Source organism: Echeneis naucrates, chromosome 3, assembly GCF_900963305.1.
Source record: "Echeneis naucrates chromosome 3, fEcheNa1.1, whole genome shotgun sequence".
Classification (NCBI taxonomy): domain Eukaryota; kingdom Metazoa; phylum Chordata; class Actinopteri; order Carangiformes; family Echeneidae; genus Echeneis; species Echeneis naucrates.
In genome coordinates this window covers 20303665-20589215 of record NC_042513.1, presented here as the reverse complement: position 1 = coordinate 20589215, position 285551 = coordinate 20303665, and the positions used below count along the sequence as shown (strand labels likewise).

The window sequence follows — 285551 nt, the reverse complement described above, 5'->3', positions numbered from 1 at the left end:
CTTGAGCGCGAGGCAGGGGTTTTTTTGTCTCGCAGGGGGAAGCGCTCTGGTCGTCAGAGGGCTCGCGCACACCGGACGAGTAGCAGCAGTTACTGCAGCCCGGTCCGACCGAACTGGTTTAAAAGCACCTAGCCTCGCCTCGGGTCACCCGTTCCCTGCACCGCGACGCGTCACGCTCCGACCATGGAGGACCAGCTGCTGTGCTGCGAGGTGGACTCCATCCGGAGAGCCTACCAGGACGTTAACCTGCTCAACGACCGGGTCCTGCACACCATGCTGAAGGCGGAGGAGACCTACCTGCCGTCCCCTAACTACTTCAAGTGTGTGCAGAAGGACATTGTTCCCAAAATGAGGAAGATCGTGGCCACCTGGATGTTGGAGGTTGGTTGCTGCTACTTCACTTAAACTTTGCCGCTGCGCCGGAGCGACGCGGCTTTCTGTAGCCGCTTGTTGCTTTTTTTTTTTTTTTTTTCATCGCAAAAACGTGATAGTCCGGTCCCCGTGATCAACTTATTTCATTCTGCTTGTTACGTAAAGGCTGAGAAAAGTGTGTTTTCATCAGACCGTGTGGTCCCGGGCCTGGCTTTAAGAGCCGATCCACGCCGCCTCCGTCTCACCCGTCAATGCTTTTCTGATTGATTATCTCTCTGTGTGTAATTTCCAAAAGGCTGTTAAATGTATTTGCACTGAGAAAATATTCTTAAATAACAGAAATGTACACGTATGCAGTGCGGCCAGTGCCAGTAGCCTATTACGCGCCATCTTTGTTGTCGTAGTATTTTTTAAAAAGGATTTAAATATAATAAAAAATATACAAGAGCCTTATCATTGACAGCGGCCCGGTAAAACGCGACGGAAATGGACGCGTGTGCTAAGACCGGTCCAGTGTCTTTGATCCAACTGGTGCCACCAGGATCAACTGGTGAAGTTTGTTTTGCTCCATAGGAGCCGCCCCGGTCCTGAAGGGTGCTCAGGGAAAAAAGACATTTGTTCAAAATCCAAACGTGTTTCATTCATGGAAGGAGTCGGCTTTAACAGAAGACTCGTCTCTTCACATTTACATCCACTTTTTATCAAACTTTTTCGTTGTTTTGTATTTTTAATAAATTACTGAAGTCGCGGCTCGGAGGAAGCGTCGCCCGCGGCACGTGAAGAAGCTCGAGACTGAGAAATGATTTTTTAAAATTTCATACGAATGTCAATTCAACTCATTGGAGTCTGTTCCGATCAGGTGTTCGATGGGGATCATTTACATGCTATTTGTAGGCGGGCTGATAATTTTTAAATATTTCTAAATATTTTTTGAAAAGATGACGAAGTTGAAATTAGAGTGAAACTTGCATCGACGCCACCTTTGTGTCTCCGTCAGAACTGACTGCAAACTATGTCCCCACTCTTTTCACGAGTACACGCTCCTTTCTAACGCTGTGCTCATTCTGACCTGGATCTTTTCGGTTGAACGTGGCACAGTTGGCTTTTAATCGTCTCACTAAATGTGAAAAAACAAAAAACAAAAAAAAAAACAACAACAACGATACAAAATGTTTCATTCAGGTTAAATTCGTTCCGGATGATCATAATCACAAGTGGACACACACGTGTGTGTGTGTGTGTGTGTGTGTGTGTATTATACAGATATAGATTATATAAATCTATATATGTATAGAAAACACACACAAAACGTGATATTAATAGATGAGAATAATCACACAATAGCAGCCTCTAAGTGCACCTCTCACCCCCCCTCCCCCCCCCCCACCAGGTCTGCGAGGAACAGAAATGTGAGGAGGAGGTTTTTCCTCTGGCTATGAACTATTTGGACAGATTTCTGTCAGTGGAGGCCACCAGGAAAACACGACTTCAGCTGCTGGGAGCAACCTGCATGTTCCTAGCATCCAAGATGAAGGAGACTGTTCCCCTAACGGCGGAGAAACTCTGCATCTACACGGACAATTCGGTGCAGCCTGGAGAACTCCTGGTAATTGAGTTGTGCAGACATGGATGTTGCATAACACGCAGAGTAGAGCAGCAGCAGACTGCATGTTCACAGTGTTTCCAGGCAGATTGTCGTTGTCACTCTGCTGGGTAGAGTGAGACTGCTGAGTTTACGTGCAGCGGTTGTGTGGTGGAAGTAAAAAGGAGGTAGCAGTAGTGCTTGGTCTGAATGGCTGCCTCTGACTTTCCCATGGTGACTGGAGGCCTCTCTGATTTCATGAATGGTCTCAGCAGCTGCCAATGAAACACTGACTCACTGTGACACCTAGTGGCTGTAGGGCAGAGGTGCAGCCTGTGACAAGACGAACAGTCAGTTTGACTGATTGCATATCTAGTCTGAAAAGGGAGTTGGATAATGGTTGAATTAAAAAAAAAAGTTTTATTTAATTAGATTATTTGTGCAAAATTAAGACAAACGACACAAAGAGAAATTTGAATGGACAGGAGCAAAGTGTCCTCCTGCAGTATCTGACCCTGTTCTGTTACATCCACAGCAAATGGAGCTGCTGGTTCTCAACAAACTGAAATGGGACTTGGCTTCCGTAACTCCCCATGACTTCATCGAGCACTTCCTGTCCAAGCTGAAGGTCCACCCGTCCACCAAGCAAATCCTAAGGAAGCATGCCCAGACCTTTGTAGCGCTCTGTGCTACAGGTGAGAAATCACCCGCACATGGACTGTCGTGAAGTGGCTGAGCAGAGCATTCAGCTGCTACCTGAACATGAATTGACAGTGAAGTCTGATAGTTCATTGATCTGCTGCTATACCTGATTTTAATTTTTTTTTTTATTTTATTTTATTTATTTTTTTACTGTTCTCTTCCTGTATTCCATTCCATTTGACACTTGTCTATACTACACATGTAAGGCCATAGTTAGTCCTCACCAGCCAGCTGCTTGGCCTGCTGCTGTACCTTTTGGTAATTAACATTAATAAAAATAATTTATCTGTAAACATTTAGGAACTGTAGCTGTTGGATGGAAAGCTGTAGTGAGTCAATATCTGGTTCAGGTCAAGTCAGTGAGGAACTCGTATCTCATTATGTTGTTTTTTTTTTAGATGTTAACTTCATTGCCAGTCCTCCGTCCATGGTGGCTGCGGGCAGTGTGGTGGCAGCTGTTCAAGGTCTCTACCTGAAGAGCCAAGATGCCTCCTTGTCCTCCCAGAACCTCACTAACTTCCTGTCGCAGGTCATCCGCAGTGATCCGGTATGACATACACAGTCTCTGTAAAATGAATGGTGGTTCTTAATTTTAAATCTGTGGGCAAAACTGCTGGACTCCAGTCCTTCACTCCTGCTCGTGTCAGCTGTCGGATCATTTTTACACATCTTTAATCTGTCATGGTCATAATGTTTGATTACTGCATGGTTCTTAATATTGGCAGTGCAGCAGGCTTAACTCTGTGATAATTCCCCGCTTGTAGGACTGCCTTCGGTCGTGTCAGGAACAGATCGAGTCTTTGCTGGAGTCCAGCCTGCGACAGGCTCAACAACACAGCAGCACCACAGAAACCAAACGCATGGAAGAGGATGTAGACCTCTCCTCCACCCCGACAGATGTCAGGGACATCAACATCTGAGGGGGCTGACAGCTGCATTGAAAACGCCTGAACGAGGGACAGTTGTGTAAAGGGGGTGGTGATGAGGGTTGTCCTACTCTGAACTAGATCCACCTCGCTCCTCCTTTTCTCCCAATGGGCCCCTATCATGGCTGACATGTCGCTCACATGCCACCATATGCTACACCTGCAGAGAACGCCCTCTCCAAACTGCCAAACAAACCCTGAGTCTGATTTTCTGCTAGTGTCCACACCCATCGAGGGAAATTAAATGAATGCTACCTAAGCGTAGAAGACAGACAGTTGAGAGTAGTCTGGGCTGGAGCCTGGCTTTTACTGCATATTTCCTCAAACAATGATAGGAGAAATCTTCAGTCACAATGGTCAACCTCAGCGTTTACTGTCCTGAACAGTAGGTTCTTAGTTGATGTCCTAATGACCAGAGGCTTTGTGTAATGTCTTCCTCTTATCTGTAGAATGTGTTAGACTTCCCGTCACAGGTGCCATGTTGGCCCTGTGGTTCTACTGCAGACATTCATTTACCCCTGCTTGCTTATGTGTAGTCACTTTATTATATACTCCCTCATCACTTGTTCTTATACCTTTTTTGTTTTGAAACCATGTGTAATAAGAGCTGCTCTGGTGACTGTGGGCTGCTGACATTCAGGTGTGGACATTCATTTTATCCAACACACCTTGCTGCAGTTTGATGAGATCAAATATACATGTGCGGGATGGAGGCAGTCCAGTCTACAGCATTTCCTTTCTCTGTAATTCAACCTGAAACAATTACAACTTCATTTTCTGAAAGAAGCACTTTTGGTCGGCACTGCTGGCCTGTCAAAATCACACTTTGTAAAACGAAATGGACCAGTGGTCTGAGCAGGAGTCATGTCTTCATGGAGTGAGAGCGGCACCCGCATATTATCTGACTGATAGTAAGAAGACTGAAAGTCGCTCGGAACGGGCAGGAGACTCGTGGTACCAGCGGCGAATTCAAGTCTCAGATCTGAGTTTTACTTCAACATATATTTGGATCAGTTCAACCTCAGTGTGCAGAGCCATGACCCAAAGGGCCTTGGCTGAAATAAAAGTGTTGTTTTACAGAGCTAAAATAATACTTTATTTTTAAATAGTATTATTTATTTTCTTTGGCCTGCATTTCATAGTTTGCTAAGTAGCTGTGGCTTTGCTTACTGATGTTGAGCTTGAGCAGTGAGGTGATCTCTGCCTTAAGATTCAATTGTGAAGCTCAACAGTCTCCTTCGGCTGTCCAGCTCAGTTCACAATCTGCTTGTGGATTCTGACAAAGGGATGGAGCTTCAAGTATTGAGGCTGTGACATGATTTTGCACAAACTACAAAGACGTGGTCTGCGTTACCAGGGGGCTTGCGTTTAAAAATGAAAAAAATAAAAAATGGAGAGCTGGCAAGAGAACCAAGGGGAGAAAAGTTGCAAAAGTGGCTAAAAGGGTGATGGCTCAACAGTGAAGTGCCTCTTACCCCTTTAGAGTTTAAGTCCAGGTTCATACACAGGATTAGGATGACGTCTGGAACAGGAGGATTCTTCAAATCCACACATGGAGGACAGACTGACTGTGTGGCACCCTGCTTATTTGGTTTCTGATTTTACATTAAGAATAGAGAGTAGGAGATAAACACTCCTTTATTCCGCTGCTATAGAAAGTAAATCCCATGTGTAAAAATAGAGAACAGATGTAATGGATTAAAATCAATGCTTTTCTTCTGTTTGCTGCTATATTTTTGGATTTCGTTTTTATACATATAATTGTCAATATATTGCTATTCTAGATTCGAATTTTCTCATAGAAAATTGTGATATTGACATTGTCATTTGTTGTTTTGACGTAGATTCCATGTGATCAGTTTTCCGTAGTTTTTGTTTTTTTTTGTTTTTTTTTTTTGTTTTTTGTTTTTTTTGCTGTTGTTTGTAATTACTTTAAATGATTCTCCATACTATTCCAAAAAACAAGTAAAAATGAAACGATGTACAGAAATGCTTTGATCCACAATACCTCATTTGACAGTCAAGATCTATCTGTAATAATAGTGTTTTTTGTTTATGTAGTTGTTATTCTATTCGACTTGTTGGTTCAGTGCCTACTCGCTCTGTTTGACCTGCTTGAGGTGAAGCATCCGTGATGTCCAGGGTATGCTTTGATACTGGTGCCATAACAGAAAATGGGATATGTATAACTCTGTTGAGTGTTAAGCTGTCTCGGTGAAAGAGACTTTATCCCCCCATTAGGCCCATGGTGGCCCCATTCCCCCACCCCACCCCTTTTTATATTTATGAAAGAGAAAAAAAAAAAAAGCTTTTTGCTCCAAGTTTCAAACTGTCAGTGAGTCAATGTAAAAAGTTTCAGTGTCATTCTCCGTAAAGCCATAGACTGTTTGTTTTTACAAATCATTCCAGAAAGTTTTGGTTATTTCTTGTCCCAGTTGTGTGCAGCTGGAACAGTGTATTATTTGTGTTGACTACACAATAAAACATGTTTTAGATGCAGTGTGTTGAAGCCTGTACTTTCTTGCAGCGGGTGGATAAATGAAGGGAAATCGCACTGTGATCCTGATGCTGTGAGGGAGAAACACATTTTATTCAGATTGTTAGAAAACATTTACACCAAAAACCCCAGCTTGATAAATCAATAACCTCTTCATGTCTTACATTTGGATTTTGACATGAGATGGACTTTGGGAGTCTCTTCCTCAGAATATTTGGAAAGCTTTTCCAAAAATATAAATTCTTTCATGAAGAATGTATGTAATGCTACATATACAAACTACCTTTGTGTTTACCCACACACACCCTCTGTTCTTCAAACACACTAATGTTAGTTTGCTGCTTTACTGCGATACATAGAGTCATTGCACTGGACCAACAAGAGAGCATTGCAGAATTGACTTTAAGTGAACGATCACAGTGGTGTTGTGTTTTATAATGCATCTATATCGGCAGCCAACTTAGCTACAGTGGCTACCCTAGCTGCCTTAGCTATTTGCTAAATTACCCCTGTTACCTTTTATTATTTAGTTACCTCAGCTAACATAGCTAACTTAAAGGAAAATTGGCACAGTAGACCAAAACACGCTCTGATCTGTTATCGAACTTGGTTGGATGCTGCATGTTGTCATTACTTTTTGGCTGCCAGTCTTGGAATATAAAAAATGTTCACACCTTGAACTTTGACCCACCTCAGTTGCCTCGCTTTTAGAAGAATGTCAGCATAGGTAAAGCCACGTTGCAGCCCAGCTATGACTGCAGGAGGATGTTCTCCTGGTTTGGCCTTTGTTTGAAGTCAGGCTTCTGTCTGGAAATTCGTGGGGTGCAGAGCAGCCACCACAGCACTGATAGAGAGACTGGTGTCTTTGTGAATATCTACAATCCTGGTATTATTGCTGCCTGACTGGTCCTCAAAGTCTTCACAGAGTTGCTACTGTTCCATGACTGACGAGGAAGTCGCTCGCACATGCGGGCAGACAGGTGCCACCTTCTTACGCTCTGTAAAGTCCAATTTTAATGTTGCAACGCTGTGAGCCAACTGTCATGGCCTCCAGTTCAATCTTAATGATCACCCCCCCAAAACTGTTCTCATTCTCTCCCTAACCTGAGGAGAGTTCTCAGGTCCCATCCTTAGCTGGTATACCCGGTGCCAATAGGATATTATCTTTGGCTAGCGAGTCACTCTGAGGTATAGTCCTGTAATCCCTGACATTAGCATGTTTAGCTACCAATGGATAGAGATGTTTTTATGCGGTCAACGTCAATGCTAGCTTATGTTATGGTAGCTCGTGATGTGCTAACTCGTGTTATGTTCATACATATTAAGTTTGTGGTGGCAGGGTTAATATTATTGGTGGAACACATGTATTTTACGGTTTCAGTTTCACATGATTTTACATGGTATTGGAGTTAATAAATGAAGAAAAGGAGAGATCTTATTAAACTTGAAGCCTGCACCACACGTGTTAGCTCGTCTAGTGTGCAAAATGGAAGAAACCTGATGTGAAATCGGTAAAATTGATATGGATGTGGAGTCAATCATCAGCTCAATGGTTTCTACAACATTGAGGTACAGGCTGTTTGAAAAAAAGCACCAGACAGAAAGACCTGCTTCTTTGTGAAATTTGTAGATGGCACTACATTACACATTGTGAAGAACAACGACAAGTCTTACTATAGGGCAATTATGTTGGTGGGGTATTTAACAACACAATCATGTGTAAACAGACTGTATATTAACGAACCAAGACGACACCCTTCAGGTGATTATGTGTTGTGTGAACCTGATGTTTTTTTGTATTTCCTTCGTCCCATGTTTTAATCCCATGTCCCATGTTTTAATGTGGTATTGTGCTGCTGTGACACTTGAATTTCCCCTCTTGCGAATTAATAAAGTTGTACCTACATATCTACAAACTTTTTGATGTAAGCACTCTTACCCTTAAGAGTTTTACGCTCAGTGTGGATTCACAGTGATACCACCTTCCACAGATGGGTCATATTGGTAGGCAAACCATAAAGGATCGAGATTAGCAGGAACGTTAGTCTCAACCAGTTTAACCAGTTTCTCAAAATATATGATAACTACAGATGTGAACTCAACGGGTCTATTATCATCGAAGGAAGATGCAGCAGTGTTTTTTGAGAACAGGCTCAGTAATATATTTTTTTAAACCATGCAGTAATCAAACATTATGACCATTATTATGACCACCATTATGACAGATTAAAGATGTGTAAAAATGATCCGACAGCTGACACGAGCAGGAGTGAAGGACTGGAGTCCAGCAGTTTTGCCCACAGATTTAAAAACATTACTCGTGTCGGTTTCTGCCACCTGGTAAACTGCGTCACTGAGCAGATCGTTGGGAGAACTGTGTTAAACTCAGGATGGTCCCAGCTGGATGGAATCCTCCTAATTAATGAATTTTCCCAATGTTCAGCGGGCTCTGCAGTGAGTGCAAGAGCCAGAGTAATGGAAGTGACAATGCATTGGCCACAATGCACCGACACTGCTGCCACTCTGTGATGATTTTAAAAGACATTTTAAATGTGGGAGGGCTTTTTTCCCTCATGTTTATTAGATTCACCGAAATAGACCGAATGTTAACATTAATGTAAATAATGTTGAAATATTTCTCTGAAAAATCGAATCCTCTGCGGTCAAAGGTGAAGAGAGCCACAGCAGAAATCTCCACGGCATTCATTCAGTTCATCTTCATCTGTATCTCTCCTTCATGAATCTTGTAAAGCCCAGACTTTAGTTGGTACAAGGAGTCAGAGATAAACCACCCTATGTCCTGTTCAGGTGAAAGTAAAAGAGCACATGCTCATCATCTGTGGTAGAGACAGAGAACACTGGAGGAGCCGCGGTCAGCTTTTCACAGGTGACAGTAGATCAAAGGTGTGAACCAAGTCACCTCACCCTGTGCATGGGTTAGAAGGCACCTATGAGGCAAGCGTCTGTGTTGATGTAATTCTTTCTCAGTGGGCGGGCTACAATGGCACCAAACCTCACTTTCTCTGCTGCTGTCGTTTGATGTGTCACATGATCATTGTACTCTTTCACAAAACCTGCTACTACCTGTTTATAAATTCTGCTAATTCTTCCTACTGACATTTAAAGTTCTCTTTCAGGGTTTTAGCTGGATAATGGTTAACAGTGTTATTTTTGTGTGTATGTGTTTGTGTGTGTGTGTGTGTGTGCGTGAGAGAGAGAGCGAGAGAGACAGAGTGAGAGACAGAACTCATTGATTTGTTATGCAAGGAATGTCTTTGATGGGGCTTCAGTGTGGAGGAAAAGGCGTGAAAGTCTAATCCTTTCCCACAGGCCTGCCAGCACCAGCTCAACCAGCAACAGACAAAGACCCTCACCACACACAACCACGCATGCAACAGCCAGCTGTTGAACTACACTTCTTTCTCTGTGCATGCGCCTTTATCTACTTATATTTTCACTTGATACACACTACACACACACAGAAAGGCACACATCATATTACATCCACTTCAACAAAATAAAAATAAATGATGATAACAATTGAAATGGCCATTATGGAGTCGGTGCAGTTTAAACAGGAATATACCATAATACAGACTTCTTTTAACAAAAAAAAAAAGTCAGTATATGGTATATTTAGTATTAGTCAAGACTTTTACCACACTACACCTCTGACTTATCACGTGAGGTTGATAGTCTATCAGTGATTGATAGATGCAGATAAACTGGTGATGGCAAACCAGCCAGACACAGATGTGGTGCTAGAAACATCAGGAAGAGTAAACACAAGCTGAACACGTAGACTCTTAGCGGGGCTGAGAGAAGAGTTGAAGGCAACAGTGGTGATGAGAACAGCCAGGCTGTGACCCCCCAATCTGGGAGAGTGACTCCAGGAACATCTGAGATAGTGAACCTCAAAGCTCCCAGCCCTGTGGTTGATGGCCAGAGGACCTGACCTCAAAGAAGGAAATATGCAGGGGAGACTAACCAAAAGGGGACAGTAGGGAAATGTTATAATATTTGTATTCAGTTAATGGTTAATGGTTGCAAATGATTTGATATGAATTCCTTCTTGGCCCACCACTGGCTCCTTGCCCACAGGTTGGGAACCAACAGTTTGCACAAAATATTAAAACTGCACGATTTAGTAAACTTGAATTAATTGTTACACAAGGAAAGAAAGAAAAAGCCAAAACAGACAGAAATGCATTGGAAATATAAAATCCACAATGATTCAGTAACAAACAACCATGCTTTTAAATGAAAGACTGAAACACTACGGAGCTGATTTACTAAGATCCCAAATAATGAAATTATAGTACAGTCTGACATTTTGGACATTTGGTTGGTGTATGTTTTGTGGTTGAGCTACTAAGAATACCTGCATCATTGACAATAGGTGTGAACATGCAGGAGGCCACATTATTTAAACGACGAATTGTGTGTGTAAACTGCAGCCGCCATTGAGAATTCAGAGGAAAGTTGGCAGGGGTGGTAAAAGTGCATTCTTAAATTATTCTTTCATTCCCCAAAGTATCATCTTCACCACAATTACAGCTGCCATTTGTGTGATATGCTGGAGATATCGACACCTACCTTTTAGAAGAGTCAGAACTGTTGCGTTCAGGCTTATAGCACAATGTGTGTGCTAACAATGTGTTTATATTTTCGCTTCCTTGTTTTTGCAGGCAAGGATAAAAACACTCCATGTTGTATATTTTTTAGGACAAATGTGCAAAATAAACAGTGTGCACTATTTTGCCCACTTAGTAGATCAGTTTGCATGTTCATTTGCAGGTGATATCAATATTTCCACATTTTTACACACAAACTGACAGTAAACTGTTAGACCCTAAGTCTTTGTGCACCTCCTGGTGGTCAGAGCACATCATGGCTGCAGCATAATCACTGATGTTCAGCTGCCACCCAGGTAAACGCCTGATGAGCCGTGAGGACGCTGTGAACAAATCTGTCCTCCTGCTGTGAGAGCAGACACAGTGAGAGAGCTGCAGCTCTGAAAACACACCATCAATTTAAAATAAAGTTTTGAAACCAATTTAATGACTGAATGAACCTGGAAGCACATGTTGTGTGTCTGTGTGTCCTCGGCGTGGGCAGAAAGGCAGTATCGACAGAGGTTTAAAAATGTGTTTGTTGGTGTTAATGGAAATACTGGACTCTCATTTACTCTCCACCGGTGACACACCAACATGATCCGACTGACCCAGCTGAATGATGAGCTGTTCTGGCTAAAGTCTGTTAATTCAGAGAACACTGTGTGTGTTCCCCCCACCCCCCGACATGCTTGTGGTGAAACTGAAGCCCCTACCTCATTCAATAGGCTTTCTGCTGCCAGCCGACCGGACGGCTGCATTTGTCACCACAGCTTTTCATGTCACCACTCACCACCTGCTCCTCACATTCCTCTACATTATCTCAAGGACCCCCACCCCGTCCTCTCCCTCCTGGCATTCTCCACATCTTTCTCCACTGCCCCTCCACCTCCCTTGCTTTTGTGTTTATTATTCCTCCTCCCCTTACTCCTCACCCTCTCCTCTCTCTTCCTTCCTGCTGCTGCAGTTCACTCCTTCCCTTTCTTCACTTTGTTTCTGCTTTTGATTTTTTTGACTTTCAGGACATCCATGTCTCCTCAGCACTCATCTACATGCAGCCTATGTGTGTGTGCGTGTCTGTGTGTGTGGCAGCGAGGAGTTAACCATCAGCAGACTCAATTTTACTGCTGTGTGGTCAAAGTGTAACACAACATGTCATCATGGTAAGCACACTGTTTCATTTAAAAACTTCCTCTCAGCTACACTAAAACATCATACAGACAGTAGCACACACAATGACTGCTGATTTGGTGCTAACATGGTGCTCACAGCCAGTCTCTTTGTAAAGTTGTTGGTGTCTGTGACCCCCCCCCTCCTCGCCTGATCACCATTCGTCTATTCACAGATTTATTTTCTTAAAAAAAAACAAAAAAAAACAAAACAAAACTGATGAAACACATTCAGGACAAAGGCAGAAATGTAAGCGAGTCAAGCCCTTCTGCTTCCCAAGATGACCTACAGAGGAACAATAAGCAGCATCTCTATCCACAGGGGAACAGGAAGGGGCATGTAGATCCACAGGCGAGCGGGGTGTGACATGTAGATCAATAGGGGACGCGACATGAGGCCCCAATCCCAAAACTGACCCCTACCCTTTACCAATTCACTCCAAGGTTCACTCCAAATCAAGTTTTACTCACAGCTAAAAAGGCTCATCTAATGAGGGGTGGAGACAGATTGGTACTGGAACCAGGAAGTAACCATCACAACAGTACATATAGACTCTTTGATGGCTGTTGCTGTCTTCACACATATACCTTCATACAGCACCAGTCAAAGGTTTGGACACTCTTTCCCATTCAAATGAATTGGAAATTATGTCCAAACTTTGATTGGTACTGTTTGTCTATGGTTGCAGTGTTTCACCAGTTTCAGTAAGTATAAAGCTACAAGCACTGGTTTGTCCAAATGTTTGATTTTGAGGAAATTTGTGGCAGAAAAATCGTTGAACAAAAAATATTTTTTTCTTATTTTATTTAACACCACATATTTGTGGCATTGTTTTTTATCAGCAGGACAAAGATAAAAAAAAACCCAGGGAGAACAGGGTTAATATGTTACTGTTGCAGTTAGTCTTTTAGCCATGCCATTTCCTGGATGTTGTGTTTTCCAGCTAGAAATTGTATCAATCTGATTTAATTTTTGTGTTTTTACTTTTCCTTAATAATCTTGTTATTGTCTAATATGTTCACCCAACTAGTCGCCATCAGTAATTTACTTTGGCTGCGTATGTGTGCGTGTTTCAGAAACAGAGCATTTGTTGATACTGTAATCACAGACAGCAGCACCGTCTGGTGGTACATGCCTTGAATAGTTTCTTCGTGGATCATTAACATGAAAAGCTCCTCCTCTGCCTCCTGTCAGCAAACCGCTTCATGATATTATTTTCTCTTTTTCACTGAACTGCTGCAGTCTAAAGATAAAAGAATTAGCTTTTTTCCTGCAGACGTATGAGAAGTGAATGAAATGTCTTCGAATGAACACCCACTCTTCGTCTCATTGTTCTCAAATGTCCATACAACAAAAAGGTTTAAAGTTCCACACAGTCTAAAGTTAGATGTTAAAGGTCTGCACAGTCTAAAGGTAATATCTTTACTGTCTAAAGATATCTTTATTGTTGTTGCAGTTGTACAATGAAATGTTGAAGCAAACCTCCAAATGCCTATATAATTAAGTACCCAGTATACAAAATATACAAATTGGTGCTAAATATACACATGATGCTAAGCAGGCTCCGTGTGGTGAGAAGAGTCAGTGTAGGGAGGATGGGACTCACTGCTGGATGTTCAACAGTGAATCAGTTCTGTGGTAGAAGCTGCACGTCCTTTGGGTAGCTGGGAGCTGATGATCCTTTTCACTGCTTGTGCTCAAGAGAATTAAATTATCTCATTATTATCTGAAGTGGAGCCAGAATACCACACAGCAATTCAGTAGATGATGGCAAACTCCATGGATGACCTTTAGAAGTTCACTACCAGCTTTGTGTAAATTGGCTTTCTACCGACACCTCAAGAAGCCCCTGCAGTGCTTTCTTGGCTGTCGTTGAGATTGGTTGTTGTTAAAAATAAAAGCGTGGAGATGCAAACACAAACCTGACTCTGACTCCCAGTTCACTCAGTTACTGCAGACGCAGTTTTGTTCAAAGGTTTTATTTTGCTCTTTAAAACTCGTCGTCGTCATCAAAATCTGTTTCTCACTGTCTCCTCCATACAGGAATAAGATCACCACATTCCAGGTCTGGAGTCTCACTGCAGTTCTCCTCAGACTGATTCAATTCATTGTGGACTCGATTCCACATGTCCAACTGTCTGCCAAAACTTCAGACTGTCAAAGTGACAGATAGTGGTCAACCTGCTCACCATCGGAATGGAGTCAAAGAGACATCCCCCTCAGAAGTCTTCATGTAATCCTTGAAGTCAGCTGGGACATTCAACATAGAGCAGACCTAAAGAACAGCAGACAGTTGTAAGCCAAAGAATGTTATTTGAGCTTAGTCTGAAAAGGCAGGTCATTAGACTGAGATAAGGTCTTTTCCATGTGAGTTACATCAACAGACCATCAGTGAAAACGTGGCTGCAGATTATTTGGGTTAGCTGATGGTGGATTTTTCTTTATAAGCCAAAAACATTATTTCTTTGGACTACTTGTTAATTACCAGTCTGGGCCTGGTTCAGGTGTGTAAGTATCTATCCAGAGCAGGTTTAGGTGTGAGTGCTCACCAAGAGTACCTTGTCTCAATTCAAACAGGTGCTGATTGAATCTGTTTTTAACCTGTTTGAATCAGGACAAGGTTTGTCAGTGCCTGCCTAAACCGGCAGCTGGCCCAGGTCAGGACCAAGACAAGGACCAGCACAAGTACCTGTCTGAACTTGGCTCTGACTGTCTCCATGTCTTCCTGTAACTTCATAGACTGAGGATCATCATGGGAAGAGTTCTGGGTCAAACTCAGGAGGCTTTCCAAAGCTCTGAGACGCTTTCTGAGGGCACACACACACAGAAGGACAACCAGACAGTCAAAGAGACACAGAAACACACATACAGCCACACAGCCACAGTAACACACAGGCAGTAGAGATGAAGCTGTTTGATAGCACAAAATTCAGTCTTCATTTTTCCTGTATAAACTGTAGATAATTACCTCGGGTAATTCGTCTAGATCCTAACAGCCATGAAACCTCTATATCATAACAGTAATAACAATAATCCTACCTAGATCTGACATCTGTCTTATTTTGGAGGAGACAGCTCCATGTGACAGCAAATCCATAGTAGAAGGAAATCTGTAGGAAGAACAGAGAGAGAGAGAGAGAGAGAGAGAGAGAAAAGGAGAGAGATCAAAAGAGCCAAATAGAGATTAATGTGATTTTTTTCCCAAAAATAATTACAGATCAGACCATGATGACACAATATCAAGGTAAACTTAAAAAAAAAATAAATAAATAAAAAAAAAGACTGAAAACAAACTCCACTTCCACTACAGGGCACACTATGTCACCACAATAGCGCATTTGAATGAACTCTTGGAAATGAGCCATAGCTTGGTAGAATTTAAATGAGTACCCATACTCTGGCTCTCACCATGGAGAGAGAACCATCAGTCACTTGTTTGCCTTGTCTGGTCTCAAATTCTTTATTTCTGCTTCAATGAATGTTTTGCTTGTCTTGATAAAAAGGTAAAACAATTTCCATTTCACAAAGTTTGTTTTACTCTAAGCTGCTCCAAAGATCAAAACTGGGTCGTTAAAAACTGGAAGAACATTCTTTAAAACCCCAAACAGATCTCTGAGTCTGACATACTCAGTGTAAAATGCTGACCGACAATAAAAAAAATCATTATTCACTGATGGGTTAATACAACAGAAAAGAGCTCAGGGCTATACCCCCATTAGCAAAATGTTAGTATTTCATGTAGAAATGATCCCAGATTTCTAATCATCCCAGATTCTGTTACTGTTGTTTTTATGCCCATTAGTTACTGCATCTTCAATATTCTAATTTCTCTCTCTGTAGAAATTGTGTGATTTGTGTCTTTCCAACCTCCCACCACTAAGCTAACCTTTTTTTTCCCAAGTTTCGATCATCTCTAAGCCCTCACTCCAACAGTGAGAATATGGTCGACTTTAGTGATTTCCACACACAGTACTTCAACAAACTTATTTGCTCAGTATCATCTCAAGGCCTTGAAGATAAAGTACTATCAAAATCTATTTTGTACGTTATTCCTGATGGGTGCCCGCATCCTCCACGCGGCCCCAATTTCGCCACACATGATCAGGGTCCCATAGGTGTGTTCTCCCAGGGTGAACATGCAAACTCCGTACGGAAAGGACCCAGGCCTGGGAACCGAACCTGCAACCTTCTTGTTGTGGGGCAACAGCAACCTCTCCATGGTGTACCCCCCCACCAACCCCTCTCACCCAATGTGCTGGGATTGGCTCCAAGGGCATAACTTTGAGTTGAACATCAGGCGTTGATTCAGGCCTGTCAGATACGCTGCCCCTTTATACTGTTTTGTGTTCATGTTTTTTTGTTTTTTGTCTGTCTGGAAGTCTGGAAGCTTTGAATATGTGATCGATTAAAAAACTCTAATCAATACTATTTATGGATCCAGTTCTTTACGTACTATTTTCAATACTTTTTTGAAGAAGAACTTGATCAAATTAGGAACATAAACTTAATTTATTTAAGAATTATTTATTATTTATTTTAAAACTTTAAACTTTTTATCTTATTGATGTTTTCCAACTAAAAAGTTAAAATAGAATAATAATTTAAAGAGAACGAAACAGCAGTGTTTTAGCAGCCTAACTCACACACTCAGAGTTGTAACCATAAAATTCAAAACACCATATTAGACAACTTTTGTTCTACCTGGAGGTGCTGTGGCTGCACACCCACAGTGACCCGTTATTACCAGACTGAACGACAGATTAATGACGTTACCTTCAATCATCATTATAAATCAGGGTGCTAAATGTTTCTATCCGAAAGGTAACTGTTTACTAAATCTGACTGTGTTTAATGTTTATATCCGACATGTAACTGTTTACTAAATCTGACTGTGTTTAATGTTTATATCCGACATGTAACTGTTTACTAAATCTGGCTGTGTTTAATGTTTATGTCCGACATGTAACTGTTTACTAAATCTGACTGTGTTTAATGTTTATGTCCGACATGTAACTGTTTACTAAATCTGACTGTGTTTAATGTTTATATCCGACATGTAACTGTTCACTAAATCTGGCTGTGTTTAATGTTTATGTCCGACATGTAACTGTTTACTAAATCTGACTCTGTTTAATGTTTATATCCGACATGTAACTGTTCACTAAATCTGACTGTGTTTAATGTTTATGTCCGACATGTAACTGTTCACTAAATCTGACTGTGTTTAATGTTTATTTCCGACATGTAACTGTTCACTAAATCTGACTGTGTTTAATGTTTATGTCCGACATGTAACTGTTTACTAAATCTGGCTGTGTTTAATGTTTATGTCCGACATGTAACTGTTTACTAAATCTGACTGTGTTTAATGTTTATATCCGACATGTAACTGTTCACTAAATCTGACTTTGTTTAATGTTTATGTCCGACATGTAACTGTTCACTAAATCTGGCTGTGTTTAATGTTTATGTCCGACATGTAACTGTTTACTAAATCTGACTGTGTTTAATGTATATATCCGACATGTAACTGTTTACTAAATCTGACTCCATGTTGCCCCCCAATTTTCACCCTCTGCTGTAACCATGGCTGTTGACCTGTTGACCTGTTACCCTGGTAGCGAATCTTGCTACCTATCTTGGTTGCAGGGGTGGACAGTAACAAAGTAAATTTACTTACGTACTGTACTTAAGTACAATTTTTGAGTATCTGCACTTGAGTATTATTTTTGGGGGATACTTTTACTTTCACTACATTTCTATTGATGCATTAGTCTAACATTACTGGTTCATTGTTTTTAATTGTTTTAATTATTTTTAATTGTCTTTGTGTGTGTTCCAGGTGAGAATATGGCCTCGATGTCTAATCCTCATCCGACCTGGATTATTTCTCCATAATGATCGGATCATTCTACATTACACATCGTGGCCGTATTGGTGCAGCCCACCTCCATAAATTACGCCTCTGATCGGCTCCAACTCCCCCAATAAACTCAACTACACATCAGCTTCTCCAATCTCTCACCTCGGTCCCCAGCTTGGCCCCATGAGAGGCTCCGTGTCTGCGGCCGTCCTGTAGTCCTCGGCGGGTCCCCCTCTCGAAGCCCTCCCGGTAGCCCTCCCCCCGGAACCTGTGGGGACGTCACGGGGTTACTGAGCGGCTCTCACCGATCACCGTCTGCACGCAGCGGTGCCTGACGGGAGCAGACATGTTGATGATTCAGCGGAAGCTTCCCGGGGCGTCCTCCTGACAGGCGGAGGGGGGTACGTGACTAACCGGGGCCGACATGTCACCTTTCATCCGCCCGAAGGACCGAAGGACCGGGGCCGACATGTCACCTTTCATCCGCCCGAAAGACCGAAGGACCGGGGCCGACATCTCACCTTTCATCCGCCAGAAGGATACTGTCGAACAGATCATCGTCTCTGGGCGCTGCGGTCATCTCCACCGACACGGGCTGCTGCTCTCCCCTCCTCCGTCCCGCCGCTTCGGCTTCAGGTTGCTCCGGTTTGGGCTGCTGCCGGTGAGCGGTGCTGCCCCCGCGGGGCCCGGAGGTCAACCCTGCCTCCGCACGTCATCTCTTCCGGCCCGGAAACGTGGTTTGTTGCCATGGAGACCGTGCTGGTCACATCATTTCCCTCCAGAGAAATCAACAATATACAATCATAAAAATTTTACTTAAACGGACAAATATCTCGTTTATAAAAGTTGTGTTTCAAAAAACAAACAAACGCATGTGTGTGTGTTCGTTTTTCATACACATAAACCACAGAGAATATAAAGCAGTGGTTAAATCTATTGGAGCAATTTAACGATATTGAACTAATTTATTTAATTATTATATACAATAAGTGAAAATTGTTTTATGGAGAGTTTGGTCTAGACCTGCTCTACATGTAAAGTCTGTTATTATTTGGTGCTATATAAATAAATATGGTATGAATTAATTTTTGATTTTGAAAAATTCACTCATTCTTCTTCTACTGCGTATCCCTCTCCGGGTCTGCCCCCCAGAAATGGATAAGCAATAGAATATGAAGGAATTAATGAATTAAATCCACAAAGTTAATACATCAAAAATGACTCAATCACTTAATTTTTTTTTTTAGAAAATAATGAAAACAATTGTTTCTAAAATATTTAAAAAAAAATATAGCTAAAATGTTTTTCACTCATACAAGTTTTTATTTATCTATGTTTTTCCTATTTGAATAATTATTTTATTTTTTGTGAATACTTCTATGCTTTTAACCTTATTTTCTAACTGAAATGTCTGGTTGTTTGCATGTCCTCTGTCTATACTATTATATATTCTGTTCAAAACAAACAAACAAAACAATTTGAGAAAAAAGGAAAAAAGGATTTAGTTTGGCAGTAGGTACTGCACTTTAACACATATAAACATAAGTAAATTAGATCAAATAAATATACTCAAGTATCCATCAAATAAACAAATATACATCAAGACTACATTCTCCAAAGATGCACCATTAGTGCTTGTAACGATAATGATAAGAAGAAAAAAAATTAACTTTAATATATATAGGGATTAAACAAACTGATTGACACCAGTGCACTTTCCATAAAATCTGTATCCAGGTCTACACAGTATTCATAAGCTTTGTCTGCCTGAGGATTCAACATTTTATACATCATACGCAGAAGTCTGAGTCGCCTTGACCCTTCAGTTCAAGAAGTTGGTTCTGGCAGTAGGGGGTACTGTTGTACAGGAGGAGGAGTGAGGAGGACTATGATGCGCTGGACTGGCTTGTCCACTTCACTCAGGGTGTTTTTTGGCTTTAGCCTCTGACAACACACCTATCACCACAGTTCTAAGTCCAGGGGTGGAAAAAGCAGGAACATCCCTGAGTTGTTATTGGATTGTCATGACCAGCTGTGAAAACACAGCTGGAGGCTGTGAAAACACAGCTGGAGGCTTAGGGTCAGTAAAATGGATTAATGATTCAATGGGTGTCCACATGTATACTGAAGACACACGTGAGCTGTTCATCCTCCATTGACAAAACATTCAGGGTTCATTTTGTCCGATCACGTTTTCATGGCAATATTCATCCAAAACAGACACACAAACAGTGTGTTGTGTACTTCTTGTACCCACCAGGTTTTCTATCAGCTGGGCAGAGGTCCCAAAGGTCCCAGAACACACTGCATTAATATCACAGCCTTGGAAATTTCCCTGATGACAGCTTTTCCAATCTTGGGGCCCTTTCTTGTCAAGGGGCCTTTGGCCTTATGAGGAGTTTAAAACTGTTTAAAATAAGACAGCATCTTCTCCAAGCTGGAGTTATTTCCTACAGTTTCACAATCATGAAACACACCCAGTCTCTTTCTTCGAAGTCATGAAAAGGCCCTCCAACATTATGTGTCAGAGTGGTAATATTATTTTACCTTTTGGATAAAAAAATGCCATTTTGTCCATTTTTTCATTTAGTGTTTAATGTTGTTATGAAAGTGTGTTCTGCTGCACACAGATACACACACACATGGATACGTTTGTGTTTTATGAGGAATAAGTGAATGAATCAGATGCTGAATGTGGTGTTGGGTTGTGTAAGTGTTTTGTAGTTTGTGTGTGATGTAGTAGAATTTAAAGTAGAATAGAGTAGAATTTAAAAACTTTATTGTCATTACATTATGTTACATTATATTATACAATGAGAATACACATTACTTTCAAGTTGGTGCTTTAAAAACAGATAAAACATGACAGTACAGATAATGCATGGCAATCAAATAAGAATATTGCATGAACACAGCCATAATAAATAAATTACATTTGTATAAAATCTGTATAAAAGATGAGGCAGTATGATGCATGTAACTATGTGTAACCAGATGTACTGTATTATATAAATAAGCGTAAACTGAGTGTAATTGCACTTGAAGTGTAGGAAGAATACAGCACCATGTGAATATTTTCCAGGATAGTTGTTTTTGAGTGAGCTTGTGGCTCAAAGAAATAAACAGTTTTTTAGCCTTCAGGGGAGGGCCCAAGGTTATCAGGTTAGATAAATGATGAGCTGGGTGGGAGGAGTCTCCAAAAACGGATGAAAAATGTAGTATGCTATCACCAGCTGTATCAAAGAGCTGTGGGGGACCAACAGCTTCTATCTAGTACATTTTTTCTGAGGTTTCCTAAAAAGTGAAGTTGCTACTGGGCCTTCTTTGGGACTGACATGGTGTTTGTGGTCCTGTAGAGCAATTGTAGATGTGGACTCTGTGGGATTTGAAAGGCTGGAGAAAGGATCTGGAGAGGCTTGTTGTCCCAGTATAGAAACAGAACAGACACATTGAGTCTGTCGGTTGTCTGGTTGTCCAGCAGCAGTGTTTGAGAATAACAAGTTACAAGTAACGCTGTTACAAAATTTTATTACAAAATAAACATAATTGTAATCAGTTACATTACTGGAGAAAAATGTGTAATTAAATTACAGTTAGCTATGGAATTATCCATGATTACAATTTTAGTTAGATCGGGCATATTTTTGCAAAAACTTAAAACAATGTTTTCTTTTTTTTTTTCGCGTGGTTTTCTTCCAGCGCCGTTTTTTTCGGTTTCCCTCCGTAAACAAACATTTGATTCTGTTACGGAGCTTCTGACTGGTTGTCCTGCACTGGGTTTCCATTTCATTTGCCCCTGGAGCAGTTCGAGCAGTGGAACAATGTGGCACCAATGTCGGCTAAAAACGCGTCGCGGACCCGGAAGTAGAAAAAACACCACGTGCAGATGTCAGATAAGGCAATGTGGTGAATGTTTGGACGCTGTCAAAGTGCTGCCAACCTCGAGACACGTCTGAAGGTACGGAGCAGCTAGCTTACTGAAACTGCACATAAGATAAAGACGAGGCTATTATCAGCATACTTATAAAGCGTATCGATGACGTAATTTAGCCTCGTGTTTTGATTCGTGGATGTGCACGAGCTGTTTGGGGTTAATTAGCTTAGCTATGCTAGCTAGGCAGTAGCAATAGACGTCTAGCTAGCAAAGCCTTTGACAGAAATGTGCAATTTGCTTACAAGGCTACCTATCAGAGTAGGCTTGGGGTAGGATATTATGTGGAGTCTGATATTAGCAATTCCAATTTGCAATGTCATTTTGTCAGTATTGTAATTTCACTTGCTCAGCCTTGGGTGATGCAAGTTGAAAATAATTTTAATGTACAGAAGAAAAGAGTAACTTTTACAAAACAGTGATCTCTGGTTGCAATCAGTTATTCTTAGAGGAAACAGGCAAGGATTGTGGTGCAAGACACATCAAGTGAGAGGCAAGAAGATTGCTAACATTTTAGATGGAGATGCTTTATGGTTTTCTTTGACTCAACACCAAGCTACAATGTTCACAGATTTTGTATCTGAATGTGTCTGAATGACTTCAGATTGATCTAACCATAAAAAGAGGTACTGGAGTTAAAGCTTGTGGTGGCTGTTATTATATAGTCTTTGCATTGTATTTAGTACAGCTGGGATCAACACTTGCTGCATCTGAGGGTAAGGTCTAAAAAAAAAAAGTCAACAGTTGATAACATTGATTCAAAGGAAATGGGAAGTAAGTTAACAGAAGTAATCAAATGTAATTAGTTGCATTACTTTGATAAAGTAGTTGAAAGTTTACATTACGGTACATTTTCTAGAGTAACTTGTAATTGTGACCAATTACATTTACAAAGTAATCTTCCCAACTTTGTCCTGCAGAGAGCAGCACTGACCTGTAAAAGCTCACCAATTCATCACTGAGCGCAATCTGCCCAATCACTTCTGTAGGGGTGGGGCCAAAGATGGAGCTCAGTGGTCATTGACTAAGGAACGCAGTCCCACTGAGCTCTGCAGAACACCGCTTTATATTGGCACTACAACACAGTTGTGCCTGTCTTTACTGTTTCCTTTGTGTGTCAGTGAAAATCCTCAGGTCCTTGAGGTTGATGCTCTCATCATTTCATCATGCTATCACTGACGTGGTTGGATAGTGAAATTCTCTGAGATACCTTTTCGAATTATCCTGGGCTGGATGTGTGGGGCTTTTTTTTTATTATTATTTTTTTTTTATTATTATTATTCATAAGTCCGACCACAAATGTACGCCTGTTAATATTAGCAATTTTATTGTATTTTATTTATTTTTTGTCTGCATTTGTCCTCGTAGTTTAACACACAGTCTTGAAGCTAAATGTTTTATTATTTCTGTGTGTGTGTGACCATCACCAGCCCTCCCTGGAAGCTGCCCACCCAACCGTATTTTGCAAAAATACCAAAACACATAGATCTCTCTCATAGATCTTAAACCAGAGCGTAACCTTATGAGTGAGACCAAAAATGAGCAAAGACTAGAGAAGACAACCATGATCTGAGCAGGGAAACAGTCGATCAGCTACAGCAAGCTGGAAACCAACACACACCCACTCAGACACGCACGTAAAGACTGGTATAACAAACCAAGGACAAATACTGAACACAAGGTAAGGAGGGAACTGCAGAAAACAGGAGAGAAAAGCATGCACTACAATCTAAACACTCAAAATGGGACATTGTTAAATACCAGTCCAGTGAGGGCGCAGTCAAAAGGAAGAAGAGGTCATCCAGTGACCTCACAGGCTTCCAAATTAAATTAAGAATGGATTTAAAGAAAATGATCCAAAAACTGTGAAAATGCAAAAGAAGAAATGGTGATGATTTAGCATTGTTAGCACATAGAAGCTAAATAGAATGTCCTCTTCTTGATTACTGTGCAAAAAAAGTTATTTTAACAAAGCATGTTTCAAAAGAGGGCAGCACGCTGTCATAGTTTTATTGCCCCACAACAAGAAGGCTGTGGGTTCAGTTCCTGGCCTGGGGAGTTTGCATGTTCTCCCTGTGCCTGTGTGGGTTTCCTCCGGGTATTCTGGTTTTCCCGACACCAAAGACATTTTGTTTGGGTTAACTGGTGACTCTAATTTGTCTGTAGGTCTGAGTGTGAGTTTGTGTGGTTGTTTGTCTCTGTCTGTCTTTGTGTGTTGGCCCTGTGATGGACTGGCAGCCTGTACAGGGTGTACCCCGCCCTCGTCCAGTGTGAGCTGGGATTGGCTCCAACTTCCCCTGTGACCCGGAAACGGATAAGTGGTTGAAGATTAATTAATTAATGTTTCGACAGATTCATAAGGTCAGCTGCAATGGGCAGCACCTTCTAGCAAAACAGTACAAGCTGTGTTTCCTGCTCATTCCTGCTGAACAAATGGAAGTTGGTTTAAAACCTGAGTGTCATAAAAATCATACACAACTGCTCTCCTATATGACCTTATGGAGCCAAACTGGTGTTGAACTATAGTAACCGCTGCTTGTCACAGAGGTCATACATTATCTGACAAATTGGGGGACTTCAAAAGAGAGTGCATCCTATGTCATCGCAGGTTTGGTTCATGCTCATGATGTTACGCTCCACAAAAATAGGATTCGCAATGGCGTATCATGTCGAGCTCCCTGACCCCCCACCCCTACACCATATCTAGGTGAAGGGCATGACTGTGATAGGCTGAACAAACACAAACAGAGTCCCTCTGTTTGTGTTTGTTGCGTTTACTGCTTTGTTTAAATGAAATGATCATCGTTAGAGGTGAATGGGTTCCACAGAGACAAATAATCATTGTGGTGACATAAACTGATTTAGGGAAGATTGTAGAAACACTTTTGTATCAAATGGACAGGAAAGTGTGTCCCAATTTTTGGCTGGTAATGTAAATGGTGATCACATAGTATCAGGGCATAACTGCACCATCACCAGAGAGGCTCCACAGACCGGCTGTAGGGACTTTCAGCTGTTCAGCTGTGTTTGGGAATCAGGAAAGTGTTGCAAAATGTATCCGTCTCTTAAACATTAAGTTATTTACTCATAAGGATAGCATAGTTTTGGGGGCCTGAAGATTGTTTGTGGATTAGGTTTTAGGAGAGACCGAAGCCACTCATCTCTGAGTGCGGAGTTGAACAAAACACAATTGTGTCCTTTTACAATATTCTTTTACTGTCAGATCTCTCAGCCACGTCTCTCTTCTACTACACTTTAAATATTGTGTCCCCTTCCTTTGTTAAAACCTATCTCTTTCGCTGTTTGTTTTAAACTTCTCTTCTACATATTCCTTTTTTAAACTCTTTAATGTTTCTGTTTCAGTTTACTTCTTGGTCCAGATGACTACAGAGTTTTTATCCCCCAAACTAGACACTTTCAGAAATACTGCTTGATGTTTTATTTGGAAAACTACAGCTTTGTGTTGTAGTCTGGAAAGTGTTGATTGTGTGTACACTGGTTGTGTGTGGACAGAAAAGGTTTTACCAGTATATAGTATGAGTATCATGAACCCATGAGGGATCAGACTGAGCCTCAGCAGCGGCGCGATCAACATCATTTGTTTAGTGTCTGTTCACTGAGACCTTCATTCTGGGAAGCTCCGCTTTAACAAAGACCTGACCATCAGTCTGACCACTAGATGGCTGTGATTGTCTTCACTAAGTCTGATGAAACTTAGAATCTGACCAGAGTCTGATCTAAATCCACTTCTTCTTATGCTGCCCATACATCAAAAGATTTTGAAAAGCTTTGACTCTTGAAAACTACCTAGTCAAACCTGCTCGCATGTAAAGACGAGTTGCAGAGTTTTTAGTCAGCCTAGATATGGACTATGATTTTACAAAGACTGAGGGTCGTTATTTGCAAGACTACAACTAGATTCTTTTTGCTAAATTTTCCCATCATGTCTTTGTGCATAGTGGGGTTTCTTTTTAAAGGAAAACAAAGAATTATCCTAGATTATATGGACACTCCTCTCAATCATGATAGTATCCCAGTGTCTGTCTTAATAAGAGTCCAAATCTTTTGTCTAATCTGAGTCGTATCTGTTTCTGAGTCTGAGTCTCGTCAGAGTCTGATCTAAATTTAGTCTAAATCAGATTGAAGATTGAGTTTGAGTCTTGGACTAAGTCTTAGTCTAAGTCTTAGTCATTGTCTGATCTGATTCTAGGTCTCATGTGAGCCTTATCTGTATCTGAGTCAGGTCTGGTCTAAATCAGAGTTCAAGTCTAAGGGATCTGTTTTCTGGTCTTAGTCTGATCTGACACAGAGTCTCAGTCTCAGCCTAAACTGAATCTGGTCTGAGTCTGAGCCTGATCCAAGTGTGACTATTAAAATTAGTCTGATCTGGGTTTGCGTGTTATCTGGGCCTTATCGAAGTCTCAGTCTGGTTTGTGTCTGATCTGAGTCTGACTCTGATTCGAAGTGGGCTGTTGCTACATTGTTAGTCTGACTCTCGGTCTAGGCCAATGTCGACGTCTGAGTCTTTGACGCATTTTGACCACACCTCAACCATACCTGTAGTCCATCTGCATCACACATTTAACACACCTCTATACCACAGCTTCATCACATCTCCTTTTCAACTCTGCTACACCTCTTCACCACCTCCACTGCTTCAGCTCCACCATTTCTTGGCCCCACCAACCCCATGCACCTCTACATCACCTCCACCACCACTTCATTGCTACCATTCCTTAAGCACACCAAATCCCACCAGACCACTTCATCCACACCCCTACAACACCTTATTCACTGCTTTAGCTTCACCATGCCACAACATCGCTGCATCACCTCCACCCAACCACTACAGCACCTCCACCACAACTCTACGCCACCTCCGCCAGATTGCCTTCACCACACTTCCACACAACCTCTAACACTGACTGCCCTCCACCACAGTTTACACTACCTCTACCATAACTTGTATACGCCTGCGCACCTCTTCTGTCTCCACCACTGCTTCACCCCTCTTATCATGACCTGGGATTTGCTCTCACCCTGGCTCCAGATGTGTCCTGCTCCATCCAGTAGTGTTGGCAGTGAGTTGTCCTACATGTCTCATATCAACGCTCTCCTTGGTGAACCTGGCACCTCTCTCAGCCTCAGGGGGCTGTGAATGAACAGAGCTGCAAGGTCTCACCGCTCATGGTTCCTGGGAGGTCTCTCCAGATTCCTGTCTGACAGCAAGGGTACTCCACACTCACTGGAGAGCCCCTTCACCTCAACCACCAGAGAACCAGGCCTGAATCTTGGCTGCGCGCACACACACACACACACACACACGCTCAATTATTCCAGAGATGATAGACACTGGGGGGTGCTTCAGCCTCCATGTGGTCTGGGTGGGGCGAGGGGGAGGGGTGGCAACATTTAACTCATTGTTGCTCTCTAATCCTCATTTCCACCCTTCCTGTGACCCCTGCTGCCAGCAGAAAGGGACTGTGAGTGTGAACTCCCCTCCAAAACTCAGACAATAATGATTTAGTTATTGATAACCAATATGGGTGCAAAACAGATCTTTCGCCACATCATTTAGAGGACACTGGTCCTGACTCAGCAGGCCCATATGGTGGACCTTAGCCATCTTAAAGAATGTAGACTGCAAAGTCATGCTACATAGAGTGAGTTGGGATGTCATGCCGCAGAATATGAACCATGTCATGGGTGAGGAAGTAAGCTGTGATGTAACTTTACAGGATTTGGGTTGAGATGTCATTTTACAGAAAGTGAACTGTGATGTTGCATGTGGGCACTGTGATTTCTTGTTAAAGGAGGTCGACTCTGACATCAAGTTATAGCGTAGGGAGTCTGGTTTAAAATTGCACAATGTGGACCAGCGTCAGCTGTATCCAGCTTACGCTCTGACCAACAGGAGGAATGACACAGGATGGCACATCCTGATTGGACACAGCCAGAGGTCAGAGGTCAGCCTGGGGTGAGCCAGGATGAGCAGTAATGAGAGACTAACCCTCATTAGATCCAGGTCCTGATTGGGACAGTCAGGTGTAACAAGCAAAACCAAACACACACGCACAGACACAAAGCAAATTACACAGAGGCAAGCAAACACAAATACTCACACATGGAGACGTCCAAACAAACACAAACGCACTCAGACACATACAGACACACATGAGCTCTGTGTATGTATGTGTGTCCTCCAGTAGTAACAGCTAAGCCTGACCTTTTATTAGAACACTGTGTTGTTATTTGTGCCTCCTGTCATTAGTTTGTGTTTTATATAGACTTCAGTCAATCAAAAGCTCATATGCTACTTCTGTTTCTGCAATGAAACTGGTATGTGCAGAAAAAAAATGTAAGTGGTTGGTGGTAATGTGGTATGTTACATGCTTCGGATAGTTCATGTGTGAACATGTGATGCGAACTACAATGTCATGTTACAGGGAGTGAGCTCCGATGTCAATTCACAGAATGTGAACTGTGCCATGTTACAAGAAGTTTCACAATATGGATTGAGATGTTATTTTATAACAAGTAAAAGTGGACTGTGATGTCACTTTGCAGTGTGGGCATTTTGATTTCTTGTGACAGGATGTGGACTGTGATTTCATGTTGCAGTGTGGGGACTGTGATTTCATGTTACAGGACGTGGTTGTTTGCTGTCTCAGAGACAGCGAGGTGAGGCTAAACAAAATGAGATCCACGTGTTAAAGGAAACTGTTGTGGGCTGAGACTGGTGCTGAGGGAGTGAATAGGTCACTGGTATCTTGGGATGATGGGAAATCTTTGAGTTGTTTAGCAGAGTGAGACTGAGAATGGGTCAGTACAGCTGTAGAGGACACTAAACCAATCTAATACACACACTGGGGCAGTAAAGCAGTTCAAGTCCCAGGCTTGGGGCCCTTCTGTGGGCAGATGGCATGTTCTCCACATGCTTGTGTGGGATTTCTCCGGGTACCCTGGCTTCGTCCCAGAGTCCAAAACATTTATGTATCGGTTGAATGGTGACTCTAAATCGTGATTGGTGATTCTAAAACGCCTGAAGATGAGTGTGAGTGGTTGTTCATCTGTCTGCCTTTGTATGCTCACCCTGCAACTGACTGGCGACCTGTGCAGGATGTACCCCTCATTTGCCTAAGCTGTGATGGATCCAGCACCCCCTGCCTGCGACTTGGGAATAGATCTCTGTTTCACATGAGGTAAATCCAGAATCCTGGGCTTAAAATATAAATATGGATTCCAGCTGTTTTTGAGCTCATGCGAACTGTGCTCATCTGCAGAGATGCAGGGATCCACTATATGATGTTCCCGTGAATGTCTCTTTGCAGCATTATTTCAGAGGATAAGAACATTTTTAAAAGGAAAAAAAGGAAGATTTCCTACCTGGGCTCATTATGACCCACCCTCGATTGCCCACCCAGGCAGGGAAACAAAGATTTAGACCAAGTCCTGGTCCTGTGAGCCAGCTTCCTACCGCCAATAGCTTTCTAACCTGTGAGTGACAGCACTGCATGCTTGGCTGCTGCAGTCTTAATGTGCACTTGATGGATGAGCCAACATCCAAAAGATCTGTTTGCCTTGTGGTTTTGAAAGACCTGGTGTGACCCACTGGCATAGATCAAGATGTGATGCTCTCTCTAGCCATACCGGAACACCAACAGGTTGTGACCTCTGACAACAAGATCCAACATCATGTGGAGACACCACATCAGTAAACACTTTGAAACCACACCGCTGGCCTCGACAGCCATCCATGGCCCCAACAAAGCCGCTGTCACACAAAGACAACACAATTGGAAAACAGGAATGCATGAGCTGAGAAAAGGAAAGGCCAGGTGGGAGTGAAGGGACATGTTGAGGAGGGAGGAGAGAATGATGCAGAAGCTGAGCAGCAGCTCACAGGACTATATGGACTGTGACTTTCAGGGCCTGTTTGCTCTGAAGTGATTTAGGATTTGAAACTACCTCTGAAGTGACAGCTTTTCCTGTTTCTGTGGCCTTCTGTGGTACAGGGATCCAGCCAGAGCCCCAAAACACTTATATCACTGGCCCGTAACAGCTACACACAGACACAGACACACAAACGCACACAGAGAGGTGGCTCCAAGCCTTTTGTTGCCAGGTCCTGGTTCACTGATCTTCCTAGTTGCTGAAGGACAATGAGAGGGCAGCCAGTCAAACAGACGGTCAGTCAGCTACTGTCTGTTCCCCAATAACATAGCAGGCAGTCGCACGGGCAGAACTAATCCAGGAATGTTTTATTCTTCGTCATCTCTGACGAAGAAACAAAACAAAAAGAGGAACATGGAGCTACTACATGAAATACTCCTCAACTTCAGTGTTTTACTGGGAGTTCATTAGATCAGTGATCTAAGGTCAGTTAGCATTTTAAAGTCCCTGCTGGTCCCGCGGCTAAATCTTGGTTCACTTGAAATGTGCAGTTAAATTGAAATAGGGTGTCTCCATAGGCATAATTTATGGGGGGTGGGGGGTTGCAACCCACTCAATAATCCAAACCAGCCTCAACAATCCCCCCAGTATCATATATTAATGATCGATAATGAATGGTAAGTATTATAAACATGACAATGTGGCAAATTTTCTCAGTTTATCAGGGAAGAAAGAATAGAGACACCCCCACCCCCAGATTTGGTTTTGCCCATCTCAGACTCGTGCGTCTCTTTCCTTCAAGGGGGAAACCCTCATTTATAATGATGATTGAAGGTAACGTCATTAATCTATGGTTCAGTCCAGTAATAACAGGTCACTGTGGGTGTGCTTCACAGGTGGAAATCTCACTCCCCCCTCTCAATGTTCAACTCAAAGTTATGTCCTTGGGTGTCTCCTTCATGAAGCTTCATCTACATACTTAGCAGCTGCTGGAAAAATCAACAGGCTGAGTGTGCAGAACAGACAAGTAAAGCATAGTTGCTTCATCCACAAAACTTGAAAATAAAAAATCGAAAGGCCTGTGGTTTCAGGGCCTCAGGAGATGCTGCATGAGCGAATGGCTGTTGTCAGGTCTATATTCAACACTGTACAAGAGGAGAAAAGTCTGCTATATTTTCACAACTGAAATATTCACATGCTGGCTTCTGCACAAAATGTTGAGTGACTTTTGTCAGCTGCTCTTTATCAGTCCTGATCCAGGACCTTTGCCGTCATACTTCTTGTTATGTGACATAGAGCTTTGTGAGGCACTGATCTATCTGTGTGTGTCTTACTGCAGCAGATTTAGATCAGCTCGCACTTTCCAGAACAGTGGGGGCTGAGTGATGGACTGCTGTGGACAAGGCATCACAGGAAAGCAGCACCTCTGCTGCTTTCCTTTAACACCATCAGTCATGTTTGAGTCCAGTCTCTGTTCAACAATCAGCACACTAAACTAGTCGGTTTCAGTCGCAAACACCTATGTATCGTTATTTTTTTGCTGGTGTGCTGCTTTGTCTGGCACAGCAGGCTGCTCCTCTGTCTGGGCTTGTGAAACAAACAGACCTTTCTGTCCATATTTAATTGTCTGTGTGGAGACCAGACCTCATCAGCTGATGTTAACAAAGACCAAGGAATGAGCAGAGTGAGACCTGTTTCATGAATACCTCCCTGTCCCCTCCCCCTTCCCCTTCCCCTTCCTCCTCTTCATCAATCTGAGGGCTTCTATTTGGGATGTCCACCTTCATTTGATGTGGCAGCAATTAGCAGGAGGACTTTTGTCCCTTTTGGTAGACAGGCAGTCCACTCCAGTGATCCCGACCACACGGGCTGAATGGGGGAAACCAATGATAGCAGGGTGTGGGGATCAAACAGGCGTGCTTCAGCAGCATTATGGCCCCTCAACTCTCTGTTTTATTGGACAGGGTTGGGGGTTGAGGGTGGGGGGATGATGAGGTGAGGTGTTAGTTTTCCCATGAGAATGCTCACTAGGGGGTGAAGTTTTTTTTTTTTTTTTTTTTTGGGGGGGGGTTGGATTCATAAGAAATAAACTGTGTTTTTCTGCCACAGTGTTCAAACTGCAGCACGTCTGCTGTAAAAAAGATATAAAGATTTATGTTATTATTACATGATGTTCTGCCCAAGTTGTGATTTCAGATACTTGCATCTGTGGACTTCACTATGTGTCCTCCACCCTGTAATTAAATCACAGATCACATCAAGTCCCAGGTATTCAGTAATGTTTTTATAGATTCAAAGGTTTTCGCTGCAGCAGACTTGTGACAGAGTTGGTCCTCCTCAGGAACAGGGATCCTCCTCGGACCCAGTGGTCTTCTTCCCACTCAGAAGTCCTCCTCCAGTGCCAGACTCAGCCCATCATAGTTGTACACCCTATTGAACTAAATGATTAGCAAATGTCATAATTATAACAGAGCTCCTAATGTCTACCAAAAATATTTCTGCACTTTCTGTTGCTTCGTAAACCTGATGTAAAAAATTGATTAGCATACAGTCTGACTGTCAAAGCAGAAACTGGTTTTGTCAAATCTTGCTGTCCACATTGTACTAATCTTTCTCAGTCAGGTATATCATATTAGAATTATTATTTGTTATTGATCATGGCTGTAGCTTGTGCCGATCTGATCATTTCAAGTTAGTTTCAAGTGTCAGAACCACTGCAGGAGAACATGTTCATATGAACATGAATGCCTTCATGAGTCATGTCTCTTGTCAAAATAGCAATTCAATAGAATTCAGTCAATGTTAGGGAATGAATTCATAGTAAATGCATTGAATTCTGGCTTAAAGTCAAAATAAATATGTCTCCTGTTCACAAATCAGCACCATTTACAGAGCTAAGAACAAGAAAAGTACATAAATTGATAGATACAGTTTAGTGGATATTTCTTACAAGATGCATGACACCTTAAAAACACTGTGCAGTAAAAAGCACATCGAACTCATTGACTTAAGTCTTTGAAACCTCCTCCTTTCTTCTGCTGGTTAAAAGGGAGGATTTCTGGTCCTGGAGAAATGTCAATCAGACGTCCTGTGAAAACAGAGAGGAACAATTATTTGAACGGCTGGGGGGAAATGACAAGTCAGTGAAAACCACTGCTGTTTCATCAATAAAAACAGTGGCCCATTGCTATTTTACCGTTGGCAGGGGGTCGAGGACAACCCCAAGGGAAAGTGTGTGTTTGTGTGTGTGTGTGTGTGTGTGTGTGTGTGTGTAAGTGTATGCGTGTCAGGATGTCAGCAGGAGACCTTTCCATCAAGATTTAAGACAGTAATTTGCAACATCATTACTAACATTTAGGCCATGGGTGGGGGGTGGGGGTGGGGGGCTCATGTATCCTGTCTCTTCCTCTTTCTCTCTTTCCCTGTTGTCTAAATGTTTGTAATGCAGAGTGAAGGACCTGACATGTACAGATTGAGGGTGAGACAGGTTAAAGGTGAGACCAAACCCCCTGGCTGCTGGGTCCTCAGCACACAATGGTTCACTATTAGAAGGTCTTTTTCAGGACTCATCAACAGATTAGTTAGATCCTATTCAAAAGGTCCACATTGCCATACCTGATTCTATCTCAACAGGATAACTTGTTAGTCTTTTCAGTTAAACTTACTGCTGGACAAGGACCATTCATCCAGACCCTGGATTATACCTCATGACAGGGTGCCTAAAGGATCTGAATCTAAGAGACTGCAGCTCACTTCCCAGTGAGGACCTTTGGTTAGAGTGCTCCTCTTTGCCTTATACTACAGAGAGCTGTGTAAGATCCTGACATGAGTGACCCTGTGCAGTCTAACGGTCTATGTCTATGTCTAAGATAGTCACAGTCTTACTCTCACACACAAAAAGGAGAATGTGACTTGAGTTGCAGGTCAGACCGTATGTTGTTTATCATATCCGTTTTACATTTATAAGTTGTTTAGATTTGTTTTTGTCTTTTGACTGTGAATAATTCAGTGGTGGTCTTCTCGTGCCATTCCCAAACCTGGAGAAATGGGGAGGGTTGCATCAGGAAGGGCATCCGGCGTAAAACTGTAGCCATATCTAATCATGCAGGTCGAGCTGACTTACTGTGTTAACACCAAAAAGGGAAGGGCCGAAAGAAGACACACACACACACACACACAAGATAATTCATTTATTTTGATTCTTGTTTTGCCACCTTTCTTTCAACAGTATCTAAACAGAGAGCCAACTGCATTGTGTAACATTAGATCCAAATGGCTAAAGTAAACAAAGAGATGGATGAGGGGCTAAACATCATGCATGGCTTGTTTCACATGGTGCTTTCAGAGGTTTGTCGGAAATTTCACTTTTTTTTTTGGTCTCAAATATAGCGTGTAGTTGAAAAAGTCAGGTTTATAGATAGGTGTGGTCCAGTCTACTTCTAGTACTCATGGCATTAAGTAGTAATCGATCATCTAATATAATGAGCAGTGCTAGCTGAGTTGACCTGTACACTGCTGCATTTTGATGTGATCTCTGACATGACCTCACAGATGGAATGGTGTCAGAGGAAAATGCAAACTTTTTCTCTTTTCTTTATTCACATTATCCCACAGCGTGTGTGTGTGTGTGTGTGTGTGTGTGTGTGTGTGTGTGTGTGGGAGGTAGCGAGGACAAAAGGGAGAAAACCTTGCATCCAGTTACAGGTGGTGGCATCTCAATAGACGCAAAGAGGAAAGAGCTGCCTTTGAATGCCACATGAAAGGACAGGGAGGGATGGGATATCTGGGGATACCTTCATTTCTCTGACGGCAGCCGTGCATACAAATGGGAAGCTATGTAAGGAATCTCATCTTCCTCGCTCTCTCTCTCTCATCCTTTGTGTCGCCTCTCTGTCTCAGTGAAGCGAGGAGGGCTCTTCTGTGGTTTGATGCTCACTCTCCCATGCCACTGAGGTGTTAGGAGTCGGGTTGTAGGACAAGAGTGATGACACTAACGTTGTGTGTGTGTGCATGTGTGCGTGCGTGCACTCGCGCAAACTGACCTCGCCAATCTATTCATCATTTGTCATTGCCATCTGCTGATCAATTAGGGGGGAACAATAGAGCTTCTGACGCATTGCTCCACGATGCCTGGGCTGCACACATGTGTATGTGAGTATCTGTAACTGGGTTTTCACACACATCCAGGTTTTCAATGTCAGTCACATGAATAAATACTCATTCAGCCAATTCAGCTCCCTCAAACTGAATGAATCATCAGTTGTATCAGCCAAATAATCAGCTGTTTAACAGAATATGTACATGACTCCTTATGGAGGCCTGCATAATGATTCTGATATTTAAGCCCTAAGCATAACGTTACAGTTGAGCCAGCAAAAAAGGAAACCTTACCCTTTAGTTCTAGTCTCTTTAATGAATTTCCTCCTTAATGACAACTGTTCTGGGGTGAAATGTACAAACTCCACATTTTATTTAGGCTTGAAGTAAGGGAGGTTTGACTGAAGATAGCTTAGCATTAACTGTAATGCATCAAAATTTTAGGCAGAGTTAGACACTGTCAGGATGGCAACAGTGGAGCAGCTCACTCTGAGCTTCTCAAACTGCCTTCAGAAAGTGGTGTGTGACGTTGCAGACACTCCAACCATCTTAAACTACAGATTATCTTTGTCTGCAAAGATGGCGACGTCCTGGGTTATCTGGAGGAGCTGACGTGTGTACAGGTATAGGTAAAGGGACAGGTATAGTTTCAAGTTGAAATTCGGGTAGAGGTAAAGGCACAGATACAGATTCAGGTAAATATGGTTTCAAGTTAAAATTCAAGTCCCGATGCAGGAGCAGGTACAGACATAGGTTTTAGTATAGTAACAGGCTCAGGTTCACTGTCAGGTTCACATTAATTACACTGCTGCAGGTAGAGGTACAGGTGCAGGTTGGAGGGTTCACGGTCAGATTCAGGTTCCTGTCCACATGAGTATACAGCTACAGGTTAAGGTACAGGATAACGGTAGGGATACAGATACAGGTACCACATGGGGGATCAACTTTTTTGAGATTGAGACTACAGCTGAAGCTTTTATTATTTCAGTGTGTGTCTTTATTGAGTGAAATTTCCTTTTGTGAGGCAGAGAACGCAGTGCTACACCACAGCACTGAACAAGAATTGATGGGACACGACAAGATGAACACCAAAACACAAGCAATTCTATAGTTTACAGCGGAATAAAGGTTTCTGTGATAGCGAGAATTCAAGAAATACTGTGTTGATAGAGCTGTAACAGTTCCAAATGTTGGTACACAATTACTTGTCTCAGAAATAATTGCAATTAACAAAAGTCTCCTTTGGTTCAATTTTGAAAAAACTTCTTTCATTATCCAAGTCCAGTAGTCATCACCACCTCTTGACTTGCATTTTTTCCTGGCCATTTTAGTTGATATGAATGTGTACACGGACCAGAGCCAAAATCTAACAGTTTAAATCATAATAATAATAATACGAATATATAGGGTGGTGGGCAATTTAAAAAAAAAAAAATAAGTGGGGGAGCAGAAATGGGCCAAAAACACAAGCATGTTCAGTTTATCTGGCTTGAGGCTGGACCTCACTGTGCTGAACATTCACTGTCACGTCTGCCGGCTGAACAACTACGCTATGCCCAACCACCGGGAGGGGCCATCCACTGACGCAGGGGCACTGATTTATTTGTTTAATTGTGCAAACTGTGAGGGATGCAGATTTTTTACCAATTTGATTCTGTCTCAAATTGGTTGCGCTAGCATTTTTTACTGACCATTTTCTTACATAGCCAGCAAATCGCCTTTTCCAGATTTGCAGGCTCTTCCCTCTGATTTGGGTTGAAACCAAAACAATCGCACAAAGGAGAAGTTGTACTATGTTTAGAAACAATCTCCATCGCGTGTCTCTTTTTCCAAATTGAGTGTCAAAATGATACTGTAGCTGAAAGCAGGTCCCTCCCCAAATGATCGATCGTCCAATCATAATTTAGATGAAACCTGTTGGGCTTGCAGACTCCCTACATAATGACAGGACTGGCGGGAAATTGTCATGTAACACTTTTTCTTTCTTTCGTTATCACCTAAATAAAAACTCCAGTGAAAACCAAACGTGTGCCAGCTTAACGATTTGGCCATTTCTCATGTTAGCAAGCCGATTTGACTTCACAACTGTCAATGCATGTGAGGTGTCTTCTGATGGGACAGTTACTGTTCTGTCATGCTGCAGGATACACACGGAAACTAGAAACATGCAAACAAAAGTGTTACAATGTTTTGATCAGTCTCATGAAAATAAGCCCCACCACCCCCCCAAAAAAATTGCTTTAATTGCGGTTAAACAAAGAAACCACAATCAAAAAAAAAAAAAAAAAACGCAGCTAGACAATTATGAAATAATTGTTACAAGCCGATGTGTTGACATTGAAAATTGCCACACCAAGAGGGGCGGTGCACCCACAGGACACGCCACGGCCAGAGAGGCAATGACTAGCACTACTGAAACATCAAAGCCAGCCCATGGAGGAGCTGGCCCACCAGCAGCCCAACACTCACACCCACCGCCCCATCATCCATGTTATCCTGATGTTATTGAATGGGCTGGAGGTAGCTCCACCCAGAACGTTGAGTGTTACTCCTGTTTTAACCAACTAAAGGTGACATCACCTGTTCTTCTTTCACTCTGAGTCAGCCTCAGATCTTCCAGAGCACCAGTAGACAGACATGCCTATAGTTATCCTGATTACTTCACCAAGAACACAGCAGAGGAACATGGAGGCGCATGTGTGTCGGTGTTTGTCTGTGTTTCTACAGTATTATCAAAGTGCCTTAAGCGTCAAACACACACACATATCCATCTGCAGCGACTGTCCACGCCCTCTTGTGGTTTGGCATCATGCCCGGCCCTCCAGTTTCCTTACAGTGGGATCAACGGCAGGTGGAAGAGCTTTGAACTTTGCTCCAGGTGGAGCAACTTTGAACCTCCACACAGTCACCTGCTGGGCAAGAGCATGTCCTCAGTCACACACACACACACACATTGCTGATTGAAGATTGTATTACTGCTGTAAGGCACCAACTTTAAAAGTCACTCATTCAATGTGTCAATTGACAGTTGCTGTAATTTTCACATTAAAACAAAAGATTAAGATCTAAAATAGCAGTTTACATGTTTACGCTCCACTGACTCCACCTCCCTTATACTGGCAAGAGATTGTTGATTTCTCGTGTGATCAATAAGACGAAAGATAAATACAGAGCGCAATTTTCTTAAAAATACTTGTGACAAATGCCCAAAATTATAAGACAATATAAGAAATTTATTGGGACATACAGTAACACACAGATATTCACATTCACATTCAGGTTCATTGGAAATTTAGTTACCATTTCATCTAATCATGTATGTCTCTGGACTGCGGGAGGAAGCCGGAGTACCCAAAGGAAACCCACACAGCCACTGAGAGGTGTCAGGCCTGGAAATCAAATCCTGAATCTTATTTTTGTGAGGCAACTGGCCTAACTACACCTGCTATACATTTTTACCCCTACAAAGGATAAAAAGGTAGGAAAAAAATATTAATGAGTCAGACATTGATTCAAACCACCTCCATCACCTTTAAACCTATACTGTACGATAACACAGGTTTGTCTGTGTCTGAACTGAACACATACAACCATGGCTACATGTCCAGTAGAGCTCTAAGATATCCTGCCAACTTCAAACCTCTGAAATAAATATCCAATCATATCCAGCATTCGATTGATCGTCACAGCTGATTATCAGCTGTCATAGTGAAAGTGTGGCAGTAACCCTGTTCATGGACAATAAGCACAACCCAATCACCTCCAAATGATTCACTGGTTAAGTCTCTTGGTCTTAAAATTCAAAAGGGGCCACCACAGGAGTTCTGTGAGGTCTTCTATTGCCTGTACTTCAACAGTGAAATGGATGTTCCTAATGAAGTGATCGCCGTGTAATAACATTTGCTGTTGTGGAATGGCCCATTCTGCGAAATAAGTGCACATCGTGAGGTATATTTTAACCCCAATCCTTCCTGTCTGAGCTCCATCAGAATATGTGTTTATGGCTCCTGATGTGGAGCAATGTACAGTCCAGACATAGTCATAACTAAGTAAAGAAATGAGAGCATCAATGAGGAGAGACAACAGAGAGACATAAAGGCCCAGAGAGAGGGGTTGTCTGTCTCTACCAGAGATGAAAGACAGTCAGCGACAAGGAGGAGGAGAAGTCTTTTCTTCTGCTGATGAAAACAAGAATCAGCAGGCTAAAGGTAAAGAGGGTGTTCATATAGCGGCGGGTTGCATTCAAAAGACACACCTGTTGTTTGGCCTGTCACAGTCAGTCAGTCCACCCGTCTATCCGTCTGTCCATCTGTCTCACCACACACAGACGCAACAAGCAAGAACTTCAAACAATCCACCACACCCACAAAAAGACACACAAACACACACTCAAGTCAAATGGTGTGGTGTGTGTGAGGTAAGAATTCAGCTCAGCCAAAAGAATGGACAGCAAGCAAAACCTGAATCCCGGCTGATGGAATATTTCCCCGAAGATGACAAGCTCAATCCAATGCTTGGTAACTTTATTAAGTTTTCAACAGCACTTACGATGTTTCATGAAACACACTAATCAGCTGTAACATTATGAGCACCTGTCTAATATTGTGTAGGTGTCTTATGGAAAATAAATGTCTAATCAACATTAAGTACTGTCAATCTGATGTAAAATTATGTGAACATTGACATTCAATATGTGAAGGTTCTCCAGCATCCAGGTCATCTTACGCTCATCCAAAAGGCTTCTTCAGTTCTGAGGGTCAGGTAGGTGGCATTCAAAAAAAAAAAACATTGATTATAGTTCTGACCCTTTACATAGGTTCTCATATGGACAGTGGGAATGTCCCTACCATATTTTCGGGAGGACTTAATTTTCCCTACCATTAAAAAAAAACCAAAAAAAACCACCTTGTTCACATTGTCTTTCGAGGGCAGACATATTAGAAAATTTTGCATTCTGCGTTTGGATCCAACAGCTGGATGCCACTGACCTGGAGCAGGTGCTCACTATGGGGCCACTTTGGCAGGATCTATCTGGATACAGGCTTTGTCAATAATGTAGTCCAGGAATGAGAATGATTGTGAGCAAAACGCAAATTTTTCAGCCTCTACATAGAGGGAGTTTTACAGCAACCGTTGCAGAACAGCCCAGTGTCTCTGGAGAATTTGAGGACGTCGACCAAGTACACAAAGGCAAAAGTGGTTCAACCTGTCTCGAAAGACGTCATTGACCAGGGCTTGAAGCACAGCCAGAGCATTGGTCAGACCAACGGGCATCACAAGATACTCATAATGCCCTGCCGGCGCGTTAAAGGCTGTCCACTCGACGCCTTCCCGGATGGAGACCAGATGGTGGGTATTGGTGAAAACTGTTGCCCCCTGGAGGACCTCAAAGGCAGACGACATGAGCGGGAGGGGGTAATGGCTTTTCACAGTGATGTCATTTAGCCCCCGGTAATCAATACATGTACGAAGTGTCTTATCCTTTCTAAGAAAAACCCTGCACCAGCAGAAGATGAAGTGTGACGGATGAAGGCCTTCTTCAGATCATAGTACTCTACAGGTACAGCGGACAGGTCAGGAACAGGATCTGGCAGAGAAGGGGGCCTGGTTGAGGCATAAATGATGACCCAGTCTTTGATAGTAGCAGTGGCCCATAAATATGAGTTGCGTTGGAGAAGCCAGGGGAACCCCTTGATGGCTGGTAGATTAGGAAAAGGGCAGGAGCAGGAACTGGATGTAATCTAAGTGGCAACTGGACAAAAGCATGCGTATGGAGTTAGTCTGGTGCGCGATATCCCACAGCGCATGTCTGTGCAGTTGTCTCTGGGTAGGACGCAGCTGACTTTCCGACCATTTGTCCCGCTGACATGTCTGAACGTGCTGGTCAGTGCGCACAGAAAGATCAATGAGAGCTTCCAGAGAATCAGGGGAATCGTAAACCATCACTTCATCCTTTGTATATCCCGTCTATTAACTAACATCAGCAAGCTGGTTTATGTCATCATCTGCAGGATAGTCGCCAAGTTGCTACAGTACTGGCTAACTTACTACAGTTACTGCATTCTGCAAATCTCATTTCTGATTTATTTACATAGCACAGCATTGTATTCAGTCTTTATTCAGTCTTCTGTGTTGATACATTGATGTATTACAGTGCTGTCAGGTCAACTATCTATTTAAACTGTTGTATCACCTGTAGCAAGTTCATCAAGCTCTCTCAGAGTGCCGGTGATTTCCTGCCTCCTGAGGCCTGCCAGTTGTCCTGGGAAAAGCTCAGACACTAAAGCTACTGCCTCTGTATTTTGGGGGGGACATGAAGGAAAGAAACTATACATTTGAGTGAAACATTCTTCCTTCCTTCCTTCAGTAATTCATGTTGAATGTGAGTGAATGTGTGCTTTGTTGGACAGTTTGCGGGGTCTTACATGTACTGATGTACCACATCTCCTAGAACATGTTTGTGGACCTTTGTGTGTCCATTTTTCTGTCATATGACATTAAGTACAGGTGCATTTAAGTTGAATGTCATGGCCTAGTTTAACATAAAAAAAAAAGTTAAGGTCTTTACTGTAACACAAGAATTAAATTCAAGAAAGAAGAGTTCAGTGTTAAAGTAGTGTTTGTGGAGTTGTGTGTGGATGGTGTGTAGTGTCAAACAAAAGTAGGTGCTTGCAGGGGGAATGGAGAGAATGCATCACTGGGAGTTGCACAGGGGCTGCAGAGCCACTATAATCAGCTGCACCTCAAAGACACAAAGCTCTAAGGCTCCCCCCTATATACTCACCTCCGTTTATTTTCTAAATTACCGCTGAATATAACTTTTAAAGTCCAACAGACTAAAGTGGTTGTCTCAATCACAGCCCTTACCCATCTCCAATATGTTTATGAACTTTGTTGTTGAAGCTGTTAGTGAGGTGTGACTCTGACGTTGTGGTGTCTTCTCACTCTGACGAAGATGATTCAAACAAGAAAACAGGAGCAGACACTGATGAGTGAGGCAGGTAGAGAGAACATGTTCAGCTGACGCCAGAGGGTAAGAAAAAGTGTGGCCGTCAGTCTGATATGATGTCCTCTTCTTTCAAAAATATGTTGTAATATGTACAATTTCAACCCCAAACTGGTCTTTTTAAGGGGTTACTAGGACCCAGCACATGAGATTTTCACCGCACGATGACTGTGGTCAATAATGACAATATCATCACATGATGATGATGATGGTTAACAGTGAAACACAGCTTTAATTTTGTTTACTGTAGGCTTTGTCTCTTTCTTTGTGGGATGGAGGACCGTACATAAAGCGGTATTTGTTGTGTGGTTATTGTGTACTACACGGTCTTTGTACATGTGCATATATGTTAGATGGTGTAATTGTTCGCTGGGTGGCCTGGTTTGGGAAGCGGAGGGAGGGTTGGTAGGACGCACAGATTTTGAAACTAATGTCTATTCGGTTTGGTACTGTGAATGGGCTCAGGTCTTAAATCATCAACTCCCAATCATGGACATACAAAGGATAGCTCACACACGGAGCAGTTTAGGCTGTGTCTGAAGAAGAAGAAGTTGTCAGAAGGACCTGGTGCATAAAGCTACTCTGACAGCAATGATTGGCATTGAGAGAGACACGCACACACACACACACACACACACACACACACATGCACAAGTCGCATGGCAGTGCATTTGACCTGGTTCTCTGTATTTAGAGCCTTTGATTTCCTTACTCCACTTATTGTTCTGGTCCCCAACCATATATGTCCCACCCTAAGCTTGCTTTGCTCTGTCTCTCTCTCTCTCTCTCTCGCAAATGAGTGAGTGAGCGGAGGCCACAGAGCGATGCAGAGAGTATGAATGTCATGCCAAATGGGGGCGGGGGTGGTGGATTGTGCAGCATTGACACATAAAACCAGTGTTTCTCAGTTTTCAGATGTCTCATTGAGGCTCTGCGGCTTTGATATTTTAAGTAGGTATCACAACAAAAGGACAAACAAATGGCAGGAGTGGTGCTAGATGACTATTGCTGCAGCTAATGGAGGAGCTAGTGTGTGGTGCATGGGCAAAGGAGGAGGAGAGCTTCTTCCTCAGGGACAGGTAGAGTTACCTGAGGAGGGATACTCATGCACCCCCCTTCCCCCTATTCCTGCCAGGCCGCAGTAGAAAGCGCTGCAGTGTGAGCTGTGATCTGTTCAGTACCTAACCTGCTTCACTTTGACTTGTCCCACACAATGTTGGATTTATTATACTGTCACTTCATACATCTTTACATCAGCCAAAGTACCAACGCAGCAAAAGGAAATACTCCTTTACATTTGTAACAGGAAGTCATCCAATTGCTATACGAACACTGAGCCTCGGTGTGTCGGCAGATGGACTCTCACAGCTGCTGCAGGTGGCTGCGGTGGCTTTACATCACTTCTATAAATGGGACAAATGAGGGTTGGTAACTTTGATTCATTATCTGCAGTCAGACTAAGTTCAGCTCACAGAAATCTGAACTCTCATTTGACTTCACATTGATGTCAAAGCTGATCTTTTTTTCACTGAGTAAAATGTCCATCTACAAAGAAACAAGCAGGTAAAGCTGTCAAATGAATTTGGGAATCCTGAAGGGTTTCGGTTCTTTGATTTCAAATCCCCAGTTCAGATCAGTCTGAAGTCACTCCCTTCAGAAACACAATGTGAATCCGACCCAACACGGTGTTTGCATGTGACTCTCGCATGCAAACACCATGTCACCAGATGTGACTCTCTCCTGGAAAAGTTGCACTTTCATTCAACACGGTGGGGGTCATTGTTCCTGCAGCCACCAACAGCAGTCATCACAGAGCTGAACGTGTCTCACCTATGATTCCTGAACACCTGATGTTTGGGTCAGTGTGAACAAGCAGAGGCAACATCATGATATTGGGAGGTCTTTGACTCTGCATCTGTATGTCATGCTGTTTCACACCTCCTCACTTACTGAGGTATGCAGCTCACTGAGACACACGCAGACACACTCTGGTCTGCTTTTCATTAGAAAGCCCACCATGCTGCACTATACACGGAGACTTTGTTAACCTGACTGTGACTTCTGTATGTGAACAACCCTCAGTGATCACATTCACCTAACACACAGTCACAGTAACACACCTGCAGGCTCTACCTCTTCTAAACTAGTGGTCAGAGGCTTTTGTGAGTTGTTGTTTCAGCTGCAGCGACAGGGGTTTGATTTTGACTGTGGTCACACCGGCGTGGGCATTTTGGAAGTGTTGCTCTTCTTTAGAATAACATTCATTCATTCATCTTCTACCACTTATTCATTTCTGGGTCACGAGGGGTCCCAGAGCCAATTCCAACTCACATTGAGCAAGGTCAGGGTACACCCTGGACAAGTCGCCAGTCCTTCACAGGCCCAGCATACAGAAAGAGACAAACAACCACTCACACTCAGACATACGGGCAATTTAGTTTCACCATTTAACCTTAATTAAGTACCTGGAGGAAACCCCTCCAACATGGAGACTCTGCACAGAAAGGCCTTAGGCCTGGGAATCGTACCTGCAACCTTCTTGTTGTGAGGCAACAGCAATAACCACTATGCCGACCCATTTTCTGTCAGAATACGTGGTTGGGTGTTCCTGCCTCTGACAGGTCCTCTTTTACCAACAGTGGCTGCACCTTGGCGAGCATCATTATTATAGAGAAAACATAAAATCAGGAGTTAGAAACACGTGGGCAAAACTGAGAGGTACAGACAAAATGCAAAATGATCTGAACTTTGAATTGGCTGCATCTCAAAGTCTCCCTTTGAATGGTGTGACAGTATAAAAGGCAGATGTTGCATTGTTTGTAAGGACTCATCCAGAAATTCCCACGGTCATGAGTAGTCTGCTACCTGGAAATGTAGACAAGAGTGAACTCGAGCAGGTAAGAGCCAGCTTCATAGTCCAGGTCAGGTAAAGCCAGATAACCTTGTGAACTGTTTGACCCCCTGCCTGTGTTTGGAGTGTTCCCTCCTTCATTTGATCACATCCCCAGTGAACATTTTCTAGGCTGCATAAATAAATGACAATGAAAGCATTTCTCGTGTATCAAGAGTGACGCAGATACCAATCATATCATCACCAGTGAGCACCTGACGCCAGAAGCACAGACATCAGAGGATTCAGGCAGGAAACAATGAGAACATGTAAGTGGTCCTGTTCAGAAAGAAACTGTGATTTTCATAAACCCTCTGTACACTCTGGCTCTGGCTCTGATTGGTTCTCACTACATTCAGACCACAAGCTCCCCCCTGCTGCCCCTGTAGATGTATTGTTCCTCTCTTTTTGCCCAACCTGTTTGAATCCCCCCTCAACCTCACCACCACAGCTCCTCCTCCCCACCGGGCCCCACCATCCCTCCACCCCCACCCTGTTCCATTCCGTAGAACACAAAGTGAGGGAAGTGGTCTTTCAGTGTTTTAGCCAAGGCCCGGGCCGAGGATCTGATGCACTGATCGTACAGGTACCCAGAGTCAAGCATTCATTTGCTCTTGTAGCTTTGCAGGTGAACAGGATAAAAAGAGCTTCTGAACTACTGTTTTACTGGAGGATGCCTGTAGCTTCTGAGTGGCCTTTCCTTATGAGTGACAGTAAACACCTGAAGCTACGGGGGGATTTATTAAACAAACCCATGTGGCATTAGCTTCATTAGACCCTTTTCAGAGATTTAGGCAAAATCTTTGGTCAAGATTAGCTACATTAAGCTGCACTGTATCTGTGATGACCCCTGTCAGTCTTTCAGAACAACCCTGTTCTGGGGAAAGCCCTGGTACTTTGTCAAATTGCTCACAGGCTTCAGAGAAGCAGTAACGTGGCTTCAGCATGTTGGCTAGCAGAGAGCTGCCTCATCCATGTCAGCTGAGGCAGCATCACTTTTCCACCAAGAGTCTGCTCACAAATGTTTCAGTCATTCACCAATATGTCACTTTCCATCAATATGATGCTAAAATCAAAATCAAAACTATTAAGCTGCTTTGTATTTAGGGGCCACTGAAGTAGTAATCAATTAATAGATTCATTAATAACACTGGAGAAGAGAAATGTCTGCTTTACAAACAGACACAACTTTTGTATCCTGGGAGATTCGTACGAAGCGCAGTTTGCATTGATAACTGATCTTGTCATCAGTCATCTTCTCTTTTAGACAATCCAGATTTTAAGCACTCAATTCATTCACAGTTTTTGATCACTACAACATTCACACACTGTGAAACTATATGGACTGCTAGTGTGTGTGTGTGTGTGTGTGTGTGCGCGCATGTGCGTGTGTGTGTGTGTGTACATGTGTCACATCCATTGATGGCCTCTAGAGTTTCATCCCTCCACAATCATTTGCCTGTTGGAAGGTGCAGCCGTTCCGCAGGCATGTGAAACCTGCAGCTAACAATCAAAGAGCAGGAGAAGTATAGGACAGACCTATCTGGTTACAGAGTGAGAGCAAGTGAATGAGAGACAAAGACTGACAGTGCAAGAATGAGAGAGAGTAGCGAAAAAGAAAGAACTGAAGAAAGAGAAAGGGAGGAAAACATTGCACAGTTAGTTGTTGCCAGTCCTGTGATGGAGGATACCTCTTGTTCTTCGACAGAAAAAACAAAACAAAACAAAACACGATGAGGATTAATCTGCCCTTTCCCATCCTCCAACTCTTTCTTTCTGCTCTCTCACATTTCTTATGCACATTAGAACCTATTTATTTTGAATATGTGGGAAACCTGGACAAGCCCAGCTCTTTGTCTCTCTCTGCTGTTTCCTCATAGGAGCCATCATTTGACTTTGATGTGCCAAGTACATGTGACTGAAAGCTCCATGATCAGAAAAGGTAAATTATGGCCTCCAACATCAAGAAACAAGCAGCAATGGCAATTCCAGTCGTTACAAAACTCTGAAACAAGAAAGAATGAGACCAGGTGAGGAGATATTTCCTCCTCCATCAGAAAACAGAAATATGCTGCCTGATGTTTAATTTTAAAAAACTCCAGGACCATTTTAGCCCTGAGTTCATCTCTTCTGCTGCTGTTTTAGTCTTCATTCATCTTTTCTTCTCTTCTTCTGTTATTTTAGTCTCTCCACTTTATGATAACATTTCCAGACCCCCAAAAAGCCCGATGGCTGTGTTTCAGTGTAGTATTCTGGAGGACAGACACTGAGACACACCTTGCCCTGACTTCTCCCTGATTGAAACATGATTACAGTTTAATTTGAAGATGGAAATAAAGTCATGTGGATGCAGCCTCAGAGCCTGCAACAAAGCTAGAGGCTATCAGTATGTGCATGCTAACATGACGGCTCAACTGGAAGTCCAAAGTATTTGATACTTAAAATGTTTGACCTGATGACGTCTCCTTCCATGTCAAACATGCAACATTGTGGATGAATGGATATCTCTGGTTATAGAATAGTTGTTTCAGTCTGAAATAATTGATGGATTTATGAACCAACAACTACATGTAACAGTCAGTGTTAGCAGAGGTCACCTGAATGGTTTCCTTCATCAGCCAAAATGGCACAAAGCCACAGATGTAGTGTTGCTTAAGAAGCAACTTGTGCATAAATCAAAAAAATTAGCATTGGAGAGTCTCTTACTGAGACTTTGCTGTTCACAAAAGGTCAGAGGTTGCTAACCTGCAACCTATTAGCACTATTAGTTTCTTCACTGAGCTTTTCTCGATTCAAACATCAAACAGCTTTCAGTGTATGAAGAGGCATGATGTTGTTAATTACACGCTAGCATTCATTGATTTGAAACAAGACTAGCCTGTCATAATGAGCTTACTTTCCACGGGGGTAGATAGCTTATGCTGAGTAGTTCGCAGAAGTGTACTGAGAGTCGTAGGCGACATGGAGCACAGCGTATGTTTAAAGGCCTGAAAAATCTGGAGTCATGTAGACGATGTGTAAACCTTCAACAGTTGATGCAGAGACGTATTTAACACCAAAAGAATACAATAACAGCTAAGTTTAAGACTAAAATGTTTGCAGAAGAAATCAGTTAAAAGTTGGAACATGGGCAAAGGCATCTCAGAGCATTGTTACATCAACGGTTAACTCTGTCATCTTTCCATCAAGTAAGCTCCAACTCTGTCTGAGCTCACCTGTTGTAGGCTTCATCCACCAACCAAATGCTGATACACCAATAACGTGATTTGATGACTGACTGTACAGATTTATTCCCTCCAAGTTTCTATCCCACCTTCATTTTCACCTGATGATTTCAGCAGGGATTACTGAAGTAAACTTCAGTAGAGGGAGAATGTTGTCTAATGATGTTGTTTGAGGGAAGAATTCTAAAGTGTGACTTTTTTTTTTTTGTATGTGGAAGCTTTGGAAACATAATTATCCAAAGAACACTGCAGAAAAGCCCAGGCTGAAAAGAAATAAAAGAGATTGAGAGAAGGGCAGAATAAAATAGTTGCCAATTTGTTTGCTGTGTGCTGGAACTGTACTACAATTCTTTCTAAAGTGGCTGACAAGCAGGGGAGATCAAAGTCATGGAGACAAAAGAGGCTCAACAACGATTTGTCAGGAGACGAGAGGCAGCAGCCGGGTTCAGCCCTCTGATCACTGCCTCACCAAAGAACTCTCCCCATGAGAAAAAGTACAGCAGAAAGGGTTCAAAGGTCATTTTGATTTGCTCTGGATTAATGGTACCTCCTTTTTCCTCTACTGAAGGAAGGGGGGGCAAGAAAAGGACTTGGTTGATAACCTTTGTATTATTGCAGAAAAGAAATCCCTTTGTGAGGGTTTTGTGGGGCGAGACTTTTGGGATGGTCAATTAAAAAAGGAGCACTGAAATTCTTGCCTTCATCCATTGCTTTAGAAAAGAGAAAGGAAAAGTTAAAATGTATGCTTTGGGATGCAGGCGCACATGTGGACAGCGTGGGTTCATTTGTCAAGTGATAATAATTTTCCCCTAAAATTAAAGGTTTGTGCATTGTTGGGTTGCTGATATGTACAGGTGTAAATGCAACTAGAGGGCATTGAGAATGCACTGGGACCTGGTCACTCCAGCCTCACTGAGAGCTAGTGAGGAATGCAAGTGTGCAGTGAAATGTGAACTCAACTGGCTCCCCAGCCACATTGAAGGACCAATTAGTCAACTCTGTATTGTGTCGAAAGGCAAAGTTCCCAAATGCAGCTGATTTGCCTCTGCCAAACAAATTGCACAAGCTTCTGAAGTGAGTACCCGAGCCCCAGCATCAAACAGCTGCTGCAGACCTCATCTTAAACATGGCTCGGCTACGGTTCTGGTTTCCCTACCTTCAAAAGTGAGCAGAAATCAAATGCAAATGATTGTTCACGGGCTTCTCTGATGCATGAACTGAGCCGCATTTTCGATGGTTCCAAGGAACTGACCCAGGATCAGGTGTGACCAAGTTAAAGTCAGTCTCAGGGTCTTGTTTTAATACCACAGGTCTGAAACCTAAGTGGATCCATTCCGGAGCAATTTGGATATCATCCTTTTCTGACCTTTGCTGGTAAGAAATTTTGGTGACTGTCACGGCTTACGCCTTTGGAAAAAGCAACCAAAGACTGGCATCAATACCACAGCGGTTTATTAGTCTGTACCCCAACTGTGTACGAAGCACAGTCCCAGAACTAACACACCTTACAACATCCAGAATCAGAAAACAGCAAAAAGAAAATAAAACACCAAGCCAAAAATGACGGTAGGCAGACTGGATGGATAACTGGATGACCAGTCAATGTCCAAAATGGCCCAAAAGTTCATAACAAGGGACGACTCACAGGGAAAAACTATAGTTCTTGGTAGGTGATCGGGTAAGGCCATGCAACACAGGCGGACGGCGAGGAACACAGTGGCACCAAAAACCTCGCCAAAGAAACGGGCCAGCACAGAGAGACACACTGGGGACCTGCACCGATCAGGCAGCAGAGCTTGTTCAGCAGGCCACTTACGTGATGAGGGGATCCACTGTCTGCTCAGCTGCTGATGCCAGGCCCACACTCAGGCCACGAGAAGAGAAAACTCATGGGACAGGCAGGCAGATGGAAAACAAGCCCCACTTCTTCACAGATACCGGAGCTATTTTAATTTTAACTAGAAAACATCCTCATAGAAATTTTGTGTGTTTTGGGGGGGTGTGTGTCTCTATCCCAAAGTAATGTATGAACAAACTGAACAACATGAACTTTAATGCGCTCTGTGATTCTCTATGTATGTGTGTGTGTGTGTGTGTGTCAACTCTGTCCCACAATAACAGTGAACAACTTTGACTTTAATTTTGTTTGCGTGTCTGTCGGTATGTGTTTGTTTGTGAATGCCACTCAATGTGTGTGTGAATATCGGAGGTGGACAAAGTACAGATCCTCCTGGTCAAACGTTCATCCACTAAAAGTGAAACTTGCCTTTACAAATACGTAAGTATTGAAAGTACTTTTCATCCCAATGCAATGTGTCCTGAAAACGTACATTCAAAGGATCTGACTGAAGTAATGTAGTGAATGAAACAATTTGAACTGAAAATTATTGAATAAGAAGGAAATCCTGTTGAAACAAATCTAAATGTTTTCTCTGCATTGCTCTCCTCGTCCTCCCCCATCCTCCGCTCCACTCCTCCACCCCCCCACTGCTCTCCCTTTCTCCTCCACTCCATTCCTCTCTCTCCTCTCCTCCTGCTAGTCTTCTGCTCAAACTTGAAGAATTTCTTGTTTTCAGAGTTCTGTGAAGTAATTCTTCCCCGTCTTGGAGAGAAGATTAATCCAGCGGCACTAAAAATCCTTTCACAGGCAGCAGAGGAAGGCAGGGCTGTGTTTAGCTTGAGAAGCAGCAGGGAGGGAAGCCAAAATGTCAAATTCAAATTTAACAGAGAACACATTAAAAATGCTAAGAATCATTCTTTTGCTTTGTGCGTTCAAACGTGGAGTTCAGGTGTGGCCACAGATGACCAGCTCGGCTCCATCGCCTACTGGAGCCACGACATGCGGTGCAGAGCTGCAGCAGAGCACCTTTCCTTTGAATGTTACCTGAAAGCTCACCACCCAAACTGAGTGGCACATGCACAAGGGACAGCTATGGCAGTAAAAGTACGACGTTTCCAAAAAAAAATCAATCACTCAAGTAAAATACAGATCCTCAAAAAATTGTATTTAATTACAGTAACTAAGTAAATTTACTTTGTTACTGTCCACCACCGGAGAATGTCTTTGTATCTGTCTTTTGTTATATGTCCGTCTATGTCTATGTGTGTTTTGTGTGTATGTGTTTGTGTCTGTCTGTGCGAGTGTGTGTGTTGATCAGCTGCTCTAATATCAGAGCAGTCTGTCATTAAGTCATTGCTCGTAGCTGCAGCTGTCAGCTGTAGCTCCAGGGTTGCTGTGACAAAAACCTGAGAGCAGAGGCAGAGCCCAAAACCAGCTGCTTTTTGACAAAACGGTTACTCCTATCAGAGAGCTGACCAGACTGTGGTCGCTAAAAGCTCCTGAAGCCGTGTGTGGTTTTTGGTTTTTAGAGGCTAAAATGTGGAAAGGCAGCGATGTTAACCAAAAAAATACAGTTCTGCTGTTCTCCTGAGAAACTGCATTGGAGTGAATGGGAGAATTAGATGCTGGACCTGTCCTTCACAGACCAGGCTTGCTGCTGTCCACTGACTTATTTTTTCTGTCTATTCTGTCACGCATCATTGTTGTGTGATAAATGATTCAAATACTGGCCAAACTGAAACATAAATGAAGGGCGTTATCTCTACAGAGGGAAGTCCTACATAAGGATAGTGATTAACTCCAAATTTAGTCTAATGTGGTTTCCAATTGGGAAAATCATCTGCCCTCACAATACCATCTCAAAGAATGGCCACTATAAAGCCTGAAATTCATATTTTCAAAAGCTTTTGACCGACAGCCTCAAACTGACCATTGGTCAGTGGACTCAAAAACTTCAAAAAATTGATTTATTAAATGGGCAGCACTTTGTTCATCTTTCATATTTAAAATGTCATTTGGAGTTTACGCTCAGCAATTAATTAATTTAACACATTGAAGGGACATGTTAAGGAACAACGTGTTTATTTATCAAAAAAGATCACTGATTTCCAAACTTTCTGGTTGGCATGAAATGTTCCTTTAATTATACAATGACTCTCATGTTTAACTGTTGCTCCATGACTCCACACCGCACACAGCCAGCTGAAACTGGATTTGGTAATGAGGTAAGATTGAGTCTTGAACTATTTGTTTCTTTCCGTAGTCAGCGTTTTGTCCCTCCTGTCCTGTCTCGTCCTGTCCCCGTCCTACAGCTGCTGAATCATCTCTGCTCCATGTTCCGGCTCAGTACCTCCTTTAGTTATCATTACACATTACATCTAACTTCCCATTGTAACCTCTTCTTCTCCCCTACAGCCAATATTTATTAGTGCACATTTAGAACTACCACGTTACGTTGCATTTTCATGGCATCTGCTGTTCTCCTTTCTCTCTCACTCTCACTGTGTCTGAATAAAATGGTTTACTGCCCAGATTAGTATTAAACTATCTGAATGTATTAAATGCTTATATTGAATCTGCAGTGCTCTGAATAAATGAGGACACCCCTTTTGAAAAATGCAACTTCTACCATCTTCTCTGTGAAGGTGAGAAATTGCCAAATTTTTACAATACTGAGTTTAATCACCTAACTCAGAAAGTTGACAGGGATTGAGTCATATAAAATGAGAGAGTTTGATGAACCTTTTTTTTTATTTTTACTGCCACAAAAGTGTGCTCACCTCAAGAAAAAAAAAGTGCTGTGCTGTAAAAACGATGATACCCCACAAAAAAATTCTGCTAAATCCAATATTTTTCAAGGCCTAAATATTTAAACACAGCACACAACTGCATCCACATCTTTAGAAAATTAACTCTTTCATTTGATGGATTTTGTATGGAGAATGACACTCAGGTAATATTTTCAGATAAGTGACATCATGCTTGGACACTGCATCACTGTTATCCTCTTCTTCCTCAGAAATCAATCTGTGCTTTATTATCATACTGAAAGATTTCCAAATGTCAGTCAGCGGGTCAGGGGGGTCAAATTCTATCACACAGGGGGACAAAATTCAAAGCATTTTAGGCAATTTAGGTCGCAGGACAAACAGGAAGAACATTTATTGAACAGACTAAAACTAACCATGTTTTGAATATAAATATGAATTGAAACAAACTGAATACTACTGTATATTTTCCACAGTCAAATAAATAAACATAAATATTTTGGTCTACATAAAAATATCTAGTGCAAAATTGAAAACATAAAATTGGAATTGTTAAATTCTTAAGTTAGATTTAATTAATTAAAAACTTAAACAAAATTTTTAAATATTACCTCTGAAAACAAGACACAGGTTTACTAGCAATGTCAATAAATATATACTCTGTCGCCCAGCTGTTTTCAAAACCCTTTTTTTTTTTAGGGGCTGGCTTAAATGTGATGCTACTAATTGTTAATTGTAAACATCCAAAGATGCCTGATGGGTGTGCCGTCAGGGAAGCAGGAATTGGGGTTCTTGCAGGTAGCATGTTGTTCGGCATGGCAGCTGCAGGGCTGCTCTTAGAAATTAGACCGATGAAATGGTTTCGTGGGCCAGATATAATTGTATCCTGGGCCTTGAGTTTGACACGTGATCTTGAGCATGGAGTAATGGCAGCAGCTATCTTTGATGCCGACACCTGCTCTTGTGTAACTTTTTTAGCCATTTTCATCATTATGCTTTATTGTGGGTACTACGCATTTTTCATTCTATTCTTCATCCTTGTGACGCCAAATAATTTTGAAAAAAATGTGTGCAAAAACATTTATGTTTGTCTCATCACACCAAAGTATGGAGTCCCAAAAGGCTTCAAGTGTGCCAACATGGGCCCTGGCAAAAGCTAGAAAGAAACACCCCCGTTTGACTTCTTAGGTTTTGAGCTGTGGTAAACTGGCAGACAGTTTTTCTTCCACTCTTTTCATCATAGAATTCCATATGAATTTTTTCCCGCCCTCATCCAACGTCAGCTGGAATTGGCTCCATAAAACCCCACGACTCGGAAACACACAAGAGGTGGAAGATGAATGAATGAATGAATGAATGAATGATCTGTTTTTTAAGATTCTTTTCTTGCTATTGGAAATTTATTGGCACAAGACATGAGGCTGCGTGAGCGCCAGTGTGAGAGTTAGGCATCTCCAGGGCAGAGCAGATCAACAGCTTTAATACCGATTATCAGCAGGTTATCCTGAGACAGCACTGGAAAAGTCTTTTATATTAGTGACACAGGCAGGAATTGTCTTTATTCTCCTTTGGCACTGAGGCTTGTTGGAAATAAACGGATGGTGTGCTTGTTCTGTAGTCCATCGGACCAGGATCCTTCCTGAGCCAGGTCCTGTGAGAGTCTGAACACAACCTAAAGCTGCAGTCACTGCAGTTGTAGCTTCTTGTGAATTTTCCCGGGACATCCTTTGTGACTGGTTATGGACTAACAACATGATCTGGTCACACCTACATTTAGTATATTTGAGTAGTCTGGCAATCTAAACATGTAGAAAGTTCATCATTGGTGTGAGACAGACCATGTGTGATGAAGTGAGATAATGCTGAAGCCTGGATTTAACAAGATTAGGATTTAACCTTAAAAATTCAAAATGGCAAGACGCACTTATCCTTGTGTGTCTGCGCGTGTGCACCTCACAAATTGGGAGCATTTACCCTGCTTATTACTGAGATGCTATGTGGGCGGCGTGGAAAGGAGTGTAATTAAAATAGTTTCTGAGAGAAACAGCACACCACATCAGAGGTTCCTCCCTCTTCCAGAATTTAACCACATCAAGAGCGTCTCACTTAGGAACAACCTCAGATACGCACTGATGTTGGCTGATGTTTTGGTGTGTAGTCTGACTCGCAAGGGGTCTCGGAGGCATAATAGTGCACACATTTGTAATTAAAAGAGCTGCTTTTTCTGATCATCGGGGTAAATAAAGTGACAGAGGCAGCTAACTGGGTGATGTATGGGAGGGGAAGACAAATTAACCATGGGCCCTCAGGGGATTCTCAGCAGAGGCCTTCACAGCAGCAGTGGGGCAGCGCCAAGGGGCAGAGAGATTTGTAGATGATGGTGCTAATTACCAGAATGCAAACCCTAATGTGACCAAGATGGAAGCAATTTAGGCACAGTCATTTAGCCTGCTGCTCTTCCGCCCACCGGCTGCTGCCTAGCCAGCGCTGGGACATTTGGATGGGAAAAGTCTGGGATGATCCATCGCTGGGCTGAAGGATGGAGAACACTGCGCCGCATTAATTCACCTTTTTCTGCCTGATTTCAGCTGAAATTAGCTGCAACTTCTGCTGCAGTCAGGAGGAGGAAGGAACATGCGAACATGCGAGAGCGAAGGCGGCTGTGAATTTTGAACCGCGGACGTTTGAATCCCGGGTAGAACTGCAGCAGCAGTTTGTCTCCTCTCAGGAAGGAGCTCCGGATGTGAGACATGGACATGTCAGACCGGGATGAATAGGTTCTGACTTTATCTGGACCGAAAAATCCAAGTGCTGAGGGACTTTAATGACACTTCACCTCAGGCTGGAAGAGGGAGAAGATTGTTGTTCCGCCCTTTCAGTCTTGAGGTTCCTGGTTGATCCAGACTTAAGCTCAGGGGTGGCTGTGGAGGAGCAATGCCCACCCCCTAAATCAGCTCTACCCCCTCCTACAGGTTTCAAACCCTGGCTCAAAGGCACTTCAATTTTTAATCCAAGTTTACTTTTATTTTGGGTTAGGATCCACTTGCTGTGATCCTGACTCTGTTTTTGTTTGTGGTGCTTCTGTTTTAATGTTTTATTCTCACTGTTTCCTGTTCACTTTTATTGGCTGACCAACTCAGGCAGATTAATCAGCTCAGTTGTGAGGAGATGTTCACCTGTTAGCCCGACGCGGTACAGCCCACCTGGATCGTTGCTCTAATTAGGCTTTTGGGATATTTCGGAGGAGGCGTCCAGAGGGCAGAGCTGCTCAGCCACTGTGTGTAATCTTATCCATGCCGCAGTCCTCGCTTCACACGGGGCTGATACCTTTGCCTCCCCCTTTCCTTTGTATCAATTGGTCGGAGTTCAGCCTATTGTCGCCACAGGCTTCTTTTATATGTGCGCTCGGTCTGAGCTTGGGCTCTCAGTCAGACCCGCAGAGGGACTGAAGCAGCAGCAGCAGCAGCAGCAGCAGAGGCGAGGAGCGGATCTTTGCAATTTGCGGTGTCTCGGTGTGCGCTCCAGCTTCGGGGCCCCCGAGACGTTAATGGGACCCCGAGAGCCGTGTGGGAGTTCTCCGTTTTTTCGCAGCAGCAGTCGCTCTCCGGCCATGCCACAATGCTGATGATACCTCTGCTGGTGTTGTTAAGCCTGCTGGATCCCGTTCGTCCCCGGGCCCGCTGTGACCCTGCTCTGGCTTGCGACCCCCGGCAGCGGAGAGACGCCGGGGGTCGCGGAGGAGTTTATGAGCACCTCGGAGGAGCACCAAGACGAAGGAAACTCTACTGCGCCACAAAATATCATCTGCAGATCCATCCTAACGGGAAAATAGACGGATCCCTGGAGGAAAACAACCCGTTCAGTGAGTCTCGGCTCCTTTACGCACAGACCTAGACTCGTACACATGTGCCGTGGAACAGCAGCTCACTGTTACATTAAAGCTGCCGAGGAAACTTCACACTGAAGCTGTTTAGTCTCATTCTCAGTTTCACTCAGTTTGAGTCCTGACGGATGCATTTATCTGATCAGGGGTCATTAAAATCTGTCAACAGGCCGCTGAATAATCAACACTGATGAACAGAGATAATGAAGCGTGAACTTTCAAACTGCAGCGGAAATGACTTAGTTTACTTTGACTACCACGTGTTTGTCATATTGTCGATTTATTTTCTATGAAACGTGATGTTTTTACTGATCAACATGTAGGGACGAGCTGAGGACTCTGCCTTGTCAAACATCCTGATGTGACGTCATCTAACACTCAGTCTATGTTTCAGGCATCATGGAGATCACTGCAGTGGATGTGGGTGTCGTAGCCATCAAAGGGCTGTTCTCTGAGAGATATCTGGCCATGAATGATAAAGGTCGGCTCTATGCATCGGTAGGTACACATTCATCATCATGTACCTCCTTTTCCTCTTCTTCCCCACCACAGAGGGATCACACATCATTAATCAGAGAGATGCTCTCCTGAGAGAGAGCCTCAATGACTTGCATGTGCTGCGTTTAGCTAACCGTTTCCCCCCTCACCTCCTCAGGAAGTGTTCAACAGGGAGTGTGAGTTTGTGGAGCGGATTCACGAACTTGGGTACAACACCTATGCATCTCGCCACCACTCCACCGAGCAGGTGCTGCCACCAGGGGGTGGCAGTGGCAGCAACAAGCGGCGGGCCAGCGCCAAACGCCAGTGGTATGTTTCCATCAATGGCAAAGGCCGGCCACGGCGTGGCTTCAAAACCAGGAGCACAGATAAAGCCTCGCTTTTCCTGCCCCGGGTGCTGGGCCACAAGGACCATGAGCTGGTGAGGCGGCTTAGAGAAAGTCAGAGCACACACCACCACACGCAACGTCACAGCGGCCGTCGAGAACGTAGAAGGCGGCGACATCGTGCCAGGAAAGGCCATGATGGACAGTCAGCTAATTAAGCAGACTTGTATAGACTGGAAAATGGACCCTGATCTGGGTTGTGGTGGATAAGGACACAATTCTGTGATCTGGATCAGTGGAAGTACAGAGGAACACATCCAGAGAAGAAGAAAGGACCTGAGGCTTAGGGATGGGACATACAAATCCTCCGCTTTCAGAGACACTCACACGCACTCATATACAAACTGTATAGCTTTCTATTTCCTGATGCTTCTTTCTTGTTTTTGTAGAGAGCAGTGACTCATATCAACCATGTTTCATATCTACAGTCCGAATGGATGTCGCCCAGAAAAAGCAGCATGTCATCCAGAAAAGCACTTTCTGTCATATTTGCATTAATGAAGTGAGAGTCACCGCTGCGCTGGCATTCTGACATCATGGTCGACTCACTGTAAACGACAATATTTATTTGGTCCCATACTTATTGATCTGGTGTTAAGTTATTGATAAGACTCTTTCTTCTTGACCAGTGTTGTCCACATTTTTTTTTCAGACCGCACACCTTCTCCTGAGTGTGCATGCATGCATGTGTGTGTGTGTGTGTGTGTGTGTGTGTGTGTGGGGTTGAGTGTGTGTCAGTTGCCTAGGAGCTTCCATATTAAAGCACTGATGATCATGATTTGTAGTCCCGAACAGCCACCGAACTTTAATTTATTCCAAACAACAACAAGAGCATTTATGTATAGTGTGCCCAGTTTGTTTCTGAACAGTAGATCAATGTCATATTGTTTGTCTGAGTTTGGTTCACGGCAGGATGACTTGTTTTTGACATTACATGTAGAACAGTGGGACCAGAGCTGGTTTTATTACTATGATACAGATGTTCTGCTGTTATCAAATCGGCTTCGCACAATAAGACCAGACTGGTCTAACTGGAGTTAGTTCATAGCCCGCCCGCCATGGAGCAGCAACGTAACATTGATCAGGTTGTCTCAGTTCTGCTGACTCAAGCTCAACATCAACTTATAAAATACTAAAAGATTTTGGCTCATGTTTCCACTGTTTTGTATTTTCATGTTGCTACTGAAACACTGAAACAGGCTCCACCAATTGAAACAGTCAGTTGATGGAGCCTGAATTTAGCCACGCCCCTACACCTGTGTCACCCTTCCTCTCTGTTATTGTTGTTGTAATTGTTCCAGCTAAAGGTGTGCTGGGGAACATATTTACAGATGGCTGAAAATGATATGAAAGTATTACCATTGAAACAGGATTCCTCCTTTAATAACCCACATTGTAACACCAGCGGAGATCTAACACTTAATTAAAGATAAAGGTTCTCGTAAATGATGCCCATCCCCTTGTGCTGTGGTGATTGGCTGGAATTACACGAACCCACTGCAAGCCTCAGCTGGACTGTAAGGAAAGAATCCCTGGTTATACTAACAATGATGAAATGTTACAATGGTGCAGACACACTGGTGACAGGAGGTGACAGTGAGTCCTGTCAGATGACGTCCCGGGAACAGTGATTTCCCGGCAGAAGAAGAAGTGAATGAAGGAACAAAAAGGAGTCTGGACTCTGAGGATCATGGATCCATTTCTAGATTTCTTCAGTCCCACTGTAACGCTCGTCCTTTGCGGTGGTCTTAGCTAGAATCAATGTCGTAGCTATGTTACTGTGTCATAGCTAGCTAACAGGCTAACATTGTTAACGTTGTTCTACAGCATAAATGAATAGATCCATGAATGGAGTAGAACCATAAAGGTTTAGCTTCACACAGAGTCTTCATCAGCGGTCTAAGAATGGAGGTTGTTCTCATTTTTGTTATTCACGCTGAGCTCACAGCTGCGTATAACAGTGATGACCACTACAGGCTTAAAGGCCTTTTAGTCAGTACAGGTGATTTCACCTCTATTGTGACAGACTGATTTGGATTTGGATCTGGAGCTGAACCTCTGCGTGTCATCGATCCACAGCTGATATATTCAGACTCAAAAATGGGATGTGAATCTGTTGAGTTCAGTGTAGCTATGAAAACCAACAAGCATAGTGTCTTAAGCACAAGTTAAGAAGAAATTAACTGAAAATACAGTGAAAAATGACTAATGATTAATTCAACCTCTTTATTTTCATATTTACAAGGTACATGTGAACGAATAGTTAACGTAAATAACGTGAATGTACATTTTCATTTGGGAAGTGATTAGAAACATTAATGTGACCAAAGTTCCAGTCGTGATTTTGAACCAGGTGTGCAGAATGGCCCCTATAGGTAGCTGCAATAGAAATACTTGTCATCTTATACCTGCAGGCTGGGGAGGCTTCCTGACCTGGACAATAGCTCCTCCCAGGGGGGGCCTGGGAAGCAATGCCGCCTGAGACTTTTGGGCTGTTTTTCTGAAACACCAACCAAAAGCCACAGAGTCAATAAACAAGGCAGGCCCTCCTGAAAGCAGAAACTGTGTCATACAGAGTGTAACACCTCGGCATGGTTCGTTGTGAATGCCAAACTCTAATATTACGGAGCAAGAATGTAGGGATTCAGAGACTTCAGCGGCGTTTTATGGCCCCACTCCCTCTGTTTACCTTCCGTAACTCTTCCTACATCTCCTCTCTGTCACCTCATAAGTCAGTATTTATAAGTTGGGGAGTAAAAGAAAAACTTCACCAGCAACACTGACGCTGAGGACAATCGTCTTGTGAATTACATAATGATGGTTGGTTTCCCTCAGCTTCAGGAAACTGACAGTCAATGGGAATCGTTGAGTGAAGTTAAGCTCACTGATTCTGCTCCACTTTAGGTAACAAGCTCACTGAGGTCTGACTGGACGGAAATAACAGTGTCATTTCTTATTGGCTGCACTGATCTGTGCCAGGACACTTCTGTCTACATCATTATTCCACTCCTAACAGTGAACGGCTAACGAAACCTGAAAGACATGAACAGTTTGTTTCACTGTGCCTGTTAATTGCTTCAGTTTTGGACATCGGAAAGTTTTCCTTAAAGATAAGTTGTCAAGCTGAGCGACTTGCACAACCTCAGCCAGTGAACTGTGAAAAGATATTTCAGATTTGTGAATCTGTAACTGTGCTTACATGTAAAAAGATGACAGCTGCTATAACGGTACCCACAGCTTCCTTGCTAACAGCAGCTAATTGTGATAACTACAGCTAATGAGCTAATCATAGCTGCTGAATTTAAAGTGCTTTTGCATCAATAATATGTGTTAATAACGTGCTATTAATATAGATCCTACCTTAAGTGTCACTTATGTGCATCCCAGTGAGTTGCTATTCAAATTTAATAATTTTTAGTGGTAGAAGGATCCAAAGAAAAAAAATCCGGGGAAAAAGAGAGTAAAGAAGTTTGAAAATGAGCCAGAAAAATGTGAGGAAAACAAAGATGATAAGGGAGCTGGAGTCAATCCCAGCTCACATTAGGAGAGGGCAGTCCATCACAGGGCCAACACACAGTGACAGACAGAGGCCAACAACCACTCACACATACAACAATTGAGAGTCACCAGTTAATCTAAACATGATGTCTTCGGACGGTGGGAGGAAATCCATGGAAGCACGAGGAGAACATGCAAACTCTGCGCAGAAAGGCCCCAGGCCTGGAACTGAACTCGTGACCTTCTTGTTGTGGGGCAACAGCGCTAGCCACTACACCACCATGCTCCCCCTGTATCTATCTATGTAGATATGCTTCCTTTAGGTAATATTATTAGGAAGCACTGCATCAGTACACTGCTACGCAGATGATACCCAGTTATACTTATCTATGAGGCCAAATTAAACTTATCAGTCAGTCAGGCCTCTGACATCAGGGCCTGGATGAGCTGGAGCTTCTTTCTTTCAAACTCAGATAAAATTGGAGTTATTTTAGTTGGCCCTAAGCACATCAGAGAAGCATTACCTGATAATGTTTTAACTTTGAAAGGCATTAGTTTGGCCTCCAGGTCCACTGTTAAGAATCTTTTTGAGTCATTTTTTGACCAGGACATAACCAGGTCAAGGCAGATGGCCGCCCCCCTGAGCCCGGTTCTGCCCAAGGTTTCTGCCTCTTCAAGGAAGTTTTTCCTTGCCACTGTCACCAAGTTCCTCCAAATTCCTCTGTCCCTCATGTAGAACAATTCTCTCGATCTTTCTTTCACCTATTCACCTAATATTGTGAAAACATCCTGCCTCAAGAGGAAACAGAAAAACTAGTCCATGCATTTGTTACCTGTAGAATGGATTACTGTAATGCATGACTATCTAGCTGTCCCAACAATTCTCTGACAGGCCCTCCATTGATTCAGGATGCTGCTGCACAAATATTAACAGAAACTAGAATTTCTTTTCTGTATTAGCATCTCTTCATCCCTCTCCTGACATACAAAGCTCTTAATGACCAATTTCCATCATATCTCAGAGAGTTCATAGTTCCTGATTGTCCCAGAAAGCCACTTCGCTCTCTAAATGTAGGCTTACTTGTGGTTCCAACAGTAAATCAGGAGGTAGATCTTACAGACATCAGGTTTTCTCTATGGAACCAACTCCTAGTATCAGTCTGGAAAATTGTCTCTCTCTCTCTTCTTTCAAGATAAGGCTTAAAACAACAACAAAGCTCATAGTTACAAGGTTAAATTTAAATTACACTTCAGTTATGCTGCTATAGACCTAGAATGCCAGGTGATACACTTAGCACGCCCCCTCCGTCTCTCTCTCTCTCTCTCTCTCCCTCTCCCTCCCTCTCTCTATCACTCTCTCTCTTTCTCTCTCTCTCTCCCTCCCTCTCTCTATCCCTCTCTCTCTTTCCCTCTCTCTTTCTCTCTCTCCCTCTCCCTCTCTCTCTCTCTCTCTCCCTCTTCCTCTCTCTCTTTCCCACTCTCTCTCTCTCTCTCTCTCTCTCTCTCTCTCTCTCTCTCTCTCAACCCAGCCAGCTGTGCTAGACACTGCCCCCCCACGCCCCCACCCTGGGTTTGGTTCTGTCTGAGGTTTAAGGGGAAGTTTTTCCCTCCACTGTCGCCAAGTGTTTGCTCATGGAGGGATTTGTTGGGTCTCTTTAATTAATTCTATAAAAAGTTTGGTCTACAACTGCACTATATCTAAAATGCCTTGATGTTACTCTATTATGATTTGACACTAAATAAATTTGATAAATAAATTAGATCTTTAACCAGAGGGAACTTTCAAAGACATCTCATTTGAGGCAGTGTTATTAGGCAACGTTGAATTAAAAAAAAATAAATAAATAAAAAAATCTAATATTTACTTGTATTCCTTGTTGTTTGTTCTGTGTACATTCTGTTGGGAAATTGTTGACAAGGATTGAAATAAATCCCAAATTCTACAACTAGTGTTTACACTGGTTATTCAATTATGCACATGTGAATCATCCAAAAAAACAAAACAAAGTTGCTCCTGACTCTTAACCTTGGCTCTTGTTGATTCCTAGATACGCCCCTGCTGTTAATATCACAAAGTGTTGTCAGGTTGTTGTGCTCTTTAATCTGTACAAACAGACTTTTTACCACCAGTTTTACCAAAGGAATACAAAAGATGAGCACAGCCCATTAAAAATGGTGAAGAAGAATATAAAACAGGAGTTTTATGAATTGATCTGCGAGGCCCCTGGAGAGGAAAACTATGCTCCTGGTGTTTCGTCCAGGCCCTGGACTTAAACACTCGACCTCCCAGCAGGTGCAACTTGTAAACATTGACCCCTAGAGGCTGGTCACGGACAGCTGGGGGCTCAGCAGCTCTGCCCTCTGCAGGCAGGAAAGACAATCTGAAATAGTATGGTCTTTAACATGGTGGTTATCTTTGGACCCACAGAGTTAACGTTTTTCACCAAATTAACTGGAGGATGACCCCAATTATTCCAACCCACTGCTGCTCACAGTTTGATCATTAATTTAACTCGGTCATTTGAAAATACAAGAAAACAGTGCTTTTGCATAGTTGTGAGGAACTAACAGCTGCAAAGAAGCTGCTCTGTTCTTGTCTCATCAGGTTGTCACAGTTACATCACGCCATCAAATTCACCCGTCAGCCAGTAATCCTACCTGCCCCCCAGCAGTTGGTCACGCCGATGTGAACAGCTGATTGTCTGATGCTCGGTTTGATTTACAGCAGCATTAAGACAAGAGGATGAGCAGGAAGACACAAAGGACTGGATCAGCTGGTCAGTTTTTGGTCAGGTTTATGAAAAGACATACAGACAGAGGCAGCAGGTGCTGCAATGTTACCACGCGGATAAGGCTTCCTGTGGTGGCTGTTGGCCGCAGTGTTTTTAATTAAAAATATATTTTGAAGCATCGTCATTGTCAGTGAATCGAGCATGAGAAGTCAGTTATAGACATGGAGATGATGAATGGAGATGAAGTACCGGCAGACGCTGGTGTTGAGACATTTTAAGCTCTGAATTGCAGTTGTCACCAGCGAAACCTAAAACCTTTCCCCCCACATAATTCATCATGTACATGCATCCGAAAACCACAACAGCTTCAGCGCCACACAAACAAGGAAACCCACAGAACGTCTCCCTGTGGTTCTTTTTCACAGGTAGCAGAGATTACAGAACCACTGTTAACATCATGTTCTATCTATGTGTCACAAATGAATCAATTTTGTGATGTTAAAGCCGACACTAGCCTACCACCGCTACGTGTGCAAGTTTGTTTATTATTCCACTGCAATTAAAATGCTGACGTTTATCATTCATTTCACACTTTGGTTCCAGGTTACATATTTCTTCAGGTTTCTTTACGTTTGGCCTACATGCAGGCTGGCAATGATGACTTTGTTTGTGGTGTTTTGTTTTGAATGCAGGAGCTTTGTTGTCAATAATGAAAGGTATTTTTTATTAAAATAGGCACAAGAAGGAATATGTCCTCCATTTTGTCACGCCCCACCTGTCATGTATCTATTACTCACCAGCGGGGCACCCCCCACATTTTGAGAACCGCAGCTCTGAACCAACAGCCAGCGATTTCTCTGAACCAGCAGCCCAGGTTCTGCTGGACTGCAGGACTCAGATCCCTCTCCAGGTCAGGTTTCTGAGGAACATGACTGGTGGACCTCCAGGTGTGTCCATTAGTCCTACAGTGGTGCTATAACGTCAATAGTCCACTGTGCCATGCCCTCCAGTGGTCCTGTAAGTCCAATTGTCTGTGTGTTTCCCAAAGGTCCATTGATATGATGGCCTTCGTGGTGAGCTTGTTATGTTGAAGGTCTGATTATTCCTTTGGTTCATGGATCATGGGGGTCCTTTCGGTTTGCTAGCTAGTCAACTCGGTAGTCTTTGACCAGGGGCCTCAGCACTACGGGATTGTCGGTAAGATCTGGTTGCATTCATGGAGCCATTTTGCTGCACACAAAGAAACAACGATGTTGTACATTGAGGATCAGCCGAATGTGAACGTGAGAAAACGTTTCATGCGTGGCCTTTGAGGAGTGGGACTGAGCCACCCAAGAGATCAAAGAACCCCGTCTCTGTCAGCGGGCTGATGGACAGTGAAGAAATTCAGTCCTACAACACACAGATAAACAATGGCACTTTCAGCAGGCAGGGTAAATGTTAACACTTGGTGCTGGTTGATAGCAGGAATTACAGCAGTGACGAATTAGGGACACAAAAGGAGGCTGAGACTTAGTTTGGTTTATTTCAATGGACATGAGGAGCAATGTACCTCTGCATCTGAAAGATCTTCTGTGCAGACACATCAGAGGCAGGTCTGACAGTTTAACACAAGAAGATTTGAAGACAATGGTTTCACAATCTGTATTGTAAGAATGACACAACGTGGGGCGGAGGGGGGTATACAACACTCTTGTGTATTAATTTTATCTTGAACTAGGTTTACTCTGCAGAGGCAGGCCAGAGCAGAACACTTATCATGCTGCAAACTCTCTATTTACTTTGACCATTGTTTTGTATAAGAGCCCGGAACATGATTTCCCTCCTACCAGTCTTAAGTTAGTGCTTTTTTTCATTTGGTTGAATTGGACTGGTGTTTTTTCCTGTTATTGTTCATTTATAGAACTGTCTCCTGTCTTGACATTACGTCTGTTAACTGGGCCGTTTCCTATTTTACATCCTCCCATACATAAATGATGATATTATTTTGCTGATAATGGAAACCCTGCACAAAGACTATATTTTTATTATAATTATTATTATAACAAGGCCTTTATTGGTTTACTACTGCAGGCTTCTCAGATAAGGCAGCTATTATATCATTTAAATGAAGAGCCCACTCCATGCGCTGCGTCGGAATGTGAAAACGAAGTTTGTGGATTTCTTCTAAGTTTGGAGCTGTGATGTAATGTGTGTGCAGGTATAAATATAGAGGCATGGCTGCACAGCACTCATGCAGATCAATGTCGTTTGAGCGCTGAAGCCAGTGCGCCTGTCGGTCTGGGAATGAGCGCAACTTCCACACGCTCCCCTCTGCCGCTGCTTCTTTTTATTTTCGCTTCATTGGACACGCAACGTCGGGAGGCTGCTTTCGGAGCCAGACCCAGGATGGGCTCTCAGGCGGCCCTGCGAACTGTACTGGTCCTGGGCCTTGTGACCGGCCTGGTGGGATGCGCCCCCGGATTGAACCGGACCGCGGACCGTTGGGAGTCCCTCTTCTCCCAGTCCCTGGCGCGGATCCCGGGGGAGAAGCGGGAGGATATCAGTCGGGACAGCGACTACCTCTTGGGAATTAAAAGGTTGCGACGCCTCTATTGCAACGTGGGGATCGGCTTCCACATCCAGGTGTTGCCGGACGGCGGAATAACCGGCGTCCACAACGAAAATCGCTTCAGTAAGTGACGTCATTCATTTATCAGGTTTTATTTCTCCACCTTTGTTGCTGGAGTAACTCAGTTCGCAGCGCGTGTAGTTGGTTTCAAATCCCGAAGTATCTGAACTGGAAGAACTTATCACTCTCTGCCGACTACAAGTCCACAACTGGCTGCTCTGAGGAGCTACAAGAGCTCAACGCAACATCTGGAGTCCTGCCGCAGTGCCGCTGAGCATAGCAGGTAGCCGGCCCCGCTCCGCGGCACCACCGCACTGGAGCGCTCCGCCTAGTTTGTAATTAGAGCCCGCTGTGATCCAGGCCAGCGGCCAGTCAGGTCCTAAAGTTAGGACACGGCCTTCAGACCCATCTGCTGAGCGAGATTAACCCCGCACCGGCCCTGAGGCGGCCGAGCACCGACGCACATTTTCAGACACAAGGAATTAAAAAAAAAAAAAAAAAGCTTAATTGTCCGACTTGCCATTAAGGCGACAGAGACATCTTTAGATGATGCGTAAAGATCGAGGCAGATACATCCTAGAGGACCCAAAAGCGCTTTATTCACGAGAGAAGAAATCCAGACAGACCTCATCCACCATCACACACCTCCCAGCAACACTTCACCGACACACAACCAAACCTCAGTCTCTGCCAATGATGATCATAACGACAATAATAACGATCAAACCTCATAACAGCAAATTATTACTATTCTGGCTTCACAATTCTTGGGAGGCCGGGGGAGGGTCCACGGCGGTGGGGCGGCGTGCAGGTGCAGCAGCCTGGATCCGATTTAATGTGTTCTCTCCCTGAAGGTCTGCTGCAGATCTCACCAGTGGAGAGAGGAGTGGTCACTCTGCTGGGCATTCGCAGCGGACTCTTCGTAGCCATGAACCGCAGAGGAAAGCTTTACGGATCTGTGAGTGTGCTTTCCCATATCAAACACTTACACACACACACACACACAGCTTTCCCAGCAATTTAGTGATGAGACAAGGACGAGCAGTGTAGCTGTAGGTCAGCCTGATGTTTGATAAATCATCTTAATTATATTGATGATGAAATACACTTAACACTTACATGTACTGGCTGTTTCTAATTGACACACTTTCTTGTTGCACGTTGGTTTGGAAACAGGATAACCATGGTATGTACTTAATGACAATCAACAATGTGATGGGGTGTGGCGGTAGAGGTGTGACATCACAAAGATGTCCAGATGTCCGGCTGTTTTTAAGGCTAAGTTTCTGTATATGATCTAGGGGCATTTCTCTGTGGACTGAGATCTTTGATATTTTTACCATATTAATAAGAATAAGAATAAGAATAGACTTGATTTATAATCACAGACCACATTTTGACTTTATGGACCTCTCTCATCTACTGTATGAACATTTAACACCCGCCTGGAGACTGTATGGACGTTTAAATCTTCATGATGGATTTAAGAATAATCTGTGACAATAAATCCTGTTTAAGATAGTAGCACCACGGAGAGAAGATCAGTTGATCACAAAACTCCATAAGATTTGTCGTGCAGCAGAGATTATTCCTCTGTATGAGCAGAGAGCAAGCTGTCTTGTTTCACTCACAGCACAGTCTCAATTCTGTGTAAATCTCTGGCTCCAAGTACCAGCTGCTGTACAATAGCCTTACAGTCAAGAATAAAGCAATTGTTTGATAGTTATCATGATTAACAATGCAGACTCAAACACCCCCCCGTCCCCAACCCCCCAACAAATTCCTCCATTTTTGTTTTGTCTGCTCTTTCAAACAATCAGCATTTTCATATGCTTTATGCTGTGCCTGTTTTTCCCCCAGCTACACTACAACCATGAGTGCAAATTCAGAGAGAAGCTCCTCGCCAACAACTACAACGCCTATGAGTCGGCAGCCTACCCAAGGATGTACATCGGCCTTAGTAAGAACGGCAAAACAAAAAGAGGAAACCGAGTTTCACCTGCCATGACAGTGACACATTTTTTGCCGAGAATCTAATGGCCTGATAAACAGACTTCACCTCAGTTTGCAGGGAAGCCCCAAACTGTGATGCACTTTTAATCCAAGCATTATGCAAGTGTATCATATCTGATCATATCTATGTATATATTCTTTTTTTAATTTATCTTAAATGACAACTTTGTATTTTGGGAGGTATTGTCTTTTCAGTGTGAGGGGGAGTGGCGAGGGGTCACAGATGTTTTGTTTTTCTAATTTAACTTATATTTGCTGCTGCTACTGAAAGGAATATTATCTTTGAACGTTGTTTTTTGCACTAATATGCAGCAGTGCATAGACGTCCGTGACTTCATGTTTTTTATTATACTCAGCAGGAAAAGAATATTTCTGAGGCTTAGCCTAAAATCATCAGGTGTCAGCGGCAGTGATTGCCCAATGCGCCGGCTCCTTTGTGTATGACTGGAACCTAATTGAAACAGTATCACATTACCAGCGGAGAGAGAGAAGAGTAGGAGAGGGGGAGTCGAAGGACCCCCACAACCTCCACCAGTCTGTTTATAGCTCTACCAGGGGGGTGAACTCTGAACTTTTCTGCTGTCAATCTCAGTCAGATCTATAAGACTGCCAATAGAGCAACAAATTCTCTCTGACATTATAGAAGCAGGGATTTTGGGAGCTTAAAGTGAAGGTCAGAGGGAAGTAGCAGAGAAACACAGCCTTGGCTCTGTGTGGGGATTTCAGATGTCAGGTTATTTCTGATCGTCTGCCGGCTTTGGGGGAAAACTGTCCACCTGGTGTGTGTGATGCAGGATGACACAGTTTGGCAGCATCACTCACAACATGATGAAGAGAACTGGACTGATCCGTAACGTGAACTGTTGTCCAACACTCTGTCTGAGCAACACTACCTAACCTTGTGCTTGGAAGACTGGAAAGTTGACAACTGCTGGTTCACATTTTGCTTTAAATTAGCAATTTGTATTATGAGTATTAGAAGAGAAATTTTTGCTGTGGGTGCTCGGCTAGCATTAGCATTAGAAGCTGTTTACTCGCTAGTTGTGTGTAGCGCCTCAGTCATTGGTGATCATAGTGCATCCAGTACGCAGGTACATCTTCAGGGCAGACAGAGCCACTGCAGGAATCCGGTATCAGCCCTGGCCAGGAGCCTCCACCTCTGGAAGCAGCTGTCGGTCAGTGAAGGAATTACATTTGAAAAGGTTTCCTCTAGTCAGTATACAGCTGCTAATACTAATTTTAGTGATGCAGAAAGAACAAAATGTCCAAATAGCTCATTTAAAAACAGATATATTTTTTTTTATTATAAACATTGGCATATTAAAAGACTTTGATATTCACAGATCATGAGACAGTAGCATCAGGTTTATGTGTCTATTGCATCAGTAAAACTACAGCCTGTTAGTTTAGCATACAGTCTTACCCTCCAGATCGTTAAAGCTTATTGGTGAATTTATAATATTTTCTATGCATAATCTGTTTTAAAAGGAGCCCTCTTGTCTGATTGTCAAGAGGCAACTCTGCAAACAGTCCAATCAAAACTCCTGTACAGATTAACCAATTGTTGGGAATATATTTTGAAAAGCGGGACAAAGGACAGGCAGTTCGTTCTTTATGCTCAGCTAAGCTAATCAGCAGCTGGCAGCAGTTCGTATTACTTTACATTGAATGTGTTGAAGTTGTTGAACTCTTCCTTCAGACCTTCTGAGGTGATACATCAGTGTCATTTGCTAAGTGCGTTTCCCCTCCATGTGAGAGATAAACAACAACACAGTCAGGATAAAATAAGACCTCAGATGTGTGTATTGCGCATACAAACTTTGGCACAGTTCCAGTACGGACCTCTCTTTTAATAAACCAGCACCACTTTTCATACTTCCTACAGCACTGTGTTTCTGGCTCCGTTGACACATTTTCCAGACTCCCTAGTTCATGTGTCTGTCTCCTGTCTGTCTCTGCTGAGTCCCAGCAGTTAATGGCAGCCCAGCTCCGGTGGCCATGTTGTCCTAGTTGTGCCATGTCACGTTCCAGCTATCTTTACCCTGTGATTTACTTTTAGAAAGGGTAATCATGGGAGAAATATTTACAGACAGCTGTTAGGCTGAACTCTACTATATGCTAGGGCCAGTAACCCTATATTTTTCTTTATATATTTTGTAAATATAACCTCTAAGTAACTGAAGGAACTGGTATTCATTCAGGGGGAGGACAGTTTTAAATTAACAGAGCTGGGGGGGGGGACTTTGAACCAATCAAACGCACCTCATGCTTTAAGACACACTTTAATTCACTTGATGAATTAGTTTTTTTTTTTAAAAGGACAGGTGAGAGACAGGGTTGAGCGAGGTGACAGACGGGTGTGACAAGGTGAGAGACAGGTGAGCTCGTCTGTGCTCTGGTGCCTTTAAGTTTCAACATTCCACATGGCAGCATATTGTTTGATGCGTTAGCAGAGAGGCCAGCCACGCTGAACACACGCTAAGTATTAAGTTGCAAATAGCTCAAGCAAATATCATGCAAACTGTTACTGTGGTGGCTTTGGGCCATGATTCTGACGGGCAGGCGCAGTGGTGGGGACTGGGGGTCTGCGCTCTGCAGCTGGAGACCTATGAGATCTATGTCAGATTGTCATATTAAGAGATAAAGCTCCTCACACGGTTAAGATGTTTGAATCTCCTCGCCACAATCTTAGCTGGCTACAGTGACACATGCAGGTATACCGGAGCATCTGGTGGTCACAGCTGGGCTCAGTGTTCTCAGGTGTCCCTGCTTTGCATGGCAGGCATAATGTTTACAGTGGAATTCCTTTTACCCTGCGTCACTGACCCGGGGTGAGCCCTCTACTCTTCTGCTCATTTGGTTATTGGTTAGAAGACCACTGCAGCTCGTGAGCCAGTACTCTGTGACTGGTTTGGTCACTTCCAGCTCACAGGGTCCATTGGTTCACAGCAGGGTGAGCGTCCCTGCTCACCATGTGGACTGGAACATGTCCACACAGGCAGTTCAAGAGAACTGCTATACGTCTCCTGAGTAGACACGGCACTGATCCACATTCACGCCATGGCTCTTGGATGCAGCCCAACAGTTCCCCAAATCTGCTGCTCTCCGTGAAAGGGTCAAATCACCCGGATCACACTGACATGTTCTCAACTCTCTCTCTCGTCAGCAATCCTGTTTTTATTCCTTCATTTCCTTGCAACTCTGAGGAAATGCTGCCTACAAACCCATTCAGTCCACGAGAGGAGGCTGGAGGACAATCCAGTTACACTTTTTGTGAATATGAAATGATGAAAATATCATATTTGAATATTTGAGCCCCCAGAGATGAAAGGAAATCTCAGAAATTGGACTTAAATCTGTTCAGGTGGATGGGAGGAAAAGTCTGTGAACGATAACTGACCCATATAAAATTCAATGGCAAATGCGGGGAGATCTGTGATGATTTCACAGGAGTTGTTGTATCGTTGTTGTATCATGATAGAATGTGGTCACAGAGACATAATGTTACTTTCTTCAGCGTTGCTGCGCCTTTCACTGCACATTCAGGGAAAGGATTTTCTACTAATATGATTCTGTACTTCCTATTATCCTTCCTAACTCTAAGACCACATCCTGTGGTCTTAGAATTTTCTATCAATCACTTTTATCCTGTAGTTTTATACAGGACATAATAATGTATCACTGTATGTGCTGTGCACATGGTTGAAGTTGAACTTGAAATGAAGTTGACAATAAAATGATGATGGGCCGATGGAGGGTGTGTCCTGTGTGTCTGTGTTTTCACTGACCTCTCTCTATCACACAGTAGCCACGCCCCCTGACGCATACCCTGCTTCCTGGCCTCTCTTCCTCCAAATGGAACCAACAATAAAATATAAAATAAATAACATAATGTTTTATTAAAGACTTCAAATTATAAATGATGTGAGAAATATGGAACTAAATGTGGACTTAAATACAACCTGATACAGTACATATACATCAGTGGAGTTGCCCCTGAGGGGTTGCCACTGGGGTAACTATTCCCCTGACTTTCGCCTTAGAGTCCGCAATTAAAAGCGCTGCCCTTTTTCTGATCGTCCTGCTTGAACACGGTATCCCCACTTGTAGATGATCCAGTGGATTTAGGTGCACGGATTATCACAGGTGCTCTTCGGAGGAAGCAAGTTTTTCCAGACATCAGTGATCCGTTGGCGTTTTCTGACGATGTTCTCTATGAGCGATAGGCTGCAGATTCTCAGCTGAGGGAATACGTTACATATACAATCTTTTTTAACCATATGGAAGTAATGTGGCCAAACGAAGCCATGCACTTACAGTAACGCAGCCATCAGAAAAAAAAAAACAAAAAAAAACACCAATCACAGGATGTGTTTTGTTAATTATTAAAGTTCTGCCTTTTCTGGTAAAATGAAGTATACAATGTCAATCATGCTTAGCAAAACATTTTAAAGTACCATTTACTGCAGTGCCTTTTTCTCATGCTCCAGTAGCTCAATCACAAGCTAGAGTTTCTGGATTTCCAGCTATTTCTTTTGGATTATTCAGCTCTAGATGGTTTTTATAAAAGACCTGTCTGCTCCAACATGTATTAATAGGACATCAAGCAACAGAGATGAGCGAGATAGACTTTTCAGTTATGTTGGTGTACAGTGTTCATCATTCACTAATGCGTCATTGGTTCATAGAACTGCTATAAATGATAAAACCCTTACCACATGTTTTTTTGTGGGCCTAGAGGTGGAGGGTTATATAATGTCCTCTCCCTGTGACATTAATGAGCAAAAAACTTTATTACTTCTAATTTTAAAATATTGAAATTTTTAATTATATTCTTATTTAGAAAATTAAGATATCTACCCCCAAAGGTACCTCTGAATACACCGAGTGTCTCCTCATTATTAATCTCCACCTGTGGAATAATTTTAAGAGAAATGAATAAAGTGGATTCAACACAGCAAACAAAGATGAGAGTACATGACAACTTTCTTTGACAGTTAACTCTGTGTGGGGGTCAGCAAGGGTGTGTGCTGGCGGCTTGAGCAACTCTACGGTTTCTCCCTCAACTGTAAATTAGATTAAGACTTGTCTCACCTGAGAAACAATAAATATGCATTTAGTATTTTACCACCAAAGCATTTATACATACCCTGGACAAAACCATGCTGCTGGGAGCTGCCAGCAGCAGGGTCTGACTGAAAATCCCTGTGTATCCCCTCCATGATCGGCCGCCCTTCATTGTTTGCAAGGCCCAGCTCCTCTGAGCAGTGGGGACCCTCCAGTCTTTCTCCTCTCATTTATCTTCTCGTTTGCTTCAGATAATATTAACACGTAATATGTTACGCAGCGTATCATCCACATTCCACTAAAAGAATGATGAATACATTCCACTTTGGATTATATTTTTGTGCTTGGTCTGGATTTGCTGACCGTTTTGCACTGCTGACACTACAACTAATAGAACACCAACTAGAAAATTGCTTAGACTTTATCACAAATAAGACAAATCAAATGAATTTCTCTTTAATTTGGCCTTAATCTACCTGATTTCCATGTATCCTTTATTGTGAGACAATGTCAGGGAGAGAATTAAAGTTATATAAAATATATTATATCACATTATAGTATATTATATCAGCTATATCACGCATTGACGCGATTTGCAATATTTTGCAGCAGAAGTGTTGCTTTTAGCTGTTCTTATCTGTCTGAACTCTTCAAAACTCCCCATTATCATAATCTGCTCCTCTTGGCTGAAATATGCAGCACATAATCGGATAATTTTTCTGTGGAAATGGCGTCAAATGACACCAAAACATCCCTTTTCATGTGAACGCTCACAGAGCTTGATGAGGCAAGCCTGGGTCGACAAATCAAGTTGATAACCACCATCGTGATACTCATTATCTCTGGGTGGACCTCTTGGCTTTGTCGAGCCAGCTCACCCAAAGAAAGCCCGGCTCTGTTGAGCTTCCTCTGTAGTGCACCCCTCTGATGTTGTTAGACAGAATGCGGGTTTTTGGCTCTTCAAACCAGGTTACAACACCAAGTACATACTGTACCACAACTTTGGTCAAGACGCGAACTAACCTGATGGGCACAGCGTAAAGTACTTTGGCCCATTTGGCGCATTTATCAAACAAGCTAAGAAACTGGTGTATATCCAGATCTAAAAAATTGTCTCATGTCAGGTTTCACTATGATTTACTAGATGTTGCTATTGAAGTCAATCTCAGCCTACAAAAGTTCAGGTGTTGCTAAATGGCTGAAAACAACAGAACATCACACCCTGTAAAATTCTCAGTTCAGCTGCCTCGCCTCTTCAGTTACCACATAGAATATGGCCGAGAATAAAATCTTTGCTACGGCAAAAAGCTTATATCCCAATTCTAACCCTAACCCTTCATTTAGGAGAAGAAAAAAAAAGATCTGCTCTCGACTATAAACACACAATAACAATAAATTGTATGATAACACAACCTCGGCAGCTCATTCCAGAGTTTGGTACAAACTTGATCCCTTCTGAGCTTCAGCCTTGCTTTGGGGACTATCTGGAGTGTCTGTGTCTAAAAAAAAATGTTATAATGCACGGTAGCCCAAGAAGGGACGCCAGGATGGATGCAATGTGTTCACTTGGCCTTTTGTTAGATGGCAATGAACTGCTGCCTCTTTCCTCTGTGTCCTGTGAACTGGGACTGTGCCCTGTCTGCGACGGCCAGAAAACAGCAGCTAGATGCTGAGCTGTAAAGCTGAACGTACCTTCAAAGTCTCCTACTTTTATCACCCGTGTCTTTGCTGATTGTGTGTATGTGTGACTTAAGGAAATGATGTGGACCAGACTCTGTGACTGTGTCACATTACCCTGACACTTTTAGTAATGCTGTGTATGTTAGTGTTTTCATTTTCTTTCGCTCATGCATTCATCTTCTTATCCATTTCTGGGTGGGGGGGGTCTGGGGGGGGGCGATCTCTGGAGGGGCCCGGTCTGTGGACTGGGTTGGACACACACAACAAATCTGTCAGCGTGTTATCAGGTAATCCATGTCATATCCATCTACTGCTCTTCCATGCTGTAGCCGACTCCATCACTCACACTAACCACTACGCCACCGTGCTGCTCAAGGGACACGGCAGAAAACTGGTAGATCAACAACCTCCATCTGTATTTTTCATTTACCCGGTTCATATATAGTCGCAATGTTATATTATTTCGATATTCTAAATAGGATAGATATATACTTTATTATTACTTACATGCATCATTCACACAACAGGCAAACAGTAAAAAGATCCGAACTTCCCATCACTACTCTGTCTCCAACTCTTTAGCAATGACGGTCACTATTGGCTGTCCTAGAAGTCACTAGATGGCGTCATCACACAATTTGCATAACATATTTAGTTAATTTTATTGACATATTCGTTTATCAAATTATTTTTCAAACTGCTTCAGGTTTAAGATTTAGACAATTATTCAAATTCATGTGTTTTTATGCAGCAATGTATTTGCATTAAAGTTTACCATTTTGAGTAATAATGACACACCTGGACATTTTAAATGTGCGGTTTTAACGAAGTTTGGACAGCGCTGACACGGATACAGACAGGCTGAGCCATGAATGGGTCCAATAAACAAATTAAAGGTCAGCTCACACCAGCAGAGAGCCAGAGAAGGCTGGATGTGTTTGAAGCTGACGGTGACCAGGGAGCGCCACTTCGCTCAATGTGTGACCATAAATGTGTGACAGGAGGAAAAGAAGAAGGAAAGCGTGCTTTGGGACTGGGAAAGGGCTCGTGTCTGTAAGTAAGTCAGACTGATACCAGCTTTGACCGCTCCAATTAGACCTGAAGATATCTCTAAATTTGTCCCAGTCCCTTAAAAAAAACCCACTAAACAGACAATCAACTCCTTCATATGCTCATTTCATCTGTCAGATCTATGTAGGAGCTATCCTACAACCAAACAATACTCTTTCATTTATCCAATTCATTATATTTCATGAACAGATTATTGCATCATAGATAACAAATTTCTTGTGAAAGTTTGAGAAGAAGGAGACAGAGTCAGTGAAGAGAGGGCTCAATACTCTTTAATGGGAAAACAGAATAGGGTGGGCAAAGGGAGAGTGGCTGACGATCAGAACTGGGGTGAATGCTGGAGGCCGGCTGTGTTGAGGCTTTGAGGTGGTGGTGAGGCTGGATGTGGCAGGCGTGGTCAAAATGGCAGCCGAAGGATCCGGGGCAGAGACGAGGAGACGTTGACAGGGTCAGAATTCAGGTCAGATTACCAGGGCAGAGAGGAGAAGACGTGGCCAGGGTCAGAAGACAGGTCAGATTACCGGGGCAGAGACAAGGAGACGTGGTGAGGGTCGATACCCAGAGCTCAGTCCAGAAAAGAGTGTTGGAGAGTAGTGCGCGACACAACAACAATCTGGTGACGAGTAGATGCAGAACCATGGGCTTTGTACTACAGCCTGCTGAGATGATGAGAACCAGGTGAGGGGCCAGGATGGAAACTAGACCACACCCATGCCACACCCACAGGTACATTCAGGACAGGGGAGGGAAGACAGGAAGAACAAACAAGGAAACCCACAAACATGACACTTCAGCCTTATATCTGTAAAAGCTATTACCACAGCCTTTTCCTGTCGGACCAAAGCTCAGTTGAAGTAGACAGATGCTTTTGTTGTGACACAACTTACACGGGGCACCATTTGTTGGGGCCTGATAGTTCATTAGTGATAGGCTATCGAAAATTGACTAAACTACTAATTTTAAAATATGAATGCTGAATGCTAACATTTTGAACATTTTGAGAAGCCAGCCTTGCTCTCTTTACTGTCCATGATTGTCACACACATCACATATTTACAGTCTGTGGCCCATCTTGCCTGATTCTAGGAGACAGTTTGTAGTAGAGGTGGATGCCTCTGTGGGGGCCATGCTCTCACAATACAGTGTTAATGACAATGTCACACTGCATCCCCCTGCAAATTATGAGCTGCTGGCCATATTGGTGGCCCTCAAAGATTGAAAACACTGGTTGGAGGGAGCTGAGAAGTCTCTCAACATGTGGACTGATCACAAGAATTTTAAATACATTCGATCAGCTAAGTGTTTGAACTTGTTGTTTTTCAACCGGCTTCAGTTTTCTCTGTCTCACAAGGCCCCAAAGCCAGCAGGAGTGTATGTGTGTGCGCCTGCATTGCTGGTGTTTAGGTTTATGTGTATACGTGGGGATGTCAGATTGACTGACACGTCAGAAAAGAGAGGAGGGCGGAGTCAGCAGGTAAGACATGTAATATGAACATGAGTCACAAAGAAGTTTCCTCTACTAGTGTTGCACCTGAAAGCCGTTACAAGGACAGAGTGTGCGCTTCACTGCGTGACCGGGACAACAGACACTTGCGTCAGGATTCGTATTGTTTATGTTCCTCCCCCCTCAGTCCCCCCTTCCTTTCCTGTGTTGTGCGCCTGTGGACGTGTCTGTCTTTCCTGTGGTTTTCTGATAGGAGGCTGGTCTGGAGCTGGGCACACCTGGAGTCCCTTACCTACACACCTGCAATGAATTGAGCCTCTTGTGCCATCTACTCACCTGCTCCATAAAAACCTGGTTCATTCTGCCACTCCTCTTGACCTAACCTGTAGCCTCCCTTCCTGTGTGTCAGAGTCCACCGGTCTCCCTGCCTGGCTCTCATCCATCTTCATTGCTCCCCACAATCAGCTCTCGCCTGTTTCCTCTGTTTTCCATGAACTGGTTCATTCTCCACCACATATCCACCATCTTTGTTTGTGTTCAAACTGTGGTGCCATTAAATAACAGAAAGTCCTGACATTTGGACTAAAGCGGACTACAGACGACATGCTGTGGACCCCTCGTTAGTCGAAGAGCTAGCCTCTGACTTTGCACGCTACCAGGCTGCTAGAATCGCTGCTAGCACTAATGTGGAAGAGCACAGCATTACAGCTGGTCATACCTGCCCACTGTCCGCCTCAGACCGTGATGTGAGGTGAGTTCTGAGACAAGTCGACTGGAGGAAGGCTGCTTGCCCTGGTTGCATCCCCAGGAGTGCACTGACATCATGTGAAATCAGCTCATCCTGTTTTCACAGCTATTTTCACCTTTCCCAGGCTCACCCTGTTGTCCTTGCCTGCTTCAAAAGGTCCCTGTCTCCAAAGGTCTAACCCAGTCTGTCTTAATGATTATCATCAAGTAGCGTTCACCTCTGAGGTGATGATGTGCTTTGAGACGCATCGAGGACTGTCTTCTCATCGTTGCCCAACCCATTCGAACCCCTTCAGAGTACTGATGACACCGCCAACCACGTCATTCACTGGACAGTGCCAATGGGAAATATGTACATCTCAAACTACGGCACTGCACATATATATTTCATTATTTCATTTCAGGTTCATTTTTCATTTTGTTTTCCTTTTTTAACTCTGAAATGAGCCAGAGCTATTTTGGATTCTATTGTAAACTTTTTCCTTTAATTTGACGTAGTTTGAAATCATAGGAAGGTTCACAGGTAACCTCACTGTTGTTCTATTCTGTCTGTTCTGTACCTTTTTAGGTTTGTTTTCGATTATACATACACAACCAACATTTTGAAATGAGAATAATACAACTCCTGAGAGACAGTATGAGATGATCTGACGTCTCACTGCGTTTACTCAAGGCTTCAGCAGTCAGAACAGTTTATTGTAAAGAGTCTCCTTCAGAACAAGTGTTTGCTTGATAGGCTGAAATATGTTATGCTTCTGTTTTTGCCTTGTCCTGCATCTGACAGAGACAATTGAACAATCTCCAGAACTCTTTATTTAGTGGTTAATCCTTTTTGTGATGCGTGAAGACTTCTGGAGACCTGCCCCTCTCTCTGCTGTAGTGACTTGTGTCGCAGCACTTTCTGTACCGCTGCTGCCTTCTGTTGGAGGAATGTTAGCACAACACACTGGAGGTTTGGCTCACCTTTGTTCAGACATGATTTAAAGTTGATTACATGTAATGGATCTTTGGTGTAAATATTTATACTGCAATTTAAAATGAAAACACTCAGCTGCAGTTGTGGTTCTGTTGATTTTTCGTATTCTCCCGCTGCCGAGCACGTCTGCAGACACTCTGAGTGTTGCAAGAATTAGCGTGTTGTGGCCGCCTTCAGTAGAGATCACAGTGTGGTTTCTGCACAATTTCACAGAATCCAGAAGATTCTTGGAGTCACCAACCGGCTGAGACAAGTTCTAACTGAGCATCAGAATGAAATGACGGCCATGGTGAAAGCAGGGAGAGCCAGACTGCCTGGTGTCACTGCTGAGTGTGCTACATCAGGTCACTGTCCCTGTTTAAAATTACAGTCAAACAGTAATAAAACCAGTTAGTTAGTAGTCATTTCTTCACCAGAATCCAACATGTCTGCATTTCCTCTTCTTTTTCTTCTGTCCTTTTTATCTTTTCTCTCCCATCTCCTGTGACGGCAGATGGCCCTACCCTCTCTGAGTCTGTTTCTCTGCCTCTTAAAGTTTTTCCCTCCGCTGTCACCAAGCCCTTACTGAGGGAAGGATTTCTTGGGTGTCTTGAAATAATTTCTCTACGTGGAAAGTGCTTTGATTTGACTCTGTTAAGTGATTTGGTGCTAAATAAACTTACTTGATTTGATTTGACCCTGCGATGGACTGGCGATCTGATGGACTGTACCCCACGCTCACCCAACGCGAGCTGGGATTGGTTGCAGGAACCCCCATGACCTGGAAATTTATAGGGAAGCAGGGGGCATAGTGGTTAGTGCTATTGCCTCACAACAAGGAGGTTGCAGATTTGGTTCCCGGAGTTTGCATGTTCTCCCTGTGTGTGCCTGGGTGTCCTCTGAGTACTCTGGTTTTTTCCCCACCGTCCAACAACATCATGTTTGGGTTAATCTGTGACTCTAAATTTTCCGTAGGTCTGAGTGTGCGTGTGAGTAGTTGTTTCACTCTGTCAGTCTCTGTATGTTGGTCCTGGACTGTACAAGTGACCTGTCCAGGGTGTACCCTCCCCTCACCTGATATGATCTGGGATTGGCCCCAGTAACCCCTGCGACCTGGAAAGGGATAAGCAGTAGAGGATGAATGAATGAATGATTTGGTTTGCTGTCATCTGATTGATTTCCACCACACACGTGATTGTTCTGAGCTGCAGGTATTTTTTTCTCTTCATGTTGTGTTTCTCTGAAGCCAGTGAATTCTTGCTTTGCACTGCCCTCTGGTGATGAACTCTGTTGAGACGATGATACGGGTGGACTAAAGGCATAAACTTCCAAAAAGACAAAAGCACAGAGGCAGTCACACCATCCTCTCTTAGAAACGATCAATCTGCAAAATCTAAAAACCTAAGGCTTTGAAACCTGGGCTGCGGCTGTGTGTTGGTAGATGATGGTGAGCAATGTTTGCTCTCCATTACAATTTAACTTGCAGGCTGAGCAGCGGAAGCACAGGCCTGAACATGATAAGAGCGGAAAGAAGTCTGTTATTTGAATGAGCACTGACCCAGTCTAACAGCTTCGCTTGGAATCAGACCAACTCGTAGACTTTACCCTGTTCACAAATAAAAACGTGCAATTTGACTGAGGGCGTCTGGTAGAGCTTTATGTAACATAATTATGCAACATGATCATCAATGTTATGCACATGTGGTCTATAGGCAGGACGCAGGGTCTGGACTTTGCCGATCTTTTAGTGTGAAGCTGATCCTTAGGACTGGAGCAAAACATTTAGACTGAAGCTTGTCCTTTAGAATGGAGGTGATCCTTTACACTGAGGTTCATTCAGACTGGAGCTCATTCTTCAACGGGGAATGATGTCTTTAAACTCAGTTGAGCCTTCAGACTGTGCTGATATTTTAGAGTGGACCTGATCCTTTAAACTGAACCTGCTGCTGGACCGACTCCTGAACCTGCTGTTGGGCTTTCTTTGGACCTGTGGACAAGATGCTGAGTGTGTGGTCAAGCTGCTGGGCCCACTGGAAGACCCATGGACCTGTTGGACCTGTGGACAGGCTGCCAATCCTGCTGCTAGATCTATGGGCCTACGGGAGCTATGGTGGAGGTGCTAGCATATCTGTGAACCTTATGCCGGACCTGGTGTTGGACCTGTGGAGTTGTTCCTGGACCTGTGAATCAGCTGATATTTTGCTAAACCCTGTTTGGAATACATGGGATGTGTTTGGGAAGATGATGTGGTGATTCGACAGAGGCAGACTGCTAAGTGATGAGTCCTGTAAGTGATATTGAATTCGAAACTACAGCAGTGTGCATCGTCACTCAGGGATAAAATGGGGCCTCTGGTCAAGCCTCTTTAGTGGCCAACAGACAGCTATGATTCTGTTGGACATCGTGTAGGGGTGTGTTGTGGTGTGCTTCTGGGAACTGGATTTGGGGAAGAGGGTTATCAGCAGCTGATAAGGAGTGCGTTTAAAAGGCTGGGTCAGGAGGAGACAGCTCACTCAGCTGGAGGGAGAGAACACAAGGATCTGATGAATCATGCTTTTGCTTGTGGCCACTGTGTATGTTTTAAATGTGGTTTTTGCCACCGGAGTTGTCTGCCTGCCCCTGTTGGACCAAGGGCCCCGCAGTAACCATGGCTGGGACCAGGTGGTCCGACTAAGGCACCTGTACGCTGCCAGACCTGGATTGCACCTCCTGATTGACGGGGATGGACAGATTGATGGCTCTGCTATCCAGACTCTGCACAGTAAGTGGAGGCTTTATCACAGTCAGCTGCAGAATAAGCTGTTCTACAGGAATCAATCAGACTGACCAGTGTTTCAACTCCAGGCCTGCTAGAGATCCGTCCTGTAAATCCAGGCTCTGTCGCCATCAGAGGGGTAGCAAGTGAACGGTTCCTCTGCATAGAGGGCGATGGGACTCTGTACTCATCGGTAAGAACAAGGGTGTGAACCTGATGTTTATTCGTTCATTTATAACATTTCATTTATAATTTCAAGAAACCTCAGTCACTTCCAGAGCTGGTTAGGACTGTCAGGGCCAAGAGAGATAAACATTTTTATCCAACTTGCACTGCAGAAAACTAATTACCAGAACAGTTATGCTGTAACTAATATGATTGTATAATAATAAAAATAACTAATAGCAATATATACAAAGTAAGTCATACATTTTTGCGAGGTTTATTCAGAAAGTGATAAAAATCCAACCCATAAAATTTTAATGAAAATCAGCTGACATAATGTTATAATTTCAGATAGAATCCTGACCAGAAAATACAGAGAGCTCACACAGATGACCAAGAAATCCAATATATGCAGTAAATTACAATTTATGTGAATGACTGTATGAGGGCTACTGTAACTTGACTGTTCCCACTGAAACACTGCTGTAGTTTTACTTTTTTCCAACCCTAAGCCCATCACATTTTCCCAGCCTGCTCCTGTCAGCCTGTGATACACTGAGCCCTGGAACCTTAGATCCTTTCTCACAGAAGAAATATTTTTCTCAACAAACACTGTCATTATGACCTTTTTAGCATCTTTAGGTCGTCGCTGAGACATATCGAAGCAGCTGTGAGGTCAGATCACTGCAGATCACAGGAATCACTGTGACTAGAAAACACAATGAAAACCGAATTCATATTTTTAGAAGCTTTCAGGAGAATTTCCCTGTACTTGCTTGTTCCACTACTTTTGAATCTTCCCTCCTCTCAGTGCCTCTTCTCCAGCTGCTGGATCACTGTCTGTCACTTTTTCAGTTGCCACTAAAATATTCTGGTTTGTCCATGTATCAGATATTAGAGATTTTAGAACAGTTTGTTGTTTTTTTACCACATGGACACTACCCAGAACATATATGTTTTCTGGTTGGTGTGATTCGTACTGGTTTGATCTCCATAGACTTCAGAAGAATGGCTCAAATCTGACAGCAAGGCCAGACAGTCCCACTGTTCTTTTTGTGTGACACTCAAATGTATGCTTTATTACTTTATGGTCTTCATAGTTGTGTTAGAGCCACTATAGTTAATTTGTTATTTGTGACTTGCATGTTGAATATTGGTAGTAATTTCTAATGCTGCTGGTACCATATGAATTTATGTCTATTGCAGATCTAGCATTTTCTTTCATCAGACATAGATTACAATATGGTTTTACCATTTCAGCCTGCTTTTTGACTGGATTGCACCCCATCTCTCCACCACAATTGGTGCCAATAAGTTCAGGGCATTTTGTGTAATCCTGACAAATAAACAAAGAGGACGGGGGCAGACATTCCCTGACGCCAATGTCAAAAAACACAAATCAGTCTCAGATCTGCCCCAGATTGGAATGGGTTCTTCCCTGATCCAGCACAATTCATCCTTCCACCAAGTTTGGCACAAGCAACTTCAGGCCATTCTTGTATGATCTTGTAGAAAACAAAAATTATGATCTGTGGTGTCTTCTCCAAACTCAGCGATGTGACATACGAAAAACTTCAAAATCAGGGAAATGTTCAAAGAATCTTAAAGAGAGATGCCTGCAGACGCTGCCCACCTCAGGATTCTTGCTGTGGGTCGTATGTTGGCCATCAGCCTCCATGTTCTGAAAATACAGGAGTCAGTCATTCATTCAAACAGTGAGTTGGTTCATCAACCTTTGTCCAGTGTGGTACAGGGTAGGATGTGTTTGCAAAGGGAAAAACCTGAATGAAAAGATCCAGCAGCAGCAACAACAACCTTGGCCTCTGGCTGCCTCTCAAAGCAAACAGCTATCAGATAACTCACAGCATTATTTAGTTATTTTTTTTTCCACAGCAGATTTTAATCTGTAAACACCACATGTTAATGGGGGGTAATGTTGAGCGCTAACTCTTCATGTTATGCAGGGAAAAAAGATGACGTATTGATCTGACACCTCTTCGCTGTCCATCTAGCATGCCAAAAAATTTGAAACCAAAATATTAATATAAAATAAAACACTGTGAAGGCTATTACAGTCAAAACAGAGATCAGTAGTTACCAAAAAATAGCCAGAAATGCGGCAGAGAGAAAAATGACAGGAATCACCATGGGGACAACCTAAATAGACTACAGTGACGGCATACGGTCATTCAAACAGGAATTATATAATAAACGTCCAAGCTAATGGATTTTTCCTCCCGCAATTAAGGAAATTTCCTCATATGAAAACCAGCATCAAATAAACTCCACTCTCCAAACGTACAACTTGCAGGAATTACATTAATACTTCGGAACTGTGACAATTATCACTACAGTCTAAAAACGACTCAACAGATCAGGTACATCAAATACATAAAAAACTTCATAAATGTAATATGACAATTATAAAACAAGCACTTACTTGTTCGGCATGGAATTAATATCAAGAATAAGCAGGTTGGTGGAAAAACAAGTGAGCAACAGCACAACTGAAAAATTATTTGGTGCGCATTAATATGAACTACATCAATGCCCACCAATTGATGTAATTAGTAATTAGTCACATCCTCTCAATCAACACGTCACTTCCATTATACAGCAAACACTCATTATACTTAACAGTCAGATATACTGAGCATTTTGTACACTACACATTTAGGAAACAAGGAGCTACTGGGGCTATAGTGACACATGTTACATGTTAGACCAAACCCTTCCAAATATTAGATAATTGGTATAAATTTCTTTTACTAGCGTAATCCAAATTAATTTTTTGTTCCAAATTCTTACAAGACCTTAACGTAGGAACATGCAACACATTAGGTGAAATGTGCAGGTCTGTGGGGCACCCACACCAATTTTAATGTTGGCTCCACAAATTATTTTCTTCATCCGTAATCTGCCCTCCACAGAGAAATGCCATCTCAAAAACTCAGACATATGAATGTGTCTTCATGTTTTCCAGCATACCTACATAAGAGATGACTGCAGCTTCAGAGAGAAGCTTTTATCTGATGGCTATAACATCTATGTCTCGGACAGTCATGGCGCCCTGCTGAGTCTTGGAAACCGGCGGCAAAGGCTGCAGGCTCGAGACCGGGGTGTCCCGGCTTTGGCCCAGTTCCTGCCCAGGATTAGCACCCTGGATCAGACTTTATCCTCTGGGATGGACATCCCTGACCAGCCGGGGCAGATAACCCTTGCCAATGGACAAAAGGAGGAACCTGTAGACACAATGGATACCTTTGGCAAGCTGTCTCAGATCATCCATAGTCCAAGCTTCCACAAAAGATGAAGCAGTTGCTTGGAGACGGCTGTAAAAGAGACGTGTTGTGCTCTGAGGCCAGGCACATCTCCCTGCATGTTACAGAACCAGGACCCCGAAAGCATGTCGAGCCAGCCTGCACCTGGTGAGGCTGCGAAATCCTGCAGGAGTTCATTTAGAGCTGACAGAACAAACACAGATTCGCACAGAGCAGAGAATGAAGATTGTAGCCAATTGTCCTCAATTACAATGCTCTGTTAAACTTTACAAGTTGGTTAGATTTAGAGAGGGAGTGTTCAGGTAAAAAGCTGTTCTGTTAAGGTAATTGGACTTTGGCGTCTTGGTTACAAGGCTAAACAGGTGGATGATGTTATAGAATGGTCGTAGTTTAAAGAAACAATGTTTATTGTCAGTGAAGTGGGAAGTGAGTAAAGGTGCGTGGTTGGTCACCTGACTTCCGCCATGGTGCAGCTACACGGCGGGGTCACATGAATGTACACGTCTATTTAATGCTGTCTCACACACAGTCGTGTGTCACACAAAAATCATCATCATCAATCATAAGTATGCTTCAAGATCATTCACGGCACAAACACCAAAGGACGGTATGCATGCTCTTTGCCCCACTGATTCACATAAAGGTGTGTCACCATCATGAAAAGAGATCAGTGTCATTTATCACACCTGTAGTAGGAATCGGGTGCCACGTAGAGGAGCAGTACGACGGGAGCAGACATTTCAGAGGAAAATCTGTAAAGAAGGACTGGGATCTCAGTCAAAGGACCTTAAATAAGTTCAAAAGTTCAGAAGAAGAAAAATGATGGTCTAAATATAAGTCAGCCCAAATGTAAAACCTTTCTGTTGAAACATGGACTGATGTGTTCCCACTGGATGAGTCCCTTTGTTGTTTAAAACACACAAACACACTTTCTGTCTGGCTTTCCAAGATTACATAAAAAATGCCACCATTCAGTCAACTATGCATGGCACACACAGATTTATGAGTGATGATTATTACAACTAGACCTGCTAATAAAATGACAGTAAACTATTTATGATTAAGCTTTACTGGTCTTTTAAATGTATTAAACATGTGACTGGTTTATTAATGTGTATATTTAAATGTATGTATATATTTGAGACAGACAGACAGGGCCTACATGCTAATTTAGGGTAAAAGACATTAAATCTGGTTTTATTGATCAATGCTTATTACTTTTTTATGTGTACCAATAAATGTAATATATACATATGAATAATATCATGCAACATTATATACAAAACATGAACATTTGTGTTAATAAAAACTACATAAAAAATAGAAACTGGAAGAATGATTCATGTCACGTCATGGCATGTGTCTAGCTCATGTAAGCATGCTTGAGTTGGTCAATAGCTTCATATTGCTGATATCTGTGTCAATATAAACGACAGAAAATGAGAAAAGAAATTTGTACATAAAGTTTTATAAACTATGAAGAAAACTTGCTAAACATATGAAGCAGGATAACATTTTCACTGTGGGATTTTTCGGTTATAAACTTATACTTTCATATTTCCAAACACCGTGTATGATGGCAGCTTCACTCTTTATGGGGACATAAGTGTCATATTCTACATTTGTATATTATTTAAGTGTTTAAGGTTTCCCTTGTGGCTCTTCAGCTCATTATATTTACCGCTTTTCGGAGCGCTTTTGAACCAATCTGACATCTTTGAACCGCCTTTGCTGTCTTCCGTTTTAATAAATGCCATGATATCTTTATAAAGAGTGAATATTTGTGTCATTGTCAAAAACAGGGATCCTTCTGACTGACTGGATTACTCGTATTCTGGATTAACGTAAATTCATTCCAATGAAACCACAAGATCATCATCGATCATGTGTCTGTCTCTCATAAGCCGGACTCCTACTGTTCACCAGTCCCCCGGCGGGTCTCCCGGGGACCTGTCCCCCGGGACCTGTCCCCGGGAGACCCGGGGGAAGGGGACAGCTCTGGTGCTGGGAGGATGCTGGCGCGTGCTCACTTTGACGCCGCGGAGGATGCACGCGCAGGCGGCTCGCGTCGCCCCTCCTCGGCAGGCTCTTTGATTGAACAGCGTGAAGGCGCTTCGACCGGAAACCAAACTTTTTCTTCGAACTTTTTCTCTGCCGAGGCCAAAGAGGAAAAACGCAGCGAGTCACAGAGCTACACGGTTCCTCATTTTCTCCTCTGACGTATGCTGGAGGAAATGTGTCAGCTGCCCGCCGTCAGGGGAGAAGAAGAGAGTCGTTTGTGGCGGAGAGAAGGCGACGTCGAGTGATTTCAGGCTGCCTGAGGCTCACATAACGGATATCAGCCCTTCATCATGGAAGATGTGAGTAGCGGCTCCGGCCTCTGTGTGTGCTGCTTCGCCTGCCCCCCCCCCCACCACCACCACCACCACCACCACTTTGGTCTGTTCGGTGTAAAATACATGCTGTTTACTGAGGCCGACCACTTCAGAGACTTTGACTGGGAGCTGCTTTACACACTCCCCGCAGAAAGAGTTAGAACCGGGCGGTTCGGGCTTCACGCAGCCGTCAGCGGAGGAAGGAGTTAGTGTGGCGTGTCTTTAGTGTTGATTTGTCTGGCACAGCTGCACCTGTCCACCTGTCAGTCCGCAGGTCGGTAAGCTGTGGCGACGTGGACCGGAGATCCGTCTGCGAACTGCATTTAACAAGCTGTCATTTTAAGGTAGCGCAGCCGGGTGGATCCGAAGACGGGACTTCAGGGCAGAAAATCCGCTGCTGAGTTAGAAAAACGGCCCCGTTGATCAGTTCGGTGATCGTACAATCCCTCGAAGGATCTTATGTGAGTGACATGTCAATGTCGGGTCATAGGCATGGGGAGGGAAACTCCACCCGAGAGGAGAAGAGGGGAAATAAGAGAAGTTTGAAGAGACCGACTATGATCATCATCCGTGAGTCCACATTGACAGAGCTAACAAAGGCTAAGTGTTTCTCGGGATTAGCACAGTGACAGGAGAAGAGCATCATCAATGTAATGACATCTTTTACAACCTTACTGACAGGAATCCTAGAATATAGCCAATTAACTCCTGATGAGCTGCACTTCAATGAAAGTAAGTTGTTTTGAGGAAGCAGCTGATGAAAAGAAGGAAGTAAGACACACACACACACACACACATACACACACACACAACTGTTGCCTACAGTGGTACAGCAGGCAATACCTCCCCCTTCAGCTGGAGCTCTGATCATAACTGTCATTTAGCTGTCTCCACAATCAGATAATTGAATGCAGCTTTTCTTTCATTCACAGAATAACCCAGTGTGAGCTATAAGCAATGAAACAGCCCGCATCTGAACATTATGGTGGGAGCAAGATTCATAAAATCTCGCTATTCCATGTTATTTCAATTCTTGGATTGAAGATTTGATTCAAAATGGACTCCTAGTTCAAAACGATCAGCAACAGGAATTCAATTGTACAGACATAATGCTCTTTGTAAGTGTCAGAGCTTAACTATAATGTGTGTGTTTGTCTGTGTGCGTATGTATGCATGTGCACTGCTAAGTTCCAGCCTATTGCAATCACTGTTCCTACACTGGTATGTTTAAATACATAAATCAACCATGGTCAGACGTCAGATTGGCATTATGAACAGTGTTACAACAGTGACACATTAGACAAACATCAGCTCAGTAACATTAGATGATAACCTAGTGTTGTAAATTGTCATCAGGATGAATAGCAGATGGAACACACTGGAAACAACCCTGTCTTTTGAAAATATAGCTAACCTAATGTATGTAATGAGATGAGATTTATTTTGTGTGACAAATTATGAGGAATATGATTTAATTTTGGTATTGATTGAATGTTTAATGTGGGTTCAGTGATGGTCATTGATTGATGAATGTGTTGTTTGCATTTCTTGATAGATGAGGAACTGTATCTTCAGTGTTTGTTTGTTGTTGGCAGAGTGGTATGCCGTCCACAGAGGTGTGCCAGGTTTAGATGCGCAAGGATGTTCAGTTGTCATACTTTCTGAACAGAAATTAAAGTTCCCACAAATGTGTTCATCTGAAGAAGTTGTTCCCATGCTATGATTGCCCACGCTACAACCTGACATATACTGTAGATAAAATAAGTACTGCTAACTCGACACTAGCATTATACATTAACTACCTAGATTATTAAAGTGCAGCTGAACTAAAGAGTGGTTAACCCGCTCGTAAAGAAGGCCTCGTCTTCATTTATGTTCATGAAGACCTTCAGGAAATTTTCAGTCATCCCTGCACAGGGGTCCATCAATCTAAGTGTGGTAACCCGAACCGAGGACTGTAGACGGTCAGGGGTGGCCTTCTTGTCGTGGACGAGCCTATCCCAAGATTCACAACCCTAATCCTCGACAGCAGCAGAGATCCCTGAGCAGTCATTTAGCAAGTTCACAAGATGGATACTCAAAGGGCGTCACAGAGACAAAAAGTGCCTGAGAACCTGAAGGACCAAGGAGATTGAAAAAAGATTCACAACGTAAATCATGATTTAATTAAATAAGTTTAAATGAAGATGTTCAGGGACAAAAGACATAACAAATAAGCAAAATCAAAGTTGGTGCAAGATTTAAAAGCTGTTAATTGATGATTTATTAGTGAGATGTAGCTAATAATGTTGTTACAACTCACAGTTGACTGAGCTCACAGCTCCTGGATGTAGAAACAACAAGTGACCGTCTCCCAGATAGACTGAAGGAATGTCTGGATTAGGGCTGGGCGATTTGGGGGTAATATCTAATTCCAATTTTCTTACAATTTTGCAATTTCAAACTGATATGTGATTTCATTTTGGGCTTTTTAAATGCTGATGGATGTTGTTGGCTGCGGTCACTTCTGATGGGGGAGCATGTGTTCTCTGCGTTCCAAAGTATAACTCTTACAAGGAGGAAAGCCATGGTCTTTCTCTGAGTCTGCAAGTCTGAAGTCATCATTTTGATTGAAACCCCTTTGATTGTTCATTCCTGATTTGGGTTCTTCATATTGTTGAGGTATTCCAAGTGTTGTCCTGTGCTCTTACTTAAAGCCTGACCCTCAGTGCTGGTCCCAGTCTCTGAGACTGAGCTGGTGCAGTCCGTGGAGCTGCACTAGTTTGACAAACTGGCTAAACAAGTTTCTATCATCTCTGTCTGTTGATGGCCAAAGAAAGCTAGCATATGGACATGAGGAAAATTAGGAGAGGGCAAAGTGGAATGAGGGGGTGCACAATAAGAGGCTACCAGGTGTCAGGCTGTTTGTAAACACATTGAAGCTGTCAGCTCAGCCTGTCTGTTATGATATGAAGAAGTTCTGTTGTGAAACACTGAAAGATCATTGTGGCTTCAGTGTGTGAGCTGCACTGAGGTTTGTGCTCGGTTAGAGGCTGAGCAGAAATGTATCCTGAGATGTTTCCCTGCTCACTCCTCCTCAAAAGACTGGGATTACTGAATTACCTTAGCGCAGTCCAACTGTAGCGGGACAGTTTGTCACACTACAAGTGAAGATTATTTGGAGATGAATTTTGTCTGTGCTGTGGGAGACAACTGTTGACCTATTTCAGTGTCACCGCCACACTAAAGATCAGCAGGCCATTAATAGTTACGTGGGCAGCATGAGGTGACAGGTCTGTTCTCAGAACACCATAGACTTCCTATGAAAAGTTAACATACAATATGATATGACAGTATAAAGCTATAGTAGTTAGCTGAGGCCTGAGTAATGGAAGCAATCTGTTACCACTACTCCGCCTTTTGTTTGCAGGCATGTTGTCAGTTCTGCATGTCTTTTTCCATGTCCACCCATGTCAGAGGCCGTAGCGTGTTTCCTGGACTGCACTGAGAAGTTGTATGCTCTCTCTGTGGACGCCCAATATCACTCAATTTTTTTTTACAAAGGAGCTTCTTACTGTTATCCCTTTGCCGTGTGGGCAGTCCTCTTTCTGCAGCTGCTCTCTTGTTTACCGAGCTCAGACACATGCAGTTAGAGTGAAAGTCCCTAAAACAGAAAAAAACATATCCTGTGGAAGGTCCTCCAACAGAAACAAAGGCTTTGGATTTTGCAGACACCTGCACTAATCATAAAAGAGGTAATTCTGATTGTCTGGTGAGCCCAGGCTTCAGTTTAACCCACACCCAGGCCTTAGCGGGGCTCTGAAGGCTTCACAATGTTCACTCTCTCTATGGAAACAGCTGTTCATGTACCTGAATGATCACCCTAACCCTTAGCCCACTTTCTGAGCATTTCTCCATGGACAGAGAGCTTTGATACTTCACCAACAGGCAGTCTGGACTCAGGCCACAGTCCAGACACAAACCCCGTTCTTTAAATTCAGCCTTTCTGCCGAACCAGGACAGCCATTCTTGCTGTCAAAGCACTGTTCCCAGTTACTCAACCAATCATGTAACTGGAGTGATTTTGGATTTGGGTGGGGGGAGGGGCCACTGAGTCTGTTCAGAGGTTTGCACTAAAGTTCAATATTCAGTTTCTCGAAGTAAGAGCCTTTATTTTGAAACAGTCTCTGTCCTAACCTGATATATCATCTGTGCCTACTTCATTACTCAACAGATTTGCTTGCTGCTCTTTCCTCCAACAGGAAACATGGTCACAGGTTGAGTGAGTCACAGTGCCAAATTTCAATTGAAGATACTGAAGTGAAGTTAATGTGTCATAATGTTCATCTTTGACCTTTTGGCTATAAAATCTTGTAATTTCACTATTTTATCCCATTATACATTTCATTGTTTGAGTTGCATAGCACATGAATTCATAAGCTATGCCAAAAAGCATTTGTGAGGTCGCATTGACCTTAACGTTTCTACAGCCCTTAAAGTTCAACACACTGCAACCAGAGACACACAGTTACAGATACAATGCAGAATTTTTATAAAGTCTGTAGTAGCCTTATGGCATTGCAAAATGCATCATGAAAAATTGTGTACAACCATTGGTCAGTAAGAAACTCCCTCCTCATAGGGACCCGGAAGTTCCCACAGACCAGGTGACCCCCAGACAGTCCATCTCTTTCTACGTCACACCCTGACTCTGAAAATATGTTCATTTGCAGAATTTCATTTTGCTTGGGTTTTGTCATCTGATTGTGTTATGTCTGATGTTCAGGCATCAGGGCCACCGTAGATTAAATAGTAAACCACAATCACAGTGTTGGTGATCTGCAGTGTAGATACTCAGCTTTTAGTGACCCATGTGCTCTGAAGAACAGGCTGAAGTTTTGTTTTGTTTGTTTGTTGTTGTTTTTTTTTTTCAACTTAAAGCAGACTGACATCAGTGATCCGTCTGTTTTATATGTGCATTTTCTCTAGCAGCAAACATAACTATTTTAAAAGCATCGAAAAGTATTCTTTGAGGTAATTAGTGACATACAGAGACTTGTAGATCAGGCAGTTTCTGCTAACTGCAAACAGAAGAAATGTTTTGTTTGACAAAGAAAGATACAGGAAGTGTCAAGTTCGTAACAACACTGATTAACTAACTGTAACTAACCTGCCGAACCAGAACTGTGAACCAAAAAGGGTTCACAGTATGAAGGTTTGGTTAATTGAACTGATCACATACAAAGTCTTTCTAATAAATGATGAAGTTAACAATAAATGCCATGGTCAGAGATGTTTGTATCATTTTCCTCCTCATTTTCCACCTCAATAAGTCACAAGGTTGAGGTTAGCCTTCCCTCATTAATATAAATGAGGTGGACAAAATAGTTTGTATCCTCCAAAATGACCACACCAACAACAACTCTAAGATAAACAGAATTTACTGCCATTTTGGCCTGACTCATTGTGAGCGGATGTGTGTCAACTCACAGTGACTCTCCAGTGGCCTTGACACAGTCTCATTATGAGCAGAGGGTTCATGCTGATGCCTTAGTCTGAGCTGAGTGGAGACAATGCACATACAGTGCTCTTCAACACAACAGCAGAAATGAAAATTTTGATCAGAAGTGAAAGTTAGTGCCTCAGCTAAGTTCTCTAACGAACCATTTTTTGCAGTTCCATCACAGTCTGAAGCAGAATTTGTGGTTTTCCTGGTTTGAGGGACAGCAGAACTGGAGTCCGGTCACTCGGACACTGTTGGGCTTAGTCCTGAAGCCTGATACAAAGAAACAAGTTCAACAGAACCAAGATGACTTTGTTATATTACTGAACCTAACACTATGAAGGTGTTTTTCACCTTGCTCAGCTAAATCTTACCTGGCTTCATAATTAACATGATGCACAAACAAAATATAGCTTAATTCAGTTATTGTGATGTCAGATAGTGAAACTGTAGCATGTGACAAGGAAACAAGAACAGGAAAGGAGGTCTTGAATAAAAAGAAACAGAAATGATAAGTCTGTCATAAGGCCAGTCTTGACTGAACTGTTCATATATACAATAATCTGATTATAAATTTTAATCAGTATTTGGCCATTTGTTGATCAAAGACATCAGAACTTAAGTCTTGTTTCAGTCCTTCTCTCTGAGTCTGCTCATGTGATTCAGAGTTGCAGTGATGAAGAGGAGAGGGTCCTTTTCATCCAACCTGGAGTCCTGTATTAGTTCTGATTGAGCTACTTGGTGATAAACTCAGTCTTAAAATCAGAGTAGAAGATTATTACTATATAAAAGGATCTACTGATTTTATTTTTCAGCTCTCAGGTCTCACATACTGAATATCTTGCAGGAACATCAAAATATCTCACATTTTAGAATCAGGAATGCTTTATGTAAAAAGCAACTTCTGCTTAAAATGTGAGAAGTGATCACTCACAGTTCTGTCAAATTGTGAGTGATTCTTTAATGGAAACATTTATACATCTAATGCATAAGACAGCACAGTGGCATAGTGGTTAGTGCTGTCACCCCACAATAAGAAGGTCGTGGTTTCGGTTCCCCGGTCTGGGGCCTTTCAGTGCGGAGTTTGCATGTTCTCAACATGTCTGTGTGGGTTTCCTCCAGGTACTCTGGTTTCCTCCCACCATCCAAAAAGATGCATGTTTAAGTTAACTGGTGACTCTAAACTGTCCGTAGGTCTGAATGTGAGCGTAAGTGGTTGTTGGTCTCTGTTTGCCTTTGTGTGTTGGCCCTGTGATGGACTGGTAACCTGTCCAGGGTGTACCCCGCCCTCGCACAAAATATTGGCTGGGATTGGCTCCAGCACCCCCCACGACCCAGAAACAGAAAAACGGTAGAAGATGGCTAGATGGGTGAATAATAAAAACAGGCATGACATCACCACCTGATGAAGTAATCCGATATGTCTTGCTGCCCAATAGAGAGATTAGATAAATTGTTACTCTCTGTCACGCTTTCACCCACTTGCTATCTCCCCCACTAAATATCTCTCTCACTCATCCATTCTCCCCCTTACTCACTCTCTCACTCACTAAAATTTATCAACATGCACTAATTCTCACACTTATGCGCTTTCATACACTCTCTCTCACTTTTTGTTCACACTAACTTACTCACTCTCTATCTCTCCCGCTACTCACTCACTCGCTCACTTCACTCATTCCCTCTCACTCTCTCAGTAAATTCGGTTCAATTCAAAGTGTTATGACAATAGGACAATTCAAGTATTAGATAAAAAATACAATTCATTAAATAAATTTTAAAAATAAAAATAGTTAATCATACTATACTGTGAATTTTACCAGGTGCCAATGAAGAGAAACTAAAAGAGAAGAAATTAAATTTATTTTAATATCTGTTAATTCTCATGCAGCAGGATTCTGAAACAACTGAAGGCCTTTCAAAGAATTGCCGGGACACCCTGATAATAACGATGAATACACTACAACACAGTAGTCCAATCTTGAGGTCATGAATACATGGGCTAGTTTTTCTGCATCCTCTTGGGTCAATATTGTCAGGTGAAAGAAGGCAGTCCTTAAAACTTCTATTATGTGAGGGACAAAGTACATGGCCTGGTCAAAAATTACTCCAAGATTCCTAAGAGTGGAACTGGATGCCAAGGTAATGTCATAATTAACTAGAAAATGCCAAAGTAGCTGTGTGCTCAGTGCTCTGTGAAGCTGAAGTCCAAGAAGGATGAAGAGTTCAAACCACACTTAACCATTTTCTTTCACAACCAAATGTCTTGTCTTTGCGTTCTATCATCAGTGTCCTCTGACAAGCCTTTGGAGACATTTTCAACTTCCTTCCTGAAGGTTTCTTACGCATTCAAGATTTAAGTTGAGCGCGGTCGGACTGTTTAGTAGGAGAATGAAAGTATAAACTGCAGCCAGCACATATGTTTCCATGCGTTTTAAATGTGGCACAGCAGACAGCTGTTTTGCCTCACAGCAAGAAAGTTGTAGATTCGATTCCCAGGCCCTTTCTGTGTGGACTTTGCATGTTGTCCCTGTGGCCGTGTGGATTTCCTCCAGGTTTTCTCGTACAGTCCAAATACATGCACATTGAGGTTGATTGGTGACTCTTAATTGACCATAGGAGTGAGTCTGAGTGGCTGTTAATCTATGTATGTCTCTGTGTGTTGGCCCTGCGATGGACTGGCATGTGTGCAGGGTCCCTTGCCCAGAACATTGACCTGGATTGGCTCCAGCCCCCCTTAGAGATAAGCAGTAGAGAATGAGACTCAGAGTGTTTTAATTTGTGATTTTCTTCCTGTGTGTCTGCAGGGTGGGAAAGGGAACCCAGCTCATTCAAAAGAGCTGAGGTTCCTGACTAAGGCTGGCTGGCTGAAGAAAGCTCAAGGCAGGCTGGTGGCAAGTTATAAGGACCGCTACATCCAAGTGTTGAAGACAGAGATTGTGGTGTATGAGAATGAGGTACAGTGCTCCACAAACTGCACGAAAAATCAATGAACAGCCGGTAGAGACGACAAACTCACGGCGGCAGAATAGCACAGCTTTCACTGTGTGTAACTTCATATACCTACTCTTTATGTTGCAGGACCTGCAGAACTGCCTGGAGAGGCTTGACCTGGAAAACTATGACCACTGTCATGAGTTAAAGAGCCCTTTTAAGAAGAAGCACCGGTTGATACTTATTCGATCACCTAGGTCCTCAAACATGGTGAGGAAGCAACTCAACTCATACATTCACCATGTTTACAGCTGTCACTGTCTTCGCTGCACACAGCCACCGTGGTTACTGGTTACAGCTCTCCCTGCTTTTGCTCTGTGATATCACCATGTTTACAACTGTCTCCATCTGTGCTGCATGAAGTCACCATGGTTACAGCTGTCATTTGCGGTCAGGGGTCACATTCTATCTGCGGGAAAATGTCCCTACCTCTCACTACCTCTACCTCTGAGTTTATGGTCTCGTTAGTTTCAAGTCTCTTCAATACAATGATGTTTATTTTTTTAAATGATGGTTCCATCAAGTGGAAAATAGCTCAAAAGAGAGTAAGACAGGGCTCATATTTGTGTTGTGGTTATCCTGTGATTGTTGACTGCACAACACAACCAGGGTAGAGTGCACAGCATGGCCGGACCCACCCCTCATTCCCACTCCACTCTTACTCCTCTTAAAAATATGGTTTCTTCCATGGTAAATGGAGTAAATCATTTTGAGGCTGCTTCTCTCAGAGGGTCTTGTGATAGTAGAAACTGTATACCTGTTCATACTGACCTCTTCATTGAACGAGGAATGGTTGTTCCCAGAAAATGGACTTCTTAGGATTTTCATCCACTGCCTTCTCGCTGTTTACAGAGAATTGTCCAGAAAGAGTAAATATCATGGCCAAACTAGTTTGAACCTCAGAAAGGCAGCAGTAAATAAAAAAAATCACTCTTTACACCCAAAATATATGCAAAAGCAACTCTGAACTCACAACACATTGACTCTTAAAGCAGATGGGCTACAACTGACCACATCAACTCCTGCTTCAAGATCTTCTAAGATGGCGCCACACCAGTGGCAACCTGTTACAGCAGTTCTTGCTCACCAGTGAGTTTTTTACAAAGTCTTGGCCCTATTGCTTACAGTAGGGATAATCTGTTAGCGCTCAGTAAGCTAATGGTGCTGTCCATAGAGCAGCTTGGTGTCCCCTGCGAACTGCAGGAGAGCTGTGCCAAGAAACATGTCGCACCAGAAAGAGAAACCAGTGCTCCCATTCATAATCATGGGAAATGTGAGATCTCTTCCTAGCAAGCGGGACAAGTTAATGGTGCTGGCCCAGCACAAGGTAGAATACATCCAGCAACCAGGAATCTCCCACACATTAAAGAAGTGGTGTGATGAGGGGAACAAGTCACTGAAGGATCGTTTAGATACAACTGTATGGGAGGTACATTGCCATGCCACCTCTCATACCTCTATCTCATTTTTAACACCCAGCTCAGCTCCATCCTCCACCCCCATACCGATACACAGCAAACAGCCCAACTGCTCCAACTTTACCCTCAGGAAGATGAAGACAGAAAAGGTTGCTTACAGATGGCATTAGCCCCAAGCTCCTCAAGACCTGCATAAACTAGCTAAACAGGATTGTTGGGCACAGGTTCAACCTGAGCCTGCCGCTGGTGATAGTGCCACAACTGTGGAAAAGATCCTTTGTAGTACATCACAGGTGATTAAGACTTTGGAGATGCTGGTCACGATGCACCTCTGCCGCCTGGTGAGCACATTTATGGACACGCTTCAAATCACCTACCAAACTCGAATGGGGGTATACAATGCTGTCATCTTCGGCCAACGAGCCCTCTCTCCCCTGGAATAGCCTGGGAACACTGTGAGAATTCTGTTCTTTGCATTCCCCAATGCTTTCAACACAATCAAATCAAATATCTTTGTGTAGTGCCATATCACATCAAGGCACTTTACACATAGAGCAGGTCTAGACCAAACTCCTTATGGAGTTGTTAAAGAGACCCAACATAGCCCTCCATGAGCAAGCACTTGGTGACAATGGCAGGGAAAAATTTTCCTTAAGAGGCAGAACCAGGCTCGGGGAGGGCAGCTATCTGCCTTGACTGGTTGGGTTGAGAGAGGGAGAGATGGGGGTGGGGGGCTGAGAGACAAGCAGAGGCAGTGAGAGCGAGTGTGAGGGAGAGGAGGGGGGAACTTGGTAGAGGGATGGAGAGAGCACAAGAAGATGCCATGAAAATACAAACAAAACATACAGTGATTGTAACGTGGTAGTTCTAAATGTGCACTAATAAATATTGGCTGTAGGGGAGAAGAAGAGGTTACAATGGGAAGTTAGATACTGAACCGATACTGGGAGTTGGTTCCATAGAGGAGGAGCCTGGTAACTGAAAGATCTGCATCCTGATTTCCTCTTAGAGACTCTACGAACCACAAATAAACCTCCATCCAGACAGTGAAGTGACCTCCTGGGATAATTAAGAGCTTTGTACATTTGGAGGGTGAAAAGGATTCCTAATAAAGAGCAGGCGTTACAGTTGATTGAGAAGCTGCTGCATTTGTGGACTGCTGCCAATTTAGGTGAAAGCTGTTGAATTTTGGCTCTGATTTGTTACGATTTTATTAGTAAAAAAGTCCATAAAATTAGTGATGTGTCGGTTGCAAACGATACGGCTCTAAGAACCAGCTTTTTAAAATGAACGACGGGAACCAGATCCTGCCTGGCTCAGACTCACCTCATTTTTATTTTTTTTTTCTGTTCAAGCCACACATGATTGGTCAGCTACATGAGCACTGAGCAGGCGGGGGAGGGGCTACACACAGCACAGAGAGAGAACTGTCACCAGCACACCCACACAGAGATCCTGGAAACAAGTGGGAATTGAAAATGAGTGGCGGGAAATGAAGCAAAATTTTTATGCATTTCAGTTTCATTGATCGAGCAAAGGCAGAATGGGTGACCAAGGCTTCAGTCTACCAACGCCTTGCACATGTGATGGCACGGAGACTGTTTATTGTGGCCACATCCGTCCTCTCTGAACGAATCTTCTAAAAATCAGGGCAAATAATTATGGACAGAAGGAACAGAAGCAGCCCCTCAAAGCTCAGGCACTCAATGCCGCATTTCTCAATGCCAATCTTCTCTAAAGACTAGCTGAAACTGTTACCCGTTTTTCTTTTTGTTTTACACATTTGTATTTATTGTTATTGTTTTTATTTTGTTCTTTTTGGATTTATTGTTGTTTCACACTAAATAGTTAAAAGTTGATGAATAAATAAGTATACTAACAGAGATTGGACCTTCTGTCTAATTGAGAAGGGTCTTTGTTTTTGTACTTATTTATACGTATTTACTTTTTGTAGCACTCTGCTTCTTGTTGAGTATAATAAGCTATATGAATATTTAACATTTGATATAATGTATGTTTTTTACATGTAGAAATTCATTTTACATTATTATCTATTATTTATGGTAATAAATTAATTTAAGCAATAAAAAATCTGAGGAGCCCCTTGAGAGCCGAAAGAGCCGGCTCGTTATAGTGAGCCATGCCACAAGAACCGGCTGTCTAAACAGAGCCAGAATTCCCATCATTACATAAAATCATCGCTGATAACAGCTAAAGGAATCAGTGGCTCCACTGAGCTATGACTCTTTCTCAGCCTGGCAACAGTACTGACGAGAAACCTGGGATTTTCTTGTTTTCTTCCATCAACTCTGAATAGTAGGAGCTTCTGGCAGTGCAAAGAGCTTTTTTTATATGTTTTTAAACTTTCCAGGATAAGTAGATTTCATCTGCATCATTGGACTGCCACTTTCTTTCCAATTTTCATGATGTTTGCTTTAAGGCACAGATGTGAGGGCGATATCAAGGTGCCAGACTCCCCTGTCTCATTACTTTCGTTTTCAGAGGGGCCACAGAACTGAGATTTGGACATAGGCCATATTGCTATTCACAAGGAGGTCGTTAAACTATGTAGGGGAGAACGCATTTATCGAATTTAGACATGGCTGTTTAGCAAATGATGACTGAATAATCTCCTTAATTTTGTCCACAGCATTTTCCGAGAAACATCTACTATAGTTGGAATTTTTCCCAGATGCTTTGCAGCCATTTATTGAAATGTTATTAGTTAACGGTCAAGAGTGTGGGGAAATATTATAAGTTGGTCAAATAGCCTTATGTTAACACCAGATTGATTGAAACAGTGAGTAGATTCATTCACACACTGGGAAAATCCAAATGAGTCCAGTAATGACCGTACTATGTACCAACTATGTCCCCAACTTGGGGAATTCTGAGTAAGGACCTGGCGGACGACATACTGTAACTAGCAGAACTGATTTTTCAGTTTTCTGGTTTGAAGGGGAGTGACTGAGGGTAAGACTTTCAAAGGATCTATCACCAGAGTTTAGTGTCGGATTGATTAATAAGCTGGAATGAAATATCGCAGCCACCCTTCCTCCATGACCTACGGTACGCAGAATATGAAAGATAACATGAGTGGGGGGTGTAGATTCATTTACACTAACATACTCATTCTTCTGATGTCAGGTTTCAGCGATACAGAATAAATCCATAATATGATCAGTGATCAGATCATTAACTAACCAGGATTTGGATGACAATGATATTCAATACTCTACATTTAATTTATGTAATAATTAGATCTGAATTGGTGGTAGTTTTAATTTCAATGAAGTTCTCCTTTTTAGCTGCTCCTCTGTTTACTTTTGATTTAATAGAACTAAACTTAGGAGGGCGGGGGACGGACACAGTTTCTATAGACATTGGCTCTTTTCTCTTCTGGGCAGGCTCTGGCTGAGGCACAGAGAAGAGTGTTAGACTGCAGCTCTGCCTCCTGGTTTGGACTCAGGAATGTCACAGTTTTAACTTTCTAGTAAATTCAGTCAGATTACTAGATATGAGAGCGGCCCCCTCCACGGTGGGATGGTCTCCCCAGAAACTCTTCCAGTTATCCATGAAGACCACTTTGTTTTCTGGACAGCACCTCGACACCCAATGATGGAATAACAGCATGCAGCTATACATGTCATCACTAGTCAGATTGGGCAGGGGGCCAGAGAAAACTGAGACGTCCAACATTGTTTTTGCAAAATTACACACCGATGCCACGTGGGGTAGTTGGGTGTCGTTACTGCCGAAAAGAAACCCGCAGAGATAGGCGACATGAAGTCGATCAGTGAATGGAAATTACATGATATGCTTACCTGCAGTGAGGTGTTCTAAGTAATCTACACAATGTAAAGGTAAAGGTAATGATGACTAAAACAAAATAAAATGTAACCAACATTTCTATCAAAAAATAAAAACTAGATGATGAGTTGGAAAGAAAGCAAATCAGAATGTTTTCTTTTTGTTTGTTTGTTTGTTTTTCTGTCAACCAATGAGAGTGAACCTCTTTATGAGATAGTAGGCGAGGAACTTAAAACACTTTGCACATGATGAAGTCAACAGCGACAATTCTCTGTTAAAATGTCTTTGTAGCTATGATACCACAACTTGGTCGTAAGAGACAAGCAGATGTCAGATTTTGTTTTGGATGCTGCCCACTCTGGCCTCATAAAACTCAAAATTGTGTGCCTGAGGCAGCAGTGGCACTGTTGGTAAAGCCCGCACTCCATAAACTGAAGGCTACAAGATCCTCATTGGTCCCAGACAGTCTAATTTGTTCCATATCATTCCCTAATCTCTCGCCCCCTTTTTCCTACCACTTCTCAAGCTAAGCCAGGAAACTACCTTAAAAACATGTGTGCATCGCATGTTTTAATCTTAATACCTTTCCACTTTAACAAGTTAATAGATACTGCTAGTGAATGGAGCTCAAAAACAATTCTGAAAAAAAAAAAAACAAACAAACAAACATTGCACTTAAACTAAACAACCCACTCTAAACCTAGAAAATTTTAGTCGACTAAATCTAAACTCTGGTGTTTTCTCAACTAAAATTAAACAAAAAATTAAAGCATTTCAGATTTCTAAAATACGATTAAATCTAAAAGAATTTTCATCAAAAGACTAAAAATAAAAAAAAACGAATTACAGTTAACTAGGACATTGTTTGGGACTGAGCTCACCTGATCGTCCTTTGTCTGTTTCATCCATTTCCTGAATGGGCTGTGGCCCAAGACTATTGACCTGTCCAGGGTGTACCCTGTAAGCTATAAAACCCTTGGATGCTTGCATGCATTCTGCTGCTGAAAAGCTTACCTATTGCTGTTAAGTACATCAACCATCCAGGTCTGTCTGGGCGGGCTTCACCAATGCTAATTACAAACAAGCTGACATACGCCTCCAATTTACAATCAAGTGGGATTCCTCGCTCAGCACTCCTAGGTAGGAGCACATTAGGAGGTTAAGAACATTTGCTGCATCTGGCATTGACTTCTTATTTTTTCTTTTATCAGAGAATTAAAAGGAAATTAATAGAATTACGCATTCATCATTTGGATTGAACGTCCAGAACTTGGTTAAATTAACATTAAAGCTTAGATCCATCCAGCCTGTTCAAGCCGACAAATATGCAGTCATTGTGTGATACTATCATGTCTGTATGAATGTTTCAAGCACCTTGTTAAATCTATGACAAACAGAATTGCTGCAGTTGTGAAGGCAAAAGGGCCCAAACTTGTACCAATAAGCTGTGCCTAGTGTAGTGTATATACTACATACAGCTGTCCTGTGTAAATTTGACTATTATAGCACCTCGTAAAGGTAAGGGCTATGGCTAAGACAGGGAAAAAGAGGATGGATTGGAGACCTAACTCTGAAATGACTCTTGTCTGTGACTGTAGGTCCACGATTTGAAGTTCCAGGCTCCGACTGCAGAGGAGAAGGAGGCCTGGATTAAAGCCCTGACTGACTGTATCAGTCGAGCCAAGAACAAAATCTTTGATGAGGTACATGTTTGTGTGGCCCAGTTATAGTCAAAGGTGTCAGTGACCTACACCTTCCTGTCTCTACACCCTCAGCTTGTCTCATGTATTCTACAGGTCAAGGTTGATGAAAGCAGCAACTTGGAGCATGTTACCCGAACAAGGCCCAAAGGAAACCGTGACAGACGCCCACCAACCAGGATACATATGAAAGAGGTTTGTGTGTGGGCTTACTATCAGTCATTACTCAAGCATTTGTTCCCCTTAGGTTGTACAGGTAAACTTTATTAGACACGGAGATAGTTTTCTTTTTCAAAATGAAATCATATCAGTGTGGACGGAGCCTCAATTGGTCTAGATTTGAATCTGTAATCCTAACCCACAGGAGGGAACATAAAGGGCCAGTGCATTGTGGTTAGGGTAGCAGTCATGGGCAGAGACCTAGACTTGGAATGTCACCTCCCTCGGGAGGAAGAATTCTACCGGCTAGAGATAGCCAGGCGCACCTCCCCACAGAGCATGACCTCTAGAACGAAACTCCTTCAGGAGTTGCAGTGAGCGACGGTGGGCGGGTGTGGCCTTACTCTTAGCTCCCCAGTTCAGGCCAAATCTTACATGCCAAAGGGCAGTGCAGAGTACCAGGCCTTCTTGGGTGCTGGAAACTCCATAGTTCTACTGGGAGACTTCAATGCTTCAGAGGGGTGTGATTGTGAGGAACAGCCACCCGATCTGAACCCGAGTGACTGTTATTGGATTTCTCTGCTTGACAGTTTGTCTATACCATTCAAGCATAAGGGTGTCCATCAGTGCAAATTGTACCAGGACTTTGATGGCTTTGTTGTTGTGTCATGTCTTGGACACTCAAGTGAAGAGAGGGATGGAGCTATCAGCTGATCACCACCTGGTGGTTAGTTGGATCTTGTTGGAGAGGAGGAAACTGGATAAACATGGAAGACCTAAATGTATTGTGAGGGTCTGCCAGGAATGCCTGCCTGAAAGCTCTGTCAGAGGGGTCTTCAGTTCTCACCCTCAGGAGAGCTTTCACCAGATCCTGGGGTAGATTAGGGACATTGAGTCTGAGTGGACCACCTCCTCCACCTCCATTGTCAACACAGCAGTTCAGAGCTGTGGCCATAGGGTCTCTGGTGCCTTTCTGGACACCGGACGTAAGGGATGCTGTCAGGCTGAAGAAGGAGGCCTCTCAAGCCTGGTTAGCTTGTGGAACTCCTGAGGCAGCTTATTGGCAGCAACAGGCCAAGCGTGTTGCAGCCAGGGCAGTCGCGGAGGCAAAAACTTGAGTCTGGGAGGAGTTGAAGGAAGCCATGGTGAACTATCATTCAGCCTTGAAGAAGTTCTGGCAAACCAGCACCTCTGAAGGGGGAAGCAGAACCCTCCCAACACAGTTTACAGTAGGAGTAGCAAGTTTTTAAGACTGGAAATATTTTTGGGCTGTAGCAGGAATCCTTGAAGGATCTTCTCAATCCCACTGACACGCCTTCCATAGAGTTAGTAGAGACTGAGGACTAAGAGATGGACTATAGAGGGAAAATTACACTCTTCAGTATTCCTGGAAAGGTCTATTCCAGAGTATTGGGGAGAAGAATCCTTGAAGAAGAGACCTTAGATTCAAAGGGAACAATGTGGTTTTTGTCCCAGTCATGGAACACTTGGCCAGCTCTACACTCTTGACAGGGTGCTTGAGGGTTCATAGCTCTTTGCTAAGGGCTGTCCAGTCCCTGTACAGAGAAGAAGCTCAGTTCGCATTGCCAGCAGGAAGTCAGACCTGTTCCCAGTGCATGTTGGACTCCGGCAGGGCTGACCTTTGTTACAGGTCCTGTTCATTACTTTTCTGGACAGGATTGCTGGCGCAGCTAGGGGCCAGGGGTTGTCTGGCTTGGGGACCACAGGGCTTCATCTCTGCTCTTTGCAGATGATGTTGATGTTGAAGGTTACCTTTAGCCAGGACCTCCAGCATCTACTGGAGTGTCTTGCAGCTGCATGTGAAGCAGTTGGGATGATAATCAGTGTCTCCAAGTTTGAGACCATGGTTCTTGACCGGATAGTGAAGTGGAGGAGTTCTAAGTTTAAGGGTTTAAGGAGTTTAAAGGTTTTGTTCACGAGTGAGGGAAGGATGGAGCATGAGACCAGAAGACAGATTGTTACAGTGGCAGCAGTGATGTGGTTGACATATTGGTCTGTTGTGGTGAAGAAAGAGCTGAGAAGAAAGGCTAAGCGCTTGATTTACCAGTCAACCAAGGATAAGATACCAGATACAAGCGGCTGAAATTAGTTAGAGATGGGGTGAGGAGCTCTGTCACCCAGGAGAAACTTAGAGAAGAGCCGCTGCTCCTCCACATAGAAAGGAGTCAGCTGAGGTGGTTCGGGCATCTATATCAAATGCCTTGGGCATGTCCAACCAGGGGGAGACCACATGGAAGACCCAGGACATGGTGGAGGGACTATGCCTCTTGGCTGGCCTGAGAATGCCTGGGGCCACCCAGAATGTGCTGGAGGAGGTGGGAGGTTTGGGCTTCTCTGCTTAGACTGCTACCCCTGCAACCCGGATGGATGGATGGATGGAGTCTGTTGAGTTTCAAGCACTTGACCTGACGTCATGACAATGACCATGTTACAGTTAATTAACTTTAGTTGCTTCTGTTTTCCTGTTGTTGTTTTTTTTGTAACATAAGCATCAATGAACCACAATTACATTTATAATCCATTTTTCAGCTTTTAATGTGAAATATCTGTAGAAAATGTTGAGAGTTGGTTAACAGTGGGTTGATTTGTAAAGACAGTGTACAGTGAAAAATTCAGACCACCTCTTCCCCACACCCCTGTAGTTACTCACATCCATGACAGCCATTATTTGAGTGTTTTGCCCTCTAGGTGGCTGTGGTGTCATCTGATGGCATCCTGCGGTTGGATCTTGACCTAGAGAATGCCACAATGACAAATGGGATGCCCTTAGCTGACGTGGATGGCGCTGAACCACCCAAACAGGATGTCAAAGTCCCAATGGCTCTGTCAAGTGCCTGTGATGCTGCAGAAAAAGAATCAGAGGTCAAACCCCAGAAAAAGGTTATCAATCCTCCGATGCCTCCCACCAAAGAGATGACACCCAGTTCAGCAACAGAGAATGGACCTGATCAGGATGGCCCAAACAAAAAGGTTTGTATAAGACTGAGGGTCAGAGCCCCTCATCTTACAGAGCATTAATATTTTTTCATGTCTTCTGTTTTGAATATATGTGTACATCAAATATTATTCATGTTTTGAAGGTCCTGAAGCCTCCCATGCCCCCATCTAAAGAAGCAAAGCCCTGTTCTTCACCTGTGGAAGAGGTTCCAGATGAAGCCAGAACTGGAAGCCCTGGTGCCACGAAGAAGACAGCGGCACCACCAGCCCCTCCTAACAAGCCTAGCTCGAGCAGTTCCATCAGCAACCAGGCAGAGACTTTACAAGGAAAGCCAAACTCCCAGGCTCCGACTCCCCCATCCAAAAATAAGAAACCCTCACATCCTGGTCTGGATTTAGACCAAGACGTTCAGTGTATAGGAGGTTTGGAGGATGGGGACGAAGAGAAGGCAGAGGAAGACTCATCTTTAACCTCTCAGAAAAGGCATGACACATTAAATGTAGTAGACAGCCCGAATGTTAGGGAACCCAGTGAGTCACTGCTGACAGCCTCAGACAGCTCAGACAGCTCTCTTCAAGAGGAGGAAGACACCCCGAAGAGCATCAACCTGAGCCCAGGCCTCTGTTCACCTGCACAGAAGGGAAAGAACACAGAGGAGAAATCTATGGACAGCGGCCAGCACTCAGACGATGACAGTGACAGCTCCGTGAGTGAGGGCGTACTGGCGTTCTCAACAGAAGCGTTGGGAGAGAGCCAAGCTGGTCTGGAGCTGTTGGAAACCAGCGAAGGCAACATTCAGATCACGGATGCAGTAAAGCCTCAAGTTAGCTCAGAGGCCGCCCCAAGTGAACACTTGAAGCCCAAAAGTTCTGTGAAAGTTGCCCCCAAGGCCAGGTCCGCCTCGATTGGAGACCTGCTAGCTGACTCCTTTGTCAGTGCTCAGGCCAGGCAGCATGTCAAAGCTGAGGCTGGAAGTGTCCAATCTCCTGCTGATGTTATAATAAAACTTGAGGCTGAAGTATTTCTGGAGAGGGAAAAGACAGGCAAGCTCCTAAACATAGTGTCCCAGTCCCAAGGCAGAGGTGACAGGGAGGACCCACAGGATCTGCTAGCCAAAGCCCTGGAAAAGCTCGAGAGTGCTGAGCTCGTCCTCAGGGAGGTCAGGAAACTGAAAATCACAAAAAACTCCAGAGAAAGGAAGAGTTGGTGAATGGCAGCGTACAGAGATTGATTAGATATTGTACCTTCGCTAACCTGTTAGCTTAGCACTCTTGAGTAGCCCACAGCAGCGCTGCCCTGCTTTGTTTTTTTTTTGGTACGATAGTTTGTTTGTCTGTTGGAATGTAACACAACCTTCACCCTTTAGTGTTTCCCTGGGCATGTTCAGCTTAGGTACTCACTCCAACACTCCCACTTTAGTTAGCCCAAGGTGACAGTAGGACAGACTGACAGAACGTCTACTATGACTATGAAGAACTGTGTGCGATGAAAACATAGATGGACAGGAAGTTGCTCTAATTGAAGCAACTGTTAACTGTTAACGAAGTGCAATTATTCTCAACTTCCCGTGAAACTATCCCTGAATGTTCCTTTGCATTTCCTGTTTTACATTCAGCATTTTCAAGAATCATGATTTGAAAGTTCATTTGAGTTGTGTAGTGACATAGCAGCACTCTAACTGAGAACATGTAACAAATATGCACTTGTAAAGAATCTCTTTGCCATCCTTTTTTAAAAATATGGTAGATTTATGGACGATTATTAATATGCCTAGCTTTTAGAGTATGTACAAATATTTTATATTTCTAACATTAGATATCATTTTGTACTCTTTTATAAAATGTGCTATTACCCAAATAAAGAAAGTGAAACTTTCTGTGGTATTTTATTGTGTATCTAGAGAACATTTCAAATATTTATTGAGGTGTTTGCAGTTCACTGTATTTCTGATGTTTTTTTTTTTTTCTTTCACCTAAATGAAACTTGGCAATTTGGTTCAATAGTCCACCACTGTCCCAATGCATTCCGTAATTTCGGTGCTGAAATGAAAGAAATGCATCGCCTCATTCACTGTCTCTTATTTAGCGGTTTTGTCGCTGCGCCAACCCCCCAAACACACACACACACACACACACACAGTTTGTCCACAAACACACTCTCTGTTGTTCTTCATGGGTCTTTTGCGCTGTGCATCACGAAAAGTAACTAAGTGAACACACATTAGTACACAACTGTGTATTTATGATATTGTACAATAGACAATGTTTCTGATAAAGCGTGCAGATACCTAACAAGTGATATCTTTGATCGGATGTAACTGCACTCTAATCTATCCAAAAAACGGCGACCTGAACAAAAACCACAGAGACTAATGCTGTGATGGCTTCTGCATTTGCGGATGGACTGTTTCAAGCACTCTTTTCATTTCGCGGAAGTCAAAATTAGTCTCTCCATGATCATCAACATAACCAAAATAAATTATTAACTGCTCCATAACGGCAACCAGAGATCTGGAATATTTTACATCCAGACTAAATGTCTGTTTAATCAGCTAGCCTAAAATCAATCTGTTATTCTAGCTTCTTTGTTGAAAATGCTCCATTTCAGAGAGATGATCAGAGACCTGGTCCAAGATGCCATCAAGTGGAGTCACACTGGTGGAAAAGTTGTTGAAGCGTGCGAAGAAGGCCCAATCAGTCGGGGAGTTGCAGTCACAATAAGGTGAATGATAAATGAGCTATTTCGTTTGAAGTATTTGATAGATTAATTATGTGTGTGTTACAACCATTGCAGTGTTCAGGGACGGCTGTTTTTAAATAAATGTTGCAATTTTGTATATATTTCCAGACCGCTTAAAAAACAATGCCTCATTAAATTACACATTGAAGTTTATAGTTGCATAGTTATGTTTTACACGGACATCCTGCTGCTGGCAGGGTTAGGGTTAGTACAATGGAAAAATCGTTACATTGATGTACCAGTACATTGTTATATATTCTTAGCTGGACATCCCCACTCCAACAAAAAAACGAGGCGCTGCAGCAGAAGACATACAGAAGTGTGAACTTCCGGTTGGGTTGACGCGTTGCATTCTGGCTCTTGTAGTCTGCGTCTTTTGTCCCTCCGTCGCCGCTGAACAACAGAAGCTCTCGGTTGTAAACATGTCGTCAGGCAGCACGATGCTACACACACCGGACAATGGAAACGAAGGTTTGTGTCTGTGAGCGCTGACATTGGGTTGATATCAACGTTAAATGTGTGTTAAAGGTTAAATGTCTTACGTTAAAAATAAGATAGCGACGCCTTGGGCATGCTAACTTAGCATCTCGGTCTCTGTTGCAAATCAGCTGTAACCTGTTTCGCACTTTCACGTCGCTGCTGTTCATGTCGAGTTTCAGGAAACAAGAGGATATCCTGTCCGTTACACGGATGTAAGCGCGTTTACACCGACACCAGCAGCCTGGAGAGCCACATCAGAGACCATGAGATCCCAGCTCAGTCTGTCTGCGGTGAGTTCCTCTGGAGACACAGACACAATCAGTCTGTCCCCAAAGAGTTCCTCTGGAGACACAGACACAATCAGTCTGTCCCCAAAGAGTTCCTCTGGAGACACAGACACAATCAGTCTGTCCCCTAAGAGTTCCTCTGGAGACACAGACACACACTCAGTCTGTCTGCGGTGAGTTCCTCTGGAGACACAGACACACACTCAGTCTGTCTGCGGTGAGTTCCTCTGGAGACACAGACACAATCAGTCTGTCCCCAAAGAGTTCCTCTGGAGACACAGACACACACTCAGTCTGTCTGTGGTGAGTTCCTCTGGAGACACAGACACACACTCAGTCTGTCCCCAAAGAGTTCCTCTGGAGACACAGACACACACTCAGTCTGTCTGCGGTGAGTTCCTCTGGAGACACAGACACACACTCAGTCTGTCTGCGGTGAGTTCCTCTGGAGACACAGACACACACTCAGTCTGTCTGCGGTGAGTTCCTCTGGAGACACAGACACAATCAGTCTGTCCCCAAAGAGTTCCTCTGGAGACACAGACACACACTCAGTCTGTCCCCAAAAAGTTCCTCTGGAGACACAGACACACACTCAAAAAACACACTCTGTCTGTGGTGAGTTCCTCTGGAGACACAGACACACACTGCTAACATTTTTTCAGTGACTTCTCCACATGTAGCTTGCGGCTGAGCCAACGCTGGAATAGAGACAGTAAACTGCTGAGCTGTGGACACTGTGATTGTGACGTGATTGTTGAGATTGAGATTGAAGCAGCACTGTCACCCTTAGGAAAGGTCCTGCTGTGCTCCACTGCCGGCTGCAGCGGCTCCTTCCCCAACATGCAGAAGCTGATGGAGCACATGAGGCAGCATCACAAACCCAACATCTTCTTTCTGTGAGTTGAAGATGAAGAGGTTACTGTTTACTGCCTGAGTGTCAAAGTGTTCTTAATATATGCTGCCTCTCTCTCTCTCTCCCCTCCCTCTCTCTCTCCCTCTCTCTCTCTCCCTCTCTCTCCCTCTCTCTCTCTCCCCCTCCCTCCCTCCCTCCCTCCCTCCCTCTCTCTCTCTCCCTCCCTCCCTCTCTCTCTCTCCCTCTCTCTCTCTCCCCCTCCCTCTCTCCCTCTCTCTCTCTCCCCCTCCCTCCCTCCCTCCTCTCTCTCTCTCCCTCCCTCTCTCTCTCTCCTCTCTCCCTCCCTCTCTCTCTCCCTCTCTCTCCCTCCCTCTCTCTCTCTCTCTCTCCTCTCCCCTCTCCTCTCCTCCTCTCTCTCTCTCGTCCTCTCTCTCTCTCTCTCTCTCTCTCTCTCCCTCCCTCTCTCTCTCTCTCTCTCCTCTCTCTCTCTCTCTCTCTCTCCCTCCCTCCCTCCCTCTCTCTCTCTCCCTCCCTCCCTCTCTCCCTCTCTCTCTCTCTCCCTCCCTCTCTCCCTCTCTCCCTCCCTTCACAGGTGTGAAAGCTGTCGCACAAAGTTGCGGTCCTACCGTGGCTTGCTGACTCACCTACACACCTGTTCCAAAGTGCCAAGGGGCAAAGCAAAGACGACTGAACCAACACCCCTGCAGTCTTCTGCTGGGACGAACCAAAGTACGATCTCCACACCGATGGACTCGATGTCAAGACCTCAGCAAACTGCGCCTCACTTCCCAAACCAAGAGGGTTCCTTCCCTGCTGCTTTTCCCCAGCCAGATTCTGGTGTCCCTTTCCTCAGCTCCCCCTTCCTGTCTCATCCAGACAACACCGACCCCCACCTCACAGAAGGAGCTCCCCAGCCTCTGCTGAGGAGTGGAGCCACTACTCTGTCTGTGAACCAGGGTGTCCCGTTTTCAGCCCCGGACCCTTCTGATGCTCAGACCGAGAACCAGTCCAAGTCTACTGAGCCTGTCCAGTCTGGCCCAGGACCAGCTCCTCACGCTCTTCTTGGGTCCTCAGCAGTCTGGAAGAAAAGTCAAGGTGAGCCCACAGCTGACACCTGCCGGCCTCCAGCCTGTACATGGAGCTGAGTGTTTTCCAGTTTTCCAGCAGCAAATGAAGTTTACCTTGAGACAGCTGGTTCCCAAAAATAACTTTTTTTTTTTTGCTAAAAATGAGATACCGCTCATCTTTTATAATCTTTTATCAGTGAGTTGAGGGATGATCACATTTGTTAATATTGCGTTGGCCGTTACTAATATTAAAATGTATGTGTTTACACGATGTATTGTATGGACACCACTAATTCAGGTGTGTCCTTATAGATTCTTCATACTAACAACAAGGATAATCAGAGCCTATAGTCAGAATTTCATGTTTGTGAGTCAGGTTTAAAATACTGAAGTTTAACAGTAATACAGCCTTTATGTCTTAGGTATGACCTGCAACAGACGCATCCTTTGGGAGCACACAAAAGGGCGCTACAGGTGTGTGCAGTGTGGCCATACAACAACCAACCGCAAGGAAATGACTCAACACGTCAGCATTCATCACAGTACGAATAAAGCTGCAGAGGATGCAGCGAGCAGTGCGCTGTAGTGTGGAGCAGGAGGTTTTAATCACTGCTCTTAGTTTCGTCCCCTGGGATCGTGTCTAGTTCGGGACCTCCTGCTGTCACACTGACATTACGTTAAGTGTCTGCTGCTGTTTGTTGTTCAACCATTGACATCGATTGGGTATCTTGTACAACAGGAACCTCCAAGATGACTTGTGACCCAATGCAGAAAATTCCTGTCCACATAAGTGACACAATAGCACAGCGTGACTGTCATCACAAGTCTTAATACTTGATGTGATAAAATATTTTTAAAACTTCCTCTGTGGTGAAGACACCAAATATGATTCAGCATCAAGTAACGTGTTAATGTGCTGCATCTGTAACCGAAGGCGCTGTAGTCAAAGTGTAATATTAAATCTGGAGCTGCTGGTCTGCAGCTGTTATGCTTGTAGTCAGTGTGCGTGGACCTGAGGTGGTTCTTCTCCTGGTCTTAAGTCTCTGGAAACTTGGCTTGAAATAGTATTTAAATTAAATAAATAAATAAATCAAAATTGAGTGTCTCTTAAAGCATCAACAAAAATTGGAGGGAAAATTATCATAAATATGGGAAAAAAAAAAAAAAGAAAGATTAAAAACCCTCAATTTTGTGGGCTGACCCTTTATAAATACTGTGTGGGTGTGGTTAATCTCATTTAGATTGACATCTCCCTGATTGGCATTAAGTCATTAAGTCATTATTACCAGAGGTCATGGCCACGGTTCTGAGACATGCGTGGATAAATGCTAAGTAAATAGAAAGGTGTGAATATTCCCAGTTTGGATCAATTAAGCATTGTAATATTTTAAAATGTGTCATGTTACACACACACGTAGCTTAATGAATATTGTGGATTTGAGTTCAAAAGGCTTTAGGTTTGTGAGGAACAATGAAAGTGTCACCACAGTGACGAAGGGTGTCAGCAGTTGTTACACGTTCTATTTTGGTTGAAGAGAAACTGACTCATGATCCTCTTCACATTGTTTCACGCCGTTCACAAACTACAGCAAGCATCTGCACCAGAAGAACAAGGTGGAAAAAGAGCTGTTTTATTCAGGTCAGTCAGAACAAGTTGGTTTCAGCACTTGACTGTTAGTCAGTCAGCTCAAGCTCTCCTCAGTCTCCCCCAACAGTGAGCGACAACAATGATGAGAAACACAAGGTCATATAACAAGAGGTCCCCCTGACCATTAACGTGAATTAGTAGACATTACCACATGCAGACTGAGGGGCCGTTTTCAACAAACATATCCCGTTGAGGTGGAGTCATTAATGATGAATATAAAAACACCTGGGGTGGGGGGGGCCCTGACGCATAAGTCCCTTTAACGAGATGCAGGCAGAGAAGATTAGCATCCGTCAGCATCCGTTCATGTGTTTAAAAATCAGCCTCTAAACCTGTGTTAATAAAACCTGCTGGAAATTAACAGGAAACTAAAGCTTGGGTTTTTGGGGGTTTTTTTCAGCTTTTAATGGAATCAGTGCCGTTTGTCCAACCCCCCCACCCCACCACGATCAAGCAATGCAAATGTTTTATTATCACAACTATGTCACCTCATTTCTCTTCTGAGGCTTTAAAAAAATCTCTTCTGGTCAATTGCGTACATCTTTCCCACAGGAAGCTTACGGAAAAATAAACTGTTGCCTCTGCTCATGTTGCCCTGGAACAGAGAGAGGAAAGGTTAAGGTTAGTCTACAGCAGCCTTTGGCATTGTTTGGCCCATATTGATAAACGTTTCTTCGTTTTCCAACAGACAAACCTTTAAGGGCAGAGCCTTCACTGTGGCTGCAATTACCCTCCTGAATCATCTCCCAATAAATATTCACAAAGCACCAACTCTGAACTCTGAGTCTGTATTAAAAAGACACTTTAGGCTGCTATATTGTTCATATGTTTTGATGTGAATCACAGATCCACAATAATCCTGCAAACAGACACGCTGTGAGCGGTTGTCTCCTGTGGGGGTCACATGATGAAAGTACAAACTTTTCTGTCTTTCGGGAAAATAAAGCATCTGTCATAGCAACTGTCTCACTGAAATTGGTCTCATGGTATAATTTGGGGAAGTGGAGAGTAACTACCAGTGAAGTAAATTTCTCCAGTGTATGGAGAACGCTGACTTTTCAGCCACAAAACTAAGACAACTTGTCATCTTAAGTAGCTATGTGCTGTGTGTTGTGTGGGAGCCTGCCAAACTTGCAGGGAATGTCCAGTTCTCATAGACCTGATCAGGGATAATGGCAAGTTTTGTTCTGCCGACTGTAGCGGAGAGCGTCTAATGTACAACTAAAAATATTCAATTCAAAACAAACAAGTTGAATTCGGTCCAACGACTCTCTAATCATGTCAGTTTCAGTCGCAGGTGACAGTTATTTGATGCACTCACCTCTTTGCTTAGATGCCTCCAGCAGTCCACCCAGGTGGGATATGCTGATGCATAGGGAGGCAGGCCTCCAGCAAGCCTACAGGACACTGGACATCATTGATCGATCCAACAAGGGTGAGGATTCAATATAAGAATTACTCAACTCACCCGCAATTATTGACAGCCATGAGGTTTGACACCAATACAAAAGGGTATGTGAGCATACTGGCAAAGAACTGAAAGACAGAGCAAAGAGGCCCACGATCAGACAACAAACCTCAGGCAGGTCAAATGAGGTGTTGAATGTGTGCCGAACTCACCCCCGTCACAGCCTGAGAGCAGTTCCTGATTTCTCCAGTGTGGCTCATCTGTAAAGATGAACGGGGTCATCGTTAGTTCTGGAACTGAGCCTGAACTACAGTCAAAGTCTGAAGGAGCATTGCCGAGAGTCAGACAACCTTCCCTCAGACACATGTAAACTGGAAAGGCTAAAATGTGCCTTACACATACTTGGACATCGTAGCTAGAGCGCCACCATGTGGTGAGAAAATATTCTAACAGTTAAACAGCAATGAAGAAGAAAACATCTGTTCTTTGTGCTTGTGGTCAAATCTATTCAACCTGTCAGAACTTTTGCAGGGTTCATACAGTTTCACAACATTTCCATGTTTCTCAATATTCATACACAGAATGAACTCTGTCTCTCTATGCATACTCTGGAATGTGCATAGCATTCACTTGCAAGCAAAAAAAAAAAAAGAAAGAAAGAAAGAAAAGAAAAATTATGGACCATATCACAAATTTAAAAGAAGATATCTTCCCCATCCAAGAAACCCACTTACAAGATTCAGAAGAAACATTTTTTATACCTTCCAAAGAGACAAAGAGTAATCTTTACTTTACGCAGTATGGTAACTGCCCCAGAAGGCCGGTATATCCAAATGTGAATATCTATGCTCCGGCTTTCTTCCACAAAGTCAGACCACAGCACTGTCACCAAGCATTTGGTTTTTCCTCTCCTCCTCACCCAGAGTGGATCTCTAGCTCTGAGGGGTCTGCCTAGCCGACCTCCCTCCCTCTCCAGTGGGGGTGTGCTCTGGGGCTTGTTTGTTGTCCGTCTGTGGGTGGTGAACGCCGGCTCCTCCTGGGTCACCCTGCAGGCCTCGGCGGTGTGGCCAGGTTCTCTCTGGCCAGGGGATCCTGTTGGTAGGTTTTGACCTAGTGCCTTGGGGTCAGTTGTGGGCGGTGTCTCTGTGTGTCTGGGGGCGGGGCCTGGCCCCCTCCCGAGTGGTGGGGAGGCTGGGTGCCTTTTGATGGCTGGCCTGCATTAGTTTGCAGTGGCTGCTGGGCTGGCTGGCGTGCCCCTGGACGGTTGCGTTGGGTGCATGGGTTCTACTGGGGCCTCGTGGCTGGGCTTTGTTTCTTGGCGTTGTGTGATGATGGGTCCATGGAATCTCTGGTGGCCTCTGTGGGTCCAAATCTGACTAGTGTGCAATGGCTCCCTCCTATCTGTGGGGTGTTGGAAGATTTCCTTCTCCCACAGTCTCCTCAGTCTCTGTGCACTGGGGGTGCGGGTACGGTACCTTGCGGCACCACAGTCCCCAACCCCTGCAGCCCTTCCCCCCTTCGGTTGCTGCCGTCCACGGAGGCATTGCTTCAGCTCCTGGCTGGGTGGGGGGGTTGGGTTTGGGGTATGTGGTGGCAGTACTGTGTTGTGTAGGTAGGCTTTGAAGGGCAGTAGGCCCTCCTGTCCTGTTCCTACATGCCTCTTGTCCTCCCACACACAGGGTGGTGGGCCTGGGGTCAGGGCCCCTGACCTGACTCTGGGCCCAACTCATATTTAGGGAATGCCCACATGCATGGGTGGTTTTAACTCGCCAGCTTGAGTTGGGTCACATCATGAAGAATTGATGAATCCTGCCAAAAATGGGCTGAGCTGTTCTTCTATCACTATGTAACCCATCTTTGATTTGGCTCCTCTGTTGGGACACCTTCACCATCTCTCCAGAGATCTACACAGTAACTCTCTGGGCTCTCATAATCCTGAGGGAGGTGACAGGAAAAGGACAGCATCCTTCTGCATTTTGTCTGTCCTTTGCCACCCCATATTCACTGAGGTGTAGCACTGCCCTCCCTGCTACATAAAAGTCATTTCACTAAAATCAGGTGATTTGCATCGAAATAAATCATTGCATTCCGCTTTTTCTCTTTTTGTAGATGAGGTTGTGACATCAGAAGAACATACCGAGTCGTCGATGGCGTACGTGTTGATGAGGTGCGCCAGCAGGTTACAAATCCAGAGGGAAAGAATATCTCCAAGCAGACGAGGAATCAAACCACTTAAGGAAAAACAAAGAAAGGAACCAACACAGGATTAGAAGTTACACCACACCCTCACAACAATGTCAGGTTATTGTCAATTTTCCCATTCCCAAGACTTATTTCTCAGCTGTGCTGTGACATTCTGGACGTAACGGTACAACCTCATTCATTCATAACCTCCCTGTGTGCACTCCTGCCCACAGTGAGTGTAACCTCTAGTTATTTTTATGACCCTTACAAGTTTTTACCCTTTGATGCATAGGTGATTTTTTTCAATGACATTTCATTGTTATGCAGAGTAAAGGAGCTGCCTTTAGGTCTGCAGTCTCACTAATGACTTACACGGCAGTTTTAATTTTGTTGAGAAGACTGAACCTGAATATTGGAATCACCAGGTGATATTTTGTTCACAGAATTGAGCAGGGGCAATTATTTGAAGTTGAGGAAAGACAGAAAACACCAAATATCTGGCAATAGAAGAGAACAAGGAGACTTTGACTTACGCAAAGAAGCCCAGGATACCTTCTTCTCTGTAGACTGTGACAATCGAATCGAACACCCCACTGCAAAAAGGAGGTTTGTATTAGATCTCTGAACAGGTGCATGGCTTATCTCGTTCATGTTTATGTTTCAAGACTTTACCTGTATTTAGTTTCTCTTCCAATAAATTGGACCATACATCGCAAAGTAATCACTGTAAAACAAGTTGAGGAACAAAAAAAAACAAAAAAAACAACATATAACACCCAGATCTGTCAAACACAGAAGAAACTACTTAAATAAAACAAGTCAGTATTGTGGGAATGACAGAGTCAATTAAAGCAATGGGGTACCATGAAAGGGGTGTGTGACGATGGTGGCACAGGAACGAGCGAACATCTCTTTGGTCGTCTGTGGGAGCAGGAAGAGAAAAAAAAAAAAATCATCATGTTTAGAGAACATTGTGGTACTCTCTAAAGCTGCAGATTAGACTTGTGTTTGAGTAGATATGACTAGGACAGCTATCAGATTCACAGTCGCAACATTCAACTTTTTTAATGAGCAGGAGGAGAGTGGCCGTGACGATCATTAATGTGTTCGCTGCTTCGCTGTGAGTGAGTGTTCAAGGCACGTTACCTCATCAACAACGTGCTGCAGCGAGCCCTCAACAGCTTTGTGGCCACCAGGAACCTGGACCGGAGACAAACCTCAGGGTCAAATCTTTTTATTGCCACAGACACTTTGATAGCAGGTGTCATGTTTCATGCAGTTCTCAGGACAGTGATGAACACTAGAGAATATCAGATCAAGTGTTTACACAGCTGACATATTATCCAGCAGGACCTGGATTCAGCATCAGCATTCATTGAAGTGCTCAAAATGCACAAAAATGCAGCAGTTTTTCAGTGAGATGTCACACCACTGGCCATGCTTCCACCTGATCCGCAGTTAATGTTTTAGTTGACTCTCTGGGCTTCTCAGCTGATTCTCCTCTGACGGCTCATTGTGTTGAGCTGTCCCTGTCCGGCAGTCTGCTAAGTTCTCCCTGTAATCACCATCAGGAGGTAGAAGTGGAACTCAATACTTATCTGTGGTTTGGACCAGCCCAACTTGTTTTGCAGTCCAGTATTTTAGGACTAGTTTTAGTTCCTTCTGCCACATTTACGTTGACATCATCATTATTATTGACACACTACTGGTAAGCCAACTAAGCATTTGAGGAGGCACCTCCATATTTAAACGACTAAAAGCAGGAAATGGCCAGACTTGATTAATCATTCAACATAATGATATTAGTGTCCCAACATTAAAGCAGCAGTAGGTCTGCAGAGATGAAGTAGTGCTCTCACACACGTCCAGTTGAACCAGTGAACTGGTTTAAAGATGGAAATGGAAACAGCTGCTTCACGACACAGTGTCACAGAGATGAGCTGTATAAACTGGTCCTGTCTGTGTTTACAGAGTGATGAGAAACCCTTACCTTAGCTGTGCCTTGTTCCTGACACTTCTGGAAGAACACAGCAGAGTGTCAATTAGAACAGATGCAGGACATAAACCTTAATACACATTAAACATGTTATCCCATGTTAACCACATTCGAAGGCTACTCAGCAAGTAATGAGCTGAAAATGTGACGATTTCGGTGAAACTTTCAGAGAAAGGATATGATACTTCTGTATAGCTGTAGACCAAATGGAAACTTGTTTCTGTTTCTGTTGGGAGGAAATATGTGGATTCACAGCAGAGCGCATCCAAACTGTTACTGTTAATCAGAGTTTCTTACGACAGTTTGGATTATCAGGACGTAATCACATAAATAATTTGTAGATTAGGTTACAGCTAACCCCTCTACAATCAGATATATGACATGTAGCTTGCATTTATTCCCATGAAATCAGTGTTGGGACTAGACTGACTCCACTATTCCTCCATATGAGTACATCAGGACAGCCTAACCATAGTGTCTCCACCTCAGGTGAATTCGATGCAGTCCGGCCTACCTGTGCGACTTTGCTGTGTACCACCGTGCCAATGGTGCCTGCACAGAGTCTGGGGCCCAGTCCTTTGAAAAGACCAATTTTTCCATCCACCTTGATGATGTGTTTCGCTAAAACATTAAAAAAAATATGCCCAAGTTATCAAGAGCAGATGTGACATTTAAAATTTCATATTTAAAGACCTCAATCTGTTATAACGATGAGCAGGTCAGGAAGTAAGTCATACAATGGAATCCTAGCTTTTGTCGATTGGTGTTTTACTCTGGTTATGGCTGCATGAAAGCCTGATACCATGGTGAAACATTCCTGCAAACCAGGTGCTGGCACAGCCGTTCAGTGACTGATTGTCAACCTTGACCAAGAAAAAAAATGATCTAGTAACCCATTACTGTTATGGATCATACCACAAGTTGAACAGCCGGCTGAGTAATTACTGTGTGATTACCAAGAAGCATTTGGTGCTGACTGTATTTTTGTTCCCTTCCTTCTGTCCTTAGGCACACCAATTTCAGCTAATTTTAGGCGTCTCCCTAACACACAAGCACAACTGTTTGCTGAGCATCAACTGAATACCATAAATTTGAAGTGAATAGTTATACTATACTACAACTGATAAACCATTTCTCAATTTTTTAGATGTTCACCATCACTGGATGATCTGGACTGGAAGACAGGTAATAAGCTGAAATGCAGAAATGTTGATGAGCAGCTGTATTTTCAACAGAACAATCGATGTGACATACAAGCCGGGGAAAGCAGAGGAGGAGGAGATGTGGGCCACTGCTGCTGCTGCTGCTCCATCAGAGGACCGATTAGAACAGTGGGTGCCAGCAAAGACAAGCACCTGGGGGTGTGGCCATAAGACCGGACACTTCGGAGGAGTCAGTGCACAACAGTCTTTTAGTGGATCATCTACATGTGCAAGAAGCATCCTGATCTCAGAGCTGTCTGACAGCTGTTGTTGTTCCCTCCAACCACAATGTTGTGGTCAGCAACAGGGTTCCATCACACCATCAGTCCTGCTGACTAACACAATAAGACCACGACAGAGCTGATGTACAGCTCAAGCATTATTAGTTATAACTTCCATTACTGCTAAGAACTAATTGGGTGATTCCTCTGAAATGTTAAATACCTACTTACATATTGTACATCAAAACACTCACTATGGTTGCCATTGGTGGGAGATGTAAATAGTTTTGTTAGCTTGAATTAAGGCAATCAGTGGTATGATCCTTTAAAATGCGACTAGTCTTAAAGATATAAGCTAAAGAAAGAGAGAGTGGAGAACGATATGTGGCAAATGACACTGGCCCCAACTGAACCAGCGTTGTCAATGAGGACCTTGTCACCTCCTATTTATAGAGCATGCACAATACTCACTTCACATGCCCCACATGATGACCTCTAAATTGGAAAAAATATTTTGTAGCTTTTATATATTTCAATGTATGTTTTTTTTTTATATGAATTGATTGCATATTTTGTGTTGTGCAGGTACACCCCACCTCAGAAATTTAAAATCAAATTAAAGGAACTTTTTAGTCATAATTTGTCTGTGATCTACTTAAAAATAAATAAATAAATAAAACTAAAGTGAGGAAGTTGTATCTTTAACCCAGTGTCAAAAAACATACTGAGTCACAAGCTGAGTAAATCATTACATCCCTGCTGCAGCTGGATTTGACCTGGATAGTAAGTTTGGCATTATTCCACAGTGGCTGTGATCAACAAGTTATTAACTACAGCAGTAAATTTAGGACGAAGGCCACCAGGAATTCACAGAAACAGGAAGAATAACATTTTGTTGTATAGCGTCATATCTTATGATAACAAACTCACGTTTGAAGGTTTGTCTAGACCTCTCCTGTTACTTTTAAGAACAAATAAATGTATTTACTGGTGACAGCCTCATTTTCCAAACCGATGTGACGCCTTTAAAACATAAATGTACCATAGTAAGTGTCATTACAGTCCTGATGTACGCCTGACGTCTTCATCAAATGTTGATCTCATGTTTGGAACCACACCTTCCTCAGAAGTGCTGCCTCACAGTGAGAGCCACAGCAGCACGGGTCAGGAACACACGAGACCATGAGACCACTCACCGTAGGCAAACATCCCCGGCAGCTGGTAGACTTGTCTGCCAAACAGGTTCCTGCCCAGCGTGGGAGGGAGCGGCTCATGTCCAACCTGACAAGACACACAGATAAGACACTGCAAAGGCCTCCCTCTCTCTTCGAGCCCCCTCCACACACACACACATACATATATATATATATACATATATATATATATATATATATATATATATATATATATATATATATATATATACACACACACACACACACACTTTTTCAGCTTCACTTAGCACTTTCTGCAAACCTTCCTCTGACTTACTCTGCACTAACTATGACATGGTGACAGCATGACGGCCCTGCTACACGGACATCTAACTGGGACAAAGGGTCAGTGGGGGGGAGCGGGTCCCCCAGCACAGTCCACCCTGACACGGCCTTACTTCAGACCTCGGCCCGGAACCGGCTGACAGGCTGCCGGAGTGTTTTGGCACCAGAAGGTCACCGGGCCGAGAGAAGGGCCGACACTGCAGCTGATGTTGTTGTTGTTGTTGTTGTTGTTTCACGGGGTGCTGTAGGTTTTCTGAGCTGAAGGTGATCCACTAACAGTGTTGTTTCGTGTTGTGTACTGCTTCAACGTTCAAGGTGCGTTTTAACACACCGGGACACCTAAACCTCCACCCCCCCCCCCTCCTCCACCCCGAAGCTCAAAGCTAACTTCAGCTAAGGTTAGCACACAGCTACACACCGAAGCAGCTCCGGCTCGCCTCCAATCTTACCTGGATCAGGACCTTGATGTACATCAGAGGGTGAGAGAGGACAGTAAGTCCCGATCCCAGCAATATTTGACCACACGTGTCCGCCATTTTTGGAGAAGCTGGTTAGACAGGAAGCTCATCCTGGTCTTATTCAGGCTGACGAGCCGACTGCGCCCTCATCGGATCTGGTGAGGACGGTGTCGCCCCCTGGTGTTTGGGGAGGGGAGGCACGGCCACTGTGCTCAAAACGAAAAAATCACGTCAACTCAGCTTTTAAAAAATATTATATAATACATATGTCAATAAAATATGAGTGTAATTTAAGTTCATAAGGTGAGTTTTCTATTCATGATCCTGGAAAAAAAAAAGTACAAGTCGACCCAACCTGGCATCGCCTGCTTTGCCCTGGTCGGAGGACACACACTGTGTAACAGGCTATGACATTGTGAAACTGGGAGAAACCTCTAGACAACAGCAACCTTGACTCTCCCTCTTCCAGCTTCTGTGTTGATGTGTTGCATAAAAAAAAAAAAAAAATCAGTTGTCCTCTTCCTTTTCTTCTCAGAGAGGATTGTGTTGTCTCAGATCCTGCAGCCTACACTACAGACCTGAGCAGGGCTGACCAGTTCAACAATTCTTTTTTAAGAATTTAAGATGAATCTGAAGGCCATCTGTCATTTTTGATGGGTTGCAATTACTTCAGAACAATATCAAAACAGCCAGGAGACGCCGCCTGTCCGAGGCAAAGCAGCAGCAGCCTCACGTGACGGATTTGATTACGCACGAGCGGCACCGAGGCCACTGAGTTAAACTCAGCTGATTTCTTCAGACGTGTGTTCATATTTTAGTTGCAAGTATTTTATTTTGTAAGACTGCGTTGTTCATTTTCGCATACGGCCACAGTTGGTGCTTTTAGTGGCCACCGATGTCACTGCTGGGAAATGTGTTGACATGATGAATGTTTTCTCTCAGGCCTTAAAAAGTGCATCATTTAGTTTGTTCTAATTGAATTTGCATTAAAAACGAATGAATGGAAATTAAATGCTATTAACTATCTCTTTATTATAATTAAAAAGAAAATTAAAATGACAGATAAAAATCTGATTTCAAAATAAACAGCACTGCAAATGGTCAAACGGTCTGAGCCTCCTGAGGAAAAATGAAAGTATGAAAGTTATCAACTTTCTCAAAACATAAGCTGTTGAAATTTGTCATGGCATCTTGTGTGTATACACATATGTATGTTGTCACTGTTTTAATAATACCCTTGATCTTGTTTTAACATATGGCATCATAATTGGTTATTTAACATAATATTTCCTCAACACCCTGTTCTATCTGACCGTGACTTACTAACATCTGTGTATACAATAACTGACTAGCATCGAGGAATACATTCTGTAAATGGCCTCACTGTGTTAAAATCTTGAAGCTGAGGTGTAGCTCTCAAATTCATGTCTGAAAGCACATATCACAGAAACTGGAAAGGAAGTGATGTTCAAGCTATCTAGAAGAATTTTATCTAGCCTGGAAAGAAAACTATTATTCAGTTTTAATAAAAGAAAACACAAACCACCTCAGGTTTCTCTTTGGTGTTGTAGCCAGGCTGATAGAGAATCATCGCTCAATTAGACCCTTGATTCCTTTGGGTCTCAGCAGCCATGAGTTTATTGCAGCATAACTACAGAAAGGGTAATTAAACATTAACTTTTAACTGTAGGCTTTGCCATTGAGGGAGATCAGCAAGTCTGATCTTGAAATGTGCGAGAGAGTCTACCCCTTGAATTGGTATTGGGGATTGGCACCATAGAAGAGGAGTCTGATAGCTGAAGGATTTGCCTCCAGATTTACTCTTGGAGACTTGAGGAACCACAAGTACAACTGAGTATCATCTTCATAATAATGCCTAAGGGAAGTATATACAGGATGAAAAGGATTGAAGTACAAAACCCTGTGGAACTCCGTGATTAACTGAAGTGTGTGAGTAAGAGCTATTGTTAACATGAACAGATTGATATCTGAGATGGAAAGGTGAAAAAGATTCCAGGTAGGAAGCAGGTCAGGTGCTGTTAAAAGCTGAGAAAGAGACAGATGCCTGTTTCAGAGTAGCTTTATTGCAGGTAATTGCTGTTGTGATGAGTTCAGCTCTGCAGTGTCTGTTCTTGAGCAGACCACAGGAGACAGTGTTTCCTCTGCGCTGTCTGTCAGCACATCTGGACAGGCGTCCTCTGTAACAGTCAACAGCACAATCACAGTCCATTAGGCAAAACCTGAGTTCAACACAAACTCTAGACATGCACTATAGGCTGGTGTGTAAATACGCTGATATTGGCAACACTCACAGCAACCGTACAGCGTGTTGAGCCTGGCGATGTCATTGCGGCTCATCTCCTTGGCATTGCCGAAGGACACGTTGGCGTTAGGGATGGGGAGCATGGTGGGCTGGTTGTTCTTGGAGAAGGCATACCTACAACATGGCACAGGCAGTCAGACTGAACTATTGCACATCCTTAATGCTACACACACACACACACACACACACACACACACACACACAAACACTGCAGGGCTGACATGCAGCCAGTTGTTCTCACTTGTGATACTGCATGACAGAGTTGTAATCATAGGGAGTGCCCTGGTTCAGTGTGGCGATCTTCCTGAAGTTGTGCTCCATTCCTAAAAGAAATGATGCAGACGAAGTCACTCTTTGTTTGAACTGAATGGAACCTGTATATTTGGACAGAGGAGCTGCTCCATGGTTTGGTCCTGATGTCGTAAGGTTCTACTTTAAGTGGGATCAGAGTTGAGCCAAGTTCTGCATCAATGTTGTACAGGTGCTTTGTGGCCATCATTTCTTCCTTGAAGACATTAATTGTGTTTTGTGAGAAGGTGTTAACCTGCTCTTTTCAAGGACTGCAGACTTTTTACAACAGCTTCACAGTTTCAGCCTTTTTGCTCTAAATGTGGAATGATAAAGAACTCCTTTACCAGACTGGACATTTTGCAGCAGAACTCTGATGTGGTTGTCCCTGTCAGAGCGGGTCTGTTCGTGGTTGAATCCCAGGGCGTGGAGCAGCTCATGCTGAACTGTGCCATGGTAAAGGCATCCACGACGGGCCAGAGACACCACCTGCTTCCCACCACGACGGCCGACGAAAGAGTAGCAGCTGGATAAGAGGAGACAGAAGGTGAAGAACGCTGAAGTCTGAGTACAGCTTCCGTCTCAGATGATTCGTTTCTGTCCCTTTTTTTTTTACCCATTCTTTGACTCAATGCTCAGCCAGTCACGGTCACTGCTTCTGCTGGGCCTGAAGCGGATGCAGGAGAATGAGGAGAAGGACTCCAGTCCACGGGTGATGATGGCCTTCTCCCGGGAGGCTGCATGACCACACCACTCAACAATTAAGGTGCATGGCCTGACACATGAAAATCTGACTGCATAATCCTGGCAATTCTGTGTCCACAGCATCTGACAAGTGGAGCAGTAGCTCCTCTAGAGAGTGCTGCATCATGGGATGTTTGTAGCCTTACTGATGGGTATTACACCAATTATGAAGGGTACGCTATATGTACTTATCTCTGGAGGATGTATAACATGCTGGTTCACTGGTTTAATGGATATCTGGGTTTTACCTTTGAAACATTTGTCTCTTTCATTATTAATCACTCTTGTCATCATTCGTGTGATGCTGTTAAATAAACGGGTCTTATTTGGCAGAGAAGTTGCTACGTCAGCAGTGAAAACCTGCTATCTACAAACAGAGCACATCTGAGCCTCCACCTGACACTCACAGAAGTGACTGGCGATGTAATAAGGAATGTAGACTTTCCCGTCAGTGTATTTGCCCCACTTGCAGCCTCGGCTGGTGCAGGGGTCGGCATTTTTCTCCATTTCACTGTCAACAGCGATGTCTCCTTCAATCAGGATGGGATCATCGTTGGAGCGGACTAAAGCACATCACACAGCAGCAAGAAGAACTGTTAAAGTACCGCTGAAGACGATGAGAAAAAGAAGAGGAGGAAGAGCGACAGACTGCGGGAAGATCACACTCACTCAAATTGCTGTTGGCTCTCTCCAGAAGTTCAGAGACAGAAAGATCCTCTGAGTCCATCTCTGTTCAGTGACAACATCACAAGTTTACTTTTACACAAAAACACACAGCGCATGTCAGCACATTATGTCTGATAATGAGAGCGGATCACATACCTGTCTGCAGGTGGGAGAGACAAAACACACATTAGTCCGTAGAAACACAACATGAGCATACAACAAGTGCAGTATGAAGCAACCAGACCTCCTCAGATGGAAGTCTGACCGTTGCCACCACCAGGCTGAAAGATGAACCTTCAGCTCAGTAGAAGCTTGAGTATTGTGCAAGCCAAGAACATCAGTTTACAGTTCAAACCCAAAGACTGAAGATGAAGGAACAACTTCTTCTTTCAAGGTCATTCCGTGTTGCTCTGCATCATTAATGAATCCAAACTGGACTGAGCTCACTTTAATCTCATGACAGAGTGTTTGGGAATGAATGGTGGTGGTGACTGGAGTGTATGAGTTATTCAAGCAGAGTCCCGGAGATGGTCTTACCTCACTGTCGGCCCAGCAGTAGGCAGACAGGAGCAGCACAGCCAGAGCTGAGAACCTGAACACAGACATGAGAGCCATCCCAACGAACCTGCAGAACAGATGGGATCAGCTGCAGCTTTACTGACACAGGACAGAGATGGCTTGAATCCAGCGGAACTTACCTTGTGCTTCCTGTGTGGATGCATGCGTATGAGATTTCACTGCTGGCTTTTATAGACGCTCACCTCCGCTGGCCTGCCCAAATATGTTATCAGTCCCACAAAACCTGTGGAATCAGCTAAACTGGCAATCTTATCAGGCTATACCAACTCTATATGTGTGGGAAGTGGACACTTGTTTTCGTACCGTTTTACAGCAGGGTGCACTTCCCTGAAAACATCAGAGTGGGCTGATGACTAAAATATCTTCCAATGTGAGTTATAATTTAATAATGATATCAATAAAACCAATTTGCAGACGGCTGACTTGCTGTGCCAACACCAAACAGGGATCATGATAATAATTCTTTCCTCATGTCTTGGCCTCATTTGTCCATCACAATTGAGAACTGTTTTAGTCTATACAGTCAAGTAAGCAGAAAAGAGAACAATGTTATGCTATGCAATGCTGAATTCTTACATCAGTAAACATGCCAATGTTAACCACAATATCTGTGTGGAAATGTTTGTTTGCATTCTTGTAATGTGAGTAGCTGTGGCAGCAACTCCATTGCATTGTCTGGAAAAATCCCTTTAATTGTAATTTACCATAATTCACTGGCATAAAATCTGAGAGATCCTGAACTTAAGATAATGGACTGTAAAGAATTAAACACATTGGAGGGCGGCATGGCAGCATGGTGGTTAGCGCTGCACTGCGGCCTCTCTGTGTGGAGTTTGCATGTAATCCACAGCCGTGCGTGCAATCTGTGTAGTGTTATTAGTGCTGCTGTGTTTCCAAGAAATTGCCCTTCTTTTGCAAGACTTTGCAAGACTGTGTGGAAAACAAATTATAGTGTTTCACACACAATTTGGAGAAGTCATATACACATAATAAGCTTCCACTTTTGTAACCTCTGCCTCTACACACAGTTACAAGTTTGTGTATGTGAACCAGAGATTGCGCATTTTTATTTCTTCAACTCTGTGAAATATAATTTTTTTTCTATTGTTTGTATGAAGAGTGCTACACAAGTACAGTCTGATTGTGTGCACAAATGCAATACTATCAAAATGAACGAAACTGTGCTAGTTTGTGTTGCTGGAGTCAACGGCTTGGTTTCAGCAAAAAGAGAGAAACAGAGGATTGCTACTTTTTTTCAGTCACACAAGGAAATGAAAGTCAATCTTTTGTCTAATTCTTTTTAAATAAATTGATTCATTCACTCTCTCATTAAGAAGTTACCTTGAACATCGTCAGAGTGGTTGTCCGTCTCTGTTTGTCTCTCCAGCTAAGCGGTAGATGATGAATGAATGGATGTTTGAAAAAGCATCTGGCCATCTGCAGCAAAAAAGTTTGAACAAACTTTCCAATTCAAATGAAGTGCATATATTCTTTACCTCTAGACGACAGAAATTCGTTACAATCAGGATGTCCCAGAAATTCTCTTAAGGCCCTGCAGTAGAGTCAGAATGCTGCTGCATGAATATTAACAGGAACTAGAAAAATAAATCTGTGTTAGCTCCTCTTCATTGGCTCCTGGTAATATTCAGTTCTCCTAACACACAAAGTTCTTAATAACCAAACTCCATTGTATCTCAGAGAGCTCATTGGCCCAGGAGGTCACGTCCCTCTCTGGATGGAGGTACTTGTGGATGCCAGAGTCTCCAAGAGCGAATCGGGCGGCAGATCATTCAGGTATCAGGCTCCTCTCCCATGGGACCACCAGTATCGGGCCGGGTGTCTCTCTACTTTAAAGATCAGGCTTAAAATGTTTGTCTTTGACAAAGCCTACCGTAAAAAACCTTGAATCGGCCTGCTGCTACAGGCTGAGCTCTGGAACTTCTGTTTTTGTGAATGTGGTCAGATGGATTCTGCAGACCAAGTACCATCAGTTCTAAATACTGCACATTGGATCCACCATCTTTGACCATTTTTCCTTAAAAGTCACTCCACAGTAAATCTGTTCAATGCAAGCACAGGCTTAAAGGTGCAACAAAAAAACGGGTTCCAGGTAAATAGACAATGTGCATAAATTCACAGAGCAGAACTCACTGAGGATAAAAGTTAGGGGTGTTATTACAAAGATAGTTGAGTACAATGGCAGGCAATCAGAAGTAGGCAAAGATCAAACTGCACAAAAGACTGGAACATGAGATGAACTCACCCAGATGAACAGACAGCAGGAGACATAGGGTTGTGTCCAGGGTGGCAGGTGGACAGTAGGACACAGCTGAGGACACATGTGAAGCACATCAGTGTAATTCTGATGGGAAACTTGACAAGATCTGAGGAGAAAAGAGACATTTGAATAAAACAGGAATCACAACACACACATTAAACCCTGACTCCCATATTTACTGGAATCAACATAGATTGTCAGAGATTGTTTTTGCCTGTTGTACTTACAGGTTTTTATTAATGCTCCGGGCTCTGTCTGTTGTGTGATGCATGCTTTGTGGGACTGAGCTTGGCAGCTTGACACTCGGATTCTCTGCTATGTACTGAGGCCTTTATGGGATACATGCCCTCACTGCTCCTTGTCCATGAGTGATCCATAGACTTTGGTTTCCAGCTTAGTGCTGTTGCAGGGTTTAATATTATTCTGTTATCAGTTAAGACGATTTCACCTGAATTTACTCACTTCTTCAGGTGAACCAGGAGTTTGGTTTAATTGTAGTTTTGAGATGGGCTACAGGATGCTCCTCAGGGTGATTCCCTTTTGGATACTCAAGCTGCGGGCCAAATGTACTGTATGTTTTGTTGGATTCTAGGACAGTAAGTATTTAAAGCAATGCTTAAAGTGTGGAAAAGATTTCATTCGGTGTCATTTTGCAGTCGTGAAAACAAGGCATCTTGGTTTGCAACTGTCATTGATATGTACAATATGAAACATTGTCTTTGCACCCATTACACTAGGATGTATTTTTCATATTTAATCCTAAAGGTTTTGGCATATGAGTTGATTAATTGGACATTTTTATCTCAATCATTTGGGCAATGTGTAGTTTGCTTCTATCTGGGGACAAATAGCAGAAGTCCACTGGTTACACATACCACAGTCTTATGTAAGTACTAACCGCCACTTCATGTTCAGGTGTATTTGTCAACAGATCTGTTGAGCAGTTTGTTGTTTTGAATGAGAATTTGTTTCACCTATATAAGTTTGAACACTTCTGCTTCTTTTTCAGAAGCTGCTATTCTCTGAACAGCCATGATTCTCCAGATCACTGCTCTCTGCCTATTCTTCTGCTCTGTCTGCAGTTTTACTATACATGTAAGTATCAGTAGACACTTCACAGTAACATGGAAAACACTTCAATTGACTTCAATTTGTTTATCATCCAATTATTTTCTGTGTCAATAGACTCAAATATACTAAATCCAGATTTTTTTCTTTTGCTTATTCAGATTTTTTGAAATACTTAATACTCAAAAGAAATTGACTGCAGAATTAACAGAGGGACTTTTTAATTATTGAGAAAATTGGCTTCAAATTACAAAAAGAAAATTCTGATTTCGGCTTTCATTTTCTATTTGTTTTGCATGCATTACAAGCTGATCTTCACCAGAATTGCAAACAAGAAAAAAAAAAAAAAAAAAACTACTTCACATCACACCTTCTCTTCTTCCCTTTACAGAACAGTTTAGAGTTTCAAGTAAAACCTGAAATTTGCTGAAACTTGTTTCATTGACTTTTTATGTTATGTGTTTTATAACAGGCTTCTGTCAAAAAGACTGATGAGTACTCCGGTGAGACTTGGATGTTATTCATGTAGTAAAATGGTATCTACAGAAGTTATAAGTTTTACATCATAAAGCTGAAAATTAACGACTTTTGGCTGCTCCACAGGAAACAGCATTGAGGACGATGAATTGAGCGTCTCTACACTGATAGAGAAGGCCAATGTTAATGTTGGTATGTGCGTGTCTACTGCATATATATATAGCCAAGTCAGCTAAGCTTAAAAATAGAACAAAGTAAAAACTGCACATAAAGAATACACCAGAGAGATTTCTTTTCAGAATGAACCATTGATGTGGTATCACACTGAGATTTGAAGAAAAGGAAAACACTTGTATTATTTTGCAGGGAAGAACTTGGATGACCCTCTTGTGTTGTTTGGAGACATCGCAGTGCCAACAGGTTTCCAGAATGCGGATCCCTGCACATTTCGGGGCTGTCTTTGGCCTAAATCAAGGGACGGCAACGTGTATGTGCCATACCGGATCTCCAACCAGTACTGTGAGTTTCATCATGCAACACACATGCACTGACAACTGTTGATGGGAACTTTTGAGAGGCTCAGCTCAGCAATGAGAAATTCATTTCAAGCTTCCAGCCTTTTAAAATGAAATTGTGTGAAAAAAATTACCGGCGATTGTAGATTCTATTTTTTTTTTTTCAACTGCATTGAAAGTCAAAGAAATCACTAAATGTACATTTGTGTTAACTGTTCAGCCCAGAGAGAGAGAAACACCATCGTCCAAGGTCTGCGATCATTTGCAAGCTCCACCTGCATTCGCTTCACCCCCTTGAATAGACAGAGGGACTTTCTGGACATCCAGTCTCGTTCGGGGTACGGTTTACACAGCGTGCTCACACATTCAGGCGTGCATATACACCTCGTTTACACTCAGAGCAGACAGAGTACTTTTTGTGCCTGTTCACTGAAAGCAGTGTGGCTTAAGAGGCTGCTAAGACTGTATTCTATTTCAGGTGTTTCTCTTTTGTGGGGCGTCGTGGGTCTGGCCAAACACTGTCTTTACAGCGCCAGGGCTGCATCTTTCGATCAATCATCCAACATGAGGTGCTCCATGCCCTGGGCTTCAACCATGAGCAGACCCGTTCTGACAGAGACCAGCATGTTCGCATTCTTCTGCAGAATGTCATTCCTGGTGTGTGGTTTATAAAAATGAAAAAAAAAAAAAAAAGCAGTTAGAACGTAAATGGAGCACATTTCCAAAACAGAAAGTCAAAATTGTACAAAAAATGTATCTTATTATTTGCGGGTAAAATAGTAGCTGGCAACATTCATGACTTTCATGCAGACATATCTAGAAGCTCTTCTTCACAAATTGCATATTTAACCTGTTTGACTAGCAGTATATTAACAGACATGTAATCTCCTGCAGGAATGGAGCATAACTTCAGGAAGATCCAAACAAGGAATCTTAACACTCCCTATGACTACAACTCTGTCATGCATTATGGAAGGTAGTGTCTATTTTCTCTTATTTAATATAGATTACTCTTCTTGGTTTGTAAACAGTATGCATATTGTTTCATGCTCATTCTTTCACTGCGGATTGGTCAGGATGATGTCTTCTCCTTAAGTCAACTCAGAGACAGAAGCAAAGACAGTCTTTAAACCTGTTCTGTTTAAACATGTAATTTGAAGCTTGGCTCAGGTCAAACTACACTCAAGTTTATCCTCTGCATTCCCAGTGAGCAAACAATTAGTGAGAACATAATTTGTACCAAAAAGGACCAAAACTTCAGATGAACTATTAGAACATTCGTTTCAGATGAATTTTGGAATTTAGAATCTGCTCAAATTCAATAATTTCTGTCCGGTGCTCCATTAACCTCTCAATATGGTTAACATTCAACGTCAATCATTAAGGCAGAGTGAACACACTATACACATGCAACGTTTTATCAATAGTGAAGTTATTGGGGTGAAAGTATATGATCTAATGTCTGTTCACAGATTGATCAGACATGCAGAATAATTTATATTCCAGCCTTGAGTATTTAGCTATCTACTTGGTCTCCACCTTGTTCCTATAGGCGACATATTGGCTCTCTATGCTGTTCAGTCAGTGCTCGTAGGTGGAGCAGGAGCTGATAGAGAAAAACAGCTGAGCTATGAGCAGTCTGTTTAGGAGCTGCTCCAGTCTGATCAAGTGTTTTCTGACTGACCCATGCTTAAATGATTTCAGACTAAGGGGAGTCAAATTGTGGTTTCTGTTGATGGATGGGTGGTGCCGACTCATGCACAGCTCAAACTTATCGTGAAACTGGGTTGGCACTGTAGGTCAAATCATTCATCTTCGAGTGCTTGTCCATTTTTTGGTCGCAGGAGATGCTCAAGCCAACTCTAGCAGGCATTGAATGAGGGTGGGGTTCACCCTGGACAGGCCACCAGTCCATCACAGGGCCAACACACAGAGACAGACAGAGACCAACAACCACTCACACTCACATTCAGACTTGCGGACAATTTAGAGTCACTAATGAACCTAAACATGATGTCTTTGGACGGTGGGAGGACACCAGAGTACCCACGCAAGCACGGGGAGAACATGCAAACTGCACACAGAAAGGCCCCAGACCTGGGAATCAAACCAATAACACCAGCACTAACCACTATTCTCCCACGCTGCCCCAGGTCAAATCAAATCAAATTTATTTTCATCGGGCCAAATCATAGGTATTATAAATCAATCGTATATAGAGCAGGTCTATGGCGTTATTTAAGAAATCTCTCCATGAGTAAACAATGCTATGATGTGTTCTAAATCCTGATTGAAATAATTGAAACAAGCTGTTTCTACGCAGGTTTGCTTTCTCCAGGAATCGTCAGCCAACCATCCTTCCCATCCCTGATGGCAACGTAGCCATTGGAAGGGCCGAGCAGATGAGTCCTATTGATATCCTCCGGGTGAACCGCCTGTATAGATGCAGTATGTATCTTTATATACAACAAACCAGCCACTGGTTATAATACATGTCAATATTCTGCCACACTAAAAAGCAACTTTTACAAATTTCTTTGTTTTGGGAAAAAAAAAAAAAAAATTGCAGATTCGACTCTTTCCAGACCTGACCCAGAACCAGTGCCCAGAAACCTTTTTCTTTAGAAATTACAGTAAGTGGATTGACATAATTTGTGGAATATGGTTCCCCACAACATACCTTTTATTTATGATTTATAATTATTATTCCAATTATATCAATAATCTGTCATTTATTTAATTATGCATCACTCATAGTTTGAATCTGGTTTGAAACTGGATAAAAAAAAAAAATCACACTAACCCAAGACTTTTGTATATTTTTCTATGCATGTTTGTGTGTGTGTGCACATATTCATACTCTTTGAGTAATTCAATCTTTCCTCTTTTTCAAACAGGGAATCCAGAGGAGCTGATGCAGCTTTTTGTTCACCAGCAAAACCAGAGATGAGTCTAAAGCCTAATGAAGATGCTTAAATGAAAATTTTTATGTGACTCCATGAATGTTTCTGCTTTTGAAATGAAAAACTCAGCATTAAGTTCATCAGAGATTTATATCCACATGGAAAAATGTTTGCACGCTTGATGAATTAAATTAATAAAAAGGCAATATGTTTGTGCAGGCATTTTCCTTGATGTGTTTGAATCAAAAACGTGATGAACCTTCATGTAGAAGGAGAGCTGAGTGGAAACCTATGCATGTAATCAGCAACTTTCACACCATCGGCCTTCATGCACAGGGCGTCGTAAAGTTGCTGGGGAAACAAACACAGGTGCTCAAATTCAGCACATGCTGCTGAGTGATAAGGCTGGCTATGAATCCCAGAGTCAGGCCAGCAAAATGTGTCCATGCACGTGCACGCACACACACACACACACACACACACACACACACACACACACACACACACACACACACACACACACACACACACACACACACACACACACATTTTTACATTTTGAAAAGATGCAAGATAGAGTTTGGGTAACAAAATAAACCCCACTGCATTTGAAAAGAGCCATTGATTCAACCCTTTAAGTATGAATGTGTGACACAGAGAAAATAATACCAACCCAGCTATGTTCAGAGTACAAGTGTCCTTTTAAGCCTCTGATAATGGTACAGAAGTGTTTTTCTCTGCATGTGTCTATAAGATATGTGACTGACAGATTGCCAGTTTAGCTGATTCCACAGGTTTTGTGGGACTGATAACATATTTGGGCAGGCCAGCAGAGGTGAGCGTCTATAAAAGCCAGCAGTGAAATCTCATACGCATGCATCCACACAGGAAGCACAAGGTAAGTTCCGCTGGATTCAAGCCATCTCTGTCCTGTGTCAGTAAAGCTGCAGCTGATCCCATCTGTTCTGCAGGTTCGTTGGGATGGCTCTCATGTCTGTGTTCAGGTTCTCAGCTCTGGCTGTGCTGCTCCTGTCTGCCTACTGCTGGGCCGACAGTGAGGTAAGACCACCTCCGGGACTCTGCTTGAATAACTCATACACTCCAGTCACCACCACCATTCATTCCCAAACACTCTGTCATGAGATTAAAGTCAGCTCAGTCCAGTTTGGATTCATTAATGATGCAGAGCAACACGGAATGACCTTGAAAGAAGAAGTTGTTCCTTCATCTTCAGTCTTTGTGTTTGAACTGTAAACTGATGTTCTTGGCTTGCACAATACTCAAGCTTCTACTGAGCTGAAGGTTCATCTTTCAGCCTGGTGGTGGCAACAGTCAGACTTCCATCTGAGGAGGTCTGGTTGCTTCATACTGCACTTGTTGTATGCTCATGTTGTGTTTCTACGGACTAATGTGTGTTTTGTCTCTCCCACCTGCAGACAGGTATGTTATCCGCTCTCATTATCAGACATAATGTGCTGACATGCGCTGTGTGTTTTTGTGTAAAAGTGAACTTGTGATGTTGTCACTGAACAGAGATGGACTCAGAGGATCTTTCTGTCTCTGAACTTCTGGAGAGAGCCAACAGCAATTTGAGTGAGTGTGATCCTCCCGCAGTCTGTCGCTCTTCCTCCTCTTCTTTTTCTCATCGTCTTCAGCGGTACTTTAACAGTTCTTCTTGCTGCTGTGTGATGTGCTTTAGTCCGCTCCAACGATGATCCCATCCTGATTGAAGGAGACATCGCTGTTGACAGTGAAATGGAGAAAAATGCCGACCCCTGCACCAGCCGAGGCTGCAAGTGGGGCAAATACACTGACGGGAAAGTCTACATTCCTTATTACATCGCCAGTCACTTCTGTGAGTGTCAGGTGGAGGCTCAGATGTGCTCTGTTTGTAGATAGCAGGTTTTCACTGCTGACGTAGCAACTTCTCTGCCAAATAAGACCCGTTTATTTAACGGCATCACACGAATGATGACAAGAGTGATTAATAATGAGAGAGACAAATGTTTCAAAGGTAAAACCCAGATATCCATTAAATCAGTGAACCAGCATGTTATACATCCTCCAGAGATAAGTACATATAGCGTACCCTTCATAATTGGTGTAATACCCATCAGTAAGGCTACAAACATCCCATGATGCAGCACTCTCTAGAGGAGCTACTGCTCCACTTGTCAGATACTGTGGACACAGAATTGCCAGGATTATGCAGTCAGATTTTCATGTGTCAGGCCATGCACCTTAATTGTTGAGTGGTGTGGTCATGCAGCCTCCCGGGAGAAGGCCATCATCACCCGTGGACTGGAGTCCTTCTCCTCATTCTCCTGCATCCGCTTCAGGCCCAGCAGAAGCAGTGACCGTGACTGGCTGAGCATTGAGTCACAGAATGGGTAAAAAAAAAGGGGACAGAAACAAATCATCTGAGACGGAAGCTGTACTCAGACTTCAGCGTTCTTCACCTTCTGTCTCCTCTTATCCAGCTGCTACTCTTTCGTCGGCCGTCGTGGTGGGAAGCAGGTGGTGTCTCTGGCCCGTCGTGGATGCCTTTACCATGGCACAGTTCAGCATGAGCTGCTCCACGCCCTGGGATTCAACCACGAACAGACCCGCTCTGACAGGGACAACCACATCAGAGTTCTGCTGCAAAATGTCCAGTCTGGTAAAGGAGTTCTTTATCATTCCACATTTAGAGCAAAAAGGCTGAAACTTTGAAGCTGTTGTAAAAAGTCTACAGTCCTTGAAAAGAGCAGGTTAACACCTTCTCACAAGACACAATTAATGTCTTCAGAGAAGAAATGATGGCCACAAAGCACCTGTACAACATTGATGCAGAACTTGGCTCAACTCTGATCCCACTTAAAGTAGAACCTTACGACATCAGGACCAAACCATGGAGCAGCTCCTCTGTCCAAATATACATGTTCCATTCAGTTCAAACAAAGAGTGACTTCGTCTGCATCATTTCTTTTAGGAATGGAGCACAACTTCAGGAAGATCGCCACACTGAACCAGGGCACTCCCTATGATTACAACTCCGTCATGCAGTATCACAAGTGAGAACAACTGGCTGCATGTCAGCCCTGCAGTGTTTGTGTGTGTGTGTGTGTGTGTGTGTGTGTGTGTGTGTAGCATTAAGGATGTGCAATAGTTCAGTCTGACTGCCTGTGCCATGTTGTAGGTATGCCTTCTCCAAGAACAACCAGCCCACCATGCTCCCCATCCCTAACGCCAACGTGTCCTTCGGCAATGCCAAGGAGATGAGCCGCAATGACATCGCCAGGCTCAACACGCTGTACGGTTGCTGTGAGTGTTGCCAATATCAGCGTATTTACACACCAGCCTATAGTGCATGTCTAGAGTTTGTGTTGAACTCAGCTTTTGCCTAATGGACTCTGTGCTGTTGACTGTTACAGAGGACGCCTGTCCAGATGTGCTGACAGACAGCACAGAGGAAACACTGTCTCCTGTGGTCTGCTCAAGAACAGACACTGCAGAGCTGAACTCATCACAACAGCAATTACCTGCAATAAAGCTACTCTGAAACAGGAATCTGTCTCCATCGTCTTTCTATGCTTTTTGTTTCCTGCACAGTTAACTAAACCAAGCTAATACATTAGAAGGGCAAATGAAGTGATAACCTTCTTTTAACCATTTTCCTAAAATAACAGAATAAACCAATCCTGTAGCATAAATGTAGGATGAAATTCCTAGAATTCCAGCTATGAGAGATTCAGTGCCTCTGAGAGTGGATGAGTCAACTTTTCATTGAGCATTTCAAATAAAAACGTCAGAAGTTCTTCAGCACACTCTCTGCAAACTCAGCTGTGAAGGTGTTTATATCAGGTTATTGTCACCCTTTACCCAAACTCACTCCCCTCATCAGTCACAATCTCCTGCACCCGGTCTTCCCAGTTGAAGCTCCTCTCCATTCATCAGCCAGCCAGTATTTTAACAGCCCAGATGCTCACAGACACAGGCACAACTGTCCAGCACTGTGTGTGTTCCAGGTGAGAATATGGCCACGATGTATAATCCTCATCCTACCTGGATTATTCTCCATAAGGATCGGCTCCTTCTTCATTATACATCTTGGTCATATTATCACCTGAACACACATTAGCTTGTATCCAGAGTTTGGATGTCTTCTGTGGACATCACTGACAACAACACGGTCCAACTCCTCATCACTCACAGCTGAATACAGGTCTGTCTTTCTGCACAAAAAAAAAAAAACCTTAACAACGAGTAATGCAGCTGGAGCCCTCTCCTCTCTGTCTCTTCCTTTCTGATGGAGCTACCAAACTCAGCTGTTTCTGTCAAAGATAACGTTTTGTGTCGGGCTTTAATACAAGCTAGGCTAATGGACGTTAGCATTAGAGCTGGTCAGTTAGCTTACGTTACAAGCTAACTGCGCTGTTTCTTACCTTGCTCTGTTTCTCCTCCCAGCTTCACCGTCATAACATTTTTTTTTTTTATATTTGCACAGCAACTTTCTTAACTCTTTATTTTCCTATTCTCTTCCTTTCTGATCACTGGACCGATGCTGAGCGGACATCAGACAACAGAGAACATCCTGGCATAGCAACAGTAACCAAGGGGGGCAAGTTGAACCGCATCAGGTCTGTTCACCATCAACCTACTGGCCCAGTCCCTCTCTGCCCCTCCTGGGAATCAAACCACTACGCCACCGGTAGATCAGCAGCCTCCATCTGTATTTTTTCATTTACATCCCAAACTGGGAAACAGAAATATATATTTTCTTTAATACATTTTTTGTTATAACTATGATGTATATGATAGATATATACTTTATTTATCCTGAGGGAAATAAGACACACAGAGACATGCTGCCTCACCTTCACACTGCAGTGTGCTTTACTTCCCAACAAGACAGACACACAGCTTGTTTTTGTAGAGATTAGATGATGAAAGGTTTACAAACACAAAACAGGCTCAGCAATGGGGAACTAAATTGAAATGTATGTTGACACTTGTGGCAAATGAGATATTGTGCTAAAACAGCTGGTTAATGTCCACACAGCTCCACTTTAGGGGATCTGGGTCTTCTGTTCTGAGTCTCTCGTTCACTTGTCTAATGGCCGCTGAGCAGTGTGACCTGAGCATTCCCCTTTAAGCAGGGGGGCTTGTGGGTAATGTGTGACGTAGTCAGCACGTTGTCATGTTGTGTGTTTGTCCCTCGCTAAGGTGAACTGTGTGAGAAGTAACTCCAGCTGTAGCCGCTGTAAGCTTTATAGTCAGTGTGATGAAACTCCTAAAGGTCCTGTGTTGTGATGTTGAAGTAAACAGCTGAATAAAGACGGTCCATGTGTTCAACTCCGCCTCTCCTCTTAGCCCAGACTGCTAGTTACCATGGTTACCAGCGTCAACGAGCCAAGCTAAGGTGAAACAGAGTTAGCTTTATAGCTAGCTACACTAGCATAAACTGAGCTAGCTAAAGTGTGGAGCCGCGACTCTAACTCACTAATTCTTGCCTCCATTTTTGCCGTCATCCTGAATCTATTACAAGAAGTACGATCATAAAAGGAGGACACAAGACAGTCTGTTAATCAAGGTAACACACAGCACAACCAGCAGAGACCCCCCCGACAGTTTGAGACTGTTTATTGTGTCCATAAAATATGTTTTGTACAGACTACAGATTAGAGATTAGACCAGAGGTCTCCTCCTCCTCTGACTCCTGATCAGACTTCAGCAGAGCTTGATGAGGAGCTGATCATTTGAATCAGGTGTGTTGGAGCAGGAAACATCTAAAACCTGCAGGACAGTACCGGAGCTGGAGACCTCTGGACTGGACCAGATCCCTCCAGGACCGGTTCTTGTAGGGCCTCTTTAACTGAGGGTATTGTTGAGCTATAAACATGTCTGTAGCAGAATCACATCAGTGTGTTGTATAATGATAATAAAGCTACTTTCCTTTCTTGTATTTCCTGAGGTTTTTTTTTTTAATATACTTTTACTTAAGTATTTGAAGCATTTTGACAAAGCTACTTTTACTTGTATTGGAGTAATATCTGACAAGGAGTATCTGTACCTTTACTCAAGTAGTGAAGTTGTGTACTCTGTCCACCTCTGGTGCATTGAGTTAACACACCATTTGGCTCCACATGTTCTCTCATAGGACAGTAAGTCCTATCACCCCTGTACACTTATCTCTGAATTTTACAGTTCAATAAATTTTTGGGAATAAATAAAGAAAATGTATATAAATACTAAAACTTCAACTCATTGTTCTTGTCAAATAGACACCTCCACCCTCTATGAGCTAAAAAAAAAATCTTTTTATTTCTTATGTTCTGGGTAAGACTTAAAATGTCTTTTTTATTGGCTGTGACAATGTTTTCAAAAATACCCAATATTAGAAAAACTCCTCAGAGATTCCTTTTTAAGGAGGAGAAACAGTTTTAGAACTTCTGAATCCAGAAATGTGTAATCAAACTTCAGTTAGTGTGACGTTTTATGGAACAGAGTCTCATCCAGCACCTTGATGAAACAGAGTGGATATTACCTCTCTCACACAGAAAATCAAAAGCATTTACAGTGGCCCACAGCTTCATGAAAAGGTAGCCACTGCACCAGATTTTTAACCAAGGCCCGGTGACAACACACAGAAGCAGCTCCAATTACTGCCCATTGTGTAAAACAGGCAGATCATAGAAATATCAGGATTACAAGTCAAAGCTATGCTACTTGAGTTTTTTGGAACAGTGCATCCAACATTTCCTTTAGTGCAGTTTGATAAGGTCTTTGTTACAAACTGACTTGTTGAGTTTTTACTGGGCAGGTAGATTCAGACTTGTTGTTTTGAGGTTGCAGTTCTTCCTCACTGCCAGTGAAGAGCAGTAATGTGGTGATGATGTTGTGGCACTCTACTCGTATTCAGTGCCATCACAAGTCAATGGATCCTCTCATTTTAAACTTCTTAGCAGAACGCTCACTGGCTCGTTGCTCAAACCTGCTTCCATAGATGTGAGAGACGAAACCATTGATCTCCACTGAAAATACACTGCCCCTCTTTGGGATCACTGTAGCACACCAAGAACAGGGAGAGAGAGGACAACCTTTTAAATTCATGACAACATTCACATTTACACAGACCAAACACCCACAACCTGTAGATAAGAGGTCATTATTGTAGCTATCTCACTGTGTGTGTCTTAAACATTATTTTACAAACAAGAGTGCAAATACAGAAGCTGGCCTCAGTGACAGGAGCCATCACTGTTAACTGCTCCTTTGGGAGTTCTGACATCCTCGCACGCACCTCAGGATTTCAGCCTCAGCCTTAGCATGACTAGTCATCAGGTAAAACTGTAGCTTCTGCTTTATGTTACATAACCTTACTCTTAGACTTGCGGATCTGTTGAACATTAACAATTTATCATACAACATCGAGTTTAGCTGTCCACTCTGTCTTCAGCTATCATTGTAACCAGTTCGTGGAAAAATATTTACCACTCAGAGACAGTTTTCTGTCAAAGAGCATGTACACGTGTAGAGATCTTTGAGCATGAGTAAGTCATACAAACACAAATGGAGTTACATAACTCTCCACTCACATTTCTAAACAATTTTGCTAAAATAATAGCTACATATGCAGAGCATGAAAAACACTGAAGCCTCATTCACTTTTCCTTGTATTAGAACTGATTAGTTCTGTGAGTATGGAAAAGGATTAGCACGACTTCCTCTTTAAACAGCCAAGCTAATAGAGATAAAGTCTTTATTGTCATTGCAGCTTAGTCATAGGGTCTTTTTACAGTTTAAAATATCTTTAAAGAAAAATCTAATGCAGCCTTCTACCAATAGAACATATCCTGAATACTTGAATACATTATTTTATTCAGTTTCATTCCTTACATGTTGCATACCACATTAGCTGTTTTAGTGGTACTTATTGTCTTTGAGCAGTATCAATGTTTTTCGACCTGCCAAGGACAGGTACTTGATTTTGTACTGGTTGCTACCATGGCAGTGCCAAATAAGGATGAAAAAAAAACAAAAACAAACTAAGAATCATTAATGTTGAATCGTAAACCACAGGTGATGCTAACTGACCTTTCATTTTGTCCTCCTTGGTGATGATTTTGAAGATATGTTTGAATTCCTGGACCAGAATCCCTGTCATCCCCACGTATGACGGACATTTGGACCGGACCACTTTGAAAAGGGAAAAAAATAATCCAAAAAAGAAAAAACAAAATAAAAACATAAAGAGGTTAGTATGACACTGTTTGTGCTCACAGTAGTCAGTAAGTTGCTGACGCTGCACATATATTCGCCTTCACGCTAACACTAATGATGCACTGCCACTGATTTTCAATTCGATCCGACACTAAGGAGGACCAAAAGGTGGTATTGGTATTGATACATTTTCAAAAAGCTTACTGGAGTTGGAGTTCAAATTAAAAAAAGTGCGCAATGATAGGCTATCCTTCTTTTCTTGAAGTGGAATTGGCAGCATCAAGAAAAAAAATATTAAGATTAATTCAAATTATTGAGCATCGGACTAAGGATTTATTTCCGAAGTGTGCTTTGTAGAGAAAAATGCTCAATCTAGGCCAAAGAACATCTGCATCTCATTTATCCCAATGATTTCACTTTCCAATATATTTGAATATAAACGATTACGGGGCTCTTCTCAAAAAACACATAACCATTACAAAGTGAACAATTGATTAAACCAATAAGAAATGGTGATGAACACTAAATTTGAAGTAACATCTATGACATACTTAAGCTGAGAAGTGTAGCTGTGTGAGGAGGAACAGTTTGTTGAAAATAAAACCCAACCTGTGATAATGGCTCCGTGGAAATCAGCTTTCAGGAGTTTCTGCTGCACAAACTGCGGATTGCTGTAAACACCACAGCTTCATTAGACTGAACATGCATCACAGGTGTTTCAGTAAAAGAGATGAGTCTTTGTTCATATCTGCTGAATCTGGCTTACCAAGTTGACTTCAGGCCGCAGCACAGATCTATGATGTACTGTCTCCAGAGTTCATGCAGAGGCAGAAATAGTTCATATCTACAAGAATAATACAGCCATAAAATGACAAACATTCACGTGTGCAGAGAAACTGGGTGGATGAGACACATTTCATGCTCAGATTGCTGACTGACCTCTGGTGCTCAGCCTTGATCTGGAAGACCTTCAGAACCCTCTTCTGGCGAGCATCGAGGCCGGTTGCTCTCTTTCTGTTGCGTTTGCTCTGTTTGTCCTTCTTGGGCTTGCAGTAGCCTAGAACCACAGCCTTGTGGCTCAACATGCCTTTCAGATCATCACCTGTGCTCTGCTTAATGCTGTTCTTCAGGAAGGCCCGCGTGAAGGCCTCTGCCTTAAAGCTGCTCTGAGACTGAGACATTGAGAAACAAACATCCAGTATGAGGATTCAAACGACTCATTAAACAGTGTTTTTAAGCAGAAGTAACAATGGGACCCGGCTTCTAGTGTAGTGATACTGGGAGTTGAAAGATCTGCATCCTGATTTACTCTTAGAGACTCTACGAACCGCAAATAAACCTCCATCCAGACAGTGAAGTGACCTCCTGGGATAATGAGGAACTGTGAGCTCTCTGAGATGGGATGGAGCTCGGTCATTAAGATTTTTATACGTTATACGCTGGATGTCTTTGTGCTCCTTTTCCTCTTTTACCTCTCCTCTTTCTCAGCCAAAGCGGTGAAGACAGATGTCTGGTCCTGTCTGAGGTTTCTCTCTCTTAAAGGAAGTTGTTTCTCATCACACTGTGACTGAGTGTTTGGTCATGTGTTGTGTGTTGGTCCATGCAAAGTTGCCTTGATTGTGCTCTGAGTTGATCTGATTGTGTTGTGTGTTGTGTGTTGTGTGTTGGTCCATGCAAAGTGCCTTGATTGTGCTCTGAGTTGATCTGATTGTGTTGTGTGTTGTGTGTTGGTCCATGCAAAGTGCCTTGATTGTGCTCTGAGTTGATCTGATTGTGTTGTGTGTTGTGTGTTGGTCCATGCAAAGTGCCTTGATTGTGCTCTGAGTTGATCTGATTGTGTTGTGTGTTGTGTGTTGGTCCATGCAAAGTGCCTTGATTGTGCTCTGAGTTGATCTGATTGTGTTGTGTGTTGGTGTTATCAGACTAACACAGGTCACAGTGTCTGCTCACCTCCACACCGACATCTTTCGCCAGCTCTAGGGGAAGTCGGGCTCGAACAACAGCTTCTGCGAAAAGTACAGAAAAGCCTGTAAATCCCCCCACCAAAAAAAAAAAAAAAAAAAAAAAAAAACTGATCCAGAGACAGACACATCACAGGTGAGAGTTAAACACACCGACACTTCATAATACACCTTCACCGGATCTCCCTGCTTTGTCTTTGTTGGAAAGTCAAACTCACCGTCCATTTTCTTCTTCCCAGAAAAAAGCGCCCTGAAGTCTGGTCCTGTAGCTTCGGATCCACATGCGATCACAGAGGAGACACACGTCCCGGAGGGTTTGTCCGGGCAGCCGGTGGGACGAAGGGCCGGTCAGAGTCACTTCCTCCGTCTGCGTCTTCTTCTGAAGCGCTCCGGCGCACCGGAGAGCTGCTGCTGCCATCTGCAGTCTGCAGCACGAACCGAAGATCTCAGACAGATTGGATCATTCACAGCATGGGAAAAGACAGAGAACACATTTTAACCTGATGTCCTACTGAGGAATAAATAAATAAATAAATAAAAAAATCAACAACGTTGTATGTGAGTTAAATATTTATTCAAAATCTTCACAATTTTTTTTTACAAGCTAATTAAATGTAAGGTGTAACTAATCTTAATTCAACTCTAATAACTGTAAAAAAATAAAAACAAAATGTCGTTCCCAAATGAAAAACATTTAAACTCTATGTATACAAACACCAAGGCACAGGAAATACAACTACATTTAAATAATAAGGAGTCGGTGAGTTTTTCCCTTTTTACCCACAAAGACAGGACGGCTGTGTGTGCAGCCTGCAGCATCACAGAGAATCCAGAAATATACACCCCAATACACAACACACCTGACTGCCTGTGTGTTGTGGACATTAACACATTCTTACACTAGAAGAAGTCACTGACATAATGTATTTCTAGTAGGCATGGACAAATATTTTAGGATGAAACAATGAATCCAGGTTTACTAAGCTATATTTTTGGTTTGATATGTCTGACCGTTTGATCAACTGAATGGGAGGGGAGATGGAAGTGTCAACAAACACACTGGTGACATACTCAGGGTATATTCTGAACGTTTTATAAACTCAGATTGTTTTGCTCTGTTAGATGATACACTATTGATTTGGCTGAGGGTGAACAGTGAAGCAGTTAACTTCCTGCTTCTACACTGAGACCTGCAAACAGTCCACAGTGAGCAACGCTTCTCCAATTCATTCGTGTTGCTGTTTTTCCACCCACACTTAGATCAACAGAAGCAGCTGCAGAAGGAATGTGGCAATACGGCAGCTAGGTTTGGGTGGATCATCCAGGTCGAGCTGATGTGGAAGAGGCAATCCGCTGCTCAGTACAGGACGCCTTGGTACATATATGACAATACAGCTGAAAAAACTCAACCGTCTCAAACTGCGATCAAGTTATCACAGAAACTTGGGGGTTGTCCTCTTTCATCACTTTGTATTTTGTGGTTGTCCTCCGTGAGCCCCACTGACCTTCCTGGGCCTGACAGTATTTTAATTCATATTATATTTTTCATTCATCCATTCATATTTTACCACTTATCCTTTTCTGGGGGTGCTGGAGCCAATCCCAGCTCACATTTGCCGAGGGCAGGGTACACCATGGACAGGACAGCAGTCCATCGCAGAGCCAAAACACAAACAGACAGAAACCAACCAACAACCACTCGCACTCACACATTTATAGCAATCAAGCAACCTAAAAATTATGTCTTTGGACAGACCTGGAGGAAACCCAGGCAAGCACAAGGAGAACATGCAAACTCCACGCAGAAAGCCCAAATGCCCAGGAATCGAAACCAAAACCTTCTTGTTGTGAGGCAACAGCGCTAACCACTATTCCACTGCTGCGGCCTTCTCTGCATCCATTATCTTCTAGTTCACTGTCGTTCACAGGAAGAAACTAATTTCCTCATCCTGGATGGCTCATTATATGGAAAAAGAGAAACATTCCAACTGTTGTAGGTTGATTGTCAAGAGCAACGTTGTGTTGTCAGTGTTGTTTAAGGTTTCAGTGCTGGAACAACTCCAACCTCGCATCTACTCTGTATAGTAAACTAGTATCATGCATATCCTCACACACCTGTATGAAATTCTGATGATTTCATAACTGTAGCGTAAAATCTCCTTTTCTTCCTTCTCACACTAACGGTGTGTGTGGTGTGTTTCTGCCACACTTTGGCCGCTAAAATCAAGCAAATGACATCTGTAAATTCGAATTAGCTTTCTCTATGGCACATAGTTTGATTTTATACTGTATAATAATTCAGTAGGCACATATCTTGCAGTTCTTTAGCTGTATCCTCTAATGTTCATCTCATTCAAAGAGCTGATACTAATAAATCTTTGCCCAGCTGAAACTGTAGCTAGCATTGTCTTTACTAACAAATGACAAAAAATAAAAATGTGGCTGCGTCACAATAACTGAAATAAAAATATACTTGTAATATTGAGCTCTCAGTGTCTGTACCAAGCAGGAGACTCACTCACACACTCACTCACTCACTTGACTCAAGCAGTGGTTATTATCTATTGTAGACAAGCAGTGTCTGTCTTTCATCATTGTAAGTGTAAGTGGGGATGTTGGTGCAGTTGACAAAGTAATTCTTCTTCTGTTGGCTCCTGGATCTGCCCCCTGCAGAGGAATGGGACAGGGACAGGATGTGTGCCATTAATTAACAGTACAGTTTGTTTTTGTTTTTTTGCAGGATTTATAACAGCAGCAGTGTCGACATACTTAAACATGAGTTGAACTGTGGTCTCATATCTGATTCTCTCTACATCTGTTACAGAGCAGCTGTGACTGCGGTCCCACTTGTAGATGAAGTTCTGTTAGAGAAGAAAGAAGACAATCATTTATATTCTCATCATGTTCCATATGTAGCTGCTTTGTTGTCATTTCTGTGTTGAAATAAATGTATATACGCATTTGAACTGACCTCAAGGATGAGTGCCACAAACAGATTGACCCACATGACAGAGGAGGTGAGCCACCAACACACAAAGTAGACCTTGGCCCATCTAGGAAAAGAATATCATCCTTTTCAACATCATTGTGGTCATCATCATCAACATCATTAATGCTGTTTTCTTACTCTGTGGTGTATCTGCTGTATGCATCCATGAAGGCCTGCCAGTTGTTAACTATCATGACATCATAGAGCAGAATGATGGCGGCCTGGAAGAAGGAGAGCGGGGTAGTTTGAGTACTTTTTGGTTTCATTTCATGGTACCACAGCGAGTGCATCATAGTTCTTTGCCTTAACTTCCCATAATTCTTCAGGTCTCACAACGATATCTGAAATCTACCCATGGGCACGCCAGTCAAGACCTGTGTGGTCGATGACCCCAATATGTCACCAGGTCAACCAAACCCAGGTTCCCCTTATCTCACTCTGTCAGTGAACGGGTCAGTAAGTATCAGAAAAGTACAAGTACACGGTGAGGTCAGCCTGGGACAACAGAAAGGTTCTTGTCATTGGCTCATTACAGTGACAGGCCTCAATAAGGTAAAACAAATTGATAAATGTAGTTCTTCTTTTTATTTATATAAATGTTTTTAATAATTACATCTTCCCACAGAAATTTCAATGTTTAGCACATGATTTCCACCCAAAAGCATTACCTTTGTGGCTCCAGGTTGGGAATCAGTGCACTGCTTCAGCAATTACCATATGTACTAAAAGATTTGTATTGTAATCCAATATTTGATCATGTCAACGTGATAGTTGTTGTTACTTACTGCAAAGTCATCAAAGTTGTTTGGCCAGTACTGGAGCTGCTCATATGTGCCACACTCCATGGTGAAATTAGAGGTGATGTTCTCCATGGAGGTGTTTGAAAGCACGCTGAGGTACACACAAAGCATAAACATCTTACTACACATGAAATCAGTGAACCAACAATCCAGTTTGTCACAAAGCAGCATTGGCTTTGTAACCATCTATGATGACATTGGCTGATAAAGCTGTCTATCAGAAGAGATTCATCAGCCAACCGGGTGTGTTTGCTTTCAGCCAATCGTGTGGCTCCTTACATTTCTCCACACTTAAACCAATTGCAGAGCTACTGTGATGAGCGCATGCGCAGCGTTCAAACAAGACACGCTAAACTACAATGGCGACCAGACATGGAGCGACTTAACCAACCTCAACGTGTAATGTGTTAGATATTTACCTGACTATCCCCTCGTTGTCAATCATATCATGCAATTTCATTGAAATAGCTGAAGTGTTCTTCTATCTCATTGAGATAGAAGAACGCAGAAATCATATCCATCTACTGTGACATACATGCCCTTATATGGATAATGCATTTGGCAGAATGTGCCCTTTTCCAAAACGGTTACAAAATAACAGTTCCAGGTTTAGGCGCATGACCACCTGTTTGAAGTTATCAAAAGATCATGATTTGGGTTAATAACATTGTTTCTACGGTAACATAGTTTATGTTCATTCAAACATGTTACTTGGCTAAGAAGAATGCTTGTGTTACACAGATTGTGTGCATTAGTGAGTCCAAAATACAGCTGTGAAACAAAGCATGTGCATGAAAAACCCTGCAGAGTTCAATCATTATGATACTATTCTGGCTCCATATAAGAGGCAAGCAGCTAATGTGACTTACTGGAATTGAACTATTGTTGCCAACAAGGACCTTGCAGCCTCCTGTTTATGGGCTATGAGTGCTCCCAACTATGCCCCATTTTGATTTGATTTGATGACTTAAGTTCAGATGTAATAAAAGGAGTCCAAAGGAAAAACCGAGATGACAAAATAAGTAAGCAAAACCACTTTCTTGTTGCAGACTGTCAGTGTGTTTTCAACAGATGTTAACATTTAGTCTATGTTAACCAAAAGAAATGCAAGGAAATGACATTTTAATTTTGGTGAAAACTAAAAACATTATTCACAATGCTTTCCATCACATTGACTCAAACCTTTCAAATCTGTTGTGGCATGTAAAGACACTGAAACTGAATCCGTTAATGTCCTCACTCCATACCTTATCCCTGGAGGAGGTTTAATGGCTCCTTCAAACAGCCAGATCCCAAACACAGCAAACACATAGTACACCACCTATACAGAGAGAAGCATCCATAACTATGGAAACTGTTGTTTATTCATTAGACATGACAATGCATTTTTAAAAACGCCTGGAGTATGTGGATGTGCATGGATTTATTCAACCTGCCTGACATAAAAGATTTTCACACTGACAGGTACCATATGTTGACTCCAGATCAGCTGGTTGGAGGAGGCTTGGGTCACTCACCACTAAGATCCCTGCAAAGGCTCTGAGGTTCTTCACCAGGTCCAATAGGGTACTTGCAACCAGAGCCATGAGCTGGAGAACAAAACATAACACTTGTAAGATACAAAGGGACACAATGGAATACACGTGCATGAGGAGGCCACTGTGTCAGTAGCTGAAGCTTTGTGCTGTCAGAGAATAAAGCCATGGCTGATCATGGCTCTATCCAACATATGTAATGTATTTAACTGGGACTTATTTTTGTCAATCATTTTTGTCTTTTTTAGTTTTCACTGTAGTCTTGACCGAGTCAATCTGTTTCTGCTTAAATTAGCTCAGCTGAACATTGATGTAGCCTCTTGGATGACAGACATACATAGACATACATTCTCATTAAAAGAGCTTAATAAAGACATGAATAAATTAGTTTTAAACCTGTTCAGTCTACCACAAGGAGACCTGTACCTCTTGCTGGAGGGCAGTATATCATATTCTGAATAATCTTATTATCCTCCTTCAGAGTGGCCTGTCCAAGAATAGTCTGCAGGGATTTGTGATTTTTACCACAGATTATTTCCCACACAGTCTGAATTGGACAGGATTCCTGTCCTGCTTACATAGGTCATTAACTTTTTTGCTACATAGAGGACAAAAAAGTGTTTGTCATTCTGTTTTGTTTTTTGTTTTTTCATTTGTGTCACTAAGTTAAAGTTAGTAAACAGAGGAGATGACAGATTTTGTTGCATCATGCTTGAAAAAGGGCAAAAAGTAATTACAACTGATCGTAGCTGGAGTTGAATAGATACCTGTGATTAAGTCATGTGACAAGGAGGTGAATATAGGTTGTACCCTTCTACACTGACCACTAAGCCCAGACGCTGTTGTGTTAGTGGCTTCTTAGAGGCCTTATATTTATAGTGCCGTAGTCGGCATTCTGATCCGCTGCACTATAAAAAAAAAAAAATATTGTTGATCCTCCAGTTTCCTCTCTCTACCTTGATATCTGGGATGATGCGCAGGAAGCGGAAGACAATCAGCATGTTGACCAAACGAACCATCTCCCATAAGGACACGGCACCATGATATGATGGCTCCCTGTTGACAAATAGTTTAATTTGGTATATCCATGCAGCTTAAACATTCCATATCAAAACTGCAATTTCTACACAAACTGCAACTGAATAAAGAAACATTTACTCATTTTTAAATAGTAAGACAATAAAAACCAACCACTGAGAATATGGAAGCCTGTAGGTAGCACAAATAGTGATCTGAAGGACCTAATAGAGAACAACAAAAACACAAGATCAAAGTTTGCACCAAGCATTCAGAGATGTTCAATACACAATTAAACTTCACATGATCCCTCTTGTAGACCAAATCACATCTACACCTTAAAAACAGACACCAAAGTTCTAATAAATCTGATTGAGAAGTCAGCCTCTTAGTGGATGGATGCACCATATTCAAAGAACAGCTGGGATTATTCCCATTTATGGAGCATATCCTTAGGGGATATAACATTAGATCCTCACTTCCCCAGTAGCTATGTCATTGTGTTTGTACAAGAAGAAACATGTTAGATTTTGTGAGCAGGTCCAGCAGGTGATGACCAGTCCAAACACATTATACTAACTATGAAAATGAGAAGAACAATTAAATCAATTTTGTGCAATAAATTTTGTGTGTCTGATCTGGCCAGAGTAATCGGTTAACAAGCTTCAGTTAGCTTGCAAAAGCGTCAGTTTGATAGTATTAATTTAAGTTGGATTGGATTAGTATCAGTTAGCTGGTACTGCCTTCTCCTACTCATCTCCCATTAACTGTAATTGGCTGGCATTAGTTGCCACTATTAGCATCAACTAGCATTGGTTTGAATTAATTCACTTCAGCTTCATTTACCACCTTTACCTCAGTAAAATATTTTTTAGCTACAACTAGCTGGCATGGTTTCATTTAGTTGGCAAGGCTTACGGTTACTGTTGAATTAAAACGCATTATGAGAGGAATGATGAATGGATAATGTTGATAGAGTCTAATTAGTGTTTTCCATGTTGACACTGGACTTGCTACTCAGCACGCAGTGGCAGACACACTCACTGCTAGCTCTGACAGGGAAAGATACCTCCAACGAGTGCCTATAAATGAGCAACTGTACGTGCTATCAGCAAAACAACTGGACTGTGATCAAAAAGAGAACCAGACAAACACAGCTATCTATATTTTATGTTTGTACTGTGAAAATTGTGCCGTTAAAAAATTAGGCATCATTTGCTTTTTCTCCTGAAAATTACAAATTTAACATAGCAGCTTATGGGACAGCTGGGGGGACTCTTGGCACTCTCAAGCCTCAAGAGGGAAAATTGGAATTCTGACCAGTCCAGCATCCAGATGTCTATGTACAGTAGCAAATCTCCTCCGCTCTGATGCTGGCGTTATGTCCGTGATGCGAAAATTGCTGGCTCAGGAGCAATGTTGAGTTTTCCAAAAAACTTCATAACTCCTCTCCACTGTAGGTCATGTGACTCTGAACTACACACATATAGACAAACATAATAGTCACCCTTTAATTTTTCTGGGCCGTTTCCCATTTTTTCCTGGAAACAGTTCACACATTAATGCACAAGAGTCATTGCACACCATTCCCGATAATTCCGCATGCAACGATGTGGCTTTCATGTTTGTTCGACAAACCGTGCAGGACTAGTTCTGGTCTAAAGGTTTATGTAATAACTATAAGAATAAGGCAAATGGATTATAGCAAGTACACTTGTTACAAATACATGCCCCAGGAAAACACAATAAGAGTGTGTAGCAGAGTGATGTTACCAAGAGCAGGATGGTGACAAGGCCATCAAAGATGTTGTTCCTGTAGGAGAGGTAACCCCTCCAGCCGAAGGCAAAGACCTTCATACACATTTCGAAGAGGTAGAAGAGGATGAAGCACAGGTTCATCACCTGACAGATGGACAAAGAAAGAATGGTATCAGCCATATAACCATGGACCCCCATAAGACTTAAAAGGAAATTTTGATGAGGCTGCTCACCTCAAGGATGTTATTGTCTCGCTCTGCTGTGGACTTTTCCGAGTTCAACACAAGGACAGTCTGAAACACACACAGGTTACATTACAATATGCTGGCCATCTTAGGCATGTCAGTGTTTAGGCCCTGAGGGTGACTTCAGGACTGTGTGATGGTTAACAGTAGGTTTTATGGCTCACATTAGAATTATATGCACGTGTGTGTGCAACTTACACATATGCAAATGACATTGACCAGTGCCACTGCATTGCCAAATATATTGAGATAGTAATGACTGAAGATGACCTGGAGTCTCTGCAGTATTGGTGAGTTGTATTGAGGCAAAGGAGGATGCTGGAAGGAACACATACATATAAAATGGTGTTGCTCGACTGATATTACAATGTCCTTACAGATCATTTAGCTATGAAAAGAAGGCATTAACGGTGTTGAGTGAATGAGCACAGATCCACCTCCTTGATACGATCTTTATCCAGTTCTTCAAATATCTTTTGGAACTGCTGTCGATCCATGGTGCCAACATCTGCATACTTTTGTGCTTCCTGATCGGTTAGAGAGCAGACGAGACAAGAAAATTAATGTCTTAATGTCTAATTAGCCTCATCTGAAAGGTGAAAATTATTGTTGTTTGTGTTGATCAAGAGCAAAATTGAGGAAAAAAAAAAAAGCTTTGTTGACCTGATTTATAACATTAACAACACAACAACTCACAGTCGGAGACATCACTGAAGCTTCAATGCAATCTTTGTATTTACTTAAGTGAATGAGATCTAACAAAACAGGGAAGTGAAGCTCACAGGAAGAGCTAGTTGTAGTAGAGACCCACATGTTCAAGACCCGCAGAACTGAATAGTTTGAACTGAGACAGTCTAGTGTGTTGTGTGTGTGTGTGTGTGTGTATTCTCTATTACTGACCATAGTGATGGTTGATCTGTAGTAGCTTTTCATCTGAACTCTGGACATCACCTTCAGCACCGTGTCAACACACACACACTCCCTGGTATAGAAAACAAAGTCAACCGAGAGTGTGTGTGCATGTGCTTGCATGTGTGTGTGTATGCATACCAGCTTAGAAGTTTGGACACACCTTGAGAGGGCTTTCTGAGGTCTAAGACTTCATTTTAGGGAATGTCCACGTGTGTGTGTGCGTGTGTGTGTGTGTGTGTGTGTGTGTGTGTGTCTTACTCAGCAGCTCCCAGGCAACTGAGGACTTGGAAAGCAGCTCGTATTCCAAGTCTTCTCCTGATAATTGATGTTTGGACAGACATCTGGAGAAAAAGAATGTAGAGGATGACTTCAATGCAACAGAAATAAAAACAGAGCGTATGCTGTATGTGTATATTTCCACTGCATTCAGGATTCATTTATATTTTTGAAAATAATGAGGAATGAATCATGAATAATGAGCAATGTCTCTTACTCAGCAAAGGTCAAGGACCAAATATTCAGTGTGTTTGAATGGTTGCATCCCATTTTAGGAAACACTCATTTGGAAAATGAGAAGATCAATACCAGTCATACCTCTCTTCAGACAAGGTTATCTAAGCTTAGCCTTCAGACTGTGTTGCCATACGACTTACACAGGGCACCATTTGTTGGGGCCTGGTAGTTCATTGGTGATTGGCTATCAAAAATTGACTAAACTACTAATATTAAAAAATGTATGTTAAATGCTAACTTTAATTAATATCGAGGTTAACCTTGGGACATCACCATGAAAAGGAAAAAAAGAGCCAAATCACCAATTAAGTCTCATAAACTACTATTCATTTGGGTCTCTGACTATAATCAACTTAAAAACTACAGCCAAATTCCCATATTAAAGCTGAAGGATTTAGAGTTCTGCAGAGAAGAATATTTCTTCTTGTGCAACATCAAATAGACCAGTGTTTGAGTTAAATATAATTTATTTTAAAAGTAACAAACACACAGGTACTATTCTAATGTGGGCTACATACATGTACGTGCATGTGTGCACGTGTGTGACAGTGACAAAATGGCAGATAATGAAATCACAAACAAGATGGCTGTTAAGGCCAGCTGAAATAGTTCAAAGCCAGAGTGAAAATTGGGAGGGTTAGTTGCATGCAGAGCCAGCGATGTGCTAAAACGTGTGAACATACGACAATCTACATCAACTCCTGGTGTGGCTAACCAACAACCTAAGCTGATATTTTGGTGTAAGTGTGGGTGAGATTGCTTGCTTGCTTAGTTGTCACCTTCTTTGCTCTGGAGGTGACAATGGTGTCCCAGACCATCTGAGCCACCCTCCTTATCACCTGCATTGAAATCTTACCTTCATGCATTTTAATGACAACATGTGTGCGTACACAAGGATGGGGGTTCTGTAGGAACAAAGACTTGAAGGTGGGGTTTACTTGTAAGACTGGTGCATTCCTGCTCTGCAAGCATGCCTACCTCAACTGTGTGTAATACTCTGTTGTTCAAGGCAAGAGTGTTTGACTTGGAACAAATGAGCCAATCAGATCAGGATCATGAGAGACAGCTACAGCAAACACCTAACGAGCTCTACAAAGATGAAGTATTTCCTGCAAGTGCTGAACTGACTCATCTGACTCATCATTTACAATAGTTGCTTCCAATTGGGTTTCCTGTGGGTAATCCTCTTTCCTCCCACCCTCCAAAGCAGCAATCAATTGTCAGCATCCTGCTTTATGCAGCCTCTCAGGTAAGCGTGTGAGCCATATCACATCTAGTGCAAAGTAGAGTGAAGCACTACGCAGGTGACTTTGCCCTTTTCGGACCAACACAGTAAACTGTTTCATTTGTCAGTGTTTCACTTCCCTACACAACTGTTTTTGTTGTGTTGCGTTGTCAAAACTGCTTGTTGAGACCAAATCATTTTGAAAGAGTAAACAGTGAAGTGACTCCAACGCTAAGCTAGACAACCAATGGTGTAATCTTGTTATGCTTTGTCAGTCAGACAGTTGGCTTTAGGGCTGACCCTACTTGTAACTCAAGCCAAAAAGGGCGAATGTAGCGTCTGATGGAGCTCTCGCTGCCAGGAACCAGCCGGACCCTTGTAGTCTCATCAGAATCAGAATCCAACTTGCCTACATCTTTCCTTGTCTCCACTCCACCACTCTTTCAATTTGCCTCCGACATGACTGCTTCCCCCAGACTCCTGCCACTAATCTCAATTCCTCTCACAATTTTAGTCTTCACCCTATTTCCTCAAAAAAGTCACTCCCTATTATTTGCACCAAGTGTTCTGCATCCGAAAAAGAATTGTGTGTATAATGTGGGATAATGAAAGATAATCACATGACTACCTTTCATCGTGAAGGCTTGTCTTCTCCCTTACAGCACATATCACATTCGTACTGGCACATCCACTCTCCCGACTGGAAACAGCTCATTAAACATATGTTTATCAAAGTGAAAAAGCCCTGGAACTCATTACAAACACATTCCTTTACCGGTGCCATCAGTAAAAGAATGCATTTGTACAGGGTTGCTTCCTCTAAACACAACAGGATACTAAAATGCCACTCAGCAGTATGATCTGTGATGATAAACAGGCCAATAAACAGTGATAGATGAAGAAATACCGGTGTGTGTGTATAGAGTCTAAAAACTCTTGCAGCAGACAGCATCAAGCCAAATAAATTAAGGCGGCACTTACAGACATTACACCCCAATCACACTGATATGCCATTAATCCTGTCAAAGACTTCATCATTTTGATATAAAAAAAAAATCTGCACAATTTCGTTTATTCGTTTTCTTTTTGGAGGTTAAAGTGTTTTATTTGAATCTGGCATAAAAACTGTATCCAAATCGATAATGCAAGTCACAGAGCTGACTTGTTGTGGTGACCCCAAACATGATGATGCAGTATGAGCTGTGATAGGTATGACTTACCAGTAAATATCCTCTGAACTGATTATAAATGATGGCTGTAAGAAGGTTCATTAGACAGTAAGTTCCTAAAAAAAGAACAAAATGTTATTTATTTTAATGTCCTTAACAACGACAAGAATCTAAGATCAACTTGAGGTCACCAATGCTGTCAATAATTTCTGCTTACCAATAACACTGAAGGCCACAAAAAAAATAGCGTAGGCTCTGTTCAAGGAGTAAGCTGGGATCATCACTGAGGAATGATTGGAAACGTAGTGAGACTCAGACAAACTGAACAGAAACAAGCAAAATGGCTGGCTTTGTATTGTGATTGGATGCATACCATCTGGGTTGTTGGCTGTAGTGAGCAGCACTAGCAGAGAAGTGAGAGATGTAGTTAGGTTTCTGAAGTGTAGTCTCCATTCTCCATTCTTCTCTGAGTCCTGAACAGAAACCAGAGGTAAGAATCTACCGCTCAGACAAGACATCCATGCCTGCAAGTCCTGACATTTTAACAACAAAAGTAACATATCGCAGAAGTATTGTTTCAAGTCTTTGTAAACTGATCCTTAGTTAAGATTTTTCAGAAACATGGGTTGTTCAGGCTTTTTGACTAATCAGCTTAGATAATGTCACAGTGGGGCTCCTTGTTTTAGTGCCCCAGGTAAGTTGCTTTGGTGCAGCCACTTCTCAGCTACTGGCAGTCATACTTAACAACAATGACAATAATGTGCTTAACAACAATGGACACAAAGTAAAGGACAGTACAATTTTTCAAAACTTCTTCAGCTCATGAATCCCACTGTGGTGATTTAACAAGAACAAGAATAGGAGGCTGGAGAAAGATCTGAAACACACCAGCTATAATGATGAAGCGGTGAGCCCAGAGGCAGAAGAAGGGCAGATTGTCAGATGTAGCCTGTCATGTCCACAAACCACATGCACTGACTTAGATGTACATACAGTACAGAAATGTGTAGTAACCAGGGTAAGAGCACATTGACATGAACTCACCTCAGTTTTAGCAAACAGCAGCATACCAATCATTGTAAAGAGACAGAGGTGCAGCGCCAGCAGCAGGATGACACTATTGAGACAGGTCAAAACACATTCAGGGAGGGAAGCAAAAGCCTCGAGGCAATGGCTCTCTGGCTGTCTAAAATACAGTACATCACAAGTTCCAAACGTTTGTTCATTCCTATCAATGCTTCCTTAAATGATAATAGATAGAAAGAAAGACACTAAGTTACTGTCAGATGTCACTGATGACTAATGAACTCTGTCTCACATGCGTTTGGACATTGCAATAAAATCAGAGTTAGAGAGCAGTGCAGTCAGAAATGACCATCATGATTCTGCGGTGTCATCTAGGTGTAAGAGCTACCCACTTACAGAAGTTAGCATCATCTGGTGTCAGTGGGAGATTTATATCTGCTGAGTGTGGAGGTAAAATTTTAATTAATTGAGGTAATTTACTTGACCATTATTTGAAACTTAGTATATGACAAATGATTATAGTCAACAATATTATAATATAATTTTATTTATAATTTTTGACATATTCCGTTGTAAGGCTCATGACCTTAATATAAATTTCATTTCGTTTGCGAACAAGCAAATGACAATCAATCAACCTTGAATAACCTTGGATTTAATTTCATGTTTACTACTTTATTACAAACTGTATTAATTATTATGTATGTAATAATTATTATATTATTACACTTATAGCATATGCCATTCATCTGTGTTAAGCGTTGAACTTTTTGTATATGTAGCATTGTCTTAACTGTGAAGCAGTAAAGATCTTGATCTTTCTGTCTGTGTTCAACAGTTACCTGGCAATCTCTGGCAATGTCCTCTTGATGCACTTCAGTGTCTTTTTCATCAGGGATGAGTTTTGTAGGAGGAAAAATGGTCGCAGAAGTCGTCGTACCCTCAGTTTCTGCCAAAGAAGAAAAATATTGCATTTAACGAGTAATGTATTTAATGTTACAGATTATCTGTGTAAGCCTACTCATTGTTGCTACCTATCTAGCTGACACCTGAGCTCTGACTCCTTCAGGAAGCATTGGAAACCTCACCTCATCACACACCATGCTGACTGACAACACCCAGTCAATGATGGAGACGGAGATCACCATAGTGTAGCCAATCAACCACTTGCCCTTCCTGAATTCATCCCAGCCAATTAAGTAACTCTGAAGACAAAAGAGACCAAGTGTTACGGCACAAGCTAGAGGTTAACAACTGTAAAAGATTATTGGAATATGAAGCTTGCAAACATTCGGTTTATAACCAGGTAGCGGTTCACCTTGACAGCGAGGTCCAGACAGAAAATGATGAGGCAAACCATCTCAATGCTTTCAGTGACGCCACAGGGAGGCTCCCAGGTCAGGGTGCGATATCGGGGGTCTGAGGAGACTGACAGAGAAGTTGGACGTTCCACGAAGGCCAGCAACAACACCACTGTGATGGTAAGGCCTAGGCTCCTGAGACAGGACGGCACAGGTGAGTGGATTGCTAATCACGTGAAAACCCGGGGAAACAGGCTTAAGATAATGCCTTAGCTTTTTCATTGCCACACCAAAACAAAACATAACTGCACACCTGCTACAATAGGTAGCAGTGGCTGCAGTGGCTTTCATGCGGCCAATAAACAGTGAGAGATGAAGAAATACCGGTGTGTGTATAGAGTCTAAAAACTCTTGCAGCAGACAGCATGAAGCCAAATAAATTAAGGTGGCACTTACAGACATTACACCCCAATCACACTGATATGCTGCTTGAGATTTGCCATTAGAAGACTTCATCATTTTGATAAAAAAAAAAATCTGCACAATTTCGGTTATTCATTTTCTTTTTGTAGGTTAAAGTATTTTATTTGAATCTGGCATAAAAAACTGTAGCCAAATCGATAATGCAAGTCATGAAGCTGACTTGTTGTGGCGACCCCGAGCAGTGAAAAAAATCCCCCAAAATCCTGATATGCTTGCATGATCAGACACATGTTGACTTACCACTGACACGTCCTGGAGTAGTACCATCGATACAGGCATAGTGACCTGGCATCCACTCGGTGATTGATGGACCGGTACTGGTTCAAATAAATACATTTTATTAGCATATACAATATGATATACAGTAAGTTAGAAAAAAGTGAATACAGAAAACAGATTAAAATGGTTTGATCTGAGTTCTGGATATCAACTGGGAGTCCATAGCACCAGTTTTCTGTCGACAATAATTCAAATCATCTTTGCTGATAGATTTCCCAACTTTTCAGATACCTTTACTGACTTTTTATTTTAATTTAGCTACTTCATATCGAGCCCCTTTTCTCAAAGTGTGGTCCATGGCAAGCGTCTGGCAAGTGTTTGAAGATTTGAATGCATGAATGTATGATGTCATATATCATATATGAGCGCTGTACATTTCATCTTACAGTTTGTATTACAGAGGTAATTCATAATGAAGGAATGAAGAGACAGCTCTGTAGATAAACCCACTGGCCTCTTTGCTATTTTGCTTTTCTAATCCACTGTCTTTTCTTTGTTGCAACAGAAACACAAACAAAACAGAACACGCAGAAAAAGGTTAAGGAGTTTGGTGGAAGGTGAGTTTTATTTTAGTAGCTAAGCACTTCCTGCTCCGAAAAAGTCCAAGAGACATTGCCAGTTAACCCTAACCCTTGTGAACACGAAATCAGACCTGAGGGGCCACAGTGGCTGAGTGGGGTGACCACAGACGAGGGTTTGCGCTGGCACAACTCTTTGTGATGGTCGATTTTTCCAACCAAAGCACCAAGCCTACCTCAGTCACCAGACAGCCATTGAGGTACATCTCCTCCGCCAGTGATGGCAATAAGAGAAGGACGCTCGTTCTTTAGCTGGGCCTTAAAGGGGTTGCTGGGATTGTATGGAGTTGGGTTCAAGGAAGGGCAGGAGCTTGGGCTGTGGCTCTTGTCACAGATAGCAGCGACTTGACCACTCGTCCATGTTACTGGTGACAAAGGTGGATGGGATATACAAGTTTTTGGTTCGAGGGTCTAAGAATGTGGTTTAGTGTGTTATTGTGACAGAGTCTTGTAAAAATGTAGATGTCAGTGCGTCACATGGTGGAACCATTATGTTGTGGTACAACTTACATAAGTTGGGTTACCCCTTATCAAATGAGCTGGGAAGTTTGTGCTCAGAAAGAGAGAGCTATGACTGGGCGAACAAATTCAGCTTAATACAAACTCATTACAGGTCCCCACCCTGGAACCAGGAACTAAGATCAGGTCTCTATAATTTTAAGTAACGAGAAGTAGCTCAGTAACAAAAAGGGGAAGGCGTGACCCCAGTCAACAGCAATTACTGCAAGATCATCCACAATAAAGACATAAATCAACCACTTTGTATGCCACTATTTATTTACCAGAAAAATCAATCAGCTGCCTGTGTGTGTTGGCGTGTCAGTGTAACTGTATGGTGGTGGGAGCGTCTATGTGTGGGTGTGTCAGAGAGTGGAGCACAAAATGGCTGATCAAACAAACACTCTTCTTCTCTATTCAGTGCAGAGGTTCAAGCTCATGTGATGCTCTATATGTCAGAACAAAATGTTTTCAATCAACCCAAAAGTGAGACAGAGCCAGCTGAAGCAATCCATATTCAAAACCACTGACTGTTGGACTGCAGACACAGAAATTTTAATAGGAATACGGAATACGGAATAAAGTAATAAAATGAAGAAACTCATCATGCTCACCTGTATGGCATCCTCTATGAATACAACAGCTTGTTGGACATACAGGTCCTGATAATCTGTGGACAGACAGACAGAAGAGAGGAACATCAGCATCTCAATGCTGCCTTTGTCTCAGAGACAAACATAAAAACAATTAACTACTCTGAGACTGTCCTAAATCACCATGAGCACTGTCGCTCAGTCCACTTCTTGACATGGAGCCACTGCAGCAGAACATGTTCTCTAACAGAGACGGTTTAAAGTGCTGTTGTTGGCTGTAGAACTAGTTGGATTGTGAGATAAAGGTTTGTTTTTTCTTCAGGCTAAAATGGGCAATGTAGGGGAGGAGGAGTGCGTTCCAAAAGCCAACAACTCCATTACAGATCTTACTCATACCCAGTGGTCCAGAAGTGCACTCATTACAAATAGATGATTGGTTGAATGGTTGATGTCCGTGGAGGTTTCAGCTAAAAGAGCAAACCCCAGAACCTCATCCATAGCAGTAGTACTTTCCAAAGCACAACAGAAGGATTTAACTGAGCATTTGAGGTAGCATTATGTGTCTGTAAGGAAATTAAAACATGTTTAACATTTAAGATTTAGAACACAATGCTGATGATCTTGTGAATAGCACAATGGCTTCACTGTTCAAATCTTGATACTGTTGCCCTGCTGAAAAAGAAAGTAATGAAAATGAGGGGGCTGGATCTGTGGAAACTCTCAAGTTTAAGCTTTAATGCAAATGTCACTGAAATTGGAAAGGATGTGGTGTTTCAACAATGGCTCCCGGTAAAATTCTGATTATTATTTAAAATCCTTCTCCACACACACACAAAACCTTTAATGACCAAACTCCATCATATCACAAAGAACTTGTTCCTTATTGTCCTAGAAACTCTCTAGACAGAGGTTAAGTTGTGGTTCTTAGAGTTTATCTATTATTACTTTTGCCAGTTTCAAGTTATTTCAGTGACCACTGTGGGTTTTTCTTTGGTTAACAGAACTATTTTGTCCACACATGTATGTCTTCGGATTGGAGGGAACCCCCGCTGGCACAGAGAAAACATGAAAGCACCTGTTTATCAAAATCAATAATCCACAATGTTTGGATCTGACAGTCATATCCTAATACTCTATCTGACCCAAAGAGAATCACAATGTTAAAAGCCTTCAAGCACCATGGAGACCTGTGCATTTTAAATAAAACTGAACTAGCAGGCAAGTGGAAATGTTACACAACAGTAGTGAATATACAAATAGTGTGGCCGAAAAGAAGAGAGGAAACAGAGTATGATGTGTAAGTTTATAGTTGACTATCTTGTTCTACAGTTTTCATGTCAGGTGTTTAGTGACTAAGTCTCCACCAAGCGGTTAGACTGTGATGATGACTCATTTCAGGCTGCACACTCAAGACATGTCACACATATTCAGTACTGATGGCTTGATGAATCACACTAGGATGTTGGTGGAGGTGGTGGGCGCCGCTGACAACAAAACACAGAAGAAATGTTTTAACTGCTTTAACACTGCTGACACACATACAAATCCAATTTCCTTGTATGTCTTATATGTGGACCACACCTCTCACACCTGCAGCAACTGAAATTTGACTCTATACAGCCGATAATATCATTTGTGGCTGCCTATGTGTTGTCAATGAAGATGTTTTTAGTTTTAATTGGTGTCTTATCTGTTTGCATGCATTTTCTTTAAGTTGCAGTGAACTACTCTCAGTCCCGCCACACAGTTGTAAAGGGAGTCTTCTCACTATTCACATTTCATCATGCACAGAATGGATAGGACTGAAGGGAAGGGGAGGGAGTTTGATTATTTCTGTAAAATAAATCTCATGCTAGGAACAATATTTTACTGTGTTCATGTGAAGCTTGTCCCAATACTGTCTAACAGCAGTGTCAAAAGGCTGGAGAAAGTTTGATCATGGACAAGAAGACACTGTACCTGTGATAAATGAAAACTAGACCTGAGTCACTGGCCTTTATAGCTATAGATGTCCGTGGACTGTGCAGGGCTCCAAGGCACAAATATTTATTTATATTTAGGTGTATCGATTTTAAGTGTGAAGCTTAAGATAAGCAACTAATTGATGACATGTGCATGTTTCCTATTTCAAGTCTCCCCAGTTGACCAGGTCTTTGTGCCAAGTCAGAATAAACACATCAGTGATCTTTTTGTGTACCAGATACATGTACATACATATGTGCCTTAACCTGGTGTAGTGCTAAAATTTTTAATGGCTCTGTACATAGTTCTAAACTTCAGAGAATGACATTTAGAAAAAACACAAGAAACTTGTGCGACAAAAAATGGACCAGACTCAGTGATTACCTTCCTAGCAACAAACCTTCGCCCTGCTCTATGTTTCCTTCAGATAATATCCAACTCGGCCAGTTAGCGGTGAGAGCTATCATGTCTTTGGGGTAATCAGGTGGGAACCTCCTTTCACCTGTGTTTCGTCTAGTTAGGCCCACAACACCTCCAGGAGGCTAGACCGTGAACACTGGCGTCCCAGAGTCAGCCCCTAATGCCAGCCATCACCGCTCCTCACACAAAGACAACTATCTCAAACAGCACGACTGTCAACTACTCTGACCTCTCACCAACTGCACCAGTGAAAGCGGGGTGGGGATACAGACCCTGGTTCGGGTAGGGGGAAGAAATAGAAGAGGTGGAGATAAAAGTACAGATGGGATACAGACCCTGGTTCAGGTAGGGGGCATGAAAGTATAGAGGGTGCAGGAGGTGGAGGCAATACAAGCTACACTAGCAGATTCAGCAACTAAACTCACCTGAACAGTCCTATACTCAAACAAAACCAACACACCAACACAGGCCAACTCCCCTGGGCTAACCACATGGTGTCAAAGAGGCACAAACACAAAGAGAACTATTTCAAGCAGCACCACGGTCAACTACTCTAACCTCTCACCAATCGCACCAGTGAAAGCGGGGACAGGTGATGACAGGTAATAACAGAGAAGCCCAATCATACTTTAGTTTAATGCTTCACTTGGAGGAAATCAATATAATAATTTTTATTTGGCTGTCACATTTATGAAAACATAATTACACAAAGCTGAATAAGAAAAACACAAAATGTGATCAGCATCTGGAATTTCTCAGATTTCCTTCTTCATTGGTCTTTGTGTTGATTCAGTTACAGTAAATTAAGGTTCTGATTGTCTCTGCTGCTAACTAAATATTTTCATTATTTATTATTATATTATGACAGCAAAAGAGTGCTGCATTGTGTCTGAATGCCTGTCATTACAAATACACTACTGACTCTATTGTTCCCCAAAAATTTTACACTGGCGTAACTGTGATTTACCTAGCCTCTTGGTGTTTTTGATGTTAGCTATATTGGTCCATTTGAACTAAACCTGTGGTAAAATACTTTTCTGGAGAAGATTTCCAAGCACACTGAAAAAATGAATAAATGGAAAAATAGGGACATCTCTGTGTATTGTGCTCGTCTTAGTTCATTCATAGCCATATAAGCAGGAGCACTAACAGACTAAAAAGATGATCATTCAACAACACAGTTTTTACAGCTGCTGGACGTCGCTGATGTTTCATCCTAAAAACCGTTGTTAAGTATGTAGCCCATAGCAATGCTTTAAACTGTAAACTTTTTATATCCACTGACTGAAGTCAGAAATATCACTGATAGTGACCGCACCACACTTTCTATTTGATAGTGAGGTTTTGCTATTACCTGTTATTGTAAATAAAATATATATTGCTGACTTTTGTCACCAGTGGACACAAGCTCTGCAACACTAGACAGCTGACAATGTGGTGTAGTGAATATGTTGTAACATGTAAATTAGACATAAACATAATTTATTGGATTCATCCTGCCTTGAGGCAAAGGGTCAGGCTGCAGCTGGTGGCATTTCAGTGTTGCCAATGTTTCCTGAAGTGCATGGGGCTCCTCAACATTAAAGCAGATAATACCAAATGGTATTATTGCTCATCTCTATATTACCATCTTTGCCATCGAGATACTTCCAGCAGGATAAAGCTCTGTTTCACAACCGTCCACGGCTCTTTCGGAGGTGGGATCACCTCATAGAAGGAAGCCCCAACACGGTTTCTCATCCTGTGTCCACACTTACTGTGACTGTTTCCTACCTTTGAAAAGACACCTGATCTTAGTTCCCAAAAAATGTCAATTCTCAGATCTCTATTAAATGTGGTAACTGTATCTATAAAAGGTCAGAGTGTAAGTGAGCCAATGCTGCCTTGGTAACATGTTGACAAAACTTACTGTACACAACAATGCCTCAGTAATAATACAGCAAAATATAATGACAACACTGACCTTCAGGGACAGACATGCCCATGAATGACTGTGTGCACACTTTGAGGTAGTCTGATTGTGATTTTACAACCTTTTTCTTATTGAATCTTCATCTTCCTGAAGTGGTCTTCTTTTCAAATCATAAACTACGTTTATAATGTTATTGAAAATACCTCAAACTAGGCTGCTAACTCTGAAATACAAGTTTGAGAGTGTCTGGTTGAGGGCAACACTTTAGAGAGGCGGTGAAATGAGTCCCTTAAATTTGTTTTGAAATGTTGTTAAAGTATGTTTTCAAACTTCACTGCCGTTTTGTACGAACGGAGCCCCTTCACTCACCGATGGAGCTCTCCACGCTACACGACCCCCGGGCCACGGAGTAGGACATCCGTCGGCCCGGCCTGGTGCCATAGTCCCCGGGTCCTCCGGTGACAGGGCCGGCCAGCAGACCGTCCGTTTCCATCCGGGAGCCGAGCAGAGCCTGACGGTGGTCGGGTGAGGCCGCCGGGCTGTTCCGACTGACGACGACGGTCCGACAAGTTGTCACACAGAAGGCAGGTTGTTTTTTTTTTTTTTTTTAGGAAGTCAGCCACTTGGCGAACTCCTCCCACCTCCTCCACCTCCTCCTCCTCCTCCTCCTCCTCCGGTATCACTTTACACTGCCGCCTCAAAACAAGCTCCGCCCCCCGCTCACGGTCAAAGTCAGAGCCGCGAGGAAAGGAGAGGAGGGACTGACGGCAGGCTGAAGAAACAGCACCGACCAGCACCGATCAACACCGACCAGCACCGACCAGCACCGATCAACACCGGCCGACACCGGCCGACACCGACCAGCACCGATCAACACCGACCAGCACCGATCAACACCGGCCGACACCGGCCTACACCGACCAGCACCGATCAACACCGGCCAACACCGACCAGCACCGACCAGCACCGATCAACACCGGCCGACACCGATCGACACCGACCAACACCGGCCGACACCGACCAGCACCGATCAACACCGACCAGCACCGATCAACACCGGCCGACACCGACCAGCACCGATCAACACCGGCCGACACCGATCAACACCGACCAGCACCGATCAGCACCGACCAACGCCGGCCGACACCGACCAACACCGGCTGAAGCCTCTCTGGTGACAGAGCCTCTGCAGGTGGAGGAGCTCTGGTAATAGGAACATGTGGCCTCCACCCGGATCTCCCATTCCCACCGGCTTTGGGGCACGTAGGTGAAATTAGAGAGAGAGAGAGAGAAGAAAAAAACAAAACACACAAAACAACAAATTTTCAGCCAAATTGATTTCTAAATAACTTTTCTTCCACTAACTCAGTGCGGGCAGAGGGACTCATTGTAGTGAACAGTTATTGGATTTTAACATTTAACATTAATCTTTGAAAGTGGATTGCTCTTATGTTGGCTTGTTGTTGGCTCTCAGTCAGTCAGTCAGTCTACAGCTTCCCCCCAAATATCTATTCAGTGTTGACTGGATTGTTAATTCATCCATTTCTGGGTCTTGGGGGCTGCTGGAGCCAATCCCAGCTCACATTGGGCGAGGGGCCGGGTTCACCCTGGACAGGTCACCAGTCCATCACAGGGCCAACACACACAGACACACACAGTCCGACAACCACTCACACTCACACCTGCACTAAAAAAAGGATTTTGTGATGTAATATTTATTAGGTTAACTGTCACAATATTCACTTTCTGATTGTCAGTATCAGTAAGAACTGGAATTATTCAAGTAAAACTATATATGATATTCATGTAATAAATAAACTGTGTGGGAAGAGTAAGTTTTACTGTGTATTTTCACACAACATTCAAAGGTTTCAGAGTCATTGCACATAAACGTAGAAATACCAAGCGAGTTTTAGTATTTGCTTTTGAATCCGCGCCAAGAAGACCCCAAGAAGATGACGACGGTGGTCAGGTGCGATGGATAGATCATCCTGAAGGTAAGTCATAACAACGGTGCAGTTCGATTCCCGGTGTGGGCAACTGAACATGTCTTGGTTAATTGGTGACAGGTCATGGACTGGGCAAGGCAAAGTAGACCCCCCCAGGTCCTAGACCGGACCAGACCAGACCACCCTACATAGAGCCAGACCTCCGAACCCCCCAAATACCAAACCGGACCAGACCAGAGACCAGATCCCCAGAGACTAGAGTGGACCAGATGAGAGACTTGAGCGGACCAGACCCCCAGACCCCTAACCCCTAACCCAAGTAGACCAGACCAGAGCCCGGACGCCCAGAGACTTGACTGGACCAGATCAGAGAATAGAGACCAGAAGCGGCCTCCTGAGAGTACTAAGTGCGACGCTGAGTGCAAAGTCAAACGAGAGTCACTCCTTCAAAATGCTGAGTGTTCTAATCATGTGCACCTGATGTTATACACCTGTGTGTAACTGGCTTTTTTAAGTGGGAATAAATGTGGCGGTGTCCAAGTGGTTTTCACATTTGAATTTCTGAACTGATCATTACATTTATTAGAAATACCATTTTGTGATTGAACACTAAAGCAGATCTAAAATATCAGAATATCAGAATAAACTTTGGTTCAGGCTGTTCATTTTATCACATACAGAATAAGTCATACTTCCACCAGAGCTTCATTCTTGTAAAAATTTTATTTTACTGCACTTGTTTCTTTTTTTTATTGAGTCCCCAGCCTCTTAGCAAAGTGCAAAGGTTGTGATTGTTGCGATTGTTTTTTGATTTCACCCAGTTCAAACCTCAGGTTGTTATTGCTTTAAGGTGCTTTTTGCCATCTGTGACACCTGTAAACAAAGAAAGAGAAATGGTAACAGTTTCTTCTTCTTTTTTTTTTTAAAGACATGTTATATCATGTTATGTTTACACACAGCACACTGATTTCAACCTGGTTGTCGATGCACCTGAACTGCCAAGTCCAGAGTGTATTATAGAGGAAAGGTCGGTGATCAAAGCGGTTGTCGTCAGGACTGTAGCCCTCAGCATGGTAAGATGGCGTCACTGTGGTCATCTTGTGGCGGTTCACTGAGTACATCCGGAAAAAGTGCTTCACCTTCTGGGCCACCTGATGAAAATTATTTTTTTATTTTATTTATGATGATTTTTAGATTTATAACTCTCGGCAGCGACAGTTAAATACTGTTGATTAATAAGGATAATAATTCTATAACGACAATGCTTTAATAATTTGTTCTTTCAGCAGGTAGGGATGGTAGGAATCATAAGGGGCCAGAGAATTGTGGTTTGGTTAGCAGCCATGGGCAGCGACCGGGGCAACCCAACCCCTGGACGATGAATCTGGCTATTGGGACACTGAACATCACCTCACTTTGGGATAAAGAGCCTGAGATGGTGTGGGAGGTTAAGCAGTACCAGCTAGAGACAGTCAGGCTCACCTCCACGCACAGCCTGGGCTCTATATCCAAACTCCCTCAGAGAGGCTGGACTCTCTTCTACTCTGGAGTTGACTGCAGCGAGAGGCAGCAGACCGATGTGGTCTTACTCATAGCTCCACAGCTCAGCCACCACACAGGAAGTTCTCCCCTGGGGACTCCATAGTTCTACTGGGGCACTAAAATGCCCATGTGGGCAGCAAGAGTGGGACCTGGAGGGCTGTGACTGAGAGGAACGGCCTCCCCAATCTGGACCCAAGTGGACTTTTAACTAGACACAGTTTGTCCACAATGAACACAATGGCTGACACATCCTTGGGCGAACGGGGTGGTGGTCCCTCTTTATAAGGAGGGCCAGAGGATTTGCTCCAACTATAGGGGGATCACATTTCTCAGTCTCACTAGGAAAGTCTATTACAGACTACTGTAGAGAAGAATTTAGAAGACAGGTAAACCTTGGATTCATGTACTGGTCCATCATGGTAAAAAAGGAGCTGAGCCGAGAGGCCAAGGTCTCGAATTTAATGGTCTATCTATGTTCCCACCCTCAACTATGGTTAGGAATTCTGGGTCATGACTGAAAGGATAACATCCTGGATAAAAGTAGCCGAAATTAGTTTCCTTCGCAAAGTGGCAAGGCGTTCCCTTGACAGGTTGAGGAGCTCTATCACATGGGTGGAACTCGGAGTAGAGCTGCTGCTCCTCCACATCAAAGCCAGCCAGCTGAGGTGCCTCCTGGACACCTCCCTGGGGAGGTCCCACCAGGGACTCTTGGCTGGCCTGGGAATGCCAGGGGTGTCTGTGGAGAGGGATGTCTGGGCTTCTCTGCTTAGACTGCTGCTCAACCCAGTCCCAGATAAAGTAGTGAAAGTTCATTGATGAATTGATGTCTTAACCAAAGAAAATAAAAATTTTAGCCAAGCAGATCTGTAGAAAATATGGAATCCATTTTGTTTTTTTGTAACCAACTGTTACACAAAGGAAAGGGCTTGTATCTAAACTTTATCTGACAGAGGGTTACACTGACCTCCATGGGTGACAGCAGATCCTTCCAAATATGAATGAGCTTACAGAACATACTAAACGGACCACACTTGGAGATCTTCCTCAGTCGCCCAATCATTGATAACTCTGAGTAAGTCATCCCCATGTCTGCCTGAGGAGGAAGAGGTGGAAAAGGAGAACAGAAATAAAGTAAAAGCTTTTTAATGATCATAAACCAGTTACATCTTTCAGGTATATAAAAGAATTCATACGGTGGTTCTTGATCCTCCAAAGTTATTGGGTAGCGTTTTGATGACTTATGAGACTGGTCAGGAAGCATCTGTATATAATTTAACAATGACTAGGTAATGGAGCTCTCTCAGACAAAGAAGAGAGGGACGGGATTTGGTTTATGATTGTGTAGGGCTAGTTTACTCTTCAGTCACTTTGGATTTGATTGGATGCCAGCAATCATCTGTGAGAGCCAAATTCCATTCAGCCCCAGAATATTTGTTTTAGGCTGTAATAGGAGGAAAACATCAGACACTGGGTCAAAACTGGTGCTACAGACTTTTCAACCTGAGACTTGACTGCATGAGTTTTGCGTTGTTTGAATACCTGTGCCCAGTGTTCGTGATGTGCCAAGTGTATTTCACTTGACAACAAAGATTGACTGTAAATGTTGTTCTGTACTTTGTATAAGTCAATGATTCTCACATTTTTTTGGTCATTCTCCTCGTTGGACATGCCCCACCTGCCCCATCGCCCCAACTAAAGGCTAATGAATTATGCCAAGCTAAAATTTTTCAGATTTGATGAAGTAACATCAAGGAACATCTTCTTTGTATTGCCAATTTTTGTGGTCTGCGTCACAAATTAATCAGCTCTGTGATGTTATAGCTCACACTGTGGGAAAGCTTGTTCATGCTTCCACTGCAGTTAAGGTGCCAACATTAATCATTATTTTCTCATTTTAGTTCCAGGTTACATTTCTTCCCATTTCTCCTGTTTAATGTACTTTTCATTCAGGCTACATGTAGGCTATTAATGAACACTATATTTGTGCGTGGGTGGGTTAGGGTTTTGCTCTGAATGTATCTGAATCTCTGTTGTAAATAAAGAAAGGCGTTGATAAACGAAAATTTCTTCCAGTTTGTTGCTCCCCACCTGCCATGTGTGTTGGTTGCCCAACACTTTGAGAACCGCGGGTGGAAGTAATTCTAAAAAAGGGACAGTAAAATGCAGCCTGCAGCAAGTTACTTTCTTCCATCTGGACTACGTTGCAGTAAAAACACTAAAGATCGTAATAATTAAAATGCTCTTTGTGACCGGGCAAATCTGTCTTACCTCATCTGTCTGCGACACCTGACCATCAGTGAGTGGCTCCAGTTCAGCTGTGGGAGGAGAGGCCAGGATTCTGCAGAGGAAACCAAACCCACAGACTAATTAAAATATGAGTAAAGTAGAACAGTAAGAACAGTGGGACTGGTCTATGCCTCAGACATTTAATCAGGACACAGGTACTGACATGTAGGATACCTGACAGGGTCCTCACCTCGTCAGAGCAGTGAGCTGGAACCGCTCAGTACAGTATAGCAGAAAGCTCTTAAGGTCTGTCTTGCTGATGCCTCCTATTGGGTTGATGTCAGCACTGGAGCAGTCATACTTGGTGAAATATCCTGTGAGACTGAGCAAGCGGTGTTAGGCTCACTAAATTATGTGTGAGAACAGACCACATTTAGCTGCAAAAAACATTGCTGGCATGTATGAAGAATTCTGTTGAGAAATCAACAACGTCCTCAAAACAAACATTGAAGAACCAGAGATTTTCAAACTAAAATGGATGTGGTAACAGCATTTTGATTAAGGTATCAGTTACAAGCAGGCACTTGCAATATTTACCCCCATATGAATATGCTGAAATCTGCACTATTTCATGCGATGTTCTGATTGCTTAGTTTTTAAGTGTGGGTCTGAAAACACTCACACTGGAACAACTTGCAGCTAAGTTTGATTATAATGGCTATTGGCGCAGGCTGTTTGGTAAGAAAAGCGGCTCATGAATCATGTGTGAACATGTTTCACAGTGTGATGTGGCGACATCTGACCGAACAGACGTGTGCTCAGGTGATACCTCTCGTCCACATTGGCAGATCCCAGAACCAATAACCCACCAGGTCTACCTGAGGCCCACAGACTCAGCTGGGCAAACAAGTAGGCTAAGACCATCCTAACCCGGGCCTGGGAACACACACACACACACGAACACACACACACACACACACACACACACACACACACACACAGGAAGTGAGCACCAAGCTATTTGTGCTGCTCTTTGACCACAGTTGTTCTGCTGCTGCAACACTGTGAAGATGGTGGTTAAACTGAGAACAGAGCGAGTTTTACCTGTATGTTCTGCAGAGCCAGGTTTTCTCTATGACTTCCTCCATTGACCCGAAAGCGGGGGCACATTCCGGTAACCATTGTGAATATACCCAGAATGCCTTTCACTGCCATGTCAATGTTAATATTCAAGTGTGTGCTACAAAGCAAGTGACAAAAGGAAAGGGTTGGCAGTAACTATATTTACGTGCACAAAATTTCTTCAATCTGATTACAATTCAGATTCGAGTTTTACTGTTTACATCAGTGGTAGGCAACCTTTTTAAGATCCCTGATGTCGGCCTTGGAGTTCATTTAAAAAGACAGCTAACACTGTACTTCCAACTGTAGGCCTTTTATTTGCCTCTATTTTAATTATGTGCACTTTGGTGCAACGTTCAAATTGATGCAGCCAAGAAAAGACTGTAATTAATTAACATATCAAAAATAAAAATTGACAGAAAATTTTGAACAAGGATCCAAAACGCTTTTATGATGTTTAACTTTTATAGTGCCATCAATTGGGAATACAGGGTTTAAGCATATATACATCTGCAGTGAACGAGTTGCAGGAATTGGAAAGAGAACACAGCCATTTTGAAGTAACATTTTAAAATGTAAATTCTGTATGTATGTATGCCACACACACACACTTGTCTTTCACCAAGGTAAATAAAAAATTATGAATACATTTATATATATACACATTAACACTGCAATGACAATAACAGCACTGACTTAGAAATATAGAAATGTTGGAGTCTGCATACCTTCCAATCTGACAGGCCAAGTCTTTGGCCCTGTTCTGTGTCTCGCTTGAAGAGTTTTCACTGGCCATGTAGCAGGTGGTGAAGATGCGACCACAAAGTTCCCGTGCTTCTTGTGGACAGTAGGAGTCATCCCCCACCACCCTGCGGATATCAGATAGCACCTGTGTGTCTGAATAACACAGCAGAGAGAGAGAGACAGACGGAATCAAAAGTGTTTGGAGTGTTTTGTGATAATGAACACATGACACAGCAAAAAGGTTGGACCCCTTGCAGGACTGGAGCTGTAACTCAACTGATCCTACTCTTTATTCTTCTCTAATATGTATCATTTTTATCATAATGATATTTTACTTCCAGCAGAAGTGAAATGACCAAAATCATAAACAATGTTAATCAATGTTAAGTTTTTCTTCCCCAACGGTGGTCAAATGCTGCCACGTGTTTCAATAGTTTATTTCTCTCTTCATTATTGTAATGTCTTAGTTGTGTAGTACTATAGTACTACTTTAAGATATAAATGCATAAACACTGAGCTCAGGGTTCAGCAACTGCGCAGAGCGAAGATACTGCATATGGTTATTAGTCTCATGGTATTTTATGTGAATGAACATTAGCAGAGCACACTTACTGCTGTCCTTTACAGCCTGGCATAGCAGCACACACATAGAGTGGACAATGCAGGCAGTGGAGGAACTGTCGACACCTCCGCTCAGAGGCAGCAGGAAACCAGTCTGCAATATAAAGACTTGTGTGTGACGCAATCCTGTCAAATTATAACGCACCTTCATTTATACATCATCTGCTATTAAAATTATACAGTACGGCAGCATTGTTTCCAGTGTGTGTTCCTTCTAACCTGTCCACTTCTCCTCAGGTAGTCCCACAGCCAGCAGGCGGGTCCTAGACTGAACGACACAGATGTCAACAGCTGGGCTCCACACTTTTCATTTCTTTTATTAAAAAAAAAAAAAAAAAGGCTTTACTGCTTCGTACCTAATCTCTTCCTCAGGTGTATGAAAGTTCCATATTATTGGCTGGTGGGTAGGTAGGTAGACATCATCACAAGCGGATAAAGAAAAGTCCACTCTCACCCTCCGGCAAGGTTTATGTTCAGACTCCTACAAAGGAGCAGAGTGACGATAAGGAAACAGGCCAAACAATCAGTGATATGGAAACAGAAAAACGGCCGAGAGAAACTTCCCAAAATGAAACTGGTAGAAGGTCAAAGATGAACTTTAATACTACACGATCAGAAAACAATCTGATGGACGAATATGGGCATTTAAATCTTTAAAATGTAGGGTTTGCCCATCCCTTTGAGTTTCTCAACTAAAATAATTAGCAATAACAGCTCAAATGAACCAGCTCTCGGCTCAGACAGAGAGACCAACTGGTACCAAAACGTCCGGGTCTCTGTGTCTAATTTCCTTCATGACAACTATATGGGGCTGAATTTTCAAATAATTCAGCTATTTTTATTAAGATTTCAAGTGATATACAATTTGGGGCTCTTTTAAGCCCCTTTAGGTTCTAAAGGCACTTTTAAAAGCTCCACTATGTTCACCAACTGCTTTCTGAATCGGTCTACTGCAGGATGGTTCATCAGAATACTTTGAGTAACCGGAAAACTTAAATTTGGAAATCATACTCCCTGAAATTAATGAGCTTTAGTTATAATCAAGGGAAATATGTAAAATGAAGAAAAAAAAAATAATAAGGAAGCATGATTTTGTCAACTTCATGGAGGATGGTGCTGTCTCACCAAGAGAGGTTGGCAGAGTTCTCCCCTGAAGCTGCGCACGTCTTCAAGGTCAACGGTGGCTGTGACCACCTCCTAACACACACACACACACAATTTAAATTTAACAGACACCAACTACAATTAAAGGTACGTTTCGAGCTAAATTTGGCTCTTACCACATCACCAAGGGAAAACTGTGCTCCCCGTGCAACAACGTCCCCATTGATGGCAACCATGGCACAGCCATCATAGTAGACACGGTCACCATCACATCCCCTCTGGTTGGCATACAGGTAGATACCGCCGCTCTACATCAACACAACCAAAACACTGCATCCGTCATTGTTCCTCTGTGCATCTGTACGTTTTGCTTACATTTTTATTTCCTCCTGCGCTCATTCTACCCCCCTCCATCTCTCTCTCTCTCAACCCAACCAGTCGAGGCACATGGCTCCACCCACCCTGAGTCTGGTTCTGTCTGGAGAGTTTGGTCTACTGCTTTATATGTGAAGTGCCATAATTTGACCATCTGGTGTGACAATTTCCTTTGGTGACTTTGTCTGATATTCCAAGTGGGTTGTGAATATTTTATGAGTTTCGTCCATATTTTGTCTTACGGATAACATATTTATGCTCTACACATGAGATGTGCTGACATTAATAGATCAGCTGATTACTCGTAGGGGACGTGTACCTTGGTGGTGGCTGACTTGATCAGGTCGACTCTCTGGTTGGCTTTGCGGAGCTCATGGTGGCTAGCAGATGAATTGGTAAAGATTTCAACCCCATCGAGACCCATGTTTACGTGGGGGCTAAGAGAGAGTCAGGTGTAAGCCAGGAAGAGTTACTGCACAGAAAACAACATGACCCAGGCAGTCCACCTGTTGCTCTACCTTCGAGGGTTCCAAAGTTCTGCGCATATCTCGGTGCCAATACAGGTGTCCTTTGTGGACAGCACACAGTCACCAAACGGGACTGTGTCCTGAAAATGGGAAAAAGAACAATGATCACCCAGCTTGTAGCAGTCAAACGGCAGGCAGGCTCTGAGTAACTGACAGATTTTTGATTTTTTTTTTTTTTTTTTTTACCTGCCCTGTTACCTCCTGGATTATTCTAGGCAGAAAATATTCTTCCACATTCCTTCAGAAAACAAACAGATTCACAAGAAAACAGGATTAAAAAAAAAAAAAAAACAAAACATTAAATAACCTGATCGGTACTTTCAGTGTCCTCATGAAAGTAAAGAGACACAGTGATGATGTCTAATATATCACCGACCTCTGCAGATTCCAAGGTGAGAACCAGCGCAGCTCTCTGTAGATCCCTTGATTGGCCATCAGCATTTTCGGTCTGATCAGCAGTATCTTTCTACAGGATGGAAGGAACATGTTGACTGACAATAAACGGTATCTAAGTGGATGTGCCTGCTGTGTTGACATACCTGTTGAGGAACAGGACTCTGCAGTTGTAACGCACATTTTGATGCATGATGGGCCTGAGAGGAAGAGGACATAGATGAAAAGCCAACCAGCTTTCACTGGCTCTTGTTTCCTGGTTATCTGGTTTCTCTGATGAATGTTTGAAGGCGATACCCACATTCCCACATCACAGATGATGTCCTGCGTGACAGGCGATTCCAGAAGCTTCCTCAGAACCTGGAAACTATGGAGCAATGTGTCCGACTCATAGAAGTGATCTGCACAACCATACCCACTGTAAAAAGGTGGCAAACAAGAAGAGACGGCAGGTGATTGAAAACTGGAAATGTTAGAAACTTCTAGTTTTGCAAAAATAACTTAATGTCAAGGAAAGGTACATCTTGGGTTCCCCACCATATCTCCAGCTCCGGACCCAGTCGGTATTTGGCTTGATGAGTCTTGGCTATCTCAATACCTGCAATGTAAAAATTGACAAGTAGGAAAAAATATGGATCTCACTGTGAATTTGGACTTGACAGATGTGAACAAGCTGTACACATACTGATTCTCTTCTACCTTCAGCTATACTGAGATACGGCGTAAATGAGGAGAGAAACTGAAGGGGAACTGAGACCAGCTGGTTTCTGTCACCTCCAAGTCGACACCTTTACCATACCAACAAAAGACCAGGGGTCTGCAACCTTTATTTTGAAAAGATCTCCGACCAATGAGCGTTTTTAAAGTGCCAACACAGCATATACACACTTATACACACAACACAGTTTATAACGTTTTATATGCATTTATGAAAATTCTGAACAGAAAGAAAAAAACTGATATTTCACTTTTTATCTGACATAACAAAGGAAAATAACATATTCTTAAAAAGACAAGCAAAAAAAAAAAAAAAAAAGTCTAATATGAGGTTTAATAAATTAAACCCAGAACTATTTCAGCCATCTGTGGGAAATTAATAAAATGGACTAACACAGCTGAATAAAAACTAAAACACACAGCTGAAAACATTGAGTAAACATTGTTCAACATTAAAGAGAACAGTTTGTTTTTAATGACTACATGTTATTTGAGTGTGTCGTCATCCTCTTCTGTTTGTTTGTTTGTTTGTTTTTGTTTGTTTCCTCAGTCTCAACACAACACACATCAGCTGCAGGTCTAAAAGTCCTCTCTTTTGTCTGTTTCTTCTCAAAGGTCCCAGACAGCCTGGTCTGTCGCCACACTTACTCTTTAATATTCTCTCATAGTTGCCTTCAAAGTCCAAACTCCACTGATTCAACGAGCAGGTTGCGACAGTGACTTTCCGCCCCATCGCCTCGGTGCTCAGCTCCGACAGGGCTCAGACTTTCTACGCACTTCCTCCTCTTCATCCACGCCTCCCGTTTCTTCTTCCTGGAGGTTTTCCGGTACTTCTCCTGCAGGACGATGTTTTACTGCCACCCTCAGTTTTAAATCGTGGTGGGAGTTTTGGCTCGGCTCCTTTTTGCTTCCTTTGATTTTCTGTTGTTTGTAAAATTGTTTGTAAAATGAATTACTAATGTAAATAACATGCATTATATTAAAAGTTGTATGATGCATGTTGTTTTATTTATACATTTAACAAAGTGTACTTGGAGGATAATGTTACAAATAATAATCTTTAAAGTACTAAAACCCAAAGATGCAGTCTCTGGTTGAATGGATATCATTTATATACTCTTAACTATTTACATTGAAACAAAACAGACAGGTATACACATTTATACAACAGAATATAAATTAAAATGTTAACAACAAAAAGAAAATGTTTGTAATAATAGTTTGTAGTAATGTACACACACACACACACGGATATGTGTGTGTGTGTGTGTTTAATTAATTTGTATGATTAATCTGATTACAATTTTTAGGCAATTAAACATATCTTTTGCCCCCACTAAATGAAACACAATGATGAATGAATATTAATCATGACAAATGTAAATTAAGCCACAGGGGTCATGAGATTATAAACGTGTGTGTGTGTGTGTGTGTGTGTGTTAGAGTCATGTATCACCAGTGGTGAACATTTTACCTGTTAGTTCATCATAATTACAGCGACAACAGAGATGACAACCTCCATTCAAATTCATCATGGAGAGCGCCACAATGAAGTAACAGACATTACTGTTCTCCAAAACATGGCACCTCACGTTGTGCATATGTGAAAAGGTGAAAATATTTCAAATGTGGAAAGCAACAGTTCATTGCTGTCATAACAACTTTACAATCACACAAACACGCTGTAAATGACGCAATTCTTCTCCTGAGCTCATTCATCCATTCATCATCTGTTTCCAGGTCATGTTGGCTGCTGGAGCCAATCCCAGCTCACATTAGGTGAGGGCGGGGTCAGGACAGGTCAGCAGTCCATCACAGGGCCAACGCACAGACACACACTCAGACACACACCTACGAACAATTTATACTCACCAATTCACCCAAACATGATGTCTTTGGATGGTGGGAGGAAACCAGAGTACCTGGACGAAGCCCATCCAGGCACGACGGGAACATGCAGACTCTGCACAGAAAGCCTCCAGGCCGGCAACCAACACCGCAACCTTCTTTTTGTGTGGTAACAGTGCTAACCACTACGCCGCCGTGCTGCCACATTTAAAGTTTCCAGTTGTTATTACATCTCATAGTTGAGTCAGTTTCATTCAGATTCATATCATAAATGTACCCAAAAGGAAAATGAATAACAGAGTAATGGAAGTTAAAGTGAGTGAGCAATCAAACAGGTGAATTTTAAGCTTTAGACTTGAAGATGGGGAGAGTCAGAGAGTTCCAGAGGTGGGGAGCAAAGCGGCTGAAAGCTCAGCTCCCCGAGGTGCTGAGGCAGCCGGAGGGGACAGCGAGGTGGATGGAGGAGGATCGAAGGGAACGGGCTGGGCTGGCAATGTGAAGAAGGTCGGACAAATACGGAAGGGCGAGGTTGTGGCTGGCCATGAAGGTGTACAGGAGGAGTTTGAATTGTGGGAGCCAGTGGACTTTCCAGATGCTGTCGATTGATGTTTACAGATGGAAGCATGTAGACCGGGTAATGTTATTGGAATGATAGTGTGCTGTCGAGGATCACACCCAGGCTCTTAACCTGAGGAGGGGAAACTGAGAATCTGTCAGTGGTGAGGGAGACGGTGCGGCTTTGGTGCTGATGTGGAGGAATTCAGTTGTTTTACTGTTTAATTTGAGGAAGTTTGAGGTGAACCAGATTTTTTATTTCAGACATGCAGGAGGTGAAGGAAGACGGAAGGAGACAAGAGTCTGATTTGCAGGATAAGTAGAGCTGGGTGTTATCTGTGAAGCAGCGGAAATGAATGTTGAATTTTCAGAAAATGTGGCTCAGGGGAAGGAGGTAAGTGATACAGAGATTAGATTTTTAATTCCCATGACCAGAGGAGTGTTTCATAAAACACCAACATCAGACTCATTTTCAGGGAGCTCAGAAAAGTTCTCTAAGGGCTTCGTACCAAAGCTCGCTTTCTTCCTGGAACAATGAAAACAGTATATGGCACAGGCATTTAGACAGGATGCAGGGCAAAAAGACTTAACAGTGTCAGGCAGTGCAGGGACAGGGTGGTAAATATGCTCGTCCATTCAGCGGCACATTTCTTTGTAAAGGGGCTTGATGAGAAAGTGTGTAGCAGCTAGCATCTGCTTAAATGAACATCTTTTTCAATAATCACACACACTTCATATGAAATCCTTAGGAACCCCAAACATGCTCTTTTCTCAGCTCACCTCAGGACATCGCCTGCAGTACCAAAAGGAGGAGCCCAGCCTTTGTTTCCAGGAGCGTTAAGCTCCCATACTGCCAAACTTCTGTCCTTTCTCTGCCCCCATGTTGCCCCCTCACTGAAACTCTGGACAGACTGCACATACAAACACATACATAAGACTCTAAGCTGCCCATCACCAATATAACAGACTGCCCTCCTCTGACCACTTTGGCACTACGCTGCATCTCTCCACACATACAGACACACACACACACACACACACACACAGATACACAAGACTTAAAACTTCCCATCATCATTTTCACAAACCAGACTGTATATTGTAGTAATTATTATTTATTGTCTATCTCTATTTCAAACTTTATTGTGTGCCTTGTTTTAACATGTGCTGTGTTTACATGTGTTGTGTTTACACGGTCACTGACAAATGTACATGCTCCAATTGTCCAATTGTCCATGTACCTTAAAATTGGCCCTTGGGAATAAATATAGTTTGTTGAATTGAACTGAATGGCAGCAAATTCAGGTTCTACAGCATAAATTCGCACAAAAACAAATCTATACATAATACATCACATACATCATATAGACAGCAGACAATATGCTTTAGCCCTGTCACCTTAAAAAACATAAAGATCCCAGCATTAATCATGCTATATAAGACCTAGACACAGATCAGGTACAAGGCGTTGGCTATAGCAATGGTTAATGGTGGTTAGTGTGTCCCATTAAGCTGTGACAAAATCTCCAGTCAGATAAATGGTGTTAAACTGTAATGACAGAATTAAAAGGTATGATCTCCCCTCAGCCCACAGAATAAAATATGATCCAGCCCTTCTTGTTCTGCCACCCTGTCCCTCCTCTCTCCCTCACTCCTACAATCCCAACAAAAACATAGCAAAGTCAAGTCAAAAACATGGCAAAGCCAGTCTGTTAGCAAAGTAATGGTACAGATGTATCCGTGTTTCACCTACACAATGTAGCTGGACAAAATGACTGAGCTCATTGATGACCGACCCTGAAAATGAAATCCCAGAATGATGTCTTAGAGCCATCTGTTCACCCAACTCCTGACAGTGTCCTGATGCCTGCCTAGTTCAACCGAGTGGAAAAGACAAATGAGAAGAAGGCAAAAGAAAAGTTTAATGAACAGACTTGTCTCCTTATGAAGACAAAGTTAAGACAAAGGGATTTGTTTCTCTGTGGTGTTACTTTTCTCAGTCATCACAATATACAGTAGTTGAGTGGTTCATGCTGGCCACATGCTGAGAAATTCCCCGTTAGACTTTTTAGGGGATTGTCCCTCTACTAACGAGTCAACAGAATGTGCTTCCAAAAAATTCATAGCCTTTTCCAATTCTAACTCATACAGAAGTCAACTAAATGACAGGTCTGTTTAAATATAGCTCCGAGAAATGTGACAGGAATCATCCCAGAGAAAGTCCCTATTACTGGATATCCTGTTCAGGACAGAAGCTGATCCATAAAAATGGATCCAATCACAATTTCATTTGACAATTGACAGTGTTTCAGAGCCTCATCACAGCAAACTGATATTGTGACATCAGGTTGTCTGCAAAGTTAAATGCATCAATGGAGACGTGGGCAATCAATTAAATTATCTACTAACAATTCCAAGCATCAGTCAATGTGGTACTATTAGGACACCATGGTCCCTGTCCTCACAATGACTGAGTGCCAATTAGGGGGCAGCATTTCCACATAAATTGCATTTAAAAGCTATTTGGATTATAAAAGTGCAGCTAGGCTGTCCAATTTCAGCGTTCCTTTAGGAGCATTTTCAAGCTCTTTAGTTTTAACCAAGTTTAAAACTTGGGACTTTGAAAGCTTGAAAAAAAACTTTCAAATAGTTCTGTGTAGTTTTCTAGGTGACAGGAGCAGGTCTTTGTGCTCTCAGTGATTTAATGGCATCGGTCCTCTTACAGCATCGCAAATCCTTCTGTACTTTATCCACAAATCTAAAAAATATTGGAAATGTGAACAAATTTTGGCATTTAATTTTTCTCTGTTGTAACAAAACTACTAAATGTAGCCATATACAGTAGGTATGTAACAAAATATATTTGTCTGTAAAGGCCTTAATAAACTAACAAACTAGTTTCTATAATATGACAGCCAGCCGACTGAAATTATTTTTAACATCTGTGCTGATTGGCCACATTTAGAGGGGCAGTGAAGAGCAACTGTAAAACTTTAGTCAACAAAAAACATACTTGGATTTAAATGTAGTATTTTCATTTATAATTAAGACCAAGTTCTCTCCATCAAACTTCGGTGTAAAATCAGAGTTAGGGCCAGAGGCAGGTATCCCGTACAATACATATTTGTTCCATTTGAGAATGACACTTGTGTTATTGACTGAATAGTGGGAGATAATGAGAACAAATGCTGACTAGTTTGTTGTGCTTTCAGTGTCACACCACCAGACCTCTTACCGTATGAATCATAATGGCAGTAAAAACCTGTTGTGTACATGTAGTTACAAAAATCCCCCGAACAGTTCATGAAGGTTTGGACCTTACCTTTAAGAATGGCTACTCCCAACATGTTGAAATACGTCTGCCTTTACAAAAAGTATGACATTGCAATGTAGCCAAGACGCACACGCACGCACACGCACGCACACACACACACATATATATGATTTATAAATTAGATTAATATTTCTATATATTAATCTGCCTGAGGGTGAGAAAAGGTCACATATCTTTTCTACAGAGTTGCGATCATGGAAGGAAGCCCAGTCTCTTTAAAGGCAGGATTATGTTTTGTCTCCGGCTTTCTGCATTCAGTATGGTCTGAGTGGCCGGTGTTAGTCCAGCCACCAAGCTGTCCTGTGAGGTGTAACAGTGGGCTGTAAAATAAATACAGAAAGGGAGAGTGTAAATTGTGTGTGCCTGCATGCATGTGGCATGTGCTTGCATTTTTCCATTCCGCCCATTTTCTGTTTTGTATGCGTCACTGTCCAGGGCAGGTGGGTTAGTGTGTTGGGGAGTGTGTCTGTATGTGTGACTGGGACTGTGCATGTCCATTTGCCAGTGACATTGTGGCATGGCAATCTGGTGGCAGGTGGGTGGATAGCAGGTTGTCTTCTGAAGCGTCACCTGCAGACGGAGGGAAAAAAAAAAACCATTTACTTCAGCATGAAGTGATAACACAGAGTCATGCTTATAACGAAACAGTGATGCCTACAAAAGGAAAACACATGCGCTCGGCTTACCGGTGATGTGATGCCAGTAAGCCGACCGGGGCAGGATGGCAGTGGGTGTGCAGGGGTAGGAACTGGGCTCTGAACCCTTTGACATGAGCTGGGAGTCAGATACACAAATCATCAGTCACTCAAAACACATTGTAGAATAATATTTGCAGCAAAGTGCCAAATTAAGCGAAAAATCTGTCAACCCAGAACTTTAATACAGGAGGTTTCATGTGCTGCAGCTTAGTGTGATTGAAAGGCAGACGATCATCACAGTTAGAATCAGGACTGCAGTTATGGCAGTAGTCAGACACATTTACGTCTGTATCACTGATATATAGTTATTCTTCAGTGACTATGATCCCTCCAGGAACGTTTTTTTTTTTTTTTTTTTTTAAGCTATTTTAATGTACAGGATTTTGGCTGCATTCGTTTTTTTTTTTTTTAATCTTTTTGTAAAACACAAGCTTTATGCTGCTTTTGTTGGTAATCCTTCCAGTTGTGGCTAAATTAAACATACCCTAGTCTGACTCTCTGTCACACATCACGAACATGAAGCTTTAAGGCGTCTTCATTTTATTCATTAGTTTCCATGAGCTTCTGAGAAAACCAGCTAGCTGATCATCTAATCTGTTCCTTTCAAATGTATCATCAGTTTATCTCTTCATTAAATTATAAAGTGAAGCTTTATTCAGAGGGGTGTACAACGATAAAACGTAAATTAGGAGGTAGTTTTCCTCTATGTGATTAGATTTTGTAATGACTTGTGTGGTTTCGCGGCCCCTGGGGTGTCCATTGCCTGTGTTGGATGATGGCAGCAGCCAATTCTCACCCTGCTGTTTTTATTCATCTCCAGCAAAACCTTCTTGTGCTGCTCAGCGATAGCCAGTGTGGAGGAGTGGACGCGCTGGTAGATCTGCTCTCCTTCTCTGGTTTGGAAGGTGTAGAGTCCTTCACCGCTGTCGCACATTCTGCACACAGCAGTGACTCAATATAAGGCTATTATACAGTCTAATCTAATCAATCAGTCTCTTCCAACACACCCACCTGTTTGTGTTTGTGTGTCTGTGCGTGTGTGCAAGCATCCAAGTATTCTTAGACTGAAATGTAAATTAATACACGTACATACACAAACGCACACGAACATCTATTCTGTGGTTGTGAGCAGCTGCTTCATCTTAAAGACACTTTGATTAAATGAAGTGAATGAGTGTGGCACCCCTAGCTTCCCTCTAGGCCTCACCGTCCAGCTTCAAAGGTGAAACGTGTGGCATCACGCCCATAGCGTCGCAGGGAGCAGAGTGGCCAAGTAACCAGCTTTGTGCGAGGGTTGTGAATGTCCCACAGGTAAATGTTCTCGTGGGTGATCTGCATCATGCACTCGCCATAGATGTCCAGATTGGGACAGGGGAGGAGGAACACGTTGAAGCGCTCTTAGGAGACAAGCAGAAGCGGGAATGTTGTCAGGGACTTCTTTTCACTGCGGTTTGAAATCAGAAGTTGAAGGTTTTTGCTCTAAATTTACAACCTAAACCTGAGAAGTCACATCTCACCAAAGTCCAAGTCTGAGTCAAGTGTCGGGTGTTTTGTGGGCAAGGCCAAACTGGTGGCAGAAAATGAATTGCTTGAAGTTGGTTCAAATGACTTTCTGTCACAGCCATCAGTCCTGTCTGATCAAATGGATTGTAATCGTCAGCATTTAGCTCAAAAAAAGGTGTTGGACGGTGGGACTCCGCTCTGTTTTCCATCACATGGATTTGACGTGTTTCTGGCACCAGTCCACACATTAATTCACATTGATTCTTTTATTACCTGTATGCTCACACTGCACCCCAGCAGCCAGCAGGTCAGGCTCACCCATGCTGATATCGTTGAGCCGCATGCCTAAACATTCTATGGACAGCGTCTTGAACCACTCCTCTGCCTCCAGCTCTATAGTGAGAGAGGAAGAGGGGCAGCAGAGTAATTAGATTTTATCTGTCTGTTAGTGTACACGTTATCATGCTGCTTTGTATTGTAAAGAAGAGGAAAAATTGAGTCTTTGATTTGAGATCAAATTTAAAGGTCTATCAGGGGTGACTAGAAATCTAGTCACAAATTAAAAGATTTATTTTCACTGACTTTATCTGATCTTCCTAAAATACACTATGTTTGTATTCAAAGCCTATGAAAGAGTCTTCTGTAATTGTTTGACTTCTACAATCTTTTTATTAATGACTTTTATCTTAATATTTGAAGCTGTCGGTTTTATCAGTGCCACCACCTCAAAGCTACTAGCATCCACTTCAAGCATTTCTAGCGCTTCTTCCACAGTGATGATCTTCTTGGGTTGATGTTTTACAATTTTTGTTTCATTAATGGCACCACGAGCTGCTTCCCAATGCATGAACACAGCTACTGTGTTTTCGTTTTTGTTTTTCTGGGTTTGATCCAAGTGGCGCACACAAGAGACAAGACATGACACCGAACTGACGGTGTTTGGATCTTAAAAACACAAACATCATATTATCTTCTTATGGCTATCTAAAACGGAGAAGTTACAATCAGGGAGCATTCAAGACGGACACTGACAGCTGGTCTCTCCTGCTTACTGTCATCAATCGGTTGTTTCCATATCATATTATATGATGTCATATTGGTGTTTATGATATTTCATGCAGTGACTGTGTATGTTTGTGTGTGTGTGCAAGCATCTGTGTCCATATTTTACCTGACTCACAGGTGAAGGTGCGTGAGGTATCATCTGTAAACACAATCGCCACAGCCTGACGCTTGGTATCCCTCGGCAACCGTGTGACGTTCTTGACATTGCTTATCTCTGTCACCTAGGCAACAGGTTGAGAGTAACATAGTGGAAATCAGGGCCTATGAAAATCTTTCTTGTTCGTTGTTGGATATTGAAGTTAACAGAATGGAAACAGTGACAGTTGCCACTTCACTGGAGAGATGTAACGGTGACTTTTGTCCTAAAGGTTTTTAACCACATGAATTATGGTTGTTTTTCCACATCAGCAGCAGAAGCCATTAAAACACTGTAGCCAGATCACTGGTTTGTGTGACTGTACCTGCTTTTCTGTAAAAAACTGACTTTTTCTACATACAGTGTGTGTCAGAATGAAAGAAGGAATATAAATTTGTGTCCACTCGTCATGTTTGTCATCAGTACTGTGGTACACACACGCGCACACCTCCTTACCTTAGGACAGGCCCTGATGTAGGCTGACTTTTCATCAGGGTATTTCTCCAGACGACGAGGTCCTTTACTGGATGACTTCTTAAAAACCAGCCAGCAACGCCTATAGATCTACAACACACACACACACACACGCACGCACGCACACGCACGCACACACACGGACCAATGAAATGTAGCGTTCAATACTGAGAGACTGCGTGTTAATCAGGAAGCACTGTGGATAAGACTCTTGCATTCGGTTTTGGTCCATCAGGAATTGTCAGTACGGAAACTAAATGACACAGATGAGGCCTCGACAGAGCGCTCACAGCTTGTTTTCATCTTGTCTAATTACCTCACTACTTATGTTTCTTTCGCAGATTTTGAAATCACCTTAAAAACAGATAGACATCAAAACTTGGCCTGTTCCATTTCTATATGGGGTTGTTTTCTTTCCAAGTTAGTCCTCAATGTCTTTCTATTTGCATCATAAGTTGCCGTTCTGAACTTTCAGAAATGTGACTTTAGGGTGCTGGACCTTAAAGATTTAACCTTAACCGTTTCTTTTTTTCTTTTGCATAATACTTGTCTTCTCATCTTTGCATTCCCTGCCATCTCCGGTGATCACCTGCTCCAGGCCACGCAGAAGCCTTGGCCCCTGCTCTCAAGAAAACCCCCTTGTGTGTCTCAGCCACACTCCCATCCCTACTCACAGCGTCGGCGTCGCACTCTACTACGTTCAGCCAAAACACAAACAGGTCAACAGTAAGATGATGACAGGTGGATATGACCTGAACACTGCAGGGGATTTTGGGAGAGGAAGCCATGACTCACCAGAGAGAAATGACACCTGCAATGAGAATGCAGTGGATGCTATCACAGATGCATATGGGCATCTGTTGCCTAATCAATCATGTATCATTGATTTGGTTGTATTCTTAACGTGTTTTAATGAGGTGAGGGCAGTTGCTCATGTGTCACAAATAATAAAAACCACAATGCCAAGTCACTTGCTGTAAATACTTTGAGGAGTCTGTCTGTATTCTAACATTAATCTTTACAATGAATCTGCCATGACTACAGCTAATAAATACTGACATGAAGACTACCTGCTTAAGACTTTAATTTAGAGCTGCAGCCAAAGAACTTTTCCAATTAAGGTATAACGTAAAAATATTTAAAGTGTTTTCTGAAATAACCAAAACAGTGTTTGTTTATTAAATGAATGTGCATAAAAGAAACAATAATTCTGCAGCACCAACATTTCAGAATTACAGCTGGGTGTTGCTCTGCTGCTCGCAGTTAAACATTAAAGAGCCACAGCAGTAATGACAGTCATGGTTTCTGAAGATGTCCTTCTTAAAGTATAATGTTAGGAATGGCAGGGGGAACCTGCTAACAATGACATGTGGAGGGAGAAATTGTACCTTCTTTGGCTGTAGGTTCAGTTTACAGAGGTTTTGTTACAGAGCCAAGAAGTTTATTATAATTAATTTTATATACCTTTTTGATTTTGAGCCACAGTCGTTACAGTGTTGGTCCTTTTGTCAGTCTAAGTTTGTTTCAGTAGGATTTGCTTCTTCAATAATTTTCAGTTCAAATCATTATGTCAGTAAGAGTCTTTGAATGGACTGTTTCAGGAAGTATTTTTTAAAAGCAAGTACTCCTGTACTTTTACTCAAGTAAAGTTTAACTTGGCTACTTTCACTTTTATTGGAGGAACATTTGACCAGGAGGATCTGCACTTTCACTCAAGTACTGGAGCTGTGTACTTTTGTCCACCACTGAACTTCTCTCTCTGAATCTCTGACTAAGTGGGGAGGTGAGGAGAAACAAATGGAAAGGTCGCTCTAATTAACTTTTAGTTGGGTGTTTTTTAACCTCCAGCATCCTACTTCGGTGTGCACCAGCCAAGTACATTGGGAGTACAATGGCAGGTCCCAGTGGATACCAATGCTGTAGCACCAGCTTTATTAATGAGGTGAATTTGTCATTCCAGGTGTGGCGGGTGGCCAGCAGCGTGTGTTGTCTGGAGGTCAGCTTCACAAAGATATTTTAGGCTTGCCTGTAGCGTGAGGTCAGCCTTAGCTTTGCTCATTTATCACTCTAGTGTCAGACCATTTTACGAAAATAAATGCTCTTTTTTTAACATTTACATTAGGGCTGGGACTTTAATGCGTTAAAAAAATAACCAGTTAAAACATTTTTAACCACGCTTTCATTTGCACATTGAAACGGTGATCACGCTGACACGCGGTATGATAGCATGCTGGACAAGGCAGATGAGACACTGGTTAGAAGATACAACTCTTACACCCAAAAAAAAAACACTCCTGCAAACACACACTCACCCCCAGTTTGCGGCTGCGCATGCGTACGTATCCCTGCTTGACAATGTCGGTGAAGTTGGAGGCCATTTTTGGAGGGGGGGTAAACCGCTGGATGTTGCTGGGGAGACCATCCAGATGTTTCTTTCCTCCTTCAACCAGTCTCTTGTGTTTCCCTCCAATCTTTTAAGAATCCAGCTTCCTCTTTCAATTTCAGTCCTTCAGTCTTTATGCTTGGTTTAGTTCTCCTTTTTCTACCTCCACGTCTCTTCTCTCCCACAGAACTCCTCACGTCTCCCTGCCTTCTTCAACTGTCCCTTTTGTTCTGTGTTCCACGTTTCACCGTTGGATGGATTCCTTTATTTCTCTCTCTCTTAAATGCGCCTTTCTTTCAGTCACTCTTCATCAGGTGGGCTTTCCTCATCTCCCTGTTTAGTATCACTACAAAACAAACAGACAAACAGTCAGAAAACACAAAACATAAAATGATAAAAAAAAAACCCCAAATCAAATAAAATCAAATCAAATAAATGAAACATGAGGAGCGCATTATCTTCCATTATTCATGCTGATGACACACAGTGTCATTGAGAGCAAGTAAACAGGGATGCTGCTTATATGATGTGTGTGCACATCGGTTCAGGGCTATAAAGCATAACCAATACTGAAAGACTAAAACCTGCATTCTATGTAATGACCATACATCCATACATCCAAACAATATGTGTTGATGTAGCAGGGTATCAGCGTACAAACTTTCACACTGTGTGCGCTCTAAATTGCCCGTAGGTCTGAGTGTGAGTGTGAATGGCATTAGAGGGCTATTGTTGGGCACAGACAGAACAAATCCAAATATCCTCGGACATATCTCTTTTAATTTCTGGCCATCGGAACAAAAAAGAAAAGCAAGAGAAACAGATAGACATGTTTCCAGAGCAGATGAGGGGATAGGAACACTGAAAGATAGAAAAGAGGATACAGGGAGAAGAACGGGAGGATGGGAGGATGGGGAGAAGGGCAGTCACCATTAGTGCTGTCTGTCAGCGCTGGGACTAGCCAATGAACAGCTTAGCCAGCAGCTCACAGCAGGCTGTGTTTTACGGTTATTATATCACAGATAAGGGGCGCTACAGTAATGTCCACAATACAGTATGAATTTTTTTTTTTTTTTTCAATTTTTAATAAATAAAAGAAATTTGGTCCTCCTGGCTGCCTGCATAAAGTGCATGCCAGTTGCTATGCAACAGAGCCACGACGACCATACCTTTTTATTTCATCCCTTTCTTTCCCCCATTCGTCTCGCTGCTCCTTTATTAGCTCTGCATGTGATTACCATGTTATCTTTTTTTTTTCTTTAACTTGGCTTCCTTATGTTTTAAATAACTGCTAGCTAGCCTCTTTGTTTTATTCCTGTTGCTATTATGCTGAATGATGCTGGTCAGTGAAAAGCAATTTGACGTCATAGCTCCTGTATAACCTCATTACAGAGCAGCTTTGAACCAATCAGAATGCATGATGTGTTTGTTGTTATCAAATCAAAAGAAATAACACTAACAGACATACTTGGACACTCTATCACAGACTGTATTTGACATGTGAGTGTTTGTTGGGATGTGTGTTCATATGTGTTGTAATTGGGCCAAAGAAAGCAGTCTTCCACTCCCAGCGTTTCCATGGCAATGCTGTTCTTACACTAAACACTACTGGCATGAGTGTGTGTGCGTGTCTGTGCACGTGCCCATGGGTAACATCACACACACCATTTCTTTTGCTCCATTTGATACACACCCATTTTAATTATTAATGACACCCACAGTAATAACATCTCCCTTTCATTTCAAAATCACAAGATGGCGATGAAGGCAAGAAACAAAGACTTTATCTGAAAAGTAGACAAAAAGCAGTTTCAAGGTTCTTACCACAAACTGCATATGAAAATGGACATACACAAGAGTGGTAAAGTGAAGCAGATGCTGAAGTGCCTTTAACCTGTATTGTATTAAGGACCACCAGGGGGCGACTATGAGGAGATGGCACGCCGCTACGCACTTGATGTATTACCTCAGCAAACATTTTTCTAATGAGATTATGGTCTCATTCTCTATCTTAAAGTCTTCTTCTTTAAAAGTTGATGTCCACGTTTTAAAAGATGGCTGCATTGAGAGGAAAATAGAAGATACTTTTCAGTAGCTCACTTCAACAACAACTGTGGTGAAGACTGTCTGACAGGATGTTTCATAGATTTGTTCATTGGCTGACATGTCTGTTGTTGGGTCAGAATCCCAGCGTAAGGCCTTCTACTGCTCCTGTTGTGGGCATGGTTAACCCAGCGCAAGGACAAAGACAAAGCATCTCCATTATGGCCCATAGCAGATTACTCTGCTTTAAACAGTCAGCTAACAAACCTAGAAGGGCAATACATCGTTATACAGGCTCCATTACTGCAGCTTCATTCGAAGGGGTAGCTGAGCTGCAGTGCATGACAAGCGAACTGATCATTTAGAGGAGAGCTGCTGTCAACGAATGTAGTTGGAAATTTTATCCAACTAAATAAGGGTGAGATTTCAGCTGTAGCAGGACAGACATTTGGATGTAAGCAGTTAAGTTGCTTTGAAAATCTCCTCACCACCAGCTTAAACTAGCCCCGCAACCTATCGTTAGGATAGGTAGTCCTGCATAGCTGGAGGCTTGTCCCCGAGGGATGGGGAGCTCGTCTGGGCCACCTCTACAGGGGGAGGCTGGCAATCTAACACTACCAAGCGTTTGACGGACTGGACCACACACAGTGACCTGCCAGAAGAAGCACAGAGCAGGTCAGATTCACCACTCACTCACTCCTGAACTCTATCTTCTCTTTCTGAAAAAAACAAACAAAACAAAAACCTGCGGTAGTGGTCATATTATTTATTTATTTATCATTTAGTGCTAATGTAATGCTGACCACAAGATACAGCTTGTGTTTCTTCGGTAAAGACATAGAAGTTGTAGCACTTATGATATCAGATGATATGAGATGCAACAATATGAAAACGTAGATAATTGCAATTAACACTTCTCACTTTTAACACTTTGGTACATAGGCAGGTAATTTTTTTACCTGTAGAATTAAATCAATATCTTTCACAACAACAGTTTGCTCCCTTTGATCTGACTGGAAAGGAGTCACTTCTAGTAATGATGTCACCGCCAGCTGTATGGAGCATTAAGGGGTCTTTCAAATTATTGTTTTGATTCTATGTTGTAAAACTTCACTCAGTCTCAAAGCACTGATCAACTCAAGCAACTGTGAGGGGACGGATTTTAGCAACCACATCAGCAGAGATCAAAACAAAGCAAAAAAAAAAAAGAGTTCAAATATCTTCTAATGATGCCTTATGTAAGTACATGGTGGTTTTCCGGCATTAGAAGATGATAAAATGGTTGTGAATGAATCGTGCTCCACATACTGTATATTTGTGGTTTCTGAGTACCGAAAAACCTACCAGGTATATTTTTATTTGTGTTGTTTTCCCCTCTCAGGCTTCCTCCTGGAGGTTTGACAACAACAGTCAATTCGAGGAGATACAAAGTGAATAAAAACAAACAAACAAATAATGCGAGGTAAGATGGGGAGTCCAAGCTGCCTTGATGTTAGACATGGTTAGTTGTGATATTACAAAGTCAAAAAGCTCCTGAACGTGTGCTGTGTGCGCTGAGTGCTTTGACACTTTCACAGTGTTAATATGATCTAAACCTGCTTTAGAACATAAAAACGCACACGGAAATCTCACTTAATGGGACCTTTAAGGTCATCATGCTCCTTGGATGACAGCCATTTTGTCAGGCAAGGCAGTTGTGATCTTTGCTTATCAGCAAATGTGCTCTTTTATTGAAATCGTTTACATAATGGGTCAGAGTTGTTCTACTCTTCCCAGTCAATAATAAATGACGCAGAGGAAGAAGCTCCAGCAGGAGCTTTTTAGTGATTATAGGGAGACTAAAAGCATTTGAATAGACAATGAGTTTCAGAGTTGTAGTCACAACTTTCAGTCTTGGAAAAAGGAGCTCACGAGCAGATGAAGACAGCTAATGCGTTCCGCACAGGAGGAAGATTGTGATCCTCTGCAGCAGGGACGGGGACACTAGTCAGAGATGACCACAGGATGAATGCAACCAAATACAGATATGTCCTCACAGAAAACATATTTAAGAGTACAGGACACCTTATATGATCTTGGCAAAGCCCATAATCCCACTGAGGATGCTTCCAGTAACCCTCAAAAATACCTGACACTGTACAAATCTAACAACACATGCTGTCGCGGAGAACAGACAACTTCTTATCCACCCATCTGACAAACAAGCACATTTCCAAAATATTTTGAATGTTCGTTTACATTCTTCAACTTATCTGCAGTCATGCTACAGCAGAGCCTCATACACCCAGACATCAACTGCTTTATCGCTCTTCCATCGATGGCATCGCATCAACATCATGGCTCTGGGAATATTACAGACCTGTGACATGATAACTGTTCTACATGTGATTCTTCAGACAATTAAACAGAAAAGCCAAACAGGATCATTATTCCAAAGGCAATTAAGCCTTACAAAAACAAACGCACTGGAGGTGAAGCGTTCACAGACAAAGGTCAATGTTCTCCATCTCTCTCTCTCACAACCACACACACACAGAAACAGGCAAAAAAAAAGCACAGCAAGGAGAGATACAGGTGTGACTTCTTGGTTTGAACACTTATTCTTTCAGTTTATCATGTCCTCCAGGGCTGTCTTCAATGATAGCATGTATCCTATATCACATCCGATATCCTTCTCCCTTTTCCCCTCCCTATGTACTGAGCACATACACAAACAGACACAAGGGAGAGAGAGTGAGATTTTAGAAGCTGTCTGACTAATCTGTGCACACACACACAAACACCCTTCATAAGTTGTCATATCCTGAGATTTAAGAAGGCATTATTTAGCTAGAGGGAGCTCCAGGCCCCAGGTGTGTGTGTGTTACAGCCAGGAAGTCTATAAGACCCTCGCCATGTGATCTCTCTCTCTCTGTATGTTGCCTGCTGAACGCCAGGAGAGCGTCTCAGAAAATTCACTATATGAACCTGGTGTCCTCACTGAGGTTCTTCCACAAACATATTAAATAAGTAAAAAGGTCACAAGATGAAAGACATATGCGTGACAATCCTTTGCTCCAAGTTCCAGAAAACAGTGCACATTCATGATTCTCTTTCACTCTGTCTCTCTCTTTCGCGCTCACTCGCTCAATTTCACACAAACACAGATACACACACACGCACACACGAGATGCAGGCAAGTGCAGTTGAAGCTGCCTGTGTTGGTTACAATCCATTCATTTATACTAAGCCAGCAATTCATTCATTTAATTTCATGAGGAAATTAAAACACGGATTGTTCTGTACAAATGGAAAGTGAAAGGAAGAAGAAGACTGTATGAGTTCACAGAAGCCACGGTATGGAGCGGATGACACAATAATGATATGGAAAAACAATGGCCAGTAATAATCTGTGGCAGTAAAGTAGAAGGACATTAAAAAAAACAGGACGTTTCAGGGTTTCTACTATACACAGTGCCGATACAAAGTATTCATCTCAACGGATAATTCAACCTTTTATTCCTTTTATAAATGAAATCATGGTCAGTATAATTTGGCTGTTTGACAGAAAATTTTCAAAAATTACTTCTTTCATGTCAAAGTGAAAACAACTTTTTTTACAAACTACTGTCAATTCATAAAAAATATATAGAGTAAAATAGGTATTTGCATAAATAATCACCCCCTTTAAAGTTACTGACCTAATTCAACAGTCCAGCAAGTTGATGCCAACAGTGTCAAATTTAGTGAAATGGTGATCACCAGAGTGCAGTTGATGTGCGTCAAGTGACTGTAGCAACACAATCACTCTTCAGCAGTCGAAGCTGTATGGGAGAGTGGCATAGAGAAAGCCACTGCTCCCTGGAATTTGCCCAAATGTATGCAGGACACTCCAAGGTCAATGGGAAGAAGGTTCTTTGGTCTGATTGACTGATTGATTTTGCTTTTTGGCCATCAGAATAGATACTATGTTTGGTGAACACCAAATACTGCACATTACCACAAACACACCATCTCCACTGTGAAGCACGGTGGTGACAACATCATGCTCTGGGGATGCTTCTCACCAGCGTGCCCAGGAACGTTCGTCAAGGTAGAGGGGGACCATGAATGCAGAAAGATATGGCCAAACCCTGGGGTATAATCTGATCCAATCTGCATGAGAACTGCAACTTGGGACAGCAAGACAATGACCCCAAGCATACAGCAAAAGCTACACAGAAATGATTCAAACACAAGGTGAGTGTTCTGGAGTGGCCAAGTCAAAGCCCAGATCTCAATCCAATCGAGATTTATTAAAAAAAAATAAAATAAAAGCCTGATCCCAGAGTAACCTGACAGATATTGAGCTGTTTTCCTCTACGAAGGATGGAGAAAAATTCATTGACATTATTTTCTAAAATCTTTGTCAAAAAAGACCTTGACCTTGATTTCATCTATAAAAGCAATAAAAGTTTGAAACATCCAAGGGGTGTGAACTCTTTTTATAGGCATTGCACGTTGTGAATGTCGTTTACATAGGTTCAGAATAAATTAAGTTTTTGGAATTGAATTGAGCCAAAGCAGAGTTTTAAGTAATCTATATTTTGGGGTATATTTAAGCAAGGAGTTACGCCTCACAGTACAGCATGTCATTTATGACAAGAAACGGGCCAGGAACGAAATGCAACCCTCTGCACAGCAGAAAAACTTTGTAATGTTCTTTAATATTTTTGGCAAGTAGCACGGGTATTTTTGCAAAGTTATTTATCTTGGCTGCAAAACACATAATGTCCAACAATGTCCTGGTGGTTGGGTTGAGTGAGCCAGGCAAGAAAGCAAGCAAGCTAGCTGTGGCTATGGTATTAACCAACACATAGTTCAGCTGAAGCAACACAGCATCGCTTTCTGCTGAACAGCTGTAAACTGGTCAAAAAGGTTTTAGGCCCACTAATTTTGGTAAAAAAGCTGAATGGCTGCCAGGCTGGAAGGCAAGGATGCGTTACCGATGACACGGTCCCATTGGAGCTTTTCATTGGATCTTCTCATTGTTTAATACAGGCTGACTGTGATGAGGCTTGGCTACAAGTCATCTCGTTTACTACCATCCCTATTGGGGGACGTAGAATATAAATGAGGCATAAATTTATGACAGTTGATTTTGTGACTTTTTAAACATGTCAATTAAATTGATAAAAATGTGAACAAATTCGATTTTACAGTGTACATTTTGCAGAAATAATTGATAAACCAAAATCATTGCTGCAGCTGCATCACAATCTATTGAAAAGTCATGTAGTCACAAATAAACCCTAAATTTGAACCAGTGGCTAGAGGAAATGGAGACACATATTTGTTTAGTATCAACGTGATTACTAGAGATGACAGCTACAGTGACATTATTCATTGTGTCACATATGGAAAACAATAAAGAAGGCTGTGAGGCCCTGCTGAACACAGTACACAACTAATCTGATCTATTGTTCCACTAAAATGCTGAGTATTGTAGCTTTAAGACACAATTTTTAAATTAATAACATGCTAATTCAATTTTTCAAAAATACCAAGACTATGAACCTGTTACTGATCCAGGTTTACTCCAATTCAAGTTTTAAGTAAACTTCACAATATTATTGCCCAACTTGGTCATGTTTTCCTTTTTTTTTTATTGCTGTGAACAGTATGATTTCACTGACAATAGGATTTTGAGTGAAAGTGAAATTGGACTCAATAATCTTTCTGTATTTTTTTCCCCTATAAAAAAATGCTCAAATCAGCCACGTTTGTCCAGCACATTCCCACAGATGCTGGATTCAAATGAAATCAGTTTGTGAGCACCCATCTCTCATGAGCTCCCATATGTTGACTCACTTCCTTTTGACAGCGACGCAAGAGGATTGATATTGATGTCATAATAAGGGTGTTTTTAGGCTTAATACCAGATGTAGCAGGAAATTGCTAGTCAAAAAAGCAGCAGACAAACACACACACACACACACACAATTACTGGTGATGCCTTTTATGATGCTAACGTCATCTACACCGGTGTGCTCTGTCCTTATATTCCATTATGAGTCTGTCAACGTGGGAACGGGTTATCCTTCACCCTGAATGCATTTCTCCTCTCCCCTCCTGTATCATCAGAGTGCTTAATGGCTGCTGGGCTAACAGAGAGCGGTAGTTCATTAACAGCACTGAAACTGTAACTCCATCATCAGGAGAGCAGAAGTCCTGTGAGAAGCCTTTCACAGTGGGAGAAGAACCAGACTGAAGGTCTGCACAGCGACACACACAGCAGCACATAAGGATCATTTCACTGACTGTTTCACACTCAGCAGGTCTCCTTAACATGACCTGTGGTCACCCACAGATGTGATGTTTGAATGCCTGTACTTTGGTCCCCACCACCTGCCTAATGGTGGCGGTAGTGATGAGACAAACATCGTTGTTCTTCTTTTTTTTGGAATTCTTTTTGATTGTGCAACGAAGATTATCTTCATTGCTGAATGATCTACAAATACTTTTCCCAATAATTAACTAATCAGTGTAATAGTTTTAATTAAAAATGAGAACTTTGGAAACAATTTAAAATAAACTTCAAATGAATATCATCATTTTCCAGAGCCCAAAACCGATACAATGAAATCTTCGTTTATAAAACTTCCATCTGAAAGAGTCAGCATTCAGAGATATTTCTAAAACTGTTTCCCCCTTTAGACCAAATCATTGTTCCTTATTATCAATCAAATCAAAGTAAAGCTTTCTACAACAAACACATTTAGAGATACGCACCTCAACATGCATTTGTTTTTGTAAACGATAACTGGTAAAATAAGAAAAAGTTAAATAACCACGGCAGGAGCTCAGCGCAGCTCTCCGGAGATGTTACCTGCTCGGCGGCTGTGACGATCAGTCAGCTCCGGCTAAGCTGCAGAGGCTGCGGCCGGGCGGGGCCCCGTCTTCCAGCAAGGTCCCCGAGCCTGGAGTGAGCCGGTCCTCCTCCCCTGACCTTCCCGCTGCAGCGTCTCACCTGGCCGCGGTGTCCTTCCTCTGCCCCCCAGTGCTGGGACGCCTTCGTTAATCCCACCGAACCGCAACGGGCTAAACCTTCCGCCCTCCGACGTCGGTCCGCGGATGGTTTGTTTGGAGAGCACAGGCAGCGCCGATGCGGCTCATCGCCCCCTCCTCCCCGCGGCTCCCCGCACCTTGTCTGCGACGCTCCTCCCGCCGGTGAACCGTGCTGACAGGAGGGGACGGACACACACACACACACACACACAGACACAGAGAGAGAGAGAGACACACACACACACACACACACACACACACACACACACACACAGACACAGAGAGAGAGACACACACACACACACACACACACACACACACACACACAGAGAGAGACACACACACACACACACAGAGACACAGAGACAGAGACACACACAGACACACACACACACACAGACACAGACAGACAGACACACACACACACACACACACACACACACAGACACAGAGAGAGAGACACACACACACACACACACACAGAGACACAGAGACAGAGACACACACAGACACACACACACACACAGACAGACAGACACACACACACACACACACACACACACACACACACACACACAGACAGACACACACACACACACACACACACACACACACACACACAGAGAGAGAGACACACACACACACACACAGAGACACAGAGACAGAGACACACACAGACACACACACACACACAGACACAGACAGACAGACACAGACAGACACACACGTAATAAACACGCCCGGCCACGCGACAACATTGCTCGCCTTCTACCGTAATACTCCGAGGAGCCAGCCACAAAATTCCCAAAGCAGCCACTGCCTGACCTGCAGGTGGACACTCCGTCACCAAACCTCTAACACCACCTGTTCGACACTGGACTGCTCCACCTTTCCTTTTTTTTTTTTTTTTAATGAAGTGACTGTGTGAATTCTGGTTAACAACCAGTTCCTCCTGACTGTGAGGGAAAATGACTTTTCTCATCAAAATGTGAAGTAATACAATAAAATAAAATTCAAACACATTGTGCATTTATGCAGCAAAGCCATGGAACTGGGTATGTCCTGGGTTTAGTACGGTCCAGATTTATTCTGCTCGTTTTTCTGCCCTCTTTTCTCATAAGTAAATTGAGACAGAACTGAATCACCATGAAACATTCAGAAAATAAGTCTCTACACACACAACCTCACAATTTCACTGCCTCTCTCATGAATTTAAAGTTGTCAGTGTGGATGAGCTGGAAGAACTTTCAGGATAAAAACATACACAAACTTTGGGTGCTGAAATAGCAGAGGTGGAGGCGAAATTAATATCAGCTCCACCAGAGTGAACCAACAACATAAAGGGGCAGGCAGTTAAAGTGGAGCGCTATTAGCCCACATGAGAAGTTGCACATCAGCCATGTGGCAAAAATACAATTTCATTAAATAGGCAGTTTGAATAGGGTCAACTGGGGACCACAGTGGGAGCTGTGATGTTACTCTGAGAATGATAAATGAACAGGCTACTTTCTTGCTTGCATACACTGAGAAATGCTGACGTTTTGGGTGTAGCATCATTGTATTTCCTTTGATATGCTGGCTGTGAGAACTAACCGCATCAATAATCCTGACTGCCAATCAAATATCTAGCCAATCTGGTGAGGACATGAGTGAAAAAATGCAGGTCGGTGACGCTAAAGTGTGCACGCCTGCTGTGCACCGAACAGCTCAGGTCTGTATTCTGTATCAATGTATCATCCTTTACAAAAGTTAAGTTAGGTTTTCACAAAGCTGTTGGCCTGAAGAGCAGCACACACCTTCCTGAAGAGACAGAAATTTTCTAATGGTGGACAATTTCAAAGCTTTGTTGGCTGATTCTTCTTGCGGTTCAGCCACAGATAATTCAGCCTCTGTATACATGTGATAGTTGTCATCTTTTTGTTCTAGACAACACCCTTCACAGCAGACCTATACTGCCAACTGGTACGGCACCAAGTGAGTAGGAATCGGCTGGAACAGCATCCTATGAAATATGTGAGGCTCTGTTTTTCATCCAAGGATGTATCATGATTATGATAAATCAACCTGAACAATCAAAATAGTCAAGGAAATGTAGTTTTTAATGTTTTACTGCTAAGTAAATATTAATGTTGTACATCAGCCTGTACACAGATGTGGAGAAAATAAACAGTTGAACCTTCTGCAGGCTTCTCTGGGTGCAGCCTCCATCTAGAAGTTGTATGTGAAGGGAGATCTATCAATGGTAGCTACAGAAAATATATTCTGGATTACAGTCTCCCCCTCTAAACTGCATGAACACTTCTGTCACCTCCTAAAGCACAAAAATCAATCTCAACACACCCAAACACGCACACACACACAGCTCCATAGACCAAAACAAATGCAATGTATGTGTGCTAGGTGAAGTGCATGGGACACAACACAAATGTGAAGACTTGCAAGAGTGTAAAGAACACATTATATACACACAAATGGACCACACACACACATATATATAAACACAGATCAGTGGTAGAGCAAATGTTGACACACTGTTATTTGTTACATGACATATGCTCCTTCTGTGTGTAGTGCTAAAGTGTATCTCTTTTTGTGTGTACGGATATTGTTTACACCCGCGTGCATGTGTGTAGCGTGTAGCGTAGATTATTCACAAATGGGTGTAATGGGATCCATCTGGTGAGCCTGGAGAACTGGAACAGAATGTGTCTGGGAGAAACAGCACCCTTGTCTCCTCTCACACACACACACACACACACAGTGTTGTGCTGTGCGTATGTTAGTCTCACTTTCCCTCAGTACACAAATGGTCAGACCTCAAACATCAGTCATAACCTGAAGTGGCACACTAAAACATTCATTTGCCCAGTAAGCTCCTCTGAAATCTGTTTCTACCAGCAGCCCTGGCCTTGGTTCTTTTTCACACCTTACAGTTGAACTGCATCAGACAGATGTACTGAGCATAAAAACTCCACTGCCTTAATGTTATTGTGGTTAAAAGTGACCATTGGAAAGTTTTCCAGACTTCATTACTGCTTAAGAGACTAAATTACTGCACATCAATCATCTATCTATGATATCACATAAATACCATTAATCAAGGCTCAAAACTAGTCTAACAGAATAGAACACTTCCAAAATAGGGTGAGCTGTGATCCATATACAACATGATCAGGATTACAGAATCTGGATATGTGGTCTCAGGATAAGTAGCCATCTGCTTGTCAAATATATGTAATAATCTTAATGAAATGAGAAATGGAATCACATTATCATCTTTGTACTCTTCTTCTCCTCCATACAGTTATAATCACACCCAGTGTACTCTTGCTGTTGCTCAAGAGTTATTACTGACATCAGCACTCATTAAACTCATTCAACTTTGGTCCAGAAACAAAAGAGACAGGGAGGCACATCGCAGAGTGTAAAGCCACGACAGTCAGCAAATAACGGTTTTATGGACTAGGTACCTGACACAGTGGTGGTGCAGTGGTTAGCAGTCACTCACTCATCACCTCACAACTAAAAGGGTTTAAATATCGTGTTTGAATCTGAGCTCCTGGATATGGTCATGAGTGTGTGAGTGGTTGTTTGTCAGAATTTTCTTGTCTTGTGATAAACTGCACAGGTTGCACCTTTGGCTCCAGCGCCCTGAAATTCAAGCTTTTTAATGAAGCCTGGGACTTAGATGTAACACGATTGTCAAGACTTGACAAAAGTGTATCGCATAGTAACTGCTTTCTCTCGTAGTCTACTTTGATATGACCTCACAGACTAAAACAATAGCAGAAGAGAAACAGAGAGCAGGCTTTAGCACACTTGAGCGCAGAAGAGTTTAAAGAGGAGGAGGTTATGAGGCCCCGAGGAAGAACTGTATTGTGCTGACCAGCTTTATGCAATATAAAGGGGCTGCAGTGTTTACATTAGATAACATATCGATGTAACAAGTCCAATACAGCTCCTGCTGCTATAGCTGCTACATGAGGGGGTTGTGCTGAACATCCACACTGTCAGGGGACTCGCAAAAGTCTGAATGGAAAAAATAATAGAGGCAGAGATCAATTTATGAAAAACATCATAACCAACATTTTCCATGATGAACCGAATAGCATATTTTGATTGATCTTCTTTGTCTGCTGAATGAACACATTAAATGCCCTCATGAGTCAGAACATAAACATGTTTATTTTCTTGGACTTGACTTCTGTAACAGCCAGTTTTCATAGATGGAGTTGTGCTCACTGTACTGCAGCCCAGGGACTCTTCTCAAAACGCCCATCCTATTCTTTTTGGGGCGAGGTGTTGTCTTCCTGTTTTCCCTGAGTTTCTTGCATTCCCTTTCCTGGTGTTTCTGTTTGTCCCCGTTTTGTTTTGGTCTTTGTATGTGTCTGTGTGTGTGTGTGTGTGTGTGTGTGTGTATGTGTGTGCAGATAGGGTGTGCCTCAGTGGGGCCTGTACCAAAAAATGAAATTAGCAAGAAATGTTCCAGTGATCTGGCTTCACTTAACCTAACATCCTCATTGCCAATTTTCAGTCCTACAACGCCTACAACGACGTTAAGAACATAATAAAAACTGGAAGCTGCACTGATTTAACAGTTTTACAGAAAACAGCTTTCAAAGGATGGAACGACTGCTGGCAAAATAATGCCAACCGTGTAAAATCAGTAGTAAATGATAATATCCAACTCCAACTTCTGAACTTCAATCATGCAGTCACATATCTAAAAATAATCACTAATATATTTTTACAATACTTAAATTTTTCTCTCTACTTCTATACCAGAGTAAAGAAGAGAAGTTCCCCACAGAATAAATAAAGTATTCCTGATTTTGATTCCGATATCTAATTTCCCTGCTGTATCATAAAAGCTCTCTCTCGCCTGAGAGAGGCCATAATTGTATTGGGAAACAGCAAACCCATTAATCATGTGGGACTTCGTGGATAAACCGCAGTGTTCTTGTTTAGGTCTCTACATCAAGTTTACTTCTGAGCTAAAGTAATGACAGTCTGTGGAGCATCACTGCTCCTCTGAGTATCTCTGGAATCATATGGCTCTAAAAACCGACAGATGGAACTCAGTCCATCGGATTAATCTGTACCTCTCATAGAGAAGCTCCCCTGAGGGGCCAAACAGGCTTTGTCTGTCTTTGAAAACTCTTGCTCTTCTGAGGATCCTCAGACAATATTGTGCAAGCTCCATAGGGTCGTCCTACGAATGCGATGTAATAGATTGACCAGAGGGAGGGGCTTTCCTACCCACTGATCTCAATCTCCAGTATAGCTTGCTGACCCTAACCCATTTTAGCCATTCAGTATGAGTTACCATGGTGATATATCTGGATAAAAGTGATCCAGCTTCATAGGATGGAAAACCCAGGATTTAACCTGGACTTACTTTAACAGCTCCAAATCTGGATTACAAAACAGTCCCTAGTCTTTGCTACCAGCTCCTCAGATTATTTGTTTCCAAACATCAAATAAACAACCAGACTTCTGTCTTCCTGCAGTAGGGAGTACACCCAGGCCCACTTACCTAGAAAACTTGTTTTTGCGTTTTGACTCTTTGTCTACATATCCTGTCAGAGACCTGTATTTTGCTTCTCACCTGTTGCTCTGTCTTACAGTGTCTCTCTCTCTCGCCGCAGTAACCTACCTGACCCACAACAGCCTGTTTACTCCATGACACTCTGCACTCCCCTGGCCTCACACAATCACTTTGTCAAATAAATCTTCCTGTCTACTGCCACCTGTAGTGTTGGTGTGGTTGTGTCCAGCTGAAGAAATTTTGAGTAGCAATTTTTACAACGACTCTAGTGTTTAGTGCAGTTCCCCAGATGTGTGACTTCCCATGCTGACTTAACGACCCACTGCTGAGTTAATGACCTTCAGGTAGACAAATGCTTTCATAAAGAAACTAAAACTTCACGTTAGATGCATATGAAGACTGGCTACCAAGACTAGTTGGAGCTTTTCCAGTGGGCCACTGCACATTTGAAAAAAATAAGTATCACAAATAAGTGTACTAAGTAAGTGTTAATGGGCCAGATTAGCTGGGGCATTTTTACAACAAGAGAGAGTCAGGAAGTAGTAGTAGTAAAAGAACTAATGACTGCAAAGGAAGGGCTCCTTTGCCTTGCTTAATTTTTACTTTATTCATCTTCGCAACATTCTGACACAGTCTGTCTTAAGCTTTTGTCAGATCAAAATTATGAAACAGTGATGAATTTTCTCACTGACTGAGTCCACCTATTACTCTTCAACAAACAAAACGCTTGTTAACATAGGTTCTTCCTTTTGGAGTGCAGGCCCTGCAAAGTTTTCTCCAAAACCTTGAGCTCAGCAAGAGCCGATGAACAAGGTAATTGGTATCAGAATGTAGAATTCATAAAAACACGAATCTATAATCATAACAAAGTGCAGGCTTAAAGTGCTGCGATGCACGAGAATTTAATGGAGAGAAACAAATGAGTGCAGGTGTGCACACACACGAACTGGAATATTAGCAGTCATAAGAGAGTAATGTTAAGGCTGCCTACTAGAGTAAACATAGAGGCAGAGGTAGTCATATTATATCCCCTCTACAATGTAAATGGATGAGCAACTGCAGCCACTAAAGCAGGAAGGAGCCCTCAATCAACTAATGGCTCTCCAAGGTCCTGCTACACTACAATGTTTTTTTACGCCCTTATTTTTTTCTGGGAAAGTTGAATGTGCTTTCTGCTCCTTTCCATCAATCTTCAGCCTCCTCCAAAAATTCAGACAGCACTGCCCAATGTGACCCCACTATCCGAAGAGGTGAGAGGCTTCATCGGAGCAGCTGGGACTTTTAAAAACCAAAACCTTGTTCCATATCCAGTTCCTTGGATATCTGCTAGAGTCTGGCTGCAGCAGTGGGTCAGTTCACTTAGACTCCCATGTTAAAATGTTCAAATTTACAACAGACATAAAAAGATGCAAAAGTTTTGTATAACTCACCTATTTATTAAGTTCTATTAACGCTTAAAGTTATGTTTTTAAGTGACAGGCAGGTGAGTGTATGCTTGGCAAAAACTGCATTGAACTGAAGTCTTAGGTCCACACAAATCCCTCCTTCTGGAAGGCTGGGCATTAGGGTCAGACTCAGGCACTGTGAAACTTACTGAGCTTCAAAGGCAGTCCTGAGCAAACTGTGGGTGGAAGTAGAAAGTAGTGCTCTATGAGTTTGAAACAAGCCATTCTCCACTGACCGCTGGCATCAACACAACATTTTCACTGTGAAAATGTGCATGAAAATACCAGTATGCAAGCACTTCCTTAAATCAGCCAACAGACCATCAGACTGACACCCATACCACATTAAAGGTCACTTAAATCACCTTTCTTCTGCATTCTGGTGCTCTGTTTGAACAAAAGATCATCTTCACCTGCACTAAATTGCTGCCATGTAATTGCACTGATTGATTTGCATTAATGAGCAGTAAACCTAAGAAGGTGGCTGGAGAATGGATATCTGCTCAACTGTAAAATACTGGCAGCGGACTCAAATATAAAAATCATGGTTGGTACACAGGAAAGCAGTTCAACACTAGAGGCAAGGTCAGGAAACAGAAACAGGTGAAACACTGGATCACTGAGGATAACTAGCACATATGAAAAGGCTGGAGTACTGACACAAGTAAGTGGAGAGACCTGAAAAAGACAGAAGGTGAGTAAAGCTCATCACCAGTAATGGTAGCTTTGGAGGTGGCCAGACCTTCAAAAAAACATAAAAAAAAACCCAAAACAAACCTCGCTGACAATAAAAGAAGAGAATATACCAACAATACCTTTGAATTGAAAGAAGGACTCAGATTTAGTTGAATCTGTTTCCACCGATATTGGATTTAGTTTAGTTTTGTTAATACTTTAGCAGATCCTCATTCAAATAAATGATGCCTTTCGATCTACCTCCTTCAGTATTTGCATGTAGAATGATTCTACAGCATGTCTGCAGAGGCCATCAAATTTTCATATCCTCCTAATAAATTATAAATGTGAACATATGCAGCAGGACTATAACCTTAGTATAAGGTCACACAACCAAAGACCTCTGGTCATTAAATGACAAATTTAAGACTACAAACTAATGGAAAATGGAAAACAGTATTTGCACAAGTGTGTGTTTGTGTGTCTGTGCTGTTTGGTAGATATCATGGCAGCAAGCAATCTAAATTCAGTTTGGCCAGAGACAGCACAAAAGCGTTACCGTTGTTGCTTCACAGCAAGTAAGCTGTGGGTTCAATACCCAGGCATGCCCCCCTCCACTTAGGCCCACACTTAATTATCAACAGGGGTGGACAGTAAGACAAACACAGAGCGTAGCCTGCAAATGCGGAGTCCACCAATCCAGACAAAGGATAAATTCAAGAGATAACCGACATCTAATATTTGATGTTTTGGTAGAATTTTTAGCAGCAAAGACATAAATTAATAATTTATTCATGAAAGCATTACATTGTCTTTTAAGTATATTTCTAATACTGCCAATAAAAACATTCTATTGTGAAAACCCAAGAAATATTTTTTATCATTAATTGATCAAATCAAACAGTCTATGGTGTCACAATATGATTAAGATTGGATGACTATGGCATAAATTAAGTGATGTATAGGGGGTGGACATTAACGAGGTAAATTTACTTGAGTAGTGTACTTAAGTACAGTTTTTTAGTATCTGTACTTTACTTGAGTATTATTTTTGGGGGATAATTTTACTTTCACTTCACTACATTTGAAGGACAAATATTGTACTTTTTACTCCACTACATTTCTGTCGATGCTCTCGTTACGCTACTTTTAAGATAGTATAACTTTGCTTGTTCATTGTTTTTAATTGTAATTGTTTTTGTAACACACCTGTGTGTGTGTTCCAGGTGAGAATATGGCCACGATGTATAATCCTCATCCTACCTGGATTATTCTCCATAACGATCGGCTCATTCTTCATTATACATCTTGGTCGTATTATTACCTGAACACACATTAGCTTGTATCCAGAGTTTGGATGTCTTCTGTGGACATCACTGACAACAACACGGTCCAACTCCTCATCACTCACAGCTGAATACAGCTCTGCCTTTCTGCACAAAAAAACACGAGTAATGTCCTGTACCTTGTGTGTGTTGTTGTGTCTGCAGCTGGAGCCCTCTCCTCTCTGTCTCTTCCTTTCTGATGGAGCTACCAAACTCAGCTGTTTCTGTCAAAGATAACGTTTTTGTGTCGGGCTTTCATACAAGCTAGGCTAACGGACGTTAGCATTAGAGCCGGTCAGTTAGCTTACGTTACGAGCTAACTGCGCTGTTTCTTACCTTGCTCTACGTTTCTCCTCCCAGCTTCAACGCCACCACCTTTTTAAAAATATTTATTCAGAAAATGTCTTAACTCTTTATTTTCCTATTCTCTTTTCTTTTCCTTTCTGATCACCGGACTGATGCTGACCGGACATTTTCCTACCGAACTTCAGACAACAGAGAACAACCTGGCATAGCAACAGTAACCAAGGGGGGGCGGGGCTTAGTGAAGGCTCGGTGGCGGGGTCAAACTTCGATGGGTGAGTTTGACAGATAAAATAAATTTATGAAGCAACAGGACCATGAAATAATGAATTAAATACTGAAATAATTATATATATTTACATTTAATTTTATAGCTCATAACATATCTGCCCCCACTGGAAATCAAACCCATGACCTCCATAATGCGGGAGCAGCAGCACTAACCACTACGCCACTGTGCTTCCCAAGTTCATTTGGTAGATCAGCATCCTCCACCTTTCTTAAACCATACTCATTTCCTGGATGATTTTCTTTATTGTCGGCGGGATAAACATTTGAAACGTCGAGGCAATGACACGTGTGAGAAACTGTGAACTCTGTGGTCGTAGAAAGAAGATGAAGCGCCACAGTCTGTCAAGCTGCTGTTTGTCATAAGCTACTGAGGACCATGCTATATTTGACAGAAAAGTCTCTTTAAACTCAAGGAATGACTTCCTTTTCACCTCTTCATCTTAGGAAGACGATGCATCGTCTTTGCAAACCGGCTCATGTTCCTCACAGTCTACTTCCTCCCCCTCCATGAAATCTGAAGTCTTGCTATGACTCAGAAAAAATGCGGCCTCCAGCCTGGTGGCCTGTAAAACGAGCAGCCATGACTGTCAGCTGTTGTGGACACGCATGCCAGGTTTTGTATTTATGCTAATGTAGTACTGTGGCTGGCACGGAAAAAATAAAACGCCAAGGGAATGGAAACAGGCAACACGATGAAAGGTTAGGGGAGAGGGTTACAGAGAGAGAGAGATACTGGGTCCCTTTGACCCACTGGGGCAGCGTGAGGGTTAAAGGGACCAAACAAACTTCATCAGTGACACCAAAAGGCTTCTAAGGTTATTAATGACTGATACAACTAAAAGTATGTCAGTAAACATAAGCACTAAGCGTAAACATTGCTGCTCTGCTTAAAATTGCATGAGCAGAACATCCTGGTTTTGTTTTCCCGAGACTCTGAGAGCAGCCTCACAGCTAATGCTGTAGCTCTAACCATCCTTATCAGCAGGTTTGACCAGTCCAACAATTAATCCTGTACAGATGAGACCTGACCCCTGTGTCTGCGTCACTGCACTGCTTAATTTTCCATTATCATCTTAAATCAGCAAACCGGAAACATTTATTGTAATTATGGCATTTAGCAATTATTATACTATAATTGTATTAAGATTTGACATAAGATTACCAATATTATCATGGCAATGTTATCACATTTATGGTAATGAAATGGACCCGTCCATGTGAGAATAAATTTTTTACCTTGAGAATAAAAAAGGAAATTGAAAGGTGCTCGCCCTGCGATGGACTGGTGACCTGTCCAGGGTGTACCCCGCCCCTCACCCAATGTGAGCTGGGATTGGCTCCAGCAGCCTGGCGACTCAGATATGGATAAAAGTGGATGAAGATGAGTGAGTGAGTGAGAAGTACTCTCATATTCATACATTACAGTAAAGAGAAAAAGACAGTGACTCGTGTTTCTTTGTCTGTACAGCTGATATTTATAGAGCTGATACAAAACCACTGCGGTACAGATCATTTATAAAACTAAACCATAACAACATAAATACTTCAAAATCCTGATAAGTACAAATATCTTGGTCCCCTTATCCCCCACTTGATGGCAGTGGGGGATAATAATGAATGATCTATTGCTTTGAAAACTACCTCTGTCTGCTTTAATTCTGGAGACCCAGCTCTGTACAATAAACCCTTCTGTCCAACACTGAATATTTCAGTCTTCCTGAGTCTGAGCATTCAGTCTGCAGGAATTTACTGGTCTCAGCACACACTGGGGGAATGTAGGATTGTTATTTTTTCCAGGAAAATAACAATGTAGTAAAATACTGCATATCAGCATAAAAACTGCATAAAAATATACTGGTCTGGGTGGTGTAGTTCTGGATGTGGACCCTGTTGACCCAGCAGAAAAGGAAGCTTCCATTTCAATTGCATTGGGTAACCAGTCAACTATGATTTCCAAACCTGAAATGTACAAAGGAAAATAATTCACCTTTAATTATCTTCCTCTTAAAAAACACTGCTTTTGAATATGCAATTTTTAGTTCAGTCCAATAAGACCTAGACTAACTTAACAGAGACAGACATTGGGAACACACGACAGTATGAAATTCTCAGACATAATGGTTACAAACCATTTGCTCCTTTTTTTTTCTTTTCTTTTTTTTTTTTTTACATTTCCCCAAAAAGCTGAGGTGTGCGAAGTATGTACATTTATTATACAGTTATTTTCTCACCATGTCAAAATGTTGAAATCATTATTGTAGCAGTAGGTAGATCAATACAGAGACATGAAATATTCATCTCCAGGAAAGAGTGCAACATTTAATCACTTTACAGGCTTGTGAACAGATTTTTTTAGTGTAAACTTCCACCATCACATATTTGCTGGGAGATATTGAAACGCTGGCAATTTGGAGGAAAAGCTGAGATAAGCGAGTGAATAAACAGAAGGACAGTGTTTCATCCACAGGTCACTGGTGGTTTGATAAGGGTGATCTTAGTGCATGTGAATTATGGAAGACATAAGACCTACACATTAGACAAACCATCACCTTCGACGAGGTCCGGTTTTTCCTGCAGTACAGGTCAGGGACCTGGAGCAGTGGAGTCGATCTAGAGACATATAAAGGAACAGCACCTGACTGAGACACTCTAGGTTGGCTTGCCCTTTAATCTGTCGCCTGACTTTGTGTTTAAAGGAACAATGCCACATCCTACGTTGCAAGCCGTATTTTTAAGGGGAAAAAAAAAACCCAAACAAAGTCTTGCTGGGAACTCTACTTCTGTATAAAGTGTATTTGTGTCCATTTGCCTGTTTTATGGTTCACAAATGAACACTCATTCTGCTAAGGACCCACAACACTGCTGAAGGGTGGCATATTTACCATCGACCAGAGCGGAGTACAATTACAGGAAGCTCCTGATTCATTGTGGTTGTAATTCCGTCCAATGTCTAGCTGTAATGATGCCAGTTGTGTGGTGTGCTTCCAGCACTGGTTTTGAATGCCAAACTCTTCAGAGGAAGATTTTGAAAAATATTATTGTATACAAACACTGGTCAAACATGGCCATTTTCAGTAACATGCTAGTTCCTCTAGAAACTTGTATATCAGATACATTTAAAAGGGCTTTTCATGTATTGATACTGATTATCTAGCTGAGGGGAGAGAGCCTTCTTTAAATACAGTAAATACAGATCAGGTGAGACAGTTGTGACACTTATGTGAGGTACAAATGAGTGAGTCCACTGACAGGATGATGTGTGTGGGCCCCTGCTTCTGCGGTTTGGTGGACAGTTGTTCATCCTTCACTGTTCAGGCATCCTGTTAACACCTGTTAGGTTTGATCTTTTTGTTGTTTGTCTAAATGTGCAAGTAGGTTCTAGCATTTCAATATGTTAGAGTGTGTGTGCGTGTGTGCTGTGTGCTAAGCTGCATTTTGTATTGCTGCTGGTTTGAAACATTGTTAGGTCAGATTGTTCACATTTAAACCTCAGTAAAATGATTTCATTTTCATTAAGTCTTCATTAAATTCCAAATGGATGTTTTTTGATTAAAGTTGTTGTTTTCACTGTTGAATATCAATGATCGTAAGCTTGGTCATCATTGTTTTTCATTGGTCCTTGAAACTCCAGTTTGTTGGAGATAAAATGTTTTTCCACCAGAGTAACAATATTCACTGTATGATGTTGGTGTAAAACTACAGTGTATGAAATGTTCTGTGTGTGCAGGTGCGTGAGTGTGTCATGGGATCTGGAGCTGTAGCTCTTCATCCTCCTCGTCCATGTCGCTGGTTGGGCCTTCTGGGTTTTCAGGAGCGAACCGAGCAGATCGAATCTTTCCAAACAGCCCAGGACTTTGCTGCTGCCGCCTGAGTCTGACGAGAGAAAACAAGGTGACACTATAACAATAGCACACGTTGTTTGATTATACACTGTGTGTCTGTTGTGAATGTACATTTAACCGTGTCTCAGACAAGCACACAAAACAGCACGTGAAGGGTTGTGGTGGCACATGCTTCACATTCAAAAATACATCTTTCTGTCTAAATAAAGTGAGGTTTAGATTTATTTCTGATTACACATGAAAAACTAAAACTTCAGTAGAAAGAGAACAGAAGACCCTTTCAGGGTGTTACACCATAAATCATTGATCATGCGCAGACATTTGTGGGAATTGAAACTGCAAAATCAATCAAGATGTGCTTTAAGGGCAGACTTTCAGCTTTAATTTGAGCGCATTAATGGCAAACAGTGTACGAATACCAACTCCACCTCCTCCACCTTTTTAAGGAGAAAATCATTAATTAAGCTGTCACTTTTAAGGTTTCACGGTCAATGACAGGAACATTCCACTTCTTTACCAGAGAAAACTTGTTGGTTGCTTTGCAGTACACTTTGGGTCACTATCCATTTGCACTATGAAGCACCAGCATTTAGTGCAGCATTTAGTTGAATATGAGCAGATAATATTGCCTGAACCACTTAAGAACCACTTTTGTCAGTGGTTACATCATCTCTTAATTGTTTACTTTGAGAGATCCGCCTCTCAAAGTAATAGTGTGTTCTTAATATGGCCAAAGATTCTTCTGTCATGCTGAAACACTTCTCTTCGGTCATTTTTCCTTTCTTTTGGCATTGCTGACCTTGCCACTGTGTTCTTCTTTCTAAAAATGTACCAGTTATCATGTGATATGGCCATATCTAATGTTTTTGCTCCCTCTGATTGTTTCTATTTTTCAGCCTAATGATGGTTTACTTCACTAATAGTGACAGCTCTTCGTATTTCATATTGAGAGTTGACTTCCAAATACAAATACCACGCCTGGCATTAACTCTCAAACTTTTATTTTCTCATTGCAAATGAAATAACTCAGGAATAACACATGGCCATGGAACAGCTGAGAAGCCAAATACTTGGTCCTTTATTAAATTGGAGGGTACATAAAAAATGTGTTGTAATTCCTGCACTGTTCACCTAATGAGGATGTAACTACCCTCAAATTAAAGCTGAAAGTCTGCACTTAAAGCACATCTAAAACACATTCAAAATCATTTTGGTGGTGTACAAAACTAATATGAGGAAAATTGTGACAGTGCCCAAATATTTATGGACCTTACTGTAATTTCTAACACCCCTCCTCCCCTAACGCAGTGTGTGAAAAATGTGTCAAGCCAACCGCAAAATGATTCCACTGAACTCAATTTGCACACAGATTTAAAAAAAAAAACAAACAACGCACCACATAAATATTATGAATCCTGGTCCATCTCTGTGCACATGAACCAAAACTGCATAAAGTACGAAACATCAGACTTCTTGGAAGACAAAAACAAGAGTTCAGCCTGTACACATATGACCCTGGTTTTCATTGATTCATTCATCTTCTACCTCTGAACCCAAACATGATGTCTTTGGATGGTGGGAGGAAGCTGGAGTACCCGGAGGAAACTCACACAGGCACGGGGTGAACATTCAAAATGTGCACAGAAAGGCACCGGGCCTGGGAACCGAGCCTGCATCCTTCTTGTTGTGAGGCAACAGACCTAACCACTACGCAGGCGTGCATAGTGGTTCAGACAGCTTTTTTAAAATTTCTAATTGCACCATCCCAGTGTTGGTGAAACAAGAACAAAAACCGTGAAAAACAAGAGACTCAACAATGAGTAAACCATATCTACTGAAGCTGAGAGAGAGAGACCTCCAGTCCTAAATGTAGCTATATGTGAACCTGACAAACAGTCCTCACTGTCTTGGCTTATCACACACACATAAGGTTTTTGAGGAAATTGAATAATTTTTTTAATAAGCTTAAACTACACCTTCTACTACAACACACACAGATTTGTCGATCTGTGAAGTTGTTACCATGCCAACATGCCTGTCACTCCCCCATAGAGCCTAGAGCTCTCTGTTACTATGGTGACCTGCGACTGGAAGCTTCTTGATTGGCTACCTACAAGGCACCAGAGCAGCGGTACTGAGAAAAGGAGAGAGTGCAGAGGAAGAGACAGAGAGCGAATGAGATGAGGACTGCAAAAAGATAATGGAGTGAGAGTAAAGCTAGGTGGCAAGCAACACACACACACACACACACAAATTTTGTCTGGCTCACAGTGGCCGGGCAGCTACAATCAGATATGACAACACGATGCAAGCTTTGTTTACATGGACAAAAGTAATCTTAATAATAATAATTATAATAATAATTTTGTAAACTGAGCTACTGTTGGAACGCGCCACTTTGGCATAAACCTGTGAGATGGGCCAGTGTACTTTGATAAAACACAAACACGGAAAATTTTATGTTGTGTGTTTGACTTCTGCTTCTTAGATGGATTTAAACTGTACTGAACAAAACAAAAATACTTAGATGTGTGGGTGTGCGCATTGTCTCTTACCTTGATTGTAAGTGTTCCAATTGTACCTGCAGGTTTTCAGTCTGCTCCACTTGCTCATCCAAAGACCTCTGCAACTTCCTGGTCTGGTTATTGGACTCATCCAACTAGAGACACACACACACACACAGGCTTTATTTATGTGGAATAATTTTCTGGCCTCAGGGTGAGAACCCAGAGGGAATCCTCAGTCCCACTATGAAACTGTGCTGGTCTGGACTGCTTTGGATTGCCTTGATAGCTGTCTAACTGTTTATTTACAGTCGGACCAGTAGTCAGAAATCAATAACACAATTAATTGTTATGATTTTATTCTTTTAATTATTATTTTTTCAAAATGTACATAACATAACACAGGTGGAGTCATGTCCCTACCTCATCCTCCGCTTGTCCTAACTCCTTCTTAAGCTCCTCCACCCTCAGTCGTAGCTTCTTGACTTCTGCCTCATGGCTTTCCACCCTCCGGTTGGCATGGGCAAGCTCTGCCATTTTCTCCTGGAATTGCTTTTTCAGCTTAGTGTGAATGTGGCGAAGGTCAGCCAGCTCCTGAGGACACAGCAGACAGACAGGCTCCCATATTCACATTTCATTTACTCTGAAAATGGTTTATTATCTAAATCATTTTGAAGGTGTAAGAAAAAATTGTGAGGTCAGAACTGAACAATCTAATAAAAGATCAAAAGAGCTGTGATAATGTTTTTAAAGTTTCTGCTACTTTCAAAAATGCCCGTCTCAGTGTCTTGACTAACTGACAACACCAGGCTGCCAGACAATCTCCCTTGACTGTAACTGTTAGATTTTATTTTTCTTGCCTCAGGAGAAAGCTTCAACGTTTTGTTGCTTTATGCAACGTCAATGTCAAGACTTCCTGTCTTCATGAAAGAAGCACGAGTTCATTGTTTCTTTGGTCTGTTTAGTTATGATGATTAATAAATAAACACTACCTAAACCAGACTTTACTGGAGTATCACATTGTTTCAAACCTTCATGGGAAACATTCTGAAAAATTTCATAAGGAAAATAATTTTGCAGTCTTTGAAATTGAACCTTATATTTAACACATCTGGAACATGTCTCACGCACAGAGATACGCTTCCAAAGACTCAGCTGGTATGGGGGGGGGTTGAGAGATAACAGATGTCCTATTCATCTCAAAAAATATCAAATTCTGTCCCAGAGACTCTTTTCCTCTTTTCCTCAATAAAAGTAAATGTGGAGATTTGGATTTCCCCAGAAGACAAACACAGAGCGTAGCCTGGAAATGAGGAGTCCACCAATCCAGAAAGAAGGATAAATTTGCGAGATAACCGACATATCTAATATTTGATGTTTCGTTCAATTTTTCAGCAGTAAAGACAGAAATCAATCATTTATTCATGAAAGCACTGTGCGTGTTCCAGGTAAGAATATGGCCACGATGTATAATCCTCATCCTACCTGGATTATTCTCCATAACGATCGGCTCCTTCTTCATTATACATCTTGGTCGTATTATCACCTGAACACACATTAGCTTGTATCCAGAGTTTGGATGTCTTCTGTGGACATCACTGACAACAACACGGTCCAACTCCTCATCACTCACAGCTGAATACAGCTCTGTCTTTCTGCACACACATTAGTTGTCTTATTGTAACAGGTAGTTTTTTTTCCACGTCCTGTAGGTCTTTGTCAGTCAAGAGGTGGCCAACAGACAAACATAATGAATTACTGAATAAACTACAGACATGCCTGTGTTTATACCTTTATCTCTCTGAAGTGTGAGTGTGTGTGCTGTTGTGTTTATGTTCTTGTGCCAAATGTCCTAAAGCATGCGTATGGGTGCGTGTTACACCATACAACCTTTTAAATGTTTCCCGTTGACCTGTGAGACCTCGAAGTCTTCCACTACGTTTGCTCCACAGCCTTGTGCCTTGACATACTGTGACACAATCATTCTCTGTAATGCGGAGGCGCTCAGTGGGGCGTGCCCCATCAGTGGGGAATAGAAACATGACAGGTGGGGTGCAACAAGCTGGAGGAAATGTTCTTTTTCATGCCTATCGTTGTTAATATCTTTTTTTTTTATTGACAACCTACATTTAGTACAGAACACCCACACACAAAAAAAGGAATCATCAATAGCCTACAGGGGACAGAGAGGAAAATGTAACCTGGGACCAAAGGGCAAAAGTAACGACTAATGCCAGCATATCAGTGGAACAATAAAAATAAAAAATAAAAAAACAGAGGGGCGGCAGGTTAGTGTGGGCTGTAACATCACCGAATGGATTCATTTGTTCTATCGACACAAAAGTTGCCGATAGAACATGATGTTGGCTAATGTTACTTCATGAAAGCTGAATATTTTAAGCTTGGCATATTTCATTAGTATCCCTATTATCATGAGCGTTTTGTTGGGGTGATGGGGGCAAGTGGGGCTCGAAAACTCCCCCTTGTCTTAATTTGGGAATTGGTTCAATGTGAGGCAAATAAATAAATAAATAAATAAATAAAAATGTGGAAATAATCAAAAGCAGAGATAAGCTCAATAAAAAGACTGAATGAGCAAGAAAATAGAAAGAAACTAACAAAAAAAAAAGTCAGAAATGTTATATATTATTATTAATATTATATAGATAGATTATTAGAGTATTTGAATTAATTGTGACTGTCAACTTCCTGGGCATGTATGGTCCCAGTCTTATATTGCTGTTCAGATTTCAAAGGAAATATTATTGAACATTCAAGGGCCACAACTTCAACATGTTGATGGTGTTACAGCTGCTGTCCCTCTGTTACAAGATCAAATCAAATCAGATTTATTGACATAGCACCAGTGTTCAGTAGACTGATGCACTTGTACCCTCTCACAGTCTGGCTCTTCAAAATGTGAAATAACATTGCATAGAACAAAGTCCAGGTCAAAAAGAACGAGGTTGTGGTGCTTTTGGGCCCTTTTACCATTTGGTTCGTGGGCTTAAATGTTTTTTTAGCTGCCATATTGGCACGTTTTGCAAGGGCAACTATAAACCCTCTAAAATCTGCCATACAGTTACTACCTAGTGCACTGATGTTGCCCCCCATCCCCTGAGTGAGGCCCCTGATGTGAGGCATTCAAGGAACATCTGTAAATTGATCTCTCCTGATTGCCTCCATGTGAGATGTTTAGAGGAGCCACCAATGGCATTTAGGAATGGTCATATAAAATTGGTCAAATCAGTGACTGATCAGGCATAATAGCTGATAGTGTTTTCCAGATTTCCCAGGAAGAGGAAGAGTTTTCATGGCAGCTTGAGGGAAGCATAGAATAAAACCCAATGGTAGCTAATGAGTTGGCTGTGAGCAGCAAAAGAACGAGAACTCAGTATCCGTTTGATTTTCTGCTTTCTGTCAAGAATTTTTAAAAGTAGTTAATGAATTGCTGATAGATGTTTTAGTCCTATTGACCTCTAAAAGCTATTCCAATAGTTTTCACATTCACTAATTTCTATTCATACATCACAGCTGCACGCTGATGAAACAGCCACCAGTATTTAGCCATAAGACACTTGAAATTACATGTGGATGGGAGGTGCTGGGGATCAAAACGTTGACTTTCTGATTAATGGAAAACAGACTGAATACCAGACCATCTTGCTTAAAAGTGGACAACACATGTCCCACAGTCTGTATGAAACTCTTCTCTGTGTTTGGACTTGGCAATATTAAAAAAAAAAAAAAGTTGTATACTGCCCAGAGGTTTCCTCTCATTGATCTGATTAATTAAATAATCAAAAGGCTGATGAATGTTATTAAAGTGACAAATACTCATTGGTTCCTCAAATCAAAGGCCTCCTCACCCTGACTCTAAAGGTCATGCTATGCTCTGAGTCTCACACACACACACACACACACACACACACAGCTCAGGGTTTTCAGGGCGATTCAGTTCTGTTTTAGTCATCGTTTCTATTAGTTTTCATCCAAGTAACACAACTTTAAGCGTAAGATACGCAAATAAAGGATTCAATAAAATGAAAGTTTCCTTCAGCAGCTTCATGTTGGAAATCTATCCCCACCTTGTTTCTTTCAAACAGCTCAGTCTGGATGGCTTTGAGGTCTGTATCAAGTGCAGAGGCTGTCTGTCTCCGTTTCTTGGCTAGTTGCTCCTCCAAGTCTTCAGCCTGAGCCCTCAGCTTCTTGTTGTCCCTCTCCAACGCCAGTTTCTCTGTTTCCAAACGCTCCCTGCGGCCCCACTCTGCAGCATTCTCCACCTGCAGCCTCTCCATCTATGGGATGTAAAGCAGAAACAGAGACGTTGTGACGATGTTCCTTGGATCGTCATCATTTCATAATTCAGGGCAGAAGAATTTTACAGTTTAACAAAGTGCTCCTGTTATCACTATTCATTATTATTGAGTGCTTCACTTTGTTTAATTATTAAAAATTATCCTTAAACTGAAAAGTCTTTGGTCTGACGTACGAACAGTAACCAGTTGTGGAAATAGTGAGCAGTCAGATTGTGTTGCAGACACTAGATGGCAGCGTATGTGAGCATATTAAACAGTTTATATTGAATGAAAAGTCAGAAAACAAGTTTGAGACTCAGCCCTGTCTTATTCTGTCCTCTCCTGCATTTCTAACTGTGTCCCCTGCCTCCTAACCTCAGCGCGTAGTTCTGCCAGTTTCTTGTCCATACTGGTCCGCGCTCCCAGTTCATCCTCCAGGTCCTCAGATATGCGGCCGAGCTCATCTTGGTGAATTTCCTTCAGCAAGTTCAGCTAAATAGTGTAGGAGTGGGGGGGGGGGGGAAGAAAACATCAAAGGGCTGGATGCATTTTTCTGTCTCATTTTGGGTTAAAAATATAACCACATCCTTCACCTATGTGTCATGTATGTTTTATATAAATATATAGATTTATATTATCAACAGGGAGGGGTAACACAAATGTATCTCCTCAGGCACACTCCACATTTCTAATGTTTTCTGAACAGAAATGCAGCTGAAGTCCCCACCTGGTGTTTCTACCTGCCACATTTTCTCTTCTGAAAGTGGAAGCATAGGAAAACATTGTGAAGACATCATGTTCTATTCTGTGGTTGTGATATTACAAACTAGAACCAAAGTTTATGCGGTGGGGAAGAAATAACTTCTGGGTTCATCAGCTCTTTATAAAAATGCTACAAAGGTAATGTTCATCATCATCATTCAATAACTTGAATATCTCTTGCAGTATTAGCAGCATCTGTCCTTCTGTCCGTAAACTCTGTAATTGCTTCACATTTTAAGGAAAGGCGACCCTTTTCTAACATTTGTGGAAAAAAAAAAAAAAAAAAAAAAAAAAGATTCTACTTTTCCGCTCCGGAAAAGATCACATTTCCTGTGATTTCGTTCTCATTAGTTTCTTCTCTCCTGGTTAATAGATTAATATTAATAATAAATTTTATTAATCATTGCATTTGATAGTTAAACACAGCAACAATATTCCAGTTGAAAAAGATTGGTTTTAAGACATATCTTATTTAGAGGATAAGAAGATGTCTAATTATCGCATATCTGTCTCTGACTTCTCTGCCTACTACCTTGTTTTTTTTTTCCTTCTGTCATTTCCTCTACACCACAAATCTTCAAAATACCCATCTACATGTCCCATAATCCTGTGACCCAGCCTACTCCTTTCCTTTTTCTTACCAGCTTTATCAAACCATTGTTGCTCAGTGAACTTACCTTCCCTCAGTCTCCAACCTTACCTCTCTCTTCTCTGAAGGCCTGCACTGCCCCTAAGTGGGGGAACTGCCAAAACTTAACCATGTTTCAAGGCTTTTGGCCTGAGCCTGACACTAACTAACTTCAAAGCACACTGAGATCCTGATGGTGAATTTCGATTTTATCCATTCAAAGTACACTAAAGACCCACAAAGGAAAGGCTTTGTGTTTTGAGAGTCAAAGCAGGGCACAAATGAACTCTGTTGTAATCTGTGCATTTATCACGTGAGATTATATTTGGACTTGAAAATATCTTTAGTTTGGACACTTTAAATGGATGTGGGGTGAACATTAATTTTATGGCAACCCCCGGTAATGTCACCCAGTGGTGTGTGAACTGCCATTTCACAGTGTCAAGTTTGTAGTCTTAGTTTTCTGAAACCAACAGAAACCATTGACAACTGAGCTGCAGCAGTGCACATCTTATAAATGTATCAGTCAAATGTTTACCATGTTCCTTATCTTTGTTAGCCTGCAAATATTTGATATTTAACCCTGAGTGTCATTAATTTTGCAGGTGCCTGATCAAAAGATGAGCACGTTAAGACTGCAGGGAGTACGAACGTTAGAGCACAAACTTTGCTGCCGTTTTTTTTTTTTTTTGTAATCAATCAAAACAAACCCGTGTTGGTGGAAGGATTGTCTATAGTAGGTGACCCTTCTATATGCACCAACAATGACTGAAAGTAATACTTTCTGTGGCAGAATGGTGTCCCACCTGTTTCAGAGCTTCCTGTTTGGTCTTGCTCAGCTCCTCGTATTTAAGTTTCCATTGACTATTTTCACCCTCCAGTCGCTCGATGTTCTTACCCAAAGCAAGCTTGTCTCTGGGAGTGACAGAAACACAACACATATTAATAGACTCCAAAACACATCACACTGCACGTGGATTCACTATTTTAGGGCTCACATATTCCAGGAAATATCAAAATATTAAATATAATCAAATGTCAGCTCAAGCCCAGGTGGCAATCAACTGACTGGATAAAATCTGCAGAGGAGGACACAACACTACAAACACTACAGCAGTTTTGAAAGAGTTAAAACCTAAATAAGACCTCAAAAAATATAGATTTAGGGATACAGATACAAGGTTTCACTTTGTCATTATGGACATTGTCATATGTAGATTGATGATAAATTGGTCATTTTTGGGCTTTTATACCTCTCTTCTGACTACTGTAAGTGGCAGAGGCTGACGAGGGAGATAAGGGAGTGACTAATGCGAAGGCATATGATACTTTATTAATGAATGAAATACATGGTTACATACAGAATACAGTTTTGTCAGAATTAAAGGGAAAAATTCTTCATCAAATTTACACACCTCTGTTAAAAGAATCTAGCTAAGGTGGAATATTTCAGATTAACAGTGAAGTTGGACAAACAGAATCCTCCTCTGCTGCTGTCACACGGTTAGACACTAACATAGTTGGTCTCCACCTCACTTACTCTCTCTCTTTCAGCAGGACTTTCTGGGACTCGTCCAGGCGAAGCTGCAGGGCATTCAGTTTGCTGGAGTCTTCTTCTGCTGTGCTGACATCCTCCCACAACTGCCTGTTGCGCTCCTGCCGGCTCAAACCGGAGGACAAGCGTGAGCTTGCTGTGTTCAAAACACTGCTGCAACCTCGGCCATCCCACGCCTCCTGACCTTCGGTGCCTGTGGCCCTGGAGCACAGGACTGACTCTGTCAGCTCCAAGTTCTTTCAAACCAAGACACAGAAGAGGCAGGAAAAATTAGACCAGTGTTGTTGTCATATGTAAGACATAACGTAAATATTCACTCTCTAACAGTATATTCAAAGTTCATTTGGTCCAGATGTGGAAAATAAAAAGGAGCTAAGTTTCAAAAGAGCTTGGTAAACTTGGATGGATAAAGGAGGAAGCAGGCATATCTGTGTTACATTGATCCACTCTGTTAAACACATTGTATCTTTGTTTATTGACTGTAAATGTAATGTACTATAAAGGCCGAACATAAAGAGACAGCAGAGATGATTAACACAAGTTTTATATTCTCAAGGCAAATTAAGAGGCAGTGATGACGCAGCATGATGTTTTTTAAATCAGCCCCAATAATTCTCAGTCTGTTTTAAACTGGTATTTTGTTAATGCGGCACATTGCAGAGGTTTAAGGCATTGCAGATATTTAGGTTCTTCTCTATACAACAAAACAGAACCTTTTCTTCATAAGCTAATTTTCTGTATTAGATTATATCCAGTCGTTTAACGAGGTTTGTTCTTTCTTCATTGTCAAAGTGAACACAAACATGGTACCCCTCACAGAGTGTTTTTACAAGAGCCTCTGTGGGTGAGGTTTTCAATTTCACAGCTTTTTTTATTAGCAGTTTCAGACCCTATGAAACTTGAATCAGTGTCTGATAACAACTGACCATTTTAAACTCCCATTACTCCTTCCACAGCATCACCAGCGATCAAGACTTCTCATTTCCCCGCACACAAAATAAATAAATCACACTCTGTATGTACATCCTATAGCAATATGTCCTGTCTGTTGTAACTTTGTGTATATCTGCTGCCTGAACAGGTCTCTCTTGAGAATGAGACTCCAGGTCTCAATGAGATTTTTACCTGTATAAATTAAAGGTAAAAAAAAAATAAATAAAATATATAAATAAAATTGATCAGGCACTGACTCTGTTTTGAAGGGAGTGTCGGAAACATGGGTGTCCTGTGAGAAAATTCTTCCTGTTTCCACTCTGCTCCTTCCTCCAAAGGCTATTAAAGCGATTTTCTATGGTTTCTGCCAGCTTAGTGTCACAGCGTAGCTCCAAAATGTATTCTCACAACCAAATATTTTCACATCCCCTTTTACAGAAATCTCTTAGCTCTGGCACATGAAAAATACAAGTACTTGTCCAACCTGTAATTTTCATGACATATGACTGATGTAAAATGTGAGGGGCTCCAAAACAGTATTTCTTTCAGATAATATTGTGCTACAATTACGAATTCAGTCTTCTAACAGGTAACGTTGAGGTTGAATGATGTTCACCATGTTCAGAATCACAAGTGAGTGTGTTTTGACGTGTGCTAAGTAGCACTAAATGAAAATACAACTGAGGCTGGTTAGAGCCATTAATTGTGTGGGCATTTGGCTATAAGAAATTTCAAAACCCTGATCCTTCTGGCTGTGAGGCAAAAGTGTTAACTATTGTAACACTACGCTTCCTTTAAGTCAAAGTACAATAACAAAACAGCCTCCCACAATAAATTATCACTATTTTTCCTCCCATCACAGATTTTCTTGTTGAGCTCTTATATTCTGCATTACATTCAGCGTGGGATCAGAACTTTAACAACATCAACATCTATTGACGTTCAATTTTCACCTCTACGTAGGATCATGTAGCTAAACGAACAGCAGACAGATAAGAGCAAATCAATTCCTGGACAAGCAAATCCAAAAATAACTTTTATATCGGCCAATGATGTTGATTTCTCATGCATAGACTCAATTCCTCTGGATCTGAAGCTTGGCCATCAAAGACCACAGCCTCCACCACAATCAACCAACAAGGCTGAATAAAATTCCCCTCCTGAGAGTAAGAAAAAAAAAAAAAAAAAAAAAAAAAAAAAACTTCACAACCCAGCTTCCCAGATCTGGCCCGGGTTTCTGCTGTGGGCCTATTATAAAATACAAAAAACATATTTCTTCTTCAGTCATAGGAATCCAATATAAAACATACTGACACACAAATCTGCAGGGTTAGGGTTAGGTAAACCATCCATGAAATTTCCAAAGAACAGCAAGAAGCTCATCCTCTGAAGAAGAGAGCAAAACCACCATATCAGACAAGGTGTCGGAGGGCAGCCAGAAAGTCAAACAAACATCAATAAACTGGATTAGTATCATTTAATATTCTCAGTATTTTAAGTATACTGGTTTTGAGTTTGCACAGCTGACACAGAAAATGGAAAACAGATGTGTTGGTGCTGCTGTTGTTCCTAGTAATCCCCAGGAGGGGGACCCTTTGCATTTCACAAGCTTGCAACAACACAAACAATACCAAGCAACATGTGGAAGTACTCAGTGTGAGTGAGAACTAGAACAATGAAGGGAAACAGGAAATGGGGCTGTGCTCTGTGTGAGCAACAGTTAGCCACTGCACCCAAGACCACCACTGCTGCGACCACAGACTCAGACACAATTATGGTTTACTTGGAATGCAACAGCCTCAGTGTATGTGTGTGTGTATGTCTGTGTGAGTATGTGTGTGAGTATGTGTATGAGTATGTATGTATGTATGTATGCTTGGTAACAGCTGAAACACTGCCTGTGCAAGCTGAAGGTCAAATCTAATCTGGATCAACTGTAAACTTTATTCAACGCAACTCACGAACCTTCAATATGAAGTCAGAGTTTAATTGTGTGCTGTTGCTGGATCATTTACTGTGCATGTTAAATAAACACTGCTAAAAACAGAGAGCCACCACAGCTTCAGTATAAACACACTGGAAATGCAGTAAGGAAAAACAAAGGCGATTTTAAGTAAAGGACTCCGAGTGTAAAGACAAAGTGAAACAGTCACATCCTTTTTGTCAAACCAGAAACCACTGTTTTATCATTATGTTTAAAGCCACCAGACTCCATTCAGTGACAAAAACAGTAATTTCACTTCACAAAACACAAGATTAAAATCCTTTCCATAAATAGATGGACCACACAATAACATCAACAAGCTAACTGGCTGAGGCTGAGGCTTTGATAAACCAGCAAATGAAGAAAAACTTCTATATTTTTCTGGCGCCTTTTTAATAAGGACACAAAAAGTACCATCATGGTTACAATACAGCCTGGCAGGTAAAACGCATGCTGCGCTCTGCATTTATTCAGACACTGTAGGGACTTATCGAACTTGACCTGATGAGCTTTTCATCCAGTATAAAGCATTTGTGGATAACGGATACTAACCCTAACCCAAATAACTGTATTGTCATAGTAAGACAACTGCTCATTGATCAGTGTAGACTGATTCGCTGGCTCCTACATGCCAACAAAACATGCAACTTTCTGAACCTGACAGGCACAGTCACGTATGAATACACAAAGTGAAGCGGCTTGAAGATGGAAAGTGTATGTTTGCGCAAGACCATTATTTTGAATTATTTCCAGAGTAGACTAACACGCAAAGAACAAGTCGAGCTAAAGCCTTATGTTTGGAATGGTCTGGTCAGAGCAGAGCGCAGACAGCATCTGTCAGCTCTCAGGGATAAACCTTACATGACAAATTTCTGGCTGTGTGCACACACCTGGGTAAAGAAATTGCTGATGTTTTGTAAATAGGACACCTGCCCAGCTCAAACACCTGAGCCATCAAAGTTTTTGATTGTACCAGCTTGGAGGACACATAGTGCTCACGCTGGCCCATATTCACTGAGGTTCAGGTCAAATTACCCATGTAGCAGTAGAGGACATCAGCTCACTGCTAACAGGGAGACCGTAACGCTGTTCCTTATCTACACAGTCTGGTCTTTCACCATCCTGCCCTGAATGTTTGTCAGGCAAATTTCCTTCCATTTGCACAGAGGGGGAAAAAAACAACCATTGTGGATGCAAATAGAAACTCTGCCGGACAAAACAGAAACCATACAGATTGACATTTAACATCTAACATGATCACAAAATGGAGCTTTACTTCTTACTGATCAATCTGTCAGTTGATCTAAACACAGCAAATAGCACATTGCTCTCGTGTTTCTGTTGTTAGATCTGTGGGAATACAACCTTTCCTCACAGGGACATCAGCTGGTCAAATGAAAGAATGAATTCTGCTCTAACTACAGACTCACCTGCTGACCTAGCTTTTGCCTGTCCAAATCTACATCCCTTACTGGTTCTGGTTCTGGAGACCCCGGCGGTGCCTCCCCAACCCTATCCAGGTTGCCGTCAGTATTAACCTGAGAGGAAGAGGAAGACGAAGCAGGAGAGAGGGGGGGGATAGATGGAGACGGGGAGGAGGTGGCACCACACTGGTGTGCAGGGGAGTAAGAGGGAGAAGTGGTGGAAGGAAGAGGGGCTGTGTGGTCGCCACGAAGGTGCCGTGTCTGCTGCCGTAGCATTTCGTTCTCCAAGGCAAGTTCCTGCCGTTCTCGCCGAACACTTGTAAGCTCCTTGGTAAGGGTGTCCAGCCGCTGTCTCAGCTGACGGACCTCATCACGAGCTCGGTTACGCTCCGCACGGACCTGAGAAACAATAAGAAACACTGACTGATGCAGAATCAACTCACTGGCCTCCCTGAATGCATAGTCTCTTCTTCACAAAGCATTTTCCCACCCAAAGACATCATGCTCAGGTTAACTAGTGACTCTAAACTGTCCGTAGGTCTGAGTGTGAGCGGTTGTCGGTCTCTGTCTGTTTGTGTGTTGGCCCAGCGATGGACTGGTGACCTGTCCAGGGTGTACCCTGCCCTCACCCAATGTGAGCTGGATTGGCTCCAGCGCCCCACGACCCAGAAACGGATAATGTATTCTATCCAGTTTAACTAACTAACAAATTAAATCATTCTAAACAAAAGCATCAAAAAACTGCTAATTAAAAAAAAAAAAAAAAAAAAAGGTTAAGTTGGTCACAAGATGAAAATGTGGGGGTATCTGAATCTGATCTAATGACATCATCACAGTCTTGGTCTCTCCTGATCTCAGTGCAATCTTTCCCACCTTGCTCCACTTCTCTCTCCAGTTAGCGGTGCAGTCTGACCACCACCTCATGGTCTTCTCCATCTGGGCTGCTCGGACCCGGGCCTCCTCCAGCTCCCTGAGCCTCAGCTCCTCCCTGCTCTCCCAGTCCGCCCCAGCTCCGTCACCCATGGCTCCAAGGGATCCCAGTCCAAGGCCTCCTGGCCCAGGTGACAGCAGTAGAGGCGGGCTGGAACTGGGGGTTCCTCCGGTGGGGCTGGGAGTGTGGGTTAGACTGTCTGGGGAGCGGATCCCCCTGTCAGGCCCAAGACCCAGGCTACATAGAAGCCCACCTCCAGTGGACTTCCCACCGTCAGACAGGTGGGAGCTCGGAGTGTGGTTCATGATTAAAACCAGTGGCGTGGGGGGGAGTGTTGAGGATAATGGTAAGATTGGAGGATGGTAGGATTCAGGAGAGCATCATCATCATCCTCCTCTTCAGTCCCTGCTAAACCTGGAAAGAAACAGAAATAATCAGAAGAAATCAGAAGAAAATAAAGCACATTCATGCACATTTATTTCTCTCCTGTTCCTTGGAATTCAGCTCTATTAAAGGATAAAACATTTAAAGGAAGGCACTCCATTTGTCCTCTCTGAACCACATAAACCCAGAGAAACTGAAGCAGCTCTGTATCAAACCGAATGTCCATGACAACACAGACTGGGCGAGAGAAGGGAGAATATACTGGGAGGGGACATATATATGCTCAGTTGTACTTGTCAATGAAGCCGAATGAAACCAATCAAATAATCAGACTTCAGCCATGTCTTACAGACAAAAAGACCTGGATGACCTGAAACATTTTTTCTTCTGAACTCACACAAAAGTCATTCTCCTTGGCCCTAAGCACCTTGGAGAAGCATTATCTGATCATGTAACCAATCTGGAAGAAAGCAGTTTGGCCTCTAGTTCCACGATCTTGGGAGTCATTTTTGATCAGGACATGTCCTTTGTCCCTCATATAAAACATAACATATAAACAAACAAACAAAACATAACATATAAAATATTGCAAAGATCAGAAACATCCTGTCTGAAGAGGATGCAGAAAAACTAGTCCATGCATTTGTTACCTCTGGACTAGACTACTGTAATTCAATACTATCAGGATGTCCCAACAATTCTCTGAAAAGCTTCCAGTTGATTCAGAATACTGCTGCACAAATATTAACAGGAACTGGAGAAAGAGGCCACATTTCTCTTGAGCTAGCTTCTCTGCATTGCCTTCCAGTAAAATTCAGAATAGAATTTAAAATCCTTCTCCGCAGGTACAAAGCTCTTAATGCCTGAGCTCCATCACATCTCAGAGAGCTCACAGTTCCTCATTATCCCAGGAGGTCACTTCACTGTCTGGATGGAGGTTTATTTGTGGTTCGTAGAGTCTCTAAGAGTAAATCAGGATGCAGATCTTTCAGCTTTCAGGCTCCTCTTTGATGGACCCAACTCCCAGTATCGGTTCATGGGGCGGACTCTGTCACAGCTTTAACGATCAGGCCTCAAACCTTCCTTTATGACAAAGAATTAAAATTTTAAGGTGTCATTCCTTTTTCATTCAGTTGTGCTGCTATAGGCTGCTCGGCTTCTTTCTCTCTCAGAAATTACATATTTGCTGATCACATATTAATCTTTCTTATTATATTCCATCACTGCTGATTGATATTTTAAACAATTTTCTTTATTTGGATCACTCTCCAATGTTGGAACAATCATTTGCCACATATATCTAGTTTTAGTTAATATTTTTCTTTATAGTCTACTCATAAAAATTATTGGTGGTATAATGATAGCAGTCTTTGATCTTATTTCCAGTGTCAGTGTCAGGTTTGGTAGAAAATCCCAGGAAAAAAAAAAAAAAAGACCACGTCTGGCTGTGGTGCATTTGGCCTCAATCTCTCTGGGCCAAGACAAACTCTAGTGTTCCTTGTTTCCCTCCCCTGCTGGCCCCTCCCCACCAGAGGAAGTTTCACCGCGGCTCTGGAACTGTTGCAACTCATCAGGAGCTCAGAGAAGAGAGAGGAAATTGCTTATGGGTTCTCCCTGTGCCTCCAAGTACTTATATTTCCTCCCACAATCCAAAGACATACAGGTAAGGTTTATTGGTAACTTTAAATTAGCCATTTAAAGAAGGGAAAACTAGTTAAATGGAGAGAAATGTAGGAGAAAAGGGCGAGATCACAATATTTTGTGTGTTATTGCAGTCTCTGAAAGTCAACTGCAATATATTCAGTGTTTTGACGACAATGACCCGGCTCTCAGCTCAGCTCTGAATGACTGCGTGCAGCGGAGGTCATAAACCCCAAACCCGACATGTTGGCATGTTAACGAATGAATGAATGAGACACGGTCTGAACAAACAAAACACAGTACCTGTCAAATACATTTTTTGATTGTCTTTCTCTCATACAGTGCTCTTATCCTTATGTTGTTCATTTTTTTATGTCTGAAAAATCAGAGTCACTTGTGGCTCCATTTTTTGTATCTTTTTAAAAACAACATAAAAGTATATTACTGAATAATAATAATAATAATAATAATAATAATAATAATAATATATTATATTATATATTATAATATATTATATTATAATATTAATAATAATAGTAATATAATTAAAACTCCTGCCAAGCAAACGTCTCAAATGTTTGTAGAGGTGGTACAAAAGTAAACAAGTAGATCACATTCTCACACATGAATGCAAATATTATGAATTCATATATATATATATAAAAAAAAACTTCCTTCATTTTGAACTCAAAGTTTTAAATGTAAAAAGTATAAACCTGTTACTATCCAACATAAGTTTACATCTTTTGCAAACATGCTTTATCTGAATTTACAAAGTTATCTAGCCTAGCTTCATTTTAAGCTTATTGAAATAACATTTAAATAAACAGCTGTGATGACGATCATAAAATTTCTTTGGCAGGACAGAAAACATCTCAGTGGTCAATAAAAAAAAGGGGGGGGGACATGTTTATTACAAAGGCCCCAGAACACGTTCTACCTGTAACATAAAACAGAAAAAGGACCTGATATTACATCACCTAAATGCAAAAAGCTCAAAATGTGTAAACAACAGCCCCGCTGATGTAGCAGACAAACTAGACTTCCTGCTCGTTGTGGGCGGTGTGGAGTCAGGCCAATATTAGGGCACATTGTGATACTGCCGATGTGCTCAGTGGCATGGAAAAATTTGTTTGTTTCAACAACTGCCAACTTATTTTGCAGACTGTTTTGGTCCGCCCCTTGTTGCTTTTTTAATATCGAAACCAGGTTCACTCAAGTGAGGCTGTAGGGCCCTTTTTATTAACCTGTTCGCTCTGACATCATCATATTCTTGAGTCTCCCCTACTTTTCCATTCAGGCCTATCCTGTTTTCCAAATAAGCTTTCTGCTCCTGGCTGCTGCAACTCCAAGAACTAACAGAAAGACACTGACTGGCTGTTGTTGATGCTCATTTCTGCCATATCATGTTAATTACCTCCAAAGCTTATCACGGTTATCGACCTTGATCCGGTTTTGAGATCAGTTTATCACCCAGGCCTAAGTTTGTGTTTCCTCTAATGACAATGTTTGTTCAAATGTTAATTTTCCTGAAGGGTTTGATTTATTTCGTCATTTGATGCTCTAATATAACAAGGCAAAGCAACTAGAGCGTAACTCACTATTGTTAAACTAAACTGTAAAAGACAAAAACAGAAACACAACAGCGTGCCTCAAACAGCTGCCTCCCATCATTTACTGAGGCCTACCTGCCAAACAGATAAAATTGGAAGATAGTCATCGTTAACAATAACAAAAATTTTAAAAGAAAGAAAATTTCAACTTCACACACACTGTCCATCTTCAGCCAGTACTACTACTATTTGCTTTGGATAATTAGATATTTAAAATGATAATGCTAATAATCTACATATTATGGAACAATCCATAATAATCCATGGACGTCAGCACTGGCAAGAAGTTTTTGTGTCAGGTCATGGACTCTGCCTTGTTGACTCCAGCCCCAAGCAACCCTGACCGATAAGCGCTATAGATAAGGGACAGAGAGGATTAGTAATTTCAAGTGATTTAATGGAGTCATTTCTGATCTGCCCCTTGTCAGCGACACCCACTCAGAGATAAGTGCATTCACAGGACTATCAATTCAAATAGTTGGTGCTTCCTACAAATGTTTCTTTCTCTCCACACTGACCTGAAAAAGGTTCTTACTTTGCACGGTAGAGGACAGAGGAATGGCGCACACAGACCCAGATCAGAGGAAAAATGGATAGCATTACACAGAAAGGGGGGAAAAGGTGCATTAGAAGTTGCTCATATCAGAATATAAAGCAAAAATCGCTGTAGCCAAAGCTACATCAAGACAAAACTGAATCCATGCCTGCGAATGCTGTTTATCCGCTTATTTGCCCAAACTCCATTTGAACCCCACTGCCTCTGTAACCACAGGGCCCCAACTAGTGGATCTGGCTCTTGGGGGATAAATAAACGCTTTGGCAGAACATCTGTCCTGACTGACCTTATGTTATATACCCCCAACATTGACTGATAGTCAACTTCCAACTGTTTGTGTATTGTGTACGTGTGGCAGTAAATTAGTGTGTGTTCTTTTCTCTATACGAGAACCGACCCTGGAATAAGTTCCCACTCAGTGAGGGTGGCTTGGTGTTCTTACTCAACTATGGAGTGAAGGAAATCAGATAATCGCATCACATAAAATAACCACAATGGAGTCTGACTTGCAGGCTGTCCTCTTGCCACAGTCTGATGTTTGATGCTATGAAACACTGCCCTTCTGCTCACTCGGTTTACTATGAGAACCATGTGTCTTGGCCTGTCCACACCCTGCTGTAAACTGCTACTGTGGTTGAGTCCACATACTGACATTTCACAAAGGATCATGGACGCTTGTGTTTTGGTCTGTATAGCTAATTTTCTGTTTGCATTTTTATCAAAGCAGAAAAAGGTGACCAAGATGTGTTCAAAGACAATTAGTGAAGATTTCTGTAACTCACTCAGACAGCTTCATCAGAGCAGTTAAGAAAGCACAGAAATCAGCTTTGTCAAGAGTAATACTTAATAATGATACTTGAGGCAAAGCTGCTAGAGGCCATTTCCTAATATTTAAAATGTTTCACAGTACAGTTGTGCACTGTGTAATGTATGCCTAATCCATTCAGCCCTGGCTCCAAACATCACTACATCAAACGTTGCTCTTCTCCCAATTCTTGAAACTGAGCAACTGGGAGATTTTCAAACTTCAAAGCAGAGCTGGAGATTTTCTTTTCCCCAAAACTAAAAAACAGAGGTTGTACAGTATATGTGTTGGCTTGTAAACAGTCTGCTCTGTGAGACAACCCATTAAGAAGAATTATGTCGATGCAAGACGTCAGATCGAAGATATCTGAGCTGGAACAATATGAAAGATGGTATGAAAATTGTGAAAGATAGTTTTCTGTCCTAATTCCCTCCTGCATCAAACATAACCAAGAGTTTACATATTAAAGTGTTTGTCTACTTGATGTTATTAACTAATAGCAGGCTAGTTATATATAAAAACTGCATCAACTTCAACTTAAATTTCGTTTTAGTTGAGCTGAATTCCCATTTAAGCCATTCTCATCGTCATGATTTCGCTTTGAAACGGTGACTCAAACGTAGTCCATTAGCTAAAAGTTGCTGCAAAAATCTTTACTTTTACACATTTTATTTTCTAACCAGGACCTGAAAACATCACCAACATGAGCTGGACACAGACTGTGTTGATATTTCCGTTCGATCTACTGAACATTTATCACACGCAGAGGAGGACTTAAACGACATCATGTCTTTCTTTATGAATGATGAATGTGCTAAATAAATTTTAAAGGAAATCCATCCAACAGGCTCGAACAGTGCAAAAATAAATCCCCTAGTTCAAAGACGTGACTGCAGACTCTGCTCCATCCCCTTCTTGCAGAAACGTCTATATGAGAAGCCCCAGGTGTTTCTGCAGCCAAAGGCCCCACTGTAGCAAATTATACAGTACATTCCTAAACCATGACTCTCTCTCCCTCGCCTACACATGCCCACAGACACAGTTACACACTCCTGTGGTTCCACACTGCGTCAGCCCCACATGCAAATGAAAATGCTCACAAAACTCAAACATCCACTGTGCTCACTGTGATCACGCAGCATCACAAAGTTTCATCTTAATAATTCAATATACTCATCAGCTTTAGACCAAAAGGCCAACAATTAAACTGTGTAAAAGTTCCTCCTTTATCTTAGCAGCAGAAAACCCATAAAGACCAGCAGATGAAACAATTGTGTGATAGAAATCACTGCATGGGCTCAGGAACACTTCCAGAAATCATTTGTGAACACAGTTCCCCGTGCCCTCCACAATGCCATCCAGAAACTCTGGGCCAAAGACCGTTTAAATTTCACTTAGGCAAATTGGAGAACAATTCTGTGGTCAGACAAATCAAATTTTGAATTTGTTTCTGGAAACCATGGACACTGTATCCCCTGGTCTAAAGAAAAGAGGGACCATCTGCCTTGTAAGTAATGCTCAGCTCATTTGCAAGGAGTATTTGGGTTGTATGTATAAAGATGAACACTAATGATTCATTTAATTATTGATGCATTTATCACTTATTTTTTCATTAAATAAATAAATCAATAAAATATCAGGATCATGATATTTATTGATTGATAATCAAAATTCATTCTGATTAATATTTGGTCAACCAGTTAGTCAGTCACTGAGTTAATGGTTTAATCTTAAAATGATGGCTTTCCAACAGTTCTCCACTTCAGTATTTAAAGTAAACAGGGTCAATTTAGAAGATCAAATACTAATCAAAATAAAATCCATCCTGCTTTATTTTTTGTCAGTAAGCACTTCCACACGAAAGCATTTTTCACCTTAGCTGAGCAATAAAAGGTTTCAAAGCTTCGCCCCGCCATAACAACTTCAGAGAGGCTTGTAAAACATGCACAATCAGGTAAAGAGACAGAGGACACAAATCTTTCCAATTCTCACTGCAGTCACTGCTGATAAAACTCCAGGCTGGAAAGGAACATATGGCAAAGCATTAAAGAGAAGACATGCCAAAGACACTGGTACTAATCTTTAAACTGTATCCAGATCTTTAGTTCAACATTTCAGTTGGATTTCAGAAGTAATCAGTACTTTTATGTTATCTGGAGAATAGACATCTGACACTTTTCATTGGCCAATGAGAAGTGCTACCATAGTTACCTGTATCATAGCAATTATTCATTCATTCATCTTCTGTCGCTTATCCGCTTATCCCCGCTTATGCATTTACGGGTCGTGGGGGGATACTGGAGCCAATCCCAGCTCACATTTGGTGAAGGCTGGGTACACCCAGGGCAGGTCTCCAGTCTATCACAGTCAGAGTCACCAATTAACCCAAACATGATGTTTCGGCCAAATGGAGGAAACACATGAAAACTCTGCACAGAAATGCCCCAGGCCCAGGAAACAAACCCGGAACAGCGCTAACCACAATGCCACCGTGCTGCCCGGCATAACTATTAATTGAGTTTTAATCGAAATCATGATTTCAGACATATGCAGTTAGCAATTGTAGAAATTGCTTCCTGCAGCGAGTTAGACTTGAGGTCTCAGCTGATGTCACCCGACATGAAGAGAGGTTGATCTGTAGATCAAGAAAGCACAGCATTGAAGCCGTAAATTGAAGTTTCTGCAGCTCCCTAATGTTCAGCCCTGAAACGCAGAAAGTATTACAGCGATATGTCCGAGAAGCTCGCTGTTTTATCACAGTCTGCTCTTCTGACTCTCTGGCCATCAAAGCCAATGTCCATGCTGTCCTCATGGAGATATTTCTCAGTAAAGGATATCAGCTGACGCTATAGGAAATCCTCCTGCATGTGACACGCTGTGATCTCATCAACTTTATTAGTCAGGAATCTGACGTTTGACAGTAATAACTGTAAAGTAGAGTAAAGTAACTGTAGAGTAATAACTGTGAGCACCACAAACAAAAATAAATCCTAATTCACAATTAAATATTGTACAATGACAATAAAGCTATTCTCTATCGCAATATATGTCATAAAAGAAAAAAAATAACAATTAGATATTTTCCCCAAATGTCAACACCATGTGTACTACAAGCCGAGGACAAGCCTACTCTGCTCATTCAGGATGCAGGAGGATTCACTAGTGTGAATAGTGAATAAATGAATTTGAGATTTAAAAGTGACACACGATTGACTTTTTCATCAATTGACATGAGAATTTTCATTGCGGCTGGAGCTGAGCTGTTTTCTCAGCTTCTCGGCTAGACCCAGACCACAAGCATCAAAATCCTTCATGTGCTTTAAATACAGAGCCGAAAAACCACCGCTGGAAAAAGAGCATCTGAAATACGTGACTTCAAACTGGATAAAAATAAGTCAAACAAGCCACAAAACTGACATGTGGAGCAGTGAATATGATGTTACTGAGGGAAGTGTGACCAAAGTTAACTAGCTCATAACAATTATTCATTTACAGGTGACGGGGTGCTGGAGCCAATCCCAGCTGCCAGCGAAGGTCGGGTACACCCTGGACAGGCTGTGCTGCCCAGCGTAACACTTAATTGAATTCTAATTGAAATCGCAGTTTCAGATATCGCAAATAGAAAATCACTAAAGGCTTTGTCGTAGAAAATACTTTCCGCTGCGTTAGACTCAAAGCAGAAGCATGTCTTTCCTCCAGCCGTACTAAGCAATTGAGTGAGCACACTCCTGTGCTCCCCAATCTGGAGTGGCCTCAACACACCCAGTGGAGAGATGAGGTCTCGGCTTATGCATGTCCAAGTAACACCAAGGAGGTTGACCTGTTGAATTTTTAATTCATGGATTTTTTTGAAAGTCTGATTATCTGCTCTGTGAATTGGCCTCTAGGGACAAATAAAGTTTTTTTTTTTTTTTTTTTTTTTTTTTAGTTTGATGAAAATTTTTGAAAGCGTTTTTGTACTAACAGAATATAACTTAATGTGGATTTACACATTATTACTTTAAAAGTGATACGGGCCTTTACATTTGACTTCGCATTACACTACTGGATATCTTTAAAAAGATATACTATCCTTAGGAAACAAACAAACAAAAAAATAAATAAATAAATAAATAAAAAATACACCAGTTAACCAGTTAAAAAACACCAGTTAACATTGACAAACCATTGCCTCCTCTCAGCCTTCGGCTCCAGTTTCAAAAAAATGTCAAAATATTTTTCATATTTTTGTCTACAGTGCTTTTATAAGAGCACTTAACAGCATGAAGACGTCGCTGACGCACAACAATCAGAGTAAGTGTCTCAGGGTACAGCCAATCAGTGCCTGAGGTAAAACCACTCTGATGCTGTACGAATACCCTCAGATGACCAGGAATTTGTCTGACTTGAATCTGTGCTCATGGGGAAGCAGGGTTCACAGCCTGGGTGAGCTCAGTCAGCAGCTGGACATAGAAGGGTGTAAGAGGTTAATATGACCTAATCAGGATTAAACTACTTCTTAGATGTATTCAAATAAATCTCACAAGCTTACACGACAGCACACAAACGTATGGAAGGCTGTGCAGTTGGTTCGAGAATTTCAAAATGAGGGAAGCAATCATTGTGCTCTTCCCCTTTACTTGTCCAAAGACACGCATGTTTATGTTAACTGGTGACTCTAAATTGTCTGTAGGTCTGAATGTGAGTGTGAGTGGTTGTTGGTCTCTGTGATGGACTGGCGGCCTGTCCTGGATGTACCCCACCCTCACCCAGAGCGAGCTGGGATTGGCTCCAGCACCTCCCGCAACACAGAAATAGAAAAGCGGTAGAAGATGGATGGATACATTGATGAATAAGCAATCGTTCCTGAGGAACAAACTGTGAAATTGTTTTTAACAAGTAGCTGTTATATCTATAAAGACTATTGAGGAAGGAACTAGAGGGGCAGTCGTGTGTGTGTGTGTGTGTGTGTGTGTGTGTGTGTGTGTGTGAGTGATCAATGTGACTTTCTCTCTTGGTTATGTAGCCACAACCTTTCAAGACTGCTGTTATTAAATCTCTCCTCAAAAGACCTAATCTTGATCCAGATGGCTAATTATAGACTTATATCTAACTTTCCTTTGTTTTCAACATTCTTGAAAAAGCTGTTGCAAGCCAAATATGTGAACATCTGCATAGAAATATTTTGTTTGAAGAGTCTCAGTCAGGTTTTAGAGTACATCATAGCACAGAAACAGCATTGGTGAAAGTTACCAAAGACCTTCTCATGGCTTCAGACAACATATTGGACTCCATACTTGTGATTTTAGATCTAAGTGCTGCTTCTGACACTATTGACAATAATATTCGGTTACAGAAGCTGAAACATGAAAAAAAAAACAAACAAACAAACAAACCAAAAACAAACAAAACACCAGTGGATGACATTGCGTTGGTTGCCACTTGCTTGAACCTGCAGCTATTTTGATAGACAATTCACATCACATTTAAAAATGTATGTAAAAGATTCCTCAGTTTCAATAGACACTTAAATTGAAACATTGATTATTGGAAGATGTGCAGAAATGCTGAATATCAGTTTCAAATATCAAAGAACCTGACATGTCCTTCATAAAAGCCTTTAATTGCTTTGTCCTTTGGTGTTAAAACCTAAACTGAGCTGACAAACGGGACAGTTGTGACCCCCAGCTGTCAGTGGGAGGAGTCAGGGAAGTCCCCTGACTCCACCCCCACGGCCATCTGCTACTCCTATCTGCCACATCTGGAAGGCAGATTACCTCCAGGCCACCATCAGTAACCAATGACATCATCTGGTGGTTTCACCCGAACAAGAAGGCTAACTCTGTGTGTGTTTGTGTAACGGGATAAGTTACGGCTTCTTCATGGAAAAGCAGGCTGAAAAGAAAATGTTAGAAAATTTGAGAATACAAACGCCAGCTGGGCATGAACAGTGTCAACTTTTTTTTTTTTTTTCAAAGAGTCGCAGGTACACACAAACACAGCGGTTGGAGCAATTGCAAAGCCAACAGTTGGGTCTAAGCAATAGCAGCAGACTAAAGGCATTCCTTTGCTTGCTCTAACTCAAACTCTGCTGGCGGCCATAATTACTGAGCACTAAATAAGCACAGCTAAAGATAGACGTGCACTCTCTTCCACACTCCCTGTAAGAATTAAATATCTACACCCCCAATAAAGCTCTCTTCGTTTCTCGACAACCCGTTGTGCCATCAGTTTCATAATGATACTTCAAATTAAGCGATTAGTTTGATTTGTAGTCCAGCACCATATTATTTTTAATGAAATTTTGTTTACTCTCTAACTTCCGCCGCCAACGCTCCCCTTGAGCTCCTGTACTTCAGAGTGGGCTGAGCCTGTTGTTATCCAATATGATTCACACAAGCGCAGCGATGCACAGTTGGGTTTACATTTTGGACAGCCATGTATGGCAACTTCAGTTGAACAAAAATAATGCAATCACCAGTCACGATTCGTGAGAAAATGCGAAGTATTTAGAGTCACCAATTAACCTCAAGATGCACGTCTTTGGACGGTGGGTGGAACTGTGGTTATTATTTTTATATGGAATCATGAGGTAACAACATTGGGACTGCTTTTAACTTTTTAATTCTGGGACAACCCTTTGCTGAACTGCGGACTAACATTAAGAAGCTAGTCATGACGTACTTTAGACATGGAACTGAAGGAGCTTGTGCCTTTCTGAAAACTGGCCGGATCTAAGGACAGTATTCCAGCAAAAGTACTGAGGAAGAGACGCGGGCTGGGATTAAAATCAACAGGCAGCAGGGGGAGAGGGCCTGGAGGGGAGCATTTCAACCTGCTGTCCCATGTGTTATCATGGGTAACGTACCCTCTTTAAATAATAAGATGGAGGAACGGGGGTGTCAGAAAGTATCGGGAGAGCAGCCTGATATGCCTCTGTGACACATGGCTCGATGGCGTTTCAGACCATCTGGTGTAGGAGCACCGCTGCAACTGGTAAGCGAAAAGGCCGTGGGCTTGTCATGTTTATAAACAATAAATGGTGCAACCCTTAACATGGTACCATCAAGGAAATAACAATAAACAACACATCGAACTCCTAACGGTTTGTTTAAGGCCATATTATCTACCCAAGAAGTTCTTTGTTGCAGTCGCCATTGTTGTTTACATTCCTCCTACTGCCCATGTGGAGAAGGCCTGTGACTGTTATAGAGAGAGCTCTGGATGGCTTTGTTGTAGATAGATAAATAGTAATGGTGTAACAATACGTGTATTCGTAATGAACCATTCGATACAAATACATGTGTGTACCGAAAAACGTTACCATGCTAAAGCAAAGTGGAACTACTGATCGCTCCCCGTTTCCTCCAGGTGACGGAACACTGTCTCTGTCTGTTTGTTGTTGTCGAGCCATCCTAGAAACGTCGATGAGCAAGTACGACAGACCAGCTTCGCTGAGCTTGAGCTACCTAAGCAACTTTGAGTTAATTAATCAAACCAACGGCCGATTCTAATGTTAGTAAACAGGAGCCACGCAAAGCCATCTGACAAGTTGTTTTAGCACAGAAGAGCATGAGGCTGAGAGTTAAAAAATCCCTTACAAGCTGCGTTTTAATTGATCTATATTTACTTACTATTATTGACATATGGACCATTGTGAAAAGACAAAAATATTGTCTTGTCTGATTCTGAGCATTATAGTTTTATGCACTCCACCTCAGCACAGTTGAAGATCTGATTTAAAATCACTGTTGAGGGTTCTCCTTTGGAGAGTTTTAATGCCTCCAGCTTTGCTGTTGTGCTAACCACCCTGCTGAGCAATCTTTTGTTTTGACTTCGCATTTTTTAAAAATACATGGGAAAATACAATGGAAAAAATATATACCGTAATTTCCGGACTATAGAACGCTCCTGAATATAAGCCACACCTGGAAATGGCATATGGCAGGAGTTATTTTACACAAAGATTTCGCCTTTTCGCCAGATCAATCGACTTTAATTTGAAAGCTGCATCATATGCATTGCTTTGTATTTTCCATGATAAGGGTGTGTGCATGAAGCGCAAAATAAATGAGTGATCTGAAGAATTTAGTGTGGGTGCCTTTAATTTAATTCCAACAATTTCATTGGTCCACTGTGACCTGTTGGGTAATTTTGTTGGTCTGATGTGACGTTAAATGTGTTGGCGGCATGAAGCTCATTACCCGTTAAAGTCCATAAATTAGCCACATAGTGGTTTAAGCTGCAGCGTTCAAAGCGTGTGAAAAAAGTCTCAGTTTATTATCTGGAAATTACAGTAAACAAAGTAGTAAAAGAAAAAGTCCAGTGTGCTTATTTGAAGCCTTCACCAAAAAAAAAAAGAAAGAAAGAAACCAAAGCTATATAGAATGGATACAGTGGATAACAGAATCGAATGAATGAAGAATGTTTGGGGGATTTGGGGAAAGCATCCAGTTGTGGTTTGACAGATATTGTGATTAAATTTGGGATTTCATTTTGTGCTTTTTCAAGTGCAGTTTGAGGTTTGTTGTTTTGTCTTCCGATGTGACTCCTTCAAATGTCAGTTATCTGAGTAATGAAGTTAATGAGATCGAAGTGTGTCTCTGAGATGACGGCTTTACTGAGACATGTCTCCATGAGGACAGCATTGACATTAGCTTTATGGATTTACTGTCAAAAGCGCAGCGTGCGATAAAATGACATCTCACAGAGTCATTGGTGGAGAACTGTACATCCAACTCAACTGAAAAGGCATGATGTGCATCGCAGGCTGTGCTCTGCTCTGTGTTTTTCAGAGCATTCTGTATCCTGCAGGGGTTTGGATAAATCATTTATTCATTCTTCTTCTACCACTTCTACCCGTTTCCGGGTCACGGGAATTTCTGGAGCAAATCCCAGCTCACATGGGGCGAGGGCGGGGTACATCCTGGACAGGTCACCAGTCCATCGCAGGGCCAACACACAGAGACGGAGACAAACAGCCACTGACATGCACACTCACGCAAGCGCGGGGGGAAAACATGCAAACATGCAGGAACTTACTTCCTTGTTGTGAGGCCACTATGCCACCGTGCTGCTCTTGGATAAAAATCACTGTAACTCTTTCTTACAAGGAGGAAAGTCATGCTTCTGCTCTGAGTCGGACTCGCTGCAGAAAATATTTTACAAAACAAAGCCTTTCGAGAAATTAAAGTGAGAAAGGACAGAACAAGTGAACAGAGAAGAGGGGCAGAGCTGGGGAACAGGGATGCTGAGAGTGAAGAGAAAGGAATGTGTTTAAGCAGCCATGGTGACTTAAAGCATACTGTCACCCTGGCACACAGGCTGTCAGCTACATACTAACTGCACCAGAACAAATATTACTGCATTCTTGCCGCTGCACTTTAGCCTTCGAGAGAATGCTGTCGTCCCATCGTCAGGAAGAAACACTCCCTCTATCCACAGACCACACTATCCCATGGTTAGTGGAAGCAATTAACTTTTTTAGAAATCAGCTTTAACTTTGACATTAAAGTTTCCTTTTTGTAAATTCTTTTAAAATGATATAGACCATGGTTTTATTAGTAAAAGCGGTAAAGAGGGAAAGCATCCAAGGGGATGAATACTTTTTATAGGCACTGTAAGAGATGGGAGAGAGAGAGATGTGTTGGAACAGAGTCAGGAGAGAGATTAGACTCCCCTTTGGCCTGAGCTTCACTGGGTGGAGCGACAAATGAGAGGATGTTGATATTCCACTCAGGAAGACAGCAAAATAAAATCTCAACTGGTCCCACAAAATCAATAAAAAAAACAAAAAAAAAAAAAAACACCAAACATGAAAACCAGCCTTGTTTACCCACCCAGAACCATACTGTTTTTATTGGACTGAAATTCAGTCTCACCACTCCAGCTGCTTCCTTCCCAATGCCCTTTTATTTCCACAATAAGCTTTGGACACTTAAGTATCAGCATACTTTTCTGCAATTTTTTGTGAACACAAAAATCCTCTACCTGAAACAACAGCGAGCACAGCTCAGCATTCTTGAGTCTTTCAGCCACAACAGGATAGCATACTGTCAACTAATCTATAACACCATCACAGCTAGAGGTAGGTTTATTCTGGATTTTGAAGGTACGATCATAGCGAGAGAAATAATTACAGTTTCACAATCATCATGGATTTTGATAGTATGTTTATCAACTAATATTCCGGCTAATGCTGGCGATTTAACCGTTGTGCAGACCAACTTTAATTGTGTTCTGTTGTCCAGCTGCAGGCGCCGCGGTGCAGGTTGCTTGACAGTAATTTACCATTAATGCCCCTCAGACGTCTGTCTGCCTCACAAGGCTTTTTCTTTTGTTTTATGTAATTATCTCTCTGCCTCTGTTGAATAACTATGACGTTTTAAATTGCAATGAATAGTCCAATTTTTTGGTAGTTCCATCCCTAATCAAAACCAAAAATCACATTTAATATATTCAATAATCACTCAAATCAGCGGGAGCAGGAGCATAGAACAATACAACATGTTTATGGCCTGCCAGTCTCTCACTTTCTTGCCGACTGTCCATTCATTTCCCTGTTTGTGCTGAAACTTCAGTGAACTATCACTGAACACCTGCACTGAGTTTCATGGAAAGCTATCCGATAGTTGTGGATATTTTATATATTTTTATATTTTAAACCCACCATACAACATGCACAGACACGGTGTATGTACCTGGAGCCCATGAATTGTCTGGCCTCGTGTGTTTCTATGACAACCACACACTGAAGTCACACAACAGTATGTTTGTGTGACCCATGTTTCAGTGTATATGTCACTCACTCATCTTCTACTGCTTTACCATTTTCGGGTCACATAGGCTGCTGGAGCCAATCGCAGCTCACATTAGACAAGGACAGGGTTCACCCTGGACAGGTCTCCAGTCCATCGCAGGGCCAACACACAGAGACAGACAGAGACCAACAACCGCTCACACGCAAAGCTATGGACAACTTAGAGTCACTAGTGAGCCTAAACATGCATGTCGTTGGATGGTGGGAGGAAACCGGATTACTCGGAGGAAGCAAGCATGGGGCGAATGTGCAAACCGCACGGAAAGGACCTTCTTATTATTGTGGGGCAACTGCGCTAACCACTACACTGCTGTGCAGTGTCAAAAGAGATTGAACTGGTTTATGAGTTTATGAGAGAGTTAACAATGAGAGGGGCAGAGAGCATCATGCACACAGAGCAACAGATGGTGGTGTCTGTGAAACCTCAGGAGAATACATATCTACACAATGTTCAAGTAGGGCTAGGAATCTGAATTTTCAATATCAATACAGGGAGCTTGATTTCAACACTGGTTCTGGAAAGATACATTTTTCGATACCAATTTTATAAAATCCAATGACATTACACATTATGGTTAAAAAAAAATAAGAATTTTAATTTCAAATGTATCTTTCAGCTCCTCGTAATTTTAAAGAATATCAATAAATGTAACTTTAAATAAATTGAAATAGAACTGGCAGCATTCAGATTACTTCCTGAACCACTGCAGCTCCCAAAAAAAAATATAGGAGCTCATTGCTTGTTCTTTACACAGTTTGGAGATTATTCATAGTTGAAAAAGCTTTGGATTGATAACTAAATTAATCAACTGTTCAAGCTGTCACATGAGGAACAGGATAATGTTACATGTTCAGATCACCTTTTCCCCTTCTGATAAATTTATACACACATAGTTTTATCATCCAAAATTAATATCATAACTCAGAGCCGTTATAATCTCACACAATACCATTTTAACAGTTGGCACTGATGTAATATCAGAATGTCCTTGATTGCTGATTAAAAAAAAAAACAAAAAAACTTTGTCATCAAAGCTTAAGGATTTAAAGGCACCACATTCAAATGAACACAGCTATCAGAACCCAAACCCTCCACACATGCATGCACGCACACAAAGATTTCCAGTAAGCGATGCAAATGTTCCGACTTCACACAAAAAGCCCAAGCTTCCTCTGAAATGCAGCTGCAACAGAAATCTGACTGAATAGAAATTGTGTAAATATGACTGAAATAAGGAATTCATAGAAATCAGAGAAAATAATGAATCCAGGCAGACAGCGTGTTGTGTCTCAGTGTGAAGCCTCATCACACCGGCACCACAGAGCAAACCTAACTTTTCCTTGATGAATGCCATTTTTATATCTCCCTATTCATTCTGTACAGCACAAGACCGTATGTGCTACTCTATGAGACAATTTAAATTTGGGACACATCCAGCATGAAGACAAGGACATCAGTCTTATCTGGATTTGGTCTTCATTGTTAAGGGAAATAGAACCATAAGTTTGGACAAAGGATCATTAAACTCTTTAAACGTTTTTAAGGTTTCTTCAGCACAGCAGCAGCAGTTGTTAAATCACCTCCAGATATTGAGCTTCAAAAGAAACCACAGAGTTTAGCACTGTGTCGTGACTGCACATTAAAGACACCAAACTGGGCAAACCCAGCCAGACCTCCATGAAATACCTCAAACGAAGCCGATCCAAGACGTCCTGGCACTGAGAAGGTTTCATCAGTTAAAGGGTGACTCTGTCTCTCAGGTCACCAGACAAACACCAGAGCTCAGTTTGTGCTCAGCTGCAGGACGACTCATTGAAAGAGAGGTGCCATTCATCTCTCACACCCACACTCACACACACACACACACACACACACACACACACACACACACACACACACACACAGTTGGACGTGCACAGTTTATGTGAACGAGCGTAAAGTTGCACTTTACAAACAAACAAACAAACAAACAAAAAACAAAGCAGATTTGACATTGACACCATTTAGTCTGGAGAAGCTAACCCAGTCCTCAAAGGAAGCCCTGGGGGATCCCCCTTCTGGGTCTCCTTGTGTATGCTCGTTGCAGGTCATCCAATACTTTCAAAATATCAATAAATGGAGCAAACTTCAGACGTGCCCTGCCAGAGAAGATCCGTTCAGCCTGCAGGGAGTCCAGTTTACCGTACATGGGGAGGAAAACAGGAGAACAGACCGCTTTACGTGTCATTTGACACCGTGGGCTCAAATCAAACCATCAGCCGTGGAAACAACAAAGCACAGCGAACATACCGAGAACGGGGCGAAGGAAAGGCTGCTGAAGGAGTGTTTAATCTGGGCGAAGCGGCCGAGGATCCTCCGTTAATGAGGCCAAACCTCCGCCGTTTTTTTTTTTCTTTATTAAAGATGGAAAACTACGTCCTCACTGAGAGACAGAATGGGCGGGGCTCGAACGTTTGGAAAACCCGACTGACCAATCCGCTGTAGTTCTGACACCGAGCTGCTGATGTGAGCCAATCAGGCCCCCCCCCCCACCCGCCCAGAAAACGTAGACAGGAGCTGATTGGTTGGCAGAGCAAAGACCTCCCAGTTAAAACTACTACAGCACCCCAAAGGGGGAGGAGAGACACTGTGTTAGAGAGCCGGATCTTTTGGCTCGGTTCACTAAAAGAGCACGGATCTTTTGGCTCGGTTCACTAAAAGAGCACGGATCCTTTGGCTCGGTTCACTAAAAGAGCACGGATCTTTTGGCTCGGTTCACTAAAAGAGCACGGATCCTTTGGCTCCCAGGTGCGTCCTTAAGATTTTTTCTTCCTTCGGTTTCTTTATTACACAAAATAATTTGAAATTGTGTAAAAAATAATTACTAAAGTAAATAATATTATCAATAATCAATTCGTATCAATTATATAAAATGTTTATTATTTATATGGCTTCATATATTTAACAAACTGAACTTGGAGCATAATGATACAAATTGTAATATCATAAAACTCGATGAGAAGAAAGTCCCAGTCTCTGATTTAATGTATATCATTTATATACTTTTAACTGTTTACATTAAAACATCATAGACAGATATAAAGAATCATACTACAGAAAATAAATTAAAATGTTAACAACAAAAAGAAAAAGACAGCATCCAGGCAAGTTGTAGCTGGTCTTTAGTGACGGTGGGCATTAGGAATAACCAAGAGCCCCAGCTTTGAGGGGCTGATCCTGTTTCTTCTCTCCCTGATTATTATCTGTCCTCCGTGTCAGTCTGTGTGCCATCACAGTGTAAGATGTGGGCAGACTGGCCCCTTGGTCTCCCACCAGCTCAGAGCCAGCTTTCAGTTTCAGCGTCTCTGTCTGTGTGGCGCAAACTTTCTTTGGCTCTCTCGTCTCCCTCCCCTTCATGTGCTCAATGTGCTGTGTGTGTGTCTGTAACCCGCCCCCTCATGCGTGGCTTTAACCGAAAAAAAGAGGTGTGGGAAAACAAACAACAACAACAACAACAACAAATCGAATCCCATTAACAGCCAGCTCCCGTTGTTTATTTAAAGAGCCGGACTCAGAGCCGGATCGTTCGTGAACGACACGTGACTACAATGCAATGTGATTCCCTTCATTTCAGTCGACACACCTACAGCTGCACCCGAGAGCAAAGACTATTCGCTGCATTTATGTTTGCGAAAATCACGGAGCTATTCATAGCTGAGAGTTTTACTTTAAACACCGATTTTGAACACAATTACAAAATGAATGCAGTGATGAAAAAAGCTCATCACACTTCATTTCCTTGAGTTGGGTCGTTAAACGTAATGAATCAAACAATTAGTCGGATCTTTATGTGGAAATTATTGTGGTTATCAAAATATTTCATAGTCTCAGAGCCATTTAACGGGATTTTAAATGCTCCTGTCTGTCCTCATTGGCGGAAGATGAACTAGTGGCATGCGAATTTGCGCCATTCATTCCAATGCCACCTTTTATTTTGATGATTTTATTATGACACCGGCAAAAATGATTTCTGATAGATGATTTGGCTTTGATACCACCTTAAAGTAGTTTCTCTGGCTGTTGCTGTCTCCCTCCCTGACATCGTGGGGGAAAAAGCTGATTTGGGCTCTTAGTGTTATTCAGCTGCACAGAAATAGTCAGATTACTACTCCAAATATGAGTGAAACCTTCAAATTAAAAGCATACAAAAATATCCGGTTGACTGCCTGTGCTAAGGAATGGCATGTGAAGAGAATAATACTACAGTTTATATTTACTGAGAAATTCTTAATTTCAGCGAAATTACACTAGAAATACATACATAGAGGCATTGAAATGGAAACTTACAATCTTACAAACATTTACACTAAAGTAAAAATAAATAATAATAAAACAACTATGAACAAAACAAGCATTTTGTGAAGACACTGTTAAACTCCACGCTGGATTATGGATTATGATTTTCGATCACACTTTACATTTCAAGCTGCTGCAGAGAATCAGCGGAAAACCCCGACACACACTATGACACAGACAATGAAGACAAAACATTTCGTATTTCAGTTTCTATGTCGTGTTTCTTCGGACTACACAACAAGCCATTTGTAAGTCACGGACAGGTTTTATTTTTAAAAGACTGCACCGGATGTTGGACTCGGTATGTGACAGCCAGCTTGATAACTGTGCCGCTTCCAGTGAAAACACACAGGTAAACCTCTCTAGTTTTCACTAACACATTTTCTCCGCTGCTTTCACACCATGCGGATTTTACATCACTTCAGCGCAATGTGCTTCTTGTCACCACTGGCCCGGACCAGCAGCTTTTTTAAATTCACCATCACACATTTTGTATTTGCCGAAGTAAAGTTCACTTGTGGTTTTAGCTAATTGGGTTAGCCACTAGCTTAGCTGTTAGCTAAAGATTAGCCCTGCTAACAATAGCAAACTAATGTTAGCGCTCTCTCAAAAAAAATCGCTGTCAACTATTTAATATGGCGTTCACGTTCTTTGCTAACCACGACAACATCTGTCCTGGTTGAACACCTGCACCGGGGAGGCTTTCAGCGGGTTTAGCACAGGCACGAAATGCGAAGTGGCTGCTGCGTGTAGCTAAGTAGCTAACATGACCCGAGTTGGAGGGACGTCGTACCTGACGGCTTCACGGTTACCTCGGTACTCCTCCGAACCACTTCGCTGGCGTTGCAGCTATTGAGAGCATTTTAGAGATCACGATTAAGACATCTTTTGAACCAGCCTGAAATGGGATCCTGCATTTTTTTTAATTATTATTATTATTATTTTTTTTTTTTTTTTTTAGAAAAACGTCTGTTTTCGCACTTTTCCAAGTTGATTCATCTTTGGTGATGTTCACAGAACAGACCAGGAAGTAAAACATATGGACCGTTTCGTTTGTGAGGAAACTGGTCCGGAGAAAGCCGCCTCGTTTTCCTCAATGGGAGCTCGTCTTCACATGTTCTTCCAGCAAACGTGTGTCAACTTGGCAGACAACAGGTTTTGCGACCTTGTCGGCATGCTGTCGTCGAAGTTGTGCAGCAAACTGCCCGTGCTGAGCTCAGATGTCGAGTCAAAGGTCGTCGTGAATTTCGTCTCTTTCAGCTTCAAACCTTCAACTGCATTGAAATGTTTTAACCATCAAGCAGGCTGTGGAAAGGTCCCGTCAGTTTGGAGGGATGTTACTGTTACCTGCCAGCTTTGTACAGGAGGGGCCTTCACCTCATGTAGATCTTACTTTGTGAGTTTGGATGAAAGGCCAAATCTGAACAGCTGCTGTAATCAGATGTGTTGTGTTTGTTGGCCGTGGGCCACTCACAGAGTAAAGCAGTAGATGCAGTCTGTTTTGGATACCTGCTCATAAAACTGACTTGAAGTTATTTCTGCCCCACCAGGAAAACACGAAAGATCGCTATCGCATCATAACCTGGAAGGTTTATTGTTGTAACGAGATGTGTTTCGCTTCTTAGAAAGTGACTCTCACATTATAAGGTCAAATGTTATAACCTTAAATTGCATTTTCACGTCATGCCGTTTCACGTTAAAAGTGCATGTGTGTCGTAGTAACACGACAGGGGACAAAAATAAATCATGAACGTACACTAACTTATAGTACTTACAATATCTTGTTAAATGGTGAGAAGACATCTTTTTTTTTTTTTAGGCATGCTGTGTGCGACATGTTCATGTTCACTCAAGACTTCTCTGTCAGGTTTTGTCACATGGCAATTTTAGAGCTGTATTTTTCACACAACTTCATACTGTAAAGTTATGGGACCCTGATTCTTTGTAAGAAGGTGAAAGTTATTGATTCATCTGTATTTAGAAATATGCTTCTTTTTTTTTTTTACTTTGTAATAGTGTGATTAATGCTCATTAGTAGATACAAGTGCATCCTCATGCCGCACTCTTATACATTGTCTGGTTTACTTTTTTCTAGCTTGTGATCAGGACTAATGGAGACAACGGGAGTTTATGAGATTGATGTGGCGAGCAGAAGAATAGTGGGAGGCAGTGATTCTCCAACTGACTTGGACAGCCCCTGTCAGGTAACCCTTTCAACATGTATTATTCATGTTTTTATTAGTCATACCACTAATGTATGTACTGCCCAATATGTTCAGTGTATTTAAAGTTGTAAGACACTAGTTACAACCATTTCTCTAGGACTAGAAATACATTTTCATTCATTTTAGTTCATTAGTTTTAATACATTTTTTGTTTTAAATCTCCACTGAAGGAAAATTCATGCTGACATCACAAACTCTGATACTCTTTGCCAAGAAAACAATGTAGTTTTTACCTAAAAAGTACCAAGGGTAGAGACAGAAGATAGTACAACCAACATTTTTTTTTTTTTTGACATGCAGTTACTAGACAGCAAGTCAATATGAGGCTCCCACGTCTGACGAAACACCTCACTTTGTTGTGTAAGTCACAACAGTCACATCAATTTAAATATACTGACATTTCCATTTTAAACACAGCAAATAAATTGTAGAAATGAAGCGATTACCCTCAGAACATAAAGGGTTCCACAGTACAAGGTGAAACATGCAAAGAGAGAAGAAAGTAAAGGAAAGACAGAGAGAGCAGGCTGCTAAACATGTGCTATGACAATAATATCATTGTAATAAGCGTGTTTGGCTCTGCCAAAATTGATTCGTAGGCAGCTGGACTTGTATTTGTCTATGAAGACGTTTGGATTCTCTTACTGCCTTTAGGGTATCTGACCCCAAAGTCTCAGCAATATGTCTATGGATATTCTCATTCATCCAGGTCATTGTGTTTGGCCGTGTTTAGACTTGGCATTCATCCGTCTTAAGTGACCTGATCACAAGTGGTCAGCACTTAGTTCATCTGTTCACAACTGACTTTAAAATGAATCTCCAGTGACCATTTGTGATCGGATCTACGTTCCTCACTTCATTAGCAAATACGCAGGTATTAAGCTTGTGTGGATGTGTGTGCAAAGATCGTGGTTTGGAGTGGTTGTGCATGGTTATTGCACAGCTCTACAATGACATAAGGATTCATTCATTTGAAGTAGTCTGTATAATATTCTCAGTTCATTAGGGCTAATTAGACTCTTTCAAAAATTGCCAGGACACATGAAGTACCCACAGTTTACACTCCTAAGTGAATGTGGCATTTGGTCCACAGTTGTACTTTTTTGTACACTTGTGAGTGCATCACCTGATATAGACATTAATAAAGGTCTCTCTGTTAACAGGAAGAGGCCTCAGAGTTTGATTTGGGGCTGTGCTGTGCCGAGGAGGAGAGGGGGGAAACTCCAGGCAGAGAGGACAGCCCCGGTGATCTGGGTGAGGCAGAGCTTGATCCTGGAGGGGGCGATAAGACTGAAGAAGGCAAGGCATTTGGTAGGAACACTACCTCAATATATTAATGTGACAATAATTTTACAGTCTGATGTCTTTATTCATGTTTAAGTCGTATAAAATTTATGTCACCTACAGCTCTTACTCAAACAGATAAAGGTCACAGTTTTAAGTATTTTAGATTTAAAAAAGGCTATAGAGTGGGAAAAGGTCAGGTGATAGTAGATTCAGGGTTCTAGGACAAACCACTAGTAAAACCATCATTTTTTTTCTTGGGTCTCTTCTAAAATTGATCTACAAACTGCATAATTATTGTTCTTTGTACTTCTGCATCAAATACTGTACTCTATCCACACTCAGTGTTAGAGCTCAGTGTTTCTTTGAGGCCCCCTTTTCCCCCAGTGAAGCTGACCTATCAGAGTCCAGTACGCTCTGAACGGTCAGTTTGCCAACAACCGACATGGCAACTACACGTTCTGCCAATGCTTTGCTGTGAACAAATGGTAATCCCTAACCTTTCAGAGCATACTGGGCTCGCTTTGGTTCTGCCTTGCTGGTTTGACTCTGGATCCTTTAGGATAGTCTCAGTCCATATCTACAACAGGGAATGGAGCAAGAAAACAAGACAACAGAATTATGCAGACGGGCAGGCTGTAATTCATTAAGCAATTTTGGGATTCTCCTTGTGTGGAGGTGTGCCAACTCTGCAGGGAACATCAAGCTTGCAAGTGGGCAGCAGCCAGGGACAGATTCACCTCAGTTATGGAAGCTGCAACTGGCCCTAGATACCAATGAAAACATTGTCCTTTTTACAGACATTGTTAGTGAAATGTACATACATATCTATATAATGCTTAAAAATAAATCCTACTGATTTTGAATCATTGTGTGCCCAGTGTTCTTCCATTTACCCTCGTCATCAAATTCGATAGACTGGTGTTTATCGAGAGTACAGGATGTCTCCAGTGAGTTTAATCAGAACTGCTCAAAAGACCAGTACAGTCTCGTGGAGTGAATATTGGCTCATTTATGGGGTTTTTTTCCTCCCTCTCCTTTTTATCAACTACATTGAAATAACAAATTCTTACATTCATTCAATATTTCTTTGAATTGTTTCCATTGACATTGATTGCTTTTATGGTCCACTCATCTGTTTAAATGGCAAGCAACACTGGAAAACATTCTGTCTGTCAGAAAGACAGCACAAAAACACAAATGAGTGTGTGATGGTGTCTGAGCAGGCTATCAGCGTCGGTCTCTGCTTATTGTAACTCTGTAGCTTGAGAAATGCACTTACAAGAGAAAACGCTTTCAATAAAATATGCATTTGTGTGGGACTGTTGAAATTAACCAACAATGCTGTTAACAGAACAAATCAATGGTCTTCATAAATGACTGTGTTGCCTGTATATTTTTAGTTTCAGTTCTGAAATTTTCTAACTAGGCGTCTTTCCAAATTAATTCAGGTCTTCTCTCTCTGTTTTAGGAAAGGAGGTGGTTCTGTTGATGCAGGCTCTGAACTCCCTTGCTACTCCTGAAGAGAAACTGGCTGCTTTGTGCAAGAAGTATGCCGATCTGGTGAGATCAACATCTGTAACGCTCTGATTACATCAGGATTAGTAACTCTTTAATACGAAGGCTGTGCAAAAAACTAAGACAGCAGATAACTATTGTCTCCTGATAATCTGAGATTAGTGCTTTTGCTGTTGACATTACGCTCAGTTGGAAGAGAGCCGCTGCATGCAGAAGCGACTGAAGGCCCTGCAGAAGAAGCAGTCTCAAATTGTGAAGGAGAAGATCCACTTGCAGGGGGAGCACAGCAAGGCCATCCTGGCCCGTAGCAAGCTGGAGAGTCTTTGCAGGGAGCTGCAGAGGCACAACAAGACGCTGAAGGTATGAGGCAAATACCAAGCTGTTAGATTTTCATAATATGGAAATAACAGAGCTGTTGTTTTGCACTGATCATTGTTGTTGACTAACAGGAGGAGAATGCCCAGCGGTCCAGGGAATACGAGGAGCAGCGGAAGGAGGCCATGCTTCACTTCCAGATGACCTTGAACGATATTGAGGTACAGATGGATCAGCACAGCTCTCACAACACCAAGCTGAGGCAGGAGAATATGGAGTTGGCTGAGAAGCTCAAGAAACTAATTGAGCAGTATGAGCTCAGAGAGGAGGTGAGACATTAATGGAAATGCATGACAACGTAATGGAACTTTAGAAGATAAATTGGCTGGTGATGATCACAGTTACTCACATATCGTCCAGCCCAGTTAAAAAAAGAGCTCTTTCCCTCTTACAGCACATAGACAAGGTGTTCAAACACAAGGAGCTGCAGCAGCAGCTGATGGATGCCAAGCTGCAAAGAATCACAGAGATGATGAAAGAAGTGGAGGAGAAGCAACAGAGAGAGCGTGACTTTGTAAGTGCATGTGTTGTGCCTTCAAATATGAGCAAGAGGCAGCCAGAACCTGAGCAAGAATAAATAAAATAAACGTGTGGATACTGTCGCCGTGTGTAACCTCACTAATCTCCGATGTTTCAGCTGCTGAAGGATGCCACAGAGTCCAGACGCAAGTGTGAACTGATGAAGGAGCAAGAAATTCAGCTCAAACAGCAGGTGAGGACGCACACACCGGCCCTGTGGATTCAGTCTCATAGGGGATAAAGGAATCTTGTATTTGTCTTCACTCCTCACTGCTCTCTTTTGTCTTAGCTCTCCCTTTACATGTACAAGTTTGAGGAGTTCCAGAGCACTCTGGCTAAAAGCAATGAAGTCTTCACCACTTTCAGGCAGGAGATGGAAAAGGTGAGGCAGCTGTTTGAGCCCACCATTTTACCTTTTTTCAGTTAGGGGCAACCTAATTGCTATTTCTATGTTACCATCGCTGACAATTACATGGGAAGTGTTACTAACATTTAGTTCATTAAACTGTTGTGTTACTGTTGGCTCTCAGCTTGAGAGGAGCTGCAGAGTTCTTGTTGTTTTTTTTTTTTTTTTTTTTTTTTTTTTTTTTCAATGATGGTACATAAAAAAAATTAACGCAATTACTTTCCCTGCTATTTCCATTTATAAGGCCGTAACACAACCACTAAATCATTTACTTTTTGAGAGAAGTGACTGTAACTATTAACTTTAAAATCAACGTCCCCGACAAATGTTTGCATCACAGTAACTCTCTTTGTTTCCCTCCAGATGACCAAGAAGATCAAGAAGCTGGAGAAGGAGACCACACAGTGGAAGACCAAGTGGGAGAGTAACAACCAGACCCTGCTGCAGATGGCTGAGGAGGTGACATTTCATCCGCACGCCTTGTTTTTTGTTTTTGTGGTTGTAAATAAGTGAGAATGAAAGCTGGATCTCAATCTCATTTCAGCATGTAAAACTCTGATACTAATGAAGTAAGGCGTGGTTAGCTTAGCCTGGTACAGTGAAACTGAACTGCTGGGGCTCATTCTGGGATGGCGCTCTGAGCAGTGCAGTGTATGAGCGGCACCAGCTAGTTACAGTTTTCAAACTTATTTCATGGATGCAGCTCGCTGTGTAATCACTGAGCTCAGTGCGACTGCGATGGTTTTGTTACAGCACCAACAGGGCTGTGCTGTAGACAAAATGTTTCCTGGGACAGCAGGTATCTGTTTCATCCAGCATACTCATGGGAACAGATGTTGGCCTTATGAGAAGTTATCAGACTTTCTTTGTGAGGTGTTACTAAAAGTGCATTAATCAAACTGCTGTTCATGTGACAACACGACAATCAGCATTCAGGCCTGGTGGACATGAATCTGCAGTGATATAATGTGAGCCAGGTGAACATGCTTGACCCCTTTCAGAGCAAACACTGAGCTTTTGGGGTCAGTCTGAGGTTCAAAACTCTGACAGAATGATCTTCAGGCCCGATGAATTACTCTTTTCAGACTTTCTAAGGCGACAAATGGACATTGGCGCTGATGGAAAAACTTGTGTGTTTCAGAAAACTCTGCGTGATGGCCACTTTAAGGCCCTGCAGGGAAAGTTGGAGCTGTTGGAGAGACTCTGCAGAGCTCTACAGAAGGAGAGGAATGACCTCAACAACCGGCTCAGCCTCCTGCAAGAGGAAGACAAAGACACAACAACAGCTCCTGAGGCCCAGCAGCAGGAGGAAGATGGCGTGATTCAGGGTGAAAGGCAAGAAACAGATGGCATCCATCAAGCTCACAGACCACCTGAAGTTGACTCAACAGCTGCTACAGTGATGAGCAGCATGCCTGCAGAAAAACCAACCACACAACAGGTCTGAGAAATCGTGCATGTTGTGTATACATGAGCAGCTGCACACCTGCAGTTTGATTCCAGAATGAGCGAAACCATCTTCATTGGAGATACGGAGCTCTCTTCTATTTTTAAACCTAGTTCCATCTTTCAAGGTCTTGATACAGGAACTGAACCAGATTTTTTTATGTGACACTTGGAACAAAATAGAGCCACATTATTGGATTGTTTCTAAAAGTTTGCCCAGATCTTCTTTTGTTGCACCGGTTGGCTTTGTGGCGAGCACTTGGTAAACCCTTTTCTACTAACTGCATTTTCATAGCAAATTTCTAGGCAGCTCAAGGTTGGATTTTTCTTCTTTACATGACCCCTCACTGTAGTTTGACTCATTCTGATGTGGGTATATCATATGCATTTTGTCATAGACTCATTTGTGTGAATGTGAGCTGAGCACTTGGGGGCTGGATGAGGAGCAGGGACGTGGTGCGGAGCCTGTGCCGGTGCCTTAAGGCACACTGAACCTTCCACTCTGTCACAGGTTTCCATGCCTGGTCAAATAAGTCCACTGAAACCGTAGTTGGTGTCCTCTGCTGGACGACAGGTTGAACTGTCTCACATCCTCTGATGCTGTGAGAGAGTCAAACTGTTCTCTTACCATCTAATGCCAGTTTAACTTGGAAAGCAGCGATGTCACATCTTTATTTTTGGGGAAGATTTCAATTCAGTTTGGGGAAAATACCAGCATCAGTAAAAGAAAGCATACTGGTGATGAACATGATACCCTGTTCAGCGAACGGGGTCTTCTGACAAAACGAAATTCAAAATGTAATTCATGTGTGAAGAAATCAAATTAACCCGCATCCTCATCTTCAAACTTAATACTGGAAGAAAGTTGACAGATTTTCATTTCTAATGCATTTGAATAAAGAGATGCTGATTTCTATCAGTGCTGCGTACAGCATTCAACAGAAGCTGCTCTGGCTTATTCCTGAAAGGATGGTCAAATTAGATTCTGCTTCATTTCTGTGGGATATGTGTACATGTGAAAATAATCTGCGTTGTCTTTGCCAAAAATAAATCTTCCCATTGAACTCGGCTCACACTTACAGCCTATATTTACTGTTTTTGTGTGGCCATGTTGAATTGCTACACCTTAATTGGCTTCCTTGGAATTCCATCTCTTCTGAGTACAAATCACAAGACAGTTGGATCAGCAATTTCTTTGCTCTTTTCTCTCCTTTGACATCATGCTGACGATTCCCAAAACACAGTTTAGCCTGTTCTGGAGTCGGTCCCCTCTGAACTATATTCTAATGTCAGTAAGCATTCAATGGGCGTAACATGCCAGTAGGCGAAATGTCCTGTGATCTTTTGAATTCTCACATTATGATGTAAAAACATAACACGTAGAGGGTCAGTGGGTGTCGGGTGAAGACTTTTCAGCATGTTTCCTGTTTCTTTGGCGCTGTCCCAGACTGACTCTCAGGTAACGTCAGAATCTACCTCTGTAGGTCAGACTAACTGTGAAAGACGAGGCTTGAGTCACCATTGCTTCAGAGAGCTTTATTTTTTACTAAAAGAACCCACACCCCTCTGATTGTACAGTGTTCTTATAGTCCTATCTTTCCTTTCAATAAACATTTTGTAGAATTTGTATTTTCTTTTGATTCATTTCATAGTTTTGTGTCATTTTCTGTGTTTTTGTTTTGTGTTTTATATGCAACTTTATTCAAGAATGAAAATTCTCTTCAGAATTTTGTATAAAGAAATGAGAAACATGATCTTGAAAAGTTACAAAAATTTTATTGTAGATGTGTGTTACATAAGAGGATGAGGAAAGGCGTGAATCCTACACCTTTCACTGAAGTAAATGAACAGGAAGTAAATACAGCAGGGAATGTTTTCTCCGAGGAAGCTGGGATGTGTTTGTTAAATATGAAGTTGAACAAAGCGACAGGATAAGGTACAAAAGAAAGCTTTTCTTAACGGTCTCTGCTCTGAATCCCAAATCCCAAATTCTCCAGATCCTAGAGGATGAACCTGAGCAGACAGGACATTCAAATCTTACCCTTTAACAAGTGCTTGTGTGCTTTTAGGTACCTGGGCCGTTGTGATAAGTCCATGTTGTCTCTGATGCACCACACTGTTTGCCCATGTGGTGGCAGATTTGTCATTTTGCACTGGAGAAGAGCCAGAGAGGAAGTGGAGGTCTAAAGCGCGGGGGGGTATGCAGGGTTTGAAGCAGCTGGGTTAAGATCCCTGAGCCTCAAGCTCTGATGCAGGGGTGTTTTCTGGCTCCTCATCGTTGTAGATGTTCTCCGCCTGGAAGAACAGGAAAATAAACATAAACAAATCGACACCGATGCCTTGAAACAGTTTGAGATCGGGAAAACCTGAAGGGGTAACTCAGTCTCATGACAACATTCATGATCAGCTAATTCCTGTGGTTAGTCGGGGGAACAAAGCCTGTTTGATTCACTCCCATCTGGCAAAAAGCCACCATGAACTCACTCACTCCAGAATATTCCCATTCAAAGTTTTCCCGCCTTTCTTCTACAGGTAAGCTGTAAATGTGGAAACTGTTATGAAAGGTTCAGGTTTTGTTACAAAACAATCACAGAAACATTTCAGATGGATCGATGGAATAACATGACTGCCGCTGAACTTAAGAGGTCAAAAGATTACCCTGAATTTATCATGCAACCTTTTGGCCGCACATTATTTCTGTTTTTTCATTATTTTGTTTCCTGCTTTTATATCAGAATGGATTTATTCATGAAGAAAGTGCAATGAATGTTTAATGAACGTTTATCGAGGTCTCCACCTGCCGCAGAAAACCCCTCTTAAGTGGCCCACTCAGGTTATAGAGCTTTCTGTGACTGAGCTGAGGGATAACCTAAGAACGTGTCTGCGCTGAAGAAGCTCTATAAAAAGAGGAGTCCAAACTTCCTCTGAGCAAGTTGGGACAGGAGATTCAACAATGATTTAATCAAGGTTCAGTGAGAAGTGAGAGAGGATTGGAAGTATTAGTTTTTAGTTATAGTTCAGACACTGTCTACTAGTGGTGTGATACATCCTACACCAGATGTTTATGTTCTACAATAGATTCTCATAATAAAATATTCATATTTTCAATCATCTATTAATTTGGGCGTGAACGTGTATTTTATCATTAACAAAAACGTAGTGGAAATGATCTCGCTAGATCATATCTTGTTGGTAGGAACTACCTCTCACTCAGTGCTTGAGTCTCATGTTTGGTCATCAGTGATGGCAGAAGTAAAGGCAGTCATTTGTTCAGTCAAGCATTTTAAGATATACATGTTGATACACATGCTGTCAATTAACACGCAACATTTTAATTCTTCATAATTAAATAAAAACGAGTAATCTGATGTATTCATACTGAAAACTATTTCTATTTGAAATAACACTTTTTATGTTGACTTTCTAAACATATAAATATATTCTTTTTTATTTTTATATTTATTGTCTAAAAAAATCAGCGCCGGCTCGGTATCGCTGATACCAGGCTCAGATTTACTCGGTATCGGATCAGAAAGGAAATCAGTGGTATCAAACATCACTACTGTACATCTGCAACTTATCCCATCAACATCTACGAGTATAAACAGAAATACAACACCAATTCCAAAAAAGCTGGGACGCTGTGTAAAATGTTCATAAAAACATGGATTCTTGTCCCAACTTTTTTGGTATGTGGGTTCTATCACTGAAGGATACCAAGCAATTTTATTTCAATTTCAATTTCACAATTTTTTTGGTGCTGATGCTTTGAAAAGATCATCCGGAAGAAGAATATATGTACAAACTGGAGTCTTTCAGGTTTTCATACAGAAAAGAATTCACATCGCCCATTCGAACAGTTTGAAACGGCTTCCACTGGTTCACTGGAGGACGTTCAACTTGATTTGAAAAAGAACAAACAATGCATGATGAGCCATTAGAGCTGTATTTACCATCTGCCACACTTGCATGATGTTGTCTTCAGACACAGAGCAAATGACCCAGGGTTCATTGGGGTTCCAGGAAAAGTCAGAGATTTTGGCTGTGTGGCCTCCATGGATGAACTGATGGGGGAAAGAGACAGTTGAATGAGCCTTCAATGGTTAACAGGTTAATACCGTTGTAAATGATGATTTGACATCAAGGTTTTTTTTTCACAAGCATGCAAACAGTGACGCTAAACAAGAAAGGAGCCCTGTGATGGGAGAGAAAACTTTGCCAGTTTTGAGAGCTTGAGTATTTCTTACCTTAAAGCGCACTCTGACACGTTATTTATAATGTCTTATTGGATCTCTATTGGTCTGTTGGACTGGGATCAGTTAACTAGAAACTAGTTTGAGATGGTTTGAGTTTTGTGACATGACACATTTCCCGTTGGAAATGGCCATCAAAGAATGGGTACGTTGGTTATAAAGCGTTGGATGGACATGGTCAACAACAATACTGGTTGCATTTAAACAACGCTTTATTTGGACCAAGAGGTCCAAACAGTGTCAAAAAGATATTCTCCAAACCAGCACTGCCCCAGCCTGAACCGCTGATACAATGCAGGATGGATTGTTCCTTCATGTTGTGTGTCATATTCTGACCCGACCATCCAAACGTCGAAGCACACATCAAGACTCAGAATAATGTTGTTCCTCGCTCCTATTTTCAGGTTTTGGGCAGCCTGTGCAAAGTGTAGCTTCATTTTCCTGCTCTCAGCTCACAGAAGTGGCAGCTGGTGTGGTCTCCTGCTGCTGCAGCCATCTGCTGTAAGGTTCGATGCGTTGTGCATACAGACATACTCTTTTGCATACCTCGGTGGTACGTTCAAAAACAAGAGGATGCTTTTCAAATATGTAAAAATGTATTCTTTAAGGTTTTCTTGGAGACAAAGGATTCATATCGTATGAAATGCCTTCCACTAGTCAAGAGAGCAGCAGGGCCCACTACTGGCAAAAGCAAATTTGAGTGGTGGTCTTTCCCTTACAGTCTTCTTAACATTGTTTTTTAATTAATGCAAACTAATTAAATTGTTGGTTTAGGCTACGTTTTTTGATTTTGTAAACAGGGTTTTTAAAACAACATAAAAATAGTACAAAACTAAAAGTTCAGTAGTGGATCACTCCCCACCCTCAATTGCTCAATTGTAAGACAATTAAATTGGATATTCTGAAAATATCAAAAGACGCATACTGGTTTACAGCTTCTTTTTAAGGTAATGAAAAATTCTAAATGAAAATACTGTAATGATGTATTATTATTAAAAATAAATAATACTGTCTACACCTTTTATCATTTCAAACATGCTTCATCTGCCTTTCCAAAACAATCCTAGCTAGCTGATCTTAAACTCAGTGAAACAATATAAATAATCAAACAGATTCTTATGATCACACCTGTTTACTCTGACTATCATCATCACGCTCATTAACGTTCACTCCTCTGAAAATAACCTCCCTTTACCATCATCATCTTGACCAAATCAATATAGCTGCCATGAGATTTACTGATTAAATACTTACAATAACAAGCAGTGGAACAGGTGAACAGAGATACCTAATAAAGGGACTGTAACCTCTCGCGGTGCTATTTGGAACATTATATTAGCGCTACAATATCACAGCCCATGGTTGTACCACATGTCCTGCCTTAAGGGGAGGTTTAAATAAAATCCCAGAATAACTGTGAAGTCACACACCAGCAGTTCAGGAGGACCATCCTCAGCATCTTCTGCCGACTGCTCCTCCCCAATTTTACTAGAAGAGAATCAACAAAAAACAGTGAAGTGGTGCCTGCAGGTCAAGGATTTTTCCACTCAAATGCCTGTAATGTTTAAGACTTTCTTGCCTAGCAAAACGTTCTTTGATTGTAATGATCTTCAGTCAGAACATTCAAATCAAATCTATTACAATTATATCACAGTGTAAGACAGGAGAAGTGATGTTGTTCATAGAATATTTGCTATACAACTCTCACTTCAACATGCACTTCCGAATGCATCATATAAAAACCGGATGACGGGTGGTGGATGGTCTCTACCTGAGATCCCAGACGTTGAGGCGTCTGTCGGTGCCACTGGACGCTAGGATGGTTTCATTGTGAGGAGACCATTGTACCTAATGGGACAGTTTAACAGTTTAATGCTCAGCAGAAAAGATTTGGTTGGAAATACTCTCTGTCATTGTAATTGTGTTATATTGACAGTAACAGGGCATCTCCAAACACAGGAACTTTTTCCAGATATTTAAGAACCTTTTGAGAAACACAGAAACTTAAACATCAAGTTGGGCTGTCAGAAAGTTAAAGTAAAGTTAAAGTTTAGGTAAAGTTAGCAGCATTGCCGTCATTTATTGGTCAAAAATTTGTGCTGAGGGTAAATTTCATCAAAAGACAAAGCACAAAGTGACAATATCATATATAGCACACGTGTGAGCTAGCTAACATGAGGTGGCAAGTGAATGAGAGAAGCTATGGGTTCATCAAATGCAAATGAAATTTACTGCACTGCACAATCGTCCCTGAGTGGTTTTGCTGAACTCAGGCCATAGAGATGATTGAACAATGATCATTAACAGAGGAAGATTAGAGTCTCATTCATGTCAGCTAAAATATATTTAATTGGCAAAGTCTTTCTGCCAGAGAGGCATTTGGAAGTCAGTTGGCAATAAGAGCTACAAAGCCCATTTAAGGAGCAGGTCAAGAGCGTGAGCCATGAGTGGTCTTCTTTTCTAAATAAAAGCTGTTTTCTCCACTTCAGGGCTTCTGTATTATTGAGTTTTCACATAGACACAATCTTATCTTACCTGGAATATTTCATCTTTGTGGGACTCAAAGGAGTGGAGCTTCAGTTTGAGATTTCTGAGATCCCACAATGCGACAGTCTGAGAAACAAAACAATCTTTGCATTAAATATTCATTCCAGTTCTTCTATGATGTGTTTTGTAGAACTGTGACATTGTCAGCCTTGAGGAGGCACTATCAGCTGTTGGTCTACCTTGTCAGCAGAACCAGTTGCAAGAATGAACTCGCTGTATGGGTTGAAGCTCAGACAGTTGACCTCAGCAGTGTGAGCATCCACCGAGTGGCTGGCTTTAGATGTGATGTTGGATCGAGTGTCCCATCTGGTGTAGAGTAAGAGGCATTGAGAACAGGTTAAGATTAGTCTTGATTAGAAACAGCGAGGAAAATAGACAGACTGGCTGTAGTTCATGGAAAGGCTCAGTAAGATAGCCACTTTACACTGCGCTGGGACAGGAGACAAGAGCAAAGACCTGAGGCTACACTGGGCAGATTCACCAACACTGGTAGGCAGAAGAACTGATGGATGTAGTTTTCCACTGAAACAGCAGTCTAAAGGTGTTTCATATCCATCAGTCCCTGTCTGAAAGCTGCAGTCCTAAGATTGTCAGTGTTAATCCCCTTCTACCAACAGTTCACCGTCTTCCAGTGGCTACTTCCGGCTCCAGAACACAAACATTACGTCCTCAGTTTCCACTGGAATGTTTACAATACCATGTTTTGGGGCCAAAGACGGACCCTAAACAGCGTTATTATGACATTCCTAAAAAGCTCTGTGAGTGAATGTGGTATAAAATAAATAAAGCATTTTGAAAACTTGATTTATCTGCTCCTCCCATTCCACAAATGATTGAATAGATGGTATCACTTACATCATCAGTTTCTGGTCGTCAGCCACTGAGCCAAACAGGGACTCATGGAGCAAATGCCAGGAAACATCTTCCACCACTGCTGTGTGGCCAGTGAAGATGGTCTTGGCATCAACGATCTTCCCCTCCTTTGGCCCAGTCCCAATGTCCCATAGACAGATGGTCTGGAGAGGAATGAATGGGGGAACACAGTGTCGATATACCTTTTGTTTGTCCCCTTGCTACAGTGATGTGTTAGAAGGTGAGAACCTGCTTCCTCACCATAATTTGCCAACGCGGCTTGTTTCCAATTTCCCTTCTAATTTCAGACTATGACACTTAGGAGATGAGAGCGCACCAGGTGTTAGGCTTCGGGTTAACCTGCACCATTGTGAATATTGCTATGCTGGGATGACAACTTCTGATAAAGAAGTACTGAGGTGTACAAATGGCAGTTCCTTGTGCTCTGTGTACCAGCTGACCTCAGTCATGACAGCCCATGTGTCTAGGCTCTATCACACAGAGTGTAAATGCAGCTGTTCCTCTCAGAGTCTGGAGGATCTCATCAGGTGCAGCTGTATGACGTTACATTTATCTTATCCTTACCATACAGCCCATCAGGCTCTTTACCGTTACTCATATTGGTTGGAATTTTTTAGGCAAACACGTAAAAAGTCAATAAATCAAATAACATTCCTGACATGAGTGACCTGATAGTCATGCATTAGCAGGCATCCCCAATTTGAATCCCAGCCAGCCTGTCCCATTTCCACTACTTCTCTTCTCTGATTTGTCATTTCCTGTCTCTCTCCCCACTGCATCATCAAATAAAATAATGTGTATCTGATGACATTGCAGAACTACAATTGGATTGTTTCAGCTTCAGCTAATTTCACTTCTCATTGATCCCTGCTGTCTTTCAGTCAGTCTTAATGTTTGTTTCAAAATATGTTGTGTATTGTTGAGTTTTTCTTCTTTCGGTTTATCCCTAATTAGTGCTGCCACAGCAAATCAGCTTCCTCCACCTGGCCCAATCTCTAGCATCGTCTTCTATCACTCCAGCCCTCACTGTGTCCTCTTTCACTGCATATATAAACCTTATCTGTGGCCCTCCTGGTCTCTTTCCTGGCACCTCCATGTCTAACACGCTCTGTCCAACATATACTATATCTCTTCTCTGCACATGTCCATTCTGTCTTACTCCAACCAACTATCATTCCTCGTCTCTCCAGCTCACCTCTTCAGCTTCTTCTCTGCCTGCTCCCTACTCTCACTGCAAATTAAAATGTCATCATCAAATATCATTGTCCATGGTGCCTCCTTACATTATGCCTTAAAAAGCAATGAATTAATTTGTTGATAAATGTTTGATCAATCAATGATGAAAGGTTATCAGAGAAAACCTGAGTTAGAACCAACGTTCAAATGGCCATTTTCTTCTAGGATGACCAATTTACAAAAGCTTTAGTCCCTTACGTGGTCATCAGAGGCACTAAGGAGGTTTCCACTGAGGTTGGGATTCCAGGAAAGACCATAACCTTCTTTCTGGTGACCTTTCAGCCGCAAGTCAGGACTACACTCCCCAGTAGGATCTGAATGATAGAAATATACGGCCTTGACCTTCATGTGTGAGTGAGAAAATTCTGATACAAGTATTCTTAAGTATAAAATAAAATATAAAAATAGCAGTGAACTAACCTGGCTTAGCCGGGTGCTTAGTGTAGTCAAAGACTAGCACATCAGATGTAGGAGTCTTGGTGGCAATGATGAAGGGATTCTGGGGCATGTAGCGAGCTCGGTTCACCTCCCCTTCATGGTTGATCTTGATCTCAATCTCGATTTTCCCACTTACAGACCCAAATCCACCAAACTCTGAAAGGAAACCAAAATCAGACCATTATCCATCCACCATGGAAAAAAAGGCACCAGAGACTTCAGGTTAACTCTATTATATCTGGAATGTATAATGTATTTATGGCCAACAAATATTTGCTAATCACAAAGAAACTGTTATCAATAAAATAATGGAATTTCAGTAGAATCGGTCAGAAACTCTGTGGAAGACACTGGTTCTGGATGGTGACTTTTGCTTTTCTCTGCTGACTGTTAGAGCCTGCCTGCATCTCACTCAACAACACTTGCATCTATAAATGCAACAAAATCCTCAGTCATGAGAAACAGTGCAGGGTATATACCCAACACCTGTTAGATAAGAACATTAACATAGGCCCAGCGCAAACAACATTTCTCAAATGATGTATACACCCCAGACAAATGTTATAGATCTGAAACAAAAAGCTCACCCCTGATGACAGGCCATCTCACACGTGTCTGTCTCAGACCCTGTTATTATTTCCTTATGCCTGTCACTTCAGACTTTCCCACCCTCCTCTCCCCTCCCCCAATCTTAGTGCACCACACCATATCCAGGGTCATTTATTCACGGTGCAGGGTTATGCTGCAGGAAAGCACCAGAGTCTGGTCCATTTTTTTGTCGCACAAGTTTCTAGTGTTTCTCTAAAAAAAATAGTCATGGCATGGCTCAGGGGGCCGGGTTCTCCCCAACTGGGAGGCACATGGGGAACGGCCCTCCCTGGAGTGGGGCTGGTGACCCAGAGGACCTACGTCGGACAGTTTGGTTGGGTTCTTGGAGTTTACTAGGGCCCTGTGCCTGGGCCTTAACTCCTCCATTGCAGCTCTGTTCCCTGGCATACACTGTAGGTCTGTCTCTGGCTACTGAGCAATGTCCGCAGGGGCATTGCTTGGGCCCCAGTGCTGGTCTAACTCTTATTTTGGGAATGTCCACTTGCCTGTATGGTTTCACTTGCCAGCTCATGTTGGGTTAAATCACGAACAATGGATGAATCTTGCGAAAAATGGGCTAAGCTCTTTCAATGTATTACTATGTACCCTATCTTTGGCTCGGCTCCTCTGTTGCAAAGGAAATTCCTAAAGACCACCTCATGACCTTGTTCTTTTTGTCACTACCCAGCTCTTGGTAATTAGCGTAAGCTGATGTTCATGTCGTTCTGATAAGGGGGTTAGATATTTTTTAAGTTTAGACTTGCAATTTACCTCAAAATTGTTCAGTGGCCACATTAATATACTTATACAAACAGCAACACACCAAGTAGCAGTAAGACTTCAGGGAACCTACACGCTGCATGGTACTGCCAACATACCTGCTGAAAGATAGAACAGTACAGTTTCAGCATTTAGATGAAAGAAACATGAGCATTCATTCAGTTTGTTCCCTAACCATAGAAAATGTTAGTCAATTGATTTGTTTTAGTTTCAGACACAGAAAGTGTCAAAGCAGAGAACTTTGCCTTCAGCATCTTAGAAATGAAGAGAGGACGAGGAGTCCGTAGCTCTGAACCTTCCTTTAACCAAAAAACATGAAAGTGCCCACTTATTTCTTAGCTCTGTCTCCTACTCCCTTGTACCTCCAAATGCATTCTTCATAAAGTAAATATTGAGATGAAAGTGAAAAGCATTCTACTACACTTCTCCTGCAGATGACTCCTGGTATATTTACCTCCTTTCTCGCTGTCATAGTGCGCGGCATCAAACTGGGCATCATCATTTGGTACCTGGACGCTAGCAATCACAAGGTGGTTCTGTTCATCTGATGTATGGGTCCCTAAAACCAGCCTGTGGATGGTGTAGTCCTTGCCCTCTGGCCTGCAGGGATCCACAATGAAACAGGTGATAAATTCAATTTGTATTTAGCAGCACAAATCGCTTTGCCTTTCAGTTTTATTTCAGAGCAAGGTTTTTTTTTTTTTTTTTTTTTTTGTAAGATTTCCTCATAAGATTCCAGTTCTCAAAAGCATCAAAAAGCCAAAGACATCACACCCACAGTAAAGCGAGGTGGTGGCAGCATCATGCTCTGGAACGTATTTTTCTGGGGCCTTAATTAAGATGATGGGACTTTTGAACAGTTCCAAATACCTGTCAATTTTGGCACAAAACCCTCTAAGAAGATGTAGGGGAATTCCCCACCTCAGCACAACAACAAAACTAAGCATACATCCAAATCAGGCGATGTTTTGACATGGCCAGCCAGAACCTAGACCTAAATCCCATTGAAAACCTGTAAGGTGATCTATACAGATAGATGACCTTCTGAATAGGACTATAGCCTCACTACGTTCAAATCTTGAAGAAAGTAGTGAAACAGGCTGGCATCTCTGTATAACCCTCAGATCTGTGCCTTAAAGTTAACGTCACAAAAATCAGAAAGGAAGTGACAGTTCAGTAATGCAGCTGGGAAAGAAAGCTTAAAAACCTATCAAAAAGCTCTTTGCATTGCCAGAAGCTCCGACTATTCTGAGTTGATGGGAAACAACAATACAATTCCAGGTTTCTCTTCAGTACTGTAGCCAGGCTGACAGAGTCATTGCTCAGTGGAAACATTGATTCCTTTGGCTCTTATCAGCGATGATTTTATGGGCTTTTTTTTTTTTACTAATAAAATCATAACAATCAGAGCCAAAATTCAAACGCTTTTACCTAAATTAGCAGTAGTCCACCATCAAATGTAGCAGCTTCTCAATCAACTGTAACACCTGCTCTGTATTAGGAATATTTTTCACCTTTAAATCTCTCCGAGCTACTTTCAAAAGACGTAGTCTCATCATCTAAACCATCAACTTGTCTTTTAGATACCTAACATTTAAGGGTGTTTTTACACTAATAAACACAAATATTCTCAATCTCATCAAAGTGACTTTATTTCTAGGTTATGTATCACAGCCTTTCAAGATTGCTGTCATCAAACCTCTCCTCAAAAGACGCAATCTCAATCCAGATGTTTTGGCCAATTATAAATCAATATCCCTTTCATTTCCAAATTTCTTAAAAAAGCAGCTGCAAGCCAATTATGTAAACATCTGCAAAGGAATGGTTTTTTTGAAGTCAGGTTTTAGCACAGAAACAGCATTGGTAAAAGTTACCAAAGACTTTCTAATGGCTTCAGACAACATATAGGACTCCATACTTGTCCTGTTAGAGCTTAATGCTACTTCTGACACCATTGGCAATAATATTCTATTACAAAGGCTGAAACGTGAAACTGGGAATGAATGAATGAACGAATGAATGAATGAAGCCACACTAAGCTGATTCAATTCATATTTATCAGACAGATATCACTTTGTTCATGTTAACAATGACTCTTGATCATGCACTTTAGTTAGTTATGGAGTTCCAAAGGGTTCTGTCCTTGGACCAATCCTTTTCACCCTATATATGCTTCCCTTAGGCAAAATTATCCAGAAGCACACCATCAATTTTCACTGTTATGCAGATACTCAGTTATACTTGTCAATGAGGACGAATTATGAAACTAATCTGCTAATCAGACATCAGGCATACATTATAACATTACGCACTACTACTCACTTCCTGTTGTAACCTCTTTTTCTCCCTCACTGCTAATACACTGGCATTGTCATCTTGGAATATGCCCGTGCTATCAGGGAAGAAAAAAAAAAAAATCCAATGATGGAATAACCTGGTCATTCAGTACATTCAGCAGTCAGCTCACCTCACTCTTTGAGCACACAACCTAGACTGGACCAACTGCAGCAACCCCAGATCATAGCACTGCGCCCACAGGTTTGTACAGTAGGCACTAGGCATGATGGGTGTATCACTTCATCCACCTATCTTCTTACCACGGGCATACTTCTGCCTGAGTTTTCTGCCTCTTAAAATAAGTTTTTCCTTGTCACTGTTGCCAAGTTCTTGCACTTGGAGGGATATGTTGGGTCTCTTTACAAACTTATTAAAGAGTATGGTCTATACCTACGTGTATCTACGTGTAAATTGCCTTGATGTAACTTTGTTATAACTTGGTGCTATATAAATACATTTGATTTGATTGAAACTTGGCAAAAGTTCTGTGATGGTTTATCTTGTTTTTTTTTGTTTTTACAAAAACCTAGATTTTGTTGGGTATACTCTGTAATGTTAATGTTATTTGTTGTATATATTTATTAAGACTAATTACGGCAGAAATGAAGACAACAAAGATGTCCATTTTGGTTTGTATATTAAAAGACTCATCTGTCTCTAATGCCGTTCTGCACACATGCATATGTGCTTCCCCAACTGATGTTAAATAACTCAAATTTGTTGCGTGTTGCAAAAATACTGTCTGGCAATGCAGGTGATGGACGTGGATAGAATAGGAAGGGCTTTCTACTGGGGCCATGAAGGAGCTGGGATTCATTGGACACTTAACTTCTACTTGTCAGTACAGTTGCTCAGGTTTAAACCAAGCTGTTGTTTTTTTTATGAATTGGAGACAGTGAAAATACCTGTGGACATCTGGGAGCCATTGGACGGTGAGGCTGGGCCACTCTAGTGCGTGGGTCATCACCAGGTCGTAGAGGAAAGGTGTGTTTTTCTTCCAGATCTTATATTCTTCATTGATAACCCGCTCTTCCACTGCATCATCATACACTTCAGCAGAACAACACGGTTCAGGTTACTATTATGAATCCTATTCATATCGACATTTTCAACTGATAAACACCGTTATATATGTAGTATAACACATTGTTATGAACGAAGGGAAGCTTTGTGCTAGCTTGTTTGACCTTATTTTAGAGATAGTGCCATTGCGATGTGTTTTTGGTTAGGGCTTTTTCCAATTTCTTTAGCTGAAATAAGTTCAGTTTGTAAGAACGAACGCCTAAACACACGCTGAGCACCAAAAATGTAGGCTGGACGTCTTTTAGAAGCCAAATGAGGAAAAGCTTGAACAAGCTTGAACAGCGCCGGGGAGCCTGCTGACAGGACTTTACTAAGCTAGCCGGGCATGCTAACCTCTGCTTTGTTAAACTACTACGACACGCACACACAACGGCACACAAGGAAAACCGCCCATGGCTTTAAACGCGTAGTACTCCCGGTAAACCCTACCCTCCTTATCCGCCATCTTCCAACTCGCAACTGCGTCACGGTGGTCGAAAGCAAAGTAAATAAATATCCGCTGACTTGGTTTCCTCAGCAGAGCTGGCTAGCGGCGGTTTGTCTTTGCTAATCGGAGACTTCTTCCTTTTTAGCGCCGAATTGTTCGATGGAGACTGCGCATGCGTCAGAGTGCCAAACTTGAACTACCTCAGCGCTGCGGCTGAAGAGCGCAGACTGCGCAACTCAGGAGCTGTCTGCGCTTGTGAACTACAATTTAGATTGTATTTATTATTTCCTTGTGCGCATATCGCGTTCATGTGTGAGTCGTGGATCTATCTACCAAGCCAATCATGTCACAACATGTACCATACAAAGACAGGAAAGGACGGAGCACCGCTGATTTTAATCCCGCTTCGCATTTCACATCACTGTAGGTGTTAGAATGGGATTATAAAATAGACAGCTTCAAATTTTATTTGATACTAAAGCACAGCTTGTCCTTATTTTCTTTAACTGGAATTTCTATTGGAAGCAAAAATAAATAAAGTAAATGAAAGAACACAGAAAAAGGACAAATGTAGCACTCAGATGCAGCCTTCACTCTCATTAGTGTGTGTGTCGTTCGCAGACGATCCGGCTCTGAGAGTTGGCTCTTGATGGGAATCGATTTGTTGTTGTTGATGTTTGTTTGTATGATTCTTTATACCTGTCTATGACGTTTTAATGTAAATAGTTAAAAGTAGATAAATGATGATGCATTAAATCAGACTGAACCTTTCTTCTAATCAAATTTTATGATATTATGATTTGTATCATTATGCTCCAAGTTCAGTTTGTTAAATATATGAAGCCATATAAATAATAACCATTTGGTATAGTTATTTATATTAGTAATTCATTTTAAGCATGAATTTACATTATTTTTGCCCTAAATAACTTTAAGCAACAAAAATTCTAAGTAGCCACTTGTGAGCTGAAAGAGTTGGCTCTCTGAAAAGTGTTGTTGAGCGTTTCTGAAACTGCTGGTCGACAGGATTTCTACGCACAACTTTCACTTTTTTACTCTGAATGGAGCCAACAAACTATCATTTTCAGGTAGAAGAAAGAGGCCATGCAACAATTCCCTTTGAACCTGCCATCCCTAACTGGTTTCATTAACATGACAATGAGTTCAGTGAACTCCAGTGGCACATGTCCTGTGCTGTGGCGCTGATAAATTTGTAGAAATTATGGGATGCAGTGTAATTAACAATTTTCCAACATTTGGTAGAATTCATGAACTGAGGATGAAAAGCAATCAGAAATCCTGCCCAGTGTTAGTGTGGTGTTCCCAATGAAGGGTTTGGTCAGTGTACACTTTCAAATATCATATGTTGTGCTTTAGTGACTGATATGTTATCCCTTTCTGCAAAAAAGGACACATAGACTATGCACAGTGTTTGGTTATGTGAGCTTATGGTACTAGACGATACTAAACTAGACTATACTGTTTGTGGTGAAAAGTCCAGAGTCATGAAGCATGGTAGAACTGGTATGTTAATTATATAGAATTAGCATAGTATTGTTTATGTGCATGTCTATTCTGGTGACACACCCCTCAAGTTTGTTTTCTTTTTTTTTCTTTTTTATCCAACCGTTAGCAAGAGTCCATCAATTTTTATGCATTCCAATTAATTTATTTTGGAAAAGTTACCTCCATAAACAGAAAAAAAACAGTTTACTGTAAATTACAAACCTTGAAAATCCAAAAAAAATGTTCCAAATATGATCATAACAAAGGTTTAAAGGGAATAACAAAAGCATGAGTTTGAAGTTTTCTTATTCACCAATCACCAAAGATAAGTAGTTCTTCATCTCAAGAGCAAAAAGAGTGGAAACAAAGTAAAGGCAACTGGCACAGAGTTGAAAAACAAAGCAGTTTGGTGTCATCAATCTAAGTAAACAGTAACAGGGAGCATGTCAAGTTTGACAATTTCAAATGCATTATCACACTGTATGTTGTTCACATTTCAAATGAAAATCCACCTTCATCGCTCTAAGTATCCATAAAGTTTAAGTGATTGCGTTTACTGTCTGCTGTAGACAACAGAACATTTGTGTACTCTTTCACCTCCGTTACGTGACAAGTATGATATGAATATACGAATCAATGGACACTTTCATTAGAAGAGCAGAAGAGCATGCCACTATAAAAAGCTTTGGATTATATCGTCATCTATTTCACAGGTACACAGAAGAACAGACATTATCACTTGTCCATATAAAGATGACCTTTTACCTAGAGCAGTAGAATAGTTGTCCTTTATTCTATAACAAAATATATACAGACATAGTTAATATTGAGTTACAGTGTGTAACCCTGTTGTGCACACCACTTCATACATTTATGTTTTATGTAGGTTGTTCCGTTCATCTTTTTCTAGTTACATAAAAGAGTAACATAGGGTGAGGTGTAATGTTTGATAGTAGCCAAATATTCCACAAGTCCCTCCAATAATTACTCTTGTAAAAAAAAACAAAAAACAAAAAAAAAAAACAATTTAAAGCTACAACATATATCACACACTGCGTGTGTGCGTGTGTGTGTGTGGTGACAGCACTGACAGGTATTCACAAGACAGTATAAATACTGGCTGATGCCTATTTACAGTGTGATTATAGGAAAAGCACAAGAGATCTCAAGGTCATGACATGATTACATATATAATTACACATCAGCAGAGATGCACAAATACTATATTTTCATAGCCACACAGATTTCACAGCCTTCTGTAAAACTGATCTCCTTACCACACCACTGATCTCATGTGTGTATGTCTGAGAGAAAGAGAGAGGGGCGACACAGTTCCTGTTGATGTGTTGGTTCAATGTCTGGAGAAGCACAGCACTAAAGTACACATCCACCAATCTCATTGTCTTGACCAACAGCCATAGTTGTGTCTGTTGTTTTTTTCAATTATAGCAATAACATAGTATGTAATGTGTTTCTGTCAGGGTTAAAATACAATGGCAGAGCACAAAGTGAACCTGGGACGCTCTTTGTTCACAGGTCACAGGATAATGAACTGTAATGGGAACAACACTGCCTGACTATCAGCTTTGAGTTCATTTTAAGGGCTTAACCTTGACTTCTCCAGGAAGCAATAAGTACTGTTTCTTTGTTTCTACTGTTCCATATAACATAACACATAGCTAATGAGAGCATTGTGACTTTTAGCTGAAAAAGTGATTAGAATTCAAAATGCTTAAAGTACTATGTGATGGAGACTACTAAAAAGAAACCAACCATGTCGCACGCTGTTAGTAAATTTCCATCCATTAAACATGTGGATAATTGATGCCTTAGAAATTAAATGGTTTGCCACAAAATCTTTACATCATAGCTCCAAACTGCGACATTCTGTTATTTGTGTCCATATTTTTTATTTTTTTTTATTTTTTTATTTTTTTAGTTAATTAAGGAACATACTGGTAGCCTAAAAATAAAGCTGGTACTGTCACTGGAAAAATATTTTCTGTATTTATTTCTTTATTTATTCTTTTACATAGGTTAGCCTCTCATCTGATATTTGTTAATGTACATTTCCATTCATCCTTTATTTTGTCACGCTTTATGACTTGACGACCCAGCAGTCAGCTCGAACTGTACAAATTGAAACTAAAGCTATCCAACAGTGCGGCTGCGTTAAAATGTAATTTATAGATATTTCACTGACTTCTCTATTCTTCCGTTCAATAACAGAAAATGTTTTTCTGCTACCAAACAGCCTCTTTCTCAAGTCAAAACAAAACACATAATGGAAGTATTTATATGCTGAAATGTTTCTTCTTCACCAGACATCTTTTGTTGTCAAATAGCCTCAGATAACTGCAAATTTGCATATTTTCCATTAAATGAAGTTCTATATGATCAGCATACGTGACGCTTACAACTGACGGTAACTTAGACTCAGTTGATTCTTGAAAAAGCTTGTAAGCTAACACTGAATTATGTTTATCTTGAACTTTAAATGACTGTAACCAATTATCCAAATGAAGCAAGACAGAGAGCTCTACTAAATGTGAGGAATGGAGCAAGCCACAAGTTGTCTTATGAATAAACAGTTTAACAGGATCTGAGAAAGGTATGCTTTGCAATTCAAAGTATGATACACGTAAACACAGTCAGATATCATAGCTCCTAGTGGTTTAAAAGAGCATAATAAAAGTCTTCAAGTATTTAATGCCCCTTTAAATATCCTAAAATTTATGTTTATTTAACAGTATAAACAAGAATTGAGCGTCACTGGATAAAACTGATTAAAAACACTTTTCTTTCCATGTCAGTGAGCTCATGGGTGGAGCAGTTTTAAATGATGAAATGTACTGACCTTAACTTTTTTTTTTCTTTTTTTTGCTGAAGCGTTGATAAAACAAACACAATGCCCAGTTTTACCCTGGTATCCACAGGACTGCTGGTACCAGTATCAGTGTGGGGGCATCTTTCATATAAACACATTCAGAGTCCAGCATAGAAGAGGTGGTTATGGCAGCCAGTAGATGGTGCTGATGTAAAATCATGTTGTGGATTCACTTTTCCAGCATCACAGCTACAAAGAAAGATTTCCTTTTCATGTTTCCCTCACCTAATGTTCCTCTATGAGCAGCTGGTTCTGGGGGCATACAATGGTAAAGAAGCACAGTTGTTATTATTATTGATAGGAGCATTAATCATATGAAATATTGTTTTGCAAAACAATTGTAATGCACTAAAAAGAAAGGTAACAGTTGTAACAATGTTCTATTCTATTTTATAAAAATGTACAATTATGTAGTGACCTGAGATACAGAATGCTTACAATCCCTACAAAAGGTGTGCTAATGCCTCTGTCCAACTCCTGGCTGAGCAGACCGTCATTTCTTTTCTCTCTTCCCCCAATCTCTGTAATTATGTAGGGCTAATTTTCAGTCTGTCTTCATTTTCACAATTAAAACAGGTTACTGCAGCTGTCTCATTTCAATACTAGTCTCAGGAGCCAATTCGACTTTGCTACATCCAAGAAAAAGAAGACTTGGTACTAGAGAGTGAGACCATAGGAAACACAATAGGAAAATGTTTATTGAGGTGAGGAGAACAAACTGACTTATTTTTACAACTGGCAGTCACCCCAGATGGCCATCAGAGGGAATGTGGGTTTTAAGGCACTTTAGCATAAGCTTCAATTTTCACATCAAAAGTCAATAACAACTTTTATACATTTATATCCTAGGTCATGGCCAAAATTACACTGTGTAAGGTCACAGCGACCTTTGGCCATGAAACTTCAAATCAGGAATTTTGACATTCTAGAGATGGATGGACTGACAGATCTGAAAACATAATGCATCATGACACATGCTGAAGTTAGATTTTTGTCCCTAATTTATACACTCTGTAAGAGAACTTGAAGAATGTGTCTTGATTGAAAATATCAATTGTACCTTACTGTCGGTGGTATCTTGGATAATGTCACTGTCAGGGTCTCCTCCTTCTGAGCCACTATTCTGGCCATCAACTTTTCCATCCTTCTCAAAATCGTCCTCTCCAGATGAAATCCTCAACAGCTTAGAGGATTTCTGTCACAGAAACACAGATCAGCAAATAGGACCAGGTACCAACAACCACAATTTTCACACACTTGTGCCAAACAAAAAAAGGTCATGATCAGGATATCACTTTTTCCGGAGACTAAACAACAAAGTTAGCATAGGACAATAACCTGCGACACTGAGAAGCAGTCATAGAAGACTTGAACAAAATGTCAATGGACAATGCCTGATAGCAAGCAATATCACTGAATAAACTGGTAAATACTGTATAGTATTCATAGTTTTCAGTCACGTGACTCGCGCTGACCCCTGGAGGGAAAAAAACTGGGTCCAAGATAGCAGCTAACACTGGAAACACCGTAGAACGACAGCGCAAACCTGTCAATTTCCAAATGGTTTCAAGCCACGAATATTTAGATCATCTCATATCAGGTAACCCATTCCCACAGTTTAAATGAACCACAGTTGTCCGCTTGGGTTGCTGTGGAGAAGAGGGATTGGTGTGATTTGGCCACTGCACCTGTATGGCATAACGTTAACGTTCTAATTATTTTAGTGCATTAAAAACAAAATAATAAAAATTGTGTATGCGAATATTATTATACGACATTATAGAAACTACAAAAATCTAGCAAATTTCATAATGGAAATTTTCCTAAACAACTCAAATCTGAAGACATGATTAGAACCTGATACTCCTCATACTTAAACTATACTCTTAAACAATCATCTTGTGATGACAGTGAGGTGTGTGTGTTCTCCTTGTATACAAACAAACACAGATACATGGCCAAACATGTAGAGGAACGTGATCGTCTGCAGCAGCCCAACATACCTTCAGATGCAGCATATGTGCTGCTCATAATGGAGCACAGTTTCTAGGCAACGGTGGTTGCTAAGTGTGGAGCGGGATGTGTTTGACTGTTTCAATCCGCCTCCATTTACAGTAGCAAAGGCTAATGCACTAATACAGTAACACACTGGTGGTTGTTTACTCTGTGACACTCTCTCAAACCTGCATGTTCTTCTCAAAATAAAGGGATCAAATACAGCAGAACTTCATCAAGATAGCTTATTAGAAGAAATTAACATATTTGAATCATTGAAATGTTCTTCACTTAACCCCTAACCCCCCCCAAACCTCAATACAACTTTCAATGGTTTATTCTGTTCTATATGTTAATGACGAAACAATCCCACAGTTTCACTCACTGATGTGTTTTAAATAGTGTCTCGGCTGTGTTCTGTGGAAAAAGTAGTAAGATATATGAAGCTTAGACTGTACATTTTAGTGGGGTTTATAAATCTGTTTGTGTGCTGTCAGCAATAAGAGAATATAGAATATCAAGAACCTTATTTCTTATGTCCAATTCCAAAATTACAGAGTGCACACCAACCATGACTACAAATAGACCGTAAAGGTGCAGAACACAGAGAGATATAATGGAGGCTTTGAGTGAAGCCAGAAAGCTATGGCAGTGGTCATTTGCAACAGGGAGAAGCACAGCTGTCTTTAGATAAGTTGTAGAAACCACACTGAGGGACTGCCAGAGCCATTGTCTGTATGTTTTAATAGGATCTCATCCCATCACCAATGGATGATATCAATGAAAAAGATGTTTTTGTCAGTGCCACATATGATATACAACTCTTGACCTCTACTTTTCACGTCAGATCTCTGAAATAATTGGATTAATTCCCTGTATCCATGTTTAGGAGCATGTTAAAAATTAACTGGTTTGAATTGGAAAATCTGTTTTGATTTAAAAGACGTGATTGGATCAGTACACGGAACCCTGAACTGGCTGATGACCCCATTACAAGTTATGAATCATTTTTATGTAGTTGCTGAATCCTCCGTCTGCTCACTGACTGCATCTCTCTCTCTCTCTCACACACACACACACACCCATAAAACTCTTGTGAAATTTGACATAGCAGTGTCAGTTTCTACTCTGTTTGCGAAGGAAAGACTAAATGTCCGACAGGATTCACAACACACAGTTAAGTTTGTTTTCATTGACAGAAAAGCTTTGTAATGTTCTAAAAATGCAATATGTCATACTAATAAACATTACATGTTCTGTCAAAAAACAACTTGCTACCTGGTCCATAATCTATTTGGAGGTAAATCATGACACACTTATACTAGTGATTTATGTTAATTCTTAATGTGAAATGATTGTCTACTTTAAGTATCATATTGTATCCCATTAGTATGTATTGAACAGTAACGTAGCAAATCCTACTGAATCGAATAATTTCATTCATTCATTCATCTGCTACCACTTATCCCTTTCTGGGTTGCGAGGATGCTGGAGCCAATCTCATCGCTGGGCCACCATACAGAGACAGACAGAGATGAACCACTACTCACACTCCCCCGAGGAAACCGAAGCAAACAGGTGGAGAACATGCAAATTCCACACAGAAACTCCCCAGGCCCGGGAACCGAACCTGCAACCTTCTCGTTGTGACACAAATCACTATGCTGTCGTGCTGCACCAATACATTCATGATTGTCATAAATAAAGATTATTATTCTGTGTGATTAGCGAATGATAATAAAACACATGATGACCATAACACTGACCAACTGTTCACCAACAGTTCCTTAAAATGTCACTAAACAAAGGCTGTAGCTGTTAAACTGATCTGCCAAATCATACAACGCTTGCTTTGGAGTAGCTGGAAGAGATTGTGCAAAACAGGCAGGATCAGATTTCCTTTCCCATGATGATAACTGGCTGATGAGCCACTGGAGCTCAGGCTTCCAAAAAAATGTGTTTTTTCTTTCTCAGTTAGATTCACCATCTGTAAAATCATGCTTCTCTTTTTCATCTTCTTTTCCCATATAATGATTATGTCTGACATTTTGATGGAAAATTGCATATTTTGTTCTGCATTGTTTTCCTGTCCTTCATTGTAAGACTTATAAAATCAAATATATTTATATAGTGCCAAGGCAAACAACCGCTCACACTCACGGGCAATTTAGGGCCACCAACCCAAACATGCACGTCTTTGGAAGGAACAAAAAGCCCCAGACCCGGGAACCAAACCCACAACCTTCTTGTTGTGGGGCAACAGCGCTAACCACTAATCTGTGTATGTAGATATAGTTCAGATAATCTTTTTGGAGGGATGGACGGCCATATTTTGTGGTCCTTACTGCCATAATGGAATTTTCTTCACCTCTGTGATAGCCTGCTCCCATGCTGAAACATCTTACCTTGGAGGTGGTCGTCTTTTTCCGTTTGGATCCAGTTTTGTCTTCCTTCAGCTTTTCCTTCTCATCTTCTTCTTCAACAGAGTCACCCTCATCACCCTCACTGCTTCCGTCAGCTGTGTTTCTGCCCTCTTCTGTTTCTGATGAACACTGTTGCTGAAAGGCCTGTGTGCAAAAGATGACCACCATTTGCCTTGCAGAACCAAAAAAAAAAAAAAAAAAAGAACAACTTGTTCCACCGTGCCTGACATCTCAGGTGAGACAGACAAGTTAATAGCTGAAACTAAAAGTTGTGTCTCATAGTTTTGCTGCTGTGTTCTCTCTGAACCACACATATGTAACACTGACTGACCTGATAGCCTGTGAACTTGACTCTGGGGTTGTTCTCGATCTCCCACAGGCCCTCATTAAAACCTTTCCTCTTATTGGACTTCCCAAATTTGTCCTTATATTCCTTGTAGGGCAGAAGATCCTTTGGACCCAAGAATGCACTGGCGAAGGCAAAAGATATTTACTGCTACTACTATTACTTGTTAAAATATCACAGGTATATACACAGGATATGATATTTTACAGTGAGCCAGTCACAATGCCACATGCTTTGACCAAGATCTAATAACACAGGTGGTTGGCTGCACTTTGTCAAGCAATTTTAAGTGCATAAAGAGACCAAGCTTAAAAATAAAACTAAAATTGTCACTACGTATTTAAATGCTGTTTTTGTGAAAATATATTTGTCAAAACATTTCTATTTAAAAATGTGCAACTAAGAATACAAAGTCTGTATTAGTATGAATATCAATACCCAGCTTGAATTGGTATATTAACTTTAAATCAGCTTGTATATGTGCACAGTTTTTCATTTATCATTGATATAGCATATTTAATGCTGTCACATTTGTTTGAATGACATGACCCATAAGAAGTCAATTTGAGTAAAATGTGGTTTAAAATGATGGAAATCAGTTTTGACTTAAAACAAATATATCCCTTAAACTCAGGAACCAAAAGAAATGCTTTACCAAAGGTTACCAAAAAGATCTCAACAAAAATTATACGCATATTCATGTGAATGTGAGAGTGGAGTCCCTCTTGGATATCATAAGTGCATGAGGATTGATCCTGCAAATAAAGGTTCCTACGTTTCATGGGTCCCAAAGAAGAATATGGGATATTTATTAGCAGGTGGTTTGACAGCCCCTTCAGGAAGCTCGTCAATCTGAAGGACACAAGGAGAGAGAAACTGTTATTGAATAATCATAATGCTCGTTACTTCCAGACGGCCACTCATCCGTTCTGTGGCCATCACACGACCTTAAATGGTGCAGAGTAGCTTTTGTCCTGCCACACATAAACACTAAAGCATAGTGAAAGTGGTCGGTGGGGGAGATGCTGTAGCAACAGAGACGCTCCAAATGGAGCCTGGCGCCTCGCAGTACTGAGATGATCTACAGCAACTCATGACATGGCACACATGTGCGCCTCTGAATTGTCTCTCTGAGAATGTAAAATGCTCATCATCGTTCGCTGTGAAACGTGTGCATTAATGGTGCTGCTGCAACGGGTTATCCGAGGTCAACTTTTGGCTCGTTTGTTCCAATAGGTGACAGCTGGAAGGAAAAACATGCTTTGAACTGGTGTGTAACGTTAACAGGCGTTTGGACGTGTGTCCCTCCTCATGAAGGGCTGAATTACGGGGCGCAGGGCGTGATGAAGGGAATCGAGCCAAATAAATGTTTCGCTTCCACGAAATTTAAAACGTCAATTGTGCTACTTATCATGAGAGTGGCTCTCTACACACGGGTTTTTATCGCCAGCTATTAAAACAGTGAATCATATGTGCGCAGCAGCCGGTGGAGCTCTCAGCGCTGCATCTCTCCCCTAGCCCTCACACAAAGCAGCGGCTGTATTGTGTAAATCAACCCCGCCTCCCTGTGTTCCCAGCCCGGCCGCATCCCAGACTCACCCTCGCCGGCCAGTGCGGGTATCCCTTCATCTTCGCGAAAACCAAATCTCCTGCCTTGTATTCCCGCGGCCGTGGTCGAGCCATGTCTGCGGATGAGCACCGCGGCCAGAGACGACTTTATGATCCTCGGCAGTTCTCCCCGGGAGCCTCAACGCAGGGGCTTAAATATCCACCATCAATGTTTTTATATCAAGACTGCAGTTTACACGAAAATAAATAATTTAAAAAACACGGCAAACGGGGCCCAGATGAGCTACCCTCTTACGCACAAATACGGGCGTAAACATATTGGTGAATGGCCCGAGTTGAGCGGCACCCAGAAGAAACTCGAGATTGATCAGAGAGGGGAAACTCTTAACTTCCGGCCTCCGTAGTAGAAGTTGTGTGACGCACATAGATTTAGTGTGTGTAAACAAACGTTAAATTACTCAGATGATCGTGTGTTTTATTCACTCTTTTATTCTAACTTGAGTTTAAAACCATACGCCAAGTAAGTTTAGACTTAATAACCGTAAAACAACAGTAAAAACAAACAAACAAACACAACTGTAACAACATTACAAAGTAAAAGAATTCATCCCTGTACCAGGAATCAGGCCTGGGTCTGACCAATCTGGAGCAATATATTTTTTTTTTTTTTTTTAAAGACAACCGACATACATAATGTCAATAAAGTCAGTCAGTAAAGTCAACAATGATTGACTGAAACGAGTAGCAAATAAATACATTACAATTAGGATTGCAGAACTTAGATAGAAGATAGAAGTGCAAATAGTAATGTAAGTTCGGTTTCTTTTTTTCATCTTTGTCCCACATTTGAGGTCGCCACAGAAAGTCGGCTCCTTGACTTACATGATTGATTTGCCTACTTTTGTTTTTACACTATGTGCCCTTCCTAATGCAACCCTTCCCATTTCTCCAGGCTTGCATTGTGGCTGGGGTTTGAACGCAGGGCCTCTGCACGCAACGCATTCACTCTACCACTGACGTATGTCCCCGGGCTAAGTAAAGACATAAAATTAATTGCACACAAATAAGATAACTTTACTTGACCCATAGTGTTGTAACAGATTATAGCGTGTACAGTTTCAGCCACTCAGAGCTCTGGCTATGCCAAGTCTGTGATGTATTTAACAATATTTTATTGTTTTTATGAGCAATGACCATAAACTATTGAATGGAAATGAAACCTTTGGCATTCTAAACAGAACAACATCCCCCTTTGAACAAATCTTAAAATAGCTAAACATAGATATAGATCAATATAGGCCTATGCATGCCTTACCTTAGAGGACAAAAATGACAATTTTCTAAAACTACTCTAAAAATATTATAAATTAATTAACATTGTGCTTATGCAACTTTTAATGAACAATTTCATCACGTTATTACCTCTATTTAAGGTTTCTCATCGTTGTCCTTTCTTTTTATTTGTTGGGACACTTTCTCTTTGCTGGACTCCCACTTCTCCAAGGATCAACACACAAAGTCTCCAGAGTCTCATAATCCAGAAGGGGATGGCAGGGAAAAAAAACAAAACAAAACACAGAACTCACTCCACTATATAATACCATACCACAATGTCAGCTTCTCTCACCTTGTTCATCCTGCCACATCTTGTCTGCTTCCCCCTGGATTCACTGTGGTCTAGCACTGACCTCCCTGCTTCGCAAAGGTCATTTCACTCAATAAAGATCGACAAACTAGCTTCAAGGGAGGGCTGGTGATGGTCGCAGACAAGCACTGAAATAATAAAACATTTAGCTGCAAGACTAAAACTGCGTCAATAAAAAGTTGAGTATGAGGACAAATGCAGGAAATAAACATGAAATAATACTGTTTAATTTATATTACGCTATGAACAATGAGTTCCAGAGAGAGGGGGGAGCGATGGAAAATGCTCTGTCCCCCAAGTTTGGTCCTGAGTATTGGTATCAGGAGATTGGCATCAGAGGAGCAGAGAATGTGAAAAGGAGTGTGATGGTGGAGCATGTCAGTGAGGTAGAAGGGGGCCTGATTATTGAGTGCTATGTGAGTGAGGAGGAAGATGTTGAATTGGATCTGCTGTGGAACAGGAGAAGTGGTCACAACAATGTGTATGTGTGTGAGGAGCAGGGGTGGACAGTAACAAAGTAAATTTACTTGAGTATCATACTTATGTGCAGTTTTTGAGTATCTGTACTTTACTCGAGTATTACTTCTGGGGGATTTTACTTTTACTACATTTGAAGGACTAATATTGTACTTTTTACTCCTCCACATTTCTATTGATGCTCTAGTTACTCGCTACTTTTGCACTAGTCTAACATTACTGGTTCATTGTTTTTAATTGTAATTGTTTTTGTAACACACCTCTGTGCGTGTTCCAGGTAAGAATATGGCCACGATGTATAATCCTCATCCTACCTGGATTATTCTCCATAACGATCGGCTCCTTCTTCATTATACATCTTGGTCGTATTATTACCTGAACACACATTATCTTGTATCCAGAGTTTGGATGTCTTCTGTGGACATCACTGACAACAACACGGTCCAACTCCTCATCACTCACAGCTGAATACAGCCCTGTCTTTCTGCACACAAAACAACAACGAGTAATGTCCCGGTCCTTGTGTGTGTTGTTGTGTCTGCAGCGGAGTACTTCTTCTAAATTTGCGGCCAATATCTTTGTGCAGAAATAAAGCCAACAACTTAAATTCCTCTGCCCTCCAACGTCACTTTCTCTGTGACCTGACTGCAGCTGGAGCCCTCTCCTCTCTGTCTCTTCCTTTCTGATGGAGCTACCAAACTCAGCTGTTTCTGTCAAAGATAACGTTTTGTGTCGGACTTTAAAACAAGCTAGGCTAATGGACGTTAGCATTAGAGCCGGTGTGTCAACCGATTTGGTTCCCCCCAAATTCCTGTTCCCCTTTACGCTGATTTACTGCTGAATCGTGCGTAGTTGCTAAGTTACCGTGCGTACTTAAAGAAGAAACACAAATAGAAACACAGCTGGGTGTACGGAAAGCGAAATGGAAAAAGCCAGTGTGTAGGTTACTGGTATGTTATTTATTATATAACAAAATAAATTGAGAATGCATTTGTTCGGCCATTCTTTGTCAATCTTTGTGTAAATGGATGCCAGCTAGCATAGCTGTGCGAGAGTAGCCTTCGTTAAGTAAACCTCACTGCCGGATCACTTACACTAGTTAGTCGCTTCGAAATGGACTGCTAGCTAACTGGTTAGCTAACTGGTTAGCATGCTCGACTGACGAATTGATGACATTATTTTTGACGTATAACGTTACTATTGCTTACCATTCATATTTCTGCTCCTCGGAAACACCCACCGGATAGTGTCCGTGTGTTTCATAATTCACGAACTCGTTGAACACAAGTTTACCATTTTACCATAATGAACATACACTCACATGACAAACGCTCATCTTGGCCTCCCGAATGTATCAACTTTGCGGCCTTTGGGAAACTGGGTTGGGAATTAGATTATACCCTGGGTTAGTTCAAAGGAAGGGCATGATTTATACGAAAGTCCATCATGATCCATTCACTGAACACTTAAAATATTTTTTCCTTGAAAGCCTACACATGATCTGTTATCTCTTGCACGACATGCCCATAAAATAGGCTATAGGTCTACATAATTGTCATTGATCGATCAACGAGCTAAACTGTAGCATATACACAAGAAAAATTCAGCAACAAAGCATGGTATTTATTTACTCAAAATTATAAAATTATAAACAAGTCAACTCGGAGCTAAGAAGAAGAGGACACGTGGGATGCTGGAGCCAATCGCAGCCCACTCTGGGTTGTACGTCATCACGGTTAGGTCAGGTGACGTAAATGTGAACTGGTGAAGTAGCGCAAATGTATGCCGCAACTCAAGCAGCGCTGTGGCGCAGCGGTAATGCTGCCGCCCCCCACCTAGGTGGGAGGGGTTCGATTCCCGGGTAGTGAATGTGTAATGTATGTGTATATGTAATGTATGTATGTAATGTAATCTAGTGATGACAGTGTTAATATGTATATGTAATGTAATGGTGAATGTATCATTTACTGTAACCTTAAATGTATGTAATGTTGAATATGAATGTAAATATATGTATGTATGTAAAGGTCCATTCCCGGTGTGGGCACCTGAACGTGTCTATGGAGTTAATTGGTTGCGAGTAATGGACTGGGCCAATGCAGATACGGCGCCCCCCCAGGACCTAGGCCGAACCAGACCAGACCGGTCTGGTACCCCTCCAGGAAAGGACCAGACAGAAGACAGGACGCGTCCAGAGACTAGACTAGACCAGTAAACCGAACAAGATGAACTGTTTTAGTGAAAGATTATGTATTATTTCAGTATATTAACTTGTTTTCTTCCTAATTGTAACCCCCCGCCCCCATTGGTTACTGTTGCTATGCTAGCCTGTTGTGTGAAGTTCCGTAGGAAAATATCCAGTCAGCTGTGATTGGCTCCAGCATCCCACGTGTCCTCTTCTTCTTAGCTCCGAGTCCACGCCTGTTGAGTTGTTTATGATTTTTTATGAGTAAATAAATATGCTTTGTTGCTGAATTTTTCTTGTGTATATGCTACAGTTAAAATGTTTGATCGATCAATGATAATTGCCAGTAAAAGGGGGGACCCCGAAATGCAGATGCAGCGGCAACAAAGTCTTTACAAAAGAATTTATTTAACCTACACTGGGTGCAGCACTGGAGTAGGCTGAAGCCACACTGGCCTGGTCGGCGGCGTGGCCCGGAGCTGAGCACAAGAAGCGCTGGTCACAGAAACCGAGTCCACTGGAGACCGGCGACGCGTACCATGGTGTGATCCGGCGCTGGAGTGAAGACTGCGCAGGTATTTATGGCACTGGGTGATTGGTATGACGAGAAACAGGTGAGTGTAGAGTGCGCAGCTAGCCAGCTCCGCCCACTCACCCTGCCAGGAGAACAAACCAAAGGACGGAAGAACGAAAGGAGAGAGGAGGGGGAGGGAAGTAGAAAACAAACACAAGAAAAAAACACAACACAACCAAAACCAGAATCACAACTAAACATGACACCTATAGCCTATTTTATGGGCATGTTGTGCAAGAGATAACAGATCATGTGTAGGCTTTCAGGGAAAAAATATTTTAAGTGTTCAGTGAATGGATCATTGACTTTCCTATAAATCATGCACTTACTTGGAACTAACCCAGGACATAAATTAATTCCCAACCCAGTTTCCTGAAGGGCGGACTGGATGAGCGTTTGTCATGTGAGTGTATGTTCTTTATGGTAAAATGGACAAACTTGTGTTCAACAAATTCGTGAATTATGAAACATACGGACACTATCCGGTGTGTTTCCGAGGAGCAGAAATGTGTCATTCACAAGCGCTCTGCCCGTTTCCAAATGAACGCTAAGCAATAGGAACATTATACGTCAAAAATAATGTCATCAGTTCGTCAGCCGAGCATGCTAACCAGTTAGCTAACCAGTTAGCTAGCAGTCCATTTCGAAGCGACTAACTAGTGTAAGTGATCCGGCAGTGAGGTTTACTTAACGTAGGCTACTCTCGCACAGCTATGCTAGCTGGTATCCATTTACACAATGATTGACAAAGAATGGCCAAACAAATGCATTCTCAATTTTTTTTTTATATAATAAATAACATACCAGTAACATACAGACTGGCTTTTTCCATTTCGCTTTCCGTACACCCAGCTGTGTTTCTATTTGCATTTCTTCTTTAAGTACGCTCAGTAACTTAGCAACTACGCACGATTTAGCAGTAAATCAGCGTAAAGGGGAACAGGAACTTGGGGGAAACCAAATCGGTTGACACACCGGTCAGTTAGCTTACGTTACAAGCTAACTGCGCTGTTTCTTACCTTGCTCTGTTTCTTGTCCCAGCTTCACCGTCACCACCTTTTTTAAAAATGTCACCCCAAAATAATTGCCTGAGTCAATTTTTCACAAAAATTATTATTTCTTTGCCTAAATATCATATTCAACAAGTGGTTCAGTTTTTTGTGCTTCCTGAAAAATCTGGAAAAAATTACCTAGGCGATTATTTTAAGAAGGCGTCGATATTTGTTCAGAAAATAAATTTCTTATCCTTTTATCCTTTTATTTTCCTATTCTCTTTTCTTTTCCTTTCTGATCACCGGACTGATGCTGACCGGACATTGTCC

At 42.0% G+C, this 285551-nt stretch overlaps 19 protein-coding genes across 35 annotated transcripts; 9 read left to right on the top strand and 10 right to left on the bottom strand.

Annotated features, from left to right (window-relative positions):
* The first annotated feature begins 183 nt into the window (after positions 1 to 183).
* On the top strand, positions 184 to 5912 carry ccnd1 (cyclin D1). Its single transcript, XM_029498885.1, has 5 exons — positions 184 to 381; positions 1763 to 1978; positions 2490 to 2649; positions 3055 to 3203; positions 3421 to 5912. Exons 1-5 carry the CDS (start codon positions 184 to 186, stop codon positions 3574 to 3576), a joined length of 879 nt encoding a protein of 292 aa, XP_029354745.1. The 3' UTR covers positions 3577 to 5912.
* Positions 5913 to 13283: 7371 nt separating this feature from the next.
* On the bottom strand, positions 13284 to 18412 carry lto1 (LTO1 maturation factor of ABCE1). Its single transcript, XM_029498506.1, has 5 exons — positions 18247 to 18412; positions 17888 to 17993; positions 14902 to 14972; positions 14552 to 14669; positions 13284 to 14137 (listed from the first exon to the last, which is right to left on the bottom strand). The coding sequence occupies exons 1-5, from the start codon at positions 18303 to 18305 to the stop codon at positions 14048 to 14050; spliced, it is 444 nt and encodes a 147-aa protein (XP_029354366.1). The 5' UTR covers positions 18306 to 18412; the 3' UTR covers positions 13284 to 14047.
* Positions 18413 to 55815: 37403 nt separating this feature from the next.
* Positions 55816 to 58552, top strand: fgf3 (fibroblast growth factor 3). Its single transcript, XM_029498680.1, has 3 exons — positions 55816 to 56236; positions 56652 to 56755; positions 56913 to 58552. The coding sequence occupies exons 1-3, from the start codon at positions 55993 to 55995 to the stop codon at positions 57297 to 57299; spliced, it is 735 nt and encodes a 244-aa protein (XP_029354540.1). The 5' UTR covers positions 55816 to 55992; the 3' UTR covers positions 57300 to 58552.
* Positions 58553 to 65759: 7207 nt separating this feature from the next.
* On the top strand, positions 65760 to 68019 carry fgf4 (fibroblast growth factor 4). The gene is made up of 3 exons (XM_029498803.1): positions 65760 to 66045; positions 66837 to 66940; positions 67843 to 68019. Exons 1-3 carry the CDS (start codon positions 65760 to 65762, stop codon positions 68017 to 68019), a joined length of 567 nt encoding a protein of 188 aa, XP_029354663.1.
* A 13490-nt stretch (positions 68020 to 81509) lies between these two features.
* fgf19 (fibroblast growth factor 19) lies at positions 81510 to 85192 on the top strand. The gene is made up of 3 exons (XM_029498902.1): positions 81510 to 81720; positions 81804 to 81907; positions 84863 to 85192. Exons 1-3 carry the CDS (start codon positions 81510 to 81512, stop codon positions 85190 to 85192), a joined length of 645 nt encoding a protein of 214 aa, XP_029354762.1.
* Positions 85193 to 87149: 1957 nt separating this feature from the next.
* plekho2 (pleckstrin homology domain containing, family O member 2) lies at positions 87150 to 107933 on the top strand. The gene is made up of 7 exons (XM_029498968.1): positions 87150 to 87520; positions 95825 to 95974; positions 96099 to 96221; positions 102838 to 102942; positions 103036 to 103134; positions 105808 to 106089; positions 106200 to 107933. Exons 1-7 carry the CDS (start codon positions 87512 to 87514, stop codon positions 107265 to 107267), a joined length of 1836 nt encoding a protein of 611 aa, XP_029354828.1. The 5' UTR covers positions 87150 to 87511; the 3' UTR covers positions 107268 to 107933.
* A 1238-nt stretch (positions 107934 to 109171) lies between these two features.
* On the top strand, positions 109172 to 112666 carry znf414 (zinc finger protein 414). Of its 3 annotated transcripts, none has more exons than XM_029497734.1 (5): positions 109172 to 109267; positions 109456 to 109566; positions 110357 to 110462; positions 111012 to 111514; positions 111909 to 112666. In XM_029497734.1, exons 1-5 carry the CDS (start codon positions 109219 to 109221, stop codon positions 112070 to 112072), a joined length of 933 nt encoding a protein of 310 aa, XP_029353594.1. In that variant the 5' UTR covers positions 109172 to 109218; the 3' UTR covers positions 112073 to 112666. The 3 variants fall into 3 exon arrangements, with proteins under 3 accessions (XP_029353594.1, XP_029353593.1, XP_029353595.1); XM_029497733.1 differs by having other exon boundaries at positions 109191 to 109267; positions 109450 to 109566; XM_029497735.1 differs by having other exon boundaries at positions 109191 to 109267; positions 109450 to 109566; positions 111895 to 112029.
* Positions 112667 to 113096: 430 nt separating this feature from the next.
* mtch2 (mitochondrial carrier homolog 2) lies at positions 113097 to 122237 on the bottom strand. 4 transcript variants are annotated; one of them, XM_029497736.1, is made up of 13 exons: positions 122094 to 122180; positions 121342 to 121426; positions 119237 to 119343; positions 118696 to 118743; positions 117873 to 117926; positions 117590 to 117647; positions 117399 to 117450; positions 117260 to 117319; positions 116680 to 116773; positions 114755 to 114802; positions 114603 to 114670; positions 114456 to 114531; positions 113097 to 113729 (listed from the first exon to the last, which is right to left on the bottom strand). In XM_029497736.1, exons 1-13 carry the CDS (start codon positions 122178 to 122180, stop codon positions 113643 to 113645), a joined length of 924 nt encoding a protein of 307 aa, XP_029353596.1. In that variant the 3' UTR covers positions 113097 to 113642. The 4 variants fall into 4 exon arrangements, with proteins under 4 accessions (XP_029353596.1, XP_029353597.1, XP_029353598.1 ...); XM_029497737.1 differs by having other exon boundaries at positions 113643 to 113729; positions 118717 to 118743; positions 122094 to 122237; XM_029497738.1 differs by having other exon boundaries at positions 113643 to 113729; positions 118717 to 118740; positions 122094 to 122237.
* A 2009-nt stretch (positions 122238 to 124246) lies between these two features.
* LOC115040741 (high choriolytic enzyme 1-like) lies at positions 124247 to 126738 on the bottom strand. Its single transcript, XM_029497743.1, has 8 exons — positions 126660 to 126738; positions 126127 to 126189; positions 125865 to 126020; positions 125330 to 125450; positions 125061 to 125239; positions 124667 to 124748; positions 124415 to 124539; positions 124247 to 124300 (listed from the first exon to the last, which is right to left on the bottom strand). Coding segments are annotated over exons 1-8 (807 nt in total). The 3' UTR covers positions 124247 to 124298.
* A 3255-nt stretch (positions 126739 to 129993) lies between these two features.
* On the top strand, positions 129994 to 134165 carry LOC115040740 (low choriolytic enzyme-like). Its single transcript, XM_029497740.1, has 10 exons — positions 129994 to 130075; positions 130521 to 130551; positions 130652 to 130717; positions 130892 to 131044; positions 131261 to 131378; positions 131519 to 131697; positions 131935 to 132016; positions 133364 to 133488; positions 133610 to 133673; positions 133938 to 134165. Exons 1-9 carry the CDS (start codon positions 130013 to 130015, stop codon positions 133663 to 133665), a joined length of 873 nt encoding a protein of 290 aa, XP_029353600.1. The 5' UTR covers positions 129994 to 130012; the 3' UTR covers positions 133666 to 133673; positions 133938 to 134165.
* A 744-nt stretch (positions 134166 to 134909) lies between these two features.
* LOC115040743 (high choriolytic enzyme 1-like) lies at positions 134910 to 137376 on the top strand. Its single transcript, XM_029497745.1, has 7 exons — positions 134910 to 135002; positions 135479 to 135536; positions 135643 to 135798; positions 136213 to 136333; positions 136424 to 136602; positions 136915 to 136996; positions 137122 to 137376. The coding sequence occupies exons 1-7, from the start codon at positions 134925 to 134927 to the stop codon at positions 137327 to 137329; spliced, it is 882 nt and encodes a 293-aa protein (XP_029353605.1). The 5' UTR covers positions 134910 to 134924; the 3' UTR covers positions 137330 to 137376.
* Positions 137377 to 140220: 2844 nt separating this feature from the next.
* Positions 140221 to 144466, bottom strand: pop4 (POP4 homolog, ribonuclease P/MRP subunit). Its single transcript, XM_029497744.1, has 7 exons — positions 144325 to 144466; positions 144096 to 144151; positions 143085 to 143317; positions 142912 to 142989; positions 142755 to 142816; positions 142020 to 142121; positions 140221 to 140986 (listed from the first exon to the last, which is right to left on the bottom strand). Exons 1-7 carry the CDS (start codon positions 144329 to 144331, stop codon positions 140850 to 140852), a joined length of 675 nt encoding a protein of 224 aa, XP_029353604.1. The 5' UTR covers positions 144332 to 144466; the 3' UTR covers positions 140221 to 140849.
* A 2166-nt stretch (positions 144467 to 146632) lies between these two features.
* Positions 146633 to 165914, bottom strand: tpcn2 (two pore segment channel 2). Of its 2 annotated transcripts, none has more exons than XM_029497730.1 (25): positions 165691 to 165914; positions 161049 to 161104; positions 159320 to 159396; positions 158614 to 158791; positions 158384 to 158500; positions 158138 to 158244; positions 157314 to 157386; positions 156643 to 156742; positions 156487 to 156552; positions 156321 to 156385; positions 153621 to 153703; positions 153351 to 153432; positions 152888 to 152977; positions 152649 to 152768; positions 152439 to 152498; positions 152221 to 152349; positions 150622 to 150671; positions 150387 to 150486; positions 149413 to 149484; positions 149143 to 149216; positions 147881 to 147986; positions 147234 to 147316; positions 147078 to 147159; positions 146876 to 146967; positions 146633 to 146773 (listed from the first exon to the last, which is right to left on the bottom strand). In XM_029497730.1, the coding sequence occupies exons 1-25, from the start codon at positions 165812 to 165814 to the stop codon at positions 146698 to 146700; spliced, it is 2262 nt and encodes a 753-aa protein (XP_029353590.1). In that variant the 5' UTR covers positions 165815 to 165914; the 3' UTR covers positions 146633 to 146697. The 2 variants fall into 2 exon arrangements, with proteins under 2 accessions (XP_029353590.1, XP_029353591.1); XM_029497731.1 differs by having other exon boundaries at positions 158614 to 158723; positions 165691 to 165781.
* A 1549-nt stretch (positions 165915 to 167463) lies between these two features.
* Positions 167464 to 177413, bottom strand: nadsyn1 (NAD synthetase 1). The gene is made up of 21 exons (XM_029499080.1): positions 177290 to 177413; positions 176462 to 176522; positions 176226 to 176342; positions 176071 to 176124; positions 175908 to 175997; positions 175718 to 175769; positions 175523 to 175611; positions 175324 to 175441; positions 174806 to 174937; positions 174651 to 174722; positions 173882 to 174006; positions 173745 to 173793; positions 173517 to 173619; positions 172889 to 173057; positions 172143 to 172278; positions 171868 to 171974; positions 171289 to 171420; positions 171081 to 171150; positions 169777 to 169905; positions 168245 to 168421; positions 167464 to 168143 (listed from the first exon to the last, which is right to left on the bottom strand). The coding sequence occupies exons 1-21, from the start codon at positions 177372 to 177374 to the stop codon at positions 168108 to 168110; spliced, it is 2103 nt and encodes a 700-aa protein (XP_029354940.1). The 5' UTR covers positions 177375 to 177413; the 3' UTR covers positions 167464 to 168107.
* A 2738-nt stretch (positions 177414 to 180151) lies between these two features.
* Positions 180152 to 197861, bottom strand: dok4 (docking protein 4). Of its 4 annotated transcripts, none has more exons than XM_029498177.1 (10): positions 197528 to 197861; positions 188567 to 188983; positions 186237 to 186344; positions 185751 to 185865; positions 184853 to 184972; positions 184594 to 184710; positions 184284 to 184473; positions 183873 to 184011; positions 183065 to 183152; positions 180152 to 182948 (listed from the first exon to the last, which is right to left on the bottom strand). In XM_029498177.1, the coding sequence occupies exons 2-10, from the start codon at positions 188630 to 188632 to the stop codon at positions 182824 to 182826; spliced, it is 1068 nt and encodes a 355-aa protein (XP_029354037.1). In that variant the 5' UTR covers positions 188633 to 188983; positions 197528 to 197861; the 3' UTR covers positions 180152 to 182823. The 4 variants fall into 4 exon arrangements, with proteins under 4 accessions (XP_029354037.1, XP_029354036.1, XP_029354040.1 ...); XM_029498176.1 differs by having other exon boundaries at positions 186237 to 186336; XM_029498180.1 differs by lacking the exon at positions 184594 to 184710 and having other exon boundaries at positions 197528 to 197859.
* An 11525-nt stretch (positions 197862 to 209386) lies between these two features.
* Positions 209387 to 244341, bottom strand: ccdc102a (coiled-coil domain containing 102A). Its single transcript, XM_029498888.1, has 10 exons — positions 244242 to 244341; positions 226097 to 226568; positions 225230 to 225622; positions 220868 to 221118; positions 220134 to 220242; positions 218313 to 218429; positions 217728 to 217937; positions 214063 to 214233; positions 213691 to 213794; positions 209387 to 211166 (listed from the first exon to the last, which is right to left on the bottom strand). The coding sequence occupies exons 2-10, from the start codon at positions 226457 to 226459 to the stop codon at positions 211034 to 211036; spliced, it is 1851 nt and encodes a 616-aa protein (XP_029354748.1). The 5' UTR covers positions 226460 to 226568; positions 244242 to 244341; the 3' UTR covers positions 209387 to 211033.
* A 2258-nt stretch (positions 244342 to 246599) lies between these two features.
* txlng (taxilin gamma) lies at positions 246600 to 255689 on the top strand. 5 transcript variants are annotated; one of them, XM_029497581.1, is made up of 11 exons: positions 246600 to 246639; positions 248383 to 248491; positions 249676 to 249811; positions 251268 to 251359; positions 251504 to 251674; positions 251764 to 251958; positions 252084 to 252203; positions 252327 to 252401; positions 252498 to 252590; positions 252978 to 253073; positions 253756 to 255689. In XM_029497581.1, the coding sequence occupies exons 2-11, from the start codon at positions 248399 to 248401 to the stop codon at positions 254059 to 254061; spliced, it is 1377 nt and encodes a 458-aa protein (XP_029353441.1). In that variant the 5' UTR covers positions 246600 to 246639; positions 248383 to 248398; the 3' UTR covers positions 254062 to 255689. The 5 variants fall into 5 exon arrangements, with proteins under 5 accessions (XP_029353441.1, XP_029353438.1, XP_029353440.1 ...); XM_029497578.1 differs by having other exon boundaries at positions 249676 to 249823; XM_029497580.1 differs by lacking the exon at positions 246600 to 246639 and adding an exon at positions 247265 to 247683 and having other exon boundaries at positions 249676 to 249823.
* Positions 255690 to 255816: 127 nt separating this feature from the next.
* On the bottom strand, positions 255817 to 268754 carry LOC115040671 (histone-binding protein RBBP7). 2 transcript variants are annotated; one of them, XM_029497583.1, is made up of 12 exons: positions 268625 to 268754; positions 268018 to 268162; positions 265230 to 265375; positions 263390 to 263566; positions 263168 to 263283; positions 261716 to 261876; positions 261040 to 261166; positions 260849 to 260926; positions 260085 to 260161; positions 259744 to 259801; positions 258014 to 258124; positions 255817 to 256355 (listed from the first exon to the last, which is right to left on the bottom strand). In XM_029497583.1, the coding sequence occupies exons 1-12, from the start codon at positions 268638 to 268640 to the stop codon at positions 256284 to 256286; spliced, it is 1284 nt and encodes a 427-aa protein (XP_029353443.1). In that variant the 5' UTR covers positions 268641 to 268754; the 3' UTR covers positions 255817 to 256283. The 2 variants fall into 2 exon arrangements, with proteins under 2 accessions (XP_029353443.1, XP_029353444.1); XM_029497584.1 differs by having other exon boundaries at positions 263390 to 263563.
* Positions 268755 to 270277: 1523 nt separating this feature from the next.
* hdgfl3 (HDGF like 3) lies at positions 270278 to 279819 on the bottom strand. Of its 3 annotated transcripts, none has more exons than XM_029499064.1 (6): positions 279379 to 279819; positions 278555 to 278631; positions 277765 to 277903; positions 277416 to 277577; positions 274076 to 274210; positions 270278 to 273275 (listed from the first exon to the last, which is right to left on the bottom strand). In XM_029499064.1, the coding sequence occupies exons 1-6, from the start codon at positions 279460 to 279462 to the stop codon at positions 273252 to 273254; spliced, it is 621 nt and encodes a 206-aa protein (XP_029354924.1). In that variant the 5' UTR covers positions 279463 to 279819; the 3' UTR covers positions 270278 to 273251. The 3 variants fall into 3 exon arrangements, with proteins under 3 accessions (XP_029354924.1, XP_029354922.1, XP_029354923.1); XM_029499062.1 differs by having other exon boundaries at positions 270278 to 273267; positions 274081 to 274210; XM_029499063.1 differs by having other exon boundaries at positions 270278 to 273267; positions 279379 to 279815.
* Between the last annotated feature and the right edge of the window lie 5732 nt (positions 279820 to 285551).

Coding starts and splice junctions, on each gene's coding strand:
- ccnd1 (XM_029498885.1), top strand. CDS start 184: ATGGAGGACCAGCTGCTGTGCTGCGAGGTGGACTCCATCCGGAGAGCC. Junction 2,650..3,054: donor TGTAGCGCTCTGTGCTACAG/GTGAGAAATCAC, acceptor TTTTTTTTTTAG/ATGTTAACTTCATTGCCAGT. Junction 3,204..3,420: donor AGGTCATCCGCAGTGATCCG/GTATGACATACA, acceptor CCCCGCTTGTAG/GACTGCCTTCGGTCGTGTCA.
- lto1 (XM_029498506.1), bottom strand. CDS start 18,305: ATGACCGCAGCGCCCAGAGACGATGATCTGTTCGACAGTATCCTTCTG. Junction 17,994..18,246: donor ATCCTTCTGGCGGATGAAAG/GTGAGATGTCGG, acceptor ACGTCCCCACAG/GTTCCGGGGGGAGGGCTACC. Junction 14,138..14,551: donor TCAGAGCCAAGTTCAGACAG/GTACTTGTGCTG, acceptor GCTGTTCTTTAG/GTCTGCTCTATGTTGAATGT.
- fgf3 (XM_029498680.1), top strand. CDS start 55,993: ATGCTGATGATACCTCTGCTGGTGTTGTTAAGCCTGCTGGATCCCGTT. Junction 56,237..56,651: donor GGAGGAAAACAACCCGTTCA/GTGAGTCTCGGC, acceptor TCTATGTTTCAG/GCATCATGGAGATCACTGCA. Junction 56,756..56,912: donor AAGGTCGGCTCTATGCATCG/GTAGGTACACAT, acceptor TCACCTCCTCAG/GAAGTGTTCAACAGGGAGTG.
- fgf4 (XM_029498803.1), top strand. CDS start 65,760: ATGGGCTCTCAGGCGGCCCTGCGAACTGTACTGGTCCTGGGCCTTGTG. Junction 66,046..66,836: donor CCACAACGAAAATCGCTTCA/GTAAGTGACGTC, acceptor CTCTCCCTGAAG/GTCTGCTGCAGATCTCACCA. Junction 66,941..67,842: donor GAGGAAAGCTTTACGGATCT/GTGAGTGTGCTT, acceptor TTTTTCCCCCAG/CTACACTACAACCATGAGTG.
- fgf19 (XM_029498902.1), top strand. CDS start 81,510: ATGCTTTTGCTTGTGGCCACTGTGTATGTTTTAAATGTGGTTTTTGCC. Junction 81,721..81,803: donor TGCTATCCAGACTCTGCACA/GTAAGTGGAGGC, acceptor TTTCAACTCCAG/GCCTGCTAGAGATCCGTCCT. Junction 81,908..84,862: donor ATGGGACTCTGTACTCATCG/GTAAGAACAAGG, acceptor CATGTTTTCCAG/CATACCTACATAAGAGATGA.
- plekho2 (XM_029498968.1), top strand. Junction 102,943..103,035: donor AGAACAAAATCTTTGATGAG/GTACATGTTTGT, acceptor TGTATTCTACAG/GTCAAGGTTGATGAAAGCAG. Junction 106,090..106,199: donor AGGATGGCCCAAACAAAAAG/GTTTGTATAAGA, acceptor CATGTTTTGAAG/GTCCTGAAGCCTCCCATGCC.
- znf414 (XM_029497733.1), top strand. CDS start 109,219: ATGTCGTCAGGCAGCACGATGCTACACACACCGGACAATGGAAACGAA. Junction 109,567..110,356: donor CCCAGCTCAGTCTGTCTGCG/GTGAGTTCCTCT, acceptor TGTCACCCTTAG/GAAAGGTCCTGCTGTGCTCC. Junction 111,515..111,908: donor AGTCTGGAAGAAAAGTCAAG/GTGAGCCCACAG, acceptor TTTATGTCTTAG/GTATGACCTGCAACAGACGC.
- mtch2 (XM_029497736.1), bottom strand. CDS start 122,180: ATGGCGGACACGTGTGGTCAAATATTGCTGGGATCGGGACTTACTGTC. Junction 117,451..117,589: donor CGTCACACACCCCTTTCATG/GTACCCCATTGC, acceptor CTTGTTTTACAG/TGATTACTTTGCGATGTATG. Junction 117,320..117,398: donor GGAAGAGAAACTAAATACAG/GTAAAGTCTTGA, acceptor TCCTTTTTGCAG/TGGGGTGTTCGATTCGATTG.
- LOC115040741 (XM_029497743.1), bottom strand. CDS start 126,738: ATGGCTCTCATGTCTGTGTTCAGGTTCTCAGCTCTGGCTGTGCTGCTC. Junction 126,021..126,126: donor GAGAGCCAACAGCAATTTGA/GTGAGTGTGATC, acceptor GATGTGCTTTAG/TCCGCTCCAACGATGATCCC. Junction 125,451..125,864: donor TTACATCGCCAGTCACTTCT/GTGAGTGTCAGG, acceptor GTGGTCATGCAG/CCTCCCGGGAGAAGGCCATC.
- LOC115040740 (XM_029497740.1), top strand. CDS start 130,013: ATGATTCTCCAGATCACTGCTCTCTGCCTATTCTTCTGCTCTGTCTGC. Junction 130,718..130,891: donor GAAGGCCAATGTTAATGTTG/GTATGTGCGTGT, acceptor ATTATTTTGCAG/GGAAGAACTTGGATGACCCT. Junction 131,698..131,934: donor TCTGCAGAATGTCATTCCTG/GTGTGTGGTTTA, acceptor AATCTCCTGCAG/GAATGGAGCATAACTTCAGG.
- LOC115040743 (XM_029497745.1), top strand. CDS start 134,925: ATGGCTCTCATGTCTGTGTTCAGGTTCTCAGCTCTGGCTGTGCTGCTC. Junction 135,003..135,478: donor ACTGCTGGGCCGACAGTGAG/GTAAGACCACCT, acceptor CACTGAACAGAG/ATGGACTCAGAGGATCTTTC. Junction 136,334..136,423: donor AGCATTGAGTCACAGAATGG/GTAAAAAAAAAG, acceptor CCTCTTATCCAG/CTGCTACTCTTTCGTCGGCC.
- pop4 (XM_029497744.1), bottom strand. Junction 142,990..143,084: donor ATCAAGGCTGAGCACCAGAG/GTCAGTCAGCAA, acceptor TTATTCTTGTAG/ATATGAACTATTTCTGCCTC. Junction 140,987..142,019: donor CAAGGAGGACAAAATGAAAG/GTCAGTTAGCAT, acceptor GGTGTGCTACAG/TGATCCCAAAGAGGGGCAGT.
- tpcn2 (XM_029497730.1), bottom strand. CDS start 165,814: ATGGAAACGGACGGTCTGCTGGCCGGCCCTGTCACCGGAGGACCCGGG. Junction 152,769..152,887: donor ATAAAGATCGTATCAAGGAG/GTGGATCTGTGC, acceptor TGTTCCTTCCAG/CATCCTCCTTTGCCTCAATA. Junction 147,317..147,880: donor ACAACTTTGATGACTTTGCA/GTAAGTAACAAC, acceptor TCCTTCTTCCAG/GCCGCCATCATTCTGCTCTA.
- nadsyn1 (XM_029499080.1), bottom strand. CDS start 177,374: ATGGGGCGGAAAGTCACTGTCGCAACCTGCTCGTTGAATCAGTGGAGT. Junction 175,612..175,717: donor TCCAGGAGGTAACAGGGCAG/GTAAAAAAAAAA, acceptor TCCCATTTTCAG/GACACAGTCCCGTTTGGTGA. Junction 171,421..171,867: donor TCTGCCAATGTGGACGAGAG/GTATCACCTGAG, acceptor CCGCTTGCTCAG/TCTCACAGGATATTTCACCA.
- dok4 (XM_029498176.1), bottom strand. CDS start 188,676: ATGGTCTCCCCAGCAACATCCAGCGGTTTACCCCCCCTCCAAAAATGG. Junction 184,973..185,750: donor CACCTTCACCTGTGAGTCAG/GTAAAATATGGA, acceptor CTCTCACTATAG/AGCTGGAGGCAGAGGAGTGG. Junction 182,949..183,064: donor TTACTGGCATCACATCACCG/GTAAGCCGAGCG, acceptor CTCCGTCTGCAG/GTGACGCTTCAGAAGACAAC.
- ccdc102a (XM_029498888.1), bottom strand. CDS start 226,459: ATGAACCACACTCCGAGCTCCCACCTGTCTGACGGTGGGAAGTCCACT. Junction 221,119..225,229: donor GGCAAAAGCTAGGTCAGCAG/GTGAGTCTGTAG, acceptor TTGGTTTGAAAG/AACTTGGAGCTGACAGAGTC. Junction 214,234..217,727: donor AGCTGTTTGAAAGAAACAAG/GTGGGGATAGAT, acceptor CTGTGTCCTCAG/GAGCTGGCTGACCTTCGCCA.
- txlng (XM_029497578.1), top strand. CDS start 248,399: ATGGAGACAACGGGAGTTTATGAGATTGATGTGGCGAGCAGAAGAATA. Junction 251,959..252,083: donor AGTATGAGCTCAGAGAGGAG/GTGAGACATTAA, acceptor TCCCTCTTACAG/CACATAGACAAGGTGTTCAA. Junction 253,074..253,755: donor TGCTGCAGATGGCTGAGGAG/GTGACATTTCAT, acceptor TGTGTGTTTCAG/AAAACTCTGCGTGATGGCCA.
- LOC115040671 (XM_029497583.1), bottom strand. Junction 263,284..263,389: donor TAAGCACCCGGCTAAGCCAG/GTTAGTTCACTG, acceptor TCTATCATTCAG/ATCCTACTGGGGAGTGTAGT. Junction 258,125..259,743: donor ATGGTCCTCCTGAACTGCTG/GTGTGTGACTTC, acceptor TTCCCCCATCAG/TTCATCCATGGAGGCCACAC.
- hdgfl3 (XM_029499062.1), bottom strand. CDS start 279,462: ATGGCTCGACCACGGCCGCGGGAATACAAGGCAGGAGATTTGGTTTTC. Junction 278,632..279,378: donor ACCCGCACTGGCCGGCGAGG/GTGAGTCTGGGA, acceptor TGTGTCCTTCAG/ATTGACGAGCTTCCTGAAGG. Junction 274,211..277,415: donor AAAAGACGACCACCTCCAAG/GTAAGATGTTTC, acceptor TTTCTGTGACAG/AAATCCTCTAAGCTGTTGAG.